The sequence below is a fragment of the Poecilia reticulata genome, chromosome 8 (genome assembly GCF_904066995.2).
Source record: "Poecilia reticulata chromosome 8, P_reticulata-male-v2, whole genome shotgun sequence".
NCBI classification, from domain to species: Eukaryota; Metazoa; Chordata; class Actinopteri; order Cyprinodontiformes; family Poeciliidae; genus Poecilia; species Poecilia reticulata.
Genome location: NC_088837.1, coordinates 9870983 through 10126061, shown reverse-complemented (window position 1 = coordinate 10126061; position 255079 = coordinate 9870983). Strand labels below are relative to the sequence as shown.

The 255079-nt window shown below is 39.3% G+C and overlaps 6 protein-coding genes, 5 long non-coding RNA genes and 1 pseudogene across 18 annotated transcripts; 7 read left to right on the top strand and 5 right to left on the bottom strand.

Moving 5' to 3' along the window:
• Nucleotides 1-14021: 14021 nt before the first annotated feature.
• Nucleotides 14022-14689, bottom strand: LOC145552500 (uncharacterized). The gene is made up of 2 exons (XR_014088567.1): nt 14162-14689; nt 14022-14092 (listed from the first exon to the last, which is right to left on the bottom strand). It is a non-coding gene; the product is annotated as an uncharacterized LOC145552500 (long non-coding RNA).
• Nucleotides 14690-38854: 24165 nt separating this feature from the next.
• Nucleotides 38855-42997, top strand: nptx1l (neuronal pentraxin 1 like). The gene is made up of 5 exons (XM_008416649.3): nt 38855-39384; nt 39586-39793; nt 40319-40563; nt 40983-41162; nt 41560-42997. Exons 1-5 carry the CDS (start codon nt 38938-38940, stop codon nt 41779-41781), a joined length of 1302 nt encoding a protein of 433 aa, XP_008414871.1. The 5' UTR covers nt 38855-38937; the 3' UTR covers nt 41782-42997.
• Nucleotides 42998-50914: 7917 nt separating this feature from the next.
• On the top strand, nt 50915-119052 carry LOC103469136 (uncharacterized). Of its 3 annotated transcripts, none has more exons than XR_014088566.1 (3): nt 50915-51076; nt 57820-58007; nt 117213-119052. It is a non-coding gene; the product is annotated as an uncharacterized LOC103469136 (long non-coding RNA). The 3 variants fall into 3 exon arrangements; XR_014088564.1 differs by lacking the exon at nt 117213-119052 and adding an exon at nt 89534-89623; XR_014088565.1 differs by lacking the exons at nt 50915-51076; nt 117213-119052 and adding exons at nt 56349-56680; nt 89534-89623.
• LOC103469135 (uncharacterized) lies at nt 72115-78467 on the bottom strand. The gene is made up of 3 exons (XR_534307.2): nt 73708-78467; nt 73175-73273; nt 72115-72439 (listed from the first exon to the last, which is right to left on the bottom strand). It is a non-coding gene; the product is annotated as an uncharacterized LOC103469135 (long non-coding RNA).
• On the bottom strand, nt 88190-99326 carry sec14l1 (SEC14-like lipid binding 1). 3 transcript variants are annotated; one of them, XM_081609837.1, is made up of 17 exons: nt 99098-99326; nt 98768-98852; nt 95503-95652; nt 95261-95392; nt 94825-94953; nt 94530-94710; nt 93643-93752; nt 93026-93215; nt 92368-92456; nt 92214-92284; nt 91935-92106; nt 91213-91347; nt 89577-89711; nt 89119-89370; nt 88843-89021; nt 88547-88648; nt 88190-88379 (listed from the first exon to the last, which is right to left on the bottom strand). In XM_081609837.1, exons 2-17 carry the CDS (start codon nt 98828-98830, stop codon nt 88358-88360), a joined length of 2112 nt encoding a protein of 703 aa, XP_081465963.1. In that variant the 5' UTR covers nt 98831-98852; nt 99098-99326; the 3' UTR covers nt 88190-88357. The 3 variants fall into 3 exon arrangements, with proteins under 3 accessions (XP_081465963.1, XP_081465964.1, XP_081465965.1); XM_081609838.1 differs by having other exon boundaries at nt 98768-98849; XM_081609839.1 differs by having other exon boundaries at nt 88190-88648.
• Nucleotides 119053-121682: 2630 nt separating the features above from the next.
• On the bottom strand, nt 121683-195263 carry mgat5b (alpha-1,6-mannosylglycoprotein 6-beta-N-acetylglucosaminyltransferase B). 2 transcript variants are annotated; one of them, XM_008416650.3, is made up of 18 exons: nt 194669-195263; nt 191725-191837; nt 175049-175193; nt 171739-171848; nt 166508-166581; nt 164609-164776; nt 163173-163337; nt 157447-157616; nt 144694-144825; nt 142332-142465; nt 141397-141527; nt 138084-138089; nt 136040-136195; nt 135732-135878; nt 131114-131230; nt 128534-128608; nt 122632-122894; nt 121683-122383 (listed from the first exon to the last, which is right to left on the bottom strand). In XM_008416650.3, exons 1-18 carry the CDS (start codon nt 194734-194736, stop codon nt 122185-122187), a joined length of 2373 nt encoding a protein of 790 aa, XP_008414872.2. In that variant the 5' UTR covers nt 194737-195263; the 3' UTR covers nt 121683-122184. The 2 variants fall into 2 exon arrangements, with proteins under 2 accessions (XP_008414872.2, XP_008414874.2); XM_008416652.3 differs by lacking the exons at nt 171739-171848; nt 191725-191837; nt 194669-195263 and having other exon boundaries at nt 175049-175153.
• Nucleotides 149458-153213, top strand: LOC103469133 (uncharacterized). Its single transcript, XR_014088563.1, has 2 exons — nt 149458-151895; nt 152197-153213. It is a non-coding gene; the product is annotated as an uncharacterized LOC103469133 (long non-coding RNA).
• Nucleotides 195264-203317: 8054 nt separating the features above from the next.
• LOC103469137 (uncharacterized) lies at nt 203318-207616 on the top strand. Its single transcript, XM_008416653.3, has 4 exons — nt 203318-203473; nt 203561-203648; nt 205175-205501; nt 205572-207616. Exons 1-4 carry the CDS (start codon nt 203459-203461, stop codon nt 205946-205948), a joined length of 807 nt encoding a protein of 268 aa, XP_008414875.1. The 5' UTR covers nt 203318-203458; the 3' UTR covers nt 205949-207616.
• Nucleotides 207617-214492: 6876 nt separating this feature from the next.
• Nucleotides 214493-219420, top strand: LOC103469138 (ras-related protein Rap-1b pseudogene; annotated as a pseudogene). The gene is made up of 2 exons (XR_014088561.1): nt 214493-214666; nt 215567-219420. The product of XR_014088561.1 is annotated as a ras-related protein Rap-1b pseudogene (transcript).
• A 2335-nt stretch (nt 219421-221755) lies between these two features.
• On the top strand, nt 221756-231324 carry LOC145552499 (uncharacterized). The gene is made up of 2 exons (XR_014088562.1): nt 221756-222643; nt 229831-231324. It is a non-coding gene; the product is annotated as an uncharacterized LOC145552499 (long non-coding RNA).
• Nucleotides 223825-233558, bottom strand: LOC103469140 (phosphoribosyl pyrophosphate synthase-associated protein 1). 2 transcript variants are annotated; one of them, XM_008416657.3, is made up of 11 exons: nt 233125-233558; nt 232822-232874; nt 231862-231928; nt 231597-231769; nt 231391-231506; nt 231227-231282; nt 230971-231116; nt 229381-229422; nt 226759-226829; nt 225730-225876; nt 223825-225083 (listed from the first exon to the last, which is right to left on the bottom strand). In XM_008416657.3, the coding sequence occupies exons 1-11, from the start codon at nt 233205-233207 to the stop codon at nt 224925-224927; spliced, it is 1113 nt and encodes a 370-aa protein (XP_008414879.1). In that variant the 5' UTR covers nt 233208-233558; the 3' UTR covers nt 223825-224924. The 2 variants fall into 2 exon arrangements, with proteins under 2 accessions (XP_008414879.1, XP_008414880.1); XM_008416658.3 differs by lacking the exon at nt 229381-229422 and having other exon boundaries at nt 233125-233557.
• Nucleotides 233559-238922: 5364 nt separating this feature from the next.
• Nucleotides 238923-245321, top strand: LOC103469141 (cytoglobin-1-like). The gene is made up of 5 exons (XM_008416659.3): nt 238923-239037; nt 239137-239173; nt 239291-239427; nt 243494-243725; nt 244588-245321. Exons 3-5 carry the CDS (start codon nt 239291-239293, stop codon nt 244750-244752), a joined length of 534 nt encoding a protein of 177 aa, XP_008414881.1. The 5' UTR covers nt 238923-239037; nt 239137-239173; the 3' UTR covers nt 244753-245321.
• Nucleotides 245322-255079: the final 9758 nt, after the last annotated feature.

Here is a 255079-nt window from a genome sequence, read left to right as displayed (position 1 = left end):
CGATGTCAGCATTCTTCTTGGTCAAGTGCTCATTAATAAATACATCAGATCCTTTCAGCAATCTGCCTTGTTTTAACAGAGCAAACTTGTATTTCCTCTTTGTGAATCTCATGATGATGGCAGATTTATCATCTTTTCCTCTTCTTGGAAGCGGGTGGCATGCTTCCACAGTGTCACAGTCCACCTCTATCCCCTTGGTCCTGAGGAAAGAAGTCACCTGTTTCTCTGTGGAGTCGAGCACTTCGACCGATGGTTCACCAACCGTACTAGGTGCAGCCACTGCGCTGGCATACGAACAGGGCTTAACTCTAAGTCCAGTGATGATCACATCATTTATCTTACTGTATTGCTCCAAATCGGCCACTCGGTTCTCCAATGCAGCGATTCGTTTATCCTTTTCCTCATTAGAAAGTCTCAACGACTTCACTTCTTTCACTAAGTCCAAAATGTTGTTTTGATGCAGCCGTATAGCTGTCACTTCCTCCGAGAGAAAATCCAGGGATTTCTTAATGTCATCAAGATCCTCTGAAGCTTGAGTCTTTCTGGGTCCCATTCTCTATCAATTTCACTTTTTATTTTATTTATTTAGTCTCCAATGCAAATTTCCAGCCACTGCTTACGGGTTACCCTCCAGATTTCCACTGCTTACCGGCTTTCAGTTAGCTTATAGTTAGCTTTCACCGCTTACAGGCTAGCTTCGGTTAGCTTCGGTTAGCCGTTAGCCCAACCGCCACCTTTCTTTTGTCGACACGGATGGTCGACAATGATCGGAGTCTTCTTCTTTTGCTGATCGGAGTCTTCTTCTTTTCCACCGTCCACCGTCTGTGAAAGCGATGCGCTGCTGCATCCGTTCTGCAAAGATGCATCCGTTTTGGTGCCTCACCACAGAGCAAAAGGAAACATGGAAAAAGGTGTTTGTTCGGTCAAATGTCCAGCTGTGGCTTGACTAATGGCAGTAATAATAATCGGCTTGTGCAGAGAAGACGGGCTTAATGAGCGCTAAGCCTCGCGTGGTCATTGGTCAAAAGTCAGAAACTCAGCAGCAGGACACTACAACCGTTTGTTTGCGAGGAAAGTTCATATCTTAAAAGAACTCAAATGTCTCGTTTTGGTTATTTGAACACATTGGCTTGATGTGTTCAACTTACAGAAAGCACAGAAAAAATAAAGGTGAGATGTGGTCACAGATGGGCAACAGATGACATGAGAAGAGGGGATAAAGAAAGAAGGCAATAAGGAAGAGATTTTCTGTTATGTTCAAGGGCATGGCAGCGTTCGCTTCCTCCGTCGGTACCATATGTCTCAGTAGCACGCCATCCCGCCTGTAAGGAGAGCGGCTCAGGCCTCCGCCAGAAAACACAGCGTAAAGCAAGCATCACAACAAACAAGAAGACATCAAGCTGTGCAGACATGACCACACACGCACACACACCCACACACCCACACACGCACGCACATTAATTCTGCTCCAGCAGAGTTCCAGCTATTAAAATCCCACCGTCTTTCCAGGTCTGCAGATATCTATGAGACAGTAAAACAAATTTTCTAGGAGACAGTAACCCCATGATGTGAGCTGATTACATTTTCCACTGAAGAAATGAGTTGAGATTTAGTTTTGTGACTTGCATCCAGGTGCAGTGAGGCGGACGGGCTGAGTCAGGCTCGGGGTGACAAAACACGCAAGCACACATTAGGGACCGGGGATGTGCACCGATGTGCTGCAGTCAGCTCAGCTGCTCGCACATCTCGGGGCTCATTTTTATGTCCTCGTTTGCAGAGAGATTTTTAAACACGTGTGTGTGTTTGTGTGTGTGTGTGTGTGTGTGTGTGTGTGTGTGTGTGTGTGTGTGTGTGTGTGTGTGTGTGTGTGTGTGCGTGCGTGCGTGTGTGTGTTTTGTACCTGAGCATGCGGAGAGCACGAACAGTTTACGTGTTCCCGCTACGAAGTCTCTGAAGTTTTCCAGACAGTCACAACCGTATTCTGTAATGGGAACTCCTTGGTTTTAATTACCATACTTCTGCCTCAGGAGTTGTTGATTAATTCAAATTTATTAATTTATATTAATTGTCACTTTGTTGGCATACACTTTTTTAAGTAGACAATTACCACATTTTTCTGTGACGGGGGTCCTTATATCTTGTTTTTTTTATGACTGTATGGGAAGAAGAAAGCAATTGTGTGAAAGAAAGCCATAAGAAGTCTGGCCTGAGGTTTTCCACAGACCAGAAAGATAATACAACAGATTTTTTTGATGGTGTTCTGATGAGCTCACACCATAAATAAACTTTACGATCTTCATGGAAATCCCACTAACACATCTTGCGATACATGGAGGTGGCAGCATCACAGTGTTGGGATCACCAGGGATAGTGGTTAAGGCTGATGGGAAAACTAACGGAGCTAAAAATGAGGCAATCCTCATCCTATACAACACAATGCACTACTTTGAAGTGGTCAATAATCAGAAAGGGGGAAAAAACCCACAAAAAAACAATTAAAATTCATGTTACACAACACAAAATTCAAAACTTTAAATCGTCTTGACCACTTTTACAAGGCACTGTGAACTCTAGGTAACCTGTGTCGATGGACAAACATTCAGTGACACAAATGCAGATTGGTCTAACACAAGCTGAGATAAATAATCTGTCACATGAACGTAATCGCTCACACGCCGCTCTGACATGCTCGCTCCCTTCGAGTTGACCTACATATCAGCTGACATTCATCTCTTTGTGAAGCACTGCAGGCATCTGTCCTCAAACAGACGTGTACCAGTCACAGAGTGAGCCGCCCGTCAACGTGTTCGATGAATTTGAGCAGATGGACACTCTGTCACTCTCTGGACATGCTCTCTTTAGTCTCAGCGGGGACAGAACCCGCTGTGACCAACGGGATCGACACCGTTGCTCACATGTGGGACGAAAACATGTCAACTGTCTTCGGACAGCAGTGAGTTCTGCGTTGTTGTACGATAAAAAATGATAACGTACGCGGCTTGAGTTTGCTGTTCAAACACACGACAATTGCCTTTTCTTAAGTAGATCAAGGAGTACGTTTGTTATTTGAATGATTCCTGTGCAGAAATCTATGAAAGTGTATTTAGTGGGAGGAAAAAAATCAGAGTTAAATGATTTATAAGTAAACAAATTAAAGTTAAGAGCAGCTTGAAGCGAGCTAAAGTGGACGAAGTGCAGCTCAACCTGGAGAGCAGACAGCATTGTTTCAATTTGTCCCACCCTCAGTTGTGAGAGAGAGAGAGAAACAGGCTGTCAACAGGTGCGCCGCTCCAAACTGAGACTGACGGTGCTGCATATTTATAGCCTGGCCTGGAAGGCTTTCACATTCACCATGTCCCACTTTTTCAACTCATTAAAACCAAAAGATAATTTACTGTCCCGTCGCATGCTAAAATAATGCTGCTTTGAGCCATAGTTTTTGAAGGCGCGGCGAAACTTTAAGGAAATAATTGCTGTAATTACCGAAGTCATTACAAGAGCATAATTGCGATTTAAAGCGGGTTGCTTTATTTCTCCAAATAGGCATGCCACATGTGTTGTTTTTGCTTATATTTTATAAATGGAAAATGAAGTTTAGGTGTTTACATCTGCTCAGTGAAGGGAGCTCCATACAAATGATAGTAGAAACTAACTAGAAAATTCCTGCAGAAATTTTAAAGGGGCATGCCAAAGTGTGCCCGTCGGCTTTGAGCCAGTGTTTTTATACTAAAAATTAGCATTAATGCTAAAGAAAGCTGCAACGTAGTCAATAACCTGTGGAGAGGCAGAAGCATGTAGAATAATCTGTACTTGTACCATTCATTATGTTAAAATTGATGCATATGCTAAAATTAGCCAATATGCTAATGTTAGCTCAAATGCTGGCAGTAGGATGTGGAGCAACACGACCATGTTGTTTTAATTTTACTACTCTATTCAGTATACTAAACATTTCTAATTAATGAGAAAATTAGGTAAAAGCTAACTTTAGGTAAAAGTGCTAGTGCACTAGTCATAGACAGTGAAATGCTAACTTTTGTACAAATGCTAATGACCTGCCTTGCTGAGCATCACCGCTCTTTTCCTACGACTACTCTTCCGCTCTCTGTCAGGTTTGTGATCTGTAGCATCACAGGCGCTGCGTCTGTGCCGCTGGTTCCTTAAAGGAGCAGCGACGTTATTTTCTGTCCATAGACTTTTAATCAGCTATTTATTCTTATTTATGTCAGATTTTAACATGGGGGGACATATGTGTAATGGTTATAGTCTTGAATCAGTAGTATAATGCTGAAAACACAAGCAGTTGTAAATACCAGTAAACCCTACAGTGCAGTCCTGGGGAGCTGCAGTTCCAGACACTCTGTTCTTCTGTTGCTATGGTAATTAATCCCCTGCAGCTGTGAGAGCCAAAGAGCGGGAAAATCCTCTTCAGACACAGTTTCTATACTTGGGAGACACCAGGCGTCAGTCTGAAGGACCCTGACAAAAAGCATAAGCCCTAGCAAATTTTTGTAAACATTGTACATGAGCAGGCATGTGTATCTATGTTATGACCAACTTTCAGACCAATAGGGCGATATTTATGCCTGTGAGGGGGATTTAAAAAGGGTTTTTGAGTCAGCCATAAACAGTCCTGTGTGTGTGTTTCATAGAGAAAGATTACTGATTCTGTGAGACACAAAATCTCAAATTTTTTCGTTTTTATTAATTTATGTAATCATTTTAACTCCAATCCCCAATAAAAGTAATAGCTCACTTGCCGGGATTGAGCCGCACGTTTTGATACCACTTTTGTGGGTCAGCATGCAGCGGTACGAGCCGCATTAACGGTAACGGAAGAATAATAAATTATATTTATAATAATAAAGAGACATTCTATTGGGTGTAGAACAATAGGTGCCTGCCATGCAATGCATGGAGGCAGTACTGACTTGCTTCGCAAGTCAGTACTGCTCTCCTTATGCATTGCTATGGCATGCCCCTAATTACATTTATGACATATTTACTGGTTTGTGGCAAAGTTTTATACTTTTCTTTGGGGAGGTGGGGGTTAGGCATTTCAAGTTTCCTAATAAAATGAATACATATTTTAAAAAGTCAGATTTTAATATGTGTTATTAAGTACCGTCTGTCCATCCATACATTATCTTAAGGTTGGGTCACAGGGAAACATGTCCATTAGGAGAACCACACACCTAATAAAAAATCCTCTTAGCTGATTTCCAAGAGAGGTGATAATTATCCCGCCAAGTGTCATTTACCGAAGCGTATCAACTGCACGGGAGATGCCAGCTCATCGGCCATCCTCAGTCATGGTCAGCTCATAACGCTGACCCTGGCTCTTTCTCCTTTCTCCTCCCTCTTTATGGATCTCACACTAAAATCCAGAGAAAAGTCCACAGCAATATCTTTTTCCTCTCATATCTATCTACTACAATCACTAACGATCTCGACCTCCCCCCCCCCTCTCTCCCCGAGGCTGCAAATTATTGGGAAATACCAGCGACTAGCTGAGCGGCAATTTGCCGAGCGAAGGAGCCTCATCCCATCGACCTTCTCTCCCCTCTCTCCATCCGAGACAGTCAGACCTCTCTCCCATCAATTCTTCTCTTTACTTTTTTCTCCCGCTGCTGAATGTCACCTCTTCTGTTCTCTTTTTTTCCCCCCCGTCTTACTTTTCCCTAACCTCTCTTTTTCTTCTTTCCCTCTCCTCCCTTTCTCTCTCCCCTTATGCACGCCTGTAATGATTTACACGGTGCCTCCGCAATAAGGAGGAAGGAGAGCAAAAAGGCGATCTTAAATAACAAAATACATTTTTCAACAGTCGAGGACTGATTGATCAGTCGGCGGAGAGGCTGACAGCTGTAAAGCTCCAGGGGGAAATAATAATAAAAATCAGAAATACATAAAGTGTGTATGTATCTAGTCTCTGTGTGATAATTCAGCATGAGCTTGACAGCTGCATGGACAGTCAGAAAGCACATCTCTACAGCAAAATCAACGCAGAACAAAAACAAACCCCCACGCCCCCCCAAAAAAACCTGAAAAACTGTCGTGTTTCTGCATGATCATTGATATGCAGGACACATGTGCACATAAAGCCTGGTAAGAGCAGGGGAGGAGCATGGAAATATATGCAGATCCCAGGCAAGATATTTCAGCTCATTTGCATTGCATTAAGCTTTTTCTTTTTCTTTTCCTCGGCGACACTGCAGACACGGCAAAAGAGAAAGGGTGTAATAAGAATGAGTCAAGTTGATACATGCGTTAGTGGGCGGGAATGAGCACTTCACAGCGACACCCACGTCCTCAGCATGAAGGCCTGCTGCGGGCAGACAACGGCTGATTGATTTTTCTCCTCAGCACCTCGGAACAGTTTCCTCTGAATGAGTACAGCTTATGTGTAAGCAGCCCATGTCGAAGGCCCGGCCTGGTGTTGCCCTGGTTCCGATCTCAAGACCCCATCACGTTGGAAGTAAACAAGCGACGCCAGAGTTTTTATCTCGATGTCTTCTCCGACCTTTCTCCCGTTCAACCCGCATGACAACAACGTGTGACTCAGCCGGTCAAAATAAGACTTTGCTCCTCACGACGCGTGAGTCACCGCGTCAGGCACAAGGAATCCAGCCATTAGCTCCAAACCACAAGACACTTGCTTGCATTTATTATTGGTGACGCTGTGAATAATCCACCAAGGGTTAAATGTTTGTCATGAAAGTGCGTTTCCGAAACATTGTCATCATCACCCCACAGTCTTTCAGCAAATCACGGCAACGTAGACAAAAAGCCCTCGGCGGCAACAGGAACAAAACAAAGACAAAGTGAAGACAGCGGCCTCAAGTCTTGTTTCTGATGCACTAATTATAGATTTTTTATTTTTTTTAGCAATTACAGTTGATGAAGCCCATACAGGCATCTGCTTGGTTACTACAGTTACTACTGAAGCGCTTGCAACTTAATCCTCTCTGCTCTGAATTTCTTTATATTTATACAAAAATATGCTAACTGTGTTTTTGCAGTCCGACGCCAAGATGAGGTTTTTAAAAATAAACATAACTCATGCAGTGGGTCTAAATGTATGATGTGATACAAGTTAGCAAAATTACAGACATACATTTTTCAGATTTATTGCTGCTGCTGTAAAATCACAACCAGATGTTGTTCACTCTCTGATGGCTCGAAGACTTCAAAGTGATTACATGCATTAAGACCAGAGGCAGTTTGAGGAAATTCCACAGCAGCTGTCCAAACGGGGTTAAAATATCAGCTCAAAGTTTAAAAGAGTATCCACCTTTTCGTAAAGTAAAAAAAAGGAATTGGAGTCTTGCTGTATGGGACTTTCAAAATCAAATTTGTTAAAAGATGCACAATGAAGCGTAAGCTACCTAAATCACTTAAAGTCTAATTTATTTTATTGAAACTTTGCTGCCCTGAACAGATTTTGATCCTGCTCCTCAGCAGCCTTGCATAACATGTCCTGCTAGTTTCGTGCCTTTTCTGGACAGAGTCTTGGGGATCGTCTCGTTTGGGAACCTCAAGGTGAAGTGATTCTTTTTGGCGTCTTTATCCTCGACCTTCAGCTTGCGCTGGTACAGTTTTCAACCAGCATGGACGTCAGATCCTCTAAATCTGAGCTTGTGGGTTTGAACCGGAAAGGGTCGAACTGCTTCATTCGGGTCAGGGCTCACCTGAGGCAGGATCTAATCATCTCAGAGTATTTTTCATGGTTGATGTATAGGCCGATTGGTTGTTTTGGTCTTTAGAGATGATGGTGAACAGCTCATTGAGTTCCTTAATTACGTATTGTGCTGCCTTCGTTTGAGATCGGATCATACTAGTAACAGTTCCAGGAGGGAAATCAACTTGTTGCCATCCCCAACAACATTCTCCAAGATTGATCTTTCCACACCAGAGGGGACATATCGTCTCTCCAGTAAGTTTTGGGTCTCCCCTCGAATCAGCTCCCAGTCTAAAGTGTCTCCTGAGGATCTTGTCCTCATAAATCACCTCGGCTGACTCCTTAAAAAGCTGACAAACGGAGGCTCTGTTTAGAGATACCTCTGTCACCTCGTCTCTAAGGCGTAGCAAACTTGTGCAGCAAGCTCACTTGTTTCTAGGATTTTATGCTTTCCATCATGATCAATGGTTCTAACATTTTTTGGAAGCTGTACATCTCATGGATTTTTGGTAACAAAGCTGACAACTTTATCGAATCCAATGGCACTGAAAGAAAGCTGATCCACTTCCACAATACAGAAAGTGCTGTCGTTCAATAGAAGAGTAAGATAAATAGGGGGAAAAAATACCTGTGAAATAACATAAACTCACTTAATCATGCACAAAGAGTAATATTCAGACTCCATAGGTAGCAGGACAACTATCCAGAGATGGAGACAGCAAAGGACAAAAACACACACACACACACGCACACACACGCACACACACAAAGCTTGCACAAAACTCTGGAGGAACAGAAATAAATTCAAAAGCAACGGGCGAAATAAAACCCAAACTGTTGCTAAGAGACAAATAAGGTTATTAACTTGTAATAATATCATATAAATGTGTGGACGTTGAGAATGGTGAAACTAAAAATGAGTCCAATGAATCATCCGGGTTTTTCTGCAGCATAACTGCATAACCAGAGCCTGGTTAACTGTTGTTTACAATGGACATAAATAAGGAAGGAGATTTTATACCTGAACCTAAAACTGGTGTTTCCTCCTTCAAAAACCCAACAGTGTCATGGTGGATGTAATATTTCGAACCCACATGCGAGAACACGACCAGAAGAGACGATAATGAATACAATAATGATTTATTGAAGTCAGGGGAAGGGTGGTGAATACTGGAATGAAGAACCAGGTCGTCTACTGTCGATGAGAGAACAGAGTTAGAGGCTGCGTAGGAAAGGGATCCGGAGGTAAACAGAGAGGGCTTACTTGAGATGGGTGGATATGTGGCGTGAACTAGAAAACGTTGGAGAGCGGACAGGGATGGCGGAGTAGGTTCCGGTCTTGTACAATCCTTTCTCCGGTGAAGCTCGGACGCGGGTCTCCTGACCCGGAAGGCTCCGGAGGTGATGTTACTTTCTTTTCTCCGGTGAGGTTCGGACGTGGGTCTCCTGACCCGGAACACTCCGAAGGGGATTTCGCCGGAGAAGGATCCACGACAGGGAGAAGACGAGCACACGAGGGGTGGCGTCAAAACCGGCAACACCGGTAGCGTCGGGGGAAGACACAGGAGGCAGGTGATCCACAACGGGGAGACAGACTCACACAGACTCGGGGTAACTGGTCTCGGGGAACAACGGGAAGACAACTGGATATCTGACGAGGGAAACAACAAAGTTAGCAACAACGAAGATCGCAGAGGGCCTTTCTCTGGAGCATTTAGTACCGAGGTGAGCAAACACTCAGGCGATGAGACGGAGTGGCGCTGCTGCTTATATCCAGGGCAGGAGCCTTCTCAACGAGCTACAGGTGTGTGCCCGGGTTGAACTCTGCCGCTTCCCAGGGGTGGCACATAGGTAACCTCTGGTGGATGTCCAAGGAATAGCGGCTCGGAGACCAGTAAATAATAACTAAAGGAAATGAACTAAGGCACAAACAAGGGGAACAAACACAGACCCTGACAGTACCCCCCCCTCAACGGACGCCACCTGGCGGCCGATCAGAGGTCGAGGGTTGAGAGTCCCAATACTCCCTAATGAGGGTGCGATTGACTATGAACGATCCGGGGACCCAGGACCGTTCTTCGGGGCCGTAGCCCTCCCAGTCAACGAGGTACTGGTAGCCCCGACCCCGTCGACGGGAGGCAATGAGGCGACGGACGGCAAAGAGCGGTTGGCCATCTCTGTCCAGGGTGGGTGGAGGGGGTTCGGCCGGAGGGCACAGTTCACTGGAATGTACTGGTTTAACCTGCGACACATGGAAGGTAGGGTGGATTCGCAGGGACGGAGGGAGTTGTAGGCGAACTGCTGCGGGACCAGCCAGCGCCAGAATCTCGAACGGCCCGATGAACCTAGGGGACAACTTCTTGGACATGGACTTTAGGGGAACGTCCCGTGTGGACAGCCATACCTTCTGTCCAACGGAGTAAGTTGGCGCCGGGACTCTTCGTCGGTCGGCCAGCCTCTTGTTGGTAGCAGACGAGTTGTTCAGGGCAGAGATGGTGTCACTCCAGATCCGGTGGCACCTCCGGATATGGTGCTGCACTGACGTGACCGAAATATTATCCTCGTCTGACGGGAGGAGCGGAGGTTGATAGCCCAGAACAACCTCAAACGGGGAAAGACCTGTTGCAGCTGAAATATGACTGTTGTGTGCGTACTCTACCCATGGTAGTTGTTGGGCCCAGTCATCGGGGTTGGTGGAAGTGAGGCATCGCAGGGTGGTCTCCAGCTCCTGGTTCATGCGCTCTGTTTGTCCGTTGGTCTGGGGGTGATACCCAGAGCTGAGAGCCACCTTGGCCCCTAAGGCGGAGCAGAACTGGCGCCAGACCTGTGAGATGAACTGGGGTCTGCGGTCGGAGAGGATCTCCTGGGGGATACCATGTAACTTGAAGACATGTTTTATAAGTAATAAGGCAGTCTGTGCGGCGGTGGGTAGTTTGCGCAGGGGGACGAGGTGACAGGCCTTGGAGAAACGGTCAACAATGGTGAGAATAGTGGTCATACCTTTAGAGACAGGGAGTCCGGTGACAAAGTCGACTGCGATGTGTGACCAAGGACGTTTGGGGATGGGTAGCGGCTGCAACAGGCCCGCAGGGGGTCGGTTGGATGACTTATTGCGTGCACAAACAGTGCAGGCGGAGACGTACTCCTTGACATCCTTGTGTACCGACCTCCACCAGAACCTGCGGTTCACCATTCCTATGGTGCGGCTGATTCCAGGGTGCGCGGAGAACCTTGAGGCATGAATCCACTGCAGGAAACGGGCACGGACCACTGAGGGTACATAGATCTTACCCTGGGGACAGGATTCGGGGGGAGGCTCGGCGACTTGGGCCTGGCGGATGATGTCCTCCATCTCCCACGTCAAGCCTCCAACCGTACAGCTGGGAGGCAGGATGGGGGCCAGACTCTCCTCAGAGTCATCTGGGGAGTAGACCCTGGAAAGGGCGTCCGGCTTGGTGTTTTTAGACCCTGGACGATAAGAGATGGAGAGGTTAAAACGTGCAAAAAACAGAGACCAACGGGACTGGCGAGGGTTGGATCTCTTAGCTGACTGGAGGTACGACAAGTTCTTGTGGTCCGTCCAGACAAGGACGGGGTGTTCTGCTCCCTCCAGCCAGTGACGCCACTCCTCCAACGCCAGTTTTATGGCCAGGAGTTCTCTATCCCCGACGTTATAGTTTCTCTCAGCAGGAGAGAGTCTGCGGGAATAGAAGGCGCATGGGTGTAATTTCAGATCAGGGTCCGTGATCTGGGACAATACGGCTCCAACCCCAGTGTCCGAGGCGTCAACCTCCACCACGAACTGCTTTCTAGGGTCGGGTTGTACGAGGATGGGAGCCTTGGAGAACCGGGACTTAAGCTCCGTGAAGGCGGCTTCAGCTAGTGGAGTCCATGTAAATGCCTTCTTGATGGAGGTTAGAGCTGTGAGAGGGGATGCAGTCTGGCTATAGTTCCTGATGAAGCGCCGATAGAAGTTCGCGAAGCCTAGGAACCTTTGGAGCTGCTTACGCGTCTCGGGACGGGGCCAGTCCAGAACTGCCTTGATCTTATCCTCGGCCGCTCTCACCTGTCCGCTCTCGAGGACATAACCGAGGAAGGTAACTGACTGACGGTGGAACTCACACTTCTCAGCCTTCACGTAGAGCTTATTCTCCAACAGCCTTTGGAGGACTAGGCGGACATGTCTTTGGTGTTCGACGAGGGACTCGGAGTAAATAAGGATGTCGTCTAGGTAGACGAAAACAAACACGTTAATAAAATCTCTAAGGACGTCATTAACGAGGGCCTGGAAAAAGGAGGGGGCATTAGACAGCCCGAACGGCATAACCAAATATTCATAGTGCCCCAGAGGGGTCTTGAAGGCTGTCTTCCATTCATCACCTTCCCTGATACGGAGTAGGTGGTAGGCGTTTCTTAGGTCTAATTTGGTAAAGACGGTTGCCCCCTGAACGGGCTCGAAGGCTGAAGAAAGTAGTGGTAACGGGTATTTGTTTTTTACTGTGATTTGGTTGAGACCTCTATAGTCGATGCAGGGTCTCAGTGAACCATCCTTCTTGCCGACGAAGAAGAAGCCGGCAGCCAACGGGGAGGAAGAGGTACGGATTATACCTGCAGCGAGTGAGTTATTGATGTACTCCTCCATTGACTGGCGCTCGGCCCTAGAGATGTTGTATAGCCGACTACCAGGTAGAGGCGCCCCAGGGAGGAGGTCGATGGCGCAGTCATACGGCCTATGAGGTGGGAGAGAAAGGGCCTTGTCCTTACTGAAAACACCGATGAGATCATGGTACTCACTCGGGACAGACTTGACGTCAGGCAATTCCACCTCCGGCATGGTAGATGACCTGGACAGCGGAGGGACTGCGGAACGGAGACAGGTGGAGTGACATCTGGGAGACCATGAATTGATCCTTCCCTCGACCCAATCTATTTGGGGGTTGTGAGAGAACAACCAGTTGAATCCAAGAACTATGGGTGAGCTGGCTGTGGGAAAAACAAAGAAGTTAATTTCCTCGGTGTGATTGCCAGAAATTAACAGGCGCAGAGGTTTAGTCCGGTGGGTGATCTGTGGAAGACCCTTGCCATCTAAGGCGGTGACACGGAGGGGAACAGGTAGGAGTTCAGTGGGCACGGAGAGCTGAGAAACTAGGTCGGAGCTGATGAGATTCTGTTCGCAACCGGAGTCTATGAGAACTGACAGGGACAGAGAGTCGTCTTGGGTGAACAGGGTGACAGGAATGGTGAGGCGGGGTCTGATGGTGGAAGGTGCCGGCAGTGTCCCCGTTTCTACTGCCGGACCTGTGGGTTTAAACGTGACGGACAATTAGCGATCACATGGTTGGGCTCCCCGCAATATATGCAGAGCCGGGCTCGGAGCCTGCGTCGGCGCTCCTCGGGCGTGAGCCTAGCGTTACCCAGCTGCATGGGTTCGGAGCCTGAAAACAGAGATGGGGTACATGACTGAGCGGAAGACTGAGTATAGGACGAGGAGGGACGTGGTGAGGTGACCCGGCGGCTACGTTCCCTAGCCCTAGCCCGGATCCGATTGTCCAACCTTATGGCTAGATTGATGAAGTCACCTAGGGACTCGGGTTCATCTAGCGTGGCTAGCTCATCCTTAAGGTGCTCGTTCAAGCCGTGAAAAAACGCGCTTTTGAGCGCCACAGCGTTCCACCCCGAGGCGGCGGCCTTAATTCTGAACTTGATGGAAAAATCAGAAACGCTCTGTTGGCCCTGCTTGAGCCCATGCAAGTCCCTAGAGGATGATGTTCCCTCAGCCTCTTGGCAAAACATTTCCTTTAACTCAGCTAGGAACTCGGGGTAAGAACACCCATAGTTGGATGCTGTTTCAAAACGTGACTCGGCCCATTCTAGGGCTTGGCCCGTCAACAAGGATAACATGTAGGAGATCTTACAGTCATCATGGGGGAAACTCTGTGGTGAGTGGTTGAAAACAATGGTACACTGGAGTACAAAACCTTTTACTTTTGTGATGTCCCCAGAGAACTTCTCTGGAGTTGCCGGGCGGATTTCAGGAATCCCGGAACGGACCGGTGGATCGGGAGTCACTGACGGAGCAGACGGGGAAGCAGAGGAGCGGTTAGCGTCTTGTGAAACAGAGTTCTGTAAGAAAGTGGATAATTCAGTTAGTCGGAGATTAGTTTCCGCTTGGCGGGTTCCCAGCTCTCTTAGAGCTGCTTCGTGGGACTGGAGTAGAGTGTGTTGGTCTGTTATCGCTCTTCTGATCGCGTCTGCGGAGGTCGTGAACTGGCCTGAGTGTTCTGTCATGGTGGATGTAATATTTCGAACCCACATGCGAGAACACGACCAGAAGAGACGATAATGAATACAATAATGATTTATTGAAGTCAGGGGAAGGGTGGTGAATACTGGAATGAAGAACCAGGTCGTCTACTGTCGATGAGAGAACAGAGTTAGAGGCTGCGTAGGAAAGGGATCCGGAGGTAAACAGAGAGGGCTTACTTGAGATGGGTGGATATGTGGCGTGAACTAGAAAACGTTGGAGAGCGGACAGGGATGGCGGAGTAGGTTCCGGTCTTGTACAATCCTTTCTCCGGTGAAGCTCGGACGCGGGTCTCCTGACCCGGAAGGCTCCGGAGGTGATGTTACTTTCTTTTCTCCGGTGAGGTTCGGACGTGGGTCTCCTGACCCGGAACACTCCGAAGGGGATTTCGCCGGAGAAGGATCCACGACAGGGAGAAGACGAGCACACGAGGGGTGGCGTCAAAACCGGCAACACCGGTAGCGTCGGGGGAAGACACAGGAGGCAGGTGATCCACAACGGGGAGACAGACTCACACAGACTCGGGGTAACTGGTCTCGGGGAACAACGGGAAGACAACTGGATATCTGACGAGGGAAACAACAAAGTTAGCAACAACGAAGATCGCAGAGGGCCTTTCTCTGGAGCATTTAGTACCGAGGTGAGCAAACACTCAGGCGATGAGACGGAGTGGCGCTGCTGCTTATATCCAGGGCAGGAGCCTTCTCAACGAGCTACAGGTGTGTACCCGGGTTGAACTCTGCCGCTTCCCAGGGGTGGCACATAGGTAACCTCTGGTGGATGTCCAAGGAATAGCGGCTCGGAGACCAGTAAATAATAACTAAAGGAAATGAACTAAGGCACAAACAAGGGGAACAAACACAGACCCTGACAAACAGCTTCAACGGCACCTGGAAGCTACAGCTAACTCATTTACGAGCTGGTCTATCTAGTCCTCTGTCTGGATGTTTTGGGGGTTTTTTCAAGGAAAAGAGAAGTGTTAAAAATGTATAAAAAAAACGGTAAAACAAATAAACAAATTAAAATGCTAATGATTTGTTTCAGCGAAGTCAGCCTTCTTAACTTCTGATTTATGGTTACTCGCTTTGTCAAGTCCAGAGGACCCCAAAGCAATTCACATTACATTCAGTCATTCACCCATTCACACACGTATTCACAAGCTTATAAAGTAAAGGTAAAAGTGCAATTAAAGAAAGACCATCGCATGATAAACTCAGTTCTCTCCCTCACATTGCAGAAAACCAAAACAAAAGACTCACAAGGACGACGCATTATGACTGCATGGTATGATAAAACATCGTATATACTGCGACTGAAGGTTGTATGAAGGCCTATTAAAATGCAAAGGTTTATCATTGGGAAGCGTCAACATATATTGCTATAAGGTCTTTGTGCTTCTTTACAATACATACTCAAATACCCATAAACTGGAGTCTATAATCACCAAAATTGGTTTGATAAATCCATAAAATACTGACCTTGTAACTAAAAATATTTTCACTTATTTAATGTAAAATGCAACTTTTTTTTTTTTTGAGAAGGAATCACGGTTAGTGCTAACACTTGCCCGTTTTTTGTGCAAATGAAATACAAATACTGAAAAATTTCTATAACCAGTTTAGGTCTGTTTTGTTGCCAAACCTTGGTATGTTTTCAAATTGTTCCAGGTTGGTTTGCTGATTTGCTTTGCAACAAGCCATTTTGTAGGCAATGTGAAATAAACAAAGTGCTTCACGGTCATGCATTTATTCATATCTTAACACCAAATTCTGGCGAAGTTAAATATTCTGAGAAATTCTGGAGAAAACAAAAAAAAAATATCACCAAAGGCTCACACCACATATATAATTAAATCCAGTTGTTCATTATTTTGTCCTGCTCTGTTTTCTGTTCTTTATATTTTTTCAGACGTACACAGGAACATAGATTACACCCACCAAAAAACAAAGTATACACAATACGGTTTTACACTATTGGTTAAAGATTTTAAACTGCAACTCATCTTCGCAGACTGTCGGTGTGATTCCACTCTTGACCTTTTGACATGGAAACCTCTAGAGAACAAATTAACAGTTTTGCTGTGTTTAAAAGATATTTTTGGTGAAGTACAGCATTCCAAAACTATGTAGTTTTGCGTTTGTTGTCCATTGTGGGTATGAGTTCCACAATTGATAATTTTCTATCTATCTATCTATCTATCTATCTATCTATCTATCTTTCTTTTTATGTTTTTTGAGCATTTCTTCTGCCTAAATTGGGTATTTTGAAATTCTGTTATTTATTTCTAGTGGTGAACAGTTAATTACGATGGCGACTGAACGAGACGTGACCGACCCAAGTTGTCACGGTAATTTCAAAGGCAACTCCTCCTCCGACTTAGGCTTCAAGAGATGTAACAGGTGTTGCTCCCTCTCTGACGGTGATTGATCGCAAAAGATCTGAAAGAAAAGCTCTGCTTCATCGACATCTCCTAGGAAAGCACAAGCTCAATTTTTCATTGCATATTTTAAGACGAGAAAGCCCTCGCCATTTGCACATTTTGCAGGAATTCCTGGAAACTCTAAAACTCAGAAACTGTTAGATCTGCTGGGAACATGAACAGTTTCTGTACGTTAAACAGAAACTGAAACAGATGTTTTCGAGTGTGCTGAAGGAGTCAGGAAAAAAAAAAAAACTAATTAAGAAAAAAAACAAAAGTCACGGTGCACCTTTGTCTCCGCTTCGCATCGTGACTGTGGGTAAACACCAATCACATGCCGAGTTCTGTATGGATGACTGGAGCTGTGGGTGGATCCAGCCGCGTTATAGGATTTGTCACCTCGTGCGCGAGCGCCGAGCCGCACCGCCGACAAAATGGCGAGTCAAGTGTGGCGCTGATTCACCGGTGCCTCCTCTGAAGTTCTCAAATAATGATGTCACCAGGGTGGAAGTTCGGCTGCCTGTGTATTCTGCCTCCAGCTGTACGTGAAAGCGCACATGAAAGGTGATGTAGAGGCGTTCTGTCTGCTGCGTCTCCAAGGAGCCGCAGTGAGCAGCCCACTCACAGCTGTGCTGATGAGGAGAATCCCTTATTATGATCCGACACGGTCCTTTAAATTTGGACGGACACGGCCCAGGGTGTGATGGAAGATGAGAGAGTGAGGGAGAGAGAGAATCTGTCACGTCTTGGTGAATGAGCACTTTAAACTCGCATTCGATTTTCTTCCATTTGCTCGGCCTTCCTCCGTCTCGTGGGGGGAAGCTTCTTCCTTCCCTGGATTTAAACATAAACTCATGAATAAACAAAAGGGATGGCGCATGTGAATGAGAACGCACATGGCTCTTGTGCATTAGACGCCTCTTGCTCAAATGCTTGAACTTTAAAGATGCTCCGTGTAGGCTTTCCTAAAAACAGAATCTGACAAAACGTCTCTGCAGTTTCTTGTCCATCACCGGCGCTTCCATGGGAACCACTCAGGCTCGGCGCTTTTCTACGACGACTACAGCGGGCCTCTACAGGTGTATTGATGACGTTAAGTCAATTTTTCATTGATCTGCTTGTATCAAATTGTGCACAGTGTGCACATGGCGTCATGTTGGATCAGCTCTCTCTGTGCTCTGTATTGGCGTGTATCTGCTTGCAAAGCTGTTTGTGCAGCTGCACTGCCAGGCCAGTGGTGAAACTCTTTGAAGCTTTTAGACGCTGCACAAATGTAATGTTTTGATTTAAAAGGTTGTTTTTTTTTTTTCTCTCCGTTGTGTTGGTTGCTTTGCAGTTTTCGTGGGGATTACTGAAAACAAAATAATAACAAAGCACAAACTTGCAGTTTGTGATATTACTGCACTAAAGAATATGAGGAGGACAAGATGCGCAGGATAGTCGTCTATTTGGTTGTTTCAGTCATGACCTCCACACCGTTAAGCTCTCTTCTCTTTCTTATAGCGAAGCTGTCCAAAGACTAACTCGGCGATCAAGCAATCATAGGAAACCATTTGACCGTAGATGCAAATGCTGAATCAATGTTTTATTCATTGGTAAGATCAAACCCTTTGTTTGTTTTTGCAAAGTTTCAAACCAGGACTCTGCAATCTAAAGCTTTAGGGCTTTGAGACGGTGGCGTTTTAGGCCATTGCAGGAAAGATCTGCAGTTCCTCTGTTTTCATGAAACGTCAACATGGTTTTGCTTCCACTACAAAATGACCCCAATGATGCTTATTTCATGATTTATATATCACTCATTGATGAATAAATCCGAGTGCTGCACCAGGCAAAGTACGGCACAGCACATGAAATACAAACAAGTGGCTTCCAAAGCGGAGCATCGCTGCTGCTCGTTTCAGCCATGGCTCCCTTTACCGGGTAACTGCAAATTATTCTGCATTATTTCCCTGCAGAGTGCTCGGTTGCTAAGTACTTATATGGATGCACACATATTTGCAGAGGCCTCCGGAAAAATGTTTTATAACTTAAATGATTTTGCTTCATCTGCCTTGGCAGAGGGTTTTCTCGTTTGTGAAGGAGAAAAAGTCCCTGGAAGGTGGAGAAGACCTTGTAGATGGTTTTGCAAAAAGTACTTTGGAGATTAAAATAAGATGTTTTCAGATTTTGGAGGGGTTTTCTAAGGTTTTATGAAAACATAGCGGTTAACGTAGTGTCAAATCATTTTGCATTTTGTTCATTATGTTGCATAATGGTCACCCAAAAGGTTTTAAACTGACGTTTCACTTTCTTTTTGATTAATCCAGTGCAGGGAGTCACAGAGATCTCGCACAGCCTAGGTTTTTTTTCTCCCAAGTTGTGGTATTGTCTGACCCTCTGGGAGGAAGTTTTATGCAAATTTTCCATCCAATGGCCTCCCAAGACTTAACAGCAATGTTCACGCTCCACGTTTGGCTAAACAAAAGGGAGAGAGAGGAAAGGGTCAACAATTGTCATTTTTTCTTTTTTTTTAAACTAGAGAAGTAGTAATATAGCTCTGGGTCTCACAGGGTTAAATGATGCGTGGATGACGGTGGGCAGCTTATTGTGGGGGAGGGACTGCATGACAAATTGCTAAGGATGCAACTCAGCCGGTTGAGCTGGCCTTTTGGGAAAGCACAGAATACTTTAGGAACACCTGAACAGCACAGCCACCGTTGGAGCCGATCCGCAGCTGTGTACGCTTGCACACTTAGCATGTCAAACCTGCAAGCATAATATTACCGTTTCATTTGTTTCCATTAGCAGCATCTTTAAACATAGCTTGTTGAACCATTTGGCTTTTCAGATGACAATCTTCCGTCCAATTGACAACGCTTTGAAAATTATGTCCTGATACTGTGGTGAACGCTTAAAACAGTGTAGAAATGAAACCAGCTGAGAAAACCTCTATCTAGTTAGCAGCACCACGGCTGGTTACCATGAAGACTGAATTCAAACTGATGAGATGTTTTTACTGAACATGCATTAAAAAAAATGCATTTGATCTTCTACACCTGAAGAATGACTTCACTTATTTTCTATTCTCTCTTGTATATTTCAATATATAACAAATGATGACAAATTCTGCTATTTTTTTATACTTCAGCACTAAAGTATCACTAACGTACGAGAGGAAAAGGCAGGGGGGCTTAATATTTAACAGCAGTTCATAACATAATTGATTCTGACAGACTACTCGTGGTGAAAACATAGTGAAGCAATCACAAAGGTTTGCATTCCAATTTTACATATTGAGAGTGTGGTTTATCCTCTTGCAGCACTGATCCGTGTGGCTTTACTCAGCTTGTCACTTCTTCATACTCACCCAGTACTTTCCCTTCGTCAGCATGTCAAGAGCATGAAATAGACACTCATAAGTAACAAGGTGTTTTACATAGTTCCACCCAAAAATACAATAAACTGATCCTTACAAAGAAACCTGATTATGATGCAGCCTGCTGTAAAAAAAAAAAAAAAAAGCAATATGTCGGGATGGCTGCAACATATTCATAATAATTCATGATAAGCTCAACACTGACAGATACACACACACGCACAAAGAATCAAGAAGAGCTTCCATTTCTAACTTTTGGCCTTTCTTCAGCTGTCCTCTAATTAGACACACAATTTGCTTCAAGGACTTTGTTTTTTTTTTTTTTTTGCTCTGTGCCGGCGTGACGTGAGGTGCATAGGAACATGTTAGATTTATCTAAAATCCACATCTCTGATGAGCTTTTCTTTTTTTTTCCAGTCAGAGGACGACCTTTAAAAACACAGAAAAGGTCGGGATCACTTTTATGGACACATTCATCCTCTACTATGTCAGTTTTGCTTCACTCCTTAACTCGCAGGCGCCGGCTAACCTGCAAAAAAGGCCAAATTAAAGGAAAAAACAAGAGCAGCCGTCACTGCTGAGGATTAAATTACTACTGGAAGTTTGCTCACTGAACATTGTCGGCAAAATCCCATGAATGCAAAATTGAATTTAGAATATTTTTCCAAGATGGTTTTGTTGCAGATAACTATGAAGGAAACCTTTTTTCTTTTTATATTTTTTTTCTTCCAGTTTCTGCAGAGACTCAAGCCAAGTGTGGGTCAGATAAACAGAGAAGAAGAGACGGAAGAAGAATCGATCGGTGGGTTTGGGTCAAGAGTTGCTGGGGATAAAGACGGTCAGAGAGCGTCAGACCTGATAAGGTTTTTTAACAAAACAAAGCAACTCAAACTGGGTCTCTTTAGCTGCCTGCTCACTCTCTAAAAGCGCTGCACTCGTTTATGAAACCCCCAAAACTGTAAATTTAAATACGCCGTGCTTCACTAGACGCAAAACATTTGCACAATAGTCTCCATGCGACAGACTCGAACACGTTCTGCCAGATCACTCGGGCCGACGAGATGAAAGCTTCCGAGTGGCAGGTGTTTCTACCTGGTTGCATTAGGCGCCGCGATGAAAGACCAGGCATTGTGCGCCGCACTATTCTGTCTGCAGTTTACATCCACCACACCTCTGCCGCTCCGTGGGAGGGTCACGACCCCGTAGCAAGAGCTCCTTCTACCAGCAGAGATCAGACAGACACATGAAGCCACGCGGCGCATCTGTTCCCCGCTAAACAGAACAAACAGATGCATCCTGAGCCGCCGTGGAAATGGAGATGTGGTTTAGGCTTTTCTGTTCGTTTCGAAAGAAATGTTTTCCTCCTACTTTTGGAGAAATCTTTGATTATCACCACAGCAGGCTTTTTTTTTTAAATTATTATCCGGCCTTTCACTGATAACTTTACCCTCCTGAAATTTGTCTGGGGTTTCAAGACTTACCCCATGCTGGTTATGACGAGGCAATTAAGAAACATTCTGCTGAATCCTAATATCGGTTCAAAGAATTTTAATGATAAATATTAAACAAGTAAAAGGAGAAAAAAAATATTATTTAAGGATTTGAGGAAAAACCAGGGGATTACCAAATCTTGCTGACTGATTCCACAGGGGCGGGGGGGGGGGGGGGGGGGGGGGGGGGATGTAGAACAAAGAACGATGCTCAGTGAATGAAGTTTTGCCTCAGGGTTCGGGGTAATAAATGAGACCAACTAAAACTTTGAGACTTCTCTTTAAAACTCAAACCAGCACAGCAGAACACAGCCCACGATCTGGACGATGCTTTCCAGAACATGAACACATTTCTGGACGTCCACGGAGCTTACCTTTCTTTAAGCTATCCTTCCAAATGACGCTAAAAGTTGGACAAAGTTCCCACCGTCTGTGAAAGCGAAGCGCTGCTGATTTTACATGTCGCCATATCTTATGATTTATGTAGCGCTTCCGTACTATTATATTACTGACACTCAGAGGAAACCACTGCGCATGTCTTGGAGCTCCGCGTGCGAGTAAAGGGGGAGCCGATGGGTGACAACAGACACTAAGTCACGTTATTGCTCGGATTTTACGGCGCCACCTTAAGTCCCTGAACTTCACATTTTAACAGAAAAAAAGAGCAACGCGACTTGGATGTAACGAGTAACGCGATAGTTTTGTAGAAATGTAGTGAAGTAGAAAGTACAGATACTTACTGTAAAATGTAGTGGAGTAAAAGTAGAAAGTATCCATTATTAAATCTACTGAAGTAAAGTACAGATACACGAAAATTGTACTTAAGTACAGTAACGACGTACTTGTACTTCGTTACTTCCCACCACTGACGAAAGCCATGCCATTATTATTCTCAGGAACCAACCTTTGTCACGTCTGATCAATACGCAGAGCAGCTCAGACTTCTTACAAGCTATTTATCAATAATGTCTACAGCGATATTCCCTAAACTGTTTCCATGTTTTCCCCATGAGAACAACAAAAGAAATAAGATTTCATATCTGGCCGTGTGTTTTTTGTTTCGTTCTTTATTTTTTCTTGTAAATGAAAATCTGAAAAGTGTGGCACGATTCTTTTCATGCTTCCTCTGTTAGTATTTTGTATAGGTTTTCTTCGCAAGCAAAGTTGCAAGCTCAGCCAGGTCGACTGAGGACGGTCAGATTTCTCTTGCTGAGCCAACTGAGCTCTTTCCTTCCTATAATATTGTGTTAGTCAATCATAAGAAATCCCAACAAAATACATTGAACTTTGTGGTTTTAACTCGATAAAATGTGTGCAGATTCAAGAAGCATGGCTAGTTTTGCGAGGCAATCTTGTTATCTTTAAAAAAAAACCTGCACTGCACAGCATTATGTTAATTTTACACTTGGCGTTCTGACTCTCATCACACACTACATGTACCAGTCACACAAACACACTGACTGTGCCTCGTAATGAAGGGATATGTGCACTATGTCTGAACTTCCCACTGTGGTTTTTTTTTTTTTTTTTTTGCCATCTCATCTTGGCTCAGTAACTCCTCAGTAAGTTGGAAGGCTGGTCAGTTTGACTTTGCAGAGATACACAGCACTGCATTCTAAATCCCAGGCAGAGGGTTAGCTTTGATCGATGCACAGACTTATGAGAGGCAGAGTGGAGCTGGCGTATGTGAGGCACATCGAGTTTGAATTGACAGCTTCTCGGCTCAGGGATGTGACTCAAGTGTAAGCAGGCAGAGCCTCGGAAACGCCCCGTATTCCTGCACGATGTTGTGTAAGCTAGGTTCAGCTGAAGCCAAAGTGGCATCTGTTGAGCGTATGGCATGTACAGTAAATACGGTGAAGTCCTGGAAGGAAACCTGCTGGTGGTCGCAAACGACTTCAGAGCAGAGGTTCACCTCCCAGCTTGTTTCCGTCTTTCCACTTCACAACTATGCAGCTGTTTGTGTTTTATTACATAAAATCCCAAGGACATGATTAAATACTTTCATACTTTTGCAAGGTACTGGGTCTGCAGCGAGAATAATTACTCTCCTGAGCAAAATAGTATCAAGGTTTCTTGCTTATGCAGATATTCCAAATGGAAAATACATCTTTTCACAAAAACACCGACAAGTGAAGACTATCTTCTCTAAAAGATGTTTTTTCCTTTTCCTTTTTTTGAAATTTATTTATTTTTTTTGCAAGGCTGGGTCCAAAAGTACACTGAATTCTCAATGAGCTTGGCTTTTAAAGAGTAAATATAGAGGCGCAGTGTTTATGTGCATGTAGAGCAGCCGCAGGCCGTTCGCGAGGATGCACCTTCGCAGCATATGGCGAGGCCTTGGAGAGTCTACTGGGAAAAAAAAAAAACACAGCTTTTAGTGTTCGCCTGGGCACAAATATCCAGGAACACACAGTGATGAAACTCCACTAGTGTAACCATAAACAGTCAGCCTGAGCGCCTCTGAACTCCTGATGTAATTCATGTTCTTGTTGAGCACATTTTCAAGCCTAAAACACAGCTAAGAGGGATGATTACTAATGAAATCCAACCTCCCACCCCGCCGCCGCCGCCGCCCTGTGTTTACACGATCCCATGGCTGCAACAAATCAGAAGAAAACAGAAGAAAGATTTACAAGCAGAGACCTGAAGAGTGCCTGGCCCAAGATGAATGAAAATGAGAGGAAAAAAATGTCTTGGTAAATGACTAAGATTGGCCAGGAGGGAAAGGGTCTCTCTCTTTTTGTACAAACAAAAAAAGACGTTTCTCCTTTTCCTAAAAATCAATTTCAGTAAAAAGTAATTGCTTTGTGGAGTATGTTCACCTGTGAGCACATTCCACAGGTATGTGGAGTATGCTCATTTGTTGTATCAAGCAGAACAGACATTTGTGTCATTTTGACAGTCGGATCTTGTCGTATTCAGCTACGATTAGTGGCGGTCGTCAACATTCAAAGGTTTTGATTAGTTTCAAAATAGACAGTCGTTTTCTTTATAGACCCAGGCTGTTAAGGGAGCCTCCCCTGATGCACTGTGTTCATTCTCTCTTCAGCTTGGTTCATTTTACTTTTGTCAAAATATTGTTTAATATGGCTCTGCATTGTAATTTTTATCCTTTTTTCTGTCAGTTTTACAAGCTTTGGGTTGTAAGAGTAAGAGTTTGTGACCCAAACAACCAAACATGAAACTGTCAAACATTTCAGTTCCTGAAAATACATTTTGTTCAATTGCCCTCCATAAAATGGTTTATTAACATACTTTTAAGTTTTTATGTTTTACTATTAAAGTAGTTTATCTTGCAAAGAATTGAAAATGCAGACAGGAGTTTGCAGAAAATATACAAGCAAAGTGATAAACAGAGTTCAGTATACAGGACAGAGACATAAGTTTTAAGCTTAAACCCTTCAGTGTGCCCCTCATCTTCATGGAGAATGTGATGTCCGGTGAACTCAATCAACTATAAATATTCGATTTTAATTTGGACAGAGAAAGAGGTAAGAATCGTGATTATGGAAAACTATGAATGATAAAACTGCAAATAAAACGCGGTGAAAATGCATTTGGATCTTTAGAAATGTCTTTGTTTTTGCTTTTCACGCTTAAAAGGTTTATGATCAAACAATTTTGGACGGAAACGAAAGAAAGAGTTGAGTAAATACAAAATGTAGTTTTCAAAATGTATTAAGATAAAGGTTAGCCAAACCCACCTTGTCCTTGAAAATGTAGCAGTGTTGCCATTAGCAGCAAAAACTGTCAATTCGTTTTTCTCATTACGGCTAAAAAAACTTTGGCACACTCGTAGTTGCAGGATTGTTTTTGATGCAGCAACACCGGAGGGTCTCCAAAGGTTGTGAGTTAATTTTACCCAAAATGTAAAGACATGCATAAATTTGAATAACTTTAACATTTGTTTTGTCATTTTAGATAATGTTCTCTCTTTGTTATTGTTGAATTATAAACACTGACCTTCACCCAGGTAAACCAGGCCTGCAGCCCTCTAGATGCTGGTGTCTGTTTCATTGTGATCTCCTGGATGAATCATCGTTGCACTCTTGGATTAATTTCAATATGCTTGCCAATAATAGAAATGTTGACCACTATTTATGTGAATTTTATAACTATAGGTCAGACAGTAATAATAGGGTCACAGAACGAGAATGAGAAAGAAAACAAAATCGATTCTCGTCAATAAAATTTTTTATATTTTTCCCCCTTCATCTGACTCGGTTTAGTTTAAAACGTTACTTTCTTGCACTGTCTTTTTTGCTGTCCTCTTACAGCACATAAACAATCTAAGACACAAATTTCTACTCACCAAAGTGAGTGAACTGCATTTAATCCAGCTTGTTCTGCCTACTTGCTGTTGCTCCGCAGCTCCGAGCGTTGGTTCTGTGCTCACTGATCGGATCTGACTGCTGAAACAAAGAGTTTCAGACTGGAGTGCTTCCACTTCCCTGGCTCTCATGCGACACCGAACGCAGCAGAACTCGGCGTCGTCCGTAAGAGGATCCATCCATTAATCCTCGCTCGACTACTTCGTCAGAGAATTTCACTCCGAATCTTACAAGATGTCAAACTGTTTAATAGAAATCCCCAAAAGATTTAGATTTCCAAACCGAAACTTTACAGAGCGAGATGCGTCTGAGGCGAAACTAAAGAGAGGAGTTTTGAGAAAAGAGTTTTATGCAGTGATTGATTTTAATGTAGGTAGAAGGTTGCAATCAATCCCTTCTGAAAAGTTTCTTCTGATATCGCAAGTCAGTTCCTGCAACTCAGTGGTATTTATAGTCTCAGCCCCTTGAACTGATTGGACTTTAAATATTTGTTTTCATCAAACAGTACGGAGCATGAAAACAAAGTATTTCCCACAAAAGAGGCTGATGAGCTACTCTGAAATGTTTCCTGCCTCATTCACGATTCTGAAAACCACCTGATTGTTAAACTTGCCCAGCCAATGTTCTGCTGTAAAATAAAGTCCATCATCATCATCATCATCGCACTAAGATGCTCAGTCACACCTTGTGCTGAGACAACAATATTAACAACAAAGACGCTGCTGAAATCCAAGCTGCCGAAACCAATTTGCACATCTCATTACGCTGCGACTGTTTGTGAGCATGTTAAAACCGTAATCTCACATGATTTATGAGGCTCAAACAACGCAAATTAAATCACTGGCGGTTGGTAGTATTTGGAGTTGGTGTAGCGCAGCAGGCGGCCGAAAGGAGATGAGGAATGAACACGGTGGATAGATGAACTCGGATTTTACAAAAGTGAACATGACGGTACAGAGCCAAACGAACGTCATAGTTACGGCTCATCCGGAAAGTATTCACGTTTCCTAATTTCAATATGTTACAGCCTTATTCCAAATTGTATTAAATTCTGTTTTCTCAAAATTATACACACAAATATCCCATGTAGTCGGCTACACATGTTGTGGTGTCCCACAGGGATCTGGACCGGGGCTCCTGTCATTCAGCATCTCTCTTTCTTTAACATTAAATCAAAATATCTATCTATCTAAGTTTGCTGGCATATGTTAAAGTTGAGCAATGTTTGAAGAACGTGACAGTAAAGTGGTTTGAACTTATGAGACATCAAAAGGATTGGAACAGTAGCACATAAATATGCAATTTACTTATAATGAAATATTTATACGGTTTATTCTGAAAGCTCTTTAACTTAGATTCAGGAACTGCGTTATTAATCATGACAAAATTTGCTTGTCTTTGTAATGTAAAACAGTCACCTTATCTCTTAAGTTATTTATTTTCCGTTTTTGCGTTTTTTTTTTCTCCAAATGTCAAAAAGCAGAGCTTAGCAACTCTGGTCCTCAAGGGCCAGAGTGGCTTGCAAACTTTTGAGTCCATCCAACACACCAAATGAATCTATCAAATGAATGCTTTATGACCAGGAGTTCGCAGAACCTGCCAACGCCAAGGAAGTAATTCAGTTTGACGGACACCGACCCTATAAGACCGGAGCTTCAGTCGCCACATGTCCTGACAAACTTGTGTTTGTTGAACTTAAACCATTTGAATCATTTTGCATTGGTGTATGTGGGCAGTTCTGTGCAGAGTTCATTCTCTGCAAGACCTGCTTCTAAATTCAGGTCAGCGAGGTTAACGATGAGTTGAAAATAATTCATGGTCAAATTTCAAGACTTAAAAATTTGGAACCCAGCTCCAACTTGAGGACAACACATGGACACACAGGACAAACAACTCAGACCTAGACGTAATCTCATAAGGTCAACTAAACTTCTATGCATGTTTTTGGAGTGTGAGTGGAAACCAAACTAATCAAAAAGGCCACTGAGATGGAGGGAGATCAATCTTCACTTGATCTGACTCAATATTAGCACTTTCAGGACTCAACATGAAAACAGACCGTTGTGCAACACAAACTACAGGCTTGCTCTTTCCTTTGGGAATCTGAGGCATGAAATTTGCTTCGCTTCATTTAGTGACATTAATTACTTCGACACGTCATCTCCTCAGGTGACAGGACAGGGTGGCGTCTCCTTCGGAAAGCTTCTTTCTCAGAAGAAACCACTCCCTTTGTGCTAAAGATAAGCTGCCGTGTTTATCTTTGTTTCGACCGGCAACTTTTAGAATATTTACAGATCTCACTTTGGGCTCGAGAGAACTCCTCAGATAATTGAACTGAGGACAAACTCCTTTTGCGTGTTTTCAAAGACCTGTTATTTGACTGATCTAAAGTTAGTTGGGAGTGCGGACGTATTTGTCGCTATCTTTTATCCTCACCTATTTAGAGGCAAAGAACACAGAAGAAGTCCAATTGGAGAGGTTGAAGAAGCACATGAAAGATTAATCAGTAATGGAGGTCTTATTTTAGAAGCAAATGGTGAGGGGTGAGGGGTGTTGCGGTTGTATTATTGATGTTGTTGTGCAAGTGGGGGCTTTCTGGTTCCCTCCGGGGGGAGGGGGGGAGAAGCCCTGCACCGTGTGATTGCGTGTGTGTGTAGTGGTAGTTGCCTCTGGTGAGAGGCCATTGCATTAAAAAGACATAATGGGCAGAAAAAGGTGAATTATCTGGGGAAACTAGTACTAAATCAGATTTGAATCTGGCCAGAGAGACCGAGAAAACCCCGGAAGCATTAAAGGAGGAAGTTCTAAAAAAGAAGAAGGGGATTTCTGCAGTCGACTGGACTCAACTCCCCACAGAGACAGAGCTGGTGCACAGAAATATTTGCCAACACCTTCTGTAACGGTTTTAGTATTCCTTACAGATGTGAGGCTGGCTTTTCTCCAGCAGAGAAATCACAGAGGAGGCACCGAGTCTGCTCCTCGCCGAACGCGCGGAGGGCAGCTCTCCTGTACGAACACCAGCGTCTTCTGGACGTGCAAGCTTGATGGCTGCAGCGCAGATATGTGAGAGAAACTGGGAAGTGCTAATTTATGCAACGTCTTGGGACCGGCGGTGTTTTATCACAGGTCGCCGATTAGCATCACATTAGAGGCGCCGAAACAAGAATCGCTTCATATTTGACCTATTTAGACTGTAATACTTTAGGGTTTTTTTCCCCAGGCATTTATTAACTTTTACATGCACTGTTTTAAATATTTCAAGGTGGCTGACCTGCTTATGTCAAAAGTGACTAAATAAAGAATCTGATTGCTAAAGTCGAGACCTGTTATCACACACATACACTAGGACATGTGTGTGTATCGACAGTATATCCTGTAACTCTGGCTGCAGGTTTTTCTTTTTTTTTATTTGTTCTCTAGAAAATCTGATTCTTTTGTTGATTTGAATGTCTTTCTTAGGATCAGGACAACAAAACTATTTGTTATTTTAAAAAAAAAATCCAAGTTAATTCTGAACCCAATTGGATTGAATGGTGTTACTGTATCAAAATGTCCTCTAAATTATTATTCCCAGCTTGTGCACGTTTACTGCGTTACAACCTGGCTATTGCATCATTGCGCCGGCTGCCATTTTAACCGGAGTGTGTGTGTGTGTGCGTACACTTTTGAAATCCTCTGTTGTTTAGGGATGTGTCACACTACAACTAACAAACATCTGCTTCCTCCAAAGAAAACCTTAAAGCATGGGCCTCGGTTTCACCGCGTCTAAAAGTGCTCTGTTTAACTTCATGCTGATCAAAGCGAATGAAGTGTAGGTGACGTTGAATCTCAACAAGTTTTGCAGCTTTAAGGCTCAACTTTTTCTTCACCAGCCCTCAACTTTTATTTTATTTATTTTTTTCTCTTTTCTACTTTGGGTGCTCCAGCATGATGTTTTCAGTCTTTTCTGCACAAAAAAAAAAAAAAAAAAACGATGCCAGACAGAGGCCTTGAGCAAGTCACTCACTTTCCTTTTGTGTTGCACAGCAAGAATCTGTCTCTTCATTAGACAGCATCTTTTGACAGCGCTTCATGCCTCCACAGCTTCTTTGACAGCTGAGCCGTGCGCAAGCCCCCCACCTACACGCTGCTCACGCATGGCTAGCTGCGCTGCGTCACGTACACATGCCAGGAGCATATAGCAACCGTCTCCATGTAAAGTTACGCTGAAATCAACTAAATATAGTGCAAACTGAGCAACGTGTCTGGATGTACTGTAATTTTCGCTAGTGCACGTGTGTGTGACATTTATAGTTGCACCTCAGCAAAACTCTGCCAAACTGTTTGGATTCTCTTTCTTTTTTTTAACAGTAGCTCTCTGTAATGACTTGAAAAGCCTCGTGTGGCAAATCATTCCAAATTTCCCGCCTGATGCGTGTCTGGGAGAGCAGCTTTTCCGGAGGATAGCCAACAAGAACGGTTTGATTTAAAGTAATGAAGAGTCCGGGAGTCAACCTTCGACAGTGCTGGAAGAATCAGAGCCGAGATTGAAATCCAATCCACAGGGCGATTTGTGATGTGAGCCTGAGAATGTCTGATGCTTAATTCATAATGTAGCATTCCCTTCAGGTGCCGAAAGAGAACGGCGCCTCATGAATTCATCAAAACGGCACGCAGAGCAGCAGCGGCGATGATAGGACGAAGAAAGATCACTGGGCAGAGCGAAGCAAGTGATTATGTTTAAAGTGGCCTCATCTCTCCATGCTCTTCTCATCGCAGCCACTAACTTCGGTGAGTTTCTGTTGTGATCGAGCACAACAAAGTAGTGTCACGTTGCTAAGTACAACTAAATCTGAAAAGCTTGTCATGGGAATCTCTTGTTTGGGAATCTCGTCCCAAGACTGTATCCGTCTTGGGACGATGTACCCATCGGTTTTTCCACATTTATTTACAGACAATGATCCTCATTCTTCTTTGCAAATCAGCTTAAGTTCAATCTGACTGGATGGAGGGAACAGCGATTTTCAAGACTTGTCACATATTTTCAGTTGTGATTTAAGTCTCGTCTAATGCGAGAATACATTTTCACCTAAATCATTCTATTGCTTCTCGGGCTAAATGTTCAAAACGGTTGCCATTTTGAAACTTGATTCCCCTCCTCCAGTCTAGCGTCTTTTACAACCTCTGGCAGGTTTTCTTTCACCAACACCTCATATTCAGCGTCATCCATCTCTCACTCCTCAACCTTTTTTATTTTTTAAATGGGAGACATTTAACCTTTCCCTTCCACTTCTTCACTTCCATCACATGTTGTCCTGTCACACGAAATCCAAAGAAAGTGCATTCAAGTTTGCGACTACAATGTCAGAAGATGCAAAAGATTTTAACTGGAGCTTGAATTAAAAGTTGTTTGCATTCCTGCACCCGACTGAATGATGGAGGGGTTTGTTAACGTGACACAGAAAATGATCAATTCATTGAAAAATTCTCAAAAGAGGTTGAGGTGCAAAGTGCAGCCCACTACAGATCACAAACATGTATTAATGCCGGAGCAGAAACACAATAAGAGTCAAAAAAAATAAAGTCAGCAAGTAAGAGCGCTAAAAAACTTCAAACAGTGAGCAGCGGTAGGAGAGGAATAAGAAAAATGTTTAATTTCTGTTCTGTACACATATCAAAGTCCAGACATTGAGAGATTTTGTAGAAAGATTATTAAAACCACAAGGACAAAAAGAATGCAGCATTTATGAGCATATATTTAGTGAACTTCAGCAGTGACATAACACCACAGTGGCTGCTGGTGGTTTCCGATGTGGCTCACTGCCAAAGTCATCTTTGGCCCTAACAAGTTTCTGTTGCATTTCTGCATTTCCAGTCAACGGGTTGCGGACACCAAGCCTTCGTTCTGACGCATCGCTAAAGCTGTCGTGTCGGGTGCAGTGTAAGCGCTGCAAGAAACAGGTTTAGCATTTCAGCACGAGATGCGTTTTTAAAGTTACTACTCAGACTTTTCTGTAAAATCAATCAAAGTCATGTTAGATATTTAATTAAGTATTAGTCAGATGGTCAGCTTAGCAGTCTGGGTCTTTGTGCAAATGTATTTTTTTATTTTATACATTTTTCTGGCATGTTTTATTCAGATTCCTGCCTCTTATCTGTACAGAGGCAGTAAAATGACTTATTTATATGTGAAAACACTACTGAGTTGGGGGAAATTAAGCAGTAATATGGCCCACTGGAAGTTTGTAAGGAGGACCAGTGAAGCCTGGAACCCAAATCAAGTCTATGCTGGAATCTGTAAATAGTTTAGCTTCCCTGTCATGTTTGTACTGCTGTCAGCTCATCGACTCCAATCCTGTGCCTCTTGCGATATTAACAGAAATAAACACAAGGCAGAATCCTGCAGCGGAATTTCATATTTCTTCTCTCTGGTCTTGGTTTTGTTCGCTGTGGTTATTTATAGTTGAAAATGAAAAAAAAAAAAACCTAACAAACAAAAGAAACACAATATGTGATTATATTTATGAGAAATGCGTCATCGCTGACTCTATAGCTCTTCCACTGATCAAATCTAAACTGGATTTTTCTAAACTTCAAGGATAATCTTGATGTTTACAAAACCTTTATTCTGTTGGGGAAGAAAAAGGCATTTTTCCCCCCTCAAACAGTGACATGATTGTTATTGGGGCAAAGGGGGAGGGTCAAGTTAGGACTGCCTACGAAGAAACTCCAGTCAACTCATGCATGTTATCAATTTCAGATTTTTCGTGCGGCAAGGGGAAAAAAAACCCTCATAAATTTTCATAAAAAATAAGATACCAAAAAACAATATTAGAAAGTCCATTACTTGACCGCAAGGGAAAAACATAAAAAAGGAAGGAAAAAAAAAAAAACAGTGAGGAATTGTAAGTAAAATGTTTTGTCTTAATGAGCCTCTCTGGGCAGTTTTTATTTTTTTTACGACCCACTGCCAGACGTTTCCCTCGTCTCATGCAGCCACTGCATACTCAAGTTCCAGTGACCCTGAAACTGGCAGCCTTTTCCCCTGCTTTGTTTCGGTCGGAGTGGCTGTGGCTCAAGACACGAAATACCAGCTAATTAGGTTTTGCTCATAATTTATAAATAACTTAATTATTCAAATACCATACGCTGCTACCCTGGTAAAATATGGCATTATTTGGAGTAGCCAGTAAAGCTACTTCAGATGTGCAGGGCATTGAACATCTGAATACTATGATGGTTCACATGCTGATTTAAACAGCGTCTCTGTATCTGTTTAAGCCTCTTTTTTTACATTGATTATGACCTATAGTATTGCATTTATAGCTAAATTCTAAGGTTCACTCCTCAAAGCATTCTTTTTTTTAAATCCCAGTTTTAAAAAAGTTAATGTAACAAACTCTGACTCAACTTTTGCTTCCTTTGCTTTTCAGATGCGAAACACGCGAAGACAGTAAGGAAGAACAATAATGTGTTGTAAATGTCAAACATATTGTGACTGTGGCCATTTGCGTTTGTTGTTTTTTCCCCACTACAGTTCATAGAAAAACATGAAATTTAAGAAAAGAGTGTCATTCTATTTTTTTTTTTTCTGCAGCTATTAGTGAGTCGTGTTTTGGAAAAGTTGAGCCCAAAATTATTCACGTCGACAATAGCTTTAAATATAAAGTGATCTAATAAATCTGACACCAGTTAAAGATGAAAACATCTCTGTTGACTGGGAGTGAACATTGACATGAACATTTTGGAGTACTAACATGACTCAGATGAAAAGCATTTAGGGTGATGGGAATGATGCCTTCCAGTCTCAGAGACTTGGTGCTCATCAGAAAATATAAATCAAAAACAACAGTGGAAACAGCCAATTTGAGCAAATACGAGATGTTTGATCAACACAATGAAGAGCTTTTTTGCGTCACTGCATAGTTTTTTGTTGTTTTGTGTGTATAACAGGCAAGTTAACAAGCTTCTTCCATCAAAAAAGAGAATATTCATACTACTGTAATACTAATAATAGATAAAAAGGATTTTTAATTTAAAGAAAACCCTATCCTACTAGATACCTGTATCATTTTATATGAGTGAAGTGCCTTGAGATGACGTGTTGTGAACTTGTGCCAAGTAAACTGAATTGATTCAGAATTAATATTATTAGTTGAAATTATTGCTTTATATTTTAATCTGCTTAAGCTGCACTTTCATTCCACCTATGATCAAAGAGTGAGTTTTGTGAATTATGTTATTGAAATAAAGTTCTATGATATACCATATGGGATGCCTGGACTACTATGTGTATGGATAAGAACGTGGAGGCTCACGGAGTTGCATTAAAAACGTGCGTCTGCTCTCGTCTGTTTGAACAGACACAGAGTCGTATAGAACATTCGTCCATCTAAAATGATCTGCTCTGGAGCAGTGAGGGGAAAGTAAATCAGGGAGAGAAATCCAGTGGGGGCGCAGTGCCAGCATGTGAAATTACAGCTATTGATCTCTGGTGCTGGCCAATGCATTTCCTCTGTGTATGAATGCATTATTGAGGGAATAGTGCTCAACACAACAGACGGAGAGCGGCCAAGTTTTGACAAAAGCGAAGCAATAAGGCGAGGGTGTGATTAGAACAGGAGCTACCAAACTGCTGCTTTTGTTGTTTTATAAGATCGGCTTCATCGACGTCGATTGTTGCGCTGCCACATTCAGCAGAAACAGCTTGCAGGAGAAATCATCATTTCATCCGAGCTTATTATTATTTCATGAGCAGTGCGGCTAACTGCTTTAGAAGTTCAACAGTTGCCACAGTTTCTTTTTTCTTCTTTTCTTTAAATTGCGGCACAACTCAGTTTGCTTTTGGTCTGAACTCACCCTTATGAAGACACGGGAGCCAAGCGCGTCTGGGAGGAGTGGGTGACCGCGCCGAGGCGCAGCTCGTTTCTGCGGCAGCAACGATTGTTTTTTAGACCTCGGGCATATGGCTCCGAGATTTATTTGTGTGGGCGGCTCTGAATAATTATGTTATATTGACAGACTGAGTGCGTTTCTCTTTTGTTTCAGGGTGGACTGGAACCGGACTATTGTGACTGATTATGCAGACCGCGCAGGAAAACGAAGTGAAATTGAATTTACAGAAACGCAATTGATGCATCAGTTTTACTCATGTGACAAGTAAAAAAAAAAGAAAAAAAAGGAAATCCTACTCTGGATCAAGGACCTGCCAATGATTTACAATCAGGTGTAGAGGTGGCAGAGCATGGATAGCAAAAATATTTTTCATATGCTTATATTTTCTGCTTCATATTTTCATTATATATGCATATATCATCATTTTTTTCATGTTTTGTCCTTTTACTCTTTGGAGGTTTAAAAAAAACAAAGTGCTGATTTGATCTATGACCATCAATATGGTTCAGGGTTGAGAAAACATTTTATCTTACATTATCTAAATACGAAACATCCAACTGAGTTATTCTGCTCCAGTGGAGCAGATCATGAGCTGCTTTTTGTTTGTTTTTACGACCAAACGAAAAGGTTTTACTGAAGTCAGATCTAAGTCAGCTGAACCGAGCCATTCTCGATCTTTGACCAATGTTTTTTTTTTTTTTAATCGATTCATTTTTATTTATTTATTTTCCAAAACCTCCTATATAAGCAGCCTTCCTGCAAATCTTGCACTGTTACATCACCCCGAATGTCTATTTTTATCACTTTCATGTCTGGCTCAAAAAGCTGTTGTCTGTGCTTCTGTACAGCTTTTTGATCTGTTTTTTTATAATAATATCATTGACTTTTCATCTACTCTGGATAAAGAACTGAGAGGAAACTCGCTAAAGCTCTCCCTCTGTCCCATTTCTTTTCAATTGGATTGGGTTGCTGCACTCAAATCGACTGTAATCCAGATCCAGAGGAAAACAAAGTGTTCAGGGGGCAGTAAAGCAACAAATACACAAGTTCTGACAGCAAGTTATGTCACACGTTAAAACACGTTCCTTACACATGTTATGTTAAACACATAACATCGATTCAGTCCTGTGTTATCAAAGTTGTTATGCAATACCAACAACATAAATGCTGTTTTATCAATAGGAGCCGTCCGTGACCTTTTAACCTTTTGTTTCCAAGCAATCGGAGGTTCTTGTATCGTCTCTTTTGGTCTTGATAAACAGATCTTTGAGCTTTTCCAGACTCAGATGTAAAAAAAAACCCAAAACAAAACAACAAAAAAACCTTTGGTGTCTTTACACAAACGTATTGGAAAAGAAAGATTTCATTTCCGACCGTAGTAAAAGTAATGAAAAAATATTTTTAGCACTCTGTCATTAAGACACAAATGATTCACACTGCTTCAGCCGAGTCTAAAAAATAAAAAATACAAGCAGGAATTTGTTTGAGAGAAAAGAAAAACACTGAAGCACCTTGCAGAGCTATTTATATCCCTTTTAACTAATTACAATCTTCAACTTCAGTGTGTCTTAGTGGGATTTTATGTGATGGGTAAACACAAAGGAGCACATAATGATAAGGGGGAAAACACACACACACGCACACCCCCACACACACACACACACACACACACATTTGCTTTTTTATATATGAAAGTCTAAAAAAAAGAAAAATAGTGATATCCCAAAATAAACTCCAGTGCAGTACGTTCCTTTCAGAGAACAATTAGTCATGACTGTAAATGGAGTTGGAATGCATCCTTTGTGTAAACGAAAGCCTCGGATGTTTGTTAGAGAACAGCGGCGAACAAACAAAAACCAGTAAACACAACAAGACGGCTCGGGGAGAAAGTTGTTGAGAAGGCTACGGCAGTTTATGTGGTAAAATTGTATTTATAAAATATTATTTGAACTTTCCAAGATCAAGCCTCCCAAGACGGGAACGTCCACCTACGCTCGCAGGCTGGGCAAGGAGAGCATCGATAAGAAAGCAGCCTAATGACTCATGGTAACTGTGGAGGAGCTGCAGAGATTCTCACAACATGAGGTTGGAGAATCTGCTGACTGGACAACTATTAGGTGCCCACATATTTGGGAGGAAAAAATCCATAAAAAGTCCTGTTCACATTCTGCCTGAAGCCATGTAGATAGTGAACACAGGAAACGTTTGAACAAAAGTGTTGTGGAGAACCAAAACACAACTTATAAGCTTATATGCAAAACTTTGTTGAGTATAATTACATCACTCTAAGCGTGACATATGGTGGTTGGAGGATTATTCTGTGGACGTGTTTTTCTCAGGCCAGAAGAGGGAGGTTTGTCAGGTTCAACAGGAAGATGGGTGGAGCTAAAAACTCCAAGACTTGAGGAAGACTTGGAAATGAGAAGGTGGTTCAAACAGAAACAATATGGGAATAAACATTGATTATTAATATCACAGCAGTTTTACTCATTGGACAGATACCAATTTGATAAAAATGCTGGTAAAGACTGGTGAAAACACTTCAGCCTGTACCTGCAGTGAAAGGTGTGCTGTTCTTTTCTTTCTTATTTTTAGTCCAAATGCTAAAAAAACAACAATAATAATAAAGTGTGGAATGGAAGTGTGTGGTTGTATTGACACAAAATATGAAAAGCTGAAAAGATCATAAATGTTTTTTCAAGGAACCTCACGTATCAACAAGTTTATCCTCCCCAAGAAAAAAAAACTGTTGGGTAAAACTGGGACTACATTCGATGATAAACCGAGTGATTAGGCATCTGGTCTCTCTGTGTCTCATTGATCTGCTGTAGACACAGCTTCTCACTCTTTTCCTCCCAATAGTCAATTTCCTTTGCTTTCTTAAAACACACACAGATAGGGTACAATGACTGGCAATCTTAACGATCTACAGAAAGTCTGGGAAAAAAAAAAAAAAACATCGATCAAAGTGTCATCAATGTTTGAGAAAAACAGGTTTGAAAATAAAGAAAACCGAGACAGGTTAGAAACCAGCACGGTATAGCAGATAAAAAGGTAATTTTTTTGGCCATAAAATAATCATTTTGGTTTATTTCAAAGCTTTCATGTGAAATAATCCCTCCGGAGAACCATTTAATCATTCAGTTCCACATTCAGGCGTTCCAAAGCGTTCGGCTTCACTGACCTGCTATAGATGGGAGCAATTATCCAGAGAACTTTTTAACCTACTATTAAAACAGTCACATGCAGACCTATTTTTTCTCTCCCCCCCCCCAACATGCACGTACTTTATCTCCTGAGCCAGTTTTAATCTGAGAGCTGGCATGCTTTCATTACATATTAAAATATTAGAGCGATAGAGAGAACTGGTCGACCTTGCGTCAGATGAATTCTGGCTTCATTCGTGTGTGTGTGTGGGTGTGTGTGTGTGTGTGTGTGTGTGTGTGTGTGTGTGTGTGTGTGTGTGTGTGTGGGGGGGGGGGGTGTTTGGGGTTTTGAATCCATAAATTGGCCTGTTTGGTTTTATGAAAAGTACAGTCTTAATAGTAATTCGCACGTTATGATCGAATGTGCATCAACTCTGCTTCGACTGCAACAAGTGTAAAAGCAATAGTTTTATAAGTGACTTTTCAAAAGCAACAGATTGCAGGATTTTATTAAGCTGTATCGGAGTAAAGGGGCGGATGTCGGATCTTTTATTTGTAAATCAATGGAAGCCTCACACTTTTGCTTCCACTACACGACTGTGGACTATACTTTGAATTCGTCTGAACATAGAGAAGAGTTCAGGGAGTACGCATGGTTTTTTTTTTGCTAAGTACTCTATGCTAATGCAGTTTATCTTTTATGATCTGACAAAAAAGGAAACAAAGAGGACAAACAGTGAGAACTGGGAGGAGAAAAGAAAGACAGAAAATCGGCTACTGGTAGCTGGAGCTGTCCTTGGTGCTGAGATTTCTGAACGCAAACTTCTGCTGTGTGTTGGATTCACCCACCTACAGTCCCCAGAGCACGCAGAACAAAATATATACACACACACACACATACACACACAGCTGGCTCCTTTTGGCCAAGCGCCACACTCAAGTCCCTGCCTTCCCCCCTTCCAACAAATCCATGTTTTGTTTCTTTTTCTCCCCAGATGAATAATACAGAGCTAAGAAATGACAAACAGTCTAAGTGATCAAAGATTTAACATGTGGCACTATGGAAGGAAAATGGGTTTCATCCCAAGAATCCAAAGCCACTCTTTCCCCCCTCTTCCCTTTCTCTCTTTCTAAACGGGGCAGCGCGCTTCCCGCCGCCCCTCCGGGTTGTGATGCAGTGAAGCTGCTCTGCGCAGAACCGACCGGGCACGTCGCGTATAAAAGCGGCTGCGCTCGCACAGGCGGAGTACCACAACAGGAGCACAGTCACTGCGGCTCGTCAACTAAAAACAGAAAGAAGAAGAAGAAAAAAAAAAGCGGGCGCACACTACGGCAGGATGTGGGCGACGAGGAGCGGCTTCTCCTGGAGACTTTTGCTTTTCTCCTGTGTGTTTCTGGAGAGTTTATCCCAGGACTTTGTCGGACAGACGCAGTTCATATGCACGTCCGTGCCCAAGGATGTGGACATATGCGCGGCCACGCTACAGAACAGCGTACCTGGGGAGGACTTGAAGACCACCGTAATGCAGCTGCGGGAGACCGTGCTGCAGCAGAAGGAGACGATCATCAACCAGAAGGAGACCATACGGGAGCTGACCTCAAAGTTGGCCCGGTGCGAGAGTCAGAGCGGCGGCGTGGAGCCCGGGGACGCGCGGCCCGGGGGCAGGAGGAAAGAAGCGGGGACCAAAAACACCATGGGGGACGTGTCCAGAGGCCCCGCGGAGACTTTGACGCAGCTCTCTCAGACTTTACAGTCGCTGAAGCAGAGATTAGAGAATCTGGAGGTAGGGCGATGCGTCTGGAGACGTTTTCGGCGCATCAACTCTGCGCAAAAGCTCAATTTGAAGAGAAATAATCTATAAGTCATTGCAACAATAAAAACAGTTTTCGTATTTTAAAAACACAATATACAGTTTGCGCTTTAACATTCACTTTAAAAAAAAAAATTGTATAATTGAACTTAACGAGGTTTCGCTCCCTGACAGCAATTCAGCAGGAGCAACAACTCGGTGCAGACCAACAGCCTGAAGGACCTGCTTCAAAGTAAAATCGACGACTTGGAGAAGCAGGTGTTGTCCCGGGTGAACAGCATCGAGGAAGGGAAGCCCGGTCTCAGGAACGAGACCGAGCAGCGTGGGAGAGTGGAGTCCACGCTCACCTCCCTACACCAAAGGATCACGGATTTAGAAAAAGGTATATGGGACGAGGGGGTTGATCTTTTCCATGCACAAGTAATATTTCAGGATGGAAAGTGATTTAATCATTAGTTTATATTCTATCGTTTACGTTGAAATGAACTCTAGATTATGTCTTGCCATCAGAGTAGAATCTCATCCTGCTCCACTTTTTGCAGATTAATTTGCCTCCATTTCCATTTTTTATTTTTTTTAAAGTAATACTACCATGCATCATCTGTTTGGGAGCCCTGTGATGACATGCATGCACGCATGATTGCGTATAGCAAAGACATGTTTCAGTTACCAACGTCACTGCTCCAGTGATGGGTTTATCTGCAACGAGCTTAAAGCAAATCTGGAGCCCTACTATTGTGGATTTGTTGTGTAACGCATAATTCCAATACAAATCCCGAGGTTGTGTGCAAACTGAGTAAATTATAGGTGTTTAACAGAAGCTGAATAGAAAAAAAAACAATAAAGAGAGAAAGAGAGAAACAGGAAGCATGTATAATGGTCACCAATTCGTGTTCGATGCCAACAGGTCAAAGAGAAAACAGGCCCCTGGATAAGTTCCAGCTCACATTCCCTCTGAGGACCAACTACATGTATGCAAAAGTGAAGAAGAGCTTGCCTGAGATGTACGCCCTGACCGTGTGCATGTGGCTGAAGTCCAATGCGTCGCCTGGAGTGGGGACACCTTTCTCCTACGCGGTCCCGGGTCAGGCCAATGAGCTGGTCCTCATAGAATGGGGGAACAACCCAATGGAGATACTGATAAACGACAAGGTATGGCTCGACGGAAGTCAAATTCTTGACCTTCACTGATTTTAGTCAAAGATATGCACCTTGTACACGAGCAAAATATGCTAATTGTATACCTGACACACACAGCTAAGAAGCACACACCACTTAAGAGTTATAAAGCCAAGTTCGTTAGCAAGTTTGACGTTAGCCTTAGCGCTGTTGCTAAGCTAGAAGAAAACTTAAATGGTTTCATATTTTTGTAACTTTTTATTTTCCTGTTAGAAAGCAAAGCCTTACTGTCCTCTACTGCAAACCACACAAGTAGCATTAGAACAATACTTGATGGCATATTTTGAACATCATTTTTTTTAAAATTTGCTTGATTAACAGAAAGCTCTCTCTAAAAGTTTCTTTTTTACAGCGTATGGTTCTGAGATATCATGTGTTGCATCTCCTTGAAGGTTGCAAAGCTGCCCTTTCTCATCAATGACGGAAAGTGGCACCACATCTGCGTAACCTGGACGACTCGGGACGGGGTCTGGGAAGCTTACCAGGATGGCGTCAAAAGAGGAGGCGGAGAGAATCTGGCGCCGTATCATCCAATCAAACCCCAGGGATTGCTAATCCTTGGCCAAGAGCAGGTAACCAAGAAGCGGTGTGAATGCTTCCCCGCTCTTCCTGTGCAGCCGTCTTGGATATCATTAAATAATTTTTCAAGTTATCTTCTTGATTTGAAAGCATTGATCAAACAACAGCATATACTCTTATATTTAAAGTTGAACATAAATCTGGTAAACATTGGTCACATGTGTTTTCAGGCTTTATTTGAAATGCAATTATGTGACCTTAATTTTTCAGTGGATTAAAAAGTTTTACCACTATGAAAGCAGCACATGCATAATAATAGGCCAGAATTATGTTGCAAAAAAAAAAACAAGAAGCAATTAAAATCCATTTAGGATGCAGATGTTTTTTTTCACTTTCTGTTCATGCAACCTCGTGATCAGCCTCATTAAAAATGAATTCTCCTTACCACAGGACACTTATGGCGGTGGGTTCGACGCCACGCAGGCTTTCGTCGGAGACCTGGCGAATTTCCACATCTGGGATCGGAAGCTCTCCGAAGGGGAGATTTACAATCTGGCAACCTGCAGCAGCAAAGCTCAAGTGGGCAACGTGTTTGCGTGGATGGAGACGAGCCTGGACATTTACGGCGGCGCCTCCAAGTGGACATTCGAAGCTTGCCGCCATCTCAACTGAGCTGAGCCGCGAATGAAGAATAAAACATTTGCGAACGCCACTTTTGCCACGGCGGTTAGTCAGCCAGCCTGAAGGGTCAGGAGGAGACTTTTTCAGGAAGACTAAGTGGAATTTTTTGTCATAGGTGTTTTGAAAACTTTATTTGTGAGAGATCTGGCAGGCTCTTGTGCGATATTCTGGTGTGGGTGTAGGTCACTGAAGAGGTCAACTTTTGGCATCCGGCGCTGCTCGTCAGCACATGTGGTTTCATTTGGGTGAAAAAAAGTAACCGGTGGCACTTCTGAAAGGAAGAAGTCGCAGCGTGAAGGCAAACAAATAACGGGCCGAGTTCAAGCGTGCAGCAGGAAAAGGTCGCGTAGGTTTTTTTTTTTTTTTTTTTTTTTAGAAAACTGATGTCACACAATTCAAGGAAAACAAATTAATCTCCAGCGGTCTTTTCTGTCTCGACTGCCAGAGGTTTGCACTGTGGAGGACACGCAGGTGGACTCATCTTTCAGCAAGGTTTGCTTTTGGAGGCTTTGAAAAAGACAAAAGCGTTTCTTGACCACTCTCCTTTCTCTAAAAACCACCCGCTTGACGTGATTTTTGTGCAAAGAGCGACTCTGATCATTGCCAACACATGAGCCTGAGTGCCTTGGGCTGTGGAAAAAAACAACATCTCAGCATATCCATTATCATTTGCAGAGTGTTTGTGTTAATTTTCCTCTAAAACATTTTCAAAAGCAGTCTTGTAACGCTTTGAAATGCAGTCGGACCAGATTGAATGCTGTAAAATGCAATTCGTTTTGCATTTTATTTTATTTTTTTCCACCCTGGTTGCTCGAATTTGAGTGGAAATGTTCCTTTTGTACAGTAACAAGCATGTCTTAACTTCTGCGATGCTGCATCATCATCTCTATTCTTTGCTTTTACTGTCCTTACCTTTAAGTTGAGCTTTTATACTGTATTGTTATATGCTTAAAGCATGGCGACACAGACGGATGATGAAAAAAAACAAACAACAAAAACAAAACAAGACAAAAAAAATCTAGTTTTTGTAATAAATTGTGATACTTGAACCATAGGCAGGTGTATATATATATATATATATAATTATTTTTGCACATGTTTGGTATGTCGAATGAGTTGACCAAATGTGACAAAGTCAGAGCTCTTTTTGGGTCACAGTTGGGGCAAAAATGATGAACAGAATAAAGTTGTTACTGATGCAAACGTTGATAGTTATTATCAAACTCATTGATTTCCATTCTCCAAACCATTTGAGTCCAACTTTAGGGAAGAAGTGGGGGAAAAAAAATGGGAGTAGAGTTACGCTCTGTGTTTCCAGCTCAGTGCTGGATAATATCCAGATCCTTTCTAACCAGCTGGGAGAAATAATTCCTCCACTGAGCGCCGGTTTGGGACGAGCCAGGAATCAGCTCAGCTGCTCCTCCTCACTAACCCTCTGAGGGGAGAGTCCCAGGAGGTGTCGCTGTAATTTCTATCCTGAGTAGGGAGCAACTCAATTCCACCCAGATTTCCAAAGAAATGTACCTCCAAAAAAAATCTGAGTAAAAACCAAATGCAGTTTTCAAAGGACGATTTATGGCAAGAAAAGCTGGCCTTAAGTGAAAGAGTAATCGCCTTTCCGTTTGTTAAACAAAAGAGATTTACAACATTTCTGTTTTTCAGAAAACTGGGTTTCAGACTAAGACTTAACAACCCACTTAAATTGAATGTGTCTGACCACCTCAAAGTAGTCAAACATCTAGAAAAAATAATACACACGGCAGTTTTATTGAAATCTATCCATCTGGAAAGAGGTTAGACTCCAGAGAACCTCAGTCAGAGCTACTGCATTATCAACAAATAGAGAAAACATGGATCAGTGCTAAACTTTACCAGATCTGGCCAGACTATCAAAATCACTCCAAGACATCAGACAGTGTTCATTCAAGATGTCAAAGGAAGCACAGCAGCGTCTAAAGCCCAGAAGGCCTCAGCCGTCTCAGTCAAGGTCAGTGTTCAAGACAATGATGAGAAAGAAGCTGAACATGAGCAACAATCATGAGTTGTATCAGTGCCAAGAGAAAAGCCTCTGCTGACTGAAACACTAACATTTTCCAGAAGCGACCTTTATAAAAAAAAGTTTGCATCCTAAAAAGTTTTGGTGTAAAACTAAGACAGCGTCTCAAAAAGGACATCATTCACACACGGTGGAGGTAGTGTGATGGTCTGGGGATCATTTTCCATCTTATGACTGCTGGAACTAAGTCTTCTTATCTCTGGCAGAAAACCATGAAGATTGAGATTTGTAATCCACCAATAAACCTCAAGAACTCTTGAGTTTTGCAGCAGGACAATGATTTCAAAACACACCAATAAGACCTCCTCTGAATGATAAAAAATACAAAACCAAACAACAAGGGAACAAAAACGTTTTGGATAGGCCTAGTCAAAGGTCAGCTGAGATGCAGTAGCAGGATTTTAATAAGGCTTTACACTTCAGTGAAATAATCTTACTCAACTTTCTTAAAGACGTGATTGCAGTTGCTGCTGACAAGAAAGATATGCTTTTATATTTTTAGGTTGTTTTGATTATGATGTTTCAATTGAATGACAAATCCAGACATGGACAATAGCAGGCATGATATACAATAGAATAACATAAAAATAGGCTTGTGTGTTATAATAAATATCAAATATAACCACGGATTTGCCTCTTCAATGTTGGAATCTCACGGTTCTTTCCAATCAATTTTAGCTTTCCTTATCGCCTCTCTGTTAAATGCAGAACATAATTTAAAATTCCCTCGTTAGTTTAGAGATGTGATCGTTCTACACGCCCCGAACAAAGCACTTCACTCTCAGACCACAGCTTTACTGGCGATTCCTAAAATGTAGAATGGGATACAGATCTTAATTACCAGACGCCTCCTCTGTGGAACCTTGTCAAATACTGAGAGTAGCTTTAAAATGTTCAGTTTGGATAAAGTTTATATAGCTAGACCAATTTATGTTGTCCTAAACTATCTCCATATGCTGCGAAGGACTGAGGCTACTGAAAGACGCACTGACCACATTTCCTCGCTCTAACTACAACTCTTAAGTTATGGTTTTTTCCCCCAGTAATTGCTGCCATTAACTTTATGTTCGTTCCTTCTTTTTTTTAAATTTCACAGAAGTCTCCTCTGGCCTGGCGATCCTGTTTAGCTGTGACATCTTCCTGCAGGGAGCTATCGACTGAGCTATTGCTGCCAACAGCTTTCTGTTGCCTTTCTATAAGACGATGCACTTGCCGCCATCTTTCTGGGTTTAATCTCGTCTCATATGCACAAAACAACACAAGCAGTTTGGCTGCGACTAATCACATGTACACAGTTTTTCCGCTAATGGCTCAGAGTGCGTCCGTTTAGCTTTGCTTCTCTGCTGGATGAAGCCATTAAAAAGCAGCCACTCTTGGGAGCTTGTTCCTGCTATGAACTCGTTACTTTTTCATCAACAGAGAAAGTATACCCAACGGAAGTGCTTTTGTGTTTCTGCGGGCCTACTCCGCCTTTTCAAACCTCCAGTTTGTCGCGTCAGATGGCCGCTCACACAGAGCCAGATCGCCCCGGATGTTCTGGAAGAGGAGTTGGAATCCACTCCGCCGCCTCATGCTCAGGATGAACATACAAGCCTGGGATTGCTGCAAAGTAAGTGACGAGAGGATTTCCTTATGTAGAAAACATTTACCAGTTAACATAATGAACCAAAAGTGAGTTAATTTTTTTTATAGTTGGTGTGAAATGTTGATGGAGGCAACTGACTTTAAATGCGGGATAGAATTGACTATGAGTTAATGTATGTAAACAGATTTTTTTTGTTGTTGAATGTTTTGTTTTGAATCAGAATCTTAAAATTAAAAATAAATTTAGTTAAATTAAATAAACTGATTTAATTAAAATGTTACGGGTGAAAAATGTCTAGATGCACAGATTGAGATTATAAAAAAATATTTTGAAATATAAAATATAGCCACTTTGTATAGTTTTTAAAAAAGGTTTTTAAAACACATAGTCAAAAAGGTCGTATACTCTAGAGCACGGTGTGCGGTTCAGATTTAGCTTTCCCACTAGTTATACACACCCACCTACACACGCGCGTGCACACACGCACCCTCTCTTTCTCTATTGGTTCATTAAATAAGTTAATGAGGACTGAAGCAAAGAGGAAACAATCCATAAAGTTTCTCTGCGAAAAAGTCAACAGCTCTGCAAGCATACCCCACGTGTGAGGGTCTCACCTCTGTTGCTAAACAGGTTGTTAGGTCTCCCCGGCTGTCGGGTCATATGTACCGCAAATTGGTTTTCCTTTCTTCTACATCTTCAGATCAATAAACCTTTTTTCCCAGACAGCAAATCCATCTCAGCTCATGGATATCACATTACCAGAGGTGGTATAGGTGCAGGAACCCACCTGGGGATGGCTTCTCATGTTGTTTATAGCCTGCAGCTCCTCACAACATCATGTTGGGACATACCAACGCACAAATACACGCTGAGGGTAAGTAGGCTTCCTGATAGGTTGGTTTAGTCTTTACTGGAAGTAAATTTCCTCTTTCTAGTCTCGTTGACCTACATACCACCTTTGCTGGATTAAGGTCTTTTAATTGACCCAAATCTTGCCCCCCATCTTGCAAAGTACTCACCTGGACTTGTCTCCTAATAACCGGTCTTTTTGACCTTGCCTCGGTATTCCTACTCTAATTGGCTTGAATCCGCGCATGCTTCAGAAGAAAAGGTCTAATATGCAATTACTTTTGTCTACAGTATCTAGCATATCATTTTAGATGAGCGGCCGCATGATTAAAATACCGTATGTTCATCAATTCGTGCAGATTTTTAAATTCAGTTTTATATGACAAGACAAATAGGGAACACAGACAGGAATTAGCCGTTTCAACAAAGATGGAAAACAATATTTGATGACAACATGAAATAAAAGACGGGGGGGGAGAGTCGGGGGACTGGGAATGCTGCTGCTTGTCATCCACTTTTAATGATTTGGAGTTGTTTTCAACTCTGAGAAGTACACATCTACTTTTTTCTGATGTTCTTTTAATAATCTCAACACCCAGCTGAACTTTCAAACAATTTTACGGCATGTTTATGAACTCTTGTAAATAAGTTAATGTCCTGATAGCCTTGAAGAGATCATAGGTCCTAGCGGTGCGTCTTAAAGGGTAACGGAGAGAAGGTGACAGCAAAAGGAAACCTTACATTGTCAGCCACATTTAATGGACTTACTGGTCAACATTTATTTATTTACCAGTGATACAAACAATGTTTCTACTGTTGGGGAAGAAAAATCCAATGATAGAAACTTTAACATTTCACAATATTGGAAGAAATACAAAGAGAAATCTTTGCCCACTACCTTTTGCACAAAGGTTAGAAATACGAGCGTATTAACAAACTGTCGTAATTAATGCCAGGAAGAACGATTTAGAAGAAAAAAGAGAAGCCAACAACAACAAAAAATGATCGGAGGCATCAGCTTAGAAATGCAAGTGGGTGGGGGCGATTTAATAAACAAAAATCAGCTGTTTCAAGAGACATTTCAAAAATAATCAGCCACTCACACACTCATTCACACCAAACAAAACTGAAACATCTCGCAAATATGACATTACGTAGGAAAAAAACCCAAAAAGTTTGAAATTAGTTAATTTACTTTTTGCCGCTTAAAAACCAAACAAAAACCATACAGAAACTTCACACCGGGTCGGCGTTCCCCGGTGGCTTCCTTCTCCAGGCCTGCAGCGCACTCCGCCAAAGTCACTGCAGGATTCGGAACCGATCCTCGCCCTGTGCGGCAATTAGTTGGGTTTATTATCGAGAAGTCTTCTTGATTTCTCCAGGGTTGGGTCCAGCCCAAGACTCCATCTAGCCAAACACTCTGTGGAGCTCCACCGGTCCATACTGCTGCGTCTCTCCGCCATGCTTCTCCTGCCACACACTCTTGCTGTCAAACCCACGGGTCTTTTTATAAGTTCGGCTAAACCTGTGACCCACATCATTTTGTCCGTGGATACTTTGGTTAAAATGCAAGAAATTATTGCATTTTAACAATTTTTTTCCCTCACAGAATAATTTTAGTGTGATGATGTCACGTCATGCTCTTTTTCTTCTCGTTTCCTTTTCTAAGTAGTTAATGTCAGCCATTCTAGCAATGTATCCAGGGTATTTGAAAGACAACAAGGCCACAGATCCTCCACTGTACTAAGACAGCAGGAATGAGGTGTCGTTCCACGCATCCACTGATTGTTTCACCACAAACCCACCTGGAGTGTGTGTTGCCAAAAAGCTTATTTTTAATGAAGCCACCAGTTTTACTTCACAATCTGATATTAATTTAAGCAAAAAAATTTTTTTTCAGTTTTTGTCAGTTTGGACCACCAAAATCCTTTCTACCAAGATAATGAAAGAGATAACTACCTCGACTTAATTTAAATTCAGAAGTTCACACACACCAAGATTCATTATGCCTTTGTACTATTTGGGACGCGTTTCAGAGAATATCTGTGAATCAGCAACTGAACGTGTAGAAAATATCTTGCGAAGATGTTGCTGAAGCTGGTTAAAGAAATTTATTATCCTCCGTAAAATGACTCTTGCACTTCATGGGCTGAATGGCCAATCAGAGAGGAAGAAGCCACGACTCCAAAAGCAGCACAAGTCAGTTTGTAAGTACACTCAGGGATAAAGTCTTTATTTCTTGGATACATGACTCAGTCTGATGAAATTGTATTATGTGTAATTTGTGGCCATTTCTTCTACTTGCAGTCTCAAGAAAAATCAGGCTTGATAAATTAGAATAAATCATATAAGGTGGTTATATTTTCTCCAGAGTGAGACCAACATGTACAATGTCACTCTAAAATGCTAAATTTTTTTTGGATGAAACAAACCTTGAAAGTAGGGATGAAAGAATTGTAAATATACATTTGACACTGAACTGGAAAAAATAAGCTAATAAAAATGTATAACGTTGATGGCGCAGGCCATCTGTTGATAAATGTTAGCAGGAAAACATTTTTCATGGCCAAGAGATTTACTGCACATATTGAAAACTCAATATCATTTTTTTTTTACATTCTGGGTAACTGTTAGCTCCTTTATTGCAATTTTGAGTGCAATATCACTGAGACTACTGAAACTTTGATGCATGAAGGTCTGGTGTCCATTTAAATTCAACTCGAACAATATTTATTCATTAATACTGGGCTGCTTTCCCCCCACCCCCTCTTCATTCAATGTCATCAACATTACTTCTAAGCATAATTTCTGATGAGTTATCTTACATTTGTCCTCAAACCTCTTCGTTTATAAAAGGGGTCTGAGTGACCAGTCAGACAAGAGTTTTATACTCTTATACACAGAGCTGAGGAAACACAGCTGTGTGTTTCCTCTCGTTCAGAGGAAACACACAGAGCTGTCCTTAAATCTCAGAGCTACTTCAGCAGCAGTCCTCGATGAATAATTGATTTCAGTCCAACACGGGAAATTTCCATCTGCATTATTACCCAGTGTGTTCTCAGCTCAAACGTACGCATAAATGCAGCTTCTCCAGGGGAAACGTGAAACCTGGAAAGATGAGTTGGTATATAATCACATTCCAGGGGGCGGAGGATTATTCTGGATTGTCTCAAGACTAAAGTTTAAAGGTCACCGCTTCTTAAGATCTTGAACTGACTATCGGTTTCACTCGGGTGACCCACTGAGTGCTCTTGGAGGAAACTCGAGGTCGTAAAATAATGCTCAGCAGATATCGAAAGCTTCTGATTCAAAGCAAACTTTAAGAAAATATTTTTTTTTTTATACCACAAGAAAACATGTTGAATGTTTTTTTTTTTTAAATCAAAAGCAAGCAAAAAATAAATAAAATAAAGTCAGTAGATAAAAATCACTGCGAAATAAGAACCTGAATATTTTGGTGATGATCAGTTTTTGTTACAGCTAAAAGTTGTTCAGTTCTCTCTTAAATATGAGTTGTTATGCTTATGCTCAAAGCCTAAACAATGATAAAGTACATTAAGAAATCACTATGTCCCCCCCTACACCACCAAGTCTTTTAACCCTTTCATGTATGAATGATGATCCTTTGTGTCAGGATTTTTTTCCCATTTTTTTAAATTTTCTTAGGCATAATTTTTGTCTTTTTTCAGGTGATCAATTGTAATTTTCTCCAAATACAAAGTTATTTGAAAAATACATCAGTAGTATTAATCTTTAGGGGTTATCTGATGTCACAATATTTTTTTTTTACCTGCAAGAGTCGTCTACAGTAGAAGAAGGGACCGGGTCGGTCGGCATGCTTTTTTGTCTGTCGGCCATATTGGATTTAACAAAAATAATTGCTTCCATTTGCAGCTGGTGGACAGTAGTTGACAGTGTATTTTATGATGCATTAGTGTCCACTTCAGTGGTCTGTGTGCATTTATAACATAAAAATCCACAAGCAGCACGTGAAAATGGCTTTTAGATAACTGTCCACTGTAGTGACCACTATACATGAAAGGGTTAAAATTAACAAAATAATTTTGAAATGCACTTTTCTGATACAAAAAGAGCCTTTGCAGCCATGCAGTGTGCAACACTACATCATTATGTGAGTGGTGACAATGCGTTTATAACAACAGAGCATTAAGTCTCAAAATGGGTTCAATGTTAAAATTGTTCTCTGTGCACACCAACGCATCAGTTTTTGATGAACATCTGAAGTCTGAACTTGAACATCTTAAAGCTTGGAAGTAGTTACACTTGGATATTTTCACATTCATTCCCTTCAGGGTCACACGGAGTAGATCGTCAAGCTCGGTATTGATACACTTCAGCTGTACCTTAAGAGAAAGAGGGAAAAGAAAAGTATGCAACAGCCACGGCTTGACTTTTAAACACCAGTTTACCAACATGAATAATAATGAAGAAATCTGTCTCGGTGTGAAAGCTGCAGAATGTTTTCCTCTCCTCTCATCCCTGTTCCTCTCACACACTCCCTCTTGGCATTCTGCCAAGGCTGGTCTTTATCCACAGGCATCCTCTGTGACAGAAGCTGGCACAACAGGGATACTTTTCACAGAGATGCCATGCACAAACTCATCTCTCTCTCTCTCTCTCTAGGAGCGGAGCCAGAGTCTGTTTTCCATAATCAGGTCAGACACAAACACCCACATCACAGCGCTCCTGCCCCCAACATCCAACTCAGCACGCTTCAGGTGGAGCTCGGCGTGGAGGTCTGCTCACTGAATTAAGCGACGACAGACGTAACCCAGGTCAGATGCAAACCGGTGCTGAACTTACAGTTCATGCTGTTAATACAGCCTTGCTGTCTCACCTGAAAAGTAATTCATTATTTGCTAGGGTACGAAATGAAATGCTTTTATTTTTGATTAAAAGTCAATCTGTGAACTTTCTTGTACAAACATAAAAAGTATTAGCACAATGAAGTTTTTACGTTATAACATGAGGAAGCTCTTTTTTTTTTTTCTTCTACCTTTGTGGCAGCTCTACGTTGACTTTCCAGAGGTGCTTACTTCACCTTTGTGGCCGCGCTTCCGAGTTCTATTCAGAGGTTCATGAAGGCGTTACGGCAATGGTGAAAAGCTCCAATGCAATTTCTCATCAAGGTGAACTGTATTATAAACTGTGCTCCTATTTACTCGAAGATGAAAATGTGAAATATTAAGTGACTCACCACAGTTCAACTTACTCTTACTACAGCTATGCAAGGTAAGATGGAAGCATATTTTTTTAAAAATATATATTTTACAGGACTTGCTGCAGTAATAAACTTTTTATAATATTGGAATTATGAAACAACTTATTTGAAAGTGCTGTTCAGTATGCTGGTGCTTAAGTTCCCCATTGCGTAAATCCTTAAGTTTACTTATTTTAGGCGAGAAATCATATTCTTTACCATGAAAAAAAATAAATCTCTGTACTAAATAAAAAAATTACAGCATGTACAACTGAGTATTAGTGCCATAGTAGATCAAAGAAAAAAAATGTGGCTTCAGAGGAGAAAATCTCTGCCAAAATTTCTACATCAATTACACATATATATGTACAAGAAGACACTTTGATATTATCTGCATTCTGACTTTACAAGGTCAAAGAATAAGCTGGTTTCATGGAAATTTTTCCTTTTTTTCAGATTTGTAACATTTGAACTTCAAAGAGTATTCAAGTTTTTGAATTATTTGGCAAATATTTTCTCCTCCTCTTTTTTGGGGCAAAAATGGCATTAATACTCCATCATACATGTGGCACAAGTAAGCAAGAGAAGAAAACACAGTGACAGTATTCCATGGTTTGTAGATTTTTGCTCAGTGAATGTAAATCCAACAGCAACAAAAACTGAATAAACTCCAATAGTGTCTAATATTTTGACAAAAAAATGTGTCCTTTTATTCAAAAATATGCATAGTTGCAAACCCCAAGCAGTTTTTGTTGCAAAATATCACCAGAAAAACAAGAACACTGCATGTTGCTAGCTTAGGAAAATTCTACTCAAAAGGAGAAAAGCTTGGATGATGGTCAAGTCCAAGCAATATGGCTACTGAAATCTATTCAAAAAGGAAAGTTGAATGGCCAGACTGGACTATGACTAGAAGGAAGATTCAACCTTAGAAAACCAAGACACAGCTACATCATATTAACAAAGAAATGATCCACCATCGTGTAGCGCGTGAAATAAAGCATTAAAACCATGTAAGAGATAAAATAACTCATTATCATTAAGTCATATAATGAGACCAATCTGTCTGTGAAGTAAAATAGACTGAAAACCTTTAAGACAGATTCAAAAACAGGTCATGCACTGTCAAGAGAAACTGAGAAATAAAAGGAAAAGAACCTCAACAAAGACACAAAATAAGAAAATCCCTAGCAAAGTTAGGAAAACCTATAGAAGCAATCCATGAGGTTAAAGTAGTTACAACAATGATCAGTTTATTTGAACTATTGATTCTTTGTGTCTTATTAATAAATCAGTCACATTCATGTGTCTGCACAACCCGTATCAGGCAACGAGTCTCTTCAGTGTTTGCAGGAAATGCATTATTAACTAGTGCATTTTACTAGTCTGCTAAGACCGAGTCCTAAGACTCAGGACAGGAGGGACACCTCTCAAGTCCATACGGTTAAGTCCGTCAGTTCTCTTCTAACCTGGTGAAGACATTAAAGGTGACTTTGAGAAGCAGCTTCCACTCCCAGGGGATCTGCATGCCTTTCCTCCGCTGCTCGTCTGCACATGCTTCACTGCTCCATGGAAGTACAAGCTGTGTTTTGTATCCGTCTTCCGTTTCTTCGCCGTTCCTTCCTCGTGCTCTGGATCTCCTTGAGGGCAGAGCTGCTCATGCTGCACTGATTTGCACCCTTGTTTTACATCTGGTTGTCAAGCCACACTGGTTAAAAGGACCAGTGGTAACTTACTTCAGCTGCCAGCCTGGCAGACGTGAAGCAGTTGTAATCGTTTTCCTTCAAGTTATTTCTTGTCGTTAAATCTGTTTTCTTGTATTATGGAAACATCTCACTTAATCTCAGGTCTTTGGTGACCCGCTGCTCTGTTCCTCCATTGGAGCAAACCATGAGCATCCTAAATCGACACAAAACCCTTTTCATCTGTCAACTTCATACCACCTGAGGATAGGCAGTGAACCATGGAACCATCAGCGCCATCTTTGTTGTCGCCGACAAAAACGTCTGTCTCACAGATATTTTAGCTATGGGACGAACTTGCTGCGTTATTGGGTGTAATGTCCGATCACACGACCGAAAAGGTAAAAAGACGGAAAACGGACTTTCGTTTCACTATTTTCCTGCTTGGAAACAACGCGAGGAGGCTAAGCTAACGGAGCTAACGAAAAGAAGTCGAATGTCCTGGGTGTCAGCGGTTGAGACGTCCTGATATTACGTTCTCCAAAATCCCCAGATACCTACAAGTTTGCTCCAGACATTTCCATTCTGGTGAGTGTCTAAATTCGCTTTGTTAGTGTTGTGTCATAATTTATTTTGCTATTTTGTCCGAGTGTTCTCATGATCAGTTTCTGTTGAGTTCATTTAAGTAGGTCAACCTTGCTTAGGTCGGGCTAATATTGTTTATGTTTATGTAGAATAGATGTGCCTCTATTCCAGAACAGCTGATTCAAATGATTGCATGACCATCAAGTACTGCGGAAGCCTGTTAATCACCCAGAGATGCAATTCAGGTGTGTGGCAGAAGGGAAGCAACTAAAACATGCAGGACAGGGGGTCGGTGAGGACCAGGGTTGAGAAACACTGGTTTAGATCTTCACGTTACCTTTGTTATCCGTTGTCTCCTGTTTTATTGTGTTTCGGATTTCCTTGTTTTACCGAGATTTTGGATTTAGTTAGTTTGTTTAGTTAATTAAAAATAACATCTTCATAAAGTACATCCACTGCCTGCTGCGTTTGTGTCCACCGCCACACCACATCATGACACTAACCAGATGAAAAAGCCCATCTTAAAACATTTAATGTGTAATTAAACAATAAAGGTGACAAGTAAATGTTATGAAACAGATCACACTTTAATATATATTTTATTTAACATATTTCAGGTAAGTAAACATGTAATGAAATAGATCCAGTCCTAGAATTTGATGTAATTGAACATTACAGGTTACAAATGTTCTTATCATCTGAGGTAATATATTTTATGAACCTTTAAAAATATATATTTTTTCAATATAAATTGGGTTAAAAATAAAAAAGGGGTCTAAATGGAATAAAAATATGCCTAATCTAGTTTAGTAGAATAATTTAACAGATTTTGAGTTAATGGGGGACACGATTTGGAAGCTATTGAAGAAAACATTTAATATTATTTAAAATATTGAATATGAAATATGACAAACATTTTATAGAGGATAGTGTGCCTCGTTTAATAGCATGAATTACCACTTTTTTGTATCAGTTGGTCACAAGACAAAGCATTTATTTATAGGAGTGTTTGGGTCGGAAATTGACGGTATCTGAACCTCCGAGCGCTTCAGGAGGCATCGGTAGAGAATAGCTGGCCGAAATTAGCGTTCATAAATCGTATCACCCTTGAGCTGAACGTCCCTTAGTCCGCGGAGGGCGAATATCCAGTAACCAATTTGCAAAACAACTTTGCTGCGGTCGGTAATACAATGAAAACACCGGTGTTCTGACTAGTTAGTTTTGGTCTAACTAGTGGGCTGCAAACATGGCGCCAAACGACGTAAACGTCTTACTCCTCCCTCTACCTCTCCCTCCCTTCTCCACCTTTCACTCGCACGCGGCGCTCCAGGGCATGCGCAGTAGTTTCCTCTCAGCGGCAGAAAATGTCTGTCTAATCGTCAGTAATAGAATAGCGCTGCATAAATCATAAGAAATCCGATGGCCACAGCTAACTCAACATCGCTTCGCTTTCACAGACGGTGAAACTTTAACTTCTAACTTTTTTCGTCACTTAGAAAAGTAGCTCAAAGAAGGTAGGCTCCGTTGACATGGTGTTAGCAAAGCTAGCTGTACAGAGACACCTAAGCATTTGTGATGAAAAAAAGTCACTCACTGCCCGAATTATTGTGCGGAGGCGTTGACTGACTTGTCGCATATATGGGACAACGCTGTGTCCAAAGGTCTGCAATATAGTGATGTGACATTCAGAAACAGTCGATTCTTCTCCACTGCTCTTTACTTATTAGATAGGACTGGAGTGCCACTGAGAGCCGTTGTTCTATCAGATTACCATACGCTTAAGAAGTCCAAGCGTCAGAGGAGTTGTCAGTTCACCATACGCAGCAAGTTATGACGAAAATAAGTCATTAAATTGTTTTCAATGATAACTATATAGATATAGATGTGTTGTCATGGTTTAAAAGTGTATTTAAAGTGTCTGGCTGCAGCTGGAGTCAGCTACAACACACGCCCGTGTAAAACTCACTTAGCGGCTAAGTCAGGATGCCATAAAACTGTTAATAACAAAGTGTATGATGATCTACGTCATGATTCTATGTTGCAGATTAAATGAAATGTTATGGTAATGAAGTGTCTGACAGATATAGCCGTTGTTCTGTCAGAGAGCCATATGCTGTCAGGATAGCATACTTGCAGTGAGTACGCAGTGACTATGCCAGCGCATGCGCAGTAAGAAGTCCGACCATCAGTGGACCATCAGCCAACTGTGATCCATACGGCGTGACCGAGGCTCTGATCCGCACTTGTCTGCTGAGTGAAGAGGGCGAGGAACCGACGGATTACTAAAACCCTCAACTCCGACTGACTTTTACCGCCCTCCCAAATTTCTTTAAAATATACTAGTACTGTATTCTGTCAGGATAGCATACGCAGCAAGTTATGACGAAAATAAGTCATTAAATTGTTTATAATATAACTAGATAGATATACATGCGTTGTCGTGGTTTCAAAGTGTATTTAAAGCAGGGTCTAGCTGCAGCTGCAGTCAACTACAACACACTCATTAACCTATTTAACCGCTAAGTCAGGATGCCATAAAACTGTTAATAACAAAGTGTATGATGATCTACGTCATGATTCTATGTTGCTGATTAAATAAAATCATATGGTAATGACAACGTATGCTGATCTGACAGAACACTGTGAGTTCGTGCTAAGCGTATGACGATCTGACCTGACAGAACACCTGCTCTTTGTTCTTGTAATGCTCTGCGTACACTGCATCATTATTTTATTTAATTATGTACGTTGATATTTAAATTATCAAATAACTAAAACACAAGAACGAAAGAGCATGCACAGAATGCACATTACTCTTTGATTGTTTTTGTTCAAAGTGGCAGCTGTAATGTCTGCCATGGTGTCAGACTGCCTGGCTTCATGTACTGGGAGAGAGAGTGAAAACAGTCACGGTGAGCGCCTTCTGTTTGGTTACTTCTTGCTTGTTGCTCCTTGGTCAGTGTTCATAGTTGAGCGTTATTTACCGTCAGGGCATTGCCTCAATTGCTATATTTAATGGTGCACAGTGGTGGTTTCTTACATGAGCAATATGGGCAAATGCCCAGGGCTTTATCTTTTTAGGGATGGCATGAGACCATCACACATTGTAGCACAGAGATGAAATATTTAATATTGGTAAAATGTATTAAGTATTTAATATCTAGGTGTTTTTATGGGAATATGGATCTTTCAGATCATTTTGAGAAGCAATTTTGATTATATTTTACATTTTATTGTGTCATGTACCTCGGGGCGCTGGTCTTGGTCTTGACTCGGTCTCGACTTCCCTCAGTCTTGGTTTTGACTTGGTCTCGGACCCTAAAAGTCTTGGTCTTGTCTCGGTCTCGATACACTCTGGTCTTGGTCTTGTCTTGGTCTCGGGTTATGTGGTTTTGAACACAACACAACTACTGACTACCTCCTCAAGATGTCATTTGTATTTTTTTGTTTTACTTAAGAACCGTTACTCAATAACGTTTATGAGTTTGCAGATGATGTAAAGATATACAGTACTCTAGCTACCTCATCATCCATTTATGGAAGTGTATACCCAACTTTCATACAAAATGATCTTTTTGTGTTATAAGATGTCTTTAAGTTGTCTATTGGCTTAGAAACAAAACACAAAGACCGATTGTTGCTTACTGATATATCGTACTTTCAACTAGTTTAGGTTTTCAAAGTCCCTCCACCCTGAGAGAGCAAGAGTTTAGCTTCCTCCCAATTCAATAAAATTAATTCCTGCTGTTATGTAATTCACACAAAGTGAACAGTTGTTTTGTCTCAACAGGCAATTTAACATGTTTTTTTTTTCCAAGCTGGCCTATTATTGGGTCATGATGCTTCTGTTTTCTGTTGTCGTTCAACTCAAGTCTTTAGATGGAGACTTGCCTAAAAAGTACTTGTGCTAATGCTTTCCATCCATTAAAACCATCAATGATGCATGAACGTATAACATTACCACAGTCTGTCCCATTAATCATCAGCAATCATTCGGTATGATGAACTCCTTGCGAGTAAATGTTGCTTTATCTTTTTCTGTTGACCTCAGGCAGCCAGTCCTGTCAGGCTTGCTGGCATATGAGCTACACACTGGGACTATGTCGTCCCTTTCCACATCCCATGAATAATCCATGACCTGAGAGGCTCCGGGAGCAGAGCTGGGTGCTTCGTGAGAGGCTTCCTCTAAAGCAAACTGTCAAGACAAAGGCAACAGTGTCTGCATTTACTCGCCAGAAGGTAGGAGAAGTTGGACAACAACAACTGCAACTGTTTTCCTCAACACACAGCTTTTGTTTCTGCATGAGAGAGCGGATTTAGGGTCGTTTGAATTTTTCCCTCTCTTAGCAAATGAGGACGTGTTTGTTGGTAAAGGAAGACTACTGGAGCAAAACCAAATACGCTTGGTTACATTTTACAACGCATGCATCAGTTGACAATTGCAATGTACAGATTTTTGAGAGGAAACAGTTATCGGAAATGAATGAGCAGCAGTAAATCAGGACCCACTCTTAGTTGCTGCAGAGGAAAGAATAAAACCTCCAAGTGATGCGGTGTTCCAGATATAGTGTTTCTGACAGGGAGACTATAATAGCAGGAGCATCTGCCTCACCTGCCGCAGAACATTCCTCCACTGACGACTGCCCCGTCTTTTATATGTAGTCTGCACCACAGCGGTGCAGTTCAGGGATCACACACCGCCTCTGTGTGGCATAATTCGCAAACTTTGGGTTTGTTTTTCTGCCTCCTTCACTGACTCGCCAACACATTTCCTGGTTGTTTGCAAACTGTGTCAGATCATTTAACACAGTCTGTGTTCATTTGTGAAAAGGTTGTTGAAGAGCTGCAGCTCCTTCAGGACAGCATAACATGAGTCCTGTGTATGTTCAGCTCATAATGACTTTCTAAGCACCATGACACCATATAATTGATGATGGTTGGCTGCCTTATTCAGTAGATGATACATCACGTTTTCAGGACGCCTTTCCAAAATTTCTAAGCAAATTCTGTATTTGTAAAAAGATTTGACTGATTTTACTTAAAGCAGAAAAGCAGGAAGCATTTTTACTGCTGTTAAAACAATATTGCGTTACAATAAAAACATTATCTTTAGCATTTATTGTTTTTATTCAAGTGCATTAACTCAGCTATAGAATAAGGATCTATTAAATGCATTAGTGGTTTTCTAGTGTTTATTTATTTGCTTATGCTTTCAGCTATTTTATTGTGTAGAGCTGATATTTCAAAATTTTTAAGCAGCTGATTATGTCTCTTCTCAAGTGAAGAAAATAGAATGCATTTGCTTTGATGAGCTTTAGAAACCTCTAATTTCATTTAAATTACTTCAAATCAAAGCAACAGTATTTAGAAACTGTAAATTGTTTTAAATTGCTTTCTATTTGAAGTTTGGTAACCATTTGTCTATTACTACTTCATTCATTGTCAGTTTAGAAAACTGTAAAAAAAAAAAAAGGATTTGTAGATACAGGTTTTCTGATTTTCCCTCTCACTTCGAATGCATTTTTCGCAGATGGAAAGTTGAAAATCTGATATTTATTGAAGACTCACACTGAGTTGAGTGAATCAGCGAAAGGCAAACACCGGGTGTATAAAATTCTGTCTGATCTAGAGCAGATATAAAACTGAGCTGCAGAACTAAGTGAAATAGATAAGACAAAAGGGGGTGGGGGAAATCCCAAAACGTGAACAAAAATCCTGACAGAACATTATACTAAACTACATCTGCAGGCTGGTCATGGCAGACATTAGAGCTAAGATTTAGCAGCAGAGACAATCGGGGACAATGAAGGGTAAAGATTTTATACATGAAGCTAAAAATGAATACTCACAGTACACTGAGCAGTTTTTTACACTCTGATTGTTGTCAGAAACTGCTCAAGCTTTTGCTTAGCAACACTAAACAACCTTCATACTTTACAAACAACACATGTTGTCTGGTTCAGTCAAACCACATCAGCACTCGTATTATCAGTTTTGACTATACCTCGTGGTTGATTGAGAAAATAACTTCTATTTAATGTGTGATGACAAGTCTTAACGGTTCTGAATTGCTGTGATCTCAACAGTCTCCGTGTTACCTGACACTCAGTCTTCATTATCACTGGACGTTAAGCCGAAGAGATCAATGTAATTGCAAACATTCCATGCGGACCAAGTGAGACAATTTCACGCTTGAGACAATGATTGCTTTCAACACTAATGGGCAACAGATAAGACACTCCCACAGATGTAAATTTCCAAACATTAACTTCTTGTCACAATGACAGGCTGAAGCCTCAGATGCTTCTGGTCACTTTGGGGTTTGGCCTCGTTTTTACTTTAATGTAAAAGTGGAAAAAACTATGTTGTGTCAATAATTGTAGCTAAAAATATCACTAACATAACTAACAACCTGCTACACATATAACTGAGTTCTGGTAATGAGATTACTCTTATACTCATTGGGTCTGCTTTGGACTTTAAATCTAAACTCTAGAAATGAACAGTGTCATGACTCTAAAGGGGAATAAACTAGAAAATAAAAAACAAAAAAACACACTCACTATGGTTGACAGCATCCACCACCGGTTACAGTTGTGAACTTTTAAAAAGTGGCAGTGTAATTCAATAAGATCCAACATACTTAGTTTTATCCTCTCCCTCCACCATGACCTCTGTCTCGTTTCTCCATTTGGGGCAACTAAGTGACTTTGTCAAGAAAATGTTAATGAGAACGGCTTTTGCTGAAGTCTGGCCTCAGGTTCCCCTGAGTCTTCACGTTATTTGCCAAGGATAATATTTGGGATTCTCAAAAGTTCTGGTTTCTGCACAATTATGGTCCCTCTGTGACAGGAGTGGAGATGCAGAAATACCTCGCAGAGTAATGAGCTGTTCAGGGACATGAAGTAATGCGGAAATGAGTAGTTCATAGTCAACTGCTTTACCGAACAGTGACCTTCCTGCACAGAATATGACTTTTACCACAAACGCATACATCAACACACACACATTGACTTACCTTGTGCTGAATCGCTGCCTCTGTTCTCAGCCTATTCCAGTAGCAGTGGATTTCTTCCCGCATTATTTTCCTCCAACAAGTTATTCCACACAGGGCTGCACAGTGGCGCAGTTGGTAGAGCTGTTGCCTTGCAGCAAGAAGGTTCTGGGTTCGATTCCCGGCCTGGGGCCTTTCTGCATGGAGTTTGCATAATCTCCCTGTGCGTTGCGTGGGTTTTCTCCGGGTACTCCGGTTTCCTCCCACAGTCCAAAAACATGACTGTCAGGTTAATTGGCCTCTCTAAATTGCCCCTAGGTGTGAGTGTGTGTGTGCATGGTTGTGTGTCCTGTGTGTCTCTGTGTTGCCCTGCGACAGACTGGCAACCTGTCCAGGGTGACCCCGCCTCTCGCCCGAAACGTTGGCTGGAGATGGGCACCAGCACCCCTCCCAACCCCACTGAGGGAAAAAGGGTGCAAGAAAATGGATGGATGGATGGATGGATGGAAGTTATTCCACTGAATGAAGCACGTACAGCTCCCTTTTAACCTCCGTCTTCCCATTTCTGACGCTGGATCTTCAATATCCTCAAGTTTGAAATACCAGGCGGCTGCAAGCCGTGTGTTAGCTGTAGTGGTTAAGTTTTGGCTACGGTCCGTTTTGTTGTGTTGATAACAGCAGGAAAATGAAAAAAAAACTAAGCACTGGATGATACAGGCTAATTACTGGACACAACAAAACTCAGTTGTTGTTCTTCATGGTAAAATTTCAAATAGAAAGCAATTTAAAACTATTTACAGTTTCTAAGTACAAGTAGATGTTTCTAAAGCTCATCAAAGCAAATGCATTCTATTTTTCTCACTTGAGAAGAGACATTCAGCTGCTTCAAAAGCTCGCAGATATGCTAACTTTTGCGTCTTGTTCATGGTACAGCTCTTGCAGTTATGGTTAAAAACAATAGGAGCAAGCGGGACCCAGAATCAATCTATGTGGCAAAAATTTAAACGGAAGTATATCACCACTTCTCATGGCATATACCCCATTCTTGCCTGTGACTGGTGAATATTTGATAAAAAATAAAATAATAAGTTTGGTTATTTATTAAAGTTTTATATAAAAAGAAACTGTTTTTGTTACTCAGTACTTTAGTAGACATTCTACCAAATATATTTTACAGTTATTTGAGTAATGTTTTGGACGACTACTTTTTACTTGTATTTGAGTAAAAATATGTTGAAGTAACGCTACTCTTACTTGAGAACATTTTTTGGGTACTCTACCTTCCTCTGTTTAAAGAACAGCCGACTCAATATGTTCGTTAACTTTACCATGTCCAGGTAAAAAGGACCAGTTCAATTCATAGTTAAGTGTTTACACATAAAGACATCAAAGAAAATACATTTCCCAGAAAAACACCAACAACATGCTAATGTCGTCTTGAAAAATAGCCAACGTTACTAGTAATAAGAACACAAGACGATGATGTTGCCAGTCGGCTGGTCCGTCTCGGCTTTGTGGCTCATTCTCTTCCATTTGTGTCCGAACAGCAGCATTATTATCCTGTCAATGGCTCCCGGTGTGCCTCCAAATAAAATCCTTGATGCTCCCTGCCGCCATAACTTTTAAGTAGAACGCCACTAAGCTGCCATAGCAACAGCTGAGCCGTCTTCTGGTCGAATGCTGCCATCCTTCTCGCTGTCAGCTTATATTTTGTTCGTCATTTCTTTAAATACAGGGCACCAACTAGTGGCTAGTGGCAAAAAGCTTTTTTATTTGATCAAAAATAAACTAAATATTGAAAATTATTCATGGTGATGAAATGAGTGCTTTAAATTTAAAAGATTAAAATCAGAATCGCAGCGCCACAATAATAACGGAAGTAGCCATTAGCATTAGCCGAGTTACAACATTTCCTTTCCCTTAGTGATTTATTTTTATTTAATTATATTTTATTGAAAGCTGCAAGATCTCTTAAAATTTTGATATAGAATTCAGGGTTCAGTGGTCATTTAATATATTATTTTTCTATTATTTTATTAATGTGGTTTACCGGTTTGGATAATCTGACTTCCTATCAATGAAGAAAAAAACGTGCAAAGCAAAAATACACCAGACACAGACCTGCAGGCCAGAGGTGGTCCTAGACGGGGGCCAACAGGGGTACTGAGGAAATTATACTAAATGTGTTTTGTTAACATTTAGTGGTAGATTTATTTAACCTTCACAATTTTACTTTAACAATGAATTAAATATTATAGTACTGCACTGTTAGCTGCTGTATTGATAGGATCATATTTTCCATTTGCTAGATCAGGATCTGCAACCTGAATCTCTGGAGACACAAGTGGGTCTTTGCCTCACTTAATATCTCAAATGATGCTGCTGGTAAGTTTGGTGTAGAACCAGCCTCCAAAGAAAACAGTAAAGACCTTTATGAATATATTTTTTAACCAGCTATAAGGGGCCAGACTTATATCATCAGCAGCTTTATTGAGATGGTAATTTGTAATGCAAAATATTATGCTTAGTGACTTTTTTCCAATGGGCAATTTTAAGTGACAATGCAGTACTTAACTAATTTAGAATTATTTTTGTGATATTTATGAATGGAAATTGTGTACAGTATTGGTTTTGTGGGTAGAGTAGTCGTCTTGTAATCGGAAGGTTGTAGGTTCGATTCCAGCTTCCTCCTGCCACGTGTCGATGTGCCCTTGGGCAAGGCACTTAACCCCAAATTGCCTACCGAGGTGGGTATTGCTGTATGAATGTGTGAGCGTTTGTGAGTGCAAATGGCTGAATGTGACTCTAGTGTAAAGCGCTTTGAGTGGTCAAAAATGATTGGATAAAGCGCTATATAAGTTCAGTCCATTTACGATTTACCAGATGTGGTCGGAGTGGCCAAGATGGGGGCGAGCTCTGTACACACAGTGAATGTTGGTGTGTACACACAGTCCAGTCAGTTTCACGTGGTTAAAGTCCCCCAGCTCATGTAAAACGCCTCCGTTCATCTGCATTGAGCTAACGGTGTCATACAGCTCCTTTGATGCTTTGTTGCCGTTAGCACCCGGCGGAATGTAAACAATGGTGACAAACTCCTGAGGCAGATCGGATGGCTGACAGCTGTTAACCAGTCCACAGTTTGTACACCAATCTGCATTCACTTACATACATTGTGCTGGTCCTCCTGACATACATTGTTTTTTCTGACTGTTGGTCACGGTCCGCTTGGAATAACTGAATACTGTTGATCTGGACACAACGTTAGCTAGTCTGTTGTCTAGCTAGTAAAAGGAAAGTAATGCTTACCTCTTTGTGCAACTTCAAATACCAAACAGTTGGAAGTTGTATCTCTATCTGACATAGAGATACAACTCTCAGATAGAGTTGTATCTCTATGTCAGATAGAGTTGTATCTCTCAGAAAACGGATGTTTCACTCCGTTTTTAGTTGGATACTTCATGACTGATGTACCCAAAAGAAATTACTCACAGGAGTATATCTGCTTTGATAGTTTTTTTCCACGTTGTTATTTTTAAATCCTGTTAATTTGATTGGTTATGCTGCAGCTTAAGCACACATACATACGGAGAGTGGAAAAACAGAGAGACGGTCTGCGCCTGTTAATACGGAACCAGTGAAATGAATTAATGAGGCACCTTTATAAATACTGTGTTTTAAATTTTAAGACTTTGGGTAAAATATCAAGTCTTTTCAAGTAAAAAGCTTTAAGTCAAGTCCCAAGTCAAGGGCGTGCAAGTCAAAGTCAAGTCCGAGTCTTTGACCATTTTTTCAAGTCAAGTCTCAAGTCGTGATTTTAATGACTCGAGTCCCCACCTCTGTTTTTACCATGTTGCTACATCCACAGCAGTGCTTGTTTTGTACTGTAAAAACTACCTGCTTATAAAATTAGCTTTAAAAGAAATGATCAGAGGAGATTAGTTGAGATTAATTACTTGAATATTCCATTTGACTGCTCATTTGACATGATAACACATGATTCATTTTTAAAGAAATAATTGCCTAAATTATTTTGGGTCCATTGGATATTTGGTACAACTCACAGCACACAAACTGAGTGAGTAATTAGCAGATGAGAAAGACCAAAAAAAAGATCGACTTCAGTTTTAATTATGCGCACCATACTGAATATCTGTGGGCTTATTACCGTTCTAGGATACCAGAGCGGCCTCCACTGAAAGTTTTAATCTTTATGGTTAAAAGCTGGAGACAAAAATCTGTGCCTGTAAGAGAGAAAACAAAATCAGAAAACATAAAAAAAAAATCATTTCACTACAAGTTTCAGTGGTTTACCTTGTTTCCTCTGTATTCAAAGTGAAGGTTTACCCAAATAGTCTCTCTGGTACAAAGTTAAAGATTTCAGCTCTATAAGCTTAATCCAGCTGCTACACCAGGAAGCCTGCATCTCTAGACTTCCTCGCCTGACTAGAGTCTGGAATATTATATTACATCTGCCAGGGTAAACAGCAGAAAAATCCAACCCATAATTAAAAAAAAATAAAAAAACTCAAGAAGTGGGATATGATTAAAAATGCATGTAGTTAATTAGAAGGATTTACATTTATTAATCAAGTTTTATCTCATAGCAGTAATAGACAAAGTAGCAATATATATTCTACATCAAATTAACATTGACCCTGAATCTGTTCCATGACTTTTGTCCATTATGTCAACTGAAAGAATAACCATAGACTTAAAGTACTGCATACTCTTGTTGTTGAATTAATTAATGGAAATTGCAGTATTAAATTAGAGAATACATGTTGTTATTTATTTATTTTTTTAGTCTTTTGACCAGTTCTCTGTGTAATATGACAGCATCACAGAATTAATAGAAAACTTTAATAACTTCTGGATTTTATTTATAACATAAAAGGAAGAATCATAAGTATAAATTAAGCAGTCTCTAAATTCAGCAATTTTCAAGTCAACATGCTTACTGCATGGAATATCAACTCACTCTTGATGTGGTATGACGTAACATTTTAGCAGTTTTTAAGCTTTTTAAACCTTGATGGACCTTCAGACAACAGTCTGAAGGTCCATCAGACCGTTGTCTGATGTACATTTGATACATGGGTTAATCTTACAAGATAAAAAAGCAATATCAATTAAGAGCTATTTTTATTGCACATGAATATGTAAACTCAACTGTAGCACATACAAGATCTCACTTTGACTCATTCAAACATATGACAGTGCTGCTGTGCCTTGCTGACATGAATGTTGGGAAATTGCGTTACTTGACATAAATGCCCTGGAGGAAATTAAATGCAGAACAATAAAGCTCAGCTTGGAGCCTGTGCATCGGTGATCTTAAAATAATGAAATAAAAATAATGATGGAGTGGCTGATGTGTTGGTTTGGAAGCCCTGGGGAAGTCAGGTGTTAAAAATATTGAGTACTGTTATTTGAGGTTTGAATATAACCAGACAAATCTCTAAATACCACACTGGGAGAATCAAGAGTCTGAGGGACAAACATGTCAGATAAACTGACTTGATCTTATGCGATCTTTCCTGTACGGATAATGCACTATCAAATAACACCGTGTGCCAAATTGAGGAGCGGTGGCTTTCTGTAATCCCTTTAACCACTGGTCAGTCTGGAGGGACATAATATCTAATCCAAGGTCACTTTTTTCCACGCGTGTCTGTTCAAACTCATCATGTTACGTAATGTTCCCATTTTAGAAATCACTAGAATGTCATATGTTAAATTGGAGCTTGACGAAGGTACATACAAAGCCATGAGTAAAGTACTTCCACACTAACTTGTCCATTTATGGAAATGCAATTTTTTCCCTACACCTAAAAACTGGCTGTGTCACCCTTGGTGACTGACTGCCATCAGCCATTTGTGATAAGTGGCAATGAGTGGATGTTTGTCTTGCTGTTTTACGTAAGCCACATTAAAGGGTTTTCAAACATTATTAGCTTGTCTAAGACCAAGACATCTCAATTTTGTTTAAGTTCAGACTTGCACTTAAACATAATGACTACTTCAGTACCAGCATTTTTACTGGGAGTTGTATTTGTTGGTATGATGTGGATTATTGTCCCTGACTCAAGTGTAATTCAGCTGATGGCTAGACTCTTATCTTTGAGGATTTCCAACCCTGGTGCAGAATTAATTATTCTATTAATTCACAATTAGTTCAGTTGTATGATAGGCTTTCGTGTTCCTTTTGATCAGAAGAGGTTTTTAGTTTGATCTTCTTGGCGAATCGTGAACACCGATCCTAACTCGAGCAGGTCGGGTCAGTGGAGTGCAGTGCATGCCCCAAGCACACTCTTGTTAGTATTTTCTGCTTTGGTTGTGATTTCCTGGATGACTATTTGATGCAAGCAACGCAGCAACGCCAGGGTTTGCCAGTGCTCCACGTTTTCTCTGTTTTTGGGTAATGGTTTTTACTGTGGTGTGCTGAAGTCCCAAAGCCTAAGAAATTACTTTCTACCCATTTCTAGACAGATTCTGTTTAAGTGGTTTCACTTTAGTTCTCAGCTTTCCAAATAAACAAATAAGTGAATCACAGTTATTTTATGATTAAAGGAGGGAGCAGTTATTTCTGCGTTACATCGCTTCTTTCTACTAATGAATAAAATCATCATTTGTATTCACTGTGGTTACTTTTTTCCTGATTTTAAAATTGTATGCGCTGAAATAATTCACTGTAGAAAGAAATTGTTAAATTGGAAGAAATCTGTCATTCCGGCCTGGAGAACTTTGCTGAATGTCTTCCCCTTCTGTCACAACCCACTTTCCTGTCCACTCACGGCCAAATAAAGGCCTGCACAGCCAAGAAACAAAGGTCAAAGTGGACGACGTATTAATGCCAAGAATGTGATTAATTGTTTCCTCATCCATAAACTGCAGCTTCTGAATGGAGATACCTTTAATGTACAACTTGTTATCCTGTCCATAGTGAAATACAACCTTCAGACTGAATTAATTCCCATGAGTGTGTTCAATAAAATCGGACCTTAAGGACGTGTGACATACAAACCTTCCCTTGTTCTAATATATATATCTATATATATATATTTAAATAGTAGCCCATTTTAACCATAAATTTACTCCTAACAGGAACATGCTTTTGCTGAAGAATCTGTATAATAAAAATGCTAATAGGAATCCATTACATTAACCTTTGCTTTCTCTTAGCTTGCTCTTTACTTAATTGCTTTATGACTATTTTCAGTCTTCAAGCTGTGACACTATTGAATATATAATTTATTTTACAATTTTATATATGTAAAATAAATAATTTGACATATAAAATTATGTATACATATATAAATAAATTTATGTATGTATAAAATTATTTTATACACATATATATTATCTTACTGTAATGATTTGAGATGTTGTATAAAGTCCCTCCTTCATTAGAAAGGTGCATAAAAAGATTGTCCCAGTGGAAATAATGGCATTTCTAATACAAAATGGCAGCTTGTAAGTAATTTCAGTCAGGCTTTAGATCCAGCTGCAGCACTGGAGCTGCTCCTTCCAAAGTAATTAGTGACCTCAGTCAAAATGTTGCACAAAATTAAATTACTGTTCTTATCCTTTTAAAATGAAGTGCTATATTTGATACACTAGACCAGTGTTTTTCAACCACTGTTCCGCGGCACACTAGTGTGCCGTGAGTGATCGTCAGGTGTGCCGTGGAAATTATTCAATTTCACTATGGTACCGTATTTTCCGGACTATAAGCTGCTACTTTTTTCCTAAACTTTGAACCATGCGGATTGTAGCCCGCTGTGGCTTTTCTGTGGATTTTTCTTCAACCACCAGGGGGCTCTCTAGCAGGAAGTGAATCATTAGAAGTCAAAATTGTAAATCAAAGAAGAACGGCTAATTTTCATTTAGAGCAAGCACTTGCTAGCAGCAGGCACGACAGAGAAATGTTTTCAGACTCATATCATGCAGCTTTTAAGTTGAGGGCTGTCGATCTGGCACTACAGGAGGGAAATAGAGCCGCTGCATTTAAGCTCGGTGTGAAGGAAACCATGGTTCGGCTTTGGAGACGGAGTGCTGCGTCCAGCTGATTTATTAGGTCGCAGCCCTCTGCTGAGTCCTTATGGAAAACCGGGAGCAGCTTCCAGTTTTTATTTTATTTTATTTTATTTTTTTAATTGAGGGTGCTAGTATGGTGCGCTCTATAGTCCGAAAAATACGGTAATTGGTTTTAAAAGATTTTTGAAAATGAATTGTCTGCAAATAATGCCATCTTCAAGTGTTTGTTGTAGTAGCGGCGTAATCATGTAATTTTCTTACCACTAGATGGCAGTAGGTACAGAGCATTTTACATTACAACAAGAGAATTAGAGATGCATGAATGTTACAGGCAGCGGTGAGAGCATCGAATCTAGCAAGACAGTGATGGAAAAGACAGTGAAGCTCAGCAGTAGTTGGGTTGGAAAGAACATGGGTCCATTTCCCACAACATATCTGTGTGAAGTGAGCTTCTCTAGTCTGGCTACTATAAAAACTAAAACCAGAGAGTGACTGAGAGCTGTGGAGGAAGAGCTTTGTCTTTCTTCAATTTCTTCAATGTAAAATGTGATAAAAATGCATTTTTGTGTTTATTTGATTCCTATTCAAGAGACTTTGATAAGAATGACTATATATGGAATAGAGGCGGCTACAGGGTATCTTTGTTTCCATTTTTGGTTGGTGGTGTGTCTTGAGATTTTTTCAATTAAAATAATGTACCTTGGGTCAAAAAAGGTTGAAAAACACTGCACTAGACTATAGTATTTTGATCAGTTGTCGTCATCTAAACATATATTAACCCTTTAACTGTCATGGATCCATTGACTTACACATAAGTGTTTTGAGGCGACAGTTAAGGGAAGAGACTTATTTCATCCTCAGGAATATGATCTGTCAGCAGCTCTGGGTTCATTACAATTCTTACTATACTGCAAGTCATAATCTAACACAATGTGGTCCATAAAACGATTTAGCAAAAAAAAAAAAAGAAGAGTAAAACCTTCACCTTCTCGCACTCGCAATAAATTGGTTTATATCATCAACTGGGCCGTTGTTATTCAACGGCCCAGTTACAGTTCAAACCTAAATCTAGTCCAGTAGGGACATTGGGGGGGCTAGTGTACCATGAGAGGTACACTAGCCCGCCTTCAATGTAGGAAGCAGTGCTTCCTATTTCTTTCCCACATACTTTCTCCATCATATCTGACTGAGATTTAACAAAGGAGAATGGGGAAAAATATCAGTGTGCATTTTTGAAAGCTGGTCTAAACGCCTCGAATCACTTGCAGCTGTAACCGATGCCAACAGTGGTACTACATCGGCTTTGCAAAACACACTGCAGTTTTTTTGTTTTTTTTATCAGTAAAGAATATTGAAATCCATGAATAATTTTCTGTCTTTCAATCAAAACATATATTTCTGACGATGCGTTGCGCAACTCCAGATAAAATAACTTCTATATAAACAAACAAGACAGCTTCAATGGTCAGAGCTGACTATATTTTTTTCTCTCTGCGGCTCCTTCAGTACTTCTGCAGGCGGATCATTTTTAACAAATCAAACAGCCATACCTTCAAAAATCGGGACTCCGAATTCACAGCTCTAAATGATATGGACGGCTTGCACAACTCGGGAGTGCACATCTCCAAAACCACTCAGGAATAATACAAACAATACTGTACTGTGTGCCTCTCGCTCTCAGCACAGAAGAGGGTCCAGCACCTCGCGCTCAGACAAACAGAGACAACCCGCTGATGAAACAGCCGTGTTCATAAACACTTCATTGGGCTCTTCATCATTTTCCGCCGTTTATTGCCGTCTTGGTTTAATTTATATGCGCTCTCTTTTAATAAATGGGCACTGAACTTTCACAAATTAATCTACTTGGCAGATAAAAGGGAGTCGCAGCATAACAAATCACAATGCCACCCACAAAGCAGAGACGCACACATATGGGGAAAATAGCCTGAAATTTTTTTAGAATGAGACAGAGATGCGCTGCTGAAAAGAGCAACAGAGCGTCCCTAGAGAGAGAGGCAACATGGCTGCTGTGGCTCTAATTCAATAGATGACTCAGTTCCTGTGAAAACATGAGCTTTTTGTTGGCCAACAATGGTAATGATGGCTCTACTCTTCTCGTGTGAATAATGCGGTTCTTTATTGTTGTGCAAGTGCCTTGGGTAGAGCGAGGTGTGGAGCACTGGGAGTGTAGTCTAATCTGGGCGCTGTTGAATATGCAGATAAATGAAGTTGTTTTTGATGAAGTCTATATTCCAGTACGGCTCTTGTTAAAAACCGAAAGCAATAACAGGCTTTTCCAGACGTAACTTTGCAGAGTGTAATCTTAAAATTTAAACTATCAATGCTTACTATCAATTCATGGCAGATACTGTGGGCTGCCGAAAAGTGTAAATATCTGAAAACAAAAAAAAACAGGAGCAGGACAGGAAGGAAGCCAGGAAACATAAATGGAAAGACTGAAGGAATGAAAGAAATGGCACAGGGATGGAACTAACGGCTCTTGATTTATTGATAAGCAGAAAGTGTGACCATGTCAGCAGCATTTTTGCCAGTTTAAGTTATGTTGATTTGGTATCACACAGGAACTCTTACAGTTTGTCAGTTAAAGTTTGCACCTCGACCTGACAGAAATGCTTTGGTGGGACTTAACCTAGCAGAGAAGCTGATATCTGCAGACTCAACTGAGTTGAGGCAACTTTGGAAAGAAAAGTGAAACAAAGTCTGTTCCCAAAACTGAAAGATACTGAAAGATACAGTCATTGGTATTTTTGTGTAAAAACCAATTATAAAATGGAGTGGCGAATGAAACTGAGCTCTTCTTTCCTTTTGTTTGAGCACATGCCGTTAGCTTCTGTCGCTAACTGACTTGTGATTAGCACAACTGTTAGTAAATAAATCCCCTTAGTTTCCCCCCCCCCTTTCTTTTACATGCAGTAAATTTTTTAAACTTTAATGAACAGATCTGAATCTCCAATATTAAGAATAATAATTGTTAGAAATTGTGTTATAAGTTCAACAGTGGTGTGCATATTTTCTGTGAATTACAGCATTTTTCTACATGCATATGAGGAGGATTATGGATTATTAAATAAGCCTAAAAATGATGTGAAAATGGGTCTCAGCAACATCAGCATGATAAATACATAGATATTTAGGGAGTCTGTACCTTTCCCAAAGCAATAAAGAGGACAGAACAGGTTGAAAACAACCTACCCATACATGGCAGTTATGTATTTAAATGTGAATATGCACATTATAGTTCACATTTGAGAAACTAACATTTTCTAAAGAACAAAAAACAACACAGATATTAAATATGGTGGAAATATGACAGGATTTTTTTTTTTTAATTGAAAAACATTTGTTAATGTCAAAGTTTCATGTAGGACATCTAACATGAAGATTTTCTTTTCATGTAATACAGCAAAATATAATTCTAAAATATTTCATATCCACATGCATACGGGTCATGATTATCTTATTTGAACACTAGAAAACAGCGTGTTTCACATTATTGCTTCAGTCGGATTGTAGTGGCCTCCTGTCTGTTGAAGCTGTCATCTCGTACCAAGTTAAAGGAGACCTGCAACGATTGTTCTTTTTTCACAAAAGACTGAAGCAGCATTCCTCTTAAACATCCCTGGAAGACAAGATTACACCTGGTTTTCATCTGTAGGTCTCTTAGAAGCTCAGCTGGAAATTTGACAGGATTTTTCACTTTTTAGTTTTTTCCATAAAAGAACTAAAACACACGAGTGCCTCACTAGGTTACAGGGGGATGCATCCCATATGAGCTGGAGAAAAATGACAGTACATAACTGGGAACACCTCTTGCTAATGCTACAAATGTACAGGAAACCCCACAAGTACAAAGAAGATATGCAGAAACTCAAATATGTGCTAATGAAAGTCCCATGGATGATATTTGAGACATGCTAACAGATTTCCATTAAGAAACATTTATGGAAAGTACTAAGACTGTCCATGAAATTAGAGTCTTAACATAGCATGCAATTTTATCATGAGCAAAAATGTATTGCATTACGTTAACACCCACAATAAAAAGCATCGCTTCGTCTATTAAACCCAAATGTCTGAGCTTTACTATTGTGCGGCATTTTGTCTGTGATTTAATATGTCACCACAGTAGCAACCCGCAGCACAGTAAGTGAATAAATTATTCACCTTGCATTGCAGAAGACAGTTCACAGCTTGGAGGAAATATAAAAGCACATTAAGCTTTTGTCAGCGTGATTTTACATTTTTTTTTACTCTGACGGACAACTGACATTTTACATATTGAAATTTATCTCCCGACTAGTATAAGAAACATACATGATACAAGAAATACACTGTAGAGCACGTCTTGACGTACCAGTCCATCTACATTCCTGTCTTCAAATGAACGCGATCCAAGAGGCTGAAGACGGCTTCCTCTGTGACTGAGCCTTAAAAAGGTTGAGGGCGCTGTTATCTGGTGAGAGGGTGAAGTAGAGTTGCTGCTCATTTTTGCTGAATTGAGTGATTTCTACTAATGATGCAGAGATGAAACGCTGTGAAGAACTGACGTTGTCCATGTTGCTGATCCATTCATGAGCCAAAACCTTTATGATGCTTTACATTAATTGCAAAACAGGCAGAGTGATTATAGTTTAAAGAGTCACACTTCGGTGTGCGACTCTTTAAACTGAGCAAATGAATGAATGATGTCTCTGATGCTAATACATAAACTCCCGACTGTGATCTCATTCCTGTCCCCATTTTCCAGCGACTGGATCAAAGTGAAACATGAAAACATTCAGGATGGAGAGGGCTGCAGTGTGAATGTGCATGTCTTACTTTGTAACCATGTCAGTAGAGAGAACATTTTATTTATTTTTACTTAAAATGAAAGACTTTTCCACTCACCTGAAGCCTCAGGTGTTTTTTCTGTTTCGAGATGATTTTGCCTGCTTTAGAAAACACCCTTTCACAGTTGTAGCCATGAAAAGCTACAGCAAGTTTATACAAGTTGGGATAAACATGTTTTCCTTTCCAATACTCTGGTCTAGGAGATTCTTCACTCTTCCAATGTCACCAAATGTTTGTATGATGCTTCTTCATCGTTGTAGCCTAAAATGACTTAGCTGAGCATGGTCCACTTTCGTTTGTGAGCTCGTTTTCATGCAGATCTCTATAATGTCTCAGCAAAGATGAGGTTTTATTGTCGCATTCAAGTTCTTTTGAACGTATGCACACTTCAGCTTTTAAAACATCAGGGACAAGAAGGAAGAAATCTGAACCCAGGATATGCTATGGTGTTTTTTTTTGTTTTTTTTTAAAACTCAAGTAGTTACTGGTGATGATTTATTACTATGTGCAAACCTTATTAGGAGAAATGAGGTCAAAATGCTGCCAGATTGGGAAAACCTCCTTTTTTTTGCTGGGTCCATCACAAATACAGGATCTCAAATAAGATCCAAACACATGCAAAGCAACCCCGAGACTCAACATGTGTAGGGGAAATGAGCAGCATTTATATTTTGATTTAAAGGTAAACTGGTGACCCAGTTCCTGAATCAGCCATGTGGAACGGACACCTTGTAAGGCTTCGAACATCATCACACTCATCAACACGAGTATTATTGGCCCCACGTTTCGAAGACACATCAATAGTTTCTACATCTGATGATAATTCCTCCAGGGAAATTTAAGTTGTTTGCTCACTTCCTACTGCAACAGATAGCTGCAAACTGAACTCTACTCTAAACCCCAGCACCTTTCTGAGGCCCCACAGCAAAGCAAAACGTGTCCAAATTCTCTCCCAGTTCACCACTGTAGATTGTTTTTTACAGGTACAATCGGGAGAACATGCCAGGTTTGAATTTTTTGAAAGCGTCATGGTTTCAGTGAGGACGATGGAAACTGCAAATTTTACCTGTAGCTGGATTCTTCTTTTCCAGTAGTAGTCAGAAAACCCAGAGCTGGATGGACTCTACATCCACTTTGCCCGTACAACGTCTAGAGATCAACCAGAATAAACTGGAGCTTGCTACTAGAGAAAGAGGATGTCTAGTTGTTTTCCCCAATAACTGGAAGACACCAACTGAACACTGACGTTTTCTGGTTAAACATGTTAAAACTTTTAGATTAGTTTTCACACACATTTTTCATATCGCTTTTTTTCTATCACCTCCAACATCAACATTTCTAACTCATCAAATGACTGAGATGCTGCAAGAGATCATGATTAGGTTCTCCAAGAACTCCTCTTTGTTTGTTGCATACCCGGACCTCAGCTTCTTTTAATAACCATCTTTTTTTCCCCTCTCCTATTTCTTTCAGCTGCCTCCAAGCAGCAAACAAGACTTGCTTCTAATGATACCAGCAATGTAAAAAAAAAATGAACAAGTGTACTGAATGTGGACCAATTACTTGAGGTGGTAGGCAGACAAGAATTGGTTCATGTTTTAGGAAGGTGGCTAGAGTTGCTTTCTTTGTTTGCTTAGGAAATATTGATTAATAGAGAAGAACAGTAGCAGGAAGGTACAGTAGAAAAAAAACGAGGGTTGACCCATCTTTAAAAAACAAAGATTTTTACTGGCTTTCTGATGGCTTTATGGTGGAGAAAACGTGTAGAGATTGATTAAATGATTCATTGCATACAGCAATCAGTCTCTAAATTAGTATATAAAAAATTATGATGAGTTCTTTAGTGTAATAAAAATATATTACTTTTTAAAGAATGGCAAAGGAAACATGAACATCTAAACAAACAAATGAGCAGTCATGATTCTAATCTGCTACTATAAATGGAACAAACAACAAAATGTCACCTGAAGAATAACCTAAAAATTCAACAGTTGACAGATTCTAAGTAACAACCAATTTATTCACTATACCAGACCTTGAGGATTTTAGACTGTCAATTAAAAAAATGTAAGCAATTTCTCACTTTGCATATGCTCGTGACTGAGGATGTTTTTGTATTTCAACCATATCAAACATGCCTTCAGTCCGCTGGAAGAAGGACAGACTCATCACATCAAGACACGACAACGCTCGTCTTTTAAAACATGGCCGAATAGATCTAAAGTCAGGTAGAGTGAGAGATCTACCTGACTTACTGATCTAAATTCATTAGCTCTTGGATACATCGCAATAATCTACTGACATGAAACAGAAAAAAAATAAATACCGGAAAGGAGAAGAATAGCAAGACAAGTATGACTGACAGTTCTATTACAGAAAATGTAATTTACAAGCACACTGGTGAAGGTTAAGGCCTGGAAGGTCAATCGGTGTTACATCAACATTGTCAACCTTTGTGTCTTTTGTTGTAGGTTAGTCCTCAGCCTCTTGAACTGTTCAGGCAGGTCAAGAGGTTGACCTTACCTTTGTCCTCTGGAGCCTTCGTGACCACCGCTGTGCCAAACTGATCCCAGGACACTAATTTGTGACGAAGTAGCGGAGACTCATTAGTCACCTTCGCTCTGCTTCTTTCCCTGAAAGTGCAACTGACTGTCTCAGAGCGATGCGGTCTACGGAGTACAAATAGAGTCCAGCTAGAATGGTGAAAAAAAAGGCAAGACGTTTGCTCTTTAAAGTGTTATTACTCTTGCAAAATGAAAAAAAAACTTTCAAAATCCAAATTAATGTTACGTTGCTTAAATCTGAAAATGCAGCTTAAAGAGGGGTACTGAAAACATCATCTTTAATAAAATTGTTTATTTGTCCAACCAAGGAAATATTCAGATGAAATGAAAATATCTGTCTTGTGAAAAAGTCTTGACCTCCAGCAGCCGAGCTAAAAAATATGCATTCATCAGCTTCCTTCCACTTCACAACAACATACTTTGTGTTAATCTTTGACTTATAATCTTTAAATGCAGTATTTTTATTTTCCACTAACATGCAATCTATTTTGGACAAGTTGGGTGAGAGGTTGAAACAACTCCAGACTAAAGTTAACCTCTACTCTAAAGCAGCCTCTCTAATTTAGTTTTTAACACCTATAGTAAAAACAGGTTACACTCCATTTTTGAACATGGCATCCATTTATGTTAAAAGGTAAACTGAATTTTTCTTTTTAAAACAGACAACTTAAGTTGCACCACCTGTACTGCAAACAGAGCACATGTTTTCACATTCAAACTACGTTTCTGCAATACATTGTTTTCTTTTATAATTTGCAGTATGTGCCATGAAAGTGTCCCTTTATACAAAAGTGTTGCAGAGATTCTCTTACAACCAGTAAAGTATTTTTGCACCCGAGTACAGGATCGATGTTCCCAGCAGCACATGTGGCACTGCGGTTTCCGCATAAGTTGTAATCTCTCAGACCACACCAAAACCTTCCAGGCCTCTGGAAAACCGTTGAGAACAAAATTATTTCTTCGTGTTGAAGCCTCGGCGAGCGCGAGAATGAATTTTCGCTCACCTAAGGCAAAACACCGCAATGAATTCCTATCGCTGCACAGTCGACGAGTGCAGATTTGAGAGAAGACACGAGCCGTTGAGGAGCTGATGAATAATTTCCACGTGTCATTGAAGTAGGAAAGGTGAAAGAGGCGCAGCGAAGCTTAAATAATCACAGGGATCATAGCTGGATTCAAGACATCTCATGTCAATGGGCAGGCTGCATTTTTACGTGATATTACGTTGCAAAAAAATTAAATAACGAGGAGTTGTCCGTTAGACGGCGAGGCAGAAATTCTTTTAATAAGGGATTGCAAATGAACACTATAAAGTCCGTTTTCGTGGGAGTAATCAGTTCGAAATGAAAATCTGCGATGGTTCAAGGCTTTGGTTTTTTTTTTCTTTCACCTTCTCCTGCTGCATAATCCTGGCTCTGGCTGGAACCTTTGATCCACAGACTGGAAGGTAATCTGAATTCAGATGTAAGAAACTGTTTGATCAGGACTTGATTGGAGCCGACACAACCATCTATTTGATCAGATTCAAGCAAAAGGTGGAACAAAGGCCAATCATCTTGTGACGCTGCGAGACAACTAGTCCTTTACGGATCGTCGTTCCAGCCGCAGCGTACGCCGTGTGCTACAAAGGGCGGAGGCTTTTATTTAGAGGCATTTGTCATTTTACATGCACATCAGCACAGCTTACAATAAGCTCTATAAACAGGGAGTCTGAAGTCCATCCCTGTGGTAAACTCTAATTCCCCCATCTCGCGCTCGTTCTCCTGCTTGCATAAATATCAGAGCCTAACATAACTTATTTGTTTCAAATCAGGTTATTCCCTTTTATTGTAGCGTTGCACGTCAACTTCCTGGGTGATATTTCCCAAGGTTCGCAACAAATTAAAAGTAAAAAATGTTGCCCATTTCTTATTTGAATAAGCTCATTCACATAGGATGAACAGGAGATGCGAACAGCAATTCGCAAGTCTTAGCCGGATCTCATTTTCCTCAGATCCCACTGTAGCTCTGGGTGTGTGTTTAAGGTCGCCTTGGTGAAAAGTGACACTTTGACCCAGTTTCAGTCCCTTTGCAGATTGAGGTTTCTTTCAAAATCACCCAATATCTAGCTCCATTGGCTCTGGCCACATTCCCTGTCCTTGCTTTTCAGATTTTCACGTCAGAAAAATTCTAGGAAACCTTGCATCATTTTCCTTCCTCTACATAGGTATACACAACTTTTGTGTTGGTCTGTTAAACAGTCCCAGTTTGTTTTGTAAAAAAATAAAAACAAACAAACAAACAAAAAAAAAAAAACTTTCAGTGAGTATCACTACAAAGTTCTGCATTGATAAAATCAGACAAAGCCTGGTTCCAGTGGGTGGGGGAATAAATAAAATATACATCTGTAGAGGACAGAATTTAAAGTAGTTCTTTTTTTTTTTTTCCCCCCAGAGGAAAATATTTACACAAACATATTTGCAACTCGAGCGTCTGAACATGCTTCTTGTCTTTATGCATAATAAATGACCTGCAGGCTAAGAACGTAGCTGTAGATTTCCCCACACTGAATTACACAAATGCAGCAACAGATGCCACACTGTGCAGGCTTCCTTGTTTAATCATATAGGTCCAAGCATGCATACAACAGCGCCTCCTTCACATATGGTTACCACCACCTGCACCACCTACATGTAAAAAAAAAAAAAAACACAGCAGGCCAATGGAGGCACTTTATATAAATGTTACCATCAGTAGCAGTGTAAAACCTCCTGCTTAGCATGAGCCTGATATATATACGCTAGACTCGCACTGGATTTGCTAACCTGTTCATTCATTTTCTAGCTGCTTTATTCATGTCTGTGTTGTCATAGCAACGGCACAAGAGAGAAAGCTTAAGCATACTTTGTGAAAACAACTTCCCAGCTTATCATGTAGATGTGGCCGTGAGGCATGCCAAGTCTCTGAGCTGCCTTGATTATTAAAAGCAGCAGGGAGGATCTTAGTTACCGTTCAATAAGGCGCACAGGAAAGATCTAAACTAATTATGATTAATTATTTCAGGTGTGTGTACATTTTTCATCTCATGTTAGTAATTTATGAGAATTATTTCACTATGTTGGACTCCATGTGGCGTTTGTACAAATCAAACTGTCAAATCAATGGTGTCAGTGTAAATCTGCGTCATGGCATTTCAGCCAACATATCAGAGTAAAGTTACTTTAAATTTTGTTAAGTCACTTTTAAATACGTTGATTTGTCTCAAAATGTCAAAGACGTCTGTACAGTAAATGCAAGGCTTTAATTAATGCGTTCTTTGTTTCAGCTGACTCTTCTTGATCCTTTCACCTGTGAAGAGAGTTTTCTGCACTTAATAGATTCTGAACGTTAGCTGCTCAGTCACCTGTGAACTTTATGAAAGGAAGAGTTCATTAATTCTTAAAGTTTAAGAAAGGGAAACGTCTACTTCTGAAATAAAGTCACACGGACAGTATTAAAAACCTCAAAATGCGTTCTTTTTAATGAACATTTTAGTCATGAAATCTCTGGTCCATGTACTGTTGGAGGCAGGGCTGTAAATGAACATCAAAGTGTGTCCTTTTAAATCAAATTTACAACAGGGATAAATGGTTCGCTCATTTTGGCAACAAACAGTGGGTTTTAGGAGTCACAGCTGTCTGAATTTATTGCTATTTTTGTTTTGAAGTGCTAATAATCTACAGAACAAAGGCTTAACTAAATTTCAACACAGAGGGAATTTGTGGATGCCAGAGCAAGTGCCACAAATTGGCTCTCACATTCTGGCTTTTACACACACACACACACACATGCATGCATGCACGCAGGATCGTGTGTCTTCTCTCAACAAGTATGTAATAGGCTTAACAGATCACAGCTGAAAGATCCTCGGCACCAGAACCCGAGCCAGTCTCGAAGGCAATTACTACCACGATGTCTCACACCCCACAGAAGACAGACAGACAGAGAGGAGGGGCAAACGGAGAAGGGATGGCAGAAAGCAGGGGCTGTCGTGACAGGGCCCGCAGTCGGGTACGGACTGCAGCGACCGCCGTGTCGGGAGATTGTTCATTTTCTGCGTCAGGATCAGGAATCCAAAGGATACAAACATGGGAAATACACCAGTCAAAGTCGTTTTAGCTGTGACAGGCGATGAGTTTGCCTCTGGCAAATACAATAGGCAAACCTGTCAAGACTCATATTCCCAGATGCCCATCGGAGCCGTTTTACCACTCTAAGGCAGAACCACAAAAATTATTTTCTGCATCTTGTTTCGAAAGTACACTAAAAGTAAATCCAATACACTAAACTTGTAGGTGGGAAAAAAAAAGAACAATAAAATAATGATAATTTCCAGCTGCAGCCTGACCCTTCCCACCAGTCTCGCCTCAACTCTTATTTTTTAAAACTCTGAGAAAGAGACAAGAAGCATGTGCCCGACCTCTGGAAATATCGGTCACATCTCCTCTACTTCCAAAATCTACTGCAGTTAAGTATCTAAGACAGAAACTGTCCACAACCCAACATCTACAATCCGGTGCCATGATGGGGTTCCTATACATTTAATCAGAGGTGTGACCAAGTCACTGTGTTGCAAGTCTCAAGTAAGTCTCAAGTCTCTGTCCTCAAGTTCGAGTCAAGTCAAGTCTCAAGTCAAGAACCTTTAATTTCAAGTCATTTCGAGTCGTTTGTATTTTATTTTTTTTATAATTTGCAGTTATACATAAAATTCAAATAATGGACCATTTGTTCTTTTTAAAATCTGTTTTTATCTCGAATGATAGAACATCTGCAGCTGAACACAAAGTATAAAAAACATTTTTAAATTGGACCTCTTCATTGCGCAGTTCTGTTAAACTTGATATTCAATAAAAAAAGTTTTCAAAAAATGAAATAAGTATGAAGTTATCACAAGTAAACTCAGGAAGGTCTGGTACATTTATTTTTCTGCTTTTATTTCTAAGTATGTTAGTTTTAGTCCTCCGTAAATATGGGCCAGATATTCTAAACACAACATTTATTTGGGACAGTCACTGTTATTTGGTCTGTTTTAACAAATAAACCACATGAAAAAATTAAAATCACTGCAAATAAAGTGGAGTGGTTTTGAATTTGGATGTGATGGTAAAATAAATATCTGTCAGGCCAAGTGGGTTAAATCTACAGCCAATTTCACATCTCAATATTGATAAAAACATGTGTGAATCAAGCTGGTCAGAATCACTAAACACTAAATAATGAGCTCATTATTTTATGTCTTACTCAGTTAACTATCCCACTTAGTGTTATATTCAGGGTCAGTGAGATTGTACAATTTTTATTTTTACAGAAATTTTTGAAAGATGGCAAAAAAAAAAAAACGGGATTTTTTTTTTATTTGTTTTTCCAGCAAAGCTTTACTACTTGGAAATGGGTTCTGTGCGACATGTGACAGTCACGCCGGTCAGTGCATTAAGTCAAAAACAGTTGACTTAATGCACTGACTGCAGTAAACAATATATTGTCAATATAATTTCCCAACGTAGATGTCTTCAAATACACCAACCATCCTTAGATGATACTAGACCGGCTCATCATCATGATGGGACAGAGAGACTCTGTTCCCTGAGTTCAGGTCCAGAATCTGCTTTCTGTTCCGGAGCCCCGCTCACTATCCACCGGCTTCCTGAGCTAATAAACACGGTGCACATTATTTGTGGAGGCATTTGAAGGACCGGATTTATGGTAAATCATCACCAATTTAACCCGGAGTACACATGCTAACACGAAGTTAGCTAAAGTCAACTATCTTACAGCAAAAGAAAAGGGCCACCTACCATCTTTGTGAAGCTTCAAATGCCGGACAAAGTTGGACGTCGTGGCATCTCCAACCGATATTCTCTTCTTGCATGTTTTACAAGTTGCAGTTCGTTTTTTTATTCGAAAGTTCATAACCTACGTAGCCAAAAGAAATTACTCGCGGAAGCATATTCGAGCGGTTATTTCGTCTTTCGTTCCCTGAGCTCTGTAGCGTCGCCGCGTTTTTTTTAAATGTCCAAATCCTGTTAATTTGATTGGTTGAGCTGCAGCTACGCACACATACATACTTAAAGAGAGAGGACAAACAGAGGGATGGTCTGCGCATATTGATACGGAATGAGTGAAATTAATTAATGACGCCACTTTATAAATAATGTTTTAAATTTTAAGACTTTGAGTAAAAAATATCAAGTCTTTTCAAGTAAACAGCTTCAAGTCGAGTCAAGTCCTAAGTCAATGGCATGAAAGTCAAAGTCAAGTCCGAGTCTTTGAGCATTTTTTCAAATCAAGTCTGAAGTTGTGATTTTAAGGACTCGAGTCTGACTCGAGTCCAAGTCATGTGACTCGAGTCCCCACCTCTGCATTTAAAAAAAGAAACGGCCCTCATACTTGTATTACACTTCAAATACACCTCACAGTAAATACTCAGGTAATTTATCAAAGGGTCCAGGGATCAAATATCGTTTGAACAAGCTTAAACTAAATGCCTTAATAATAAGTAATTTCAAAAATGTATACATTTTTGAGAGTACATTGGCATAGGTTTTTAATTTCCTGGATCTGGTTGCTGCGTTCAATACAACTGATCGCTGGATCCTGAATAACGTATTGGGAAAAAATAGTTTTGATTGTTGGGTTCCGTGTTGCACAATTTCAAATCTTATTTTCTTAGATTGGGATTGCCTTGTGGTTTAGAAGTCACAGTTCTCAGCAACGAATATTGCAGGTTTGCTCCTGTCACATGGCTTCTATCTGTATGCTTTAAATGAGCTTTTATTGTTTCTTTCTCTTCATGGGATATTTAAATATTTAGTGTTGTATTAACATACAAGGAGGATATAAAGTTGTCTTGACCTTTTCATGTTTGGTAGTCAGCTGTTATGTATCCAGTGCCAAATAGGCTCAAAACAAAATCATGCCAGATTTGCTCACTGATGTAAAATAAAAAAAAAAAAATGTTCAGAGATGTATCTGAACTCCTCAGACCTAATTAGGAGAGGCTTATTTTAATAAATGAATCTGAATTCTTCTTATTTTTTTCCTCATTTAAAATTGCTCTAACTTCAGACGTAAAACATCCAGTTTAACATTACAAAATACAAACATAAGCAATGAAAAAATAGGAGCCTAGCAGGGGTCGTGTTGGGTCAGGCAAGCTTATCGATTGATAGTCCTGCAGGCAAAAGCAATGCTGTCTGATCGTGAAGTAAGTCTGCGGTTAAAAATGAATTGGCGATAAATTATTTCAGCTTGTCATGGTGAATGAAAAAGCATTACATTATGCACTAGTATACTCTCTGATGCAGTGGGACATAAAAAATAAAAAAAACACAGAATAATATGATGGCCTGGCTTAGGACAAGTTGTATCCCACTTGAACACAATCACTCTTCAGCAAAGTCTGAATGTTTGGGGAAAAAAAAAAGGAGGGACTGACAATCAAGTTGGCATCCAAGCTAGTGAAAATCCAAATCTTCTTTCCTTAATACTCTGCAGTCTTCTGTTTTTCTGTACTCCCCGTTAGACTATTCTATATTCAGGCCATGGCTACCTCACTGGGAATACTGCCAACAACACTGCCTTCCAGCAAGGCAAACCTGTTCATTGAGGGGTGGTAAGGCTTGACAGGCAAGAGGACCAAAGAGACATGCCTCAAACGACACTCTTCACTGTCTGATGGAGAAAACACAGTTATCCAAGTACTAAGGACCAACATGCGTACACGGAATACCTGTAATGGACAGGAATAAGGTTTTTCCATGTCACTCGAAGAATAAGACGTCGTAACGTGCCTCTCAATGAATTAGAATATGATTGACTCATTTTTTTATTTATTTTTTTCTAAATGGTCTGAACAGTGGTTAGCATAGGCGTCTTTCAATAAGCTCTGTAGAGCTTGATTGGATGCTAGCGAGGCAGTTTAGCCATTTCATTCAATTGTGTCGAGTTGGGATCACAGAGTCCAGTCCTTTTTCTTCTTAGCACAGGGAAGATGTTTCTGAAACATCTGGTTCAGGAGTGACTACAGCCCACATTCCCACCTTTCCAGTGCTATGGTGATCTTTAGCAGTGACCTTTTGTGGCTCATCTGCTATTAGGAAATCGTCAATGACAGTCAACAGCCTTCCCCGATTCTGCTGATCATAAAAATCACATTTCTGTGTCCAAAGTACTTTTTATTGGTCTTGTGGAATTTTCAGATATTCTGAGACTGGCTTCACAAGCTGTAAACAAAGATTAGAAAAATCTTTTCTACAGTTTCTACAATGTTTGTTCTGTAATAAATATGTAATCATATGAAATGAACTGCATGGCCCTATGTAGATGTACAGAGATGGGCCTGCCCTGCACATAGGTTTGCATTTGGATCAAAGTTTCCGAGTCATGAATTTCGGCTTAGTTAAAACATCTCCTCCAGAAGGCAAGTCCAGGACTTAAAAACTTCTGATTGGAAGAGCTGGATTTGCAGGAAATGAAAGAGAATCTATTAATTTAACCCGTCTTAAAAACTTCGGCCTTCAGAGAGATTATTCTCTAGTTTTCATTTCACACGTAATAGAACCAAAATAGTTGGGGTTTTTTTTTCAGATTGATCTAACAAGCATATTTCCGAGCAGTATGTTTTGGATTATTACCCAAGGCACACAACACGCTGGCGAAACTCGGTATTCTGTCCGAACAAGCAAGTGGATAAATGAGTGTGTTCCCACAGTAACATTTAAAGAGGCCAGGGCCCACTGTGGCCCGCGCAGCTCGGCACCCACTTAGAGAGAGAGAGAGCTATGGAAATGTCAACCGTGGAGGTCAGCGAGCTGAGAAAATACCACGGAAATAAAACCAGGTTTGATTTTTTTTTTCTTTTCCTTTTTCTTTTGAGAAAGATTAAATCAAAACAAGTTATAGAGAATTCCAGCAGTCCTTTGCAGAGTAGTCCACCAGACAAAATGCCCAAAACCAGAGGCTGATTGATGACGTTTCTGGTTGGGGAAAAATGAAAAATGTTGGAAGGCATGAGGAATGCCTTGAAGCATCAGCAACAAAACAGATGTGACCATATCTATTTGTTTGTGAACTTGTTAATAAAGCCCGACGCGCGTCGAGTCAGAAAGTTAATTCCTGCCTTGGCGACGTGAGATTAGTTGAACCGCCTGGACCTCAGAGGAGGCTCACACGTCAACTTGTTGCCGTCGTTGTACGTATTGCGTTTAAACTGTGGCGCACGGTTTCTGCTCCAGTGCATCGAGCCTGCATAGATAATTTAGTGCACTAATCCAGAGCTCTCCTTTTCAATTAGTGGGAAGGTCAAGTTTGTCAGAAGGAAGCAAATGAAACACAGCTTAAGTTTCAATGAGCCTGTACACTACAGCGAGACTCCGCAGCCTTCTGGCCGACTGGATTTTCATTTCCATTATCAAATGTAGTTGGAATAATCCCATTTACCCTACAACGTCTGATGGATGGAGGGAAACTACTAGACAGATAAGTAGTTTACAAGTGATTTTCGGCTTGAACTTGGTTTTGACCCTTTTTGTGCTTTTAAGTGCAACCGTCGGTCAGCTGCAGCGTCCGTTCAGAGGTCGCCCGTAGGGTGAGTTATTTAGCAAAGTACAACCTTCATTGTTACTTTTTTTAATGTTTTGTCAAAAAAAATAAATTAATTAACAAATCCTGTGTTGACAAATCCCAATGCTGAAGTTGAGAAAACAGAAAACATCATCATGTTTCCATCCGTGTTTAATCTGAAGGTTATATGTGAAACAAAGAGCCTGAGAATATTTCAGCAACGTGTTTTCAGTGGGGGGTTCTTTCTGCCTGCTGCGCTCAGCAGAGAATTAAGAGATCTAGCATTCTCGACAGCCGTATTATTCAATACTGATTTTAATTTGCTCCACCACACACTCACTTTCCCCATTGTGGTGGGAAAGTTTACTCAGTTAGTAGCTTATGAGGAATGCTAATGCAGGACGGCAGCGAGACTTTGCAGATTGGATTTTCAAGGGTTTTTTTTTTTTTTTTTTTTTTGAGGAAACAAAGTTCAGATAATTAGACGTGTTTAAATATTGACAGGCAGGGGCCGGTGGAGATTTTCCGAGATTTTTACATGACTGATAGCTCAAGGACCCTATGCAGTTTTGTTTGTAAGTCTATACAGTTCTGTCAAAAAATGATTTACCCTTTAAAGTTTTTTAAAATTTTTTTACCTTTTTTCACATTTGCATATTTTTAGATCATCAAAATGTCAAAGAAAGAGACTTTGATGATAAAAATACAAACTGCACCCCTCTTAGGTGCCTTCCTCGCTCTGCTCCACCAGATTAGCTTCTCGTGCGAACTACTTTTCAGTGCAACACTCGCAAGAATGGCTGAAAATGGCATCACGGAGTAGCTTTGGTGTGATAATGTGATGAAGGCGGCGTGTCAGAAAGGCTAGGATGCTCCTTAAAGAGACAGAGACCAATTTAAAGATGTCAAATTGTGAAGACAAACTTCTTTTGAGTGATTTTTGACATGCTTATCCTCATATTTCTTCAAAAATACTCTACTACCAGGATGAATAATGTAATTATGCAACAGTTAAATACAAAATGGGCATAATATTATTCAAGCTTTCACAAATTCTCTGAAGACATAACCTTAGATTTTCCTATGAAGCAACGAAAATATCACCAACTAAAATATAACCAAAAAGAAACAAAGTTAGTAAAGTCATCCAAACCAGTAATAAGAACCTCCCCTTCTTTCCAAAGTTCACCACTCGGTCAATTTGTCATTTTAATTTCTTGATTGCAACAGAATCTGCATGGCTAAAAGAATTTTGTCTCCCGACACCTTAGCGCTCCCTAATTAGTGTTTCCATGTTAACACAAACTAGAATGACTATTATAAACATTGCTAATTATGATGATGTTTTCCTCGAGGCATAACTGTACCGAAGCTTAGCCTGCATGCAGAACCGCAACAGCTATTCACGGAGTTCAGCTATAATGAAATGACTCAACGCTTGACGTGAACAAGGCAGGTCTGCACGCATTCCTTCATAAACGTGTATCCGGTAAACCGTGACTGCGCCACAGTGAAAAATATTCGGGCATACGGAGCCTTGCAAAAGTATTCCTACTGCTTGGACTTTTTCTAGTTTGTCACTTAGCAACCATTTATTTTTTGTTAGGTTTTATATTGTAATACACCAATATAAGGTGGAAGGAAAATGATACATGTTTTACATCACGTTTTACATTATGTCTCCCGTAAAGTTAGTTTTATACAATGTATGTTAAGTGGTAACAGAATAAAGAGGGTTGAATACAAAAGAATGTAATGTTTAGAAAACTATAACTTGTTCTCTCTCAGGCTTTCAGAAACAACTTCTTGTGTGTTGATCAGTCATAAAATTTCACCAAAATAACAAAATGGTTTATTTGTAATGAGGCATAAACACATTTACGCGACAAGTTTGTGTAATATTAAAAGAAAGAGTTGATGTGTTCGTTTTATTTCTTTATCTCCTGTGATATCTGCCTTAGAGAAGGATCTTGTTCAAGTGGGTGGTTAGAAAGTCTGAGTTACCCGATTTTAAATAATGTTAGGATGAGTGGATACATGACACAATTGTTGCAAATAGAGAAAGTGGAAAAAAAAAAAAAAACATAACAAGGAAATTCAATTAAGTGTTAGCTGGAAGCATCTGATAAGTTTATGGAAATTAAAGTTTTATGTAAATCAGTCGACTGTCTGGCCCAGTGCCAGATCACAGGGGACTGCGTGAGACTGAATTCAAATGAGCTGCCTAGGAACACTAAGCAGCATAAAAAAAATAAAATAAATAAATAAAAAAAGTCTCATGAAATCTGTAGAGAGAGCTATATGCACTTTGAAATCCACCCCCAAACACTGATTCTTGTTCTCACATTGTAAGCCCAACACAGCATGACTAAATCAGACACTCTTCAGAACAGCAGGAATATGAAGATTTGCTTTATTACAACAGTTATGTCACATTACATTAAAAGCAGAGGCGATCTGCTGCTACAATGTAGAACCGAGTGCCGTCCAAGTCAGAGACAACACTGACATCTAGTGGTCAATAACAGCAACGTCACGAAAGGACCAGCTGTTCAAACAGCCTTTCATGTCATCGAAAACTCCTTCCTGTAGTGTCATATTATGTAAATACACATTTACTAACAAGTTAAATTCATGTCATAATTAATATCTAAGAGCATGAGTAAACTTTACTGTCAAACAGACATGTGAAACAGGTCTAATAATGTTAAAAACAAAGTTTTTGTGCCCTTTTGCCTTTGGATGGGTGCTACCTTGAAACAGTTGAGCTGGCACAGGATCGGCTAGAGGAAGTGGTGGCGGCACTGAGCTGTGAGAAACCGCTCTGACAAGACTCCAGACTGGTCATGGAGCCCCTGAAACAGCAGCAAAGCACAAAAAGAAGAATTCAGCCTCACATAACCACCGCGGTAACCTCCGACGTCTATATGACCTCAACAGTCAGCTCCGACATTTAGCTGAATTTCTGTCACTGCCTAAATCTGAGCCAAATTCATTTTTGTACATCGAAGATAAATAACAATGTAAAGGAAAACAACAGTGCGTTTACCTGAAGTCATGGGAACCCAGTACTTCAGTGTAATACATGATCTTGCACTTGTGGGAGGAGACCTGCAGGGTGGCCAGGACGTCGTCCACCCGAGGCAAGCTGGAGGCGGCCGAGGCTGCGGAGCTGTGGAAGCGCCACTGCAGGATGTAGAAACCGGGCCAGCGCGTTACGTGGGAGCCCTGTCTCGACAAGAGAGGGAGGATTTGGCCGGTGACGGGGCTTTTTTGACCCGACAAATGTCACATCGCATTAGTTTGCTATCAGAAAATCTGCTACCTGCACACTTTCTCCCTCGCGGCAGGTGAGGGCTTTTTCCACCATGCTGTAATCTTTCCCCAGCACCCAGTTCTTATCAATCAGCTGAGCGTTCGCCGTCCCGAGGGAGGCGATGCCGTGAGCTCCCAGGGAGTCTTTCTTCTGAGGCTGAGGGGCCCGCTTGGAATGATAAATGTTGAAGAGCACGTCTCCTTTGCACACATCAAAGTCCCAGGTGATCACAGACGAGGCCTCTGTGATCTCGATCAGCACCTGAAAAAGAATGTGGAAGATGAGAACCGCAAGGGGATTTTTTTTTTTTTTTTGGTTTGGAATTGTGCAATATACGTTATTTTCCACTTGGTGGCAGTGTAGTCTAAAATAAAATGCATACATTAAACTAAATGAACAGAATTGTTCCAACTTTAATGTGCAGGACTCAAGCTGGCCAGAGGAAGTGGAAGAAGTTGCCAGTGTACCTCATAAGGAGCTCCTTTGAAGATGCTGGCGCTCTTATAGATGGAGTCGGTCAAGAGGCAGTTCTCTTCGTTCTCCAGCTCCTCCGCCGTCCGGTACAGGGACTTGGGGACAGCGCTGCCCTCGGGGACGTCGCACTGGACAGCAGTGAAGAAAATAAGAACACAATAAGTACACAGTGAAGATGTGGTGGCAAGTATTTTATTTAGTGGAAAATATATGAAATACAACAACGAAAACAGTTAAGTTCAATGATTGAAGGGCTTTTCCTCTTCATACTTCAGAACAAAGTTGTTGAGGCCGGCGCAGCTCGTATCGCTTAACAGCTATAATCATAATGGTGATTTCAGGCTAATGCTGCTGCTCACAAATAAAGGCTTTAGTCATGGTAATTCAGTTGAGCTTTTGAAAGAAAAAAGAAGAAGAAAAACACCCCAGGTTTCAGAAGGCTGATTTAAGAAAAGGTCAGCATGTCTGAATGGCTTAGATTGGCTGAAATTCACAGATTAAATGCACTGCAGAAACAAGTAGTCAAGGTGTTTGGGTAAGAAACGGCGTCAACGATTACTGTTTAAAAAAAGAACAATGTAAAATCAGGGCCATTAGACACTAATGAGCTTCTGCAGGCCTAAACTAATAAAAAAAAAGGAACATAAAACCATCTTGCGGTGGTTTGAATAAAAGGCTAATTTTTATTTGAACTATGAATACTGACACCCTACTGAGGACACAGTCCAAAAGGAAAAAAAAAAAAAAAAAGCACCATCCCTTTTGCATTACTACACTTTGTAGATGCAGTTTGCTAATCTTTTTGAAGCCCAGGGCTGGAGTTTATTGAAGCAGTGCGTTGTAAGATAAAATGCAAATAGATAATATAACATAATCACTGCATAGTAAAAAAAAAAACTGACCAAGCGAGCAACTCCCAGTCCAGACCTGACAGCTTTTAGCTCAATATGAAGAGATAAATAAATCAAAGACTGAGCTGCTCAAGTCAGAAAATCATCATCGGGTGGAGAAAAGAAAAGCCATTAATAAATACAGACCCATCTTGCCTCAGAGCCAAAGTTTTTAGGATTTAATGATAATTAATTAATCTTACAGTACTTAGTGAAAGTAATCACACAACTTTAACCTTATCCCATTCCAGGCTGCAAACATAAGCACCCATGTATTTTATTGTATTTGGTCAAACAACACAATGTGCTGGAAAATATGGCAGCATCATGCTGTGGAAACGCTTGCTTGAACTAGTCAGAGCTGCAAGATGGGTTTAGCTAAATATATGGCAATCCTGTCTGAGGAACCCAAAATACCCCAAACCTGCAGCCAAAAATGCAACGTCATATTTTAGATGTTAGAGCGGCATAGTCAAAGTCAATTTATACATTTTGATTGGGAATTTGTGGAACAGAATGAATGTTGCCCTGAGTATCGCTAACTGCGTCTGAGCTAATTTTGTAAAGACGAATGATTAAAAAAAAAAAGTGGTGCAAAAAGAATTTAAAGTTTCAGGGCTAAAACGTGACAAAATTGCAATATGTTCAATAGGAAAAAACACCAATAATCTGTTTCAATTAAACTGGGAATTTACCAGAACACAACAGGTATCGGGATATGCAAGAAACAGAAATTTACCAGACAGTCCCCTCCGAGAAAGTCGGGGATGATCTCTCTGTCGATGTAGTCCACTAAGCCTCCGGGACCCTGGTAGTCTCTCCCAGCGTAGACCAAAAACTTCTTACGAGTGTTCTCATCAATCAGGGGGCTAACCTGGAAACGAGAGCACAACAGGTATTGGGAAATGCGAGAAACAGCAGGGTCCCTCATCATGAACTCAGAAGGGGAGGAAAAAGAAAAAAAAGTAATCAATAAGCAATAAATTATTCATGTGGGAGGAATAAATGAGTTGGCTGGATGATGGCGTTACTACGCACCCACATCTGCATCGTAGTGCATTCTCTATATTCATTTATAATTTCATTATCTGTTCATCAATAACTGGATGCATCATTTACATGAACCAGAAGCAAACTGCTAAATTATCATAGAGCTTTCTTGCGTAATGTTATATTCATGGGTATTTCCTTTGTTTAGTGCTGTTATTATCCTTCTCAACTGCATATTGCTTCGGCAATGATGAAATAACGCCGCGCCGTCCCTGCATATTCTGTGGCTATAATTATCTTTATTTGACAACATTTTATTTCTTTGCTCTTCTTCTTTCGTGTCACTTGCTTCCACCCGACTATTAAGCACTTCAGCTCACAAAAACTCTAAATCTGTAGCTAACAACTTCATGCATACACATGGATAGAGTCACATCAAAAGCAAGTTTTGTTGGTTTTTTTTCCCCTCACCAAAGTCCACAGGACTGGAAACACCCTGGGTGCTCGCAGAATGAGCAGGCGGCCCAGAGTCTCGGGGTAGTTCGCCTCAACCACCTCGATGATTCTCAGGAGGGCTTTAACTCCCGGTCTCCACAGGTGACGCATGTTTAGACCCTCCAGATCCACCAGGCATGTCCAGCAGCTAACACACACACACACACACACACACACACACACACATATGAAAGTTAGCAACTTTATTCACGCTAAAGTACACCTATCTGTTAGTATAAATGATTGTTTGGACACCTGATGGGTCGACCAAAGAGTCTGGTGTTCTCCTCGCAGCGCTTCAGTCCCTCCTCGTTAATGGACAGCACCTGTTTACACAGTGAACATATGTTGATAAATGGTTTTTGTCTTAAATTTAACATATATGAGTGTGCGTGTGTGTTCCTGTTACCTGTCTCAGCAGAACCTCTTCCCCCAACGCTCGCACCAAGCCCTTGGTGTCCATTTGACCAAGACGCAGAACATACAGAGGGCGGCCATCTGAACAACACATTTCACACCGAGCAGAACTAAATACATAGAAATGTAACGTGTGTGCACATAAAAAGTGGAAAAACAAGAGTGCTTATTAGTAATAAGCTTCTACAGGATTCATTTTTTCCCACAATGCTTTTCGGACTCGGATGAACTGCAGATGAGAGAAAAGTAATCAACCTCCCACTGCCTGAATTGAGTAACAATTTGTAAAGACAAAAATGTTCATGCAAAAACAACAGATGGAAAAATTGATGTTTGATAATAAGACTACATAAAGCATTAAAGTGCAAAAGAAAGAGATAAACACAGAAAGAAAAAAAAATAAGGATGGATGGATAATGCAGAAAACATTCATGGCATAGATTTGCACTTGAACATGTTCCCTGAAAAATTGCGGTGTTGGTGACTAACCCAGCCATTTAACTCCAGCTCAGTTCATTAGCTGATCTGTTTGAAAATGAAATTGTTTTCAGCCTAAATGATGCACTGCATCAAAATTGACTGCAAAAGCAAAAATAATAGAATTTGTATTTGATTAAATATGAACTGCCGACTCTCTAACAACCACATACCTCTGTCGTGGTGGTGCCACCCTCCGGTGTAGTAATCCTGAAGCAGCTGCGGGCGCTCCCATGTGTCCAACAGGAAGTCCACCTGGTGCTGCTTCCTCCAGGTCAGAGACTGGCACAGAAACTCTCTGGCCTTGTCCAGGTTGAAATCTCGGGCCTTGAGGAAGCGCAGCACGTGCTGATCCTTGGGGATCTGCACACAGAGAAGCAGAAGTCAAAACAAACTTCAACAATTGCCACACAGTAACTGATGAATAGTAATAATAAAACAAAAAACACCCTCTGGTGTTCTGAAAAGTATGATTAAAACATCACAAATACTGTTACTCGGTTAATGTGACCTACAGTGTAAAAAGATATTTTGTCTTAATCAAAACGATTGTGTTAAAGTTCTGCCTGTACAAAATACAAAGATCTTTTAAAGCTGCAAGTTCTCTGTAATTCAAGAAACCAGTTTATTCATATATTTGTCAAATAAAACCAAACTTAAAAACACACACAAAACCAAAACTTGACGTGCATATGAAAACATCTTATGCTTAAAATGAAGTCTGTCAGCAGTAAAACTGGCTCAAGTCTAAACACAACAGCACAAACTCATCTGCTCGTGTTTATGTGACCTTGCCCTTGTGGGTTTCCTGGAGCCACTGGCGCAGTCGGATGAGACAGCTCTCCTGCAGAGGCGTTAAATCACCAAGGTAACGTCTGATGTAGTCTGCATCCAACTTGTCTAAAAGTGAAAACGCATTTACAATACCGAGTTAGCACATACGGCATGCATCAAAGAGAAATGGCCAGGCGCTACAATCGCAGTTTTGCAGGTGATTGGTCAGTTTTGTCGGCTTATTAAAATCCCTGCGATCCCTCGATTGCAACTCGTTCCATCAAGAAGCTGCATGATTCAGCTGTTACTCATGTCTAAAGTCTAAACCACATCACAGTCAAGCTTGTCCTCAGCCCCAAATCTAAATCCAAACATTTAAAAGAATGAATCCGTTTCTCTTTTTGTTTAAGAAAATGGCAAGAAAGAAAAAAAAAAAAAAAGGATTTCAGTACAGATGGATGAATATAGATGGATGGACAGATTGGTAGAAAACATAGCTTGATGGAGAGACAAATTTATGAATAAATGGATGAAAAAGGAGATGAACTGATGGACAAAATGAGAGACTTCATTAAAAATAAAGTGTCTTCAGTCAGAGGTTTCTTCTAGCTTGTTGTAACACAGATTGCTACAGGAGATCTTTCTAGACGACAGCAATCACCATCTACAATAACTCTGTAATTAAAGGAGCATATTTAATTTCCTTTTGAGATCAAAACTGTACATTTGACTTGAATCAAACAGATAAAGAAAAAAAAAGAAAAAAAGTAACATACAAAAACAAAAGTGATCTGAACAAGTCAATGGATGGATCTATAATTTGTCCGACTGTGCAGGACTGACCGACTGCTGGTATCTATTGACACACTCATATGGAACTAATAAGTGATAACATTTACTGACCATCATTTGAACTGGTCAGCTCTGTGGAATTGGCCAGGTCTTTGCCAGGAAGCCCGTCAGCGGCACCACTCAGTGGTACAGCAGAGAGGAGGCCTCCTTCAACGTGGGGCATCCAGCGAGGTATGTGATTTACTCCTTCTTCCTCCAGCTCTTTGAGGTGGTACTCAATTATTTCTTTACCCTTGAACAAGTGGAGGACACACGAGCTTGTTTAGGTTTGAAAAAAATAAAATAAATAATTGAAGCAAATACGGAAGGCTGATCAAATATTCATAGGCCGGTTTTGTAAACCAACCTTTTTAATGCTGCCAGCATATTGTTTCATGGCTATCTTCTCTGCTGTGCTTTCGAAGCCAAAGAAGGATTTAATATCAAGGCTAGCTGTTTGTTCAAAGCAGGTCCAGTCCTCATTCTCGGGATGAACCTGCAGAGGAGGACAATTAAAAAAAAATTGAAAGGAATCATAATTAAAAGAAGATGATGGAGTAAATTTAACAAGATTTAATTTTTTTCTGCAGTTAATCAAACTCCTTAAGAGATAAAACCACGAGGTCTGAGATCGTGCTGATAAAGATCAGAATCATTATTGGAACATAAAACAAAGCTGCTTTCCCATTAAAACGATACTCCACAAGTACAAAACATAAGGATAAAAAAAAAAAGATGAAAAAGGTGAAACGGTAAAGACACAGAGCTCTTGTTGACCTGAACGGGCGTTTCGGTCAGCTTACCGTGTACCTGCAGCATTCCCGGACGATGACTCTGCTGGAAAATGTCTCGTTGTGGACCTCGATGCGAAGCGTCCTGTCTCTGCGATTCAGCGTGTTCTTCTGAATAAAGTACAGATATTCTACACCTGCAATCTAAATGCGGAACAAAGAGAAGCGTCAAACTATTGAAAGAAACGATCTGCTCACATCAACTGTTGTGCTTGAACTCTTGGCTGCCGGCTCTGTGGAGGGAGCAATCATACTCGTTTGAGAAGCCGGGGGGCCTCCACGTCGATCGTGCAGCGTCTCTCGGTGACCACCACGGAGCCGTCTTTGCTTTCACTTTGGCTGAGGATGTCGCTGTCCACAAACATGGGGATCAGCGGGCACTTTGGGAACCGTCTGGCGTAAGCCTGAAAACGCAAGAAAATTGCTGCACTTTTGCACGTAGCATCAATCCCCCGGGTCTGCCCGCTGCGCTCCACTTTGGGCTGCAATTTGGTGACAGCACAGCGTGGGTAGCATGTGATTCCAATGTCAGGTGCAGACTCATTTAACAGCAAGTAGCTTTAACCGTTTATGTAAAAGCATAATAAAAGTTTATGCACCGTGCACAGCGACGACCTGCCAGCTGTGCCAGAATTTGCAAGCAATGATCGCTTTACGAGCCCTGCAGCACACGGCCATCTGCCCGGGCCGACGGGGGCAGGGCTCACCTGTCGATATCGATCGAGTCACAGCAGAAACGGGATCTGAGGGAGCAGCTGAATGTGTCTGTGCAGCTTCTCGCGACAAACTTTTGACAAGATATTCAAGATAAAAAAAAAACAAAACAAACAAAAAAAAAAAAAATCACACAAAGGCAACGTTTATTTTCCGCTTCACCAAGCTGTAACGGAAATTAGATGTACTGGATTTTTAGCTTGATGTATCAGAGTTAACTCAACTCTAAAGATTTCTGTTTATTTTTCAGAAATATTGAAAACTGAGTTTAATTTTCCTTCGATTTCATAATTGCTCTGACTGAGTTGGTTAGTCACGTATAATGCTGAAAAAAATTGAACATTTTGAAAAAGATCGAGAGGTTTGAATACTTTTGCAAGGCTCTAAAAGGCTGCGAACCGCAAACACATAAAGAGGTCACATGTTTCAAACACCTATAACGCTCTCAGCAGCACCAGCCTCCATCTTTCACTCTCTTATCGTTTGCACTAGCCGCCTAATAATCTAATGAATTTAACCGAAGACCTGAGACGGTGTTTCACTCCTCAGGTGTTATTGATTAAATCCAATTCTACCTTTTGTGTAAATCTTTGTAAAAGCGGGAGAAAAAAAAAAAAAAAGACCACAATAGTGAGATTCCTTTTTTTTTATAAAAGGCCTGGGAGAGTCATAAAGAGGTGTCATGAAAAGGACAACCAGGATGTCACTGTGTGCACATTCAGTAATATCCAGGACACTGATTAGGACTGTTAGCTAGAGTAATAACTGTCAGTGGCAGGATTAGCCAGGGGCTAATGAGAAAGCTGAGAGATAAATGGGAGCAGTGGACTGTGGTAGACGGGATGTTCTCTTTTCTCTGCCGTCTCCTCGTAGGAGCTGTTATTAGTTTTCTAAAGGGCCTCTACTGAGTCCATTTTCAATAACCTCATACACTAAGGACCTTGGAGCAGTGATTTCTTTAAAAAGGCACCAAAATCACTTTCAGCAAATGGTAACCATGCAATTATGTTTCTAAGGTTTAACTCATATTGAGGAAGTCCTACAGCAGGTGCAGAGTAAATTGTGACAGCAGCAGCATTGGCTTTGCTCCAAAACTGTGGACGTTACATAAGTTTTTAGCTTAATATATAACTTTAAAGAAACATAAACAGAGAACAGGCTATAAAATGAGGGCAATATACAAAATTGCCTCAGTCTGAAATCCACATTTTTGCTATATCTGTCCTATTGCATTGCTAAAAGAAACCCAAGCTTAATCTCTTCGGGAAAAAAAAGGTTGAGAAATAGGAATAGATGTGAGATACGTTATGTAAAAATAGTTTGTTTTTTTTTCACAGCTACCACAGATGTGTCTTTTTTTTTTTTTGCTTAAATGACACATCAGTGAAAGAAATGGAAATTATTTGCATTTAAAAGTAAAGTCAATGTGTGAAGAAGTTTCTTCAAAGTAAAGTATTTTGTTGAACAGGTCAAAACATTGAAGTGTCCCATTGGTCTTCATGCTCCACTTTTCTATCACCTAACATATACACAAAATTGGCTTGTTATGCATTTGAAATTATGTTCCAGCTGTAAACTTGAATAATTCTATGCAAGATTTATAATGGATGATGTAAAAATGTTAACTTAGTTGCTAAGCTTGATAGCAGTTGGAAGGCCTCCTAATTAAATTGTTTATAAATCCCACACAACCTTAAACCAGATCTGACAGTACCGGTGTAAAAATAAGCATGTGCTGGACAATTAGTTTAAAAAATACCTGAATAAAATGGAAATATAGGGCTTTTTGTATCCACACCATATTTTGATATGCTTTTCAACTTGTAAATATTTCCCCATGCCAAACTGTGTCTCCCTTGTATTCAAGAGAAAAGTGTAATGAGCTTTCAGTCAAATGACTATCCAGTTTTCTTTCTATTTGAGAGCAGTTTTCTCTAATACTGGTAAATACTTCTGTAGCTGTAACACAATGTTGGAACTGCTGAAATCTAATCTAAATCTAGGTAGGATGTATCAGGACTGTTGATTTTTGCAACTGGAAATAATTCCAGACGGCTGAATTTGTCTTTCTTGTATGCGAGAGAAAGGCTTAACGACTTTCCTTCAGCCAGCTGACAAGCAGTATGCATCAACATGTCTGGTGGGGAGGGAGTAACAGATTGTCCAATGTTTTACTATGCTACATCCAACTGGAGAAAACTCTGGCCTCTTCTGCCAACTTTTAGGATTTTAAACTAGGAACAGTATACCATTCTCCCTCCCCCCCCAAAAAAAACTTCAATATATTACGATTCTTATTTGAATATACAACATAATACTCCTCAATCCTCCAGAAACAAACTAAAACTCGTTACATAAGTCCTGAAGAGGACCGCCCAGATCAATGATTTTATATCCTGTTCTCTGGTTATCTTAAGTCTTACATAAACCTGCAGTTTGCCAGCTCTGCATAGTTAGGAAACAGAGCGTCCAGTTTGAAGGGTGTAATCTGTAACCAACATCTCACTTCAGGGTAAAATGATTGGGAAACAATTATCTTAGCCACTTATGAAGTCAACAGAGACATTGTGTGCTACGTTTTTGAAGAGGCATGAGAACATCTGAGGCAATATCCTCCGCACACATTGACATGCTACTAAGTCAATAAGTCAATGTGTTATCCTTACTCGACTAATATCCCTGAAGGCACAAAAGACTACAAGCATGTCCTACTAACTGTTTGGTCCTCTGCAATACGGCCAGAACATAAACCCAGGTGTCCTCTGTTTGAGCCAATATGGCCCCGAAGGAAAACCAAACACTCACCGCCATTATTAACTCAAACGGCTGCTTGTAGACCCGGACAGGGGACTGGTACTGCTGCACCATGGCTGTAGCTCTGCTGTCTCTGCTGAATGACAGTCATAACACAGTTTATCAAAAGATGGCAGCCAGTTACAAAAGCCGTGCTAAAGTTTACGACAAAAAGCTATAAGCGATACTGTACAGAAAAAAAGGCCACAATAGCTACAGGACGATCATTTTTCATGGTATTTATGAGTAAAATGGTATCATTTGTTCTCGTTCCTAAGACAAACGACAAATTTCCCATGTTAGTTCCCACTTAACCGACTTCATAGGGCAGAAAACACGAACCTGAAAAATGCAAAACTTGTTTTTCAGTCCGAAACGTTGATGCCTCAGAGAAGTTGTCCGGTTATTAGTGCATCCATGTCAACCTCACACGGAAAAAGTAGATGAAAATGAGGTTAATGGGGAAAACACCGCAGGTTTTACAGCTAAAAGAAAAAGATTGTGTCGTCAGCAGTTTGTTTGTCATGGAGACCGGTGGGCCAGTTAACTCCGCCCACTTCAGACAAACAGGAAGTGAGTGTGTTTCAAACTTACCTGTTTGTAGCTTTTTTTTTTTTTTTCTAGTTATTTAATCTACTGTAATATATAGTATTTGATGCTCCTTCATCGTACCGTTTTAGCACACCTACTATGTCAGGAATTATTTTGTTAAAACACATTTTACTTTACATTTTTAATTTAAAAACAAAAATGTTCTTGTGTGGAGTGTAACCTTCCGGACAGAAGGCATCGCTGAACCGTGGGCTGATTGGTTGCACCTGTGAGACGCAGAACCTGGAGAGTTGTTTGTTGGAGCGACGCGGAAAAATCAAAAACAGAAACATCGCTTTTGGAAAAGGCGGATTTGACATAAACTGGTATGTGAATGGTTCGGATGGAAATGGAGAAAGGAAATGAGAAAGACGGAGATTTTGAAGGGTGGACGCCAGTGGGAAGAGGGAGGGAGAGAGGTCGTGGAAGAAATAAAATAGGTGAAGGAAAGGGAGTTGGTATTAGCCAAGGCAGTAAACGGGAACTGGAAGGAAGTAGCTCAGAAGAAGAAAGGATAGTGAGGAGGAAAGTTGTGAGGGAGGAATTTAAAGTAATATTAAAACTTAAAAACGAGCAAGAACAGGATAAAATCAGCCCCATTGTGGTGTCAAGAGAAATTTAAAAAGAAAATTGGAGATGTTGAAATGGTAAAGATTTTGAGAGACGGAAGAGTAGGAAGCTTGTCAATTCTTATTGAGTTTGAAGCAAAAGAGTTGCCAAAAAATATCAAAATAGGATACCTCAATTTTCAGGTCAGAGCTTCTGTACCTCCATCACTTCGGTGTTTCAAATGCCAAAGGTATGGACACATAGCAGCAGTGTGTAAAGGGAAGCAGGGATGTCCAAAATGTGGAGAAGATCACAAATTAGAAGAATGTAAAGAAGAAGCACAGGAAAAATGTTGTAACTGTGGAGGGAATCATAGAGTCACGTTTGGATGTGAAGTAAGGAAGAGGGCAAAAGAAATGGTACTGATTAAAACAACTAAACATAAGCTATGCAGAAGGAGTTAAAAATGTGAAGGAACAGAAAACGAGAGATTGAACAAACAGTGAGTCAAACTACACAGCAAAGCAAAGTACAAACGGAAGAAAATGTCACAATACCAGTGGAAAACCTAATATTATTCATAGCTTATGTTTATCAACTGCACTGACCAAGCCAAACACAAAACTGAGAAGATTAAAATAATAGTGAGAGGAGCTGAAAAGTTTTTGGGCTTTAAAGAGAGATCATGAGAGAACATAAATAAAAAGTTGGAGGAAGATGGGAGACCAGGACCATCAGGTGAAAACGGCTCATGTTAATATTACAATGGAACGCTAGAAGTTTAATCGCTAACGGACAGGAACTTAAAGGTTATATTGATGAGCTCGAAGAACAGCCGGAAATTATTTGTGTACAGGAAACATGGTTAAAAACGACATTAGATTTTGTGATTAAAGGATATGATGGTGTAAGAAGAGATCGACAGGAGGGAAGTGGAGGAGGATGTGGAATATTTATTAAACAAGGGATACAATATCAGGTATTAGGAAAAGGGAAAGAACTAGAATATGTGGTAATTGAGATATGGGAAGAAGAAGGTAAATTCAAAATAATACATTTTTATAATACATGTAAAACATTATCGATTGAAATAATGGAGGAGTTAACTGAATATTTGGAAGGGAAAGTAATTTGGTGTGGAGATTTTAATGCAAATAGTACTTTGTGGGGTAAATGTAATGATAAAAATGGACAAGTTATAGAAGAATTAATGGAAATGAAAAATCTAGTATGTATTAATGATGGGAGGGGAACAAGAATCAATATATGAATGGGGATTATTTCAAATGTTTTAGCTGGCATTTGTGAATGGTTAATTGATAAAAAAATCTACAATAGGTAGTGATCATTACCCCATAACAGTAAGAGTAGGACTAAATTTAAATAAGAATATAAAGCTTGGAAAAAAGTTACATTTTAATAAGGCAGACTGGATTAAATTTAGATATTTGAGTCAAATAAACTTAGAAAAAGTAGATATGAGTATGGATATAAATGATGCAAATGTAATAATTTGTAAGATAATAATGGAAGCAGCAGATAATTCTATAAAGAAATCAAGGAGTAAGAATGATAAGAAAATGGTGCCATGGTGGACAAATGAATGCAAAGAAGCAATAAAGTTAAGAAATAAAGCATTTAAGGTACTCAAACATAATCCAATTTATAAGAATTAAATTGATTATAAAATAAAAAGTAATAGTCAGGAGAACTATAAAAAAAAAAGCAAAAAAAGAATATTGGAGAAATTTTTGTAATACGATGGGGAAAGAAACAAAAATTGAGAAAATTTGGGAAGTAATCAAAAGAATGAATGGTATAAAAAGAGAGTTTAAATATCCTATACTAAAAATAGATGATACAAACATAATAAGAGACAAAGCTGAAATATTGGCAAGAACGTTTAGTAAAATTCATAGTTCAAATAATATTAGTGAAAAGGAAGAGAACATAAAAAAATTATATATAAAGATTTAGTACAGAGCGTTGAAGAAACAAATAATTTGTTGAATGTTGAGTTTACAAAAACGAAATTGAATAATGCACTTAAGATGACAAAAAACACGGCACCAGGTAAAGATCAAATCTGGTATAGAATGATAAGGCAACTGAGTGAAAAATCTAAAGATATATTATTACAATTATATAATAAAATTTGGGAGGAGGATAAATTACCGTTGAATTGGAAGGAATCAATTATAATACCAATAGCCAAACCAGGAAAAGACCATTCAAACCCAGAAAACTACAGACCAATAGCTTTAACATCAAATCTATGTAAAATAATGAAAAAAAGATTAATAATAGACTAGCATATTATTTAAATAGTAAAGGATATATGTCAAAATATCAAAGTGGTTTTTGAAAAGGGAGGAGTACTAACGATCCAACACTATGTTTAGAGCATGACATTAGAAGAGCTCAAGTAAATAAAGAAAGTGTAGTGGCAGTATTTTTTGATATAGAAAAGGCATATGACATGATGTGGGTGGAGGGATTATTAATTAAATTATACAAGTTGGGTATTAAAGGGAGAATATTTAAATGGATGAAAGACTTTTTAACAAATAGAAAAATGCAAGTTAGAAGAGGAGAAGTTATCTCAGAAAAATATATAGTAGAAAATGGAACTCCATAGGGGAGTATTATAAGTCCATTACTGTTTTCAATTATGATAAATGACATATTTAAAGATATTGGAAAAGACATGGGTTGTTCACTTTTTGCAGATGATGGAGCTGTTTGGAAAAGAGGGAAAAAGGTTGATTTTATTGTTAAAAAATTACAAGAGGTTATTATTGAAATAGAGAAATGGGCGTTGCAATGGGGATTTAAGTTCTCAGTTGATAAAACAAAAGTAAGGATATTTACTCAGAAAAAAATAAACAAGGAAATAAAATTGAAATTGTATAATCAAGAGTTGGAACAGGTAAAGTGTATAAAAATTTTAGGGCTATGGTTTGATGAAAAATTAAAATGGCATATACATATTCAAAAAGTTGTAGATAAATGTACAAAAATTTTGAATATTTTGAGATGTTTGGCTGGCAGTGACTGGGGAGCAGATAGGAAATCACTAAAACAGATTTACACAAGTATGTTAAGATGTTACATAGACTTTGGTTGTTCAGAAGCTAAAACACATTTGGCTAAATTAGACATTATCCAACATCAGGCACTAAGATTATGTACTGGAGCATTTAAAACCACACCAACAGCAGCCTTAGAAATAGAAATGGGAGAAATGCCATTAGATTTAAGAAGAACAAAATTAGAAATTAATTATTGGTTAAATTTGCAATGAAATAACATTGATCATCCAACTGTGGAAATTTAAATCCATGTTGGGAAAAATAAAAATAAATGAGGAGTTTTGGATGATCAATTGAAAATAAAATAAAAAATTTAAAATGAATAGTTTAGAAATTAGTCAAACAACACCAATATCAATTATACCACCCTGGATTCTACCAGGAGCAAGAGTAGATATGTCAATAATGAAAAAAAACCAAGATAAATCTTACATTGTAGATAGTTATTCAGTGCAATTATATTTAAATATTATCAATATGTTCAAATTTATACTGATGCATCAAAAATAACTGGGAAAATAGGAATAGCATTTGTAGTACCAGAATTCAATATAAAAATAGGAAAACGAATTACAGATGGATTATCAGTTTACACAGGAGAAATGCTGGCAATATTATTAGCTTTACAATGGGTAGAAGACATAAAACCATTAAAAACAATATGTTCAGATTGAAGCTCTGCATTATTAAGTTTAAAATATAGTGAAACAGATAGTAGGATGGACATTTTATTAGAAATATTTCATACATTACTCAGAATACAAAACATGGGTTTGATAGTTATATTTGTGTGGGTTGCAGCACATATTGGAGTAGATGGAAACGAGAGGGCAGATAAAATGGCAAAGAGGGAAATTCAGTATCCTATTAGCTTTACAGTTAAAATAAGTAAATCTGAAGGAAAGAGTATTGTTAAAGAGAAACTGATGAAAGAATGGCAAAAAAGTGGGATGAAGATAAAACAGGAAGATGGTTTTATAAAATTCAGAAGAATGTAGGAGAAAGAAGAAATGGAAGAAGAAATAAAAAGGAGGAAAGAGTGATAACAAGGTTAAGATTTGGACATTCACGACTTGATTATACACTTTTTAAAATTCAAAAACATAAAACTGGCAAATGTGATTACTGTGATAAATATGAAACCATAGAGCATGTTATATTAGAATGCCATAAATATGAAAGAGAGAGAAGCTATGAAGAAAGAGTTTGAAAGTATTAAGGAGAAGGTTAATTTATTAGATATATTGAGGAAGAATTTAGGGAGTAAACATGCAAATAATTATTCGATTTCTAAAGAAAACTAAATTATTTCATAGAATTTAATTATAGTAAGTGTTTGTGAGTGAAGGCATGAAATACAAAGTTGTGCACAAGTATGTATGTGTTTTTACGTGTGAATGTGTGAGTGTATGTTTAGATAGAATTTATGAATATATGTATATATAGATTAGGATAAGTATTTAAACCAGTGGTCCCCAAACTTTTTCCTGTGAGGGCCACATAACTTTTCCCTTCTCTGGTGGGGGGCCGGAGTCAGTTTGTACCAGAAAAAGTGTTGCACGTTTATCACCTGGGCGCGTTTCTCGATTGATTTTTACCCAGAAAGCACATGGGCAAAAAAACGTTAGTGAAACGGTCACTGGGAGTATATATTCCATTGAGGGAACTTTAACATATGAATTCCTCATATGTTAACATAAAGGCTCGTTTTGAAGTATAAACTGCTACTTACAGGCATTGCTTCGAAGAACTCGACCTGGAATGCGGCGTTCATAACAAACACGTGTGTTCATCTGCTCTTCCGCTAGCAAACAAAAGTACTGATTAAATAACATAAAAGTCAAGCAGTTCCCTAAAAGTCTTACAGATGGCAGCAATGCGCCATGCAAAACAAAACACCCACAGTTTACAGGACACACTTCCTGCTAAAGAGCCCAGCCCCCTGGTGGTTGAAGAAAAATCCACATATAAACCGGAAAATACAATATATGAAAAAAAATCTGAATGCTCTCTGGTATTGTTCAGGGGGCCGGACCAAATGTGGAGGCGGGCCTGATCCGGCCCGCGGGCCGTAGTTTGGGGACCACTGATTTAAACCATCACGAACCACACTCCATACCAGTAAGTGGCGGTAATGCTACTAACAGTTTGTTGCCAACCGCCATAAAACCGACAAGAAGAGCAAATTACTTTTTTCTCTCTGTTACAGGAGTACCATTTGTTTTCAGAAGTAATTTATTTAACTCCTGTCCATCTTTGTTTTTATCTGCATTTCTGTCTAAAATAAATAAATTGGCATCATTGATTCAGAATTTAGACTGCGATTTCTGATCAAATAAAGGAACAGTGACAAACACAGTGAAAGATGGCATGTTGTTATTTTTTAGTCAAGTAAAATCAAGCATTTGATCCTTAAATATTTGCTGGGTGGGATTCATGTATTTTGTAAGTCATAGATTATTATTAGAAGTTATAAGGGACTGCTTTTTAACACATTAAGATACTGGATTCATCACAGACTACCTCCGTCTAAACTAGTACTTTAGTCCTTAGAACTAAGATGTCTTTCTTAAAATATGTTTTGTTACTGATTAATGGTAACTACAAGCATCTATCAAACAATCAAACTTTGCTTATTTAAGCTAAATTATGAATTGCTTTTGTCATTTTGGTAGTGTTGACTGAAAAGAAAAAAAAAACTTTAAAAGATGTGACCAATATTTAATCAGACATGTTCATATCCTATCATCTGTGTCAGAGGATTTAACGCATTAATCTTGCTAAAGTATAAGGTTTGACAAGACTAATGTGGCATGGAAATGATCGCTGAAACACGCTTTCTATAACAAGCTCACGCTATTATTACTGTCTCTCAACAGGATCAGATTTTCCATCCTGTGGCGATGCAGCTGGGGCTTTATTGAGACTCCTGAAACAACATTGGCATGGCTAAAATGAAAGCTAATGGATATGGCAGCAAAAGCTCTTGGAGTACAGCGGGGCACATTTTGAATGGGGGAAATGAAGTCAGAACAAGCAAGTTTTCCTCCCAATTGACCTCTGATTTAATGTATACGGTCACTAATTGACTGTAGACATCTTGGATGAATTTGCATCACTGGCACAATCATTACTTTTTTCACAAAACACCCAAAAGGAGAAGGCAGTCTTTTTCTAAAGCGCTGTTCAAAGTGGATCGGGGCTGTCAAGAGTGATCCTTCAGTGCATGCTTTTCTCAGGGCCTTTCTCACATTGAATTCTTTTTTCTTTTTTTTTTGGTATGAGTGGGTGTTTTCACTAAGGGTAAAAATCTTGGTGTGTCTTTTTCATTTTTTCCGCTCTGGTTGTGATCAAGCACCATAAAAAGCATGCTTGGCTCTATTATGACAAAGAAAATTATACTTTCAAATTCATATCCTGCCTGCCATATCCCACACCGTAGTTGGAACACATCACAATAACATAATGACTCATCTGTTTGCCTGGACTAGCATAATCACCCGTACGCTCATATGTCTGAGGTGATCACTGCTTGGGAGACAAAAGTGGGAAGTAAAATTTACTTACTGAGCTCATTACATTCTATAGTAAGCTAGCTCAATCTTAAGGTCAGTTTTAGTCTAGACTGAAAATGCGTTACTATTATTTTATTGCAAATTTTATTGCCACTGGAGCCACCCGGTTGTTTCGACAACTGGGTGGTGAAGTACTTTAGTTAGCTGAGATTGTTGCTACTGTGCTATATGAATAAACTCTGAATTTAATTGAGAAATTCAATTCAAGAAAAAAAAAATCACACAAGTTGAATAATTTCAGTTAAAGGCAAAACATGGCAAAGAAAGATGGAAAAACAAGCTCTCACTGGTGCAGCTCCACACACACACACACACATATATATATATATATATGCTTTTGTCCTAAAATGTAATTGCAGATGTTTCTGCTAGAATTGTATCTTGTATTTACTGTAGTAATTATGTTGAAAGTAGTGCAGAAGGACTTTAATCTTTTACATCCTGAAGCTTAGCTGTTTTCTTTTTTGTTTATCTCTAGGGATCACTATGGAGACTGTGTAGAGATAACCAAATAAAGAGACTGAGCAGAATGCACTGCAAGGAAACTTAAAAAGAGCCTTAGCTATACAGCACATATTCACCACAACAATAGTGGATGTTGTAGAGAAAGTCAAAGGTGAAGAATGACAAAGTGTTTAATGAACAATAAAGTGTCAGTCAGATACTCCTGGTTAAATGCATTTGACTAAATGATGATCAGCAGGTATGGCCACCTCTTTGAATAGAGTTGTTTCGACGACTGGCTGGTCCTGAACTTGCATGTGTGTTAACACCATGTCAAGAAGGCAAGACGTCACCAATAACCTTAGAGAATTGCAGTCATTGTTTCTGCCTTTCAGTCTGGGAAAGGTTAGGAGGCTATTTTCAAACAATTTCAAATCCATCATTCTACAGCGAGTGGAAAACATTTAAAACGGTTCTCAGTCTTTTCAGGCTGTTCATCCCAGCAGATTCTCCCCGAAGTGTGGAGGAGCAACGTTAGTTATGGGGAACACTGCAGTCCCCAGTAGGTATGGTATGTTAAAGCTCATGGTAAAACCATTTTAAAAAAGAACTAATCCATTTCAGCTTGAGTGAAAGCTGAAATAGTTTAGTAGTTTTTTGACAAGTCATAATTAAATTTGAAATATCTTGAATTGTCGTTACGGATGTGCGACCCTTCAACTAGCAAATCTCGTCATATCGTTTGAGACATCTAGAAAGCCACTTTGGTCCTTCGAAATGTAAAATATCTTGATTTATTATTCTGTCTAGTCAGAAATGTAAATTCAGACGTCTTAAATTATTAGTCAAAGAGTAGTTGTGTTTAAAACTCATTTTTAGATAGGAGGAATGTAATTACAAATATTCAAGACGGAATCGATTTTATATAAAAAAAAAAACTTGCCAAATAAAGCTTGTCAAAAACTAGGTTGGAAAAGGTTACAAGATGATGTCAAAAAAAAGAAAATGCAAATTGACCCATATAACATAATTACTTACATTTTGAAAAAGGTGCATGCATGTTATTTTTAATGTGAATCCTGCAGTTCATCGGCATAAATATATTTAATTTTAACATGTTATATGAACTTAAGACTCTTCTCGTGTGACACACATTTCAACTCAGGAAATGCCCCCTCAAGTATTAACAACCCTGCTATTTTTTCATGTTGGCGCCTTGCCTGCTTTGAGCTCCTCTGAATTCGTGAGGCCAGCTGTCTGATACATCTGAAACTGTGGGTCATGCAGACCCACAGTTTCAATTGATAACAAAATGGCTGAAAAAATCTTGTGCTGGGCGTCAAATTCATGCAAAATCTTAAGGAAGCAATAGTCTAAAACACAGTGAACAAAAATATCTTCAAAAGAAAGTGAGAGACTGTCATTCACCAAAAGATTACTTCAAGTTACATCTGTTAAAAGCAGTTCTAGTGAACCTGAGTGGAAACTTTTTTTTTCCCTTGACTGGACAGATTGGTGGGTCAAAAGCACTTTTTATTGTAGCAAAAGAGATGAAAATGTTCTGCAAGACTCCCCAGGGAGGTCTTACGCACCCTTTTCTCAGTGCAGCCAGTTGAAATAGTTGAGGCTGTTAAAGCTGCGAGTACAGGTCTTGCAGCAGGGGTAGACAGTTTATTAAAATATAGTAACATAAAATGCATTTCAGTAATTTCTGAAATCTTTACAGATGACCCATCAGTCTCGGCAACAGTCAGAGCTCTTTAGGACTTCGGATGAAACACCAGGCCGAAATATCTCAGCCTGTTAACTCTGCCTAATATCACATTAAAATTTATGGGACCTCTTGAATATTTCTTCAGGTCCTTTTATAACCCACTGCAGTTTTTATATAACACCCAAAGAGATTCGACTATCCAATATGTCATAGTCTAAAAGCTGTCACTGAATTTACTTCAGCTACTAGAAAACTTGGTGTTCAACCCTGTCTACTCTGATATACTTAAATGATATTTAAAAGCATAATTTCCTTTGGAGGTCACCTAATTAGTAAACATAGAGCCTCTGTGTTAGTATTAGTTCAACCGTTTAGTTAAGGCATTGGATGTTTGTCATGAAGACCAAGGATAATACCAGAGATCCACAGCTCTAGGGGGTAAGTCTGTTGACAGGACAAATGTTGCATTGATAGAAGAGTTGAAGGACAAAGCCATAGAAGTGCTTGTTTCTATTTTGCCACAAGCCATATGTAGAGGACACAACAAAGGTGTCATGATCCTCAGGTGTGTGGATTTTTAATTTAATTTGCATTTCTGGTTTTGATTATTCAGCTTTAATATATTTTTAGTTTATTCCTCTGTGCTAGTTGTTCTTCTGCTTCCTCGTTTGCTCATTTATATGGAATGCCTTTAGAGTAGTTGCCCTGTCGTTTGTTAGCCAAAGGCTTTTCTCCTTTAGTTCCATGTTCTATATTTTGTAAGGGTTTCTTATGTCTTCGACTAAACATTCAATTAGGATCCCAAGCTCTTGTCTACATTTTTGGTCCTGCCTCAAACAAGAACTACGCAGTTTGATGATCGCCTTTGTTGTTGTTTCATCGGATCTGCAGCCACACGTCTTGGACACTCGGGTGAAGAGAGGTGAGGAGGAGGGCGAAGCAGTACTGCACCAACACTGTTTTTAGAGGGGATGGTGTGCTGTTGACCTCGACTCGGGACGTTGTGGGCCGGTGTACTTCGAAGACCTCCTCAATCCCACCAACATGCCTTCCATTGAGGAAGAGGAGCCTGGGAACTCTGGGTTGGGCTCTCCAGTCTCTGGGGACGAGGATGCCAATGTGGTTAAAGAGCTACTCGGTGGCAGAGCCCTGGGGTGGATGAGATCCACCCAGACTTCCTCAGGGCTCTGGATGTTGGAGGGTTGTCATGGTTAACGCGACTCTGCAATATTGCATGAACATTGGGGGAAATACCCCTAGATGACCTAGTTGGTGATCTTCCTGTTCATAAAGGTAGACTGGAGAGTGTGGTCCAATTGCAGAAATAAGTTTTTATGACCCTTTTTTTTTACTAATTAAGACTGGCTGTAAACCCTCAGAGTCTGTTTGTTTAAATATTGTGCAACTTCAATACAGCTCTGTTTTGTGTTAATATGCATCTGAAAAGCAAGCATCTGCTTCATAAATTCAGGAAGAATAAGTGTCACACTAATTAATGTCTGCTTGCACAAAAATTCAATTTCAGTAAAAAAAAAAAATCAGCTACTCTGGCAAGGAGTCATAACACATTTCACCTCAACTATTGCACTTAATTTTCAAGAGGCAGCCATTGTGTCAACTTTCTTTCAGCAGAGTGTCAGGTATCCAGCCCTCCAAATACCAGCGTGGCCCCACTATTCAATAACCGCGGCGCTATAACATACAAAGGGTAATGAAATATATCCCATCCGTCTTCCATAAAACTTCACATCGAGCTCGGTCAGCTCCTCGTATACCCCCTCAGGCTAGAAACCAAACCGGAGCAGAAGCGAGAAGTGATTTATGAAATCACATGCTCCACATCTGAGAGGGCAAAAAAAAAAAGAAAAAAGAAAAGTCTTTTAGCAAAGCTCGTTTAAAGAAAAGATCAAGCGCGGCAGGGAAACTTGAAATTTGCCGTCTAAAATCATTCTGGGACAGAAAATTATGTTACATCCTGGCAGTGGGCTAAAATAATTACATCAGTGAGGAATGCATTCCAGCATTGGATTAAAGAGGCTGTGGAGGACAGGAAATAGACCCAACAGGCAAGACAAGATGAAAGGGGAAGACTGCTTATACACACAAAAATACATTATGTGTCACATTTCTGATTCTTCAGGCTAAATGGGCCTCGCAAGTAGCCTGGATATAGTCCGAATCAGAGGCATCCCCACCACTATATTGTAAACAACCAAATTAGAATAACTTCAAAACTATGTGCAAATCAGCCGGTTTATTTGGCGAAGGCACATGACAGGACAGCGGGTGTTATTGTTTCACAACGGTCGACATAAAAGTGTCATCAAAAGATACCTTGACTTAATTGATTGATCTGTGAAAGGGGACTTTTTGGAATAAAGTTGAGTCATGAGACCATGACCATAATATTTTAGGGCCCACAAAACCTTAAAAATACAGAATATATGAAATATAAGTAAAAAAGATTTTGTTAAAGTGAATGCATATTTTGTTTTTGCTAATGCAGCCCATGTCTATTAATAAAAGTGAAATGAAAAGGGTAACGGGACAAACCCTGAAGGTATTTAGCTGGAGGACAAGCCTGAACCCAGACAGATATTGTTGAAAAACAAGGATAATTGGAGGTGAAAGTGGAAAAGGAATGTGTGAAGAGTCCAAACGTAGAATCCTGGGAATGAGAAGCTTTAATACCGATGTGTTGGTCTAGTGTAGAAGTAGTTTAGGTGTAGTCTTTATTCCAAATGTAATTGTTTCAGCTGTACTTAGGGGAAAGAAAAAAGATCTTTTAAGTCATACGCTCTCGATTTTAAGGTAAGAAGCACTTCAGTGGCACTTCCATCTATGATGTGATGGGCTATGTAAGGCTATAAATGTTGAAGCCTGTCACAAACAGAAAGACCTTTCAAACAGGAATATGTCAAATGTGTTTATTGGCAAAGTGGAGAAAGAATATTTTTTTTCCTGCAAAGGGCTCTTATAAAGGAAACATGTGAAGGCAAATGGGAGGATGATGAAGTTCTCCCCCAAAAGTAATATCATCATTCTTTGGCAACTTTCAACTTTGTGGTAGCTGCCTTGTCCCTGCTGTTTTTTATTTTTTATATTTTTCCGTTTCTGACATGAAAATGGAGATAACTACAGGATGGTTTGTGAAAATGTTGATGTATTTATGTATTTTAATGTTTACTTGTCTTGTTTAGACCAGTTGTGCTATCGACTGTGTTGTCGGTTTTAAATTTCATACAAGAGTAACAAAATGGGACCATAACACTGCTTGATGAAGGAAACCAGGCTTATTTTTATTGAACAGTGCTCTAGAGGAAACCAGTCGTACGCTTTGTGGGTTTAGGCAATAAAATAGAGCCCATAAGGTAAACAACAATAAAACATAGTTGAGATTTCCTCATATTAATATGGGGCACTGCTGCCTTTTCTGCTGAAAGTAATAATACAATTACAAAGATTATAAAATCGGGTTTGAAACTTTCCTATTTCGTCAAGTCTCAGAAAGCTATTGTGTCAGTCTAGGGAAATTGTTCAACACTGGACAGAAACAGATTGAGAACCTAGAGTACCATATTTAAATCCTCTCAAACTGATTTTAGCATTCTTTTCATATTTTTGCTTCCAAGTATCCAGTTGTTATTGTGTCGATGGTGGTTTTCATCAACAATCCTACAGAACCTGCAGAGGTTCTTCTAAAGATTTTCTTTTTCTGTTGGTGGTAATCTATGTTGACGCAATACAAATTACACGTTGAATTACAACTGGATTAAATTACAAAGTGTAATATGTATAGATGTGATTATAATTGGATGTTGAGTCAGATATTGACAGATTGTGTATGTCCTGCATGAAAACAGTGGATTTCACTATCAAATATGACTTAAGTTGTGCTAAGAAGTAGAACCAGGCCAGGCTAAAACCTGAACAGAACCTGAAAGATTCCTCATCCATTGGCTTATCATCAACTGAATGCCAGGTTGTCAAATAAAATCTTTTCTGGTGTCACATTGTTGGAACTAAAATACCTTACAAGTTTGTCAGAAGGCGTCATGTTAAGTATTTTGGGTTTCCATCTTTTCTTTTTAAGGGCTGCTTAATAAATGGTTTAAAAACAGTTCATTATTGACTGGATTGCTGGTGTTTTATGTTTGACTGATATATAGGTCAGAGTTTGTTCATGGCTATGCAAGCAAAAATTTTAGTAATCAAATAATCTATTGATTATTCTTACAATTAATTGAGTAATTGGAGAAAATAAAATATTGGTAAATCTGGCATAACAGCAGTATAACTATTAGATATTAATATCAGTCCAATTTTTCATGTTTGAGCATCCCTAACAGTTACTTGTTTGTAGTTTAGAAAATTGACCTGTGATAATAATAGCTCACTTTCTAAGTTAACCTGAGCAAAATTTAAACAAAGATCTGAAATTATATTCAACTTAATGATAACAAGGCAAGCTCGCAAATACGCTCATGATTTTTTATGAGGTAATATTAAACTACAAGTTAAAATGTTTACAATGCCCCAAACTTTTTACTATGACTGAAATCAGTACTGACAAAAGGTGCTGCATTTGTTTTTTCACATTTAACAGCACATATATTATACACTGTACAAACTGTTCTAATTATTGCAAGTGGCCTTTTTAATAATGTGTGGGTTAAATATCAAACAATGTTTGAGTTTGTAGAACTTTGACAGATGCAGTGATGTATAGTGTTTTTTTTTTTTAAATATGTGTCACTTTTATAGCCATCACACTGGAGACCCCACAAAATATCGTGATATTTCAATCAATCATGCCCTCTCTCTCCTTTTCCCCCCATTATCGTTGAATTATATTTGTAAAACATATTCTTTGACACGTTTACAAAAGATAAGACTAAAAACCAAACAACCTACCTTTGCTTCACGATGCATTCTAATTAAACTGCAGATTAGCATAGCTCCAACATATAAGAAAGTGAATTTGCTTTATCATTCCGTTCTTCCTAAAGAGCATCGTGGGTCGGCACAGCATGTGCATTGACGACAAATTTTTTTAAACATGTTTAAAAAATTAGTTTCTACAACATGCAGACGTGACAGGTCGTAGGTTGTGACCAAAGTGTAATGACGACAGAAAATGTGGCTAATTGTGTGCAGAACTTTTTAAGTAAAGACGAGTGACTCGGGACTCTGAGGCACAGTGGGAAAAAGTCTGTTCATCTGTTCAGGATCAATCATTCTGATAAGCGCCTGCAGTGGCCTTTTGTATTCAAATGAGGAAGACAGTGCAGCTATACTGTCTAGACGGAAATTATTCAGACTGCTAAAGGAGGATGTTTCATTTTAAAATAGCGGCGTTGTCCTTTCCCTTTATGGTACTTTTACAATAAATTTTACAAAAATAAATAAGGATTAACTTAACGAAGTAAAACTTGTGAACACATCTGGTCCCTGAGGCTAAACGTCCATTTATTTAGTTCTACCTATTTAGAACTGCTGTATGTTCATCTGTGGCAAAAAAATAAATAAATATTTTGGTTGATTTTCTTAATTTTGATGGCTGAGTTTAAAATAAAAAAAAAAATAACAGAACCTGTATGTATTATAAAATAAATTATCAATAATATACTGAAAAGTCATGAAAATATGCTTGGACAAGTTTAAAAACTTAACTCCAATCCTTGTTGCGCTGCACGTTTCTCATGCATCTTCATTTGCTTCCACAGCTGCCGCCCACAGACACAAGTACCCACAAAGGGTTAACTGCCTCTTTAATATTTACACACCTCCATATTCAGCTGTCACCGAGCAGATTATTGCATAACACATTGCATGCACATGCATACTGTACCATCATTTATCATTCATCTTCTGTACCAACACCTAGCAAGCGGATTGTGCTGGAAAAGATTTACTGTTGTGTTAATTTTAGCTTGCAGAGCATTCACTTCATCAGCTGTCAGAGGCGATATTAAAAACTACTCCCCTGCCTGCCACGTGTTGCACGGGCCAACTCCGAGTCGTAAAGTGACGTGTAATTAAGCCGTGACACATGGGCCGACAGATGTGTCCATCAGTGCACGGGGTGGGAGCTGTAACCACCTAAAACGGTATCGATTTGGACCAGTCAAAGGAAGAGATTGTAGCGGCAGGACATGACAGTAACATGACACCCTGATTAATACGTCCAAGCTTCTCCACTGCCTCACAAAGACAAATTCAAACACCCTGCTGGGTTTCGGCGTCGCTCCTTTTCACAAGAAATAACAGCAGTTGCCAAGTCGTTGCAAAGATCTAAGTTGTTTGTCTTTAATTATTCTGTGAACCTATGAGATGAAACTCTGTAAATCAACAGTGTAATGATGACCAAACAGTGGCATTTTTGTTGTTTGGTAATATTGCACCATTTTGGAAGAGCATGTCCATCCTCACCGAGCACGACTTCATTGAAATAGCATGTGAAGTCTTCACAAAAGGCAACACTGGATTGAAATAGTTAGTTTGTCATTAGCTCGACTAAACCCGATAGCATTCTTTGTTAGAATATTGAACAATTTTTCGCTGGTCAAAATAAGCACACCGATTGGCTTCGCTAAAATGGCCATAAAATGAATCCCCAAAGAAGTTTACAATGTCGAGTCTCTGTGGCTTTTGTGTGCTTTTAATGCCTCGCATGGGGTTAGATTAAATACACTACAGTGATAAACACTAATAATCTTCAAACCACCAAAGTACATCTCAATCGATTAAAATTCACGTACAGTTCACGGTTTGGACCAATTGTGTGGGTACGTTTTAACGGATCATAAAATATGTTGCTCCTTTTGAATCAGTTTGCAAACATCAAGAGGATTTTTTTTTTTTTGAAAAAATAAAGTCTAATATCTTGTGAGGTTCTTGCTGTATCTTTTTTTCCCCTGATTTGCAAAGATAAAAGGAAAATAAGGGAGAACAAATATAAAGCTTGAGTGTTGCACATGAATTAAAGCCAGCAAAACTAAAATCATCCAGCACACAGTTCTTAGTCACAGAGAAATTCACAGAAACAGCCATTGCACCAGGGAAATTGATGAAGCAAGTGTTAAATCATTTATCCAACACCATCGTATCCGTATACTTAGATTCACATCTGAAGGCTCTCATGCAGAAAGAACATCTTTAATTGAGAGTAAACATCTTAATGATTCACCACACAGGATGTGGACTTTGGCACCGGTTCTGTTGATGCTCAGAGGCCATCTTCAGCGACAGGATTTCTAAGAAGGAAGTTATACGAAGATGATTTAAAAATCTGTTTGAACTTTAGTTGTCCATCCATGGATTAACATTCTACGCTGTTAACTAAGCGTCATGACTCCACAGGACGACTGTTGAAACGAGCTAATCTGTTCAAAAACTTGTGGTGAACAAACAAATAAAAAACTTGGCATTAGTTACTGTCGACGGTTTACGATCTATACTGAGAAGTGAGGAGTTATTTTTGTTTTTATTCCAGTATGAAACCATTTTAAACAAAATGTTTTATTCCAGAGAAAACTTTTTTTTTTATTGAAAACTTGGAGACCATAATAGAAATCAGTCAGAAGAAGTGGATATTCATGTATAATTCTTTTTTTTATTTTTTTACATACTAAGTTACCAGGTGGGAACCTTTGTATTCTCTCGTTTTTGGTACGCCCATAAATCTGAAGCACGAGCAACGTCCACCAAACAGCAGCAGATGTCGCTCTTGGTTCACCGAAGGTCAACTTTTGCTTCAAATCTGACGGGAAGACTATTGTTGTGAAGAAAGGAGTTGGTCTTTCACCAAAGATAAAAATACCATCCCAATGCGAAAGACGTTGAGATGAGCACAGAAACCCCAAAGGTAACGCCAGTGTCCACAGTCCACATTTCTACGGAATAATTTTCAACTCAAAGGAGTGAAACAGTTGAAAATTTAAAGATTGCACCAATCTGATGGTTTGAAGCCTCACAAAAATTATTTGGAGAGCTACCAGCTTGTACAAGGTTCTACTCCTATCATGGGGCAAGTGCGGCCTCAAAAAGGTTTGGAAACTCTGATTATTCTGCCTCACATCATACTTCTTTTTGTTCTTCACATAAACCTCTTTTAGACTCTGCAGAGATCAACCACTTTTGTGACATCTTAGCGTGAATGTCTTGATGCTAACTTGCATGATTATAAGGCATACCTTCTGCTGAACTATGTTGTTTCCGAAAACATTTATATCAAGGTCAAGGCAAAGTCTTATCTAAATAAGCATGATTTTCTTTTCCACGTGATGTCTTTTTTCTCAGGTATTTTTAAGACAATTTTAACAGAAATTCTCAAAGTTTTCAAAGTGTTTATGCTTCACTCTCTTCTGCCTCTTTTTCAACTGCAATATTTATGTAAACGATCTTCAGTCGCTAATCTTTGAGCTTTGATCAATGAAAATAGTTTATTTTTCAGTGTGCCCCGCTATATTTTCTGTCTCCTTTATCTGCAGATTGGCCAGAGCTTTGTCCACGTTCCTGCCCAAAGCCCGACTCCGTCTCACCTTTTCAATCACTTCCAGTTTTGACAGACCAATCGGACTGCAGTGTCACCAGGGGTGTACTGTCTAAAAGCAACGCGGACATCCGTCTTTAAACCTCTTCCTCTTTCCTCCTCTCAGTCCTACTTTAACTGAAGGACTGGACGACTCGAGGTAAGCAGTAAGACATAATTTCAAATCTGTCCCCACTGCCAGACAGTCTGTCGGCTTCTTTTCCAGCACAGTCTGTGGCGCGATGATTCATGTGCGTCCAGTAAGCCTAAAGCTCGTTTCTATGAATACAGAAACAAAATTGCCTTCGGTATTGAATGCCGTCTTCTGCCTTGACGTCCAGGGCTACAGCAACCCACTGGCATTTCATACCAAATGAGAGTTTGAAATGGTGGAATAAACTGACATTAGAGAACCCTCTTGACTTGGCATTGTAGTCTGAATTGTCACCGCGGACATGCATAGCTGAAGAAATGCCGAGAAATTTGTCAAATGGAAAATGTTTCAATTTATTGTGGTTGGGGTCGAGGTTCCCTGCTGATTGTGGCAAAGTCTGAATAGAAATGGAAATGCAAAAAAAAATCTGAGTTTGTAAGTTTCTGTGAATACGTACAAGAACTTATTAGGATATTTTCAAATTGCTGCAATAATCCATTTCAACTTGATGTGCGAGTTCAAAAAATATGAAATACTTGCAAAGCATAATCACACAAAAAAGTAAAGCTGTTTAATTGTTGAACTGTTTTCTTTTTTAATCATGTTAACATGTAGTTTATGATCCTGTGGATAAATGAAAACAGCATATCTACGATTTAAACAGTCTAATCTTTCAAATATGGTTAAGAAAAAACATGTTAAAGTAGAAACATATCTAAAGCTTTCTATCTTCCAAACATGGCAACGTAACAATCTTTTCAGAAATGATAAACCAAATGTTACTGATAATAACTTTATAGTGCTTCATTTAAAAAAAAAATTGAACTCTCTTCTAACAGAGTGTCTTGTAGACAATGAAGCAAGGTTTTTACAGATCTGCAGCTTATTGATCCAATGTTTCCGTTTCAGCTATTCATCAATCAGTCAATCTATGGTCGTCTGCAGCTGTTTACCCATGCAGGGTTGCTTGAGGGCAGCTGGTTCCTCTGTCACAGTCAGAGAGAAAGAGGTGGGCTATAGCATCTGGACAGGTTGCCAGTCTACCAAAGGGCAGGTTATAACTACAGGAAAAATTATATATTTTAATTTTAATTTTTCTTGGGGTTTTAAAAAGAACACCAACCACTTAAAGATCCTGAAGATTAGTATAACTAGGTTTCATGCACGATGTCTGAGGTTTAGCATTTCTTGGGAAAGATTGTGTAGCTGCTGTCAGTACTTCTAGGTACTTCAAGGCTTTTTTTGTTGGCCCCGGGTATAGAGCGAAGGTGAGTGCATCAAATATTTTGTGTGGCAGGATCTTGGTTGAAGGCAGACTGTAAAACACAATGGCACGTTTCTGTGTGCCATTCTGGATAGCATACAAAACAGAATGATGTCTGTTCTTGTAGCAGTGCAGCAGCAGGTGATCTTCACAATTTCATTTAACAATCAAGTTAATTTAACTAACTATAAGTTAAATTAGATTTACTTAACCGAAAGAAAAAAATAAAAAGAAAATAACGATTAAAAACATTTATTCAGCGGAAGATTTTTAAATTATACATGGTTCCACTTAAAAGCATCGGTTTTTTTTGTGAGCGAAAGGTGCACAAAGTGTGAAAAGGAAGTTTGAAAACACCATGGCTTACACCAATCAAGGTGTAAGCCATAGGTACATGATGGATTTGGGTCAAGTCATTCTTTATTCAAGTTTTACCCCCAACTCTCAACCATGTGTTTCCATAGAGTCTAAATTATTTCATTTTGTACTTGTCAACAAACCACATCCAACCCCTTGAACTTTTTGATGAATTTGGAGTCTAATAACCACATTACCTTTCAGAGACTGTGAGAAAATTACAGAAAATTACTTGAAGTCATCATTTGATAAAGTGTTTAGAAAACCTCACATGAGATCCTAAACAAAATCTGGTACCAAAAAGACAAAACCAGCAAAAGTTCGGCACTGGGGGAGAAATCAGAAGAAACCAACATTTTAAGTAAGGAGCATGTTTTGATTGAAATCTAAAGCAGTTTTGAGGAGCCAATCATAAAACTTGGACAAACAAAACTGAAAAATAAAAAAAGTGCAGTGTTGTGTGATTGCATTGAACTTCGGGTGATTTGTCTGCGTTAAAGCGGACAGACACTCTTGTTGCACAGTTACCGGCCGTTTTATGACAGGCCGATTATACTCAGTCGCACGCTGACAACTGCAACCCGTCCCTGTGAATGTCTGTAGGCTCCCATTAAAGGCGCTGTCATTACAGGTCCTGCAGAGAAAGAATCGTGTTCCAGTCGTCAAAAGTGCCCATCTATCATCTTCTGGTATTTCACATAACTGCACAAGCAATGAAATGGGTGGAAAAGAATAGAAAGATCCAGAAAGTTGAGGAGATCCACATGAAACCACTTATTTTTCTTTTAACCATGTTAGGCATGGTTAAAAGATGAAAAAAATGAAAAAGCACAATAGCCTGACAAGTCAGAGTAATTTTGAAGTTTGTGAGTTTTCCTAATTAAATTAAGTCCTTTGCTTAAACAAATAATGTCCACAGAGGACTGAGTTCAAAACTAGTTTTACAAAACAAACATCAACCCATCAGTCATTCATTCTGTATCAGCCTACTAGTTTTTTTCTCTTAACTGCATTTTTTCCAGGTGGAATACTGTAAATGTGGTCATTCATATTTAAAATTTTAAGTCCCAGAACCTTTTTTTAATATATATCCTCCCCCATATCCTCACCTTTAATCCTTTAAATATTCAAAGCCTCACTACTGACTGCTGTCACACACATGCATTTTTCTGCAATTGGTTTCTGAGGATCAGGAGAAAATTTAATATTAGCTTAGAGATTATAAACTAGCGAGGAGAAATGGGCATATTGTGAAATGGCCCTTACCATCAGTCAAAGAGACACTTGCACTGTCATTAAAGGGGGGAAAAACAGACAAACTCCAGCTCTGTCTTCGAGTATGTCTCATTAAAATCCTCTTATCTTACTGAATGGTTTCGGCGTTAGTGGAGCAGCAGCGTACATGATAATGACTTCTGTGACACTGCAGCCATTCTTGGCATGTTATATTGCCTGTTTGAAAGGTGATTTAAATAGTTTTAAGAATTAAACTTTTAATAGTTTCACACGAGGCCCACATGGATGAGGCAAAAACGAATAGCTGGAACACAAAGACAATTAACCTTAGTGAACATTTTTAACAACCATTTTTTATAGTTGCTCTTAAAAAAAAAAAGCTTACTGTTGCCAGAAAACCTCCCTTATCACTTCACAAAAACACACTTAATCTTAGCATCGTCTTCACCAGACTGTCATTCAACGACAGAGAGTCTTCAGTCAAAGGCTTCTTCAGAACCGCTGGAATACTGACTGCTACAGAAGATCCTTCCTGCCCAGAGCCATCAGTATCTACAACAACTCTTTGAAGAAAATTCAAAGAGTTGTTGTAGTTCAAGTCAGAACATTTCATTTCCGACTTGGACTAATAAACAATTTTTGAGTTCAAGTTGAATTAAACCAATAATATTTAAAAAATCAGCATCTACTGGATGACTTGAGGTGATTCAGAAAATAAGTGAAAATCATCATTCCTTTGTACCCTCAAATAGTTTTGAATACCCCGACAACTGTCATGTCAACATTGTGATTTTTCAATTAGACAAATTCCATTTTTGATCTTCCAGTAAATGTACGTTGTGAAGAAACACACCTTCTAATTTTAGACAGATTATTATTATTTCCAGTCTTTGTAGTTATTCAGGGAAGTAAAATTGCATTTCATATGCAACTCTATTCAGTTTGACGCCTGCGCCCCTAACTGTTGTCTGCACATATATCAGCAAAAAGTTGAGTGGAAGGAAAAAAAAATGTTGTAGCTGGAACAATAACACTGATAAAAAAAAACATTATGGTCGGCAGGCTCTGAAGGAGCCCTTCATTGTTTTTGTTGTCGCCACTTTTGATTTCTGATTTTCAAAATGTCTAACAAAGATGCGCAGGTGAAAACTAAGGTGACATCAAGTGATCCAAGTACTTCCTCTTGAGCCAGTTCCCATTGTCCGACTACATAAACGAAATCTCTGAAGCTCTGCAAGTTATGCTGGGAGTTCCCCATCATCTGAGTCGACATGCAAGTAAAAGCTTCTGCTGCTGCTGCTGATGATGATCAGCCAATGACAGCCTTCTTGTAAGTGCTTGTTGGGTTGCAGTAGCACTCGGTGTTAATGATTTATTTCAACAGAGTGTTTTTAAAAACATGTAAATTTAGCAACAAATTTGCCTCTTTTGTTTTATTAAACAACACTTACTGTATATTTACAAATATATTTCCACAGTACATGTAAAATAGTACATCTCTAAGAGATAAATGTCTTTGGGTGCATCTGTACACGTATCCGTTCCCCACGACGACACAGCGAGGTTTCACATGAACGCACATTTACGACAGTTCTTCAAAAGAAAGGAAAAGTAGACATCGATGATTTCTCTACGAAGCCATCGTTGTAATTACAGATCGTTTTTGTTTAATGGTGGCTGTGGTCGTACTTTAACGAGGTGAAACTTCAAAAGCGTCAAATTCAAAAATACAATCATGCAATTCCCTGAGAGGTTGATAAAACTCTTAGCAGCAAGTCCAAGGACAGCGGCAAGTGAGTAAGTTGCTATATATGCAGCACAGCTCCTTCACCTCAAAGTTTCCTTGTTGAACGGTTTCTTCTTAGATATTTTGTTTACAAAAAAAAATTAAAAAATACAAAAGAACTCCCTATACTTTGGTCATAAGCAGTCCCTGCACAATGCCACCTGTCCTTTCCGATAGTCCCTGCAGGGGCAGAGGCGTTGGTATTTGGGACTAGAGCCAGCGCAGCTGAACAACAGCGGATCGTGCTGCAGGCTGCATTCGGCGTGCTCTGCAGAGAAGGCGGGGAAGAGGTGGTTCATCTCGGATTCCACTCCTTCACACTGGAGATCCAACCTGGGCACAGAAGACGTTAAAAAAATGAATGGAAATCCTTTGATCTGTTTGACATTATTGCTGGCACAAACGCCTTAGGAGATGCATGATTATTTGACATGCATATTTGTTATTTATGTTACAGCGCTGCCTTTAGTCGCTCTTAGGGAGAAAGGAAAGTTATATCTTCACAGGATGTCCTTGGATGTGTAAAAAGTAACTTAATCTCTTTTTCACTAACTATCCAAATGAAAAAAAAAAACTCTTACGCGCTAAATGCTTCTTTGAGGTTGATGAAACGATGCAAAGCAGGTTCACAGATTAGTCCTTCACTCTGGCACGCTTCCACACACGACTGGCCTTGCAGCGACGTCAAAAGTCGAAGTGCGGTAAGAGGAGGCCACGATGGAAAGGAGCTGCTGTTGGCGGCCCAAGTTAGCACTCTGGAGTTCGGCAAAGGCAGAAAGGGACCCGACAGTGAAGCCCAAGATGTGTTTACTGGAGGAAATGGAACCTCAGGTGAGCAAAAGTCCTGCAAAGATAAAAATGATTAAAAAAAAACAAACAAACAAGACACTAAAGATTTGATTTTCCATGTTTTGTTGCAGTGCAACGACAAATTTTCAAATGTTTTCTTGAAATTTTATGAAATGAACCAACTGATCTGAAAGAATGGTTTTCAAAATGTTTTTCTAAAGAAACCAAAATAGTGTCCTGTAAACTGACATTCAGGCCTATTTATTCTGATAACCAGAATAAGGGCAGGTCATAACTACAATTGTTATTCAGACAATTGTCACCAAATAAAATTGGTGACAATGAATTGCCTTTATCCCTCCTCAGTCAATACCTTTTTTTAAAAAAATCTTTCCTTACGATACTGAAGTACTTTGGGACATGTCTCTACAAACTTTCCACAAAGAGACGCTGAGATTTTTGGCCGTTCTTGTTTGGAAAATAGCTCAAGCTCTTTTAGATTTGATGTAGAACTTGTCTGAACAGATGTTTCCAGGCACATAGATAGTGTCATTTTATAGCACAAGTAAACTATGGTTCCTGTATTCCTGGATCAGCTGTGGTATTAATTATGTTGGCCAATGTCCTTTCAGAAACCTCTAAAGTCTTTTGTGTTGGTCTGTGACATGAAATTCATTGAGGTTTTGTGTTTGGTAACTTGATAAAAGATGGAAAAATTCAAGCGGATGAAAAACCTTTGCAAGACCCTGTCCTCCCCCATGAGGCAGTGACACATGGGTAAAACTGAATTTCTTCTCATACAACTTTTTTTCATTCTAGCACCAAAGTAATAAATAAATTCTGTATGATTTCCGAACAGTTGTGCTTTATTTGTAATTACAGTTTACGCACTGCTTTAAATGTAATCAAAGCAAAAAGTACTAATTGTGTCCGACACATTTCCGTAAACCTCGGCCAATTTGCATGGATGCAAAAATGTCTCAGAAAAACAAATAAGATGTTGAGGCAGAACTCGTTTTGCGGTGAGTCACCAGATTACATTTCCCCCCCTCCAGCTGGGCCTATTAATAAAACCAAGGTAATAACATTTCTCTGACATGTCCCTCTGGCCTCTGGACCCGTTTATTAAACAAGCTCCCCGTGCCCACAGGCAATAACCAAGCTTCCAATCTCCCAATCTCTGCTGCACCTTTTCCCCTAAACACAGGTGACATCTTTGATCCCTCTTCTCTCGCACACACATGAAAAAGTAAAAAGGTTAGGAAAGGGTACCGACCTCAAAATGTCATTTCTACATGTAAGATATGTATGTGCTTTCAATTATGCCTTTTTTTATACTTATAAATATAACGCTTTGATTGTTTTCGCAAGCTTTGAAGTTTTAAAGTAATAATCTTCTGTTTTCAAGGTTACTTTTCTAAAAGATAAGTCTAAAGATTTATCTTTGGATATGATAACCAGTTGGAAATGTTAAGCAGTTGTTAGTACTGGGATACCACAAAGCTTTGTCCTCAGTCCCAAACTATTTCTATGTGAGTGAGAGAAATATGGATTCATAGAGTTTCCCTTTCTTCCAAGGATCAAGGCTTTCCTTTCCAGTTTAAATATTGTAAATGTCGATTCTATCACCTACTGAAAGTGAAGGGTATTACAGTGGTTCTGATTGGAACCCCAGAGTCAACGTCAGAGAAAAGAAACCAGTGGACACTTCAGCTGCAATGGTAAAATATTAACAACCAGAGCCAGCATGTGGCTTAATTAATAGAAAACCTTTAAATTTATGAGATATCATTAACACTGTAGATGCATTCATCACTGAATGAATGGACTTTATGGATAAATGCATCCAAAGCTTCTGGAGTTGTACAAATCCACTATTGTCTTCGTTATTAAATTCACTGTGCCTGATTTTACGCAGCTTTATTAGATTTTTTAAGTGACATTTAATTAATCGGAGCAACACAAATGGGCACAATGTCCCCTTTCAATCCTGCCCCAGTTAAATGTATTATTATTCAGACAATTGCAAAATAGTGCATTACATTAAATGTCAGATTTAACATAAAAAAGCTGCAATGTCTTTAAGATGTCCCTCTATGTTTCAATATAGGCATCACTGAGATGCTGTAAGAATATGTGGTGCGATGGTAACCGAGGGTCTGCAGCTCTGCTGGTGAACAGAGAGCGAGATATCAAGGACGACAGGTTCAGGAAAGGTAAAAGATGTGTGGATTATGATAAGTTGAGCCTAAAGCCGGGAAAAATTCAAACATCGGAAAGATAAAGTTAAAGAAGTTGAACAAACACGGATGAGAGTCTGATTGGGAGTCTGCACCAGGAGGAGGTCATGCTTTCAGTCGGTCATGGTCAGTGAGTCGGCGTATTGGTGTTATTTTTGACACCGGGGGATGGCCACAATGTGTGACAGAGGATAAGATATTTCCTGACCAGGGCGCAGCAAGACACTTTCTAAAGAACAACAGCCTGATATGGCTGGAAGAGATCAATGTCTGCAATGTAAGATGTGTGCAGATGTTGGGAGTTTTAAAATGAATACCAATTAGACTAAAGAAGCAGAACACAGACATGCACCTTGTTCTAAAAGCTGATTTTTGGATGAGTGCAAAACCCCCCCAACAAAACAAAAACTGTAAATGTCAGGGCAATGTCGTTTTCTCTGTCATAATAAAGTTTTAAGAGAAAACTGTGGGAAGTGACAATGCATATTACTTTCAGCAAGACGCTGAAAGTAATGCCACAATGTGTGACAGAGGATAAGATATTTCCTGACCAGGGCGCAGCAAGACACTTTCTAAAGAACAACAGCCTGATATGGCTGGAAGAGATCAATGTCTGCAATGTAAGATGTGTGTAGATGTTGGGAGTTTTAAAATGAATACCAATTAGACTAAAGAAGCAGAACACAGACATGCACCTTGTTCTAAAAGCTGATTTTTGGATGAGTGCAAAACCCCCCCAACAAAACAAAAACTGTAAATGTCAGGGCAATGTCGTTTTCTCTGTCATAATAAAGTTTTAAGAGAAAACTGTGGGAAGTGACAATGCATATTACTTTCAGCAAGCAACTTAAAAGAAAGCAACAGGAAGTGAGAAGGAAACGAGAAACTCCTCATTGCTAAGAAATATAGATTAGCAAACCAGTGGACATATGCCTGCATAAAAACAGAAGGAACTGTGCAGATGTAAAAATACATAATTAATGACTTTTTCTTCAAAATACTTGTGAGAGCACATGCTGTAAAATAACTCCTCACACAAACAGACTAAACATCACCCACCATCAACAGCACACTGGGATGCATCGGAGAAAGGAAGGATCTAAATATTCCGACCCCCTGACATCTATCCAAGGTTTATCCAAAAAATTATAAAGGACGAAGATAACTTTGGAGGTATTAGAGAAACGAAAGTTAAACAGCAAAAGGACAGAACTGTAGAATGCAACTTGAAGTTTCTACACAGCAGTTCAGACTGTACAACAAAGCAAGTCATTTTCCATCTCTTACACACAAAACCACTGAAAATCTAAGTACATACACGCATCGTCTTTGTTAATTAGGAAGACATCACTAGTTTGTACATCACAGGGTAAAATTTGAGTTTTTACATAACTGGACCACTGCAGTTCATGAACCGAATCAATAATGTCAACTATAATGTTCTATCAACATCTATAATTTTAGTTTTCATGTTTTTTTTCTCTTCTATTCTTTCTTCTAACATTATTTACAACAATTTCCTCCAAATGTTTTAGAGGAGGACCTCTTCCGCAGACAGCAGCAGGGGTACATGTGAGAATCTGTGAATGCGGGTACACGGCACAAGCCAGATGAGATTATCCAATAAGCCACAGCCGAATGAACTAGGCTCTGAACATTTTATTTTATTTTTTTAAAGGTCAAAGCGGTGGAAAGTAAGTACGTACAGCAAGTCAGGCAACAGAGCAGCAGCTAAGACGATCCGAATGTTTTGTCTTAAACCACAGCAGTAACTGCGTTTTACGTGTGCTGGTAAAAAAGACAGATACTGGAGGTAGAACGGTTTCTCTGAGCACTGAGATTGGATGAATCCTCTGACTACTATGTTTTTTTTCCCCTTGTTTAAGATTTGGACTCATCTTGAAATGATTAGTACAGTGTGTTGGCGTATAATTGGCAGAAGACCAAATCAATTTCACTTTACCTGTTTTAATCAAATTTAATTGGGCAGATGATGTGATTATCAAAATGAATCAGGTGTAAACACCACAGGCTCATAAATAACACATTGTTAATGAATGCTGGTCATTTTAAAGTAACACTTCCTAAATTTAAAGTTAAATGGACAAAAAGTAATAAATTTTACACAGATTAGTAAGCAGAGGCATTTATTTCCAGTTTGGTCTCATCATATTTGACATTTTAAATATTCGCATGTTTTTATCATGAATGCATAAATAATAAAAGCTCCATTTTATATATTTTTGTCTTACTGGAGGCATCACTTTATAACTACCTTTTAGACTTTAAAGTGCAAACCTATGTTTACGTTTGTAATAAACAAACATTTACTGCAGACAAACAGCTATCACTCGCAAAACTGGTCACTAGATTGATTGAAAAATTATAATAAATGTCATCAGTGGCAGCCTCAATGGAAATGAAACTTGTTTGAAGAGTGTCATTAAATTTAGTGCCCAGAAAACATTTGTGATTTTGTAAATTTGATAATTTTTCTTTGTAGAATATTATTTCATTTATGAAGAAAGGAGAAATAAGTGGGTTTTTTTCTATTCAACTCTGAAAGGCAAGTGAGAGAGAGAGAAAAAAAGAAAAAACATATTAGAAGCATGTTGGTGCTGTGCACTTGCAACCATATTTTTAATTATTTAATTGGATTTATTGTTTGTTTTTATTTTTTAGCTATTTTTAAAACATCTTTTCATCTTAGGAACAAGACGAAGTGGTATCTGGATTCCAGCCTCTGATTTTCCTTTTCATCTTCCAAGGCTAATGGTTTGACTTCGGTGCATTATGAGGTGGAAAGAAGTAGAACAAAACCAACCAAACAGAAAAACGTGCTTTTCAAAAACCGTTTCTATTTTTTTTTTAAATTACAAGTCTGGTGAAACAGTTGGTAAATGTTGAATTTCCTTGCATACAGAAGCAAAAGAAGTTATTTTAAATGTGTATTTAATACACATTTCTTGTATTTTGTGCACAATAACTTATACTAAAACTGACACAAAGCATTTCATGATTTTTGGCTTTCATCTGTAGCCTGGTAGTGTAATTTCCATGCATCTATTGGTCTTTTTAAGGCCATCTGAGCAGCTCCCTCTGCCAGGACGTAATATACATGGCAATATATTAGTCTTCATATAAAAGCACGGGAAAGCGCGCCCATCTTCAACCTCTGCCAAAGCTTAATATCACAAAGAGAGCATTGACGGAACATGAATCTGAATCAATGTCAAGCTTATAGGGGGTTTCCTGCATTCTGCACCTCCTTTCAAAGCACCGTTAAATCTGTTCTGGCAAGATTGCAAAACTTTACGGGTAAACAGGGATGCAAACAGACAAGCCTGCGACAGTAAAAAGAAGCCAAAACGTTCATCTTGCCATCGACTTGTTGGTGCAGTCACGACCCCCACCCCCTCCACAAACAGCAGGCTGTCGATGCGAGCTCAAATACCTGATTCTGAATGTAGGCATGAACCCTTTCGAGCATTCCCTCGCACGTGTACTCGTAGGGCAGGAACGGCTCCACCTGCGGACACAGAAGAAACGGAGGAAGCCGGTGTCTGAGTGCGTAGAGCCGAGCCATTGTAATTACAGGAATCGAGCATCTGATAGTTAATCCTAGCTGACATATTCATTAGCGTAATTGTAGAAGACTTATATCATGCCACGGGCTTCACATAAAAATCAATGACCTCATACATCAAAGGTGGCAGCCTTGAAAATTAATTTCATTATTATTTTTGGCGATGACTACGTCGATACATCACACAATGGATGGAGCTGACAGCAGATCAAAAGGTCGCAGAGCGCCACAGATGGGGGGTTTTAGTGAAATATTGGTCCTGCTGGAGCAGCTATGGAAACCTGTCGCTTGCCTTCTGCGGTTTGATGACAGAAAATGGTTTGAAATTCCCTAAGAAGAGCTGATCAATAGCACTTAATACTATTTCTGGTATTTGAAGTAAACAGAGACCACAGAAAGAAAAGATGCACTTGACTCAGACCATTCACTGGACAGCAGTGTCTTTAGATGTATGGAAATGCCACCGTTTGAAGCTGATGAGGAATGATGAAGGAACAGGACGAACTCCGTTTTGAAAGTGGTGGTTCCTCTCTTTGATGTCGTGCTCGCTGTTTACCATCAGACCACCCGATGTATTTCTCCATTTAAATTGATAAATGGTTCTTTCTAGTACTCTGTTGCTCTTAGCCACGTCTTATTACATTACTTTATCCGAGTTAAATGAAATGGAGCTGGCACTTCATCAGCTGTCGTGCAATGCAATTTGCCTTTTGGGCATCTTGTTATAATAGAATGAGAGGAAAACAAATCATGCAGGGTGATTTGAATTTCTGTGGAGAAGAGATCGCACAGAGACGTGTACAGTAGAGGAAATGTTAATCTGACCTACTTTTGATGTGGTGGGTTTACTCTGTGTGCAACTTTTGTAGCAGTTTATGTTTTATGAAGAGAGACAGAAAACTCATGAATGTAGAAAATATGCCCCCCCCCCCCAAAAAAAATGGTCATTTTGAATGAAAAAAACAACAAATATTTGATCCCCTACAAGATGTGAAGGAAAATACCAACACAACTGTCATACCTCACAGAAGAGATGGTGTCTTAATAATTGCATGTTTGCTGGTTTTTCTCCAATTTTATTGCTGGTCATTATAGCCAAACACTTGAATTTCAGTTTTTTCAGACCAAAGGAAATGCCTCAAAAAATTACAGCTTTCTATCGGAATGCATTTGCTGTTAAAATTTGTTGTTTTTATGTCAATTATGGAGTAATATCTTCATCAAGTCCGAGTGGTCCATCAGTACATGTAGACAAAACTTTATTTGCAGCTTGAACCGTGTCCTTTGCTTTTATTGTGCAGTTGATACCAAATTTTTGAGGCTTGCAAGTGAGCGTGAACTGTTACGTGTCCAACGCTGAAAATCCAGTTTAATATTGAATTAAATGTTTTTAATTTGACGTTTGGATGTTAAATTACATTTGCAAGATAAACCTAGCTTTACTTTACGTGCTGCAAGCAGGTGACACAAACCACCCGTCGTCACATCAATTACCATGTCCACACAAATGAAAAATGTCACCAAGTAGACCAGTTGCTTGGCAACTAGAGGCTGTGGGAACTTCTCCCGTTGCTGCTAGTCAATAAACGGTCCAACACAAGGCCCCTTGAGAAATATGAACGCTTGGCTTTTGTTGGACACATAACAAGATGTGATGTGTTGATGAGCCAGCTTTAAAAGTCTTAGTGGGCAGATTTTGTGGTTGAGCCAGGAAAGTTTTGTTTGGATTGTTGACTTAAGATGGAACTGACCAGCTGCTTGCAAACATTCATACTGAGCGAATAATAATATAAAAAAAAAAAAAAAATCTGATTTTTGTTTGATTTTGTGTGAATTAATCACTCCAAGCTCCATCCCTTTCTGCTCCGCCATTAGTCATCTTGCATGTCGAGCGTCGCGTTTCCCTTCCCCTTGGATCAGCACTTCAAGTATCTAACAGGGCAACGACTTGTACTTTGTTTTGCCTCTATCAGCAGGAAACACCTGGTTGGTGGAAGCGCAGATGCATCTCTGCACCACGAGAGGTTTGGCAGCGACTCCGGGTTGTTCTGGTGACAGATTGAGAACAGCGTGATTGATTCATTCGATGCAACGCAAACAACGCTTGCTGCCTGTGGGGCTGGCCTCCAGAAAGCTGCTGTGTAAAACCAGGTGTGGGCACAGTTTACCAGCAGAGCCACTCAATATCTCAGGCAATTAGAAGCAAAGTGAGCTGAGAGGAAGCCAGCTAAGCAATTCTGCTGTAATGTCAGATGCCAAGATTAAGAGCTTTATTAACGGCTGCGGGGTTTAAAAAAGTGGGTCAACGCAAGCTGAAGGAGCTCGTTATAACCTCACCTATGTGTAATGTGCAGCCGTGTGCACCTTTGGTTACCGGTGGTAATACAAAAGCTTTACTTTGATGGATAAGTCAAGAGTTGGGGTAGAAAACAGAAGCGATTAACATACATTGATCTTCATGATCTCACGGATGGTGGCGTCAAACACTTTAGAGTTGTTGAAGTCGATGGTGATGACATGTGGCCTGCCGATGTACTCCTCTGCGTAGGGATGCTGGGAGGACACCTGGGAGAGAAATATATGGGGATTTTTATTGAAAAAAAATAAAAAGTCAAAACTGCAGTTTAAAGTTACAACAAAGCGTTCTCAGTGGATCCCCAGATTTCAGTGTGTTTCACTGGAATTTTGTGTGATATCCCAAAACTGCAAAGTGCAAGAAAAAGTATACATGATAGCAAAAAAATATATCATTTTGTATTCATTTACCATGTGTCAATAATTTGTTCAGTACTACAATTACAGCAAACATGTTTTTAGAGTGTTTCTGCCAGAGGACTGATTTTTTTTTTCCTGTTTAGTTTTTGCTAATTTCAGTTGAGCTTTACGGCTGGCGTCAATAAACCTCAATTTCAAAGTATTACTAAAGATTTTCTGGTGTAATACTGGACTTTGACTTGTCCAATCTAACCCATAAGGATTCTTTGAAGTCTTTTGTCTACTGTATGTACCGTTTATTGTCCTGTTTTAACAAGTTGAACGTCATCTAACAAGTTTCTCTCCAGGATTGCAATGCATTTATGCATATATATGCATTTATATATATATATGCATATATATATATATATGCATATATATATATATATATGCATATATCTTCCCATTAAGTCTGAACAGTATTCCCGCCTCTGCAGTCTCCCCACAGTATGATACTGTCACCACCATGTTTTAGGGGAATTGAGGTTCAGTTGGTTTTCTGTCACACATGCATGTTCTTTTCTTTCAACAATATTTTGTTTTCTTGACACTTCTGTATGAAAGACAGATTTGTGGAAACGCATGTTATTAATTAGGTGAGTTTTCAAGCAATTAGAAACCATCAGTCTAAAAGGAGATGAAATACAAAAACAAATCTCTCAGAATGGTATACAGAAGAATTTTTATATCCGTTCTCTTTCCAATTGCCTTCTACTTTCACAAATTCCCAGCAGAGCAAGTTGAGTTTTGAGGTTGTAACCTCATGAAATGTGAAGTGGACCAAGGGGTATGAATATTTTTGCATATGTAAATAAACAGACGTGTTAAGTAAGTGCACCATCTTTCCGTTATCATGTTTGTTACTCATGTATCAGGATTTTCCTTTTGGCAGTTTGCTACTCTGGAGCACGACTGAAAATAAACAGTAATTATTGCAGAAAAAAAACAACAACCTCCTGCTGCCCATTAGCCTGGAAAAGTGATTTGTAAGACTTTTTTTTTTTTTTAAGTTAATCTGGAGTTCAGTGAGTGGAAAAAACACTCAAGTCAGCTGCAAAAGTTCCTCACACTAAATATCCCACCAAGTTTCCCTCCAAGGTCAGACTGGGTCAAGCCGAACAAAATTGCAAAAGACTAACGTCCGTGGGTGAGACCAGGATTTTTTATTCATTTTTTTTTTTTTAACAGAGATACGTGTGGGAGTTTTGATCAAATGTGCCCCTGTAAAATCTGACAAGGGATTTCCATTTAACTCAGCCTTTTGGATGCATTGCACATTTTTTCTCTCGTTTTTAAATCTTTTTTTGTTTGTTTGTTTTTTTACAAATTCAAACAACTAGTGATTTAAACATAACCAGCAGCAAGACCTAAATTGTACATGGTAGATGCACACATTGTTGCATAGTGTATAACCATTTATTGCTCTGCACACAATTATTGTACATGGTGTTTAATACTGAAAATCATCTGTCATTTAAAGTTACAATATGTGAACAAGCTCACCAGTTTACAGGAAATAAAGCTCATAGAAAATAAGTCAGCCTAAATGTGGGTGAGCTTAAATTATGGAAACCTTCCCTCGCAAAATATGTTAATTTGGTGATATACAAGTATATGAAAAAAGTTGTTTTCTGTAGAAGAGACATCACATTCATATTTAAAAGATGGATAGAAACAGTACACTAAATAAAGTAGGACAAAGAATAAAATAAAAGAAGAATGTGGGGATATGTAGTGTATTTACAAGTGCATGGCAACAATTTCTATCACTCAAATTCAGTGCAGTGCATCTTCCACAAGATGACTATGTGACCTAGCTGCATACAAATTGTGATGCAAATTGTACAGGCTACAAAGGCTGCAGTTCATAAGGTTGTCTTTTGGTGCAGCTGAAGAAGAGGCGTAGATAGTTGGAGGATGGGGAGACAGGAGGAGCTGGAAGAACTGTCAAGGAAACGCAAGAGGGGAAAGAAGAAATGATATCCCTGACATGTGAATACAGTAGCCCACAGTCACACACATCACTTTGCACTTAGGCTTTTGTGCTGGCAGAGTATTACTTTTTAAACTTAAAAAAAGTTATTAGCTAAAGTGCGAACTGCAGATATATATTTTTTGATAAAAGATTATAATCCATAGCGGCTTTTTTTTTTCTTATTTACTTTATATTGAATAGTAAGCCGTTGTTAAGGCAAAGATGAGTTGGCAAAGAAGGTCAATGTGACATTTTATATCGCACAATTCTTGCAGCGGGCTGAGCCTTTATGATGAAAAACGATGTGATTTAAGTGATGGGGGGGGGGGCTTGTGCCCCAGAAGGGCTCTATTTCTAGCAATGCTCCCACCCTAGAGCGACATCTCAGAGTCTACAGGCCCCAGTTAGCATGATGAATGTTAAAGTTCATGACAGTTTAATTAGAAAAAAAGGAGACTGAACAAGTACGGCTTGCTTCAGAGGGCTGTCAGGAGGGATGAGTTTCTCCTCCCTATATAAGAATGTGGCAACATGTTAGTTTGCAAAGCGGGATCTTAATGAACCACCAATAAAATCTTGTAGAGTGATTTTCTTTGGACAGATGACACCAAAATGCAGATGTGTGTCTGTTTTAATGCACAACCCAATTTTGGTGAAGGCCAAAAACAGCCTTCACATGTGGTGGTGGAGAATCAATGATTTGGGTTTGTTCATTACAGTTTGGTTCAAGTCTGTAATGCCTTGTTAGCCCCCAAGAGAAAATAGATGTTATAGTAACTTATGTGTCTAAAGAGTTAATATGGCAATGTGTTATTAAAGAAGGTTCGCCTATAGTGGGCTGTTCTGCAGTGACTGATTAAACATCAGCTTGTAGATATTTGAATGTTAGATTACTGTGCTGTAAAAAAAGAACGCGCAGAGTTTATATCATGGATTTTTATTTATTAGGCTTCTTTCTAATCACAGAGACTCCAAAGCCAAACCCAGAACATAACTGGCTCCGACACCGAGGCCTTCTTACAGCAGCAGAGATTTCACCGTTTAACTGAGAAATTATAGAACATGATCCTCAAAGTGTTTCCCGTTTTTTCCCAGATGACAGATTTGAGAGAGCAGGTGTACAACAGCATCCTCAACTCCAGCTTTAGCACACATTACCACAGCAGCAGCTAATGACAGATGAATGAATGGGCTCCTTTGGGTTCTGTAACAAGGCAGGAGGTCTTCAAAGGCACCAGTACATTTTTTTCTAGTTGGAGATCTGCTGCAGGATTCTACATAGTCTGTAAAGTGTTGACTTGCACCGGAGCTGAAGTGTGTTCAACTGACCGCTGGAGACAGATGAGAGAGGTAGGCAAGTGGGGCACCGGCATTTCATGACTGAAGACAACATCGAGTGGAACAAAAATACACGACTGAGATGGAGGATACAATAATTGAGGTGTGACGGCTGTGGCTCAAGGGACGGTGAGAGGCTCGGTTAGGTGCATGAGAAGAGGATTCTGAACTTTTTTCTGAACCCAATAGGAAAAATATATTTCAGTTTAGTCCTGGCTTCCACTGATCAAATCCTTGTTTTCTTCCTCCTTGAGCATGCATCTGTAATAAAGTTCCGCTCCTCTTGTTCGTTTTTGCGGGTCGCTGGAGATCCAGGTATTGTTGTTGAAGGAACATCTCACTGCATTGGTGTCAGGTGGCATTTACCTCATCTCTAGGCGAGTTCATCCCTGCCTGTGGCCGGGACACATCCCCACATACTTTCTTTAGCTTCCTGTGATCATCTCCTTTTTCCCCACTGAACAATGGGTTTAAACACATTGTGCTATTTCACCACCTTTAATATTTGGGGGTCCTTTTGAAATCTCTGTCCATCTCAATCATCTTGAAAGCCAAGCAGAAAGCCACTGGACTCAGGAATATAACATGTCGGTAAACAAAACCTGTCAAGATGCTGCAAGATGGTCCAGTCGATATTATACACGATGGTTTTGGCAGCATCTACAGAGAGGGATGCATAAACAAACGCTCACAATTTTTTTTTAACTGAAAAAACGTTGCGTTTAAAATCCTGGAGCGACAAACAAAAAGATTGTACTGAAATCTGTCGCTTAGTTTTTTTCTGCTACTTGTTACAAGTCTGTGACTTGTAATGTGTCAGAGTATTGTTCATTTCTTGTGAAACCGACAGACTGAAATGAGAAGGATGAATGAAGCCAACATCAAAACTGGGAAATCATTTCTTTTCATCATCATGTCTTGATGTGTAAAACTTTGGAAGTGAAAGAGAACGAGTTTACTTTTTATCGCTGCAGTAGCGTGAATACAACATACACCTACCTTTCTGGAGGTAGGCTTGCCTCTGAAGAACTCGTGATTGAGAGAGCTGTGAGGTGGATTAAACTTGGGTTGCAGAAAAATGCAGCCATTGGCTATCGCCTCTAAAGGAGCGGGGCCTTCATATGGGAAGCCGAACCCGATGAAGAGCTTACAAGGAAAGCGACAGACAAAAGATTCCCAGTGAGTACATCAGGCTGCTCACATTCAGGCAATTTGTTAAAGCGAGTCCACACATGCACAACTACAAGCAAAGCAAGTCATTTTAAGGAAAAACTGAGCTGACGCAACTATTAGTAGTTCGCCCTCACCTTTGCCTTTCTCAGGAGCTGCTGCAGCTCCTGCTGAGGCAGCAGGCCATGATTCTTGACAAAGGCAGGAACCTCTGGGGGGCGCTGTGTCTCATAGTACACTGTGCCATGGATCTCCATGTAGCGATGCAGGATTGTCAGGAAATTTTCCTTACCCTCAAAGATAGAGAATAAAGAGATCGAATCTGTCAGTTACTGCTAGGATGCTTGAGTGAATTTTAAAGTCTTATTTTAGCATAATTAGCTATTTTCTCAGTATTGCTTTAGATTTAATAAGTCCAAAGACACATTTTTATTCATTTAGGAAGAGATTTTTTTTTTCTTTCCCACAAAATTTTGCCGACTCTGGTGAAACTTTGAATTTGTAGGGAGCCTTGTTGCAACTTAATGCATCTAATACCAAACTTTGCATTACATAGCTTTATGTTGGTCCCACTTGGCAATAAAAAAAAGTCAAAAACATGAATGCATTTTTTAAGTTTCTTTTTCTTAAAAAAAAAAAACCCATAAAGCCTTTAATAAACCAAATGTTTAATTAACATAAGACTTTACTTTAATGAAGACATAGGTACATTCTCATAACGTCGGCCATATTGGTTAATTTCAAAGGTTATTGTGTTTCTTTGAGCTGGTTGCTCTAGCTCAAGTCTTTTTTTTTTAAAAGCAGATTTAAGAATGTGCTTTTTGCTATGGTGACTTATGAACTGTAAATTAGTTCTTCTGCAGCCTAGTTTGCACTGTGACTTTAAGAATGAGCTGGATGAATACTAGAAACACAAGCAGTCACTTGAAAAGGGCGATGGAGACAAAGCCTGGAGGTGTTGATGGACTAAACGAGGACCAGAATCAGATCTAATCATCTGTTCAAACATCGTGGTGTTGGTGACTAACTCAGTGTTTGTGGAGTTTGACAAAAACGATTTTTTTTCTTAGCAATGTTTGCGCCTTGCGTTATAATGTGGGTGAGCTTAGTTGAACCATTTTACTGGAAAAACATGTTTTTGTTGAAATGCTGCAAATTATTTAATAAGCTTTGTCTCCGAGGCTTGAATCATTTATGCAGGCAACTGAAGTATTTCCACATTTTTATGCATAAGGAGAGCACAATAACCAAGATACAGTTTATTTTCTTGCTCTATTTCCTTTTCCTAAGAAGCATGTGCGCAGTCACCATGGGCACGAATGTCACATTAATTATGTAGTTTTATTGATGCATTTGAATTGTTCTTTTCCCTGTGAGTGATAATCATGCAACTAACAACTGCAATTATAAAAAAAAAACAAAAAAAAAAACAATTGGCTACACAAGTCTGAATTCGTGATAGATGCTCAATAAGAAGAAGAATTCAGCCAATCTGCTTTAAAGCCTCCCATTTAATCTCAAGTCAACAGACAATTGAGACACAATTGAGTGTTCCAGCATGATAATGATCCCAAACACACATCACAACTGGCTTTGGAAGGGACTAAGCAGTTTAACATCGAACGTTTGGAATGGCCACAACGAACCCTATTAAAAACAAGTGTATTAAGCTCAAAGGCAAGATCCATGCCAACCTGTTTAAAAAGATTTACTGTTCCTGGAAAGAAGAAGTGGATAAAAAAAAAAAAGCCCTGATTATTCCAAACTCTTACCCATTATTCTCAGCTTCATGAGGTGAGAGATTTATCCAAATACACGTATTTGTATGGATACATAATCACTGAGCGATTTTTTTCCCCCCCATTGTGAAAAAAATATAAAAATCACAATACATGCTCAATGGAGTATGCCCAATTCTTGCATTTTTGCAGTTACTGAATATATGGTAATATCACCATAAAGAAGAACAAGTACATAATTAAAAGCCTAAAATGAATACGACATCTATGCCCACCATCAACAAAAGTAAACTCCTGACCAGAACTAAAATGTTGTTTACAAACTTTGACTTACATTTATGGTGATGAATATTTAAGTTTTTTTCCCTGTCATATCTGTAAGTTACACTCTGATTTTGACTTTCAGCATTTGGAGGATCAATAACCAAGCAGCAGTACTTACTTGAAGCTACGCAGGTCCATCAGTGATGCATCCAGCGTGGCACCCGGAGAGAAATTCAAATTGAAAACAGGAAAAAAAAGAGAGAATGAACAACCAAAAAAAAAATGTAAATTAGGAGAAAAAAAATGAAATATTCAGCACTCATCCTCGTTTAGTCACCAACAAACCTCAGATCTCTAACGTGGCCCTAAAAACTGAGGTGGAGCAAGGTAATCTCTCAGAGGGAAGAGTTTCTTTAACACTGCAAACCCTCATATTCACCAGTGTTACACCGCTGCTCAAACTGCTCTGAGGTAGAAGGAAGTCTTTGGCAGTGTAGGAGCAAAGCTGCAGCCGGTTTCAAGCAAAAAAAAAAAAGAAACCAACCCCGAGGGAGGCAGCAGCGCACTTCGAAGATACAGCAAGAGTGAGAAACCCTGGCAGGAGCTTGGAGCAAAAGTTTACTCTGAACAAGTGCAAGTGTTCTTCTAGCATCACACTTCAGATGATTCTTGGAGGAGGAACATGCTTGCAGCGTATGCAGGGAATGTAAAATCTTGTGGGTGTTTCACAGCTACATGAATCAAATCCTGCAAACAGTATTTATCACAAACAAGGCACCTATTAGAGCCGTGCTACAACGACTTCACCGGGGGAAACGCACAGTCTCTTGGAAAATTCGCTTCCTTTATCGTATCATCACATTTTACAACCTTTTATCTAACGGACCGACACAAAGTAGAACGTGACTGTGAAGCAAGGAAAACGACATGTGGTTGCAAATATTTTTAATACTCTGAATCTCGTCCTGTGCATTTGTATTTAACACCCTGTAAGTCAACACTTTTACTACGATTATAGCAGCAGGTCTTTTGGTTTCACCTCTAGCTTTGCTCCCATTTTCTCTGCATAACAGCTTAAGCTCAGTCAGATTACATATGAAAACATCAATTTTCAAGTCTTGCTATACATTTTCAAATATATTTAGATCTGGGCTTTGGCTGGAGCAATTTCAGCACATGAGTGTGCTTTGATCTAAACCGGCCCATTTGCAGCTTCCTGAACTTTTAGCTCAGTCTCAATTAGAGCATTTAGCAGGTTTTCTTCCAAAAATTGCAGTGTAGGTAGCACTCTCCCTTCTCTTATCGACTCCACCCTTGCTGCTAAAGAAAACCACATCTACAACATGCTTCCACCATTCCGTTTTCCATCACGTTGATTTTTTTATTTATTTTATAAGTGCTGAAAATATTCATTTAGAGAACAATCTAGACAAATCCCTACTGCAGAATTACAGGCCGATCTCCAACCTCCCATTCATCAGCAAAATTATTGAAAAAGCTGTTTTTAAGCAATTAAATAACTTCCTAACAATAACAAACTGCTTTGACTCCTTCCAGTCTGGTTTTCGTGCTCACCACAGCACGGAGTCGGCCCTTGTAAAAGTGTTCAATGACATCCATATAAATACAGACTGTGGGAGAACCACAGTGCTGGTTCTGTTGGACCTCAGTGCAGCTTTCGACACTGTTGACCACGACATTTTACTGAACCGGCTGGAGAGTTGGGTCGGACTCTCCGGTCCAGTGCTCAACTGGTTTGAATCTTACATAAAGAACAGGGATTTCTTTGTTTCAATTGGAAACTTCTCATCAGAGAGGTCAAAGGTCACATGTGGGGTACCCCAAGGTTCAATCCTAGGACCCCTTCTTTTCAATATTTATATGCTCCCACTGGCAAAGATTATAACAGGACATAGGATTAGCTACCACAATTATGCGGATGATACACAGCTCTACATCACGATGTCACCAGGTGACTCTGAACCCATCCAGTCACTGAATAGATGCTTAGAACAGATAAATGTGTGGATGTGCCAAAACTTTCTCCAGCTAAACAGAAACAAAACTGAAGTTATTATCTTTGGACCTAAAGAGGAACGAACTAGAATCAATGCACAGCTTCAGTTATTACAACTAAAAACCAGCGATCAGGCCCGAAACCTGGGAGTAGTGATGGACTCTGACCTGAACCTTCAGAGCCACATTAAGACAGTCACAAAGTCGGCCTTCTATCACCTGAAGAACATCTCTAGGATTAGAGGACTTATGTCTCAGCACGATCTAGAGAAACTCATCCATGCATTTATCTTTAGCCGCATTGATTACTGCAACAGCGTCTTCACAGGTCTGACTAATAAATCAATCAAACAGCTGCAGCTGATCCAGAATGCTGCTGCTCGGGTTCTCACTAAAACCAGGAAGATAGAGCACATAACACCAGTTTTAAAGTCCCTACACTGGCTCCCTGTAGCTCAGAGAATAGACTTTAAAATACTGATGTTAGTTTATAAATCTCTGAACGGTTTAGCACCACAATACCTTACAGATCTGTTATTACTGTACCAACCATCTAGACCCCTCAGATCTTCTGGTTCTGGTCTGCTCTGCATCCCCAGAACCAGAACCAGACAAGGAGAAGCAGCATTCAGTTTCTATGCACCACAGATTTGGAACAAACTTCCAGAAAACTGTAAAACAGCTGAAACACTGGGTGCCTTTAAATCTCAACTTAAAACCCACCTGTTTAGAGTTGCTTATGGCTAAATTAGGGTTAGAGTGCGGGTTTTGATGTCTTCCATGTTTTTATGTCTTTAATGTTTTTAATTTTTTTTTTTTTTTTTTTTATGTATGGGGAAGAAAGTGAAAAATGAGGGTGGAAAACGATGAAAATTAAAGTGGAATGGAAATGGAATGGAACCAGTTAAAGTCCGCGGGAGGGCAGACTCCTCTAACTATAAGTTAGTTAAATTCTGTGTGGGACGGCGGCGTCCTCTGGTAAGGGAGTTTGTTTTTTTTTATTTTTATTTGTTTTTTAATTTTCTCTCTTTCTCACTGTTTGTTTCTGTTTTTATTTTGATTGTGTAAAGCACTTTGAAATGCCTTGCTGCTGAAATGTGCTATACAAATAAAATTTGATTGATTGATTGATTGATTTAGGTCTCATCTGCCCAGAGCACCTTCTTCCAGGCTGCGTCTGATAAATGCTTCCCAGTCTGTGACTTTCCCCTGGAAGCAATTGCAAAAAAGTTTATTTTGGATATTCAGATTTAAGGGCTATGAATACAAATGCACACCACACTTTTCAGATTTCAATTTCTGAGCAAAACTGAGAACCTTGCTGCTCAACGTTTTGTTGCTAAAAGTGGAGCAACTAAAAGTGCGGCTTTGACCTGGCAAAATGTCAACAAGGTCAAACTTGTGCTCTCACTGCTTGTTAAAATTCCAGTTGGAGTGACATAAAAATGGCTAACGTTTCCAAAGGTCGAGCTTACCTTCCACATGCTAGCGTCTTTGCCGTACACGACGGCCATGTTGTTGACCTTGTTCCTCTGAATAAGCATCCTCTCGGTCTCATTCAGCTCCTCTGCCACAAACCCCATAAAAGAGTTGTCTGGCGTGTGGGCTGCCAAGGACAAACACGGTAATTGCCAATACATGGCTCCAAATCCATTTTATGGCTCAGTAAATACAGATGTTCTCATAATTTAGCATGAAATAAAAAGACACAGCACCAAGGTTTCATAGAGCAGGAGGTCATTATGCCTTTTGATTGGTTTTATTGAATAATACTCCAGGATCGAAAGCAGAGGAGCACAACGGTTGTTTACTTGCAGGCGTCCAAGAGCCGTTTTATGTCTTCGTGTTCTGAAATTCAGCAGATCGAGGCTTCAGTCTGTCACAGATTTTAGGCTTCAGACAAGTAAACAACCCTAAAATTAGAGTAAACAGCAAAGAAGTCAAACTGAAATTGCTCCGACAATCTCGCCGATAACTATAATTTAGAAACGGGGTTGCAGCTTGTGGCCGCCGGATTAATTGGAGACCACCTGAAGTTTTGTATCTCAGAAGTTTCACTGAATCTAACATGAGTGTGCGTGTGTGTGCGCGTGCGTGTGTTTGGTGTTATTCCTGTGTGATAGCGGCCAGAAGAAGCACGCTAGGCATCTGTGCAGGCCCAGCTGTTCTGAGTGAACTCTCTGCCTGGTGGTCCAAAGCTTGAACTGTGACGGCCTGCGGCGCTTTACACTCACACAAGCTGCTCAACACATGGCAACACAAACATCTGTTCACTTCTGCTCATCTGAACAACTTTTTTTGATTTATGATCTTCAGTAAAAAAATAAATAAAATTGAAGCAGAATCTCTCCTATCAACCGATAGGAGAGATTCTGCATATCTGCAACAGATGAAATTAGCTTGAACGTACGGAACATGGTCATGTACTGCTGGCCGTGGAGGTTCCAGTAGCCCCAGTTGGTCCTGTAGCCGTGAAGAGTGGCGTACTCCTCGTGGTTGTAAGCGGGCTCTGTGCCGAAGGTGTCAATCACTCGGATGTGGCATCTGAGATTTAACAAGAAAGAAAGAATTGGTTCCACAAACGAGTCACTGAAAGGTAACATTCTGAAGATATTTTTTAGTTTTTTCCAAATACAATAATGATCCACGTTTCCTCAGAAGGGGTCAAATTCATTAGAAATCTGTCTGTAGCATAACACCAAAGGAAGGGTTGTTCCTCTCAACACAGCAGCACAAACTGTGGTTATTTTTCAAAAAAGCAGAACTTTGGATAATCCGGAGGGTTTGTGTAGACCTAATAACTCTCTAATGAAGAAGGTTCAAATCAACAGGTCATCTAATCTGTGAAGATTTATCACAGCTCCGTTCATGGACAGCTAAACCAGGCTGGTTTACCACCTAACCTCGAGCCAGAGTTTACTACAAGCAGTGGAGAATTTTGTAGCTGTAGTTAATGTAAAATTTAAGTACTTGCTGTTATTTTAATGGCAGCAGCATCATTTTATTCAGGCGGTGGGAAATGGAGGACACACTTTCTCACACACTCAGTTTTCTTCATTATTCTTCCTGAAATTATTTGACCATTTTCATGTACTTTAGCTTATTTTTCTTTTCAGAAATAGCTCCACTGGCAAAAACTGATGTCCACAGTGGAAGCAAAACACGCGCATGTTGTTTCAATATTTCAAAAGAACAAAAACTGTTGCAGATGTTATTCTTGAAACAACATTTCAGTAACTGAGACGTTGCTTCTCCTTGAGAAAGAAGGAAAACAAATATCTCTGACGAGAAGAATTGGCTAAAGTTTACATGTGTGGATTTACATAGTGGATAACTAAGTTAATTTAAGCGTTTATTTCGGATGGAAGCCATCCTCCCACCAAATCTGAACCAGAAATCTATATTTTCGGCAGGTTGTATTGGAATTAGCAGTTCATCCTTGTAACCATAAAAACTAACAGATTACACAAACTTTTTTTTGCAGCTCTAATTTATCGTTTGCAGGAGACACAGTGCAGATGAGCTGTGGAATAAATAGCAGCTTGTGCACAAACGTAACAAGAGGGAGAAATACAGCAGATGCAGAAAAGGAAGGAGGAGAAAAGAGGCTGGGTTATAAATCCAAGACAATGATGCATTTTGCTGAACGGCTTCACGGCGTAAATTTAGCACAAGAAGTGAGGAAATGTTTGTGTGGCGCGTTATGTCTCTGCTGCTTGACAATAAGTCTTAAACCTTTTGAAAGTCCTTTTATTTCCCTCTCTCTTTCAAAATGAGGATCATATTTGAAAGAAAAAAAATGTGTGGATTGTGTCTGCGAATAATTTGCCATTGGCCTCTCTGAGCATAGAGCTTGCTCCCCGAGAGTGGCTGTATGTGGTTTCTACAGGTTGCAGAACCTCTTCTCCATGTTTCCAACGACAACAAGCCATTTTTTTTCCCCTGTAAAAGAAGGTGCTGCGTAACACTGCGAGAAAAGCTGTTCGGCATTGGTTGAGAGGATTCTGTAATTTTTTCCATCCGCAAATGCATTTTCTTTTCCTTTTTCCTTAGGACAATTTAAGGAGAAATATGTATGCACAAGATTCAATACCACAAAGAATTGCTTGAACAATGAAGCACTTCAGACAAATTAAAGATAACTAGTAAACTTAATATATTTAGGTAGTTCGCTATGAAGATGCATTGATTTTAACCTGGCTGAACTGTAGTTACAAGTTCTTGTTAAATATGACCCAGAGCAAAACTTCTCTCAGTTATTGCTTTTGTGTTTCTGTGGTGTTTCTCAGGTCAGCGCAAACATAAAGGCGATGTAACAGATTGGTGTTGTGCCGATACTTTTTTGAGCTAAATTATTTTATTACTGGATCAATAAGCAAACGAGCTTCTATCCGTTTTTCCTTCATTTCTGCAGTGAGATATGCTTAAGAATATTCTAATAAGTAATTAATCTGACTGCTACTTAGTGGACATCCATACATGTAATTAACTTTCTGTGTTGTGGTAAATACAATAAGTATAATTTGTCTGTGCCACATTCTCCAATGCAGTTGCAGCTTGGGTCATTGTCTTCGCTCAGTGATGCAAATATCTGCACGTTGTCTGGTTTCAACAGTCCCCTGAATATAGATGTTTCCTTAGTTTTGATACTTTTACCTAAAAATACATCCCTCAAGCTACTGGAGACCAAAATGAAGTTGATTGACAAGCAAGTGAGACAGTTTCTTTAAAGAGCTCGCAGAAAAGCAGAGAAAAAAATAAAGTGGACTGACTTGTGCTTCCTGAGAGAAAGACCCATGTGCTGCTTCATTTGCTGCAGTCCGTGGTAGTCTGTGTAGATGAGGTCAAAGGGTAAAGGTCCCGTGAGGGGGCAGCTTCCTCTTCCAGGTGGGACCCCCAGAAACCTGAAAAAAGGTCAGATGTATTGTAAATGTCACGAAGTCAAACAATGCATGACCTTTTAGAGAATATCCACTTTTTGACACCCGAATCTTCAATCTGCCAAAAACGGGTTTTTAGCTTGTATCTTCAGTAAAAAGAAAGTGTTGAAAAATATGTTTATTAAAATAATCTATTCCACGCTCCTGGTTTTTTATGCAACTTGTCACATTTGCACACAAAATGTATGGATTACGTAAACCTCGCACTCATGTTTTCTGAGTGAAGTTTGCACGATCAAAGGAACAACAGTTTTCCAGAATAGTTTTTGCAGAATCTGCTAAATGCTGGATTTAGATGTGGCAAGATTGCTCTTCTTCTGGTCTACGCTAATTAGCCTTTATATGCAAATGTATGTACATATTTGCATAAGTCTGCTATATCACACTGCTTCACACATTCTGTTCCTGTTTTCTAAAAGAAACCTCAAACAGTCAAACAAAAGGTTTTGATTTTCTTTTAAAACGGCAACACCAGTGAATAGAAATTTGCTTGCATTGCAACAGAGAGCATTTGGGAGAGGAGAAAACCAGAGGTAAGACTGATGAGAATGTACAGTAAAAAGGATACATCATAAAATATTCAATTAGTTCTCTGGAAAAGAAAGCTACTTAATTGTAGCTAAGCAATAATGAATCTCATCTTGATCATTCAGGAAACAAAAAGAACAATGAACAAGACAATTTTTTTCTAGAAAGGTTAGGACACCATACAGTCTGACAGTCATGCTCACTTTATTTAAATTAACTTTGTTAAGTGTTGAAGCGCAACACATCCGGTTGTTTACCTTTTGAGATTATGTTTGTTAAGCGACAGAAGGGAATGAATCCGAGTGTCTGAGCTGCTCAGTTCTGATAAGAAAACCTGGAGTTCCAGTTCAAACAAACAGACATATTTTATTAAAAAAAAGAAAAAAAAAAAGAAAAGGTGTTCTGTCTGCTTTACTGTGATATAATGAATTAATGTGTTTTACAGAAAAATATGGCAAACAACAAGTCAAAATTGACCAAAAATGCTTTAAAGAGTGAACCAAACCTAAAATAAAACTCATATGATTTACATGTTTGTTTCCCCCTTGGAACAAAATGCTTTTCCAAATGATTAGTGATCCAAATCTGTTTTTATTGAATTATAAGGCAGCGGCGCAAGTGAAACATGCATTTCTATTAGAACTACTTCTGTGCATATTGTAAGGCTCTGAAGGACTTAAAAATGGAAAACCTCCACAGGGAGACAAGAGAAGACCCTAAAACGCATTAATGTGTGCCATCACAGAAATTTAATAACCGATACCGACAGCATATCCTCTCCCTATCAAGTGCCATCTGATTTGCATAATGACTGTTCCTCAGAGCTCCAAGCATTGCAAGTCCAACGACGCACAGACTGCTGGACTTCCCATCATTATTCAGCTCAATATCACGTATCAAACCCAATGCAAAACTCAACAAATGTTTTTGCAGACCTGTGAGTGGCGAAAACACAAGAGGATGCGGAGAGGGAACGCTGCACGCCGACACGCACGCACGCATGGCCAGGCCGGCTGTTTTGCGACAGAAACACAGCGAGGGAGTCTTTAACTAGGACGCTCGGTGCCAGTCAGAAGGCTGCATGCACTCATCATCATCAGCATGAATGTTGTCCGTTTGGTTTTTTTTATTTATTTAAACTGTTCTTTTGCAAAGACAACACACCTCTGTTAGGATTCTAAAAAAAAATAAGCAAAGGAGTGAATTGAGGGCATACGTTTAAATTTGTTGTGGATTTTTTGTTGGTGTTAGTTTAAGAATGTTTACTGGAACAGAGACAACTTTTAAGGATTTCCAAAAATTTCCACCAGGGTCGCTGTTGTTGAGTAACTTAAAGTTATCCTACTTCTGTAAAGTGCAAGAGCAGCCTCTCTGTGTGTTTGGGATCACTTTTTTTTTTCCTTTGAAACATCCACACAGGTTTGGGTTTCAGTCATCTGACCCAAATGAAAGAGGTTATATAATGAACAATCCAGAAACTACCGTGACTTAAGCCCCTCATAAAACCTAAAATGGAGGACGCATCATCACCGTTTACCGTAAAACAAATTTAAGAGCGCCTTCAAAAAAGAATTTCAAGCAAAGAAAAAGCTTTAATTGACACCAATCAGGCCTAAAACCTCTTTAAATAAACCACAGTCGGACCAAAGAGTGCACGATGTGCAATAATCAGTAAGTGTAAAAGAAACCCAGAATACATTTTAAGCACCTAAAGGCCTCTCTGTATAGTCTAATAAATATTCATGACTCCACCAACACTGAACATCAATGTTGCAGAGAGCAGAACTGCGAGGAGAAAGCCTCCGCTCTGCCAGAAGGCAGAAACAGTTTACTGAAGCAAAAGTCACAACAGTGCAGTCAAGTGCGTTTAAGTCAAGGTAAAATCCATCTAATTCTCATAGCTTTATTTATTCTGATGTAAAATCTGTGGAGTTTTTTTTTCTGTTAACGATTATGGTTCTTTGTAACTGGAACAGATTATAGGTGAAATAAAAGTCTTTGTTATTTATTAATGTCTTTAAAATCTTCGAAACTAGAGAATTTGGCTTGATTTAACTAAAAAAAAAGCGAAATAAAAGTGTGTTTGTCTTTTTTTATTCAGTGGACATAAATATTTGACTATGTAAATATTTTAATAATCACACAATGTGACTCACCGAATAAAAATATGGTGTCATTTTTCCTGTTTTTAAAACTGACCTAAGTTTAACTTTGAAAATGAGTTTTACATTCTGACATATAAAACATCCCCATGTTGTGATCTAACAGGTGAAATTAGAATTAATCAACCCAGTCATTTGTTTTGCATCCAAAAATTCTATTTTCATTATTAAACTCACAGAAAGGTTAAAGAAAACATTGAAAGTATCCAGATGAAAGCGGTGAGGAAGTGAAGCAGTCCATCAATCCTGTGGAAGACCCATGCTGGACATTGATTCGATGACTTTAGAAAGTTTTCGCCCAACTCCCTTTGTTTGCATTTTTGTAGTTGGGAGACAGTTTTATGACCTTTTTACTCTTCAGAAATCTGGCTCAAAAACAATCCAACACATTGATATAAACACCTGCAAACCAAGAGGCTATCGATCCGTCCTTGGACGGTAAACGCATCTAGTCAGCACTGAGGCCTTCTGGAAACTGACACGTCAGTCAGTTCTCTTACAGGAGGTGGGATAATGAGCAAAGCATAAGCCAACCGCGGCTTAAGCAGTGGTTTTACCTGTCGGAGGATATGCACCCGAAGTAAATCAGTGCTTACACAAACAGAAAAGCTCTTAGACCGAGTCGTGTGTTTACTCCTTTCTGACAGAATCTGTGACTCAATAAGCCTTTAATCTAAACAAGTCCACAAGAACATAAACTTCTAAGTTCTGCACAGTTGAAACTATTTAGTGTATGACATTTGGTTGAAAGGTGGAAATGCTTAGTTTTTTTATTAGTGTGGGGTTGTGAATATTCACCAGCTGGTAATTAAAGTTGAATCGGTTTTGTGAAAGGAATAATAGAAAATGGAGGCAGTCGTGCTTAAGAATACGACACGGAAGTGTGACAATCGTGATAGTTTCGGGTTGCATGAATAAAATGTTTGGGAGATGTTATGTTATTAAAGTGTGTTGGGCTGACAGTGATAGTGCAATTTTGAAAGCTGTCATTAAAAACTGATGCTGGTTATGAAAACAGGCAGCATCTTCAAAAGCTCCTTAATTAAGGATTTAGTTCACACAAGCCGCAGGTATGTATTCAAGATACTCCTGCACTTCCTGTCGCTTAGTGGGCAATATTCATGCACAACACACCAGGGTTGAAGTTTTGAATCAAGCCGTGTGCCTGCTTTAATGGCTTCACGCCGACGTGAATTTGAGCACATGTATTACAGTGACTCCGGGAGGAACTTGCCCCTCCACTTCACAGATCCACTAAAGCCGCCACCGCCGTTCTGGGGTTAATTGGATATATGCAAATTTGGAGAAACTTTGAGAGAAGAGAGAGGTGGGGGATTAAAACGAATTAAGGATACAGGAGTCCGCTCATCTGTACTGCACACGTACAGTACAGATGCACCAAAAGGCAACAACAACAACAAAATCTCTTTATCCCTGTGAAATGTTCACTGGGCAAAACGCATCAGATTAAAGGATAAGAATGACTTATATTTTAAAATCTTTTTATCATTGCCAACAAATCCTGTAAAAAGACCAAAATCGCTAATGGATTCATCACCAAGTACTGAAATGTAAAGTTTGGTGGAGATCGCTTTCCATGCGGCTTTAGCAAAAGCACCAGTAATCATGAAACTGATTTAATCACCAATATGTCAATAAAGGTACTTAGAAATATTGCATATATCTACTTTACATATGCAAAACTAAAATCAAGAAACATTAACTGGTACAATGAATTAGCCGTTTCCAGCTCAAAGCGTCTCCAATTCCCTGCAGACGGATTGAAATCTTATTTCCAACAAAAATGATCAACAAGCAAATCCAGGATCCTCATTCAAAGGTCATCAAAAAAGGAAATGTATATATATATATATAATTTATGCTCTCAGCAGAGGTTTGCTACATGATTTGGGAGAAAAACAAATCTTGTACGCAGTTTACTTCTTTGTGTTTGATACTGAAGACAGAAAAATCACCAGCTGTGAGGAACTGGAGACAAGTTTTCAGGCAGAAAGAGAAAAGAATTTCCAAAAGAATAGCAAGAAAAAAAAAGTCATTTTGCAAAATTCAGCTCATTTCTCTAGTCTAAGTTGCTAAATCCTGAATAAAAGTGTAATTAAAACAAAAGGCAGCTGTTTGAAAAATAAAAATATATCAATACATAAGTGGATTGTTAGTGAAGTTTGTATGGACTTACTCAAGTTGACTAATTTCTTCTGCAGCTTCTATTTCTGTGCTTAATAGTGAAAATAAGAGAAAAAATATTTAGTGGTAAGGTGTTTTATAAAATTTCAGCATCTGCATATTTCGCACATGCAAAACTTGAGGTCTGCCTAAAAGTTATCAAGGTTTTATCAAGCTGCTTAAGCAAGAGAGAGGGAAATTATCTCTGAAAGCAGAAGAGACGGTGCGCGGCGTGCGTAGCTTTAGCCCACTCGTCAACCACCGCTGGGCACAATTTCTCCGTTTCACAGCTGGCCACGACAACTACAGTGGCTCATGTGATGAAAGACACGGAGAGAGAGAGAGAGAGAGAGAGCCGCAGAAACAAACGAGGAAATGCGCTGCACGGTGACACGTGATGACTTCTTAATGGAGGGGCACGCACGTCCAGCAGGGAAGGGAATTGACTGGCACGTCTGTGGGACGGGAGCGTAGAGAGGGATGAGGGGCAGCAGGAAGGAGGCCTCTCACTGTGAGAGGAATGACACAGGCCACAAGGAGGGCTGTCGGGGAGAGCGAGGGCATGAGAAAGAGAGAGCTGGAGTCAGGAAGATTACAGGTGGAGGAAAAAACTCAGATGCTCTTGCTACTGTGGTCACAAATATGCACTTTTTTTCTTGAAAATGATGAAAAAACTCATTAAAAATGAAATGCTCGTCTTATCCTCTTGTTATACAGTTTAGGTGAGCTTAAAAAGAAAAGCGTCTCTTCTCGCTTAAGCTAGTGTATGAAAATGGTGTTTTTGCATTAATGAGGATTTTGGCATCCACTCCTTTTGCAACCAATAACATTTTTTGTTTTTGTTTTCACAAACAGATGACATATAATTTTGAGTGCTGCTGTTGCTCGACAATTCAGTTGTGCCCACATAATAAAACAGCTCTCATGCCCAGAGACAACATTTTAACATTTTGTCACCATTTTCCAGGCAGACAATCCTGGAAACTACGTAATTTTGATCTCCCTCCTTTAGATTCAGATTTGTACTTTATCTAGGCCATTTTAAAATATAAATACATATATATACATATTTTGTTTTTAATCTAAAGCATGTCAATTTAATAACTTTTCCTGCTGGAAGTTGAACCTCTTCCAGCACCTTAAAGTATTTCACATCTTCTAAAAAGGTTTTCTTCCTGTATTTTTTGCTTCGCTCATCTTACCAACTCAGACCAGCTTCCCTGCACAGGTCTGCAGTTTTATCAAGCATTTTCCTTTTTCAGGTGCCAGATTAAACAGTGTTCCATTAAATTTTAAAAGTCAGGGATAATATGTCACAACTTAACCCTACTTTAATTTTATCCACAGCTTTCTGCTGTTGCTGACCTTCCTGATGGTTTTCACCAAGTGTCTGACAAACCTCCGAGACCATTGCAGAACAGCTGGATTTATACATCAAACATAAGTGGATTATTTAGGTGACTTTTGAAGGGGCTAGCTGCAAAATATATATATATATGTATTTTATGGTATTATATAAGAGGGAGGCTGAATACCAATGTCCCACTATTCATACATGTTGGGTGTATAGTGGTAAAATCTGAAAAACGTTCAAAGGAAGTGAATACTTTTGTGAGGTATTGCAACATCAGAACAATATTGAATGCATAATGTCCAATATCAGTCAGGGGAGGCGTGCATATTAAAAATAAACAACAACATAGCGCAGTTATATTTCAGAATATCAGAGCTCCACGGTAACCAAACGTCAGTAACAAATGTTTATCCCAAAATTCAAAAGTGAATCCAAAATTCTGGATTCGCCGCCGTTCGACTTTTAATCTCCAACCACAGAAACATCAATCAAAAGGCTGCGGGCTACAGGCGCATCAGCTCTTACAGAGAAGCACAACCTGAGACCAGAAGTGTAAAAGGGATCGTCGAAAGGGCCAAAAGGGGAAAACGGTTGTACAAATCACAATGGCTTTGCATGCCTGCCGTCACCTTCAGTGTTCAAGACGAGGCGACAGGAAATTTCAGCCTCGATCTGACTGGTTTCAAATAATTTCCTCTGGAATGCAATGGCAAGATTGAGGCCCGCCTTACCTGCCGGTAGAGATGAGGCGCACCGTGGAGACCCTCACCAGACGCAAATGTGACAGAAGTCTGCAAACAGCTCATGTAAGTCAGATTCCCACTCTGCATGCGAAACCCAGAGCACATGAGAGGAGGGTGATGCGAAGCAACAACAACATGTCAAAATGAATTTCAGGCTCAGGGGAAAAAAAAGAAGAAGGGAGAGTCTGAGTTGAGTGTGGAGTCACACTGCGAGAGAGGTGGCAGCAACTTTCGCTGCAGTGGAGGACAGCGAGTGTGGAAGAGAATGGAAATATTGTTTTTTTTTTTCTCTCCAGATTATTTATGGACGACAGCACTATTGCGTGAAACTGTGCTTACAACACTTCTCCGGTTTCCCCCATAGAGATCCACGTCGCTGTGCAGCAGCTGTCTCCCTGCTCTTTTTCATTTCCCTCCTCCGGTTATTCACTCTTGAGGCGCCGTCTCGCCACGCTCTGTTGCAGGCTAATTACCTGCGTCGCTCGGAAAAGAAGATGAGGAGGAGATCCCCGAGCGGAAGTGACAGGTGTCTTTGTCCCTCTGTAAACAGCCTTACCCGCCCCGCCGCCCTCCGCTCCGGACTCCTGAGTGCGCCGCGAGTGTCGGCGTAAATGACGAATCTTTTCAAGGCCACTTCATTCTTGACATTGATTCCAATAAATCCAGAACGAGAACCAAAAGTGTACTTACCGTCTCCGTCTGCTGCCACCGGTTTACTCGTAAATTGCCATTCTTCTCATGACTCGACGACTTGCAAGAGAGGCCTGCGTATGAAACGGCTATGTTTTTAAACAGACACCGGAGCTTTGTTTTTAAATTTAACGTTACGACCTGGAACTAGGGAACGCCTGCAGTGCCTTGCAAAAACATTCGGCCCCCTTGAACTTTTCAATCTTTTGCCACTTTGAAATGTTAATGCAGGACCATTCTGGAAGAAAACCTGTTGGAGTCTGCAAAAGACCTGAGACTGCGACGGAGATTTATCTTCCAACAAGACAATGATCCCAAACATAAAAGCAAAATCTACAATGGAATGGTTCACAAATAAATATATCCAGGTGTTAGAATGGTCAAGTCAAAGCCCAGACCTGAATCCAGTCGAGAATCTGTGGAAAGAGCTGAAAACCGCTGTTCACAAGCGCTCTCCGTCCAACCTCACTGAGCTTCGGCTGTTTTAAGGAAGAATGGGCAAGAATTTCAGTCTCTTGATGTGGAAAACTGACAGAGACAAAACCAAGAGACTAGCAGCTGTAACTGCGGCAAAAGGTGGCGCCACAAAGTATTAACGCAAGGGGGGCGGAAAATATTGCACGCCCCACTTTGCAGTTTTTTATTTGTTAAAAAAAAGTTTAAAATACCCAATAAATTTTGTTCCACCTCACGATTGTGTCCCACTTGTTGATTCTTCACAAAATAATAAAAATGTTAGATCTTTATGTTTGAGAGCCTGAAAAGCGGCAAAAGGTTGAAAAGTTCAACGAGGGCCAAATACTTTCGCAAGACACTATGCCAGAAGTGCTGTGAGTGATGGATAAAGTAACGCTCCGAAAGTATCCAAAGTAAAATTTTACATTAGAATAAAACATACACTGCTATAAATAAGTATTCTCTACAGATTTCCTCCATTTCTTTTTTTTTTTGTCAAACTTAAATGTTTTTGATAGTCAAACTAAGTCAAATGTCAGACAGATATAACCTGAGTAAATACAAAAAGCACTTTCCAAATTATGGTTAATTAATTGTGGAACAAAGTTGTCAATGCCATCAACGTTCAAATTAGATGATTAACTGTGATTAACTGCATGAGCTTGATTTTTTTTATGATGCACATCAAGGCCGTATTACTGTAGAATCAAGAAATTACCTAAACAGAAGTTGTCGCTACAAAGTAGGCTAAAAGATCAGAGAATGCGACGTATTTTTCTGCGATCTATAAATGACTAATGAAAAATAAGATGAAAAAATAATAATGGAAGCGTATTAGTAAAAAAAAATAAAAAAGTTGAAGCCATTTCACAAAGTTTTCTTGTCTGAGAAAATACAGTGAGACAAAATTATCCACAAAGCACTGAAAATCACATTGTACCAATTAATACAAGATTTATTTAGTGGCAACCGCAGCTCCAGACAGAGTAGCTGTAAACACCTGAATCCAAATGGCTGCCCAACTACTTGCCAGATCATTTTAACCACCATTAGCAGTCACTTAAATACGTTTATGCAGCTCTAAAATCTGATTTCTTCCCCTTTACATATTTTCTTTTGTTCTAGCAATAAATAAATGAATGAATAATTCATTTATAAAGCACTTTTCACAGACGCATCCACAAAGTGCTGTACCAGATATAAAGATCCTAAAAATATAAACCACTGTACAAAAGAGCATGAAGACAGGTGGAGACAAGCTAATAAAGCTTGAAAATCATAAAAAAAAAAATATTATGAAATCAAAGCAGGTAAGTGTTCATGCTAGTATAATGCTTGCCAAGTGCCTGAACAAATAGAAGTGATATTTAAAAGAAACTAGTGATTCAACTAAATGCATCTGCGGAGACATGTTGTTCCACCCCCTGAGGTCACAACCTGAAAAGCTCGATATCCTTTAATTTTCAGCTTTGTATGGGGAATGACTAATATGTAGGAAATGAAAAGAGAAAACCGAGTCTTTAGTCAGAGGATTAGACAGAAATTCTTGTGCCAAACCATACACCGCTTTAAATCCGAGCAATAGTATTTTAAAATGAATGCTGAACGCCACAGGAAGCCAGGCTAATACATATAAAACAGCTACGTGAGAATATTTTAACAACCAGCGTTTTGCAACATTTCCGATGGCTTCCACATACTTTAGTTGTGTCTTTTGTAATGACATTAAATAAATTGTTTCTACTTCACTGGATGGAGCAAAAATGTTTGAATTTCAGGACAAGATGTTGAGATGGATTTAAGAATCCAGTAATAGGTTGGAATCAAAACACTGGACTTAGTGGATGTACAGAGTAACTTATGAGTGGCTAATAATGTAAGAGCATTTGTCAAGTGAGGCTAGCATCACTTTTTCTGTTTTACTGGGAGATAAATGTGAGCCAGACGTATCAAAGTTGATATGCTAACAAACTTAAGTGGTTTAAAAGAAAAAAAACTGTACATCATAAGTGTAAAATCTAAACAAAACAAACACAGTCATGTTGGATAAATTGGGATATACGTTCAGAGTAGGCTTAAACCTTTTAGGAGGGATAAAACATACCTCTAGCTCACATTTATGTATTTTTTGCTTTTAAATATTTTAATCTTATAAGATATTAAATATCATCTTTTTAATAGCTGTTAGCAGAAAGTCAGTAGAGGCTATTTTTTGAAGGAGAAACTCCTTTTCAAAAATAAAAAAACAGGAAATATCTGCAAGTCGTTCAGCGTCATGAGTAAAACTCTGCGGTCCACTGCATCAAATGTTGCAGTGAAGTGAAGTGGCACAAGCAGAGAGCAGAGAACATTGTACTGACAATCAAATCTGGTGGTAGAAGAGTGATGCAGGTTTGCTGCTTGAGGACTTGTACAGTTTGCTGTACATGATCAAGCAGTGAGTTCAGCTACCAGCGAATCCTGAAGGAGAGAGACCGGCAACGAGCTCTCCATCTTCACCTCCATAAATATGGAGGCTTTTGGGGTGGCCAAGTTAAAGTCTGGATTTAAATCTGAATGAGATGATGTGGTACAATGTCACACAAGTAACTCTCTAATATCGGTGAATTAAGACTAGTTATCTAAGATGCAAAGAAAATTGTGCGAATATTCCTCCACTGGAATTAAAAAAAACCCCACTACTTTGTATCAAGTTGCGGCTTCTTTTTCACATAGGGCCGGGTTAGTTTAGTTGTTTGTTTTTCTGAAATATTAATATTTAATGTTACAAAAAACGAGAAGAAATCTGTAAAACAAAAGACATATTTCAACGATTTAACGACCAGTACGAAGAGCTGGGCGGCTCTTCGTTCTTGAAGCTGTAGATGGTTTTCCACTGTCTTGACGCCAAATCTTAGAAATATTATATATATATATATATATATATATATTTTTTTTTTTTCCCCCCAAAAAACTACATGTGGATCATTGCATAGCCAGCAAACAAACTCTTTTCACACAGAAATAACAATTGCCTCTCAAGATGAGCAGATAACCGTCTTGTCCTAGCAGGAAACCAAGGAGAAGACGCCAGCCGAAGACGCCTCTAAGTGGAAACGCCTCTGTGGCTGAACGTTGCCAATCAGACGCAATTACTGCATGTTATGCAGCGCAGCGGCTCGACGCGACTGTAAATAAATTCCCAGCGTGGACAATCTGTTTATGAGAAAGGCCGCTGCCCTTATCAATGGTTCTGTCTACCTCAGCAACCTGTCCAGTGATATTAAGCTCCTTTTCAAAGCTTGAGCGGAAAGGCGAAGGGTTGAAAATGTAAATAGACACAAGCCTGAGGGGATTCTGTGGGAGCACAACCCACATAACGATCTGTCAATTTAATAGCGTGTAGGAGAGTAAGAGTAGAGACGGCGAGAAATGTTTTCTTCCCCTGCCCATTAATAGCAGCAGAAATGAGATTTATAGTTGTTTGGCGCCTGTCATTAGCTGGCTGGAAATAAATAGGCATGTGTGTACTGGGTTGCATTTTTGATCCAGAGGGGTGGTCAGAGCCCGTAAAAAAAAAAAAAAAAAAATTCTATTAGTTACCACCATCTGTTATATTTGCTTAAAGGATGAATGTTTCATTTGGTGCTGAGTACAATCCAATATTAGCTTGAATGTTATCCTGCCACACCTCCGTAAAAAACCCCCACTAACAATGAAATATTTATGCCCGTGCACACACAAAAAAGGAAGCAGTTAAAATAAGTCCTGGCCTTCAAACTTGTTTGGTTTTCTAAAAAAACAGCTGCTTTTCCCAACAGAGACAGGTCGTTGAGGTTCAATGCACTGCAACACCAATTAGTGGATAAATAATGGCTCGGCCAGCAGAAGCTTTTCCTGCAGAGTCTTCCCCACCTCGCCTTTCTCCCCGGAACCAGCCGATCAGAGCCGCTTTTCTTCACGGCCTGAGATTTAAGATCGGAGGGCGGCACTAACTCATCAACGCCCGCGCTTCCTGGCCACAGCGTTGGACGACGTGCTCAATAACCGGGACACGTTACTAGGTCTAGTCAGCCGAGGCAGCGCCGAGACTCGTCTTTCTCGCCTCCCACAGCGTGACAGGAAAATAGCCATTTTTAAAATATATATATATTAAAACCAATTCTGCTGATCTGACTTTGGCGAATGCGAGAATATCCACTGGCATTATTACTGTATTTGTAATGACTGGGGGCAGACGCGTTTTCACTCAGAGGTCAGTGGGCTGCAACAGAAAGGAGGAGCAGAAGAGAAGCCTTTAGGCTTAACCAGCTTTCTGCAGAGGGAGAATTTAACAAGATCTGCAGCCAAAATAATAATAAAAAACAAAGTGTGTGCGAGGTAGAGATCTCCAGTTTGCCCCCCAAGAAGGAGTGAAAACCGTTGATGAATCTACCTTTTAAAAGCAGTGCAAGTTCACAGCAAATATGAGGGTAATGACTGAGCTCACCCGTGCAGCTCTTTGAGAGAAACGGAGATCTTGACATCGTGTCCGAGTACGTGGAGAGCGGTCAGAATGTCGGCCCATTGCACCATCTCACCCAGAGGGCCACCCTTCAGCACCTTGGGACTGAAAACGTCTCCAGACTCCTCGGTCAGAAAGCCCACATGGACTAAAATCTGAAGAGAAAGAAAAAGAAAGCTACTAAAAATCACGCAGATCACAATTCCTTATTTTCTCAGGTCCAATCAACATTTTAATCTATTTTTGAGGGAAAAAAATAACTACATTTGATTGACAGAGGAGTAGATGCATGCATGGACAGATGGACAAATTCTAATACAAATATCCTTTAATGACTCATTTTATTCCCATAGCCACCCATACCTGGAAAATACATTAATCAAATTGAAGAGTTTTCCTGACTGCTCCATTTTCCGGGACAGAAAAAAAAACAGCCATCCTCGCAGTTTCACAGTTTATTTTCTCTGTTTACTGACACTGGACCAGATTAGAGTCAAACAGAATTAAGATATCAAACACGACTCACTCTTCACGTTTTAATTTAATTGTGACTCGAAATGAAGTGGGGGAAAAAAAAACAGACTGATGAGTTTTTCCTACACCAACTCCAAGAAAACACGATCAACTCTCCATGAATCTGAAATAAAAATTGACCCGTGGAGAGCTAATTTCTTCACACAGTGATACATGAGCAGTTTAATTGCTGGTGGGGAAGGATGCAATTCCCTGCCTGTTAAATATTTAATGAAATCAGACTTTTCAACAGATGTTACCACCTTTTTTTGTTTGTTTTTTTACTCCAGCCACACATTTGTCTCGGATAAAAAAACTTTAGTAAACAGTCACAGGGGAATATTCTCTTTCAGTTTGGATATGAAGTTCAATAAATCTTGAAAATCTCTCAGCAATAGTCACTGCCACAACAGTGCAAAACACAAACGGGGGAAAAATAAAACGTGGTCGCGCTCTGAACCGGTTTTCATCATCCATATTTGCCCATTTTATTTCTCCATTCGTTGGCAAGAACAGCATCTTCTCTACATTCTTTTGGCTTCAAACATGGCAAAAAAACTAAAACAATTTTTATGTTGTCCCACAAACATACCCGGAAATATTTAACAAACTGTCTAAGCAATATAAACTTCAGCTCTTCAGATTTTTCTTAAATGGTCCAAATGAATTCATTAAATTTAATGTTAATAAAACATTTATATTGATAATCATTTTTGTCAAATAATTTTCACGTACGTAAAAGGAATAAACTTCAAAGATCAGCATTAGGGAACTTCAAAGTCTAGTTCTGTGCCAACTGAGTATGAATTATTTGAAGATTATTCACACTTTTTTTTATTTGTTTTTTTGACCAGGAGCGATAACTACTGAAGAGGTTAGTGGTAGGGGCAATGAAAAATGTTGGGTGAGTAGTTTAAGTTACATAAAGTAGGTTTTATGGAAATCCTCTTCACTGTGTGTAAAATTGACTTGGCTCCTAGTGCTTTCTTCTTTGGCTCAGTTTCTGTTGTTTAACGCTTTTCTAATTATTGCTCTGATCATAAAAGCGCAAAGTTTAAGCAAGTAGCAGTCTTCGTGGGGTCACTTGTTGACTCATGAAGATCAACATAAATCCGTCTTACTTTAATGTCTTGATCGTGTCGCCCTGTTTTTAAGAGCACCAATCAGATTTGAAAGGAAACGGGTCTTTGTGCCAAATCATATGGATACATTGAGAGGGAGGAAGTCACTTATTACTGAAGTTAAAACCATCTGTTGGCATGCATCCAACAAAAGGACAGATTAAAGACACCGTCTCCAAGTTTCCCCCAGAAAACTTGCTAACCCCTCAAAATTTATTTGTGTTTTTGAGCTAAAAAATGTTTAAAGTTGACAGGAAATTTTAAAATATCACTTGATAATTATGCGTTATTGGAAGATTGACATCGAAACAACAACTAAAAAGTCTTAAAAAATGCAAACATTTTAAAGAAACAAATAAATAAGCAATGCTAAGCCTGGTGGGAGTACAAGTAAAACCTGGTTACCCGCCAGGCTTATAATACACAGAGGGTTGAAAGCATCATGTTGTTAGATAATTTTGCTTTTGGTTGGACTGGTGTTTTTTACACTGTGCAAGGTATCATGAAGAAAAAACATTACGTGAAAATACTAAAGCAACACCCGAGTTGCGGCACAAATCACCAGATTTTGTGCCGTATGTAAATATCTGGTTTCCAATCATGTTCTGACAAGAAAGTTTAATATTTCAATATGCTAAAAAAATGAAGTTTTTAGTATATTGAAAAGCAAAAACAACTCTGTGTGTTGCTGTTATAATTTTAACAATAAATAAATAGCTATTGACATTTTACCTCAGATCCAGCCTAACCAATAAAAGACAAAAAATGTGAAAATTTTAATTCAGAATTTAAAAAGATGATGTTCACAAGTTCTGTTATTTTAAACATCTTTCAATGCACACAGGAAGCAAAGTGATCTATGAGGAAGCTAATGATGACAGATAAAGTGTGTGTCCATGTTGGACTGGTGTATTTCACAGTGTAGATGGTATTAGTGTATATAGCTGTAGATTGCTGTATAAACATGGCCGTGATGTTTACAGCCATGTTTATGATGTGTTTATTGAGCTGCAGCTGACCAAAAAAAAAAAAAAGTCACTAGAGCTGCAAGCAGATGTACATTTTCAAGGTTAACATTTGTTTTGATTGTATGTTATAAAACTTAAAGTCGAAGCATTTACAATTGCTTGCCTGGAGATGGAATTTCCAGGGAGTCTAATAAGACTCAAAGCTGGATGTCCTTCTCGGTTATGTGAGCCGTTTTGCTCATTATAAAGTGAAAACATTAACAAGAAATCAAGGAAAATGTCTTCCTTTAGGACTTCTGCTTTTGAAAAACATCGTAGAGCAGATAATGAACATTTTGTCAGCGTATACAGAGGCGGATGATTTGTTCTTCCAGACATCAGCCTCTCACCACAGGAATATGATCACTTATAATCAAGTCAAGTCATATGACTCAGCAGAGAGAGTCAGCGGTAAATACGGGCCGCTAGGTGAAGTACTGGCTGTCCAGATCCTAACAGCAGCAAACTGGAGCATAAAGATGATAAACAGACAGACGGGGCCGAGATGTTCTGTAAAACATCTCTCCACCACACAAATCCACTCACTTCTGTTCCTGGTGCAAAGCTCAATGTCGGAGCAATCGAGGCAAAGCCTGCAAGGTTCTGCTGATGGACAGTAACCCCTTCTGTCGAACAAATCATTACAGGAAACAAAGTGTCTCTCTCATAGGGGGACAATGACACTCTTCACATCAACACACCCAAATCCAAACTGGCAAAATGCTACGAGAACCAAAACGCAATGACGGCACTTTAACTCTTCAGGACCTAAGTTTCAAATGTCCGCCTGGATATTTTGCTTATTTTTATTGTACACAGTTTTTCAAATGTCCTGTGAAAAAATATATTTGACCATTTATCCATAACAAGTGGAACTTTCAACATCTAGGAAGTTATTTTTGCCATTTACGTCTATTAAACGAATCCCCCTCAGATTGATTTCACTCCCTGCTACGGCCGAGGTGAAATTACCGTAATAAGCCAATATTGGCTGGAAAGCCCAACATCTCCCCTTTTAGAAACCTTTGGAAATTTTCAGATAGCGCAAAGTGTGGCGGAACTATGGTACTGCAAATTTGGCTGGACCGTCGGTGCTACGTTCAGTCTGGAAGGATTCGTGTGTTGAGTTATGCAACTTGAGCATCAGGATATCACACCTACATTGTTAGAAAAGCAAAAATGTCTTAGGAATATTTCTGAAATATGCCTTGTAAATATCTCAGAGCCTCATCATTAGATTGTCTAATGAGGTGCTTTAACAGTGTAGATCTGGGGTAAAATTTTATGCAGGGTTGATTCCTTAAGAACAATTTCAACCACGCTAAAGTTGAAACACAAACACGAGGAAAATATCCGGTGTCACGGCAACTTTTTTTCCCAGACACGCATGCCTCCAGGTGAGGGTTTCTTAGAAACTCGGTGGAAATTTCCCCGTAAATGTCAGCGGTGGAAGCGTGCTAAAGCTGACGAACGTCTGTGAGAGGCTCCTGTCTGTCATCATCTTTTTACGCCTTTAACTCAGCATTGTGTGATTCACTCCAGGCAGCCGTAGATAAGAGAGGAAAATATTAGTCCAAGAAAATGTCATACTGCTCGGGGAACTCAGCAGCTTCAGGGCTTAAGGGCATTAAAGGACTGTCTGGCTTCCTCGTACGCCTCTCATCCAAAAACATGTAATGAGAGAGACTTTTGTTCTCCTCTGTTTATTCACCAAATAGATTTCAAGAGTTGCAGGAAAACTAAAGAAAAGAAAGTGAGAAATCTGGCAACAAAGCGAGAGCAAATCATTTCTCGTCAATTCGTATAAGAAAATAAAAAAGAAGAAAATATTTTTGTCTTTTTGAAAGATATTTATGAAGCGCGGTTTCCTTTCAGAGGCAGAAGATCGAAAGCATTTAGTGGGGGAGCAGCATCAATATTACTTGATGCACAAAAATATAATAACGGCAGCTGTGCGAGGGATCAATGTGAATAAAACCAGGCCAATGTAACGTAATGACTAATTGTGAAGGGGACGAGAAAGAGCACGTGTTTTTCACTATTTTTTCTTTTAATGAATAAAAGTCTTAAAAGTTTGCGGCATGTATTTGCATTTAACCTCAAAATCGAATCCAGGACTTTTACTGCGCCACTCCATCACAGAAAAATACTTTGCTTTAATCTATCCCAGCATAGCTCTGACTGTATGTCGAAGGTCGTCGTCGTACTGGAAGGTAAAAACCTGCACCTCCGTGTGAAATCCTTTGCAACCTCCAACAGGTTGTTTTCCTTGACCTCCCTGCTTTTATCCATGCAATCTTCCCATTATTAACTGGACAAAGAACATCGCCTCAGCATGCTGCCGTCGCCATGGGGATATGTTTTCATCATGATGTCCAGTGTTATTTTTCTGCTAAACATCGAAGTGTTTACAATAACATGTCAGATATTAACAAAGACGTCCAACAAAGAACGAAGGAAACTGGTTCAGTTAGGTTTTAGTTAGAGGAGTCAGTGGGGTTAAATATGAATGCAAGCCACACTTTTCAGATATTTATGTAAAAGTAAACGTTGAAGACTGTATTTTCCCTCCATTTGACAGTATTGCACTATTTTGTGTTCATCTATTACATAAAATTGTAATAAGACACATTAATGTTTCGGTTTGTAACGTAGCAGTATTAACAAATAATAAAACAGTATTAATGCAGGGCACAGGATGCGCCACAGCAAACAATTCTTTACTTATTTGTCCGCTCAGCAGCTGGTTTTGTGGTGTCTCCTCTGAAAAAGGTCATCTGGAAATCTCTTCGCATCACCAAAGGTCATCCTGATCTTTCTCATATAAATGGAGTAAAAAAATAAGCCCAGATTTCCTAACAGGAGCGAGACCACAGCTGAAATAAGCTGTGACGTGCAGCCATTTTCAAATTGGCTCCTAGGAAAACTCCTCATATGAATTCAGAAAGTCTTCCACCTGAGCCACCTTGGAAAGAATTTCACACTTTGATCTGATAGTGTCTGCACAATAAAATAAAATAAAATAAAAAAAACCTCTGTGTGTGTGAGAAAGCCTCTCCCCCCCGTTTACCCTTTTCTGCTCTCTCCAGAGGCTGTGGAGTTTCTCATCCAGCCGCCGGGCGGCGGAGGCCCACTGCGCCGACAGCCTGCGTATGCGTCTCCTCATGAAGCTCAGGGACTCCTTTCCGGTTCCCACCTGCTCCAGCAGACGTCCGATGTCGGACTGGAAAACAGCCTGGACGAAGGAGCAGGAAGAACAATATGAACGCAGAGACGCTCCTGTAAAAAGTTAGTGTGTAAAATTTAAAGACGTCCATCTGTGTAAAGCTGGAGCCTTGAGACTATACGCCCAAAGCAGAACAGAACGGACGCGGAAAGACAGAAGAGACAGGATGAGTCTGTTCTCTTTGAGAGAGATATTTTCTTTTATTGGAGGCGGTTAAAACTCCAGCAGTGCAGACAGCATGTCAAATTGTGTTATGTGCTTGTACCCTGGGGCAAGGCTTTTCCAGCTGGAAGCCCTGAGGAAATCCCAGGTTTTACCTCATAAATAGCCTGTCCACATTTCCCCCCTTTGTGTCAGTCCTGCATCACAGCACAACATCTCCATGTGAAGGGAAAACATTTCCTCTAATAGGTGCCGAAAGCGCGTTCTCCATTAGAAAATGTAAATTCTTGCGAAGGCATTGTACGCTGCCATCACAGATGTTTTTCCATCGTTCCCAAGAGTGCCTTGTGTACGGCTCAGTAAGACGTGGAACACCTTAAGGAAAGCCTTTGGGATTCATCCCTGAGGATGCAGGCCAGCAATTAGAGCAGAAAGAGGAGCTTCAAGGGGAATTAACATCAGTTCCCAACGTGGCAGCTGTACGTAACGGTGAGGGGGGAAAACAAGGAGGAGGATATGGAGGTGAGAGCTGGGGAGGCCCTCGCGGAGTGACAGTGTCGGGTCAGAGCATCATGTTGTTGATGCAGAAAATACGGTGATTAAATGAGACAGAAAATCAGCTGATGGTGAAAACTGGAGGTGACAGCCAGGTATCTGTGAGGAAAAACAGCTGCCTTCCTGCACTGTCTAATCGGATTAAACAAATCATCCTGTGGCATATTGTGAATCTTTTCAAGTTTTCAAAAATGCTCTTAGCATTCGGTGAATATAAAGTAACATGCGTTACCTCGGTAGAGACATGTGCCTGTAGTTTCCTATCCACCAACAGATTGTTTTTTTTCTTATAATTCAATTCCTTTTCCACGGATCTCCTTCTAATTTGCTCGGAAACAAACTGTTAATGTTCTTTAGTTCAGCTGTGGAGCCAGATTTCATGTAAAGAGGTAGCAACTGTTAATTTGTTCTTTCCAGGGACTGAACAAATGTGTTTGCATTAGCAGGCGAATGCTTCCAATTTAAATGATGCCCGTTGGTCTGCTTGTTTCTCCCGTTCAGCCAGCTGTCTTATTGCGGAAATAAAACTAATGATCTAGAAGTTTATTCTTTTTTTGCTGTACCTGTCTTTTGGGAAGAGGCTTCAGAGTAGGTGTCGCAGTTTGGTTCCTCCAGGGCAGCGGGGGGCAGAACCACTCCACCTCGCTTAAGTAGATGAGGAAGGAGCAGTCGGAGCCGTCGACGCCGTAAAACGCATAACAGGGGTCCGAGGTCCAACGAGAACGCATCCACTGGAAAGGGACGATAATTATTCGTCTCAAGGATGTAAAAAATGAAAGTATTTAATAGCAGACTAGATATGTGCTAAATATGCATTATAGTAAATGTAAAAAATCATTGAAAAAGTCAATTTGTTCCTGTGATTCAGTTCAAAAAGTGACATATTCCAGGCATTTATTTCTGTTAATTAGCAAAATCAATAAAACAGATGTGTTATGTTATGGCCTAAACACTTAAAGTCCACTGACTTCATAGTAGAGGTAAAGCAGTTCATCACTAAAGAAGTTAGTTGTTCATATGCTGATATATTCAAAGCACTTTAACAGAAAGTTGAGTGAAAGAAAAATTGAGTAAGACAGAGGTGCACAAAAAACTGTGAAATAGCCCCTTAAAACTAGTCCGAAGACTAAAGAAAATTTTGCTTTTCATTTGGAAATCCAATTCTTGTAGTTTGGAGGAAGTGTGGACAGGCACAGAAAAGTTTTCCTCAGTCAGTGGTGATGTAGGTAGTCGCATTATCCACTGGTGTCGACTTAATGTGCTTCATCAAGTCCAAAAAAAGTACAACATGGCCACCGCTGCACTTAATTGCCCAGGAAAAACTTAGCCAGAGCTAAACTTCATAGAGAATCTATGCGTGATTGTCAAGAAAAAGCTGCGAGACATCAGAGACAACAACGCAGATGATCAAAAGTTCGCTGCTAAAGCATCGTAGGCCAACTCAACAACTCAGCAGCGCCAGAGGCTGATGGTCTCCATCCCACACTGCACTGATGCAGTAATTTATGTAAAATAGGTGCCAAGCAAAAATTGATTGTATACACTCTCCAGTACATAGAGGCAACTTTCAGTAGCCCACGTTTCTGTGTGCAATTTTTTATTTTTACAGGTCTAATGTAAAATATTCTAAGATAAATTATTTGGGTTTTTTATTATCTGGAGGTCATCATCATTTAAATTAGCAGACAGATTTCTGAACTATCTTTATATGCCATGTTTCCCTTGTTGGAGTTGAACTACTTAAATAATGAAACTTTTCAATAAAACTCTTGATTTACTGCGATGCACCTGTATAGTAATTGTTCACTTTTATAATAATTCAACATCTTATCCTATGCTCTTTGGGAAAGTTGCCACATTCTTTTAGACAGGTATGTATAAAAGAAATATTTATTAAGGTATCCTATAGCTGAGCATGTTTGCTCCTGACATAGTGTTCCTCTTCTGCAGTGTTTCTATTTCATCATCTGAAATACGTGCAGTGCAGAATTACACAGCAGTCTCTTCAAAATGGGGAAGACAAGACGACAGCCCTTTGAGTAAGGCAGAAAATTACTACAATAAAGTAGCTGCTAACCTAAACCTGGACGCATTTAAAGACAGAGCAACAAATAAAATCTAAAAGAAAAAAAAAGTATAACTCTCACAAATAACCTGAAAAAAACTATGTTTTTCAGTGTGACTGTGACTACAATAAAATATGTAATGTATGTCTTTTTATGCATCTTTATCAGCTGCTAATAAACACTGAGGACATTGAATGATAAGTTAACAATGTGTCTGTCCATGAAGCTTTTTTTCCCTTCCTTCTCTTGCTGTCAAACAGACTTGTCAGACATATCAGTTTTGCAGTTTCGTTACGCATTCGGCCATTTTTAAGAATTTATGTTGCAGCAAGGTGAGTCGGTGAGGGACGAGTGCTTGTGTGAAATGCTGCAGATGAGTAAAATCTGAAGGCTTACATCCATCTTGCTGGTGCAGTCTGGGTAATGGGGATCCTTGGGAGTTTCACAGGATCCAAAGATTCCATCTTTACCTGTAAAGATAAGCATGCAGACTTAAGGATTTTCCATGCTTCACTGCTTTAATGATCTTTAAAAATGAGAATTTAGGGAAACCCAACTTTTATGCATAGTTCATTCATTTTTAATAGGGTTAACTTCATGGGCATTTCAAAACTTTTCATTTCTGATGTGGGGTTGAGATAAATGTCCTCCAAAGCCAAAGATAGTTTGTGATTCTGGTCAAATACCTCCATCTTTATCTCATCCGACCATAAAGCAAACTCCTACCCAGAAGGCATTTGTCCATGCGTCTTTCCAATTTCATCACAACTGAGGACAAGGAGCTTGAAATTGCTTCAGGTTCTTTCTTATATTGTCACAGTGTGTGCCGATTTCACTCGATGTATAGTTTTTACATCAAATCATCAAATTACCACGAAATTAATTAAAATTATTGCAATTCAATAAAATTGCATAGTTTCAAATCCCTACTGTATTTACTTCAGGGCATTTTTTCACTTAAGTCTAATAAAATAAAAGTCTGTTGTGATTCAATTTACTGTCATTTCAATGCAGATGAGTGTTATCTCCACAGCTTCATTCAGTGTTATTGTATTGAAGCCCTTTTCCTGAGCATAGTGAGAACTTCTTTTAATCATAAAACCTCAAGTATGAAAACTCAAAGAAGATCGGTAATCACTGTTGATTGTCACTGACAGAGACAGCAGCTATAATGTCAGCCAGAAAAAAAAGCAGAATTTTACCTAAATAAACTATATATGTACATTTTGTATGAATTTGCAGCATGAAATCTAAAGAGTTGAATCAGGGTCACCCAAGTCTATAAGATAAAGTCTTTGCTATGCTAGCATGTCATGAATATCGTCAACCTTAACTTAGTTGTTGGTGAAGTCTATCAGAATCTTTTCCACTGCAACTGATTTATCTGAAAGTGACATTTTCAAATGTTCGTGCAAAATCTAAGATTTAGACGACGCTTCTTCGCCCCAGGTTTTATGATGAGTGGCATTTCAGGTCATGCCGAGACAGGACGGTGACCACGAAACGGAAATGTTGCTTTGACAACTGTGTTGATGAGAAAATGCAACGATAAAAAGTCTTCTTTAGTAGCATTTTCTGCTGTCACTTTCCTGGCAGCAAGCAGGGCTCATTCTAGGAGTTTCTGCTCGACTCGAAATAACGCTAATTAACCAAGATGGATTTTTGTCCCTCTTGTTTAGCGTTTTACGATGACAGCAAATACAGGGCAATAAAAGTTTCCAGATTTTATGTTTTAGCATCACAGTAAAATGAATTTCCACTTTGATTTTTTTTCTCCCTCATCAATACAGAGAATATTATCTTACAACACAAAAGCAAATCTTTACTCAGACCTGTTTTATGTTATATTTTATCTTCTGATGTGTAGATGTTTTTAGATTCTACGTACACTTTTGTCATTTTTCTTCATTTCTTTTTCTGGCTAGACTTAGACTGTTCTTTATGCATTCATATTCCCTACCAAGCCAACAAACCTGCAGGGCATTGCAGCAGTAAAACACAGTTTAAGTATGCTATTACAACATCAGAATGCTAGGAACCTGTTTTTGAGGCAATACTCACTCACTGGTTTGGGATTGTTGCTCCTAAGTTTAAACTTTTTATTTTTGTCATCACAACATTTTTCTTTAAGTGGCCTAAGAGTATTTTAGTCAACTCCCTGCTGGCTACTTGAGCTTTTAGTTCAAATTAATTCCTGTGTGGTTGATCTTCTTTAAAGGATATCTCTTTTATTCATGCTAGTTAATGCTGTGTCTTCACATAATGCACATTTAAAGTTCACACTTAAAAAAAAAATCTAAATAAAATACTATGCAGTTTCTGTACATAAAGTGATAAGATATAAAAAGTGAATTGAAGATATAAAAAGTGAATTGAAGATATAAAAAGTGAATTGAAGAATGAACTTTAGTGGCGCAAGACCAGCCTTTGTGAAAGATTGGTGAGAGTACAAGCTGGTGTGCAGCTTCTTCAGCTTCATTTAAACAATAAAGCTGCAGAAACAAAGATTGATTGAGATGGGATAAATCGCGTTCAGCTTTTAGACTCCGAATCTGAACAGTGATATAGCAGAATATAGGTCAAGGGTCCCTACGGAGCTTTGTATGGAAGTCTGTATTAAGATTCACAACACACATAAGTTGACTGACATTATATAGAGTTATATTGGTTTTCAGTGGCTTGCAAAAGCATTGGAATCTAATGAAACTTTTAATTTTTCAAATTGTATTCACAAAAGTCAATGTATTTTAAGGGACAGACCAACATTTAGTGTGTATTTGTGAGAAGGAAAACACTTTGAACTGAATTGTTGCTTCTTTGTGCCGTGTTCCGAAAAAAAAGTTTCTACAAATACAAATGTTAAAAGTGGGGCCTGCATTTGTATTCAGCCTCCAGAGCCGATCATTCATTGGACCACTTTCCTCTGCAACTACAGCTGCAGGTTTTTGGTGTGGGGTGTCGGAATCCCTGACAATCCCCCAGAGCGCCACTAAATCTGTTACCATCAAATGGAAAGAATATCATACCACAACAAATCTGCCAACAGAGCCCCGCCCACCAAAACTTTCACATCGGGTGAGGAGGGCATTAATCAGAGAGACAGCACAGAGAAGAAAAGGTAACCCTGAAGGTGCTTTTGGTCAAATAAGGCCAAAATCGAACTCTTCAGCCAATAAGAAAACTACTCTGTCTGGCACAAAATCAACACCCCTCATCACTCAAAAAAGACCAGCAGGGACTGGGACACTGGTTTGAATTGAGGGGAGAATGGATGGTGCCAAATTCATGGGTATTTCTGAGAAAAACCTATTTAAGTCCATCAGTCATCTGAGACTGGGAGGATCACTTTCTAACAGGACAATGACCCAGAACTTGCAACTAAAGCAACACCCAAGTGGTTTCAGGGAAAACATGTAAACACATTGGACTGGCCTAGTCAAAGCTCAGCCCTAAATCCAAATTAGAACCTGTGGTTAAACTTGCAGATTGCTGTTCACCAGCAGAAACACAAGATCACTCCACACTTTTCAAAATAGAATACAATTTTATACAAAAGTAAAAATAAATCCACTAAAAAAGACATACCGTATTTTCCACACTATAAGGTGCACCTAAAAACCTTCAATTTCCTCAAAAGCCGACAGTGCGCCTTATAATCTGGTGCGCCTTAAATATATACCAATACTGAGCCACAACACGTCTAGCAACTACGGTAAGCAGCCGCTGACTTCATTTTCGCCCTTAGAAGAAGAAGCATGCGGTGCATGCTGGGATAGTTGTCAGAATGCTGGTTTGTTAATAAAGTTTGACTGACCTATCTGCCTACTGACCGTCTAGAATCCAGGTCGTCTGCAGGTCATTTGGCACCACGTTCTTCAGGAACATGATGTGCGCAAACTGGGCCCAGTTCGCGCACGGCCCAGTGGCGGAAGGCTCTCCTCGCCGACCAGAGTCGGACTGTTTTGTTGACATTCTTTATGTCAACAAAGTGGCTTTAGATATTCATCCGGGGTGCTTCGACCTGGGTTGCCAAGGGACCAGCCCCTATACACTTAAAACCTGGGGAGTCGGGGGAAGAGAGATAGAGACTGCAGCGGCAGCGTGTCGGTTGGTCTGTGTTACCCAGAAAGCAGTTGGGCAAAATATCGCAACACCAACACCGTGAGTGAAACAATGACTGGGGCAGACTACTATATAAAGTACTCGGGGACCACTTCTTTATTATTACACATCCACATTTGTAGAGTATGGAACAAATCGCATCCCGGTTCAATACGGGACGGGTGGAAACCCTAACTGTAACATCTATTCTATGCGCCTTATATATGAAAAAAGTTTTAAAATAGGCCATTCATTGAAGGTGCGCCTTATAATCCGGTGTTCCTTATAGTGCAGAAAATACGGTACTTTTGTGAGAATTTTGCATTAATATTGAAAGATTCAGAGTATTACATACTCTTTTAAAACTCTTATTTCCAAGAATCCTTTACCTTTAGGAGGTAAAAAAGAACTGAAAAAAAGAAGGAGAAACTTGCCAGTTTATTATTAATCACTGCAAGAATTGAAGGTAAATTCAGGTGACAACTTCCTGTTTTTGGTATCAATAATGCATCATCAGCCATGAGGGAAAGCAAAGATAATTTGGAGAATGAGTCCAGATAACAAGCTCCATTCCAGATTGACCAAGGATGTCCAAATCCACATTATTTTCTGTACATAGTTCACATTAGAGTGACTCACCGAAAAAAAAAAACTTCTCTTCTTTCCTGCCTCCTTATTCCTCTCTTCACATCCTCTTTCCCTACTTTTGTCGATGACTAAACCTATTCTTCCCTCCTCTCTCTGCGTTAACCTCTCGCCTCCTATCCTCGATTTTTTTCTTTTCATGAAGCGCAGCGCGAGTACATTTAATTAAGGAGCGGTCGCGGCTCCTCCGCCGGCTTCTTACGAAGCCTTAAAACAGCACAATCACAGACAAATACTTGCCAGTCGGTCCATCTGATTAGCACGATAACGACAGATTTCTCGTCGCCAAAAGCGCCACCTCGCTTCTTTGTCAAAAAAAAAAAAAAACGCAGCCAGGTTCACCGCCTGTTTTGTTTTAATGGCATCAGACACACAGAGAGAGAAATGATCTGACACATTTTAATGACTGTGTGTTAAATTGTGTTCAGTCAAGTGCAGGGTGAGGATACAAAGTGGAGAAGGGGGGGGGGATTTAATCATGAATTCAATCACGCCGCCTGATTTCTATTTTATGCACTATAAAGTAGCTGGGAATGAGGGCTATTAATGAAACCGACATAACCCGGACCTGATTAACAAGACGGCTGTTCGTCTTTGGGATCTGAAAGTGCTGCAGAAGGCAGCTTACTGTGCGATATGGCAGCAACACTGCTGCCTGAACAGAGGATGTTCAGTAAATAATGACCATCATAGATGGTATAATCAACCAGCATGTATTGAAGCGCTCAGGTTGAGATCGCTTAGCCTTAAAGCGCAGGCCCAGATTCAGAGCGGATGTGCCGCCGACTGACAGGCGTGTTTATCAGACGGGTTGTGGCTGCGTTTGATATTCTCTCTGCGTCCTCTAGTATGTGCACCCATGCGTGTTTTTAAAGCTGTACCTCGGCTGTTGGCCACGCTGCGCTGCAGGATCTGCTCCACCCGCAGCGCCATGTCGGACATGTTCTGGGCTATGGCCTGGATCCGCTCCACCAGCCCCATCGGCTGAATCCTGATCGACGAGGTCACACATGGACACACAAAAGCACACGAGGAATTACAAATCACACACACCGTCTTTACTGTCCGCTCTGGAAGTAAAAGCCTACGGGGTCCATCCGTGTCCGGGTGTTTCGGCTCTGAAGGGGCAAAAACAGACGAGGAAATGCCTACCATGAAGAACTTGGCGCTTGAAATGTGGATGATTTGTTAATTTAGATAGTCGGGTAAATCGGAATTTTTAATTAGGTTCGTTGGAGGGAATGTGTCTGAAGACAATATGTAGCAGGCGAATATTAATTAATTTGACTCGACCACTGTAGCCTGGAATCTGCTGGCATAGTAATCAGGAAGTGATTAATTAAGCTGAGAGCACAAACAGAATAGGTCTGGGTTTGAAATGTGACTCATGCTGCCGCCTTATACTCCAACCTCAGATCACAATCTGTAACATCTTTAAAGGAAGAAAAAAACTAAGTGTTGGACCTGACTTTTTGTTTTTTATCAATAATGAATGCCAAATTGGTATTTATTTTCTTTTTTTTTAGCTATTTAAAAATAGAAATATGAGCATTTTATTCAGGCTGTAAAGTCAGTGAGTAGGAGCAAGATATATTTTTAGCAGATAACAGGAACCCAGGGTTTAGGGAAACAATGTAAATCTTTTTTATGCTTTTATGCCAACAGCCTTTTTTTATGTAAACATGTTGCATTTTGGAAATGTTGGGAAACCACTGGAAGTCTTGAAGTCAAGATACAGATCTAGATTATCTTAGAAAACTCTCTCCTTTGGAGCAACATTAAATTCAGGGAGGACGGAGCGAGTATGAGGCAGCAGCCTTTATAAAAGCTAAGCTCGGAGGAGCAGGAATTCAGCTGGTCATCTATGTGCAAACTCAGACTAATGGAATGATTTACCAACAAATCGTGTGTGGAAATAAAGGGTTTCATTTTATTCTGTTGCTGCTGAATCGTGAAAATTAACTCGACACATTGAGTATTTTCCCCCCCACTTACTCTTAAGAGCCTAAGCCAAGCAAAAATATATAAATAAATGAAAAGACTTGAAATAAACATGTTTATTTTCCACTCTGTAGGTTGTTTGCTGTAGAAATGAAAAAAAAAAGTTTCTTACAGTCAAAAATACTCAACAGAAAACCGACTAATCAAGTTTTACTCACTCATTTTGTATTCTCACATTTAGGAAAAAATATAATATCTCAAGAGGGGGAAAAAAAATCAAATATATTATTTTAAAAAAATTGATTCTTTTTTTAATAAACTTGAAAATGACTTTTAAAGTCAAGAGAAAAAATAAATTTGGTCAGATTTTAAAAATGGGTCTTTAAAAAAAAGTGTTTTTTCAGGACTTCCACACCCTTAGTGTAACGTAACGCAACTGAATGTAAAACAAAAAATCATTTTTAATTTCAAACCTCAACTCATCAACACAGGACGTTAATGATGACCACTTCCTGTGCTGAAACAGGCTAATATTCACTGGTAATGAAAACTGTACTTTTGGGGCATTGTTAACATTTTACATGAAAATTATTTATGAAAAAAAAAAAATATATATATATATATATATATATATATATATATATGCCTGTGGATGAAAGTGATCTGGTGTAGATTCCTCATTAAACAGCTTTGACCACACAAACCCGGGAGAATAACATTTAGGAATTATTGCAGATGCAATAAAGGTCTATTTCCATTGAGGCTGAAGTGTTATTATCATTGCACATTTGTGTTTATGTATAATAGTGAATAGGAATCTAGCTGCTGTTTAATGCATAACTGCACAATCCCAAAGCGCAAGTGTTACGCACACACAGTCTGGACATCAAGCGGAAGCTAAACTTCTTTTTTTATTATCAACTAACTTGATATTGCAACAGGTCAGCACAGGTTAATGACCAGCTATAAACTGTGGAACTGCAGCCATGCAGTCTTCCACTGGAGATTACGTCTGTTCAACAGGGCAGCTTTTGGAAGAGCAGAGAAGAATCTTAATTAGTTTTTTTTTTTTTTAAGTGAGCAAAGTTTTCCCATCTCTAATCTAACGGATCAACCCGACTCTGTGCCATAAACAATGATTTATTTTCCCCTCCAAAGGTATTTGGCCTTTGTCACTGTAACATTTCCAGTTTAGTCCCTGGGAGGCCAATTAAACTGTAAGATGTATGTGGCCGAGAGGATATCTGCAGGGCAAACTGCAAAGAAAATTATACAGTGGGTGTAAAAATCATTGTGGGGAGAGAAGTACTTAAAAAAAAAAACACACACGCAAAAAAAAGCAGAGGTCAGGTGAGGTAATGTCATTTTTCAGTCCACACTCAGCAGCAGTTACCAAACTCAATGTTTCCTGAGATTGCCATATCAGTTACTGTAATATCTCTTTGTACATTACTTGTTATGTTAATGTGTCAGGAGGCTCATGACTGTGAAGAACCAGGTGAAAGTCTTCAGAGGGGAAACTAATCACTAACGTGGAGAAAATAAAGCAGCCTTCACTTCATAAGCCTTCAACATAAGAAGAAACTGCAAAGTGACAAAAATGTCAGTTGTAACCTCAGGGATTTGAGGAAGTAAAAAAAAAGAAAAACTGTGAAAACTGCAGCTACACATGATGTTTCCATCTGTGTACATACTAGTATTTGCATAACTGCATCAGCTAGCGGCTACAGGAAGGTAAACGGATGTAGGAGTTTAAAATCCTCCTGATCCATTGCTTCAAACATTTAGGAATTAATTGTGTTTATTGCTTTTGCCATTGTGGAAACTCTTTTAGCAGATAACAGCAAACGAAGTGACTGTTTAACAGTTTTTAGTATTGATGATGCTCACAATGTTGCTTTAATATTGGTAATTTATAACCAACCGGATCAAAGTCGCTTCAGCAAAGAGTCAGATGGTGCTTGTGCTTCTCCAAACTGTCAATATTATAGGAAGACATTAAGCTACAAATATATGATTGGAAATTATGCAATACTTTGTAAACAAGGTAGGGCGTTAGTACTGGATCTATTCACAGCATAAAGTGTCTTCCAATTACTAACAGACCAACTAAGTTTGCCTTTTGATTTGACTTTAAACATATTTGTTTTCACATTTTGAAGACGTTTGGATATCTTCAGTTTCACTGTAAGTTGCAAAGTAAATACATCTATTCTACTATTGCTAACGGCAGCGTGTGTTGTACCTCACCTGTCCAAGGCCAAGCTGAGTTCATCCAGCCTGTGGGTGTCAGTGGCGTTCCCCAACTTTGACAAGGCATCCATCCTTTTCATAATCATCTCCAGCATGTCGCTGATTTTCCTCAAAACCCCTCGAGATTCCTGGCCACTGAGAACTGAAACAAGATGCAATAAAACTGAAAAATGCCACAAATAACACAGAAAGCAATTCAAAATGATGATAAAAAAAACAAACACACATAACAGAACAAAGGGTCAACTATAAGTTGTACTTTGCACACACATTTTTCACAACTCAGCTCAATTTAGTTTATTTGTGTGCAATGGCACTTTATTTTGAAATAAACAAGTATAATTCAAATCCAGTACAACTGACAGTAATACATTTAGTCCACGTTCAATGTGATCTAGATACAATGCAACTTCATGAAATTAATTTTTAGGATATGATAAAAAAGCCAATTTGTGGAAAGTTATCCAAAGGAGTAAAAACACCAGGGAGCATTAATTTTTCACTTTGATCCCACATCCTGAGAAAGTGAACAGGATGAAATTTCCACCAGAACCAGGCTCTGCAAGAGCGTCCATCTGCCTCAAAGCAGCCACAGGTTGGGAGAACACAAAAACATTAAACCACAGATGTTACTGGTTTCTGCATCTGGTAATCGATCTACATGGAGCCGTGCATCGACGTAAACCCTAAATGTGAAAAGGCAGCCGTTGTTGCACCGTACACTCCAGCTTTTATGCCTTTAGCGGCATATAACTAAGGCACTGATCACTCAAGCAAGCTTGATCAAAAACAAAAGTATAAGCCAAGAGTAAAAAGTTGAATTGAAACTGGGAGCTGGATTCACAAAAGTCGAGCCTCGTGATTGAAGATTCTGCCTCGGAGCTTAGTTGTCATTAAGAAGAAGAATATGCAAGAAGGAGAATGTTATACTCTGAATTTAACAGAAACCCAATAAGGAGGTACAGTTTTAAATAAATCTCAGCAGAAGGTCTTTTGTTGAGTTTTAAGCACATTATGGAAATAAAGGTCTAAGAAAGTATTAGTTTATCCTACAAGTTCTAAATATATACATGCTCATAAAGGAAGCATCAACAACGCTCAACTTTTTCCTCATTTTATGTGATAAATTGGTAAATATGACTCTTTCCTAAAATTGTACACACAAATACCCATAATAACAATTTGAACATATAAAATAAGACAAAGATTGTATCAATTTAAATTTAAGCAACCAAATATACCAAGAGGAGAGGAGAGGTCAAATACTCCAACTAGAATGATACCAAAAGATTGTTGACCGTTTTGCAACTTAAGTGACATTTTTCTAATTTTTACAATGGTCTGTGTTTACAATGGAACTTCTAGTTCAAGTTTTCGCCCACTAAAATTGTTTTAGACACTAAAATTGTTGCATGGGATGGAAGAGACACTGAAAGCCCAAAATTAACATGACATTTTTACTTATTATTTTGATTTGATTATTCAAATTTTAATATATCTTTTGTTCCCAAACCACAACAAAAATAAGTCCGCATAAAAAAAAAAAAAATCATTTTCAGATGTTAATTTGCCGCAGTTTACCTTTAAAAATAAATTTTTCAATTATCCGTCTCCCTCATTACCAAACCCAGCATAAACGCTGGGAGTGGATGTGCCAGCGAAACAAACAAATATGAAAATGATTCAGACAATACGAGACGTTCCATCCTCTCTGTCCCAAATTAGTAATGACCACGCTGGAGGTAAAGATACAGTAAATGATGCTCGATACAAACACTCTCTCCATAAACAAGCCTGCAGGCACAAATAATAGCATCAAAGCCGTTCCTTTCACTGCATCATTAGTGAGTCAAGGTTCTGACCCTATTTTCTTTTGTTCCCTGAGCTCAGTGCGGCGCTGAGCACAATTAAAGACACATCCGATTCTGTTGCTACGACAGCGAGCAATAGTACTCGGGTTGTGACACACGGACATCAAAGTAAATGGGAAAGATTAGCATTTATTCTGTAATTGCTGAACATGTGGGATAAATTATCTGAAACATTTTGGAAAAAATCTGATAAAGTCTAAACCAAAAGTGGAAGACTCTGAGATTTAATGCTCTCTGGAAAAAAGCTATAAGATTTTTCAACAAATTGATTTAATTGAATAAAATGTAATTAGCTTTGCTGCTACCATTAACCAGCTATTTATTTTCTGATTTAGGCTACTAACTCATTAAAATACAGAATGTGGAGTATTTGACAGTCAAATTTTTAAATCAATATGTTGGCGAAGAGTCAGGAAAAAAAACACAAAACAATTTTAGGTGGTTATTCCAAAACACACAAAGATTGCTTAAAATAATTTTTCTTTAAAAACTCAGCTGTTCGGAACTGTTCTGCTTTGTAACAAGGGAGCAGAATACAACGCAATGTTTTCAATACAGCTCATTTAAATCAGATACATGAGCATTTATCTAATGCATAAAATAAAACCTAGTCCCTATGGAAATAAAATAAAACATTATGATGCATTATTCATACCAGTCTGGACCATTTCTCTTTCTTTTATGTTAATCAAATATGAGAAAGCAACATTTTTAACACAGAATGGATGAATTTTTAATAGATTGATAACACAATGGTGGAACTTCAGATAGTTTGCATGTTTCTGAAAATCTGACTACTGAAAACACTTTTGTCCAAAGCTTTGCTGACATCAGATTTCACGTCAAATCCACCTTTTCATAAATGCGTTTCATAGCTACACATTGCTATTTTATCCCTTCCCGTTTCAATTTATCTCCTGTCAACAAGCCACTTCATATCCATGCCGGATTTTACCGCATTTTCCGGACTATAGAGCGCACCTTACTATAAGCCGCGCCTACAATAAAAAAAACTTTAAAAAAACTGGAAAAGTACATATAAGCCTCACCGGGATCCGTACAAGCAGCTGATATCTCCGCTGCTCTCAAGGACACAGCAGAGGGAGTGTCCTTAATAAATCTGCTATTCAGGACGCAGCCCTCTGTCTCCAACGCCGACCCATGGATTCGTTCACGCCGAGCTTACGTGCAGCGGCTATTGATCTGTACTGCCAGATCGATAGCCTTCAACTTAAAAGCTGCATCATATGAGTTTGAAAACATTTCTCTGTCATGCCTGCAGCTAGCATGTGCTTCTTGCGCTTTCGTCTTTGATTTCCAATTTTGACTTCCAATGATTCACTTCCCGCTAAAGCGCCCCCTGGTGGTTGAAAAAAAATCCACAGAAAAGCCGCACCGGGCTAGAAGCCGCATGATTCAAAGCGTAAGAAAAAAGTAGCGGCCTATAGTACGAAACAGGGGCGCAACTACACATTATTCAGGTGGATGCGAAAACATAAATCGGCACCCCGGCGCCCCCGGAAGGAAGGTACGTCAGGGTGAAGGAGCGTAGAAAAAAAAAAAAAAAACACCATACGCTCGCTCTACACCCTCCTCCCCTCCAGTCGACGACGCGTGAAGGGTAAAACTAGCTACATTTACCTCGTTATGTGCACGAGGTGAAGGAGCGTAAGGCGCGCTGAAGTGTATGGGAAAACATCATCGGCGCACCGCCCCCTCCAAACGGGGTTTTGACGCCCTCTATGGTGCTGCGCCCCTATGCATTGCATGTGTTGCATACCCACTTTTTGCACCACTGGTACAAAAAATACAGTAATTGTATTTTTCGGCTTGCAACACCAACATTTACTGAAAATTTGGTGTTGCAAGCCATTTTCATTTATTTTGATCCAGGCGTGTTAAGCTAAATAGTTATGAAATGACCTAAAACATGACCCCATCATACCAAAAAAAGGTAGCAGAAGTAGTGAGTGATCAACAAGCTTACAGAGAAAGTGTTGGCGCAGCCAGGATCTCAACAAGACATAATGCAATATGTGGGACTTGAGTAAACCTCTGGTCTGAGATTTTGAGAAAAAAAAATAAACATAGAAAAAAATAACAGCCTCATATTGTTTCTAAAAACAGAGTGAATACGAAGCCCAACTTTTGAGCACTCCCTCATCAATTGCATTAGGTTGCAGAAACTGCAGTGTCTGCAGAGTCACTTTCTTTGTCAGACCTCGTTTATCATCGGCCGAGCAAAAGTCACCTTTCTCCGGAAAGCAGAAATTGTATTAAATCACCAGTAAATAAAATCAGGAGAGCGAGAGAGAGAGAGAACGATCGTAATGTGTGTGTTTGAGAGTTTTAAATAAAGGCGGCGAGCTCAGCATCATGACCGGTATTTACAAAGAATATTGCAATGATCTTAGGACATTCGGATATTCCATGGATTTTCTTGGACTTGTTTGGCCTGTGTGTTTTCCTTTAAAGCTCTGTTCTATGTGGTAGCTTCAGTGTTTTAAATTATTCAGTAGTTGACAACAAATCTTCATTCCATGGCCAGAGAGAAAGCCTAAGCATATTCAGTAAAAAAACAAAAAAATCAAAAACAAAAAACACATTTAGCAGAAAAATTATTTGAGGGCAAAGAAGGAGACCATTTCAGAATGAGACAGGGGTAGAAAAAAATTTCCTTCTCAGGCGTTCTTAGCTAACAAGAGAGCATTCTTTATATCAAATTACATAAATAACCTAAACACCAGAATTTACCTAATTAAATGTAATAAAATCTTCTTGTGGACAATTTGAAATCCACAATCCTAAACAAGCCTAAATTAGGATTTTGAGCTGAATAGTTGGGTGCACTAACAATATTTTTCTGTAATAACCTTTTAACAGAAAGTACAGCTTTAGAACAAAACGATATATATATGCTGTGCTCCACAAAAGTATTTCTTAACTTTTGCAGTGTCTGTGATGTTAGCACTCAGGATTTTTAGAGGTCGATTCTGTGATGCGCCAAAGCAAATTTGTGTACATTATGTGGTAACCGGAGGAGAATGATATAAGGTGTTGTTTGTAAAAGGTAAACAGTCAAAAATTAACAGCAATATTAATTTGCTGTTAAATTAATATCGTTTTGTTTTTTTCTCGTCATAAGAGGAAAAAAAACAAAAGGTTCATGTTTCAAAGCTTTGTTTCCAGCATGATCTTTATTAATTTACAAATGCCACAGTTTCTAGATAAATACTTTATTGGCAAGCAAATTAGCATTAACACTGTAAATCTCATTGTGCACCACACACTGTAGGACCAAACATGTTATAAAATCTTTCATCGTCATGTATGGCTTCTCTCGGGATTTGAAAATTAACCAATAGTTTTAAAATCTTGCCATGTGAACCATGCAGGCGTTACTCGCGTAACGTTTATTAAAAAAACGCAACTCGAAGAGCAGCTTTGCTGGACCCATATGCCTTTTACTTTTGCTGGAGTCATTGTATTTTGATGCAGAGAGACTTGAAAATAATTTCAATGTTTATTTCTTCCTATTCTGATATTATGTGAAGTGCGTTTCTATTTTATCATTTGAAAATAGCTGAAACTTCACAATAGCTCATAGTTTTGCTCGTTCGTTTACAAAATTTCTTAAAAAAAATAAATCAGAGACACACCTGAAAGGGCAATGTGTGCTTTTCCAACAAACAGTTCATCAGATAATTCTTTATGTCAGGTGTCCCTATGAATATTCTCTTCTTTTAACATTGATTTGAAGCTGATGCTGAGAGATTACCACATGAAACCATCCCTGTGTTGTCCCTCATTCTCTGGTTAATAAAAGGTTGAGACACTAATCTCCTCTAACGATTCAGTTTCTGAAGTACTGCAGCTTAGTCAATATCACAAATATTAGATGACCATCTGTACATTAACTTGCATTCTCTACAAGCCATCTAGCTGACAATAAAACTGTAATTTTCCTCTGATTTCAGTCATGTCCATCAATATTCGTTTTTATCCATCTCAAGCGTCCAGTTCCTTCACTGCTGTATTTATTTTTACTCAAACATTTGTTCCCTATTCGGCTTTTAGGCTTGTCCTTCGGGCATTTCTATAAACCTTTCAGCTGAGGCTACAAAGTGTTCCCATGTCTGAGGGCTTTTAATGAGTCAGATCCAATCCAAACAAAAGAGTTGCGCCAGTAAAATATGGCTCTGTTTACGTTTTCTTTATGCTTCTCACAACCGAATTCAAGATCGGTTTAACATTTTTAAAACTTTTAAATTCAGTGATTTTTTTCTCCTTCTACTATTGAGATATGCAAAGAGTCAGAAACTGAAAGTACTTTATATTGAGGGTAAATTAAAGACAACTTAAGTTCTGGTTGCAATCAGTGGCAACAATTAAATTCTGAGTATATGCAGCTAAAGAAAATGTGAGGGGAAATGAATAAATTTCTAATGTTGTAAAGAAAAAGCAAAAAAAAAAAGAGAGAGAGAACAACTTTGACCAATGTTCAGTCAGTCATCATTTATCTGAATTAATCAACAGCAGCAAAAACAATGTCTATATATTGTACAGATATCAAATTGTCATTATTTTTGGCATACAGGGATTTTTCATTCATTTCAAGTCTAGATTTCATACTTGATTGTGGCAAAGCAAAAAAGGACAGGTGGAAACTAGACCTTTTGAAAGTGCATCACCTTTTTGGTGCCACTGTAACTTTGTTGAAAATCTATTAATTAAGAAAAAAGGGGGAAGGGAAAAGAAACAAGTGTGCCTGTAAAGTGGGCAAGATTTATGAAATATAGTATTTGAAGAGAGCAGTTGTCTCTAATCCGGGTTCTTAAATAAAGCATAATTTTTTTATTCCAGCTGCTGCTGAGACATATTTCTTCCTAGTGTCTTAGCTAAAAAAAACAGATTGTGTTATATATGACATCTCCATTTCGACTTCTCTTCAAACTACCTCATATCTACCAGTAGTTGGAGGGAACTCCATCATATTTTTGATAAAATAGCTTGCAGTGCCATAACCAATGGTAATCTCAGAACAACATTTTGACATCCATGATAAGTCAGACATGTTGAAAAGTGAGATTTTCAGCTGCTTCCACTCACCATCACTTTGTGCTGCACCATGTAAAATGGGAAATTCTGGTCACACTGTTGGGAGGAGAAAAATGGTACCCAAAGTGGTGAGTTACAAGTAAACCGGCCTTAGCAAAGACTGATTTTAGATAAATGGGTACCACCTATGTTTCCAATGTGACGCATTAAAAAAAAGATTTAAAATTGACTATTGCCACTTGTAGACAACACTGGTTTCTCTTTTGACATTAAGAGCCTTTTTCTGCGTGTGTGATTCAAAGGTTTGATTTAAATGTCTGAAACAAAAACAAATAAAACATGTTTCTTTGAAAATTGTCAAAGGCTCGGCTGAAAATAAGTGGAAAAAGTGAAGCGCAGCCAGAGTCTTTGAAAGACCTTCAGAGAGCCTTTAGAACTATTGATCAAGAGAACATCAAGATTGCAAGAAAGTATTTTTTTTATTTTTTCCTCCAAGAAGTCAGACTCAGAAATCAGAGATGGCGAGAGACTTTTGCACAGTAATGCTGCAACATAGAAATGCCTTTCAAGTTGATTGCTGCTGTATAGTATATATCGTTGCATTAATATTTAACAGTTCATTCTACAGCTTCTCATTATCGTTGCTTAAATTAAAGTTGAATAAATCCTGTCGAGCCTGATGTGGACTCAGGCTGGCTACATTTCTGATTTCTGCGGCCAGTTCTCGGCAAGTCATGTCAGCAATAGATGGGGGAAAAAATAAATAAATTATAAATTTCTTTCTGCACAGAAATTTGATAAAAGATCCTCCCTGACAATTCAAGCATTCATTGCAGACACCAGATTGGGCCTGAGTAACTAATCTCTTTGGCACGTGTGAGAGATATTTAATGGATCTGGAGGCTGTGGAAGCAGAAAACGTATCATGTAAACAGCTCAAACTTCCTGACAGAATGGGAAAGTAGGAATCACCTGCACAGTTTTTATACAGGTTTCTCTACTGCAATTAGAGATATACAGTGCCTATATAAAAACTATTCACCTCTTGGATTTTTCAATTTTTTTTGTATTGCTTTAAAAAATCATGCCTGATGACTGACAAAAAAAAAAAAAATCATGGTCAGGATAATGTGTCTTTTTGACAAATAAATCCTTTATTGTCAAACTGAAAACTAATTCTTTACAAATAAATAAACACACTTAACACAAAAAAACTCGGTTTTTGTCTCATCAGACCAAAGAACTTTCTTCCACTTAACCAAACTCCAGATTTGAATCTCTCCCGTCTCCACTGCTGAAGTTTGTAACTCCTTCAGCGTAGTCATGGCGACCTGCTGGCCTCTCTCACTAGTCTCTTGGTTTGTGAGGCTGACGTGACCCAGGCAGATTAACACATGTGCCACATTCCCTCCATTTATTGGTTATGGATTCAACTGGATTCCTGCAGAATTCAGCAGCTTAGAAATATAATATTAGTTATTTTATGTAAGAGGGAAATTTTAGTGTTTAGTTTTGGGTAATTTTTTTTTTTTTACACATACTGAAAATTTTAAGAGTGAGATAAAAGTAATTTTTTTCAAAGGTTTCTTTTGTTTTCATCTTCTGATAGTTTTGTTTGTGTGTGTTTTCCAGATTAAACTCTTTCTACGATTAAACACAATCCAAGTGGACAAAAAAGTGTGTTTTTGAAATATTTCATTCAGTAAAAGGAGAAAAGGTTGTCAAAACTTAACTTGAGTTGCTCTCCTAAACCTAATAATAGTTGTTTTTTTCACCCTTGATAGCAACAACTGCTTGCTTATTTGCTAATGTCACAGATTTTTACAAAACAGCAGTGGTGGAGAAAGTACTCAAAAAATTTACTTAAGTAAAAGTACAAATACACAGACAAAAATGTACTTAAGTAAAAGTCAAAGTACCACATTAACATTTTACTTAAGTAAAAGTAAAAAAGTACTGGCTTTTAAAAAATACTTAAGTATTAAAAGTAAAAGTACTTGCTGAATGCACTGCCTAATCACTAATATCATTAAGTGTACCAATCGTATTTAATTTTAATACATCAGTAATGTGCCATTTTAATGAACAAAGCCACAGATAAAGCATGTTTTTATTGTGTTTACTCTGTAACATAGTTTAGACTTAGATATGTGATTCTATGCATCATAATTTCAGGGATGGAAACATCTTGTCTCCTGTCCTAACATAACATGAACTTCAATTTTTTGCCACACATTTATTTTGAAAGAAATCCAACTGGCAGAGGAGGACATGGAACCAAGGAGCCACGTAGCAGAGTTGTAGTCTAGACCACCGAACCCAAGACCAAATCAAAACCAGCACCCCGCGCTACATGACAATAACATTAAGTGCACCTATCAAAATTGCTTCTCAAATTGATCTGAAAGATTCACTTTCCCATAAAAACACCTAGATATTAAATACTTAGAGCTGAAATAAATTTAACCAGTGACAATTCAAACTCTTCTTCATTCTGTTTTGCTTTCATCTCTGTGCCACAATACACAGAGGTCTCCTGCCATCCCTAAAAAAATAACACCCTGGGCGGTTGCCCATATTGCCAATGTCAGAAATAATAATTGTCTGCACCATTAAACATAGCAATTAACAACGCTCAACTATGAACACTGTCCAAGGCCCAATAAGCAAGAAGTAACCAAGAAGGAGGAGCACCGTGACTGTTCTCATCCTCCCTCCTGCTGCAACGTCTTCCACCATGACAGGTCACAAAAACAAAGCAATGAGCATGCTCTGCGTTGCTACGTTCTTGTTTTATTTATTCGCCAATTAAATATAAAGATATTTTAATGAAATAAAATAGCTACTGCAGTGTACGCAGAGCATTACAAGAACAGAACGGCTCTCAGTGAGGCTTCAGCACTATAGGACTTTAGTCAAGATCCGTCCAGAAGAATCGGATCGTCCATGAATGTCATATTACTATATTGCACTTTGGTCACAGCGTTGTCCCATATTTGCAACACCTCAGTCAACACCTCCACACAGTAATTCAGCGCATGAGTGACAACTTTTTTTCATCGCAGATGCAACAAGTCTCAGTCAATACAGCTAGCTTTGCTAGCATCACGTCCACGGAGCTTACCTTTCTTTAAGCTTTCCTTCCAAGTGAGTTAAAAATTGGACAAAGTCCCACCGTCTGTGAAAGCGAAGCGCTGCTGATTTTATTGTATGATTTATGCAGCGCTATTATATTACTGACGCTCAGAGGAAACCACTGCGCATGTCTTTGAGCTCAGCGTGCGAGTAAAGGTGGAGCCGATGGGTGACAACAGACACTAAGTCACGTTATTGAATGGATTTTACGGCGCCACCTTAAATCCCTTAACTTCACATTTTAACGGAAAAAAGCGCAATGCGACTTGGATGTAACGAGTAACGCGACACTTTTGTAGAAATGTAGTGAAGTAGAAAGTACAGATACTTACTGTGAAATGTAGTGGAGTAAAAGTAGAAAGTATCCATTATTAAATCTACTTAAGTAAAGTACAGATACACGAAAATTGTACTTAAGTACAGTAACGAAGTACTTGTACTTCGTTAATTCCCACCACTGCAAAACAGTAAAACTCAAAAGATACTTATGAAGTTGAACCAAAACACAAAACTATAAGAATTTCTTAAATCTCAGTAACTAGCTAGAAGTGATCCCCATAATGACTCTTCTCTGGTTTTGTTGCATTAAATCTAAGCCAAATGTTTAAGAAGTGTCTTTCTTCAGTGTTGAAATGTGGAATAAGAGATCTACTGAAAATCTGGGACAAAACCTCAGTTTGTGAGATGAGAAAGAAGAGATAAAAATGCTGTGCACAAAGAGTAACACTTTGTTGCGCCATCTTAGCAGGAGATTGCATTTATGAGACGTGTCACCAAGACAACCAATATGTGTCATAACTATGTGGAAAAAGAACTGCTGGGAAATATATATATAATTTCTATCTATACACAAAGGTGTTGTGGACTTCATCCATCCAAAAAGCGACTAAAATTTTATCATAATTACATAATATTTCATATAGATAAAAAAAACAAGCTTTTCTAGGCATATCCAAGTTTTCTTAATTACATAGGGCTTGTTCTGCAAATTTAGATTTTTACCAATTCAGATTTTTTTCATTCTAAGGGATATAAAACAGAGAGAAAAAGTGCTGCAGGTTCTTTGTTAGAGCAGTTTTAGTTCCCACAGAAAAGTAATGAATTTCAAGGTAACACAAATGTATGCCTAAAAGCCAAGTCAAGTTCAGAGTGCAACAAGGCAGTTCAATGTGCTTCACATCACAAAAAACATCATACAGTCACCGATTAGAAAAGCTTAAGTCAGGCTTAAACTCTACTTGAAGTATAGCAACACTTCTATTTTTGATAATCAACATAAGAAACAACTCTCTCCTATTTCCCTACTTAAAAGTTCTTTATGGCTCTTTGAAACAAACTTTTGATATATCATGTTTGTTCTAATATGAAAGCATAAATATAAGTGCAAAGCCTGAACCTTGCAGGGTCACTTGTCTGACCCATTGGAACCATCTAAAAAATATCACTGAGAATGAGATTCACTGGTCCATAAAATATATCTGAACACCTCAAGAATAATAATTATTTTCACCACAGGTCATCTACGAAGAAGTTTTTAAATATTTTATGTCCTGTAGCCATTTCAAATGGACCTAATATTTCATATCTCTGCTTCATATAAGGTGCTAAAATCGTCTACCAGAGAGTGGATACACATACGATTTAATAGAGTACAGTTTTAAGAAAAATCCCAACTTTGTCAAAAAAAAAAGTAAGGGTTTTAAAAATGTATTTGATCAAATATTAGATAATTGTGATACGTTATTCAACTAACATGAAGTAAAATATTTTACATTTAATTTTATGTGTCAAAAATCACTGACAAATACCAAAAACCCGCACACAGACGGACACAGTCCAAAGGAGGCAATTACATTACTTCAGCTAATCTGTAGAAAGTCCTAATCAATGCTCCCGTGCTTAGTTTTCCATCACTTCCCTGCGGCCAAAGCAAATTAACTGATACAACGTCCACACATGAAACAACACCAACATTAACGAATAACATGAACACAACCGCTAGGTTTTATCTACGGTTCACAAATATCTCTTTTCGTCTAAAACACTAAAAATCTGGAGCATGAAGAACGGCCAGTGTGATAAATTACAAGGTTCTGAATGCAATAAGGTAACAAATAAAAAAGATGTCAGCAGATGAATCCAGTTAAGTCTTTTTCATATATGCCACATGATCAGGTGATTGCAGATTGAACAACATGTCCATGATATCGTCTTTTATTTGCCTGGTCTGCTCCCCTTCAATGTGGATGAAGGAAGCTCATACAGTTCTTTACTTCCTTTCCTTGATGAGGTCAGTTTATCTTATTCATAACATCTTTACTAATCAAATATTTTTTTATTTAAGCAAAGCAGACACGTGGAAAACCCACTGATAAACTCTTTAGTCTGTCTGTGGGTCTGTAGTATGACTTATCTGACTGGATGAATCCCTCTGCTTCCTTTTCCCACTTGTTAGTTTAAAAACTTGTTTACTTGAGTGCTTACAAGCAGCTGCGATTCATCTCCATCTGACCAAGTTCAAATTAAAGATTGTGTAAGCCATTTTCTCACCACATGCGACTGTCAGCCATCGCTCCCGGAAATCTTGTTACATGCAGATTTATTTTCCATCCCCGCTTCCCGCATTCGGCTTACGGGAAGTAGACCGAGATCAATGTTTTAAGGTGGAAAAGTAAAAAAGTCTGATTGCACATCCAAACCTCCCAAGACGAACCAGGCTTTATGAACAAATCGCTTCGAGTCAGTTCAACAGAGCTGACTCGAATGCGCCCCCAGACTTTGCAGAAAGACTGGGGCAAAGGCAGGAATTCAGAAGATATCCACCTCTGCAGAGAGAAGCAGCACTCTGCAGCAAATTTTTTTTACCGCACTTGAAAAAACCCAGGTGATGGAGCTTAGAGCCAGGGACTGAGAGCACAATAACACCTTTTAGTCATGCTTTGACCAGCGTGAAGCATTCTGAGCCTATTTTTTTCTCCTCTCTTTATGGTTAAGCTGCATTGAAATGTGGTCAAAGGACAGAGTCTATGAAGGTGGTCTTCAAAGAGCTTATTAGAAAGCTCCAGTGCACTTCTGGAACCTTTAAGATATCCTAGATCAAACGTCCTTGTGATTCATGTTCGCCTCTCTAGCAGAAAAAGTCTCTCTCTGTCCCTCCCGCTTCTTACACTTATTCACCACATCATTAGTTTCCTGTGCCTTCCCTTCAAAGGAAAATAATGAAGGTGATGAATGCCTCCAAAAATCTTGAAGGAGTTTTGGATCCAAGCGATTGGCTGGGCAACGTCATAAAGAAAAAAAGAAACACACACAAAAAACGGGAATGTTCTGCTCACTTTTCCCACTTTCGTCAATCAGTAAAATCACAGCCGATCTCTGATTCTTTCTTTTCCCTCCCAGAACAACAACACAGAGAGAGAAAAAAAAAAAAAAGAAACCGTCAGTGCTCAAGAACTTCTAAAAGCTCTTATGAAAACTTCACGCTTTTAGCATGAACGTTATGTCATCAGACAACACCGGCACTGATGTATCCTGCAGCACTTCACAGCTTTCAGCAGCAAAGCCGAGCCTCGGCTCTGCTCTGCTCTGCTTGGCGAGCGCCATCAAAGTGCCGCTCCGCTGAACGACACGTTTCATCTCGTTCATTACAGCGGCTTTAATGCTACTAATCCTCAGCTACAAACATGCTGGTGTAGACAAACACCCACACAGAGGATGAGCATTTCCATAGCAAACCTCGCTCAGGTTAGCATCGCGGCGGTGCTTAATGAGCTTCAGGCAGGATGCCTTCCCCTGACTGCAGGCTGTGAGTGGTTAATTAATCAGACAGCTCTCCTGTCTAACACCCACTCCCCCCCCCAACCCCCCACAATGCCTCCTCTCTCCATTCACCCTGCAGCAGCGTATAAATAGGTGAGACCTTTTAAATTGCCTCCCGTGATGACACCTGATGCACTTTGCAACATTTCATGGTTGCCAACACCTCTGTTGTAGAGCTGCGCAGGTTTTAGCTAAGGTTGGTGCTTTAAACAAGGAGCTAAAAACGATATCTTTAAATACCACAGCGACTATCCCTGTCACCGGATCGCCATTTTAACTCGCCCTTTCGGATCTTTTGCCGACACGCAAACACACAGCAGCATGACGCGATGATGGGAAATCTAAGCAAGATTTCACCAAAAACATTTTTTTTTTTTTGGAGAAGTACACTTAGACAGAAAAAAACAACAACTTTGTTTTAGTGTTGTGAACTTCTGGGCCCACTCGATGCAGTGTGAACCCGTCAATTTAAGAATCAGTATTGTAACGGATCATCTCTGATGATCTGTGAGACCTGGTGGATGCCAGAGGTGGGCAGTAGCAAAGAAAATTTACTGTAGTACTGTACGGTAAAATGACCGGAAAGTGCAGTTTTTGAGAATCAGTACTTAAATATGTGCACAAACTGGGTGAATTCAACTGGTACCTTCCTATTTTTCACTGGAATAGACAGTCTCAGGAGAAATCAATCACTGGGCAATGTTTCTGGCATCTTACTCATAATGATGACATTGTGAGAAATATATATATGCATATATACATAAACAACGACCAAAGCAGTGCAGAAAAGTAGTACCCAGTCCACATAGTCACATAGACAGACATGCTGTTTTTCTTGTTTTCCACAAATAGAATAAAGGTTTTGTAAAACTCAAACTTTAAAGAATCTCCGATAAACGTAAAGTCTTCTAGTTTACACTTGAACAGTTTTATCAGAGGATCAAACAGTTGAGGCTCATTAAAAACCTGTGAAATAATCCTTTACTTGCATCCCAAATGAAAACAAATGCATCCTCTTGCTTCTTTAGCCAGTAAAATTAAGCCATTTGTGTTATTCTCACAAACTATTTGTATCGTTTTGATTCAGTTTTTTTTTTTTCCCCTAAGTCAAGTACCTCAATTTTTTTCCACACATATCAATCAATTTAAAGCCACCATTCTTCAAAACAGAGTGCAGATGCCCGGGCCGACGGGTGGCCCTTATTAGTCGACTTTGTCAACAACACAGCAGGGTGACAACTCAACAACTCAACAACTCAACAACTCCGCTTCTTCTCTTCTTTAAAACAAATAAATAAACGAATCAAACAAGGATGTCGCCACGCAGCCATATCACGGCCATCAAAAGCCACCAGCGGTTCTGAGGACAAACGGCATCATTGAGTAGGTCTGTGGTAATCACTGCCTCCTCATTTATGCATAAATAAACTGACAACGGCGCAACAAGCTGCCAACAACTGCTGTCCTTGGATGAGTGATGTTGGATAGAGGCGGTGCACAGCCTCTCTCTCTCTCTCGCCAGCTGAGATCCGTTACACAGATTGACCCATAGTGTCACTATTGTGTCGAGCAGCGATAAAAAGGTGGGAGACAACAGTCCAAGAACCAACAGCAACTCCACTAAGTGGCACAAGCTCCAGCAGTTTGTATGCAGAGGCACACAGCGTAAACACAAAGAACGTGCCAAGAAAGCCGGGTACCTCTCGGGGACGGGTTGTCAACAACTCTGATTTCTCTTTGTTGAGTCTCTGATTTGTTGATCTCTGAGAGGGCAGGAGAATCTATTTCTGTATTACTTTTTAACCACAGCTGACAAGTTGGAAATACGCAGCTTTCAAGGAAAAAATGTATTCCACTTTTATCATACTGGCTTCCAGATCTACACTTTTGGTCTATAATTATAAATATTACCACCTCAACTCCTCACTGGGAGACTAATTTTAGTTTTGGCAGATTACACTCAAACTTTTTTCTTATAAAGATACCTGAACTCATCTATACTCCTGAAGAAACGTATCGCCGCTGCATTATCCTACCATCACTAAAATTCACAGTGCATATGGTCAATTCACAGTAAAGTACGGTGTTAGTTTTTAAACAGTGTTTGAAAAAAAGTACATTTTGATCTCATCCTTCTTCCACATGCATTAAACTTGAAACCGGACTTCCTGTAAACAACACTGTTTATCTAGTCACTTTTTCTCAAAGGTTTGTTTAGTGGGGTGCAAAGGTAGTCGTCCCCCCCCCACACCCCTCCCTCCCTCCCTCCATTTATAAAATCTCCAAAATGGGCTTTAGATCTCTGCAGCTCCTCCAGAGTCACCGCGAAATTCTCGGTTGCTTCTTTAGCTAATAATCTCTACATCTCCATTTCAAAATTTGATGACTTCAGCAGGCTTTTTCAGATTTGCATTTACAAAAACGTAAAAAAAATTATATCTTTCACTTCATTCTGTGACACAGACACCCAATAAAATACATTAAAGGTCTCAAGACATCCAGTCTTCAGCTGCAGACAAACTGATTCCAAATGGGCAAGAGCACGGTCACGACATGAAAAAAAAAAAAAAAAGATAAAAGGTTTGATGAGGAAAGAAAAAGGCCTCTCAGGGCAATGTGCCCCCACGGTGCCCCCCTGATGGGAAAAGTGAACAGGTCTGTCAGTCGGCTGGCAGCAATCAAGGCAGCTCCACAGATCTGTCAGCGTGTTTCCAGCCTGCTCATTACTGGCCCAGGACACAGCTCGGCTGGAGCCACCGGGCTACCAGGCTGCACTGAGGTGTGACTTACCTTCAGCTCGCGTGGTGAACGGGGAGTCTCCGAGCCGCTTCGCCGAGAACTGGCCCCCGAGAGAGGTCATTAGAAAGCACAGGCTGAAGAAGCCGACCCCGACTACGAAGATCCTGCAGGAAACAGGCAAGAAGTGCTGATCAATTTACAAAACGAGCGATTTACAAGGTGAGAGCGGGAGAAGAAAAACAACAAAAAATGGGGGCAGGAGATGAATTCTGCGGCTGAAAAGCTCAAGTGGAGCATTGAGTGAAATATCGGACGTGTGCGTGTATGCGTGTGTGTGTGCGTGTGTGGATTTACAAAGCATGGACGAATTTCTCAAGCTTCATATTGTACCGACCAAAGCGGCAAGGAAGCATTGTGTACTCGCCTGGCTGTGTCATTTGAAATGAACCATTATGTGGACAGATTTCCAGCATCACACTGCGCTCAGTGGGCGACGGCACAAAATAAAAACATTCATCTGAAGACGGATGTCTGCTGCGTTTTATAGAAAGTGGCAAACATTTGCCTACTTCTCGCGCGCTTTGGAGTAATTTTCCAAAAAACAAACTGACTCGCTGGAATGCTCCGGCGAATGTCGTGCTGGGAAAAGGTTTGGAAGCAATTCTTTCATGAGGCAAAGCTGCAGGATGGATTGTCACACTTTTGCTGCAGACCTCATTCCTCTAACAGTCTGCTTTTTTTTTTGCTTTTTTTTTCTCCCTCACATTGCAGAAACCTCACACGAGAGAGGGTACAGTCTGCCAGGCAGAGCATAACTAATATCTGCATTAAAATGCTGGAAAAACTCACATACGAGCGCTCACATTAGTGATTAAAGATGCAACCGCGTGTACCTTCCACTGAACTCTAGAATTTGACGTTTGTTCGAATTAAATCAGAGGCAATGAGCTGGTCAAAAGTTTACGCACATCTGTCCTAGTTAGGAATCAAATACTCTTATTAGGCTTTTAAATGCTGCTGCTCTCCTTTTTAAGAGTGGTAAGATGGCAAAACAAACAACTTCAAGTAATTTTGATAACAGGAATTAGGTTTCTTATCCAGTCAGACTCAAACATATAGAAAACACCCCCACCTACAAGGTGGATTAATTCTTCTCTCTTGTGAAGTTACTGTAAACCCACATGCTTTCCGTTGCCTTCAACATGCTTCTGGCCAGAGCTAATTTAAATTGACTGATTTAAATTGGATTAGATTTGGCTTTGAAAGCATAGTTCATTCATTTCCAATGGGGTTGAAGTCAGGTCCAAATTCAGAATCTTCAAATGTTGCCCACTTTATCAATTTCAAAACTGGTTTATATCAAACAGCTTCTTACCCAAAATGTCCTTGTCAAATCAAAGGAAATTACTAAGAAGTCTCAAGTCTATTGTAAACTGGAGACATGGTGCAACGTCAGCACAGAGAGTTTAATGCCGTCATGGACTTTTGAGGATGATGCCGACTGAAAAACGCGGCTGCTCTGAAACAAGACACCGCTGAGTTTGACTGGAAGTTCAACCTGCCTACTTAAACAAGCAGAAAGCCTCCTGGACTTCTACAGTCACAGGAGACAAAGACTGAGACATGTAGCCACAATAAGAAGAAAAATAGTTATACAAGTCAAGGTGAGGCTTTCAAACTAAAGAACAGTGTCAAGCATGGTGGTGGTGGCATCATGCTTCGGGGCTGTTCTTTGTGCAATGTGAAGAAAGTGCCTACCAATTGTTCCAAGTTAATTTCTTCTTAGATTAGCAGGTAGACGCTTGAAACTTTGTTCCAATTGGACACCTAATTTTGCCAAAGATCTCAAGCGCACATCTTTGAAACAAACAAACAAACAAAACGAATAGAACAAGATAACATGAAGCATCTGGAAGGAGAGTATGATCAAACATCAGACCAGAACAATGCCGGGACCTCATTGTTGGCTACAAAAAACTTGTGGTTTCTCTGTAATTTATTGTTTTAAGTAGTGGGGGAGAATTTATGGATTTCAATCTGCAAGTTTAAGTTTGGCCCTATAGATACGCGAAAATCCAGAATGAAATGTTCACCCGACTGTTGTTTTTAAGATCCACTGAACATCTTTCTTGTGTCTTATCCCCTGTCAAGTACAATGTTTTAAACAAATCATTATAAGCCAAAATATAACATATGATACAATATAAAAGCTCAGCGTATGTGAGCTACTGATTATTTTTTTTAAATCCAGGGCATTGCAGGTTTTAATGTCTCTCCTTTTGAACAGAAAAAAATAAAAACATACAAAAAAGTTGAATTCCCACAGGTATTGTCCCTGGATTGTTCAATATGCAAAGCTGCAAGCCACAAAGTTTGGGACATCTTGTTGAGCTCAGTGGTTTTAATGATGTGTCTGCTTGTTTGGCTCTCACTCATTCCCCATGCAGCAGCCGGGAGAGTGAAAGACTCTGGAGCTGAGTAAGCAAACCTTAATTGTGGAGCAGGCTGTGCCCTGTCGTCCCAATTAATCCAAATGGTCTGAACTTGCAAGATTTGCTCCACTGAAAAGAATAAATCATCACCAATTTAAAATGCAGCGTGCAGCGCACTAACATCAAGTCTTGCAGATTCTGCTCAGATATGCAAAGACAGACATGCACTGACAGGTGATTCCTTTTAAATTTGAGAAATCATATGCAATTTGTGTTGTATTTACAGTTTATTGTCGTGATCATGCTATAAAACATAGGAATCATTTTTTTATAGTTAATACATATTCCAATCCTCCTCTTTAATTAACCCAGGAAAAAAATGCGTGAATATTTTGATTATTTTTGTTTTTACAACTGTCCAACAAAAAGAAAAAATAAAAATAAAAAAATATCTTAAAAGTTTAATTTCACTGAAACCCATCTAATCTAACCGGCGTAGTTAAAGCCTGGCAATGATTGTCTGCTAGTTTGGTTCTGACCCACAAGACAGAGCGTGATCTCACCTGAACGGTTTGAAAGTGACAGGGCATCTCCTCACCATCGTGGAAAGCTCGCCGACGCTTGCAGTCATTTTCCACCCGTGAAGACAGCGTCGGGTCCGACTGACATCCCGCTCATCTGCGCTTCAAGTCGCGTCAAAAAGCATGAGTTCCCAGCCGCGCTCGTTACGAATCTGCGGAGAGCGCGTTCAAACACTTCCTGCCTCACCTCGCAGGGGGGCACGCGGCGGTCCGCCGCCCGTACGTACAGTAACTTCAGTTGAGATTCCCTCGGTTTCCAACCAGCAGAAGGCAGGGTAGGCTGCTGGAAAATATTCGGGGATAGTCCTTTAGTGGGCTCCGACTCAAATTCCCTGGTGAATGAAGCGGCTCGGAGCGCAGCGAGGACAGGCTGCTGACTTCAGTGTATCCTCAGAGTGGATGGAGCCCCGACTTTTACTGTCTTTGTAAGAGCACAGCTGCGGTTCATTTACTGACAGCGCCACCTAACGGTCAGCGCTGGCGACCAAAGACCATCACTTCTCATAACAAGCACCACCGTCAGCAGTAAGTTTCCCCAACTAGCGTCACACAGTCGGACATTTTCAAACAGTAACATACTTTTCCCCCCCAGCAATAAAACACGTTTTGATACTACAAGTATCGCTCCTGCTGTAGCTAACAACCCATTCTGCAAAAACAAATATATAAATGAATAAGAAGTCCAATATTGACTTAAGATTTATGAGGACGAAAACTTTCTAACTAACTCTGTAGGAAACAAAACGATAACAGGACAATAGGAGATTGAACTGATTGTTGTTTGGTATCTCTGCATCCAGGAGTCTACTTCCTCAGATAAGATGTTACAAAAAAAAAAAAAAAAAACTGTGCCGAGGAAGACTAACCGCAGTATAATGGCTTTACAATTGGCTACACAACTGAGTGAATCATATCGAAGCCCTGTAATTGCTGCTTCAGTTATCGGTATATTAAGACAAAGTGCCCACAGAGTCATCTTTTATGTAACAAAGTGGAACAAAGTCCTGTTGCGAGTGGCCTTTAAGCAGAGGCGAATGAATGCGATGTTACCCTGCGAGGCACTTCCACTAACCGGAAAAACATGATTAAAGGGGTTTTAAATGAAACTGCCGCACTGCGGGGACGTCAGCTGGAGGTTTTGTTTGGATGGCCTTGTAATGGACAGAAATGGTCGAACGCACTCAAATGTTGAATTGAATGTCCTTTCGATGAAAAGGAGATTAGTGCCCACTGGATGTTCCCACAACATGATGCTGCGGTGAGTACTGTTTTATTGAGCAAAGTCCCACAAGACGCTGGCCACTAGAACGACTCAGAAAAACAGACAGACCACAGCAACAGAGATAGGGACTGAAAGAGATGATCACTCTACGTGGAAAACGTTGGTCTTTGACAATAAAATGGAGCTTTTGTATGTAAAATGTTTGGTTTTTGTATAAAGAAATATTATATGTCTGTCAGTATTTTTAATTCTTCAACATTATATATATATTTTACCTCTTCAACAGTCTTCCGTGTTTTTTTTGTTGTTTTTTTTGTCTGTATAGCAAATTAGGTGTGGTTAAACTTTCGGAGACATTTCAGCACCGTGGATAGCTCCAAGTTGAAAAACAGAATGTAGCTCAGCAGCGACACTCAGTGGCAGACAAATGACATTCTGCACTGGAGTAGAAAAAAATGCCTCTTTTTCGTTTGTTTCTGTGGATGTTTTAATTCTAGAAACATAAAAACGTATAATAATAGTTTAACAACTTCCACGGATGCTATTTGAAATTCATTTTAAATTGAAATGCCAAAATAATTGTGCAGCCATAATGTCAGGGTTTATTCTCACAGGGATCTTGGAGTAAAGATGTAAGAAAGAAAGAAAGAAAGAAAGAAAGAAAGAAAGAAAGAAAGAAAGAAAGAAAGAAAGAAAGAAAGAAAGAAAGAAAGATTTCAAACAAAAAAATGAAGTATGTAATTTGAAAGTTGTAGTAATATTTGCTTATAATCATGCAATAAAGAAAACAGCTCCACTTAGCCACGCATCATGCTCACTCATCTACAATAATTTAATGAATTCTGCTAAAAAGCCTTGTTTCTCACTGCAGTGCTTAAACCTGTGTATGTAGGGATGAAGGGTAAACACAATGAAGTCAACAGAGAAAGAGAAAACAACCCCTAAGATAATCCTGAAGAGCTAAATAAAACATTGGCACAATAATAGGAGAGCAGCAGTATCTTTATTCACCATGGAAACCTTTTTTTTTCTGTGCTGGGTCCTGACTCACTTGTCTGAAAGCACAACTTTCTACTTGATAGGTACTCTTGCAATGATAACAGAAATGTGGAGTTATTGTTTTAATTATAGAATGGTCGTAATCTTCAAGGAGGCACACGGTCATAAATAAGGTAACTTAATTTTTTACAGTAGTGATAATGTTATTCACCTTACCCTATTGTAAAGTGACGATGTGACTTTATGTTAAGAACAACAGATTTTCATTTAGGGATCTGGAAACTCAAGATGTGAACATAGCGGAGGCAGAAACTGTCTCAGAAGAATTGCCAACAAAAGAAGAGGTCTCTTAATGTTTGAAATATCTTGAAAAATCTCAAGAACAGAAAACATCATGCTGTGAAATAATAAGACTATCCTTATTATAGTCTTATAATAAGGATACTGTTGACACTGTTCTTTAGTTTGAAAGCCTCACCTTGACTTGTATAACTATTTTTCTTCTTATTGTGGCTACATGTCTCAGTCTTTGTCTCCTGTGACTGTAGAAGTCCAGGAGGCTTTCTGCTTGTTTAAGTAGGCAGGTTGAACTTCCAGTCAAACTCAGCGGTGTCTTGTTTCAGAGCAGCCGCGTTTTTCAGTCGGCATCATCCTCAAAAGTCCATGACGGCATTAAACTCTCTGTGCTGACGTTGCACCATGTCTCCAGTTTACAATAGACTTGAGACTTCTTAGTAATTTCCTTTGATTTGACAAGGACATTTTGGGTAAGAAGCTGTTTGATATAAACCAGTTTTGAAATTGATAAAGTGGGCAACATTTGAAGATTCTGAATTTGGACCTGACTTCAACCCCATTGGAAATGAATGAACTATGCTTTCAAAGCCAAATCTAATCCAATTTAAATCAGTCAATTTAAATTAGCTCTGGCCAGAAGCATGTTGAAGACAACGGAAAGCATGTGGGTTTACAGTAACTTCACAAGAGAGAAGAATTATTATAGTCTTATAATAAGGATAGATCAGAAGGAAATCTAAGCCATGTTTATTAAAAATTATTCCAGGCAGCTGATGATTATAGCCATCTTTTCCACCAATTCTCTGGGAGAACTTTGGAAAGTGTTAAAAACACTCAGGTTAATTCCTCAGGTTTTTTGCATGAAAAATTTGATGTTGAAAAATTAACTTTTGCAAAGAATACATGAAATATCTTCACTGCCTTTGAATGTTTTCCTTGAGGGAACACGTTGTGTAGCTTCTTAAGCAGCTTACCTTTGTTTTTTGTTTTTTCAAAAAAGAAATCTCTAAAATATTCATCACTGAACCTCCCTTGACTTTTATCAGAGACATCAGTCGAAATGGGTTTATTGAACACAAGTCTGAGGAGAGAATTTTGAACCTTTTAAATAAAAGAGAAAAACAATATAAACGTCTGACGGCTGTGTAACCAAGGACACCACCCACTGCAGAATGACATTTTGTAGATTCACTTTTGATTCTCCCTCTTTTTGTGGCTGTGTGTCTTTCTCTACTCGAGCCATTATTTGTCGTCGCACAGAAATCATTTGCCAGGCTTCTGTGTCTATTTTCATGACTGAAAAAACATACAAATCATGGAAAGTGTAGAGTGTCTTGTAACATTTTCAAGTCAAAGAAACAAAAAGCATTTGTTTATATACCAAAACAAAAGAGTGTGTAGGAGTATGAAGGAAGAGAAATGTTAGAGATTTGATCTACTCTCCACATCCCAAAACAAAACAAATGAGAGCAAAAAATAAATAAATAAAAAAAATAAATTGTGAAATATTGATTCATAACCAAACACAGCTCCAAACCTCTCTACAACTTTCTCCCTGATCTGTCTGTGGTGTTCATTGGTTTTTATGATGCTGCACGTTCTCTACCAAACCCACAAGGCCTTTGCACAACAGCTGCTTTCATACTCAGATTGAATCGCCCACCGCAGGTTTATTTTTCTGTTCTAAAGGTAATATATCGAACTGGAAGCTCTTTGAAATTCATCAGGGGGTTGAATATAAACGAATGGCAGACTTCTTAGATTTTAATTTATGAAAACAGAGGTCCAAGAGTTCTCCTCGTGCCGTAACCATTGAAAAGCAATAATACAAAACCCTGTATGACCAAGCACAAAGAGACTATCAATCACTCAGATGAGTTGGCTCTCTTAACAGAGGTTCGGTTAGGAGTAGTTGTTTTTTTTTTGTTTGTTTTTTTTTTATTGTGCGGCAGCTGCAAGTTAGAACAGCCTGTCAAACTTTCGTAGCAACTCAGTGAAACCCAGAGGATAGTCTTGCGTTTGGCTCAGTGTTTAAAATATGTACATTTCCTGTTCAAGTCAGTGAATCGCAAGTGTGTCAGCTGTCTTTTGGTTTTTGTTGGTTTTGCAGATTCCCTTTGTTAGTGGTTCTGAAAGCATGCAATGGAAAAAACCCCCCAAAAAGTTTGAACATCAAACTGTGCAGATTCTCAGTGAAAATCTCAAAGAACTGGGTAATTGTATCAGAATGTTCTTGTTATATTGTCTACCTGCAGGCTGAGGCCTTTGATTGTTCCATCTGTCATGGCTGGAAGACTGAGTAAGACGCAGAGATATTTGATGAGTGGCTCTCTCCCCGTAAACTCTCACATCAAGTAGTTCGCTAAAAAAAAAAATAAAGAAAGAAAATACTTTTAAATCTTTTTTTTATTAGCTAAAAAAAGACTTCAAGAAGCCACTTCTTGAAAATCTTGGCTTTTAATGGAGCTGTGATCTATTTGACAATCTTTTCACAATGTCTAAACTCTTTCAACCATGAAGCCTTTATGTTCATCATAAACTGACTTATTTTTATGTGTTCACCTTGTGAAAATCCCCGTTTCTAAGTTTATTCCCAACATTGTCACTTGTCCTTGTCTTCTGGTGAAATATTCAAAGGTCTTCTTACCTTTACTTTTGCTCTTGTGTTTTAAATGAGCAGCTGGTTTATTGCAGCACTATGCCACCTAATTGCACACTTTAAAAAAGTGTCATTTGTCGGGTCCCGATTGTTTATATTGACTCTGCTAAGAGACGAATGCTACAAAATCAGCTGTATTTTTGGTGTTAACTCCCTCAGACAGACAGTTTCCTAATTTAGACATTGTACATTATTCGTCATCTACATGTAAATGTTTTTGATTGAACTCTAAGCATCATTGGACACCTATTAGCTTTTAAATGTTTCTTAAAATCCTGGTTTGTAAAAGTGTTCACGTTCATATGTGCTCTTCCTCTTCTATCCACCAGGTGTCCCCAGTGTGCACTTCACACAGCATGTGATGTAATCATCCGCTTCGTTGTTTTCTTTGTTCTGTGATCCGTTTTTACCATCCCCGGCTGGGTCTATCGTTATTTTTCCACTCGCAGCTGATGACTAACCTGAACTTGATTGTTTTGCCTAACCTTCCTGTTGTCCTCCCCTTCTTCCAGTAACTGTTACTTTGAGTGTTTTTCATTCCTCCGAGTTTTCTCCAAGATAACTTTTATGCCCAGTGCTTCGTTACATTCTTTATTTGGTCCTCTTCTTCTTCCACACTCCAATAAGTGATGAAAACACACAAAAAGGGAAGTGTTTTTTAGCAGCGTATGGAGGGTTGCTACAGCTGCCTTTTGCCTGTTTCAGCATGTTTATCGATCTGTTCCTGCAGAGTCTTTGAACATCTGGCAGATAGTGTCAAAATTTTTGTGAAAGGCTGACATTGTAATTGAGTGTTTTTTTATTTCTGCAGGATGAGGCATGTTTATTTCTACAGGGGGATTCTACACAACTGAAGTGAAATCGTTTTCATTAGGGACTCAGAATGCATTAAACATTAAATGATTGATCTCACCACTAAACCAGATCATGGATGGGGAGATTTTCTATAAGAGATTTCTGGCTGACAAATCCATTGCTTTTGGGCTCAAATACAAAAGAGCTGAAGACTGCTATCAAAGCAACCTGGGCTTCCTTCACATCCCAGCAGAACCAACTCCATGCCAAGGCCGCACTGATGCAGAAATTCATGCAGAAGGAAGTCCAAGTATTGAGGGAAATGAAAGAAGCCTGACATTTCTATGTAAAGTTTTCTGTTTCCTAAGTTTCCTAAACTGAGATACTAAGTTTTGGATTTTTATGTTCTGCAATAATCGTCAAATTTGTAAGAAACAAAGGGTTGACATGCGTCGGCATATGTAAAAGGCATGAATAGAATATGTGAGTTTCACATTCCTAACTGAATGACAATAAAAAAAAACGATAAACCTTTTCATGGTAATGTCATTTTTGGGGATGTATCCCTTTCCTTTTTCTTCCACTTCAATTAAGTGCTGCTTTCTGTTAGTCTGTCAGTCACACTGCTACTAACTTAGTGTGGCAAACTTTGAAGTTTGTGGTTTTAATGTTTTTAAATAAAAGTTTAAGTCTCAGAAAGTATAAGGAAACACAAGTTGGAATTTTTTTTTTTTGAGCTAGGTCCAATAAAGCTGCAACAGAAATTGCAGGGTGAATAAATGCATAAAGTGGCACAAATTTTCATGCGCCAAATGCAGCAACAATGCCGACACAGACTTTGAAATAGAGTGACAGGCAGACAGTGTGGGAGAGAAACAACTGAGAGTAAAGGCAGAAAGATGATGAAGAGATAAACTAGGTAAACCTGGAATTGGGAGAATGATTGTCCTTCATCCTTCTCTCTCTTCTTTTCTTTTCTGTCCATTACTGTCTTTCGCCTCCTTTTCTCTTCTCTTGGTGTTTTCATATTTGAACATGCGAAAAATGTGAAATTCACTTTTGGTTTTATAATACAGCAATAAAACAGAATAGTATTATTTCATTCTGCAAAACATATGAATATGTTATTAAGCATGGACACATAACATTTCAAGCATTGGAGCCTGAAACGACAGCATCATGACATTCTATTTATTTAATCCTGTCAGCAACTTGATATCCTATTTTCAGTATATCTTTTTATAAATAGCACACAGTTATGTTTTAATATAATTTGCATAAATATGTGTTTGCAGGACAATGTAGCTAACGGTACAAATCCGTTCAGACTCAGTAGTTTTATTAATAGTGGTTTTGTATTTTTGTTCTGGTTCACTTGCAGCCTGTAGTACTTTCTACTTTCTCATTGCAGCGACAAGCCGGGCCAGGCTGTGACAGCTTATAAAATGTACAAAAGATTTCACAATACAACTTGGTGATCTACAAAAACAAGTTGGCAAATGACAATAAAGTCTTTATGAGTAAATGTGAGTCAAACCCGTCAAGGTTTTGGGAAAAATGTCCAACTAATCTCAAACAGTGACGCTACATCGGTCATTTTTGTGGGTTTTAAGAAATCAAGAGAGAATAAACGAATAAAAAAACATATTTATTAAGGACAATAATGACTCTAAAAATATAAATCATCCAAAACAACAATTTTTGGGGATTTTGGTTGGAAACTATTTTGACCAATGCATCCATAATCAAATATTTAGATGTTTTTTTAAAAATCTAAATATTAACCACAGTGCCACGAAAAGTTACATCAAGTGGAACATTTTACACATTTTAACTCGTCAAATTACGGGTGACAGTTTTTTTAAGGTGTGCCTTCATCAGCTATGCTTGCAATGCTTTGTCACAAAATAGCTTAAACACAGACTGGATGGAGAGCATCTACATTTAAAGTTTTGCTGGGATCGTCAAATGAATTTAGATACGACAGTAAATATGCTTTAATGTTTGGTATCGTTCTGCTTCCCCTCAGTCATATGCAGGTTTTCCTCCATGATGGTCGTTAAGCTCCATCAAGATTCCTCTATGTCATGTCTTGCCTGGCAGCTCTACAATCTTCACATTTGGTTTTCATGTCAGTTATCCAGCTTCCCAGATTATGTAGTAAACCAGTAGTGAAATATTCCCATACCCAGTACTATTTGTTGAATTAAGAGGTTTTGACATGACAAAACATGAAATAGCTCAAGGGATGGAAATACTTTTGCAATATAGAGAAAAAAAATCTAAGTTTGATTGAAGAGCAAGTTGATATTCACTTTTTTTATGTTTTTAACTTGGCTTCAGTTCACATTAGACACATGATATAATAATGTAGCAAGTAACACCAACCCTATTTTATTTTAAACACAACAATCTGTTGCAACCCCCTCCCCCCCCCAAACTGTAGAATAGAACTACACAAGATATTTCATTGACTATTGTATATTTATGTTAGAAAATGATAAATAATTGTAAAGAACTAGTTGCTAGATGATCCATGGATCTCAGCAGAAGTATTTAGTGAAGTGCTCGTGTTTCATTCAGCTGAAAGAAACCCTGTGTCTCATTGTTTTTGCCTGCGCTCATCCATTCCAGGGCAGGCCTGCTCATGTTCAGTCAAAAACCCGATAGTACACCACGCAGACTAAAAGTTCCTTTTAAGTCTGCAAAGTGGTTGATGCTTGGCTCAGTTTAGCACGTCCTCTTGAGCTGTGGTACCTTTAGTGAGGCTGAGCTACTCCTAGCAAAAAACTGCTGAATTATGAAGAGCGCCACGGTAGGTACCAACAACTTTGTTCTATTTCAGATCCAGTCATTGTTGCTCCTTTTAAAGTGATAAATGCTGATTTGCATGCGATTGAAGGCAACAAGACCCTCTCGTGCTGCTTGGACTCGTCTTGGTTTTGTCCGGGTTTCTATTTTCTGGTTCACCTTAGCGGTCAGCATTTCTGGTGAGTAGATTTTTATTTTTTATTTTTTTTTATTTTTAATAAAAGCATGCAGAAACTGCATGTTCACTTCTCATGAGTATGAAAAACTATGACGCATATTACACGTGGAAAACATATGCAACTTGTGATTTTGTGACTGGACATCTCAAAACAGAAAAAAAATAAATAAATCATCATGCACGTTCAATGTATTAAATCATTTACTTCGCGCTTTTTCCTGTAGGTTTTACAATTTGCATTTTGAGTCATTCTACAAATATTAACATCAACCTGCTTGGAGGCAAATCACAATAAGACCTACATGTCATTTACTTGTATGTGGTGATTGTGTTTTCTGTAGTTTACCCTCAGAACCCGTTTACACACCCATTCAAAACATCTGTTAGCACTTTTCCTGCAGTCTTAAAGTTTTGAAACAGCTTTAGGGCAGATGTATCTGTGGATTCATGAGTTAAGCTGACTCCGTCAATTAGGATAAGTTCCGACAAGTCGTCATTACGTCACTTTGAGCTGACTGGATCATAAGTTCTCACTGTGGTGAAAACTTGGTTTTGAGCAAACAGTAAAATATAAAGTGGATGGAACTTACAAAGATAACTTTAGAATATTTTGAAGTGTTGCTTTCTGGAGTTTTCTTTAAAAAAACATTATATTTTTACTGGAAACTCCACTAACTTATCAGATCTTTTCTTGAGATAACTGCAAATTTAGGTTTAGGGCGCGGTGGTGACATGGGATTAGAGCACGCAAAGGCCTCCGCCCTCTATGGGGCCGTCACAGATTTTAGTCCCAAAGTTCTTCCCCCTCTCTCACAACTCATTTTCCTGTCCACTCACTGTCAAATAAAAGCCATCAGGGCCAAAAAAATTCTTTAAAAAAAAAAAAAGCCAAAGATTTAAGCAATTGCTGCTTCGTAAACCTTGAAACTGACCTCACTGTTACTCATGTGAAACAGATAAAAGTTAATTGTAGGGTAATCCAAAGGCGATGTGTGAATAAGTGTTGGGAGTTGGAGACTACAGGTGGAAATTAGCAATTAAATCTGTATCTTGATCCAGTGCATGTGGAAACATGCACTGGATCAATTGTGGCTATTGCATTTTTGTATACTGTATATTGTCCCTGTTTTAAATAAAACAAATCGTAAATGAATAAGTATAAAAATAAATAAGTAATAGCAAACTTTTGAACTGAATGCTAATGCTAATTACTGAAAGAACAATGCTAATTGACATGTTGGCAAGTTTTGCACAGTAGACAATTTTATCTTCATTGGCACTGATTGGCTGTACGCCAAAGATTTGAGAAAAGAATGACATTATCTTAGACATTATATTCTGCTTAAACTGTTTCAGTTGTGTGTATCAATGCATATTAAAGTATATTTGTTGTTTGCACTGTTGAAATAGGCATAAGTCGGTCTCACGTGTCGGTGGATTTGAATTCTTTGGGGGTTGCTGTGGTTCCTAGATAAAAAATGATTTTCAGACATGCTTTCTAACCTTGACTTTTCTGTCTTTAAACAGTGAGTCAGTGTAGGCAGCTGGACACCGAACCAAAGGTGTCTAGGACCTGTGGTGAAAATGTGACCCTGACTTGCAATGCCAGCGTAGCAATGCTGAAGGATTCAAAGATTGTCAAATTTGACTGGCAACACAAAAATACAACACTGTGCCAGTACACGAACAATACATCTACCGACAAGATTCAGTGCAACTTCACAAACACAACGTCTCAACTCACTCTCTCTCTGACCATCATCGACATCACCCCGTCCGATGAAGGAGTCTACCACTGCAAACTACACTCAGTAGGTGGAAGCGCAAATGGGCAGAGCCATCTGAGAGTTGGAGGTTAGTCAGTTTATAACTATTTATTCTGTTGTTGTATTTTGATCTTTCTGAAAGTCGTTTCTCTTCACAGACTGCTTTAGAAAGCCTGGCAAGGATATTCCCTCTGATAAATGCTCCTTTGAAGAAGTTTACCCTATTGCTGACATCCACTGGTTCCAGGGAGACGTAAATCTTACAGGTGGCACCGAAACGAAACAAAACGTGGACGACAAAGGATATTTCACTGTCGAGAGTACAGCTCCCACAGAGAAAGGGAACCAGAGGCAGCCTTATAACTGCTCACTGTGGATGCCTTCTCTCAACAAGTACATCTCCAGTCGCATGGTTTCATCAGGGAGCACAACCCAACAACTCCAACTCCACAACCCAACAAATCCCCATCATAATGCAGAACTCCAGTGGATCTGCATTATGATGGGAATCTTGATGAAGATTATTATCATGTAAAAATGCAGGCCCTTTGACTATTTTGTTTGGGATTTTTGTTCATTTTTATGTTCAGGTGTGAATAGAGGGGGCAAACAGCTTCTTATTTGATTTATTAATTTGTTTTCTGGAAGCAAAGTAGAAATCCCATGTAAAAAGAAAGAATGATGTAGTTTTGACTGGCTCAAAATCTGAAGTAGATACACTTCAAACTTAACAGACTTTTATTTGTAACATGGCTTTCCACTGGGTGGCGCTACTGCTTTATTGTTCTGTACTATAAACAAGATGCGAGAATTATTACTTTTAGATAGTTTTCAGTTTCTTGGGGTGGTATTTTATATACCATGTGTGAAAAAAATATTTCCAAACACCGTACACTGCTGTGAGAAAGTATTTACTCCCCTCTCTTTGTTAATCCAAGAGGCTTCACCTCATCCGTTCAAAGTAAATTGAAAGACAAAAGAAAAAAAGAAAATCTGATTTTCATAAGTTGATTCTATTGATTAAGAATCAACTTATGAAAATCAAAAATGGCTGAAACGAGAATTGTGTCAAAAAAACTAAAGCAGATAAATCCAGTAAGAGAACAATACAATTGGCATGGCAATTCACCTTTTAGCCACCAGGAGGCAGTGTTTCTGATAAATTTGGCTCAGGGACATAAAATACCTAACAGATTCAAGATCACTCATGCTCAAATAGATTTCTTGGTTATTTTTTCTTTGTGGTAGTTATCAGTGCTTAAAGGTGAACTATGTAAGTTTTATTAATTAATTATTATTTTTTTCCTTTTACATATTTTTATGGTATGAGACAGATAATGGGCTGTACAGTGGCGCAGTTTGTAGAGCTGTTGCCTTGCAGCAAGAAGGTTCTGGGTTCAAGCCCCGGTCTTTCTGCATGGAGTTTGCATGTTCTCCCTGTGCATGCGTGAGTTTTCCTCCCACAGTCCAAAAACATGACTGTTAGGTTAATTGATCTGTCTAAATTGCCCCTCGGTGTGTCCTGTGTGTCTCTGTGTTGCCCTGCGACAGACTGGCGACCTGTCCAGGGTGAACCCTGCCTCTCGCCCGGAATGTTAGCTGGAGATAGGCAGCTCCCAGTCCTCCCAGTGCTAACTAGAAACAACCAATCAGAGTCCGGAGGCGGGTCTTAGCGCTGTCAAACACAATCTCATGTGGTGTTGTTCATCCCTCTTGCCCTCTGCTACAGCTTCAGCTTCTCCCCATAAGTAGACCCTGTTGTGAATGCTCAGGCTAGTTAGCTTAGCCACCAATGAAGATGGACAAGTGATTTTTCTCTAACGGTGAGTTGATTCTATTGAGTGAATGCATGAGGTTGAGTGACGTGATGACAATATTAACAAATATGTAAAAAACATTTATTTTAAATGTTACATACGTTAACCACATCTATTGCTTTAATTGATGTAAAAGGTCACAGCTGTCACATCTCTTTGCTTTTGTTTGCAATATCTGACCAAATATATGTGACATCAATGTAAAAACTCAGTTTAATTCACATGAAAAAATGGTGTATGCTCTGTTACTATGTTGCATTAAACTGTGATTTCATTTATACTACTTATTTAAAAAAAAAAAATCAATCTCCAAAACATACGTTTTTGAAATGATGATGTTATTTGAATACATTCTGTCACAGTAAATAAACCCTCTGTCTAAATGAGTCTTTCTGTCTCTGGGAATCATTGTTTTGTCAGATTAAAGAAATAAAAAGTTCTTTGTCTGCAAAGTAAAGAACGTATTGTCACTTGTTTCTCATGGTTTAAAGTTTTGTTTATCCTAGGTTATGTGACCCACCCACAGTCAGGTGGGTCAACCAATCATGCAAAGACATGTCCTTGTTCCTGTGAGTAATGTGTACTCAAAGACATGCGTATCTCTCAATCACAAGAAAAAAGTATTTGAATCCACATAAAAGCATATTAGGTCATGTCAATTGATAGTAAAGTTTTTTTTGTTATCTTAACTCAGAAGTGGCAGTAATAAAGTAAATCTTTATTACTGAACAACAGTTGGATCATGTCATTTATACTAAAAAAATGTGTTTTTCCCCAGGTTTAAAACATTCTTTGTCTCCCATTTTGGTCTAAATTCAAATTCTCATTTCTTAGTGTAAATGAGTCATTGTGAAGACCATAAATTAGACGGGCAGTGAAAAACACTCCCATTCATGAGGCAATCCAGACCTTTGTCAAATAAAGGTCAGGCTCAAGTTTCTGTAATATTCAGCTGGGGATCAGTTGCTGTGGTAATAATAACAATAATAATAATCTGACTGTGCAAAGTCCAAGGAAAAATGAAACATAAAACTGTGGACGATTTCATGCAATTAAAAATGTCGTTCTCGTCCCTTATGAACCATGGAACTTTATTCATTTGCATTGTTTTCAGCAAACACAGGTTGTTAGCTCACTCTCAGAGCAGGGGTCATAGGTCGACGGGGAAAATCCACAAAAACCTGAGGAAAAGAGGTGTGTTTACTGATGAATAAATTATTACAAAAAAAAAAACATTTAATGTTCTTCATAAAAATTCAGAAACCTGGAAACTCTTTAAAATCTCTTTAGGTTCATTTTTCATGTTTTTTGTGATTGTTGTTGAGCATTTTTGCAGTGGAGATTCTAAAATAATTTAGCAAGCATTTGTAAGAGATGTCCTTATAGAGTGCTGAAGCTATATGCCCCCAAAAGTAAGAAGAATTTGTCCAAGTATTTCTTTGTTTAAACTACAGTTTGTGGCAGTGCGTCTTGTGATGTCGGAAAACTTGTTTGTTCCCCCTTTAAACGGCACCACATTTGTAAGGAAAATGCATTTTCGGGTTGCAAACAAAGGCGCATACACACGTTAAACCACAAAGTAAAAAAAAATAACAATAAAAACATACACTTATGCAACCCTGCAATTATTTTTATATAACAATAGGTGTCAAACTGGGTTAGGCTGTCATCACTTACACAGGTCTGCAAGAAGCAGCATGTGGGAGGCAGCAGCAGCAATAAAAACGAAAACCATTTCTAGTCGGACATCGTAACCCACTGAGCGTATAGTCCAGGAGTCCTGCAATGACTCTGACACAAACCATTATATAAATACTGAAATAAATGACATTCCTTCCTTTTTCTTTTGGTTTGGATAACAAGCTTAGCTTTTAGTGAACCTAAAATCATTCTTTCACTTCTGATATAAACTATCTCCTCATAAAACCACAAATTATTTTAACGCTTCTCCCCTTGTAGTTGGCCCAATTACAACACCGATAATGTTTGCATTGACTGAAACCATTTGTAACTTTCTCTATGAGTATATCACGGTATTCGATGTACTGTGGTTAGATTATGAAATTCCATTTTAAAATTTTGGAAAATAACTGAATTCTGCTTTTATCTTGACTGTGCTTCGACCAGCAGTTGGCGCTTAATCGATTTTCGTCAAAGTGGAGACGCCAAAACGAATGGCGACTGTGGGCAAGTTACTGAACGGTCATAAGATACTTCTAGCATAAAAAAAAAAAAAGTAAATGATATTATATCTAGAGCTGTTCAGGGAAAACTAAGTATGATTGCAGACAATTTCTGAAATCTTTCTGCCCAGGCCAGCATCCAGTTGTGGGTGGAATAGCAGCTTCCTTATTAATAAACAGGTCAACAAATTGGAGAGCCAAATACTAATGCTTAAAATTAAACTTATACCACACTTTCAAAACAATTCTAAAAAGCACCGTTTTCCCCCTTAGAGTCAACCACAGTAAAAGCCAGATGTCCTCTGTGGTTCCTTCCTCTGTTGATTCCAGGTGAATTGGTCCACTAGTAACTGACCGTGTTACTGTCCATTATCTCGCTGCATTACACGGTTAAACAAACCCTCACATCATGTGCCTTGAAACCCAAACACAGACACCAGCCAGGACGCCTTCTTAAAGAGGCTCGCCGCACTCGAAGGTTTGAACATTTCTGCCCTGGTGACTGATTGCTGTGTGTGAACAGGCTCAGAAGTCCAACGTAAGCGCTGCAGTGTTAACAGCAGGCAGCAGCCAACCATTCACTGCACAGACAACGGTAATATCTCTGTTATTTGTGCAGAAAATACAAGACACAATATATGTTTAATATTGGCAACAAAAAGGATAAGCAGCATTCCTTTCGTTGTAACGGCACTGATGCAAAGTTCACCAAGGTTTGCACGGTGCCTTAAGTGAACCTTGAGAGTTTAAAAAGAAAGCTTTGAGGACTGCGTGAGGCATGATGCATTTCTGGGGCCCAACAAGCAGCAGATCAGAGGATGTTTGTCTTGTTGGGTAGAATTTGCTCTGGGACATCTAAACACGTTCTTTTACATTTTTATGCAATGATTTCTTGCCATTTTCAAAGGTGCTTGTTTTTCCAGCCTTGAACACAAAGATAGCTTGGAGTCTAAACTGTTAATGAGTGGGCAACTGAGGTCACTTCAAACGAGGAGGAGGCACCGTGCTTTATAAAATACCTTCACATCCATGTTACGTAATTCTGTCCACAGTGAAAGAAATGTGCATAATTTACAAAAAGACAGAAAATCTAAACTATGCACTCAAGTTCTCAGCTCCAAATAAAATCAAGCCATTTATTTGAAGTTGTCTTCTGTTGACTAAAAGAAACATCTTTATGCTGATAGAGCTTGTCACTAAGCTGGTTATTTTCTCTTTTTTTGTTTGTTTGTTTGTTTAGTTCAGGCTACCTGTATCAATAGACGAGAATTTATTACAACAACCTCACCATGTGAGTCTTCGTGCCCACTCCTTTTTGTTAACAGAAATATTGTGTACAACATTTCCAAAACCATAATAAGAATAAAAAAAGTGCCATAAGACAACCAAAAATCCACTTTCATTAAATCCGCTTAACAAAACAGAACCGGAGCAAAGTCAAACGCTGCAGCAAAAATGATGACGACTATATAATTCAGAGACGCTCATTTTCTCTTTTCTACGAGCCAAGCTCAAAGGTATTTGTGCTTGCAGCTCATTGTTATGAAATGAAATTCCCGACTCTGTGAACTGAGGCAATTAAAACTTTGGGTTTTCTAAGAGGCCTCTTGGGTCCTGATTGAAGCGTCGCTTTAAGTAGAGCAAGCTGTGACTGACCTTCGTCTCTGCTCTTAAAGCTATGTGCAATTGCCTTTGAAATGGTCGGTTTATTAAAAACACACACACACACACACATGCTGAGCGACTCAGCTGGTGCTGATAGCATCTCTCGCATGGTTACTGGCCTTGATACCTTCGTATATATGTTGCCTCAATGCTGAAGCAAAACAGCCATTCTGGAGCTTCAGGCTTATCTGATTCACTGAGACACTCAGATCACTGACTGAAATAATGGTTCACTGTTTTATTTAGAACATAATAAAACATTTAGAATATGCTGTATTATTTCAGTGTATATATATATATATATATATATATATATATATATATATATATATATATATATAAAAACTGAGGAATCTACCATGGCTGATATGTTTGTTTTATTTTTAAAGAATCTGGCAGCATTTGGTTCTTAAAGGCAGAACTAATTAAAACATGCCTCCATTTAGAGACAAACCACATGAACTAAAACCTTTGACCAAATCAATATACATATACATATATACTTTTTATGTAAAACTTGAAATTCTATTTACTCATTGTTCTACAATAAATTAATATGATACAACATTTGTGAACCTCTGGTATCAGGAAAACTTCATCACAAGTTAAAACAAATGGTCTGAGATGTCAGATAATAAACAAAAAACTATCAGATCTCTGAGTAAACAGCATCAGAATAAAAAAACTTAACAAAACCGGCAAAAGTGTCAGAAAAAAAACAATATGACGTCGTTCTTTTTGAGACCTTTTGCTTCTGAAGCCTGTTTTCTTAGGATTTTTTTAATTCTGATGCCATTTAGTCAGAGGTCTGATGTTTTTTTGTTGTTTTTTTTATCTGTGGTCTGACCTCTCAGGCTGTCAGTTCTGATGTGTGATGATGTTTTCCTGAGACCTGCACTGTGGATCGACAACATCGACAGATTGTGGAAACTTCAACCCGAACCTCAACCAATGTGCCGAGCTTTTCACTCCTCTCTCCGACTCACTTTATAATCTCTTTAAGGCTGTTGAACAGGCTGTGCGTCTTTTTTGCTTCCACTTACCTTCATTATATAAACCTTCTTCAGTAATAATATTTTGTGACTCATCTTTCTTCTTTACTCTCAGTGATTGACTGCTGGACAACTGTCAAGTCGCCAGTATTCCCACTTTTAAAGCATAACATTTCCAACTCGGTTGCAAAGAAAAGCAACATTACAAGGCTATTCGTGCAATTGACAGACTTGTGAACTTTAATTTACGCACATGGCTCAGAGTTATTTTTGGTCTTGCTTCCAAGCCTCAGGATTTAATTTAATTTCAATTATTTGCAGCCGGAAAATCTAAGTTCCAACTCCACTAAACTCTGTCTCGATAATTAAAACTGACACTGAACGTGAGTATACGCTCTAAATTCATAAGAATGACATTAAAACCTTTCAGTGTGCTACTTGGCAATTATGCTTCAGAATGAATTCACATTTATCACTTTCACTTATTAGAAAATACACGCCATAAACGAGAAAAGCGCTGCTTCGGGGATGAGGGTGTCATGCAGAGCGTTTCTTTCACCTGAATAAAACTTTGTAACGTAATAAAACGGGACCAGTAGGTAAATGCCCTGGGTTGGCAAATATAGCAACACATTCTGCTGAGCAAACACACGTGATTCTCAGGTATAGCTGGTTGTTATTATTAGCACTAGATGTACCAAGCACATGGGTCACCACACATCGACGCAGCAAAAAGAATCCGCCTTGAACAGAAAGAGCTCCAAAATCCAGACGCTGCGTGTCAACTTTTCAGATGCAAGACAGCTCGGCGCGCCGAGTACGTCTTGTTCTCGCTGTGGCAGCCAGTCATCACATTCTAACACCGCCGTGGGATCAGCAGCTCCACGCTGCATCACAGAAACAGGAACGTAAATGTCACCCAGTGTTAAGGTTTTGTTGTGAAATTATAGGATCTCTAAAAAAAAAAAAAAAAGGTTTGCAATGTAGGAAATGAAAAAAAAAACACACAACAAAAACAAAATTTAAGACCTGAAACACATTGACAAAACTAAATAAATTTCCTTTATAGCTTTACAAGGTAATGTGCAAGGGAAAAAAAACTACAGATTGTCATAAATAAATGTACACTAGATCAGACTTTAGGAGTAATGTGCCTGAGAAACGTACTCAGCGACTGATCTATGCTTTCTCCCAAAGCGGAATAGGAAATCGGCAGACTGACCAAGTTATTCTTCAAACTATCTTGCACAAAAAACTAACTTAAACCTCTGAGTTGTGTATTGTGTCAACATACACAGCGAGAAAATTGGCTTCAGTAGCCGTAGAGTAAGTATTATCAAAATCAATTTGTAGAGGAACTCATCCTAACAGGAAAAACATAGGAAGTGTTTAAATATAATTGCATTTATGCCCTGCCAGGCTACAATTTATTGAAATTCGGTTATCTGCTTCCTCTGTGTGTTTTCCAGCAAATTCACAGCATTTGAATCACAGGCAAGAGGAAAAACAGCTTGTTGGGAGTTTGAAACTGCAAATCTTCCTTCATCTTTTTCTTATGAGTACTTGATACTTGACCAGTATGTTCATTAGCAAACATTCAGATAAACAACTGGGAAAAAAAGTGTTTGTGCCTGTCTTGCTGTTGGAGCCACTTCAAGCATTCATCATGCCAGGGTGAGTACATGTTTAAAAAAAGACATGAAATTAATGTTGTCTCTCCGTGGATCATTGGTGTGACTGTTATCATCATAAAACTAATTATTGACGTACTAAACATTTTTTTTGTACACCCATTTATTTATTTTTCTTATATTTATTTGCAAGGGACAAAAGGTGTTCCAATTTTTTTTTTAAAGTTTAAATTTAAGAATTCCAAAAAATAGTTAACAAAGCATAAAGTTTCAATGAAAAATAAGTCAAATAACAGATTTTGGGCCCAACTCAACTGATGTCAACTGTACACAAATAAAACTGACTTGTAAAGAAAGAAGAAAAGCTTAACTAGGGCTGGAGTAACCTAAATCTACCACACGAGGGAGCCACAACATAACAAAGGAACATAAAAATACAAAATTAGCTAAAGCAAAACTAACTTTAACCCAGCATAAATAATAAGTGAATTTTAAAGTGACAAAATTAAATAACTAAAGTCAATTTTAAACAAAGCCCCTGAACCTGATCCACTGACAGAAACTATTGCACTGGCGTAAAAAAAAATATCCTGGATGCATGCCAAAATATTTTAAACTTAAGGAAATGACCTCTGCTTGAACTGTACTTTAAATAATATTTCCTTTAATTTTTTTTCCACCTAATTCTTTCTAAAATGCAGAGAGAGAGAAAGAGACATGTTCTGCATTGAGCTGTAATGAGGTCAATTGTCACTGGACATGCTGTCTCTTTCCTCTGCACCACCTCACCTGTCGCTACACAGAACATCATGTTCCAGAACCGAACAGCGGTGTCAGAGGAGCTGCAGCCAAACTTAGAAGAGAGGACTTCAAAAAGCACGACACACATTTCAGCTGCTCCGTTCGAAACCGCAAAGCCGCCGAATAAAGAGGGTGGATTAAGGGAATTGGTAGGAGTTCAGGAGGTGGGTGTCAGTTGAGTTGTGTCGTGTTCAAATACACACACACACAAATAAATTGTGTGTGCGTGTGTGTGTGCGTGTGTGTGTGTGTGTGTGTGCGTGCGTGTGTGTGTGTGTTCAAAAGCTGCCTATAGGAGGAAAAGTCAGTAAGGTTTTATGATTTGTGACCAAAATCTAACCAGCTTTCTATTGCAGAGTAGGTATGGAAGATGTTTCCTCTTTGTTAAAAGGACTCTGCTTCAGTCTCTGCAGGCAGCGACTCTTATGAAAACATGCAGTTAGATCACATTCTTGCCTAGGTCATTATTTATGTGTCAAGCTGTTTCTTGGCAAGATACATAGAATTTGCAAAAAAAAAAAAAAAACAGAAGTTTGTGCAGCTGCTTCAGGGATTGTAATGGTTCTATTTCTTTAACTCTAAAATTAAGAAGTGACAAAAACTTTTTGGGCACCTAAAGAACAAGCGTTAAAATTGATCAATAGGATCTGCAGCAAAATGAACTGAATCACAAAATAGTACATCTATGTTTGTTTTTTATCGTGCTGCAAAGGTATAACAACGTGACTTTCACCCACATGTTAGCTTTACCTTAGAAATATTTGCTTTGGCAAGAGAGCTCCTATTTGAAGTTGAAAGCCATCAGAGGCATTATTAAAAATGACATTCTGTCCTTTGCAAACTATCAAATTCTACGAAGCGTGACGTATTGACTTGACTTTATGGGCTGGGCAGAACCACTCTGCGCACCAAACACACACAGCTTTCTCAGGAATCCACTGCAGTTTTTATAAACTTTACAAATTTTGAATAAATTCATTAATCCAACAATGCTTTTTTTTTTTTTTTTTTACTTACATTTGTTCAATTTAACACAGAGTGTTTTTTTTTTTTTATTTCAACAGATTGCCAGATTGAGAGATTGGAGCCGGCTCAATCAGGTAAAAAGACAGCATGTTCATTGTGCAAATTGTCCTCCCCTTTTATCACAGCCAGTCATCACAGATTAATACGACGGAGGGATCAGCAGCTGCCTCCTGCATCAAGGAGCAGAAACAGCTGCTGCAAAAGAACAACTTATCACTTAGCTGCCAAGAGGATTTTTAAGAACATGAGCAGATGCAGCTTCCACTTTAAATTTGGAATCCATCAGAATACTCAGTAGAGCTGCAGTATGTAAGTTTTGCAAAATAAAAATGAAGTATTTTTTTTACGTATTTGTCATTATGACAGTGTGGTATGAGACAGATAAATATTGAGCTCCTCTGCTGTCTCCCTCTAGTCCTAACTAGAAACAACCAATCAGAGCCAGGAGGCGGGCCTTAGCGCTGTCAATCACAATCTTTTGTGGATCTGCTCCTCCCCATGCGCTACTTGCTTTGCTAGCAGTGAATGTCGTAAATGTTCAGGCTAGTTAGCATAGTCACCTTTGTCGACGGATAAACGGTTTTCCTGTATGGATAAGTTTTTTGTCCGGCATTAGCATAATTGGCAACATTGATTGACAGCGCTAAGACCCTCCTCCTGGCTCTGGTTGGTTGTTTTTGGTCGGAAGTGGTGCATTTCTTCAGAAAGCAATAGTAGCTCAGGAAGGAGGTGGATTTATTTTTTTCACAGATTACCTGTCTCATAACATTGTGTCACAACATGGTGACAGTTTTAACAGATATGTGAAAAATATATCCTTTATAAAAGTTGCATACTGCAGTAAAAAGACCCATAGTACGAAAGGAGGCAGATCCACAGCTCAGGTGGGAGAATCAAACCCACTGCCACAGCAAACGTGTAAGATGACCTCAAAATTGAACTCTTTGGGCTACATGGAAAATGCACTCAAGACTTTTCTGTGTGTTGTTGTGATCTGGTAGCTGTGGTGTTGTTGAAGTCTCTGTGTAGGTGGTCACTTTTCCACAGACCACTACTGGTTAAATCCTGCATGTCTACATAAGTTTTCTGACCACTGCAGCCAAGTCCTCTGCAGACCGGACGGAGGGGAAGAAGGAGAATCTGAGCCAGGGTGGGCCTGAAAAGCTGTGTCAAGTTTGCAGAGGCAACCTGAAGAGACAGTAGAGGGAAAGGTTTGGTTTTCCTTCGTGGATTAAGACTGAGATCCCTGAGATCAGGTGTCTTAAATATTGAAGAATGTCCCACCATCATGCTGATGGGAAATATAGATGCACACCCAGAGGTGGAGGCTTTGCTCTGTGAATGCAGTCCATCAGCCCCCTCCTCTGGACTCAGACGAGCCATACAACACAGGTACAGCCATTCCTGCTCGGGGCTGGACTATGTGGTCCTGATGTTTGTTGACAAAGATCATCATCTTATGGTTGGGTGAAGCACTTTGCCAAAATGGTTTCTAACCCCAATAAGTAAATCAATTAAGTTCTGGTTGAATGCCTCACCCTTGATTTCTGTGGTGACCTTTAGAGAGGACCTGCATGTCAAGGTCAGATGTGTAGAGCCACAATATGGATAATGTGCAAGAGCCGCAAAGGCATGTTTGAGACCCAAAGCGTATTTGATCAATTGCTGAGAGAGTCCTGAAACACAAGCTACGGAATAAAAGAAAAAACAGGAATCACTATTGCAGTATTGTGAGAAGTTTCTACTAGCAGGTTATTCATTCTTCCCCAGAATGCCACATGCAGTAATACACTTTCTAAAGGCAAAGTTTTAAAAACTATACATAAAAAAAATTATAAATCAATTTTTTTTTCTACAGAAAAAAGAAATTGCTCTTGATTGCACTTGAAAGTCTCTTTTGCAGTAAAAGAAAATTGTGTATGTCGATAGAAACATTCAGAGATGTGTTCTGAATTCACAAATAACACCCTGGTCATGTTTTTTTTTTTTAAATCTTCTCTTTTCTTGAATTGTTTACTGATTGGCTGCTGTAAACTCAAACTCCGTCCTTATCCTGATTGGCTGGGAGCCCAGTGGGCAGGTGATGAGTGTTAATAAATACAGCGTGCAGTCAGAAGGGCGTGCATTCACACGCAAGCTTCTACTATCAACCCTTCTCAGTTCGGTCAGCACGTGCAAAATACTTTACCAGCACGCATTGGCTGCAGCAGAAAAAGTGGAAGGAATTTTTGGCTCTTGCAAGAGAAAAGAGAAAAAACATTGCCATGTCTTTTGAGACAAAAGACAAGGCTGAAGTGCGTCTGGTGTTTCTAGGAGCAGGGGGAGTGGGGAAGACAGCCCTCATCCAGCGGTTCCTCAAAGACACCTTTGAGCCGAAGCACCGGCGCACAGTGGAGGAGCTCCACAGGAAGGAGTACGAAGTGGGAGGAATTAAAGTCACCATCAGCATTATGGACACCAGTGGGAGCTACTCCTTCCCCGCCATGCGCAAACTCTCCATCCAGAACAGCGACGCCTTTGCTCTGGTCTACGCCGTGGACGATCCAGACTCCCTTGAGGCGGTCAAGAGACTGCGAGAGGAGATCCTGGAGGTCAAGGAGAGCAAGCACACGCCGATCGTTGTGATCGGCAACAAGATAGACCGACTCAAGGAGCGGAGGGTGTCCAGCGAGGACGTGCTGTCCACGGTGGAAGTGGACTGGAACCACATCTTCCTGGAGTCCTCGGCCAAGGACAACGTCAACGTGATGGAGGCCTTCGTGGAGCTGCTGCAGCGGGCCAACCTGCCCACGCAGCTGAGTCCGGTGCTCTGCAAGAGACGGCTGACGTTCCCCAAGGAAAACCACAAGCGTGCCCCCATGAACAAAACCAACAGCTGCCTCCTTTCGTAGAGATGGACGGAGGGAGGCAGAGAAAAATGTGCAAACGAGAACAGAGGATTGATGCGGATGATAGAAAAACAAACCAAGTGACAATGTTTGACAAGATAATCAAATGTTCCCTTCTGCTCCCAGCTCCAATATACTCCTCCTAAAACAAACACGAACAGATGAAAACAAATAGAGACGTAAAGACGGCATGAATGTTGTACCTACCGCGAATGTCAGAACATTTACTATAAAAAAAAGAAAAAAAATTCTTTACAGGTCATGTAAAGAATTTTGCACTCAAAACTATAAGTAATAGTGTTTCTATCTGTAAATGTGTGGTTTTTGTGTCTGTGCAGCGGATGTCAATATATGAAGAAAATATACTGTGCACTTTATATTTTTGAGAAGTCTTAGTGTTGGAAATTCTGCTTTACTGAACCTTTTTGTTTGCAAATCCTAGCAGAGCTTAAAATGTGAACGAAAATGAAGCGCATTTCTATTTTGTTGAAAAGTGTTCTGCTCAGTTATATATTTTTTGCATACTTTCAGTGTTTTGTCTAAACCAGGGAAAAAATAGATGCGTTGTCTGTGGTTCTCTGTTGTGCTTGTATCGTACCTTCCTTATTGTGTATAATTGCCAACTTGATGTGAAAAGAAAAATAAAGCGTTCATCTTAGAAAGCAGTATTGTGATTTTATAAGAGAAAGTTACTGCCACCAAAAGAGTTGTGCTTTAATGCTGGCAAGTTTGTGTTTCTGGTCTCCAACCAGTCTTGCAGAAAAAAAATTGAGGTCATATTTTAAGACCTCAAATGTTAAAGGTCTTACAAGCAAAAAAAAGCAAGCAAAAAAAAAAATAATTAAAAGAAACGGACATAAATCCACTTGTAAGTATGTTGGATTTTAAAGTCTGTCCAGGCATTAATGTCTGTTGTAGTGATGCGTGTTCACTCTTTGTTTTTTCTCCTGGAGAGCAGTACTGGTCTAACCAGATAGTGAGTTCAAATAAACGTGCAGCAAACACTTGACTGTCCTGGCTTCACGTGCATCACCCAGAACGGTGTCGTCAGAAGTTGCAATGACAGCAAGCCAATTCACATAGAAAAGTGAAAAAAGTTAGTTTAGTGGACAGATCTGACACGCAGCTTCATGACTTCTGCTTGGCACTGCACCGCCCTCTGGTGGTGGACTGCAGCTTGCAAAGTTTGATGCAGTCATAGAGCGCAGCGCTTTAAAATTACGAATCACCTAATCGAGAAATTCTAAGTGTGGTGGGATGGTGTTTCACCCTCCCCCACGCTTTGCGTCGGGTGTGGCGAGAGGCGCGCCACTGATTGGTGGGCGGGGCAGATGCCTTTAAAGCTGGGTAAGTCGCTGCGAGGTGTGTGTGTGCCCTTGTTTCCTCCACTGTCTGCGCAATTGGCGGCTGCATGTTGGTGGTGTTTGGTCCACTCGTATGATATCGTAAGTGCCATTTTTGCTATCCGGGCTGGGATCGTGGTTGGTTTTGTTGGGTGCTACACCTGTCGTGCGTTTCCGCAGTGCGGCTCTGCTGGCGTTGCCGGCCGCGGCTGGAGGTTGTGGTGGTGTGTGGCTTCTGCCTAGTCTTCGCCTGCTGATCTGCTCCCTCCTGGTGTAGGCTGTGTCTCCATCCCTGGGTAAGCTACCTGCCATTTAGTTTTGGATTATTTTATTTTGTATTTAGCATTAATAAGTTTTCTGTTTCAGGCAACTGAGTGTTGGGAGCTGCAGTGCTTTGGACGCTCTGCTGCTTTGTCTTATCACTGTTTGTTCTGGCCGCTCTCCGCTGAGCCTGTTGTGGATTGGGCAGGCTGGTGGGCGGGGCATTACTCCTCTGGCCCCCATAGAAGGGCACTTGGAGAGACGACGACAACTTGTTCCATCATTTGAAGTATTTTCTTTTACCGTTTGTTGAAGTATTCTTTTGTTTCGTTTGAGTGCTGTGTTATTTCTTTTGCGTGCATGTTCTTGTTTTCTTGTTTTACTTTGTTGCATTTGCATGGTTTGCTTGTTTTGTTGGAACAACCCCACCTTGGTTGTCCCTTTTTCGTGTGTTTCCTTTTCTTTGGTTCCGGTGACCAAGTAGTGAGCCCGATGCCTCGGCTTTTACAAGAAGTGTTTTAAAAAGAACTTTTAGATAATTGTTTAATAAAGTACTGTACACTGTTAAATCTGTGTTCTGGTGTGTCTTGTTACTTTTTGAGAAATATCTCCACCTGCTGGTCACATAAGCAACACTAATTCTGTTGTCCAGTATTTTTACACATTCTTTAATTTTTTTCAAAAACTCCTGGTAAATATCCTAACGTGGTTGTATATAACAACAGGACAAAAACTGCAGTTCATTGCAAAGTAATTCAAACTAATTTGAGGTTTCTCATATTTTTTCAGTTTACAAAAACTAACTCGCATCTATTTGATTGTAATTTTATTAGATAAACCAATACAAAGTAGCAATGTGAAGTGGAAGAAGCCGACTTCTACCAATTTACTGTGACCCAAATCTACCCAGACATGCCCACCTGCATTTACTGGCAGGTTGATCAAGCAGAGGATTTATCAGAGAGCCAGCCCGAGAGATGTTTATAACTCTGGAGGTGCTGCAGAGATCCACAGCTCACACTTCTGATACACAGCACAAACCCTGAAGAGTGGAATGATGAAACAATGACAACGTTCCTTTCACCTAATCTAGTTTGTTGGGGGAAAATAACACTGCATGTCAGCTCGAGCACAGCTTCCCCGTGGTGTGCATGGATCTCGCTAAAAGGGGAAGCTAATTTCTTCAGCAGTGACGGGGGATCTGGTTAAGGCCGATGAAAAGATGGAGGCAGGACCTGCAAAAACACTGGAATGAGGCAAAATCCACAGACTAAAGCATCTTACGCCCCTTTCAGGAAGAGCAAGGCGCTGCTTCAGTGAAGCAAACCACAGTGTGACGCACAAGATTGTATTAACTACACCGACTGTCAGGGAACCAAAAGAGTGCACTGTTTGTATTTCAGCTCAGCTTTTGGAGATACAAACATGTGAGGTTATGATTATCTAATGTTAAGAGCGATGGACCAAATGATAGATAATATGTCCGGAGCTGGATATTAATTAGTTGCATTTACTTGGCTAATTTTTCGGGCAACAAGAGTATATTTAGGAGTATTTTTGCTGTGGTCTACTTTTTTACTCGAGTAATTTTGCTATGAAGCATCACTTCTCTTGCTTGAGTAAAATTTCTGGATACTTGGCCGACTGTGAATAACTTCACCTTCTCAAGATCAGGTTTAGCCTAAAATTCACCAGACACACACCTGCAGTTTTGGTTAAAGTTTCACAAGTTTTATATTGAAAGAAACTGATTTGTTATTATTCATATGAAATATTTTCATTTTGATATTTAAAATACCAAAAATATCCACATAACTTTAATTCAGATTATGTCATTTTTAAATATTAAATGATCGAGATTTTGATAGGTTACTGTGTACTTGAGCAGACATTTTCCTAAATACTTTTTTTATTCTTGCTTGAGTAATTTCTTGGACGAATATAACATTTTTACTTGAGTACAAATATGTTACACGAAGTAGTGCTACTCTCACATAAGTACAATTTTTGGGTACTCTGCCCACCTCTGAATATATCATCTCCATCCTTATTCAACAAAAGTGTTTTTTAATTTTCTTTGTCTTTTATTTAAAGACCTCTCCTATTCAGAAGATTCAACCTCTTGATAAAGTTCTATTGTATTTTCAGCTGACACTTTTATATCCTCATACAGCCCGTCACAGACAGCGTTAAAGTTTCCACTCTGCCAAAAACTCCAGCGTGCTTCCTCTTTCTAATAGCCAACAGCCGAGGTGAATTGTTTCGCCCGTACGAAACGAGGAAGCGACCTGAAACAATCAAACGTTTGCTTCCTCTTTGTGCTCCTTAACCTCACAGCTGCTCCTCTTTTTGTGCTACATTACTGGAGACACGGTGGCAGACCCTTTCCCCGGTAGAGCCCAGGTGCGCTTAAAATATTTACTTAGGCCACAAAGCTTCTTTTAGATGGACGTGCTGCCGCTGCGCTGCTTAAATTCTCAAAAGGTCAGCTCCTGGACTTGGTCCAAGCTCCTCAGAGCTGCCTAGTTACCTGAGAAGTTTGGAGCATGTACAGGATCTCTGACCTTGTCTGCATCAAATGTTCTCAGTGTCGTTTCAAAAGTTCTGCCTTCAGGAGTTTGAGGTGAGTTTGGCAGTTAATGTTCAACATTCAGTGTTTTCTTATTTCTAAATTGTTTTTTATCAATAGCATCATTGGAGGGATAGAGATCTGATTTAGCATTCAGTCAAGAATTATTTTTGTCATTTTAATCAAGTGAAATTAATAGATTGATTCTTAGCTACCTACTCTAAATGTGTGACTGAATGAAATGACATTAACTCGGTATAATCTGCACCGGTAATTTGGTTGGTTACATTTTTAATAAGTTTTAAGTCTTGGCCTGCTTTATTAATTTGTTTAGGATCATTGCGTTGCCTAAATACCCACATGTGTCGAAGTTTGAACCAGTTATCTGCGGTTACATGCAATGCACAAGTACAATCGGCAGTGAAAAAAACCTAACAGTTCCATAAATAAAAGTGTTCAAATAAGTCAAAGTGAAACCAGGATTTTTGTGTTGAAACGCAGCTTAGTGAATCTGACAATGTGTTGAGAGAAAATCCACAGCAAGTGTTTCTCACTTTAATTTCTTAGTGGTATCGTAATTGGGAAAACAGATTCCATAAACACAGAAAAGTGCATTGTGAGTGCATTTAAACTGAAAATAACTACATGAAAGGAGCCAGAGAAAGAGGCAGCTACTTTATTTTCATCTACATTTACAGATAGTCAGACAGAAGGCGAAGGAGAGGAAACCCGGGACGAGTCGTTACCAAATGCATTCAAGACAGATGCAGTTAGAGCTTAAATGGAAGTGTCACTTCATAGGTTCATGCTAACACAAAAACCAGCTTAACATTTTCAAATGTCCTTCTATTAATATTTTAAGAAAAAAAAACAATCTAGCCTTTTTTTTCTTTTAACCAAAGCACATTGCCAAGTCACATTGCTGCTGCGTGGAAGACATTTTCACGAAATGCTATTATTTTTATTCAAACACGTGCAGCAGGTAGTGTACACAGCCTGACCATCTCAGGAGAAAATAAATGTGCATTGACGTCTAAAGTATATTCCCTGAGCAAAAAGTAAGCAAAGCGAAACAGCCCTCCAGCATCTAAAATCCACTTCATTTTTTTTGCCTAAAATCGGTGTATTTCTGAAATGAATGGGGCTCCATCCTAAAACATAGAATTCAGTAGAATATAAATAATCGGGAAAAAAAAGAATGGATCCCAGGGCACGTTTTCACAGAAAAAAAAAAATTACTTGTATAATACTAGGTTTAACTAATGCCGAGTGAAATAGGGGACCATTTTGAAATATTCAATTCTGTACTGCAATTTAGTTAAGCTGATCAAGCAACAAGTACAGCTGTAAAATGAACTGACCTGTGGGCTTCTGTAAAACGTTTTGATGTGCGATAAAGAGGCAACGTACTGTGGAAAAATCTGAAAAAATAAAAAAAGTGTATTGGTTTGGCTTTCTTGCTAAAAGCAACATGCTCTGCTAAATTTAAAAGCAGCATGCAGATATCCATCCATTCTCTGCAGATTAGGCTTAATGTGAAAATATGAACTTTTTGTAGCGTATGACAAAAACACAACTGGTATTTAAGTTAGAAGCAAGAAAAACTGAAAAAAATTAAATAAAATCACCAAAATTAGGATTATAAATGTATAATTTTTTTTTTTTTTTGGATTTACATGAAACTGTGTATTTTTTAAATGAAGTAAATGCCACCCTCTTTGATCCCCCCCATAAACAGGTTTACCTTTGTGCAAACGATCTATGGAAGGCCTGATACAATACAGCATGGTGAAGCATCGCACAGAAACCAGCCGCATTATCCGTCACTCAAACGCGTTTATATTTCACTGTATGGCTTCTTAGATTTTGGCACGGACTTCATTTACACTGCGGAGGAGGCTGACGGGGCTGAAATCGGGTTAAAAGTGTTACACCTCGCTCATCTGTCAAAACACAGATTCCCATCCTGTCTTCAGTTTCACTACTTCGACGACGGCCGCATCTTGTAATCACTTCTCCATTGAAATCTAACCGTACCCGATGTTTCTGAACAGCTGCTAGCAACAACGCCACTTCATACAATCCTCGCCTTTCGTTTCAAAACATCAAAGTACGCTCTTTTAGAGGTGTGCTCGCCTTGGATTTGAAGGCTTTTCTCTTTTAGAAACAGAAGGAAAAAAAACACACACACACATTTTAGAAAGAAGACAAATTTGGTCAATTTTTGAGAAGTTCTTTAACTGAATCGGGATTACATGTACGCATGTCAATCAAAAAACACGTGGAACAGCGTTTTGTTAGTAAAAGGTGTAGAGGTGTCTGTCACTGACGCTCCTTAGTCATCCACTGTAATGTTGCGAAATAAGTAGGCCATAGATTCCCCGTTGTGGATGCGGCGGATGGCCTCGGCTAAGATCATGCTGACGTCCACAGTCTTGATTTTTGGACACTGCAGCTTTTGCACCTCGTGGGGCACCGTGTTGGTCACAACCACCTGAATACACAAGAACAGATAATGCTCACTCAGTTTTTTTTACAGTAGACTGCAAATTCTCAATTTGAAATAAATTGATGGAAATATTTCGATTACCGTCTCACAAATTTGATTATGCTATATATTAGTAAAATATTTTTGAAAATGTAATTTTTCTTCCTCTCCACAATAATGTGTTAGTTCATCACATTACATGTCAATCAATTAACCTGATGTTTGCGGTTGTGAAATGACAAAAGGTTTTAAAAAAAAAAAAAAAAAACTTCTCTGAATAGTTAACTTGCGAGCCATTGTGAATACAGACTACCGGGGAAATGTCTGGTTAACAAGAAATGTTCTAATGTCACTGGAACTACTGTTTTCTGAACACCTGGCAGCTTTTAGGAACAGAAACCGACGGCTTATAAAAATGACGCTGCTGAAAACAATAACTCTTTGTTGTAACAGAAGTGCGCAGAGTGACACAGTTCAGATCGAGTTCCCATTAAAAGGAAGTATGTTATCCTACACTGTTCTAAAGAACAAAAGCTGAAGTTTGTTCTCATTTATCTTCTTTAGTTAAGCTCGTGTGCAACACATTTTCACAGAAGATAAAAAAACAACCGAGGCGCACACATCTGAAAACCGTAAGATCCGACATTCTCACCACATCGATAGCCGATTCCTCTATGAGACGAGGAGCATCTGCAGAAAGTAAACCATGGGTGGCCATGATGTAGATCTTATACGCCCCTCTCTCTTTCAGGATCTCTGCAGCAGCAACAAAGTCTCCTACGTCGTCTATAATGTCATCCTGAGCAGAAAAACAACGGACGATTCCCAATGTGGTTAAAATATTTTAACTCGCTCACCCAGTTAGAATCGACAGAAGGCAACCAATGACACCAAGAAAAAGGAGGGAGAGGAAATAGGAGTCACTGTAGCAGAAAAACAACACGGGTGGCAGAAAAGAGGCCTCAGAAAAACACACCACAGTCCGGATCACAACACAAATGATCTTATCTTGTGATCTAACACACACGGAAAGGAGCCAGTACAGTCTCTCCATCACCTGTCTCTATTGAAAATAGTATTTAAAGACACAGATTCATCTGCACATGCATGACATTTAAAAACTGGTTGTGAAAACTGTGACCTTTCAAATTCTTTACAATCAGTACTTTCTCTGCACCATAGTATATTGTGTATTGACATAAAAACACATAAAAAACACCTTGAGGTTGCAGTAATTGGGAGTTGACATATTTTAGCACCTAAAGATACACATTGTATTGACATTGGTATCGGCCGATTTTTGTCTTTTTTTTTTTACATGTTGGGATCGGTCTGATAAGCAAAACTGGGCTGGTGTTAACAGTTGGTGTTTATTTCCACCATGAGACGATGAGGGACGGGTGGGAGTGTTTAAAGAAAAGAGGTAATTTAGGTGGCATGGTCGCCTTTATACAATGTCAAAAGTGCAGTGAGATATATATATATATATATATATATATATATATATATATATATATATATATATATATATATATATATATATATATATATATATGATATTGTTATATATTGGTTATTATCACCCCAAATTTTCATATCTGTGCATCCCTATTAACATCTACTCATATGTTCAGACATTCAAAGTACAAAAGATTTTAATATCGCATCTGAAGAGTCTTACCACTATTATGGCGATTCTTCCACCGACATCTCCAACTACAGTAATCGGAGGTTTCTCTTTGGCCATCATTACTAAAATGGAAAGAAAATCGGGTTACCTCGTATCACTTAGTTAAGAGTAACTTTTTTTTCTTTTTTAGGAATCAAAGATTAAATCTAAGTAGATTGGGTAAAATGGGTTGAGAAAAGGGTTTTTGAGCAATCTAGCTCTTCAATTTGTATATATGTTTTGTTTTACTAAATTTGATTTCTAAAAATGTAAAGCTAAACTAAAACGACGATCAATTAATCAAAGTCATTGGTTCATGTACCCCCTCCCCTCCATTCTACCCCTCCTACTTCTTCTTAGGAGATCAAGCTGGAAGGCTAACCTAGTGCAAAGCATGCCATGCAAGGGTCAAATGACAAAAGGAGTTTCAGCCCAGGATACCCAATCCAAAAAAAAAAACTGCCTGTATAGACACCCACACACCTTCAAGCCCAGGCTATAGTAGCAGTCCTCAAACAGACAGTTTAACACACACCAACAGTGGCAAGCACTGATGACAGATTCTTCATACACACTTGCCAATGTTCTGAACCGGTCAGTCAAATCTGAGCGCTGCCAGCGAACAGCCTACATTTCCATGCACACCCCCCTCCAAATAGTCATATTATTGTTTTAATACATTTTAAACAATCCATATTTATACTACACTTAGTTTGGCTTCATCAGCCACAATGAGTTGGCTCATTATTTTTAATACAGAATCTAAACATACATTCATGCAGTTGTTTAGCTTATGACAACGTATGAATATTCTGGCCTCATCGACATTCGTCTGCTGAATACATACGTCCACAGTGCGATCTACAGGCCCAGTCAGAAAGTTTACGTACACTCATGCTTTACTGCAATTTGCTCCTCAACCATCAGCACGTTTCTGGCTGCATATTTTAATAATTCTTCTCATCAGAAGTAGTGGAGATCATTAACATGGGGTGGTTTTCCTGGCAAATATGGAAATGGGGGGTATTTTAAGCAAAGTTAAAATTCAATTTGGAGCTTTGAGAAGGTCTTTTTTTCCCTTAAGCTCCTCTCAGTGCACAAAAAATTACAGGATTATGTTTAAAAAAATAAATAAATAAAATAACTGCCAGTGTTGGGAACGCAAGTCGTTAAAATGAAGTGTACAATTTACTTTAAGGAAATTGCTCAAATATCCAGTCAGAATTACGTCAGAAGCTTGTTGAGAGCTAAAGAAAATATATACACTTATAATGCAACTTGCTAAAAAGAGACATTTATATATGCGTCTCTCGTAATACATAAATACATTCTGCGGGTGTGTATGCATCTTTGTAAAATGTTGACCCTGTGTTCATTACAGAAACTTCTAAATACCTTCAAACATGTGCAAGCATTATGTTAAAAAAATTACTCAAGTTGTACGATGTAAAAACCATTCTTACGTTCGCATCAGTGATGAGTGCATGTAAACAACCTGAACAGGGCTGTCCATGTATAAACTCATACACATCCAATTCTAACTGCAGAATAAGGCATTAAAATTATTCATGGCCGGTGTTTGAGGAAGAGTCTTAAAAACAACTATTCATTTACTATGAGATTTACCAAAAATCTTTACAAAAACTAACAAAATGCATAGAACCATTTCAAAAATACCGGTGTGCATGTAAATGCAGGCAATCAAGAGGGATTTTTTTTAGGAAACAATCAACTGGTAAACAATCAGCAAGCCAAGCTGATTGTGAAGGAACAGTTTTAGAAAGCAAAGAAAGGAAAAAGCATGCCTTGCAGAACAGTGAATTTCAATCAGCCCCCTCAGTGTGAGAAAACCTGGAATCACTATGTACACCAAGAACAGCAGAATCCACGTTGTGATTAAAATACAGTTTACCAAAATCCAACTGTGCTGCATCGTGTAACGACCTGAAAAAAGTCTGGTTAGACTTTTACTGTTTTAAGAAAGGATTAATAAAATCTGCCAATATGCATCATTTGTTGACAGTTCTAGATTAAATGCTGGAATCTGTCAATCGTTACATTCCTACTGACTTTCTAATAACAGATCCTTAAAGCATGCTTCATTGTTTCCTTACATGCAAATCATGACACAAGGTTAATCAGGTTAAAAGTGGTTTCAAAATGGCAGCATGTGTTGATTGGCAAGATGAGTCCAACAGAAAAAAAAACAAAAAATAAAAAATAAATAACTGACGCAGTTCCGGTTTGATTTAAGGAAACTAAAATTAGAGCACCACAAAACAAAGAAAGTTTAAGCCATCTTGTAGAAGCAGCTGTCTGGAATCATACGAAGGTGCAGTAAACATGACGTCTGTTCACGTTCAAGACAAACGCGCCACACAAACTGCTGCTGGGAGAAAAGTGGAGATCAAACGGCCAATTGGACAAAAAATAAAAAAATTTAAAAGTTCAACAATGTCAGGCTCTATTAGTTGGAGAGTCAATATTCCACCAACTCCCCCCCCTGTGAATCCAGACTGTATGTTTCTCAAGATGCAAAGACAAACCCATTTTTTTTCTACACATGCACAAATTGAAGTAGAATTTGAAGAGGAATCATTTCATGGTCAGATATAAATTAACTTTAGGTCGTACTTGGAAGCTCTATGCCAGGGAACGGAGCTTGTTGTTTGCCTGCTATTGTCGACAAATAAACACCACATTAACACAAATGCACAAGTATAACACATGATACACACTGTATGCCAAGACTTAAAAAAGAAAAAAAAAAGAAGAAGAAAAATCTGGGTTGAAAGCAATTTGAAAAATAATATTAATAAAGCAGACTGACCGAAACGTCTAAAACAAAGTTTTTTGTTTGTTTAAAAAAAATGTATAAGTGGATTTTATCATCTCAAAGTTAAGCATGGGAACACAAAGAAGTACTGACACTATTCAATTGGAGTCATTTGCCAATGACACACCTATTTGATTTTGGTTCTGTTCTGATGACACTCTAACGCATAATGATCAAATATGTGGCAGGAAACAAGCGAAGGAGACGTTTCTTTAAATGTTTTCTTGTTTCGACTCCCTCCACACTAGACTTCTCTGGGACCTTAAAGATTGCTAGGACCCTGCTGGATTATGGGAAATCCAGGACTTTACCACGGACTTCACATCTGCAGATTGTCCCAATCTATACTAAAATCATACATTTAGAAGATTTCTGCTTCTCCACCAGCAGTTTCAGCCTTGCTTTAAAGAACCCCAGGATTTTTTTTTTTTCATCCATTTTTACATGTACAGCTTTTAGCTCACCAATCAGAATATCATTTTTTTGCCTGTTGTGTGTATCGGTCTGGAGTAAAAGCCAAAAATAACTGTTTTTCATTGTGAACTGATTACACCAACATTCTAAAGCTTGGTTATTTTTTTTAAAGATATACATTGCAACCATTTTATAACTGTATTTTAAACCTCCATAAATCTGTGCAAACACTTTTATTCCTCGTTCTCATCAGTAAATATAATGCCCAGCCTTCGCACTGAAATGTAAAAAATACATTTGCATCCAAACTAGAACCCAGGGACCTCGTACCCTCCTTCGGACCTTCTTCAGCCAAGTTGTATGCACAATTTGGAGGCGTGTGCACTTTCGCAAAACACTTATTTTCACACGTAATGCTGCACGCTGTATTTTTAATATGCCATAGAAGATTACTCTGAGACCTGGCAGATTCTTCATTTCATAATATAACCTTATTCCAGTGTGAGGTGGGGGGGCCTTACTATCGGTAGACTGCTACGGATGCTTTGTGAGTAGAAGTAGTGTAACTGTGAGGTCATGCAATGACATAAACTCAATTACTTTGAGTATGAGTAATGGTATGAGTGGGAAACAGCACAATCATCAGCTCACAAGAGGTTAGCACATGTAGAAGTTGTATTAGACTGTTAACTACCCTTTCAATGCAGACATTTCAACGTGTCACCGAAAGGTAAACGAGGCTGTGTTAATGATGCTACATTCCTTTTTGGTTCATAATGTCTGTAATAGTTTGTGGTCAAGACGATACATTCTTCTGATCTGACAAGTCAAAGCATGTGTTTAAATGTTAAAACTTTGGAAAACCGATCAATAAAAAAGTCACGTAACTGCATGAAACAACAACATGTGACACATATTATTTGTGAAATTTTGGATAAAGTAACGTTCTAAACAAAGAAAGACGGGGATCTCACTAGGCAGCTCCAGTCCCGTGTGCCCTGTGGTGTTGCGCACACACGGCGGCGAGTGTCTTCCATCGGCCATGTCCGACTCGGCACATTGGGCCTCGCCGTGGATCACAGCCAGACCCAGTCGGAGACGTTCCGCATAGGACTGAGCCCTGCAAAGACAGAAGACAACCTGTGAATACTTCAAATAGGTAAAAATAGATAAAAGGATAAACTAGGCCTCTACTGTGATTTCAATGCAATGTTGCCCAACGTCTGATACCTTTTAGCTGCAGCAGGGGACTTTGCCACAATTATAGCATTTCTGTAATCAGGGATCTACCCGAATAAAGGAAAGCAGATGTTATCAATTCTTCCAAACTCTTGTTTGCGTCAATTATTGTTTCAGCTGATGCCATAAGATGAAGACACAAACGCAACAACCACCTCTTCTTGTATGTACTGAATCAAAAACGGGGAGGCTCGCAGATTATCCACCGGAAAGCTGAAAAAGCCTTGGATCTCTTTCTGATGCAAGTCCATGGTGATGATATGTGTCAATCCTTCAGAAATGCACAAAAAATAACATATTAATCAGAGAGGCTTTTTTCTTTTTTAAATTCTGCTGTTCAGTTTTGCTTTGATTCCTGTACCTGCTTTAGCCAACATTGAAGCTAACAGTTTACAAACTATGGAGCCCCTCTTCCTCATTTTGCACTGCTTGCTATAGGGGAAGTAAGGAATAACTCCAATGATGTTCTTCGCACAGGACGTCTTAAGAGCATAAGCCATAATAAGGAGCTCCATGATGGCTGTGTTGACATCTCTGGTTATAGAAAAATGAAGAAGAGACAGTTAAAGATTTGGGTTGGAAAAAAGTCCAGCTGTGATAAAAATGCACAAGTTTTCTGTGCTCACCTTGGTATGGTTTGAATAATGAAGATGGTCTGCCCACGGACAGACTCTTTCACATCCACTCTTGTCTCTATGTAAAGGGAGTAAAATGTCATTTTACACAAACTGCAATTTTAGCTACAAGCTGAAAATAAACAAACGCTACACAAACAATTAGTATTTTATGTTGGAACATTTGCTTATTGTAAATAAAGGTTCAATTTATCATATCAATTGAAATACTGATATTTCTAACTATAATTTCTTAAACTTTAAATCAACTTTAAAAGCCTGTATTTTATTTAGTTTTAATACACATATTCAGAGCATGTGCACAAGTAAAATACTGATTTATTCGGTGTCCTGCTCAGGATATGTAAAAAGTCTTCAAATAAATTGAAAGCTCACTGCTGCGTGATAATGACAAGCTAAATATTTTATCTTAAAAAAAAATGGGGGGGGGGGGGGGGGGGAATCACTACATTATTAAATTTTTAATCAAATTGTCTAAAAGATAAGATTAAATGATTACTCAAAAGAAAGACATTTCACTCTTCAAAATGGGAAATATGTATAAATATATTAAAAAAAACAAAAAAACATGAAATTCAAGTAAGGTAAATGTTTGCTGATCTTTATAAGTCATAAGATAACTCCTTGTTTGGAGAAAAATACAATAAATGGTTTATAATCCTTAAGAGAACTGTGTTATTTTTCTGTGTAAAATGATGCGATGGTAATAAAAGCCTTCTCAAGCTTTTACAAAAAAAGTTTTTCAAACCTTTGCATATGCTTTCTTAGTATTTGGGGGAGGGGGGGAAACTAGGTGGTCAAAATAAGCAAGTTTTGCAAATGAGCTACTTGATTCAATTTGTAATCCTTACAGCCAACTTAAAGAGGGCAGTGAATAAATAAAATGTGCACAGATATATTCAAATCAGAAATCACTTACCTGAGTGAGGGATTTTCGATTTTTTTTCTTACCTCTATTAGATTCCTGAAAGACGACAGATTTTCCCAGCTCAACACCCAACCTCCTGTAAAACAAAAGCATACCTTTGCATGCACTTTTCAAACAACTGTGTAATCTCAGGGTTATGCTGAATTTCTAACATTGTTCATTTATTCATGATTACAACATACTATCAATGACAAATCACCTGAACCTGCTCTGCCTCTTGTAATACCCCTTTATTTGTGTCAGTTAGTAGTTACACCCGAACACACCTAAATACCTGAATACATGCGAGTAGAGCTAAACATTAACTAGTGCTTTGGAGTACTCACTCTGTTATCTTCTTAGCCAACTCTGTGCAAGCAGCGGAGGAGTTTGCAGAAAATACACGGTAGCCACTTTTAGCGACATTCATTCTGCAAAGTTCGGTGTTTTTATGTGACAGAAACTACAGTCAGTAACGCCACTTTATTTTAACCCAACAAAACGGGAACGTTTAGCTTTTTTTTAACGACGCCGTCGTCGGCTAGCTAACTGCCGCACACTAGAGTCTGCAGTAAGTGAGCTAATTTATTCGAGAAAACATAAGCTCGGTGTGGGACACAAACTTGACTAAATATAGCAGGGAAATAAATACAGTTAAGTTAGCGTGTCTAATTACATGTATTACTCGCGAAAAGACAAATGATCCAGCCTATGCTCTATCAGGTTGCATGGTAACCTGAAAGCGATCCACATTTGAGAACTACGGAGTGGTCACTGGGTCAATATTGCTGGCTACGCGTTGCAGTGTGTGCGTAAACGACAGGACAGCATTTTGATACAAAACCAGTACTGTGTGAAGAACTAAAACTAAAAGCATTTATTTTATTTTTTTACATTTAATATTTACAATTTCACATTATTTCTGTACGACAGAGCAAATAAGATAAAGAAATACCATCCACGTAATGTTTGTTTATTTTCATGTAAAGATATGTGTTTTACATATCTTTATGCAAAGATATGTAAAACACATACCTTGATGTGTTTTACATATCTTGACATTAAAAGCTGTGAATATTTCATTGGATTAATGCAATCCTTCATGAGAGAATTCTAAAACAAAAATAATGAAGTCAAGTATTGAGTGAGGGGGAAAATGAGGCTAAAAAAGTGTTAGTTTTGACAAAAAAAAAATTATGTGGTTTTATTCAGAGACATTAAACTATAAGAGTCTTTTGAAATTCCACAAGGCCTCTAACTAACTTTAGCCAAAAATGACGAGTCAGCTGACATTTTACTTTCAAAATGCAACTTTTAAAGCTTTTTAAATTGAATAATTACATTAGATTTCTACAACAGAATGTCACTAAAAGCATTAACATGTATTTTAGATACTTTCAGTCTCATTAGGTTGTAAAATCACAAAGTGTAAGTGGACAGAGATGTATTCTCATAACCTGTGACAAAAGAAGTCTTTCTATATTGGACAATAAATCAGTTCTGTGTTTGTATTAAAATGTGGGATTTTCATCTAATAATAAATCTCCAGGTTAACAATATGCAAGAAGACAACCTGTGCTGAATCACTGTATTGTAATGTGTTGTCTAATTGTTCAATTAATCATATTAATTCGTCCCTTATGTCTAAACACATGTTATTATTTTGCCAAAGGGCGCAGAAATACTTCATTCTTTAAGCCACGATGTGCTTCCATGATGTTCCAGACGGTGGCAGCAAAGTACAGCTACTGTTTTTATTGATCACGTTGTGAAAAACTGCTTCAAGCTTCAAATGCGTTTGGGGAGATTCTGGTTTTCCACTGTATGTAAGTACCTGTGGGTTTGCAAATTGCAAATAGTTTTACATGAAAGTTCATGTAAAACTAAATCAAAACCACTTTTAAACCAAATATCTAATCTGACATGATGATGGCAGAAAAGCAATAATGACAATCAAAACTATTGCTGTAAGAAATGATTATTTAAAAAAAGCCACCAAGATCCCAGAGTTTAAAGATAATGGATTAGATACTTTTTTTTTTAAAAAAAAGTGTGTTCAAATGACCTTTAAACTAATTTTAAACCTCATAAACAGCGACTCGTTACCTAATCAGAAATTTTCCACAAGCACCATTTCTGTCACATTTATGAACATAAAAGTGGTGAATATATTGTTAAAGGCTTTTTTTTTTTTTTCAGATTCCACTGAAATTTATTAAGTCAGGAAGAGAATAGCCTAATGGGCTGGAGGAGGAGGGTATAACCAGACTTCCATTCTCTGATGTTCATGTTCGGAGAAAAGATAATGAAGACAAAATTATGTCTTTGCAGCATCATTAAAGCAAAACAGAAGATAACAGAGAGGCAGAACCTCTAACAACAGCTCTGCAAAACAGATAAAAACCGATCATCGAGGCAGAATCGTTGAAGCTTTTACATTCTTTGATCAGTAATTTGGTGGGAAAAGATTTTTACTTTTTTTTTTTTTACTGACAAATTCCCTACCTTCTGCAACTATTATTTCTCAAGAAGTCTGAAAGTGTGGTTTAGGTCCCACATCATCTTGCAAAATATGATACTCCTCTAAATGTCAGCAGATTTTTGTGTTGGAAGCTTCCTTCCTTTGAGTTTTTCCCACCGTTGTACACAACTGAGGCACAGTTGCCTCAAGAATATCCTGAGTTCAAATGCCAACCTCGGATCCTCTGCGTGGAATTTGCCTGTTTCCTTTTGTTGGAATTTCCCTGTGTAGGCGTGGGTTCTCCCCAGGTATTCCAGCTTCCTCCTACAGTTCAAAAATGGTTTCTCCAACAGGAAAATTAGCACAGATTATCAGAACTGGATTTTAGAAAATGTCTCTCTAAAGGTTTAACATATGCTTAAAGACAGACAAGAAAGCAACAAATTAAAAAAAAATTTCTATCTGGATGACAGGCCAAAAATCCATCCAGAATTATCCCAGAAGCTTGTCAACATACAGGGTCCGTTTGGGGTATATGTTCTGCTTGATCTTGTGCAAATATTGTTGTAGCTTATCAAAGTCCACAGTAAATTCAAAATTTTGCAACATTTTTTTCTTTTCTTAAAAAAAGTAATTGTTGCATGAAGTTGCTTGCTATTGCCCAACAATAAGTTGATATTTTTGTGCTTGACAAGTATAAGCAAATGTGTGGATAAAGAACTTGATCCAGGACACATTGATACATCCACACACATAAATATTTAAGTAGTAGCGAAACGCAGAAGATTGAAATATGAGGCCCTCACAGCATTGACAAAAACACACGCTCTCACTGTACAGGACATCAAATACAAGTTCACAATAACAAATAGACACAAGCACGCAGATTTATTATTGGCTTGTATAAAAAAATAAAAAATGATTTTAAAAAAAGTCTTGAGTTTGTTTGTGAATATAAACGCAACAGTTACTGACCTCAGGTCAACAGGTGTTACAGGGAATGAGGCCAAAGTAACTAAAAGCCCCCTAAGGAGGTTTGGACATAACTCTGAGAAGCTGTGAGGTCTGCAACAATTCCTGGGATGTGTATGATTTGCTGATTTTTATGTTGCAACAGCTGGTTGTCCTTCCCACTAAAGACCTCTAGAAGATGACATTTTGCCGCAAATCTTACATTTCCTCAGCTCCCACAAGATGTAGAAGTTATTTGCTTAAAAAAAAGAAGCTTTTTCATATTAAATTGCAGTCATTTACTCTCTAGCTAAACAACTCTGATTTTATAGCCACCCGACCTGTCCGCCGCTCCTCCCCGGAAGATTTCAAATGATCATCTTTCTTTGTTATCGTCCTGTAACCTGTCATAAAAATTACTATCCTCTCTTTGCATGATTCAGTACACGAAAACACGTTCAATTTTTAAACTTTGAAACAGAAAATTATTAAGTTGGGTTGATACTACTCCCAGACTGTAGATGGAACACGACAAAAGTCCAGTCCAAAGCTGTTCACAAAATTTTCACTCTTGCAAGAGTCTGATCAAGCAAAAATGATGTGTTGTCTTTGAGTACCACCAGAGGCAGTATGAGTAGTATAGTCTTTTCTGCCTATATAATGTACATACTGTTAGACTTTTGTATAATGTTCCTTTTGGGCCTCTCTTACATAATACCTACCCATAAATCTGCTGGGCTAGAGCTGACTTGAAGTGTTCGAAGTGTTCCTTTTGCTTAGACGTTTCAGACGTACAGTTACATAAATCATCAAACAGTCGGGTGTGTTCTTACCTTGTTCACTATCAAGGACCCGGTTAATGTTTAACGCACGTTTGTACTTTGTGTCGTCGCAGTTTTACAGCAGCCCATTCTTGCTTTGCAATACACAGACCTTTAAATTGTTTTATATTTTTCCACATATTTTCATGTACAGCCACAAACTTCACTGTGACTCATTTGGGATCTTGTGTGGGGAGGAATAGCACAAATGAATGAAAATGATGCATTGTTTTCAAAATGTACACATACAAGTAAAAAAAAAAGAAGAAAAAAGTGTGCTATGTATTTGTATTCACCCCTTTTTACTTTGATGTTCCTAAATAAAATGTAGTGCAAACCATTTCTTTCTGAAGTGTGCTGACAGGACGTCCATTAATCAGTCTCTTTGTATCTGCCCTCTATGAAAGGAAGAGGGGCAAGAAGGAACTTGTTGTTGAAAGGAAGTCATGTGGCTGCTGCCTGCTAATTAACCACAAGTCATGGAGGGGACACAGCAAACATGTGGTAGAAGGTGCTCTGGTCAGCTGAAACTAAATGAAAGCTTTTGTATGTACATGTACATTTTCTTGCAATGTTAATGCTGGAAGACCCTTGACGAGATCACAGGTTCTGGCAGCAGTCAGCCAGAGTGGTTTAGATCAAAGTGTGTTCACGTGGGTGTAGGAGACAGACTCATTTGAAGTCTACAGGGTAATTTATATTAAGATTTGAGAAGAGGTGATGACAGATGCTCTCTGTCCAATCTGAATAAGTTTGAGCTTTTCCTCAACGGAAAAGTGGAAAAAGTTCAAACCGTCTCTCCCATCGATCACAATGGGTAAGGATCATATTCCAGAGTTCAAAGTCTCTCTGTTCAACTTTCTGCCAATCCTGGAAAAACAGGTAGAATGACGCAGCAAAAGCAGTAACATCACGTTACTGTGAAATATTGTCTCCGCTCAATATTGTAAACTGAGCTGAGAGCCATGAGAGTATCAAACACTAAGAGTCTTCAGTCATGGGCTTCTTTAGGTCCGTTGAGAGATTGACTTCTACTGGAGATCTGCCTCACAGACAGCACCATCATCCAAAACAGCTTTTAGAAGATATTTGGACACCATGGGTTACAACCTGTAGTTTATCTTTAGGATAATAAGAGTACTACTTTGTAATTGAATTGATTTGAATTCAAAAAAATAATGACTAAAATATTTCACTCTCACTGGAGACATGCAGCAAAAAAAAAAAACTTGCAAAGATTTAATCGAACAAATGATTAACATTTCGGATTTTTATCTGCTAAAAAACATTTTCAAAACACTGTATGTGTGTACTACACTCTGGTAGTACATTCTTTTTTGATCCAGGTTAAAAATGTCCTGCACATCTAACCCACCGTGGAGCAGCAGAACACAGATCTATACATTTTTGTTGTTGTTGTTTTTAATCTCAGCTGTGTCAACACAAGTGAGACATCTCTTCCCACTGATAACTACTGCCACCACCACAGAGCTGGAAAGTGTACGTGTGGGTGTATTGAGGGTGTGCACACAGAATTTAAAATGTAAAGAAACGAAAAAAAAACACCCCAACATAATCTAGTTCTGGTCTGTAACAGGGACCAGCAGTGCTATAGTTACATTAGCAGAGCTATGTAAGAAATTGAACATGAATGCAGATTTAATCCCTCGGACAGTCAGCAACGGTCTCTCTCTCTCGAGGAAAAGTTCAGAGTGCGCCTCTTTATCTTCTAATAACACCACGATGTTATATTGCTTCCAACGCTCCCGCTCTTGCATGCATGACATATCTGGCTCACCCATCATGGATTTGTATCTGATCCCATTATGTTTTCATCACATAACACCTACAAGAGGTAAAGTGGACAGAGGGAGGGAAAAGAATGTAAGCAGGGTGGGTGCAAAGTGGGAAAGGAGAGTGTAAAAAGAGAGACCAACGGAGGCTCCTCCTCGTTCGCCGTGTGCGTTTCTTGTGTTTTTCTCATCCGGCTTCTCACTCACACTCTCTCGCTCAGCAGAGGCTCAGAGGTAGGGAGCAAAGATTCTCACTTAGAAAGGGTGGAGAGGGAATTTTTATCTTTTATTTATTTCTCCCTCTCTCTCTCTCACTCTCTCTGTCTCCCTTAGAAAGAGACGCCAAAAAAAGAAGAAGGGGGAAAAAAAGGTAGAAAATATTGTGTTTATTCTGGGGGAGGGGCAGTGCCACCAGAGCCAGCCAGCCTGCCTGCCTGCCTGCCTGCTTGCTGCATGTGCTCAGCCTGCTTACACACTGTGTTTCCAGATGGAGAGGAAGCAGGGAGAGGTGGACCACCTGGAGCGCCCGAGCCCACTGACTGACAAGGAGAGGGTGATGATCCAGGACTCGTGGGCGAAAGTCTACCAGAACTGTGAGGAGGTCGGGGTTGCCATACTGGTCAGGTATTTCCATCTGCTGCTTTAGGTTTTGATTAATGTGAATGTGGCTCTGTGACACAGTTGTTTTTTTTTTTATCGTTTTCTTTTTTGCCCTCCTTTGCAACTTCGATCAGTTTCAGAACCATGAATTTGATCTTTTCCCCCTCTCTGGAGCTCACATGTGTTGATGCATCTGCTGGAGTCTGCATGTGTACGACCTATTTTCCCAGGAAATACGAACAGATTCCAAACTGAAGGGTTTTCAGAATACGACAGGGAACACACTTCGATGCTAATGTTTTCCATGCGACAGCCTTATCTCTCCCTATCTCCTTTGTTTTCTCATGTAATCAAAGCAAATCATTAAAATCCATCACGGAAACATCTTTGGCTGTCCTTCCCTTGAAGCACAGGCCATGTTTTGAATACCTGCCGCCACAGGACTCCATCACTCAGCAAGACCTTTAAGTCTTCCCAGAAATCAAAGGGCTTTGAGTTTATTTTAACTTCTTTTATTTTGACACACTCAACCAGTCATTTCAGCAATCGAATCCATCTATTTATGGGAATCTCGCGGAGCAGTTGGAGAGACTCTCGCGGTTGCTGTCTTTTTTTTTTTTTTAGCATTAGCACTGAAATCCAGGAATGAGAAACTGTTGCAAAAGTCAGCCATCTGCACGGATGTGTGGAGGCTTTTGACATTTGTTCATGTGTGACGGGATTCGCCGCATGACACGGCGTGCCTTAATAATCCTTTCTGATTGCAGAGGGGCATCATGTGAGTGGCGTCATGCACCGCTAGTCAAACAACGTGCATTTTCGCATCCTCTCAGATGAGGAAAGGGATGTAGACAGCCTCGGAAAAGTATTCACACCCACTTCAATTGTTTTTTTGTTTTTTTTCACATTTTCTTACATTACGGTCTCAAGCGTCTACATGTTGTTTTGCAATTCTATTGGGCAGATCAAAACAAAAGACAATTGTGAAGTGGAAGGAAAAAAATACACACGTTTTTATAGATTAAAATCTTAAAAGTGTGGCAGGCATTTCTATTCTGCCAGCTTTCACCATTTTAATCTTAAACTGAATGTTTCGCCTACCCTTGCCCATAGAAAGTGCCCATTCTTCACTACAAAACAACTCAATTTCAGTTACACTGGGTGAAAATCATTTCAGCTCATACATGGACAAGTCTTGCTCAATTAAATGCCAATTGAAGCCCATGCTTTGATGGTCCAGTCAAAGCCTGGGCTTTGACTGCCTGGGCTTTGACTGGACCAGCTACATGGTTACATGATGATTTCTCTGGCTGCATATTCAGGATTAGACCTCAGAACAAGAGAACCACTGGACCGGTCTCAAGTCTTTTGCAGGTTTTCTTCCAGGAACGTCGTGTATTTTAGTGCCATCAACTCTAACCAGCTTTTCTCTCCCTGCTGAAGAGAAGCAGCCCACAGCATGATGTTGCCACTACCACGTTTCACACTGAGGATGATGAGTTTAGGGTGTTAGTTTTCCACCTCATGTTGGCCAGAATTTTTATTTTTATGTCGTCTGACAAAGTTGCTTACTTACTTAGTGACTCTTGTTTCGTGCGGCATACGAATATGTTTCAAAATGTAAAGACACGGTAAGGTGGTAAAGTCATTGAGAAACTAAATTGTTTAATTGTCAAAACACCAGAAGTCGCCCAGAAGGAGCTTTTTCAATAAAACCTTGTTTTTGAGATGAAAATAATTATTTATATGGATGGACTATTTCTTATATGCGTTCAGTATTTGCTATGAATCCATAGCAGAAATGCATTAACACTGTTCAGTGATGCATTTATTAATCACAACTTATGTCATTATTATAAAATCCCTGGCCTTATTGCTTATCATATACTTTCCTAATAACATGCAGCACTGGCTTGCAGGCCTTGACTGTCATGTGGTATAGATCCAGAGATTAAATACTTCACATACTGTCTCCATCACTACTCAAGCAACACTTGAAGGCAAAACAATGGTTGCTCAGAGTAAAATTTAGGGGTAGTAGTCGAATAAATTAGACTGAATACAAATGCCCATCAAAGGCTTCATTTTATTTATTTATTTTTTTCAATCTGACATTTTGAAAACCATGTGCCATTTTTCATTCACTTCACAAATGTATTAATTTGTGTTGATCTGCCACATAAAGCCCCAGCAAAATCCACTGAGTTTAATGGTTATCTAAAAAAAAATAAAAAAATAAAAAGTTTAATGGTTATTAATACTTTCTTGAGGCACTTCATCTTCAGAAAATTCACAAAAAGCATTTAGGTGAAAGTTAAACATGTTTCGGTACGATTTCTTTTCAGCCCCACATTTTTCCATCTTTCACATTCCGTCACAAAGATCCTCCACAGCCTTCAAGAATTTGAAGAATGAATATTGATTGGAAAACCAGGCCCTCTAGGCAGTAAGAAATACATCGTGTCACTCCGCCGAAGGACCTCGGCGCCAATATTAATCCTACAAAATTACAGTCTTTTTGGCTGGCAGATAAGATCGACGAGCGCAAATCACAGAGCTCCCTCTCTGAAATTAGAAGCTGTCTCCAATTCAGCTCCTCAATTATTCTTGAGAAACGATAAGGAAGGATTAAGAGTTCAATGACCACAGAAAATTCTAATTAGGCTATTTATATGCATCCACAGGTCATGCAATTACAAGACAGAGAGATTAAACACTGTCGCTCCTCATTAGTTTGCAGCAAAACAGGGACTATGAAGCTTCGGCATTTTCAAAGCCTTCCACCCATCCGAACTCGCTGAGCGCACTCCAACTTCCTCCCTTTTCACATGTAAAACCCTGATATGTAAGCATATGTGTCAGAGCTCGCAGAAAAGAAATATTTGCTTCCTTTTTGTGTAAGCAGTTGCAGAGCCAGGGGGAGATGGGACATCTTGATTTGATAGCCAGCAACCAGATGCTTTGGCCCCCTTCCCAGAACTGTGTGAGGGGGTGAAGCTTTTAGGTTGCTGGTTCCTCTGTGCAAAAATTCAGTGTGATACCTCCGAGGGTCAAGCGGGGATGTAATTAAAGAAAACATCAAAGTGACTATTTTTTCTACAGAAAGGGCCAGCTTTCACCATTGAATCACGTCGTGCGAATGAACAGAATCTAGACTTGGGACTTCTCTTGACAAGAGAAGGCCGCCTGTCCCCGAAAACAAAGCGAGGAAAAATGCACGATGTAATCATTGCTGCAGGTAACTTTACCTCTTATAAATGTACGGTAAATCTGACGAGCCTGACAGGGGAAATCTTCCAAAAAAGCAAGATGAGGTTTGTAAGTCTACCCTTTTGCCCTATTTCTACCAGTACATCTAGCTGTTGGGACTGTGGTTTGTACTATTGCCTAACAGCTGGAAAGTTGTCGGTCCAAACCATTTGGCAGTTTCCAACCTTTGTCTGAGCAGTGGAGGATATTTGCTTTGGTTCTACAGTTTCCTCTCAAGCCCCACAATAAGGCCTCTTAGTCTCTATGGTGCGTACAGATTTAATGGTTGTAAAAATTGCCACTCTGAGGTGGTCCTGTGGCGGAAAAGCGCTCGGTCGAATTTGTACCTCGTCCCTCACCAATTGCCGTCATTTTTCCTCAAGTTGTCTGAACAGGATAAGGTGGCTACGGAGGATGGATGGAAGAGTTCCGACAAAAAATGTGGAGCTCTGTCTTGTAAAAATCTGAACCTTTATAACCCTATCACTGTGTTTTTTTTGTCACTTTCCAATTCAGTGGCAAAACAACATCTTTCTGCACACCTGGCCTTTTGAGATCTATCTTAGATTGTTTCCTTACTGTTTTGGACAAGACAAAACAGTGCGCACGTACTATACAAAAAAAGGACCACATCATGAGCAACGCATGCGGAGACTTGTCAAGACTTCACGTTTCACATAACGTACTCTGCTTTTTTTATGTTTGGACCTGCATGATGTTTTTTACATGGCAAAAACATAAGTAATGTGACAGCATCTGTCCCTCTGCCAAGTCTTCCTTTAGCAAGTTAAGACTTTGGACAATGTCTAAAATTTACCTCTAATGTTCTTCTCCCCCACAGACTGTTTGTGAACTTCCCTTCATCCAAGCTATACTTCAGCCAGTTCAAGCACATCGAGGACACGGAGGAGCTGGAGCATAGTTCCCAGCTCAGAAAACATGCCCAGAGAGTCATGAACGCCCTTAACACGTTGGTGGAGAATATCGACGACTCAGAAAAGGTGGCCTCGGTGCTGAAGCTGGTTGGCAAAGCCCACGCACTCAAACACAAGGTGGATCCAGTGTACTTCAAGGTAAAGACCGCATGCATCAAATGAAGACAAACGGTGGGCGTGTAAAACAAACGGACCAAAATGTAAAGAAGGAAACCATACAGCCACCTGAGGTGAAGTAAGAATTGCAATGGAGAAATATTTGATTCAGCTAAGGCTGAAACTTCTGGGTAGAGAGGAAATAAAGTTTACACCAGGCATTTACATGCAATGTATACAATGGGGTTCCCTTTATTTTCACTGTTTGTTTTTAAATTAGACGAAACGTTTTTGGTTTTATGTTGGATAATATTACCAGATTTATTTCTATATGCTAAATCCCAGAATCAGTAGACTTGATGTCATTGGATTGAGATGAAGGTTTAGTGATGCTCACTTCAAAACATTGATTTTATCATATATTTGTTGTATATAAAATAGTTGGAAAATAGATCAATTCTGGTCTGGATTACAACTTTTCATAACTTTTTTTTAAAATTACTTTTCTTTATTCTGCCACTGCCATGTGTCTTTTTTGTTTGTTTCAGTTGTTAGTTGTGTTATGTGTTAATCATGTAAAGCACTTCAACTAACTTGTTGCAGAAATGCTCTTTGCAAATAAACTTGACTTTGCCAATAAACCCAGTGAAGTAACTGGGTTATTTCACTGGGTTATTAGCACCACAAGCTAATAACCTAGTGCAGAGCTAAAAAATCTCTCCATGCGTGCAAAGTAATCACAGAGTGAGCGGGTTTCCCCTTTAAAATAAGAAATTGCTGAACGGCATTCTGGGAGCAAAATTAATAACAACAGCTGCGTTATTAAGGACGTTTCAAAAGAATCCCAAAATGTCAAACTCTAAGCGGCATTTTGAGGTAAATTACTTGTTTGCGTCTTTTTAAGATCCTGAGCGGAGTGATTCTGGAAATCCTGGGAGAAGAGTATCCAGAGGTTGTGACGCCAGAGGTGGGCGCAGCATGGACCAAGCTCCTAGCTACCGTCTGCTCTGGCCTCAAAGCCGTCTACGAGGAAGTGGGCTGGACTCAACAATCGACCTCCAGCGGCTGAAACCCGTAGATTAGCACACCTCCAACGGGGATCTTTGTTATCACTTTGCAGCTTTATGCAACAGCAATCAAGATGACTGTAATATGACAATGCAGTTTGTTGTTATCTATGATAATCATGGACAATGTAAAATACATATTACATAAACAAATATAGGAACACGTACTTTTTATAGCTAGCTTTGTGTTTGTGAGAGAAAGAGAGCGCCCCTTCCCCGTGATTGTTCTCTTTCAAAGACTAACCCGCTTCGGATGCAGAAAAGAGAAAGGAAAATATTAACAGGAGACGGAGCGGTAGATGAGAGGTCACATTTGACTTGGGTGTGCCTTCTATTAAATGTGTCCATGTAGAAACTGAAATGTAAACAGGATTCTTTCGAAATGTTTTACAGATGTTCCCTCTTTTCACTTACTCATGTCGATTTTGTTATGTGCTATGAATACTGGAGGATTTCGACATTTTCAACAATAATGCTGATGATTGTACTTTTTTTCCGCCCCCCCCCTCATTGAAACTGACATTTGTATGTGTTATTGAAGATACTTTGAAGTAAACAGACAACAGAAAACCTTCTGATTAAAACTCATAGTGTTATTTATTTTTTATTTATTTTTTTTTAGGTTTTTCTAGCGCACACAAAACTGCCTTTTTTCCATACACTGGTGTTGTAATTATACATCGTTTGGGACAAAAAGCATTTGCCACCTTGCAAATTTAAAAAGCCTAAACAACCGAGCCCCAATGTGGAAGAATTTAACCCCACTCTTCCGTGTTGAATTGTATAAATTTAGCCACACCGAAGGGTTTCAAGCCTGAATGACATTTTTGAGGTGCTCCACAACATCTCACTTTGATTTAGTCTGGACTTTGACTAGGCTATAATTTTCATTTTTGGGGATGTTGCTTATAACAGTAAATTCACGGATAAACAAATAACTTTTTTTTACAATGGGCCTGTGGTGAAAATGTTGCATGTTTCACTGGGAAAAAATAAGCTGCCACAGTAGTGTTTAATAGTACGACGCTCTGACCTTTTTAACGTGCGTTAGATAACGTTGAGTGAATTGAGGTCTAATCAAGAGGACGACGTATGCTCAAATCATGCAAATAAGAAAAGGAACTGTTCAGTTTGTGTTGTTAGACAGAACACAATTGATTTTTAATCACAGAGTTTGTGAGTTGTCAGAAAAGCTTTGCGGATTGTGTGATTTATTTTTTATTTTTTGGTGTGTTCGGATGACTGATAAACGACTTTGTGAAGCTTGAATTGGTCAGAGCTGCGCTCAGAGAGCACAGGGATCTGGCCTCCTTGTTGCAGCAAGCAGTAAAGGACTCAGAACAACTGTTTTAACCATTTGAGTAAAAAGGTTTTTCCATTTCAAAAGCTATTTTTTTTACCCATACAAATGAAATGTGATTAAAAAGCACTTTTTAAATTTACTCAGATTATCTAACGTGCTTTTTTTTTTTTGAAGATGTGAAACATTGAACTTTGACCCCCCATCCCCCCCAAAAAAATTAAATAAAAAGCGCATACTAAAATTCCCTCTCTCGTGGAATGTAATTATCGTCTGCCTTGTTTAAAATCAATACTACGACCTTACGGCAAGCTCCAGGATTTATTCGTTTTTACCAATGCGTGTCTAGACAAAATACCATTTAAATGTACCAATATTTCTTCAACGTCACGACTTACATTGTGAGTGACACTTTTTGAAGCCTTTTTCGAAGAAAAAGAAAACAAAGGTGTCCTTCCTTGAATGAAAATGCAACAAGGAGCTTGATTTGGCTTGCTGTGCAAACAACACGGTGTGGGCTCTTTTCAGAATAGCAACACAGCATGCTCTGTTTGCCTTCTAGCCCTTCCAGCAAGAACCAGCCTGCTCCTTGATCCTGGCTAATCCTCTGTGCTAATCTCCCCCAATCACGAGTGAGAGCCAAATACAGGAATAGTCCCGACTTTCACAAGTCCCAATCTCCGTCCCGTACCATTCACAACTTTCAATGGGGTAAGACGTTTTGGTGTCCCATACCAGCAACGGGCCCCGAGGCCGGAGACAACTTTTCGGGGTAGAACCATGTGCACCACCATGATGGTCCTGACCACCATCGCTGTCATCCTGCGGCAGAGGTTCTCCAATAAAATCAAACCGTGAGTTCTGGTACCATCAGCCTTTTAGATAATATTGAATGATGTCATTATGTTTAGTCCTCGTGGTTACAGTCTTGGTTTTAGATGTTTTTTTTTTTTCCAACAGTTTTTTTTTTCCCCCTTTAGATTTAGACACAAGAAAAGAAGCGCTGTATAGTTAATAGGACTAATTACATAACGTGCTTTCAGCGAGTTCTGAACTCACACGTACAAGAAACATAGAAAAAAAAATGCATATGTGTTTCACGTGTGGGAGAAAGTGTGAAACAGAGAGAAGGGGACTTATCCTGCATCATTGATTTGAAATAAGTCTTGAGATTATTTAAGGGCCACGATCCACGGCGTGTGGATTAAGCGGCTGCCTTCATAACAACCACGTATTCCGGCTTTTCTAATGGGAAGATGAATAGAGGAGAAAATAGCGGCGCTCTCGAGTTCGTGGCTGCTAATTGACTCAAAGTGCAATCTTTCCATCTCCCCCCCCTCAGGGCCTACTTACCCACTCTCCAAGCAATAGCAAACAGTGACACGTGGCTATGGCACCGTGGAGCACGGCAAACATCTGGCTCGCACAATTAGGAGCTGATAAAAAAGAACCTTGTTTTTTAATGAGGCCTTCATCCTGCATCCAGCTTCTGTATACAAAAAAACGAGAGCAACATAAAGCAATTTACGATTATTATTTTTTTTAACCACTTTAGACTGAAACATGGACAAAAACTGGAAAAAAAATAGATGTCAGAAACCTTTGCTCATGTTTTATTTATTTTGTTGTTGTTGTTGTTGTTGTTGTTGTTGTTGTTGTTGTGACTACAGCTTCTTGGAATTTGTAAAACCTTACATCAGTGAAAAGTAAAAAAAAAAAGATGGATTTCAGAATTTTCAGTGTACTTGATTGGAATTTCGTCCAAAAGTTTGAACGTCTCACCGTGCAAAGTTCAACTTCAACAAAAGAAGCCCATGCTGACTCTTGAAAAGCCGCAGAGCCCCACTACTCAGAGGTCAGATTTTGTTGTGCTCACCACACATCTGGCCTTAAAGGAAAAGCGGCAAGAAGAAAGACAAAGTGACCCCACGGCAAAGATCTGCAAAGGTCTCCGCACATCTGGGAAGATGTGTGGAGATCAAAGAGACCTAGATCAAAAGCGACGCCTCTTTGACCCCAGCAAAACATGTGACCCACCGGTTGCCGGAGTCACATGCGGCAAACATGCGGAAGAATCTGCTTCAGTCAGATTAGACTCTACTTGAACTGTTTGGCCAACTTTGAAATTTCAATTTACAAAGAGGGAAACCGCACCACGCCGCTGGGTTGTTTTTCTTCAGACGAGACAGGGAAGATGGTGAGAGCTGATGAGCAGCGGAAGGAGACAAATACAGGACAATCCTGGAAGAGACTGCAAAAGAGTAGAAACTGGGACAGAAGTCCTGAGTCTCCAGATGTGCAAAGAGACATAGATAAAAAAAAAAAAAGAAAGAAAAAAAAGGTGCAGCTGCTAGTGAACAGAATGTGCATGTTCGTTCACAGGCAGAATGACAACGCTGATATGGAAATGCCGTACATGAAGAGCAATGGGACAACGGAAACCCCACAATGACAACAACTAAGGGTAAGAACACTAAAGCAAATCAAAGCAATTCAGTGAGACCGCAACATTTTTGCAGCAAGACACTTTTCTCGTTTTAGTTGCTTTGTAGTGTTTACCGTCTGAAGCATTTTAAACATTTTCTTTTCATTGACACTGCTGCTTATTGTTGAGCTTTCTGGAGAAGCACAATCAAACAAGCCAAAAAAAAAAAGAAGGTGGGCAAAAAAAAAAAATAGATTTTTGATGAAAATTCAAAATATAACGCATTCAAGACACCAGATGAAAACCGAGAATGTCTGAGGGGTGCAAAAGTGGAGCACTGGAGTATGACGCAGAGGCACAGATGCATAAAAAAGCCTAGAAGCCTGCCCCACATTTGGCTTTTAAGTTCTACTAAAGCTGAATGATTTAGAGGCCCAACAACAATCCGTCGTCTCTTTGCAGGGTTATTATGAATGCATCACCTCACCGCCACCGCGCTTTTAAATCCAGGGGTATCGCGTCTCTAATCGTAAGCAATAATCCAAATAATGATAATCGTAAAACAAATAAAACACTGTGACAATGTGGCATTTTTTTTCTCTTATATTGACCCGTAGAGGTGTTTCGTTGAGTCACGACAATTCATTTTTTTTAGACAATCGCAACTCTTCTTTAAAATACATTTTAGCTTCACAGTTACATGAATCTTAAAAAAAAAAAAAAAAGCTTAATGAAGGAGTGAATCTTTTGGTATTTAAACTCACAAAAGACTGGGAAAGGGAGGAACACTAATAAAGCCTAAATGTCAGCAATTTTCTTCAAAGCTCTTTTGTAATTGGGGGGGGGGGGAAGATTTACAAATAGGGTACTTTATCAAACCTCGTTGCACTTTTTTCTCTATCTTCTCTGAATATGTGAATTTTTCTTCGCGCTCTCTTTGCACATTTCACCCTGACTGAAATGAGACACATGCTCCGAGGCACGCATCCCATCAGAGAATTATGAAAAATTCATACTTGTTGCTCGCCCCTGTCGAGAAAACTGCAGAGTAATTGAATTTACCGTGACGCGGGAGGGAAACATCGCCTTCTGAGAAGTCCTCCCCCGGCTTGGAGGAAACTAAATATCCCTGCATTCATGGCGTTCCAGTGCAAATATTTAAAACGCAGAAGATGTTTTTTGTTTAATGGATGTGACTAATGAGTTGAGAGAAGCCAGAAAAGCTTGTTTTGGAAATCTGACAGGAAAGGAGTGGTGGTGTCTGCCCCACACTGAGCTCCGGAGTGTTTACTGATGCGATAACGCTGAAAGATTTAGAAGGCAAACAGCACAATCTCTTCCAGAAAATGTTTCAGATACAGCCAGGTCTAACCCCCCCCCCCACCCCTTGATTGTCCACCTATGTGCAACTCAATATCGGTATAAATAATGCAGTTATGTAAGATGGGCTATATAAGAAGCCCTGCTGCAAGTCATGTAGGGGGTAAGCTAACATTTGGATGAAGTTTCTCTGGTTAGTTAGGATCAAAATTGATATTTTGCCCAACATGCAAAGCACTGGGTTTGTCAGAGAACGACCATGGTACATCATCTCAAACATGCTAACCCTACAGGATCATAGTAATGGAAGGATTATGACAGTTTTCTACCTGAGAAAGCTCTTAGGTAGAAAACTAACGTCTGCTTACATTAAGCAGACGTTAATGCAGTTAAAGGTGGATTCTACAAAGTTATCAGGAAAGCAAAATAAAGCAAGCAAACGCATGCCACACTTTTTAGATTGTTCTTTCCAAAGGAAACGTCAAAAGCCATGTATCATGTATCGTATCATTTGAAAGATATAAAATACGCTAAAATATGTGGTTGTAGCACGGCGGAATATAAAGCAGTCAATGTAGTATGAATGTTCTTAAAAGGCACTGCAAAGGCAACAAAATAAATTGTTTGTTTTTGCTTTGTTTTGTTTTTTTTTTTCCCTAGTGGATTCAGATGTCGGCCTGCTCTGTACAGATGAAGACTCTGATCAGGAGAATGTATAAAGGAACATGGCCGACACAAACAGCGAGAGCTGTTCTGATATGGCCTCGCCCTCCATGTTCAGCAGGGGTTTTCATTCCTGGAGCAGGAAGTGTCAGCACAGGTTCAAATTCCACTGGAAGAGGGATGATACCTTACAAATGCTGAATTTGAGCCATTAGACATTATTCATGCCCTTCAGGCTTGTGTTTTTTTCTTGTTTATGGGGAGTATGTTTCTGACTCATGCGTAAAAAAGGTCAGGATCTGCAAAGTGCACTTTGAAAAAATTGTTATTCTCTCCAATTAAATTAATGAATTTAAAGTCCAGGGTTTTATTCTGCCATTAAAGGTAAAAGAAATAAATAAATAAAATAAAACTTCATGTTTTCTTCTTCTACTGTGAGGTTACCAGAGATGTGGACTTGGCATAAAAGGACTTGGACTCAATTGGATCACAATTGTAATAATTTTAAGCTCATCGATGAAATCACAAATTAGACTTTAATACCATTGACTCATAACTTCTTCCAGACTTAAGCCTTTTAAATATTTTTATTTTTTCCATCAAAGGAAAATGTGTCCCTCGTTCATTCCTTCGGTCGACTAAGGTTCATTTTACTGAGTTTATGCCAGCTACCCAGAGTTCCTAGATTTGACACAGCGACCAGTGAAGTTGCAGATAAAAAGCATGAAGAAATACAGCGATGTTACCCAGCAGTGCCATATGGAGAAAATTGGCACCTTTGCATGTCCTCAAAGTACAAACCCTGAAATAATCTTTTTTAAAATAATTGAACTTGCTGAAATGTAAATAAATCAAAGCCTTAACTATGAAACATTCTTAAACCAACTTTTCCTTAATGTAGTTTCCAGTTAATTTTCTGCATTCTAATAAAACACATTTTAGAAAAAAAAGTAGGTGAACTAACAAAGCTATCTTGTGTTATTATGTTCTTACATGAAATCCAGTCATTTAATAAACACATGACCTTTATGGTGGTCATGTGTTTATTGACCATGATAAACACATCGTCATGGTCAATAAACACATAGGCATGTGTTTTCTTATTTTTTTTAAAAAGAAACTACCATTTTTGTTTCTTTCCAAATATCGGAAAGAAGCAAAAGTAATAATATTTTGCCTTCTAAACTGGGTCAAAGGTTTTAGGAATCCTTCCTCCAGGAAGTTTGCTAGAATTTTGGACATTCCTCTTGACAGAGCTAATGTAAACGAATCAGATTTTCCAATTATAATACATTTTATCTATTATAAAATGTATTGCATTCATAAAAAACTAAAAAACTTCTCTTCTTTTAGAATTTGGGCTTCTGTTGCATTTGTCGCTCATTACACCACATAAACAACAAAACCGTTCTGCATTAATAGTTTTTGGAAACTGTAATTAATCATATATTTGGTCAATTATTTGTTTCAGACCATAAATTGGATGGACTTATGCCTTGAATGGGGACTTAAGTGAAAAGACATCAGTTTTAGAAGAACTTGCAGGTTAAAATACTAACTTAGCCCCACCCTCTGAATAGATTACTATTTTCAAACTCAACTTTGACCTGTACTGCACTTAAAGGGAAAGGTCAGGGTGGTATTCAGAAAACATCAGGAAAACTGCAAATGAAAACAATAAATAAAAGTACTGTTAATATTAATGTAACCTAGAGCAAATAAAGAAAATTTATTTCTGCAGACCAAGACTGAAGGTATCAAATCTGACTTTATGTCAAAGACAGACAACAGTAAATCAGACGGACATTAAACTTAATAAAAATGTTCTTTTTTTCTGAGCGACATCTAGACATGTTTATGTTTTTACTTAAAACAAAGTGTTTTGAATAGAAGGTGCTTAGACCTCTTAGTAGCACGGGGACAAATTGTTTTCCTTTATTCAGTTTATTTAAATCTATCTTCCTACCTCCCACAAAAAAGAAATACTATAAAACAATCTAGATAAATTGAAAGAAATGTGCCTCAACCACCGCAATAAGTCCTTTGACTATGACTGCTTCAGCACATTAAACACAGATGTGGGGAAACAGCATTTATCTTAGAAAATCTTAGCTTTCCTGATTTCAAATGGCTGAGACTATGTACTTTGCTGAGTCATCCTGTGAACCTTACAGCTTTATGCTGTTGTCACACTGTACTCCACATCACTAAATAAAGCAGTGGAATGCCTCTTTGTTGTGTTTTGTGTGTCCTGTTGATACTCAGTGAAGCACAGACAGAGGCTTTGCTGTCGTCTTTTAAAGAGCTTATTATGATGAATACTTCTCAGGTCTTTTTCATGGTCTCTCCAAGTTTTTCTTGGACGCTGGATAAAGCAATAAAAGTCCAAAGGAAAGATTTAGAAAGTCTGAGGAAACAGGACTACTGGGGAGCACGAAGACTAACTTGAATAGATAAAAGAAAACTCATATTTATCATGTGAAATGTAATCCCTTCATTACCTGAGAAAAAGTAAATTTATCCAAGCTTGTAAATTTTCAACTAAACAGCGGCCAAACTATATTCTATATGTCTGAAATGAGTCATGTACAACATGTTGACATTTTCTAAGAGAAATATTACTAGATTATGCCCACCAGGCACTGGATATTTTGTAAGGAAAGCATTGTTTGCAATGCTGTCGCTTAAATGTCGAATGGAGGTCCTATAGCTACAATGGAATGGTTAAGAACAAGGGTGACCAAGTCCGGTCCTCAAGAGGTGCTCTTGTGGAGTAGGTCAAAGCATATTCATGTATACGTAGAGTGACCTGGTCAAAGTCCATGCCTAAATCTAACAGAGAATATGTGGTAATACTTGAATACTGATGTTCAGGGTTGCTCTCCATCCAATCTGACTGAGACTGAGGAAGGAAAGGTCGTTCTAAAAGAGTGTTTGCTTGTCCTACTTGGTCTGTCTCATAAAGTTCATTAATGTACAGTGTAGTTATAACATGACACATCTTGGAAAAGATAAGTATTTAACACTGTAACAAAGCACTGTATTAGTCAGATGGCTTACAAATTTACTTTGACTTATATTACTGAATACATTTTACAAGTAAAAACAAATGTTTTGTGTATTTCATCTCTGGCTTAATAGGAGATGAATGATTAGGCACACCAGTGACTTGATGACACATGTTGACATGTCATCGAGATGACCTAGGTGAGCTTTGACCTCAAGATTAGGTGAGGTCAAAGTTCACCATTAGGTGAGCTTAATGGTCACCTAATGAGCTTTGACCTCACCTAAAGAAATAGTCTAATGAGAATATTTATCTACTTTATCTTCCACCAACCGGTTTCACCTTGGGTTGCCACCTGTCCCGTAAAATATGGAATCCTCCCGTATTTGGCTGTTAAATGTTGTGTCCCGTATTGAACCGATACGGGACTCGATTTGTTCCGTAATCTATAAATGTCCGATAGACACGCCTATCACACACATTGTTACTAAGTGTAACAATAATGACCAAAATAAAACAGGAAATATTAAGGTCAGATAAATTTTCGTTGCGGGAGCTAATGGGCCCCAGAACGCTACGGACTGACGCTGTTGTCAAGGTTGCCTAGAGACGGACACTACGCAGCCGCAGTGAGCTGCTATCAACCTGGATCTTAGTAAAACGTCCTCGACCCGATTCTCCACCGTCCTAAGAAGTAAAACCTCTCATAAAGATACAGACGTGCGAGGGGAGACGCAAATCCTAGGCTGAATAATGTTAGTGAGGATGAATAAAGACAATAATAAAAAAAAGTGTCCATCCATCATGGCGCAGTGTGTACTGTATGAATGGATCAGAACCTATGAACCAGACATCATCGTCTCTTCTTCCCTCATTCATCTCCTGAGGCTGATATGGTACAGAACATTTTGCTATGAGTAAGTTTCTTATTGTGCTTTTACTGGTTTGATTATTTGCTTATTTATAATATCAGCCAAAATAATACGAATGGTGATTTAAAGAACAAATCACACAAATAGATTAATGCTAAATACATAAATATTTCCTACTTTAAAAAGTTTATTAGGGCTTTCTGTAGGTTTTATTTTGAAATGTTGATATATTTTATGAATTCATTGTTCAGTGGTCATTTAATTAATGGACCAGACACAGACCTGCAGCCTTGAGCCGTTCTAGATGGGGGTCAACAGGGTACCAAAGAAGTTATACTAAATAAATGTCTTATGTTAATACTCAATGGTGGATCACTTTTTTTAACCTTCACAATTTTACTTTAACAATTAATTAAAAAAAATATAGTGCTGCACTTTTAGCTACTGTATAGGATCATGCTTTCCATCTGCCAGGGATCTGCAACCTAATCTCTGGAGACAAAAGTGGCTCTTTGGCTCACTTATTGTATCAAATGATGAAATATTGCTCTGTTTTTTGTTTGTTTGTTTTTTTTTTCATTCTTTTCCAAGTGTCGCCATGGAAAAACACCAACTATCCTGGCCCCTGTGGTAAATTTGGTCTTGAACCAGCCTCCAAACCTAACTCCTTATTTCTATAAATATTTTAGTAATCTTCTTTACAGTACCAGAATGTTCACATAACTTTTAGCTGTCTGAGGAT

Excerpts from the sequence above, each read along its gene's own strand:
- nptx1l (XM_008416649.3), top strand. The coding sequence starts at position 38,938 with ATGTGGGCGACGAGGAGCGGCTTCTCCTGGAGACTTTTGCTTTTCTCC. Across the intron at positions 39,385-39,585 it reads AGAGATTAGAGAATCTGGAG|CAATTCAGCAGGAGCAACAA; the intron begins GTAGGGCGATGC and ends GCTCCCTGACAG. Across the intron at positions 40,564-40,982 it reads AGATACTGATAAACGACAAG|GTTGCAAAGCTGCCCTTTCT; the intron begins GTATGGCTCGAC and ends ATCTCCTTGAAG.
- sec14l1 (XM_081609837.1), bottom strand. The coding sequence starts at position 98,830 with ATGGTGCAGCAGTACCAGTCCCCTGTCCGGGTCTACAAGCAGCCGTTT. Across the intron at positions 93,753-94,529 it reads GCTGACCAGTTCAAATGATG|ACAAGTTGGATGCAGACTAC; the intron begins GTCAGTAAATGT and ends TTTCACTTTTAG. Across the intron at positions 88,380-88,546 it reads GCCAGCTCAACTGTTTCAAG|GAAGGAGTTTTCGATGACAT; the intron begins GTAGCACCCATC and ends ATGACACTACAG.
- mgat5b (XM_008416650.3), bottom strand. The coding sequence starts at position 194,736 with ATGACTGCAAGCGTCGGCGAGCTTTCCACGATGGTGAGGAGATGCCCT. Across the intron at positions 171,849-175,048 it reads CTCAGCTTGGCCTTGGACAG|GATTCAGCCGATGGGGCTGG; the intron begins GTGAGGTACAAC and ends CTCGTCGATCAG. Across the intron at positions 164,777-166,507 it reads ACTGCACCAGCAAGATGGAT|TGGATGCGTTCTCGTTGGAC; the intron begins GTAAGCCTTCAG and ends GTCCCTTTCCAG.
- LOC103469137 (XM_008416653.3), top strand. Across the intron at positions 203,649-205,174 it reads CTTAGCGGTCAGCATTTCTG|TGAGTCAGTGTAGGCAGCTG; the intron begins GTGAGTAGATTT and ends GTCTTTAAACAG. Across the intron at positions 205,502-205,571 it reads GAGCCATCTGAGAGTTGGAG|ACTGCTTTAGAAAGCCTGGC; the intron begins GTTAGTCAGTTT and ends TTCTCTTCACAG.
- LOC103469140 (XM_008416657.3), bottom strand. The coding sequence starts at position 233,207 with ATGAATGTCGCTAAAAGTGGCTACCGTGTATTTTCTGCAAACTCCTCC. Across the intron at positions 231,283-231,390 it reads TTCAGTACATACAAGAAGAG|ATCCCTGATTACAGAAATGC; the intron begins GTGGTTGTTGCG and ends TTATTCGGGTAG. Across the intron at positions 225,084-225,729 it reads AGGAATCGGCTATCGATGTG|GTGGTTGTGACCAACACGGT; the intron begins GTGAGAATGTCG and ends TTGTGTATTCAG.
- LOC103469141 (XM_008416659.3), top strand. The coding sequence starts at position 239,291 with ATGGAGAGGAAGCAGGGAGAGGTGGACCACCTGGAGCGCCCGAGCCCA. Across the intron at positions 239,428-243,493 it reads GGGGTTGCCATACTGGTCAG|ACTGTTTGTGAACTTCCCTT; the intron begins GTATTTCCATCT and ends TCTCCCCCACAG. Across the intron at positions 243,726-244,587 it reads TGGATCCAGTGTACTTCAAG|ATCCTGAGCGGAGTGATTCT; the intron begins GTAAAGACCGCA and ends CGTCTTTTTAAG.